Genomic DNA, 288358 nt, shown 5'->3' with positions numbered 1-288358 from the left:
AATAATTTTTTTTTCTTTCTTTTTTTTCTTCCTTTTCTTCTGAGCTGCGTGGCTGACAGGGTATTGGTGCTCTGGCTTGGTGTCAGGTCTGAGCCTCTGAGGTGGGAGAACTGAGTTCAGGACATTGGACCACCAGAGACTTCCCGGCCCCACATAATATCAATCAGCAAGAGCTCTCCAAGAGATCTCTGTCTCAATGCTAAGACCCAGCTCCACTCAACAGCCAGCAAGCTCCAGTGCTGGATGCCCCACACCAAACAACTAGCAAAAGAGGAACACAACACCACCCATCAGCAGAGAGGCTGCCTAAAATCATACTAAGTTCACAGACACACCAAAACACACCACTGGACACGGTCCTGCTCACCAGAAAGACAAGATCCAGCCTCATCCACCATAACACGGGCACTAATCCCCTCCACCAGGAAGCCTACACAAGCAACTGGATCAACCTTAACTACTGGAGGCAGAAACCAAAAACAATGGGAACTACGAACCTGCAGCCTACAAAAAGGAGACTCCAAACACAGTAAGTTAAACAAAATGAGAAGAGAAATATGCAGCAGATGAATGAGTAAAGTAAAAATGCACGAGACCAAACAAATGAAGAGGAAATACGCAGTCTACCTGAAAAAGAATTCAGAGTAATGAGAGTAAAGATGATCCAAAATCTTGGAGATAGAATGGAGAAAATACAACAAATGCTTAACAAGGACCTAGAAGAACTAAAGAGCAAACAAACAATGATGAACAACACAATAAATGAAATTAAAAATTCTCTACAAGGAATAGATAGCAGAATAACTGAGGCAGAAGAATGGATAAGTGACCTGGAAGATAAAACAGTGGAAATAACTACCGCAGAGCAGAATAAAGAAAAAAGAATGAAAAGAATTGAGGACAGTCTCAGAGACCTCTGGGACAACATTAAATGCACCAACATTCGCATTACAGGGGTCCCAGAAAGAGAAAAGAAAAAAAGGGTCAGAGAAAATATTTGAAGATATTATAGTTGAAAACTTCCTTAACATGGGAAAGGAAATAGTCAATTAATTACAGGAAGTGCAGAGAGTCCCATACAGGAAAAATCAAAGGAGAAACATGCCAAGACACTTATTAATCAAACTATCAAAAATTAAATACAAAGAAAAAATATTAAAAGCAGCAAAGGAAAAGCAACAAAAACATACAAGGGAAATCCCATAAGGTTAACAGCTGATGTTTCAGCAGAAACTCTGCAAGCCACAAGGGAGTGGCAGGACATATTTAAAGTGATGAAAGGGAAAAACCTACAACCAACGTTACTCTACCCAGCAAGGATCTCTTTCAGATTTGACGGAGAAATTAAAACCTTTACAGACAAGCAAAAGGTAAGAGAATTCAGTACCACCAAACCAGCTTTACAACAAATGCTAAAGGAACTTCTCTAGGCAGGAAACTCAAGACAAGAAAAGACCTACAAAAACAAATGGAAAACAATTAAGAAAATGGTAATAGGAACATATGGATTGATAATTACCTTAAATGTAAATGGATTAAATGTTCCAGCCAAAACACATAGACAGGCTGAATGGATACAAAAACGAGACCTGTATATATACTGTCTACAAGAGAGCCATTTCAGACCTAGGGACATATACAGACTGAAAGTGATATTCCATGCAAATAGAAATCAAAAGAAAGCTGGAGTAGCAATTCTCATATAAGACAAAATAGATTTTAAAATAAAGACTACTGAAAGTGACAAAGAAGACACTATATAATGATGAAGGGATCAATCCTAGAACAAGGCATAACAATTGTAAATATTTATGCACCCAACATAGCACCTCAATACATAAGAGAAATGCTAACAGCCATAAAAGGGGAAATCAACAGTAACACAATCATAGTAGAGGACTTTAACACCCTACTTTCACCAATGGACAGATCATCCAATATGAAAATAAATAAGGAAACACAAGCTTTAAATGACACATTAAGCAAGATGGACTTAATTGATATTTATAGGACATTCCATCCAAAAACAACAGAATACACTTTCTTCTCAACTGCTCATGGAACATTCTCCACGATAGATATCTTGGGTCACAAATCAAGCCTTGGTAAATTTAAGAAAATTGAAAGCACATCAAGTATCTTCTCCTACCACAATGCTATGAGACTAGACATCAATTACAGGAAAATAACTGTAAAATACAAACACATGGATGCTAAACAATACATTACTAAATAACCAAGAGATCACTGAAGAAATCAAAGAGGAAGTAAAAAAATACCTATAAACAAATGACAATGAAAACACGATGACCCAAAACGTATGGGATGCAACAAAAGCAGTTTTAAGAGGGAAGTTTTTAGGAATACAATCCTACCTCAAGAAACAAGAAAAATCTCAAATAAACAACCTAACTTTACATGTAAAGCAATTAGAGAAAGAACAAAAAAAACCCCAAAGTTAGCAGAAGGAAACAAATCATAAAGATCAGATCAGAAATAAATGAAGAAGAAATGAAGGAAACAACAGCAAATATCAATAAAACTAAAGGTTGGTTCTTTGAGAAGATAAATAAATTTGATAAATCACTAGCCAGACTCATCAAGAAAAAAAGGGAGGAGACTCAAATCAACACAATTAGAAATGAAAGAGGAAAAGTAACAACTGACACTGCAGAAATACAAAGAATTATAGGAGAATACTACAAGCAACTATATGCCAATAAAATGGACAATCTGGAAGAAATGGACAAATTCTTAGAAAAACACAACCTTCTGAGACTGAACCAGGAAGAAATAGAAAATATAAACAGACCAATCACAAGCACTGAAAATGAAACTGTGATTAAAAATCTTCCAACAAACAAAAGCCCAGGACCAGATGGCTTTACAGGTGAATTCTATCAAACATTCACAGAAGAGCTGACACCTATCCTTCTCAAACTCTTTCAAAATATAGCAGAGGGAGGAATGCTCCCAAACTCATTCTATGAGGCCACTATCACACTGATATCAAAACCAAAGATGTCACAAAAAAGGGAAACTACAGTCCAATACACTGATGAACATAGATGCAAAAATCCTCAACAAAATACTAGCAAAGAGAATCCAACAGCATGTTAAAAGGATCATATACCATGATCAAGTGGCATTTTTCCCAGGAATGCAAGGCATCTTCAATATATACAAATCAATCAATGTGATACTCCATATTAACAAACTGAAGGATAAAACCACATGATCATCTCAATAGATAAAACAAAGCTTTTGACAAAATTCAACACCCATTTATGATAAGAACCCTGCAGAAAGTAGGCACAGAGGGAACTTACCTCAACATAATAAAGGCCATATATGAAAAACCCAAAGCCAACATCATTCTCAACGGTGAAAAACTGAAACCATTTCCTCTAAAATCAGGAACAAGACAAGGATGCCCACTCTCACCTCTCTTATTCAACATAGTTTTGGAAGTTTTAGCCACAGCAATCAGAGAAGAAAAAGAAATAAAAGGAATCCAAATCAGAAAAGAAAAAGTAAAGTTGTCACTGTTTGCAGATGACATGATACTATACATAGAGAATCCTAAAGATGTTACCAGAAAACTACTGGAGCTAATCAATGAATTTGGTAAGGTTGCAGGATACAAAATTAATGCACAGAAATCTCTTGCATTTGTATACACTCATGATGAAAAATCAGAAAGAGAAATTAAGGAAACACTCCCATTTACCACTGCAAGCAAAATAATACAATACCTGGGAATAAACCTACCCAAGGGGGTAAAAGACCTGTATTCAGAAAACTATAAGACACGGATGAAAGAAATTAAAGATGATACAAACAGATGGAGAGATATACCATGTTCTTGGATTGGAAAAATCAACATTGTGAAAACGACTATACTAACCAAAGCAATCTACAGATTCAATACAATCCCTATCAAACTACCAATGGCATTTTTCACAAAACTTGAACAAAAAATTTCACAGTTTGTATGGAAACATAAAAGACCCTGAATAGCCAAAGCAGGCTTGAGAAAGAAAAATGGAGCTGGAGGAATCAGGCTCCCTGACTTAAGACTAAACTACAAAGCTACAGTAATCAAGACAGTATTGTACTGGCACAAAAACAGAAATACAGATCAATGGAACAGGATAGAAAGCCCAGAGATAAACCCACACACATATGGTCACCTTATCTTTGATAAAGGAGGCAAGAGTATACAATGGAGAAAATACAGGCTATTCAATAAGTGCTGCTGGGAATACTGGACAGCTACATGTGAAAGAATGAAATTAGAACACTCCCTAACACGATATACAAAAGTAAACTCAAAATGGATGAAAGACCTAAATGTAAGGCCAGACACTATAAAACTCTCAGAGGAAAATATAGGAAGAACACTCTTTGACATAAATCACAGCAAGATCTTTTTTGAACCACCTCCTAGAGTAATGGAAATAAATACAAAAATAAACAAATGGGACCTAATAAAAATTAAAAGCTTTTGCACTCAAAGGAAGCTATAAAGAAGACGAAAAGACAACCCTCAGAATGGGAGAAAATATTTGCAAACGAAGTAACCAACAAAGGATTAATCTCCAAAATATACAAATAGCTCATGCAGCTCAATATTAAAAAAACAAACAACCCAATCAAAAAATGGACAGAAGACCTAAATAGACATTTCTCCAAGGAATACATACAGATGTCCAAGAGACACATGACAAGTTGCTGAACATTTCTAATTATTAGAGAAATGCAAATCAAAACTACAATGAGGTATCACCTCACACCAGTTAGAATGGGCATCATCAGAAAATCTACAAACAACAAATGCTGGAGAGGGTGTAAAGAAAAGGGAACCCTCTTGCACTGTTGGTGGGAATGTAAATTGATACAGCCGCTGTGGAGAACAGTATAGAGGTTCCTTAAAAAACTAAAAATAGAACTACCATGTGACCCAGCTATCCCACTTCTGGACATATACCCTGAGAAAACCATAATTCAAAAAGATACATGCACCCCAATATTCACTGCAGCACTGTTTACAATAGCCAAGTCATGAAAGCAACCTAAATGCTCATTGACAGATGAGTGGATAAAGAAGATGTGGTACATATATACAATGGAATATTATTCAGCCATAAAAAAGAACAAAATTGGGTCATTTGTAGAGATGTGGTTGGACCTAGAGACTGTCACACAGGCTGAACTAAGTCAAAAAGAAAAATAAATATTGTACATTAACTCATATATGTGGAATCTAGAAAAATGGTATAGATGAAACGGTTTGCAAGGCAGAAATAGAGACACAAGTCCGCCTGCCGATGCAGGGGATACGGGTTCGTGCCCCGGTCTGGGAGGATCCCATATGCCGCGGAGCAGCTGGGCCCGTGAGCCATGGCCGCTGGGCCTGCGCGTCCGGAGCCTGTGCTCCGCAACGGGAGAGGCCACAACAGTGAGAGGCCCGCATACCGCAAAAAAAAAAAAAAAGAAATAGAGACACAGATGTAGAGAACAAACGTATGGACACCAAGGTGGGAAAGCGGGTGTGGTAGTGGTGGTCTTGGTGGGATGAATTGGGAGATTGGGATTCACATACATAAACCAATATGTATAAAATAGATAACTAATAAGAACCTGCTGTATAAAAAAAATAAAATTAAAAAAAAGGATTCTTGAATCTTGATCTTTTATTAACTTGGGATTTTGATGTTTAAGGGAACTTCTGTGTATGTAAATGTTTACAGTTGTATTTACCATAGTGTGATACTTTTATATGTCATGCCTATACAGTTTTCCTATTACCATTGTGTTGCTATGTATAAGATGTGTCTCTTGTAAGGTGTTTGAAATACTGAAGAGATTCTGAGTTATCTCACTAGTAATTTTTTTTTTTTTTTTTTTTTTTGTGGTATGCAGGCCTCTCACTGTTGTGGCCTCTCCCACTGCAGAGCACAGGCTCCGGATGTGTAGGCTCAGCAGCCATGGCTCACGGGCCTAGCTGCTCTGTGGCATGTGGGATCTTCCTAGACCGGGGCACGAACCCGTGTCCCCTGCATCGGCAGGCGGACTCTCAACCACTGCGCTACCAGGGAAGCCCCTCACTAGTAATTTGATTTATTAGATATATAAAGATTATTTAATGCCTTGGAAGATAGTGCTTGTTAAGTTTGTAATGCTGCACTATCCAAGTTTTGAAGAATCAGAGAAAATTGGTATGACATGTTCCTAGTGCATGGTATGTACAATGTGATATCATTTACCTACCAAATTAATAAATTATCAAACAATGAAATAATCAAATTTTAATAATATCAATGCAAACAAGAATACACTCTGATGAGAATTCTACATACTTTTGGTAAAAACAGGAATTGACACAATCTTTCTGCAAATATGTTTGGTCATATACATTCAAGACGTTTACATATTTGTACCATTTGACCCAATAATTCTAAGGAAATAATCAAAGAGGTATCTTTTTAATTGTTAATTGTAGTCATTTTCATAATGATTAAAATTGTGAGCAATCAAAATAGTTAAGACAAAGCTAAATAATTTATGGTATAAATTAAAGTCAAATTTTATGTGAGGGTTAGTTTCTAATGTCAACAATTAAGAATTCTGGAACATTCAGAATTACCCTTGCTGTAAAAGAGATTTGTGTACCACACCTTATTAATTCCAATGTGGCCACTTTCTTTCCATAATGTAACAGATTGTTATTTCCCAGTTTTAGGGGTTTTTTTTGTCCCTCTCCCTTTAATGTCTTTATTTATTTATTTATTGGCTCTCCAGAATCTTTATTTTAATATTTTAATGTATTAAAAGGAGGTGCAGAAAATTATATTCAATATGTATAGTTTGATATTTTTATTGAATATATCTGCCATATAACAGTGTATAGATTTAAGGCATATTATGTTAATTTGATACATTAATATACTGTAATATGATTGCCATTATAGTGACATTTAACACCTCTATCACATTACATAATTACCCTTTCTTTTTAGTGGTTGGAATAATTAAGTTCTAGTCTCTTAGCAAGCTTGATGATTCTAGTATAATACTGTACTATTTCATAATACTGTGCATTAGATCTCTGGTTTATTTACTACTCATTGCAAGTTTATACCCTTAAATAACATCTATCTTATGTCTTCTTTTCCCAGCCCCTAGTAACTACCATTTATTCTCTGTCTTTATGATTTTGGCTTTTTTAGATTCCACACATAAGTGATATCATAGAGTACTTGTCTTTCTATGTCTGATTTATCTCACTTAGAGTAATGTGCTCAAGATCCATCTATGTTGTTGCAAGTGGCTGGATGTCCTCCTTCTCCTGGTGGAATAATATTCCACTCTGTGTGTGTGTGTGTGTGTGTACAGCTTCTTCTTTATCCATTCATTCACTGATGGGCATTTAAGTTGTCTCCATATTTTGTGTGTGTGTGTGTGTGTGTGTGTGTGTGTGTCTACAGCTTCTTCTTTATCCATTCATTCACTGATGGGCATTTAAGTTGTCTCCATATTGTGTGTGTGTGTGTGTGTGTGTGTGTCTACAGCTTCTTCTTTATCCATTCATTCACTGATGGGCATTTAAGTTGCCTCCATATTTTGGCTATTGTGAATAATGCTGCAATAAACATGGGAATGCATAAATCTCTTTGAAATCCAGTTTTCAGTTCCTTTGGGTGTATACCCAGAAGCGGAATTTTTGGAATGAATGGTAGATCTATTTCTAATTTTTTGAGAATCCTCCACATTGTTTTCCACAGTGGCTACATCAATTTACTTCCCATCAACAGTACACAAGTGTTCCCTTTTCATCACATCTTTGTCAGCCTTTATTGTTTCTTGTCTTCTTGATGATAGCCATTCTGATTACAATGTCTTTAAATCTGCATTCCATTGGGTCTAGTTTTTTATTTTCTTTATTGTAAATTTTATTAATTTTTTTATCTTAGTATTTAAAACACTCAACCTTTTATTCTTTTTTTTTTTTTTTTTCATGATTCACCGAAAAGCTTTTATTCAAAACCCCAGGGCGGGCCGGGGTGGGGAAGGTTCAGTCCTGTTGCTTGGTTCGGGAGGCCTCGGCATTGGCCTGGAGCACAGCCCCCGGGGATGGGTAAGGGCGCTGCTGGAAGAGGGGCCCGGCTGCTGTCGTGTCTGCACCCGTCTTGGCCTCATTCCGCTTGGGGAGTCCTGTTGACCACGTGCCCCGGGGTGCATCTGAGTACGAGCTGGGGTCCATGGGGTCTAATTCTTCATCCTTCCGGCTTGCCACCTTCTTGTTCTTGGGGTAGGGAGCCAGATCCTCCCGGCGATGGTGGTGCCGTTCTTTGCCCTCTTCCCGGTCCACCTTGTCATACCTGTGGTCCCGGTCCCGATCCCTGTCCCGCTCTCTCTCTCTCTCCACCTTGTCATAACCACGCTGCCGGTCTCTGTCAGACTTCTCGTGGCTCCGTTCTGACTTCTCATGGCTGCGATCCGACTTCTCATGACCTTGGTCCGATTTCTCGTGGCCCCGGTCCGATTTCTCATGGCTCCGATCCAACTTCTCCTCAGCATCTGCATTACTGCTCCTGAGCTTCTTGGCAGATTTGGAAACAATGGAGTTGGGATCATGTGGGGACAGCCAGGATACGAGGTCTGTGTCTGCATTCCAGTAGTAAGGGAGCCCGCAGGAAGGGTCAAACACCTTGTACCAGCTTGGTGGCAGGCCCTCCAACCGGGTAGCCTCATAGTCCACAGGATCATCATCATAGTCCTCGGCAATGATCGCTTCCTCTGGTTCGGGCTCCAGATGTTTGAGAATGCCTCTCTTGGCCAAGCGGGTCTGCAGCGCAACGGGCAGCGGCATAGCGGATAGCAGACAGACCTTGCTGGCCAATGAGAGTGCGCCTTGGTCTGACCTCTGGCAAAATGACCCAATCATTGCCCTGGAATAGGTGGAACGCTCGGTCGCCTGTGAGCATTTACGGTGGGGGTGTGGCCCAGCCGGTGTCAGACTGCGTGGCCGGACGTCGGCGCCATGGAGGAGTACACTTGGGAGCCTTGGTACGGCGAGGGGCGCAGGCCTCGGGACTGTTGCTGGGGCACCACGGCCAGCGGTGGGAGGCAGGCGGGGGAGGCACTGGCCACACAGCACCACGTCCCAGACTCCAACCTTTTATTCTTGATACTTAATTATTTTAACTATCTTGTTAAATTGAATTGTATTCTTTTATGACTTATTTTTATTTAACTGCTTAAAATATAAACTTTATATGACTCTACAATTTCCCCTTCCTACTCTTTTTTTTTTTTTTGTGGTACGCAGGCCTCCCACTGCTGCGGCCTCTCCCGTTGCGGAGCACAGGCTCCGGACACGCAGGCCCAGCGGCCATGGCTCACGGGCCCAGCCGCTGCGTGGCATGTGGGATCCTCCCGGACCGGGGCACGAACCCGCGTCCCCTGCATCGGCAGGCAGACTCTCAACCACTGCGCCACCAGGGAAGGCCCCCTTCCTACTCTTTTATATCCCTTGTTTTACGAGTTGTTTTTAGAACTGCCAATAGGCAGACCTATGCATGGAGGTTGTGGTAAGAGGAAGTCCAAACCACTGGCCAGGGGTTTGGATGTCTTCTTGTTTAAGCTGTTCCTGCTCTTAGCATCCTCCTAATGGTTAGCCCAGGATTACTAAAGACATGTTTCCAAAAAACGGTTGACTTCTTGCCAATCTTCTGAGATGGAACTCATGTCACTTGATAGGTCTCATGTCTTTTAACTGACAAGGTAGAGCCCAAGCCCTAGAATCTGTTACTATGCACCTGCCCACACCCTGCCACAAGAAACATCCAACTGCTTGATATTTGGAGAAAAGTCTTCTTAAAAAGCAGAACACTGTAGCTAGAGGATGCAACCAACAACCAAAATGGGCATGAAATCAATCAGCTTTGAGTCTGGGAACTATAAGGACCTGGTGAAAGGCAGGAGAAAAGAAAAGAACAGTTTCCTTTTCAACTTTACATTGAATGTAGGAATGACAATGTTGTCACGGTAAAGTCTGCCACACCAGGAACATACAACTTTGATTAGAAGACAAATAACTAGCCATAACATTCAGGAGGCATGAGTTTCATTTGTTTAAAAAGCAATAACATTTGGACTACATAAACTTGGACTGAGTCCTATTTAACATTCTCCACAACTTTACTGCACAGCGATGGCAATATTTCCCAAATCAATTTTAAATTCACCTACAGAGCCTCAATTATGTTGCTGAGGCATTAATTTTAATCCTTAATTTCCCTTAGAATGCAATGTTCCTCATACTAAGAAAATTTTTGATTTGTGATATTACAAAAATAAAGATAAAACAGAATCAACCTTTGCTGTTTTTCTCACTTCATTTGGAATTGCTGTAAGACTATTTTTGCTGAAATACTTCCTAGTTATCCAAATATATGGGCAAATGTGTGAATATGAAGGATATGAAGGGATATGAAGAATGAAAGTTGTATTACCCGGGTCATCATGTCCAAGCAAAATTCTCATTGATCCTTATGAAATGGATGGAGAAGACCAGCTTTCTTTGATGTCGTGTTGTTCCTCCTCAGTTATGACTTTGGCAGCGTAAAAGGAAGGATAGAAGAGGTAATTCTGCTTCACAAGTGTTTCTGCTTCCACACTTAACCCTCACACCCATTTTTTCCTTTTGGATCCTTGGTTTTTTGGCTGCCAAGAATATAAATTTCATAACCACTGAAAACATAAACCCCATTCTGTAGTTCATTCAAATTTAATGAAAAATAATTAAATAAAAGTTTTATTTTCTTACCCAAAATTTATTAACTTGAAGGTGACAGAGACAGTAGGATTTGTGGAAAACATGAAAGAAAAAGGGAGTGATGGAATGTGGAATTAGTATATAATGTAAACAAAATAAAACTGGAAAATCTTAGGTATTTTTATTCTTTATGAAATTCTTTCATTTTGTTTTCCTTCTAAATCACTTATAGGGGCTTTTTGTCTGCTAAATATTCAAACAGAGAAAAATATTTTTGAAAACAATCAAAATGAATTTTCAGAACTACATTATCTTTCTTTTCTTTCAAAATAAAACTAGTCTTTCAGGCTATTTTTCTAATTACAAAACAATACCTGGCCAGAATATATTTAGATTGTGAACATTTGTGACAACAGAAAGGCAGAAAAAAAGCAGTGAAAATTACTCATACTCTCTCTATCAAAATGTAACTATTGCTAGCATTTTTGCATATATTTTTCCAGATTTCCTTCTATGTGTCTGTATGTTTACCAAAAATAAGATGACATTATAAATGTTCTTTTTTAGTCTTATGTTTTCATGTAATAATATATGGTGATTATATTTTCATTCAATGACCACAGAGTTACATTAACATTTTTAAAGGTTGCAAAATATTATGCAGTATAGATGCTGTATAAATTATTTAAATAATCACTAACTGATAGACTGTTAGGTTGTTTCTTAATATTTACTATTATTAGTTAGTAGCCATTATCATATTGTAAACTGCTTGGCTGAATATTAATAAACAGATTTATCTAAAACTCAGAATAAATCAGTGAAAATTATGACCATGCTGGCAACCATAAATGTTAACTACATGAGGTCGTTAGTCCCAAAGATTCACTGTTATTAGATACCACTTTGTAAGTTTTTCACCTATTCATCCACTCAATAAGTATTTATTGACTAGAAGAATTACCAGGCCCAGCACTAGGCACTGGGGATTCATGAATAAATAAGACAGTGATAGTCTCGGTCTGAAGAGGCTTACATTCTAGAGGGTAGAGACAATCAATAAATATGTACATAAATAAGAGCTAGAGATTTGACAAGTGCTTTGAATGAAATGAACGGGGTGACATAATAGATTTTAATTGCAGAGGTCTACTAAGCTAAGATGGCCAGGATCAAGCTCTTTGATGAGCTGGTATTTAGTAGATACTTGAATAATGAAAAGCAACCAGACATTCAAAGAATGAGAAGAGAGGGAAGGAGAAAACAGCAAGTACAAAAGCCCTGTGTAGTAAAAAGCCTGGCATGGAATATGAAACAAGGCAGATTTGAACACAGCTGAGGTGTAGCAAGAAGGTATGGCATGACATGAATTTGGACCAGATGGCCTTCCTGATTGGTAAGGACTTCTTGACTAAGCTACATTGTTGGATTTTATTATAAGTGCTAACAAAAATCTTGGAAGGATTTTAAGCAGGGCAGTTGATTTAATGTGAATTAACTTTTCAAAGGGTCACCTGCCCACTCTGTGGGAAACAGATCATGGGGAGAAGAAAAGAAGGTGAGAGAGTATATACAGAAGGACATTTTAACAGTACAAGTCCAGAGAAAGACATAATTTGAAAAGATACATGCACCCCAATGTTCATAGCAGCACTATTTACAACAGCCAAGACACAGAAGCAACCTAAATGTCCAGCGACAGATGAACGGATAAAGAAGATGTGGTATACACACACACACACACACACACACACACACACACACAATGGAATAGTACTCAGCCATAAAAAAGAATGAAATAATGCCATTTGCAGCAACGTGGGTGGACCCAGAGATTTTCATACTAAGTAAAGTAAGTCAGGTAGAGAAAGACAAATATCATATGATATCACTTATATATGGAATCTAAAAAAATGGTACAAAGGAACTTATTTACAAAACAGAAACAGACTCACATACATAGTAAACAGACTTATGGTTATCAAAGGGGAAAGATGTGGGGAGGGATAAATTAGGAGTTTGGGATTAAAATATACACTACTATATGTAACATAGATAACCAACAAGTACCTACTATATAGTACAGGGAACTATACTCAATATTTTGTAATAACCTATAAGGGAAAAAATCTGAAAAAAATAGATACATATGTACGTATAACTGAATCACTTTGCTGTACACCTGAAACTAACATGACATTGTAAATCAACTATAGTTCAATAAAAAAAGGAAAAGCATGAAAAAAAAAAGCAGTACAAGAAAACTAAGATACTTTGGATAGGTGTGGGCAAAATTTGTAGAGGCAAGTGGCCATTTTAAGATATGTTTTAGCAGGAGAAGTACAGGAATTGCTGATGGATTAGAGATGAGAGATGAGAAAAAGAAAGGAAAGAATTACTCATATACTTTTCGCTTCAGCAGGTGGGTAAATAGAGCAATTTATTGACAAGGGAGAGGCTGGGGAGAGAAGACATTTTGAGGCTACATTTAACTGGGATCCAACAGTCAGGACTTCATGGGCAAATTAAAATGGTCATGGAGCTCAAAAGGTTTACATTTAGATGGCAATTAATGGCAAAATGGATGAGATCTCCTATGGAAAAAATGTAGAGTGTGAAGAAATCTCAGGAACCAACCATGGGGCATTTCAAATTTTAGCAACGAGACTGAAAGAGAGGAGACAGCAAAGAGTTAGAGAAGGAGAAGTAAATGAGGTGGAAGAAACGCCAGCATGCAGTATCATGGAAGTTAAGAGAGGAGAGAGTTTCAAGGCGGGAGTGTGTGGTCAACAGTGACACGGGAGGCTGAGTGAGATGAGGATAGGCTCATGTTTACAGATTTGGCAGCAAAATTAGGTCCACCATGAAAAAAACCTGACTGCAGTTGAAGAGTGAACAGAAAACTTTTTCTGGCATTAGAGTGGAATAAATACAAAGAAAACCCCTTCCTGATATAGCACATATGAAAACTATGTGCAACATATTTGAATAAGATTTTGAATAAAAACCAACACCTGTTTAATGCATGGCTGAGTGACAGGAAGCAAGGCGATTTCTCAACGGCCAGAAATTATATGAAGCTAAAACAGGCAGTTGGTCTGGGGGATTTGCCAACCCTGAGAACTTAAGTGTCCCAAATGGGCAATTTCATTCATTTTTTCCTCTATTCCTTTGTGCACTGTGACCTTTACATTTTTTTCCTTAGATACTATGGTGTGTCCATGGAGTTCCCTGGGCTCTGGCGAGATCTCCTTCCACATTAGATCCCCACACTCATCATTCCAAATCACATTCAGGGAAGCACTGTCCCCCTCTAATATGTACAGATTTTCTAAGTGAAAAACCATAGGGGAATTTGGACAATCTGGTGAATATTAAGGCAAAAGAGAAGTAGTCCAAATGTTAAAAAATAAGTCCACTGCAGTCAATAAGTAAAAAATATATCTCTAACTGACCAAAAACATCAGCATAGATGTAAAATTCTAAAATATTTAGCAAACCAAATCCAAAAATGTATATGAGGTAATATTGTTAGCACATTGGGTTTATTTCAGGTATGCAAAATTGCTCCAGTTAGTATATCTATTAATAAAATTCATTGCAAGGACACATTAAAAGGAAAATTTGTATGATCATTTCAACAGATACAGGAAAAATTAGTTAAAATTCAACTTAAAATTCCACTCCTTGAGTTTTAGCTAGGCACATGGGCTGCCAGCTAGAGACTGCATTTTCCAGTATCCCTTGTAGATAGCAGTGATCATATGACTAAGTTCTTACCAACAGAATGTGAGCAGATGTGATGTGAGTAACCTCTGGGTCTTGCCCTTGTAATGAATGAGGTTTCCAGTCCTCCCTCCCCTCTTCTAGCTTCTGTTCTACCCAGATGTACCATATTCCCAGACTTATTCTTAGCTCACCATAAAATTAGAGCCACTCCAGGTATCTCTTAATTTTCTGTTTTATATTGTCATTGTGGGTGTTCTTTATCTGTACTAATAAATTCTAAGCTTCCTGAAACAGAGTTTTACTTGTTCACCTTTATATTCTTTTAGAACCAGACATAAAAGTTAGTTCACAAATAGTATTTTTAAATATATATGTAATTGCCCTCAACTTTGTTGGCTTGTTTCTGCTGCTAGCTAAATGTGGTGCTATTTAACTGAGGCAAATTCTTACTAAGCTAAAAAATTAAGCCACAATTTTGAAAATTTGAGTCCATTTGAATCCTCATGTTACACTTAATTGCAGAGATTTAATAACTATTTGTCTCCCCGTGGAAGAAAAATAGCCTGAAGCCGTTGGAAGCCAGAGCTAGAATGTCAAGAGCTGAGAGATTTTCTTTGCTGAATTTTCCTGTACTCAACTATTACATTCTTCTAACACATAACAGGTAGATAATATAAATTTTTCATTTCTTGGCATTCCTAGACTAAATTATAAAGAGAGCCTACATCAATTTAGGATAAGTTTTCATAAATGTTTTGGAATTTATAAATATATAAAAAGATGAGGTGCTTCTCTATTTCTAGAATCAATAAGCAACAATTATTTATTGGATAATTACTAGTAGTGATAAGACCTTCAATAATTTTTTAAAGCTCTCTATACATGAATTCTTCATTTTCAAAAAGGTTTTGAACTAGATAATTGCTAAGATTCTTTCAGTTATTAAAAAAACTATTTTGTTATTGAAAAGTATTTGTAAAAAAGTGTAACAGTGGGTGTCTTTAAATATAGTTACTGTTAGAGCCATCTAGGCTAGCATCTTTAACGAAACAAAGGTGTATGAGTCTACCTGAGTTTGGATGGGACTTTACCATGTGGCAAAGCATTAGGTATTGACAGAGGGGAAAGCTGAGAATGAACTAGGTGGAGATGGATAGATTAAAACTTGGCTGCAGAGAATTTTCTAGTATTGGAAAAAAGGTAGTCATGAGAATAAAAAATACATGCAGTGAATGATTCAATACAAGTCAACAAGTATCTATTGAACACCTACAATAAGTCATGCACTGGGTTACATCAGTGAACAAAACAAAGATCCCTGCTCTCATGGAGCTACAAGCAAGTGGGACGATGTTTTCACCTTTTGGAAGACCTCAGTCAGATGAGTCACATGAGTGACTCATGAGGAAGGTGAAGAAGTAACAGGTACCAACAATGAGGAATTGGTTCTTGAATTCATTACAGCAGGAGAGACAGCTGTAACAGAAATAGCAACTGTTTTGTTGAGGGACAAGACTTTAGATACAAGGTCACATGAAATGACATGTGCCTAAGTTGTGTGCATGTGTAGAACCTTGCGGAGCACGGAAACATTCATAACAGTTATAAGAAGAATAGTTGGTGTGTGATTTATGGAAAATAGAAAAGTTTGTCATGTGGGGTCTGATGACTAGGGTTCCAGGTCGTGATCTACTTTCTCTCCCACCCTGCCAACCCGCAGCCTCCTTAAGGCACTACCTATATTTCAGAAGCAGGATGGGCCAAATAACATTTGGGACCAGGTCTCGTACACCCTCATTTGCTACTAGACATAGGATGGGATATTTTAACATGGTACATACTTTGTATTGGAGCAATTTTATAAGAATATCAATACATGGTGGGTTCCTGAGGCCCACTGTGCATCATGCTCTGCTGCAATTTGTTTCCTACACAGAAATGTGGACGGATAGGCTCTGCATCTAGTAAACAAAAATAATAGACTTGGAAGTGAAGGGAGGGATATCTGCCACCATACTTCAACCCTCCCACCCAGCTGGGTGAAGCCTGGAGCTTACTTCCCTGCCATCTTCCTCAATATCTGACAGTGCAGCCACTAATTGATTCATAGTTGTAGCCTGCATGCTGTGTCTCTGTCTTCTGTGCTAGAGGAAGGTACAGTAGGTTATTTTCCACATGGCACTACTTAGCATCATGTAGCCAGATAGTGTTTCAATCCAAAGGCATCCAGAGATGTATATGAGGAAACACACAGTCTAGGAATTATGTAAACGAAATGTAGAAGATTTTAGTCTTGATATAAAGTACATTGGGAGTTTCAATATGTCTTAGCTCAGGCTCTCTTAACTATTTCATGCAATCCATTTATTTAAAAAACATGATTTTTCTTAACATATCACTAGAATACTTTTATATGCATCAGTATTCAGTCCCTTTTCATTCTTGCATTATTCTTGTTAGGTTGATCATGATCCAGAGAGAGAATAAATTATTTAAGCAATGTGCTCATGTTGAAAGTAGTAGGGGCCGGGGAGGAGGTCCTAATCTGTCTTCAGGAGTGAAGGATGTATTTCTGCCTTTTTTTTTTTTTTTTTTTTTTTTGGTCTTGTTCCCTTTCCAGCAAGTCCTGGCATTGAAACCCTGTGACATTTCCCAATTCAGTTTAGTTTGGGGCCTTTCCTGTTCTGGAATTGCCAGATATTGTTGTCTGACACATCTTTGAACCTGAACTGAGCCAGAAAATTAGGGTCCTGAAAGCAGAGTCCAAGTGAAGGAACTGATTCAATACAACCTGGCTGGGAGTCCAAGTGGCACAGCTGGAGCAACCTCATACGGGCCAGGTGGGTGACTTTTGCCAGTGCATAAAATCCTCTTGCAATGCAAGCTCAAAATAGCAAATTTTAAGCAGATATTTTGAATGAAAAATGGCCCTAATAATTGTATAAGCAAAGGATGAATAACAACAACAATAATGTCTTACATTTATGTAGCACCTGGCATCTTTCAAGTGTATTTATGGATACATTTCTGTGTGCTACCAGAGCAGTTGTACATTATGGATTTATACCAGAACACTAGGGGTTTGCCTGGTTCCACTTGTTTTTATTCAAGAAGCATCAGAAGTTAGACACAATTTGAATAGATTCAAGACAAAAGATCATGCATACAATGAAGTGGAAATTAGTATAATCAGAAGGCATGGCTTCTGTTATGATTGTCATCAACATTATTAATCATTTTAATTCAGGCGCTATACCTCCTTATGTCCATGTTGCACCTACCAGGTCAGGCCAATATCAGCCACAGGGGGCTGCACAGTTGTTTAGGAAGCCTAGATATTGTCCACAAAGGGCCTCTAGGTACTGTTGGCAGGTTGTGCAGCTCTGCAGTTTGTGTATCCAACAAGCCTAAGGGGAGTTAGTCATATCTGCAAACAGGCAGATCTGAGACACACGAGAGAAGACTGTGGATTGGGTTTAGCTGAGCATGCTCAGCTCTTTCTCTTAAATTTATCAAACAGATAAATCATTCTTTCTCTCTTGGAGCAAAATGAACAAGGAGGCAGGGAGAAGCTGGATGGATTCCTTTCACTTTTCCTTCCCAGAGAGAGACTGGAAATTTCTCCCATTTTATGAAAACAGGAGGAGTGGGAAATACATAAGCTACACTGCTTTAGCAACCATATTTGTTTGGTAACTATGTATACTTGTTTACTTAAGCTGAGGTTATTTTGCTATATGATCATTAGTTTCCATTAGTCAACTTCACTAATTATGTTTGAATGTGTGTTCTGAGAGTCATAGCAGGAACGTAGATTCAGTTACTCACTTTGTAAAGTGTTACTTATAATCAAGCCATAGACTAGCCACGTGATGCAGAGGTGTAGATGGCCATTCAATACAATCTCATCCACCATTTGGTTGTTTCCAGAAATTCCACCAAGAAAACCTATTCTTTTTTTCTTTTAATAACACTATCATCTTGCTTAGGAAATCGATTTTCGTATGCTAATGAACTTTGTAAAGCTCCACAGTAGGGTTTAGTGTACAGTGTTTACCAATATATTTCATCAGTGTCTCAAGTGAGCGAAAAGTTACAAAATTGGTATTATTTCTCAGATAACAAATCACTTTTCTTCAAAATAAAACTATGAGCCAAATCTGTCTTATAAACTTGAAAATCATTCTTTCACCTCGTGGACATTAACGTTTAATTTTTACAAAATACACTGTACACACACAATTAATTAAAACCCACTGTGACATTGTTGGGGCATAAAATTAACAGGTTTAATAGTTTTCCAAAGTTTCAAAGAGTGCTATGTTCTTGTTTTACTTATAAAACAACATGATATATTGGAATTAGATGATATGCATATACATGAAATTAAACAAAAACAGGAAAAAAGTCAAGCCAAAATTTTGGCACAGCTTCAGAATTCTTTTCCTAATTAAAATTAAGTTGTCCCATGTAAGCATATGCAACTATTTATTAACATCATGCCATGATGTAATGTCTCTTATTTTCTATATTCAGTTCAACACACTTGTGTTTCTGATGTGTTATTTTTATTGCTATGACTAAGAGGCAAAGTTTATTGAATGTTCTAAGCAAATTCCTTTTTTTTCCTCTCAGTGTTTCTTCATAGACTTTATTCATAAGATATAAGGATTTTTCATATTATGAACTAGAAATATTTTTAAATTATATTTGACTGCCAGTTTATATTGCCTTCCTCTGATAGTGGATTATGGATGTAAGAAGTATGAATGAAAAAGATTAGTTTCAAATAAACTAACTTTGGCACTGGCTGAAGCCTGAAGCCTAATATCAGAGAAGTGGTGAGCATGGCTATCATGAAGATTTTAGAGTTGAGGCCAAGGACATATAAAAGAAATCAGAAAGGTGATTCTTACTGACTACAGATAATAAAAAGTAATATTTATTAAGAATGTACAGCATGCCACACACTTTTCTAACACTTTATCATGTTTAACCATTTGATCTGCATAACAACACTCTAAGGTAGGCACTAATATTAATTAATCCCATTTATAGATGGCAAAAGTGGAGATTCCAAGAGATAAGTTATGTTTCCCAGGCTCTCTTAGTATGCGGTAAAGCCAGGATTCATACACAAGCAGTGCAATTAAAAGAAAGAAAAGAAGGAAGGAACAGAGGGAGGGAGGGAGGGAGGAAGAGAGGGAGGGAGGTAGAGAGGGAGGAAGGAAGGAAAAAAGAAAAGGGAAGAAAATGAAATTAAAGACATATGGGTTTGGAAAGAGAGAAGAAAAACTTTATTTACACATGACATGATACTATTAGTGAAACTCCCAAGATATTCATAAAGAACTACTAGCAAGTTGCAGGATACATGATCAATGCAAAAAATTATTATTTTTCTATATTCTAGTAATGAAAAATCCAAAAATAATTCCATTTATAATAGCATCAAAAAGAATTTGGGGATAAATTTAACAAAAGAAGCACAACACTTTTACACTGAAAACCACAAAACATTGCTGACACAAATTAAACAAGATCTACATAGATGGAGAAATAATATGTATTCATGATTAGAATACTCAATATTACCAAGGTGTCAATTCTATGAAAATTAATATACACATTTAACACAATTCCTATCAAAAAGCTAGCAGTGTGTTTTGTTGTTGGCAAAATGGACAAACTGATCCTAATATGCCTGGAAATATGAAGGACCCTGAATAGCCAAAATAATTTTGAAAAAGAACAAAGCTGGAAGACTTACACTACCTGATTTCAAAACTTACCATAAAGTCATAGTAATTATGACAATAGAGTAAGTCCCCTACATACGAACCTTCAAGTTGCGAACTTTCAAAGACACAAATGTGCCCCTGTATGCCAGCTGTTGTATTGTACTACTGTACTTTTCAAGGTACTGTACTGTAAGATTAAAAATGTTTTCTTTGGGACTTCCTTGGTGGCAGAGAGGTTAAGAATACGCCTGCCAATGCAGGGGACACAGGTTTGAGCACTGGTCCGGGAACATCCCACATACCATGGAGCAACTAAGCCCACATGCCACAACTACTGAGCTGGGGTACAACAACTACTGAAGCCCACACGCCTAGAGCCTGTGCTCCACAACAAGAAGCCACCGTAATGAGTAGCCCACGCACCGCAAAAAAGAGTAGCCTCCACCCGCCGCAACTAAAGAAAGCCTGTGTGCAGCAACGAATACCCAATGCAGCCAAAAATAAATAAATAAATAAATTTAAGAAAAGTTTTCTTTATTTTTTGTTAGTTTTTAATGTATTATTTATGTGAAAAACATTACAAACCTATTAAAGTACAGTACTATACAGCCAACTGTGTTAGTTGGGTACCTAGGCTAACTCTGTTGGACTGACAAACAAATTGGACTTATGAACATGTTCTCGGAATGGAACTCATTCATATTTAGGTGACTTACTGTATAGTACTGACAGATAGATCAATGAAACATAAACGATGGTCCAAAATAAATTCCTATATTTATTATCAGTTGATTTCAACGAAGGTGTCAAGAAAACTCAATGGGTAAGGGACAAAGTTCCTTTTCAAAACTTGTTTCTGCTCCTAGAAGTGAACATAGGCAAAACATTCTCTGACATAAGTCATACCAATGTTTTCTTAGGTCAGTCTACCAAAGCAATAGAAAAAAAAACAAAAGCAAACAAATGGGACCTAATCAAACTTATAAGCTTTTGCAAAAGAAACCATAAACAAAATGAAAAGACAACCTACAGACAAGGAGAAAATATTTGCAAATGATGTGACTAACAAGGGCTTAATTTCCAAAACATACAAACAGCTCATACAACTCAATATCAAAAAAAAAAAAAACCAAATGACCCAATTAGAAAATGGGCAGAAGACCTAAATAGACATTTCTCCAAAGAAGACATACAGATAGCCAATAGGCAAATATAGAGATGCTCAACACTGCTAATTATTAGAGAAATGCAAATCAAAACTACAATGAGGTACCACCCAACACGGGTCAGAATGGCTATCATTAAAAAGTCTACAAATAACAAATACTGGAGAGGGTGTAAAGAAAGGGAACCCTCCTATACTGTCAGTGGGAATGTAAATTGGCACAGCCACTATGGAGAATATTATGGAGGATCCTCAGAAAACTAGAGCTGCTGTATGATTCAGCAATCCCACTCCCGGGCATATATCTGGACAAAATTATAATTCAAAAAGATACATGCACCCCAATGTTCATCGCAGCACTATTTACAATAGCCAAGACATGAAAATAACCTAAATGTCCATTGATAAATGAATGGATAAAGAAGATGTGTATATATGTGTATACAAATGCACACACACACACACACAATCACAATATTACTCAGCCATAAAAAAGAATGAAATAACACCATTTGCAGCTACATGGTTGGACTACAGATTATCATACTAAGCAAAGTAATTCAGGAAGAGAAAGACAAATGCCATATGATATCATTTACACATGGAATCTAAAATATGACACAGAAGAACTTATATACAAAATGGAAATGAAATTACAGACATAGAGAACAGACTTGTGGTTGCCAAGGGGGAGGGGGGCAGGGGAGGGATGGATTGAGAGTTTGGGACTAGCAGGTGCAAACTATTATATATAGAAGGGATAAACAACAAGGTCCTATTGTATAGCACAGGGAACTATAAACCATGATGGAAAAGAATATGAAAAGAATATACAGGGAACTATACTCAACATTATAAATCAACTATACTTCAATTAAAAAACTTTCAAAAAGTTTTAATAAAAATAAAAATTGTTTTTTAATTGATATCCAATTGGCCCAGCTCCATTTGTTGAAAAGATTATTCTTTTCTGTAACTAAAATTATTTCAAAATCAAAAGAAAAGACAAACCAAACATTACTTAAGATTTTCAGATCTGTTTCTCCTGTGATGTCTGAGGCCAGGCACTGTGGAGTATGTTCATATCTGAATATACCCTCTGCCCCCGTACTTTCATTTTACAATGCTTTGCTAGAGAGTTGCTATAGTGACATTAAGCAGAGAGCTTTTACAGCTTGTTTATATGCTGTTGGGAAAGGGAGAAAGGGATATGGATGCTGTGGGAGAGAGGAGATGATTACAGTAGCAGGTTTTGAGTATGTGAGGGGGGTGGGACCCAATGAAGAAGTGAAAGCATTGTTACTAGATAGGAGCACACACAGTTCACTGTGCCACTGTAATGGAAGGAAGGGAATGCAGGAACATCAGAAGATATGGTGCTGGGAGGGATGAAGTGACTCTTTTTTTGCTATCTTTTTACTCAGTGAAAGAAAAGGCAAGTTCTAAGTGTGTTGATGATTTGTCCTCCTGGAGAATGAAACAGTCAACTGACTATGGAAATGTAGAAAAATTGCTCAGACCTGGTGAATTACTTAAGGTTTGCTGTCATAAATTTAAAGCACATCCAGTCAGCACAATATAATGCTCATGAAGCAGATGGGATCTGCACAAGCAGCTCTGTGGTTTTGCTACTCCAGTGTGATGGAGAGGAAAGGGAGCAAAGGAATTGAGGATGTGCTAAGGAGTGGTCATTATGATGGGTTATGGAACCCAAGCTCAGTAACAGAGAAAATGAAAAAGAGTTAGACATTGAAAAAATTGTTGAATCACACAATTGAACATTCATAGCTTGAAAACTCATCCTACTATAATGACCTACAAATTGTGGAGGAGATAATTTTTTAAATGCAAAATTGTGCTCAAAACATGTATAAACAATCCACAGATGCCAAAAATGAAAAGCTGAAACCAGAATGGTAAGACAGCATGAAGCCAGGATATACTGTGGATATTTCAAACCAAATGCCTTAAGTTTCAATGACCATATTTGGGAATGGGAGACAAGTCATTGTTGGGATTGAAACTTAGACCACCACATGAAGTTAGAAGTTTTCATTGACTACATTCTCATTAAAAGATCAACTGGCGGGGAGGAGCTTCAAGATGGTGGAAGGGTAAGAGATGGAGATCACCTTCCTCCCCACAAATACATCAGAAATACATCTACATGTGGAAAAACTCCTACAAAACACCTACTAAATGCTGGCAGAAGACCTCAGACTTCCCAAAAGGCAAGAAACTCCCCACGTACCTGGGTAGGTTAAAAAAAAAAACAAAAAACAGAGACAAAAGAATAGGGACAGGACCTGCACCAGTGGGAGGGAGCTGTGAAGGAGGAAAGGTTTCCACACACTAGGAAGCCCCTTCGCAGGCGGAGACCGCGGGTGGCGGAGGGGGGAAGCTTCGGAGCCACAGAGGAGAGCACAGCCAAAGGGGTGCAGAGGGCAAGGCGGAGAGATTCCCGCACAGAGGATCGTTGCCGACCAGCACTCACCAGACCGAGAGGCTTGTCTGCTCACCCGCTGGGGCGGGTGGGGCTGGGAGCTGAGGCTCAGGTTTTGGAGGTCGGATCGCAGGGAGGGAAAATAAATAAGGAAACACAAGCTTTAAATGATACATTAAACAAGATGGACTTAATTGATATATATAGGACATTCCACCCAAAAACAACAGAATACACTTTCTTCTCAAGTGCTCATGGAACATTCTCCATGATAGATCATATCTTTGGTCACAAATCAAGCCTTGGTAAATTTTAAAAAATTGAAATCATATCAAGTATCTTTTCTGACCACAATGCTATGAGACTAGATAACAATTACAAGAAAAAATCTGTAAAAAATACAAACACATGGAGGCTAAACAATACACTACTTAATAACGAAGTGCTCACTGAAGAAATCAAAGAGGAAATCAAGAAATACCTAGGAACAAATGACAATGAAAACACAATGACCCCAAACCTATGGAATGCTGCGAAAGCAGTTCTAAGAGGGAAGTTTATAGCAATAAAATCCTATCTTAAGAAACAAGAAACATCTCAAAGAAACAACCTAACCTTACACCTAAAACAATTAGAGAAAGAAGAAGAACAACAAAAAAAAAAACAAAGTTAGCAGAAGGAAAGAAATCATAAAGGTCAGATCAGAAATAAATGAAAAAGAAATCAAGGAAATGATAGCAAAGATCAATAAAACTAAAAGCGGGTTCTTTGATAAGACACATAATATTGATAAACCATTAGCCAGACTCATCAATAAAAAAAGGGAGAAGACTGAAATCAATAGAATTAGAAATGAAAAAGGAGAAGTAACAACTGACACAGCAGAAATACAAAGGATCATGAGACATTACTACAAGCAACTATATGTCAATAAAATGGACAACCTGGAAGAAATGGACAAATTCTTAGATATGCACAACCTTCTGAGACTGAATCAGGAAGAAATAGAAAATATGAACAGACCAATCACAAGCACTGAAATTGAAACTGTGATTAAAAATCTTCCAACAAACAAAAGCCCAGGACCACATGGCTTCACAGGCGAGTTCTATCAAACATTTAGACAAGAGCTAACACCTATCCTTCTCAAACTCTTCCAAAATGCAGCAGAAGGAGGAACACTCCCAAACTCATTCTATGAGGCCACCATCACGCTGATACCAAAACCAGACAGGGATGTCACAAAGAAAGAAAATTACAGGCCAATATCACTGATGAACATAGATGCAAAAATCCTCAACAAAATACTAGCAAACAGAATCCAACAGCACATTAAAAGGATCATACACCATGATAAAGTGGGGTTTATCCCAGGAATGCAAGGATGCTTCAATATATGTAAAGCAATCAATGTGATATATCATAATAACAAATTGAAGGAGAAAAACCATATCATCTCAATAGATGCAGAGAAAGCTTCTGACAAAATTCAACACCCATTTATGATAAAAATCCTCCAGAAAGCAGGCATAGAAGGAACTTACCTCAACATAATAAAGGCCATATATGACAACCCCACAGCCAACATCGTCCTCAATGGTGAAAAACTGAAACCATTTCCACTAAGATCAGGAAGAAGACTAGGTTGCCCACTCTCACCACTATTATTCAACATAGTTTTAGAAGTTTTAGCCACAGCAATCAGAGAAGAAGAAGAAATAAAAGGAATCCAAATCGGAAAAGAAGTAAAGTTGTCACTGTTTTCAGGTGACATCATACTATACATAGAGAATCCTAAAGATGCTACCAGAAAACTACTAGAGCTAATCAATGAATTTGGTAAAGTAGCAGGATACAAAATTATTGCACAGAAATCTCTTGCATTCCTATACACTAACTATGAAAAATCTGAAAGTGAAATTAAGAAAACACTCCCATTTACCACTGCAACAAAAAGAATAAAATATCTAGGAATAAACCTACCTAAGGAGACAAAAGACCTGTATGCAGAAAATTATAAGACACTGATGAAAGAAATTAAAGATGACACAAATAGATGGAGAGATATACCATGCTTCTGGATTGGAAGAATCAACATTGTGAAAATGACTATACTACCCAAAGTAATCTACAGATTCAATGCAATCCCTATCGAACTACCAATGTCATTCTTCGCAGAACTAGAACAAAAAATCTCACAATTTGTATGGAAGCACAAAAGAGCCCGAATAGCCAAAGCAATTTTGAGAAAGACAAATGGAGCTGGAGGAATCAGGGTCCCTGAATTCAGACTATACTACAAAGCTACAGTAATCAAGACAGTATGGTAGGGCTTCCCTGGTGGCACAGGGGTTGAGAATCTGCCTGCCAATGCAGGGGACATGGGTTCGAGCCCTGGTTTGGGAAGATCCCACATGCCGTGGAGCAACTGGGCCCGTGAGCCACAACTACTGAGCCTGTGCGTCTGGAGCCCATGCTCCACAACAAGAGAGGCCGCGACAGTGAGAGGCCTGCGCACCGCAATGAAGAGTGGCCCTGCAGGCCGCAACTAGAGAAAGGCCTCGCACAGAAACAAAGACCCAACACAGCCAAAATAAATAAATTAATTAATTAAAAAAAAACAGAAATATAGATCAATGGAATATGATAGAAAGCATAGAGATAAACCCATGCACATATGGTCACCTTATCTTTCACAAAGGAGGCAAGAATATACAGTGGAGAAAAGACAGCCTCTTCAATAAGTGGTGCTGGGAAAACTGGACAGCTATATGTAAAGGAATGAAATTAGAACACTCCCTAACACCATACACAAAAATAAACTCAAAATGGATTAAAGACCTAAATGTAAAGCCAAACACTATCAAACTCTTAGAGGAAAACATAGGCAGAACACTCTATGACATAAATCACAGCAAGATCCTTTTTGACCCACCTCCTAGAGAAATGGAAATAAAAACAAAAATAAACAAATGGGACCTAATGAAACTTAAAAGCTTTTGCACAGCAAAGGGAACCATAAAGAAGACAACCCTCAGAATGGGGAAAATATTTGCAAAAGAAGCAACTGACAAAGGATTAATCTCCAAAATTTACAAGCAGCTCATGCAGCTCAATATCAAAAAGACAAACAACCCAATCCAAAAATGGGCAGAAGATATAAATAGACATTTTTCCAAAGAAGATATACAGATTGCCAACAAACAGATGAAAGGATGCTCAACATCACTAATCATTAGAGAAATGCAAATCAAAACGTCAGTGAGATATCATCTCACACTGGACAGTGTGGCCATCATCCAAAAATCTACAAACAATAAATGCTGGAGAGGGTGTGGAGAAAATGGGACCCTCTTGCACTGTTGGTGGGAATGTAAATTGATACAGCCACTATTGAGAACAGTATGGAGGTTCCTTAAAAAACTAAAAATAGAACTACCATACGACTCAGCAATCCTAGTACTGGCCATATACCCTGAGAAAACCATAATTCAAAACGAGTCATGTACCACAATGTTCATTGCAGCTCTATTTACAATAGCCAGAATATGGAAGTAACCTAAGTGTCCATCAACAGATGAATGGATAAAGAAGATATGGCACGTATATACAATGGAATACTACTCAGCCATAGAAAGAAATGAAATTCAGTTCTTTGTAGTAAGGTGGATGGAACCAGAGTCTGTCATATAGAGTGAAGTAAGTCAGAAAGAGAAAAACAAATACTGTGTGTTAACACATATATATGGAATCTAAGAAAAAAAAAAGGTTATGAAGAACCTTGGGGCAGGATGGGAATAAAGATGCAGACTTACTAGAGAATGGACTTGATTATAAGGGGAGGTGGAAGGGTAAGCTGGGACAAAGTGAGAGTATGGCTGTATATATATACACTACCAAATGTAAAATAGACAGCTAGTGGGAAGCAGCCGAATAGCACAGGGAGATCAGCTCAGTGCTTTGTGACCACCTAGAGTGGTGGGATAGGGAGGGTGGGAGGGAGGGAGACGCAAAAGGGAAGAGATATGGGGATATATGTGTATGTATAACTGATTCACTTTGTTATAAAGCAGAAACTAACACCCAATTGTAAAGCAACTATTCTCCAATAAAAATGTTAAAAAACAAAACAAAAAAGGTCAACTGGCATAATATATATAAATAATAGATAAATAAATATTTAGAAATAATAAAAAATAATTAAAAATATGATTTTTACTTGGATTGGAAAATGAATTCGTAACTTAGATCTATCTAAATAATCACTCAATATCAATGATAACATAAAGACATTTTTAGATCAACAAAAACAGAGATGTTTGCTATTCACTTCAAGAATACAGAAAATATACCCAGAAAAAAATACGAAATACTGGAAAAAATGGTGAAGAAAAATTAAGTGCATGGTAAATATAAAGAAAAATTGCTGGATACACCAAAAATAGTAACATCCATGGTGGGGGCAGTTAAAACAGGATACAATTAAAATGTTAAAAAGCAACAACAGGAACACTGTTGGAAGGTGACTTGTTTTTATTTTTTGGAAAAAGGGTAGAGACTCTGATTAAATTTAGACCTCAGTAAATTAAATGTGTTGTTAAAATCTCAAAGATCAACTGCAGTATAAAGCTTTTAAAAGGGTAGAGACAAAAGGACATTAAGAGCTTAATCTGAAAGAAGGCAAAAGAGAAATGAGATGCATATAAAAGGAACAAAAAGAAAGCACAGAAGGGGATAATTCCAAATATGTTAGTATTAACAATAAATGTAAATGAATCAAACTAGTTAGGTATGATTAAGATACATATTAATAAAACATGTCATATCATTTCTAAGACATCCTCCTAAAATAAAGACACAGATATTTTGAAAGTAGAAAAATTGAACAAAGATACATATATCATGCAAATATTAACTAAAAGAAATTATGGTGGCTACATTAAAATCAGACAATGTAGTCATTAAAGTGAAAGGAATTATTAAGGAAAAAGAGATTACTACCTATTGTTGCTGTTCCTAAAAATGAAGATGAGACAATCAGTGAAGAGAAAAACTGTAAGGCTTGGCAAACATTTCAGATGAGTCCTTTAGAGGTACAGCAGGTAGAACTGTCTGATAGTAAGTACATCAGAGGAGTTAAAGTTTTGAACGAGGGCATGTATCAATGAAGGAAGGCAAGGAGGCATGTATCTGTCTTTAAAGCCCACAATCTTCAGAGTGGGCAAGGAAAAAGAAGATATTGCTTGAGAGGACTATACATGAAGCACTATTCTTAGGGGATGAGCAAACTTCAGTCTAACCATAACTGAAAAAATTTATATATGAGATTTTTTAAAAGTGAAAATAACATTATAATTTTAGTGTTTTTTTTTTAAACCTTAGGCTTAGGAAAATGACAAACTGAAAGAAAGAAGGAACATTCTCAGAAAAAGGAAAGCCAGATTTACTAAATAAATTTTTACATAAACCAACTGAAGTTACTTAGGAACATGAATTTCATGTTTTGAAATGCTATTAGGACAGCAATACTGGATACACTTTCCTCAAGGCATTTTTGAGAGCTACTTCTCGGTGTGAAAGAGACTTCAGATTTAAGAAGAAAATAGTGATTTGTTCTAAAATATTTTTAAAATGTTTTCTTCTTGAATTAAAAAAAATACAGACATCCTTTGTAAGACACCATATTTGATTAATTTACTAATATTAGAATAATTGCTGTTCAATGTGAAGACATTAGAAATGGAGTGGTAAATATATATTTAACCCTAGCACATGAAAAATTAATTATATGTTCTTTAAATTTTCTCCAAAACTGAAAAAACTGAAATATAAATGCCAAAAATAATCTAAACAAGAATTGATTCCCAAACTTTATATTTTGCTTCATTTCATGTATATATATTTTTTGTCTAAGTATAGAGATTAGATTCTGATTTTATTCTGAAAGACCACAATAATAAAAGAGTTAAAAACCAAGCAAAATGAGCTTATGGGAGGCTAGGCAGTTTTCAGATTTCAGTTTATGCATTAATTCACCAGTGGTCTTTGATAATTATAAAATAACTCTGAATAATTTTTTGCTGAATTACGTAGATGATATTTTTAATTGCACCAATCTTTATGGCTTATTATCCTAAATGTAACCCAGAAACACAAGCTAAGTTATCACAAGGGAAATAACATAGCTAAAAGTATTAAAAAAATCAAGTCAGGGCTTCCCTGGTGGCGCAGTGGTTGAGAGTCCGCCTGCCGATGCAGGGGACACGGGTTCGTGCCCTGGTCCGGGAAGATCCCACATGCCGTGGAGTGGCTGGGCCCGTGAGCCATGGCCGCTGAGCCTGAGCGTCCGGAGCCTGTGCTCCGCAACGGGAGAGGCCACAACAGTGAGAGGCCCGTATACCGCAAAAAAAAAAAAAAAAAAAATCAAGTCATTCAACTTACGTGAACATAGCTCAAAAGGAAATGAATACCTTATTTTGAAATGAGAGGAATTATCATTCATACTTAGGGACATGATTTATTTTCTATTTAGTGAAGTATTAACAGCCAAACATTAAAATAAATATTTTTCAACTCAGTCAACTTAATTATTATATTGGTATCTGATTTCACATACAGTACTTCATTAAAACTTTTGATAAAAAGCATACATGTTGTTTTTAAACATGGTTTAAGACAATTTAAAAAGTTCTATGACCCACAATGCCACACTTTCAGTGCTTTAGATCAATATAACACTCTCAAAAATCTACATTTTACCTCTTTACAAGAAGTCCAGAAATTTTTTTCTCCATGCAAGCAAACAACTCTAATGTTTATATTCTCTAAGAAGACTTTACTAATTAGAAGAGAGCATTTTCCTGTATCCCTAATCCTTGGGCCAGAATAATACTTTAGAAGCATTAACATATGTTGATCTTTCCCATGGGAAAATTATAACAAGGTTGAATATAGATTAAGAAAAACAAATTTCCTGGTTTTATTTTTCTTTAAAAGTCTAAGTTCTCAGACTTTCTTTTCTAATTAGGATTAGAAAGTCTCAAGAGACAATTGCTCCCACCTTAAAATACAAAGGTTAGATAATCTCAAAATGCTGGATATTGCTAAACTATCAGCTAGTTTAGCATGGAAAGAAAGCTAATCCAGTTGATTTATAGAAAATAATGAACTCTTACTAGGAAAGAGAAGCCAACTGCTACAATCATCTTTAAGGGAGCAATAAGATCAGGGAAGTCCACTATATGTGGAGGTAAGGAAAAACTAGCAGAACTTCAATGGATGCATATGGATTAGATTGAGGGATTGGAATCTCAGGGAGTACCAGCCACAGAGGAGGTATGAACCCACCACTGACACTCTCCTATGGACCAAACAAATTAATGAAGTTTGTTTTCCAAAGACTGGAAGCAGAGCAGAGGAAATGAAATATTGTCTCTTGGGGTACACAGGTATCTTCCAAGTGTAATACAGCAACCTGCTGAAAGAAGAGAGAAGGTCAAGAGACCTGAGAGAAATCCTTCAAGGTATAATAGGTCTTCACAGAAAACTATGGTTGTGACAAAGGAGCTGAATTTTTAAAGGATTTTGGAGTGTACAGAATTAAAATATAGGACAAAAAGAGCACAAAGGGTAAATGTAATTATCTGTTATAAAGTTCTTACAATGGTTGTGAAATAGTATAAAATATATTATTTGAAATATATAGCATATTATTTGAAGTATATTACATATAATATAGAGTATAGTATTTGATATACTATATACATAAAGAGATGTAGCTAAAAGTCAATATGAGACATAGAACTGAATACAAAAAAATTAGTCACCAAAATGATTCTAGGAACAGAAAAACAAAGAAGGAAAGGATAAATGGACTTTTAAGAGAAAAGGTAGACTGAACACAATACTAGCAATACTATATTAAATGAATTTTCCTATTAAAAGGTAGAGATTTCCAGGCTCAACAAAAATACAAAAAACAAATAAATGATATTTATAAGAAAAATATTTTAAATGTAGAAATGTTGCAGACAGAACCCTAAAGTTCTGTCAAACCCTAAAGTTTGTAATAGACAAAACCCTATGATTCCTGTCTCCTGGTGTTCATACCTTTATGTGATCCATTCTCCTTGACTGTGGGTTTGATTTGCTTCCAAACCATAGAATACAGCAAAGATGCTGTATATAGAAGATTTTTTAAAACACTATCTAATTGATATTTATATACTATATATAGGTATTTATAATAGCATTTCTAAATGAACATGGAACATTCACAAAGATAGACCATACTATAGATTTAAAGCATGTCTTAGTACATTGCAAAGAATGGGAGACACATAGAGTAGGCTTTCTTTTCACAATGGTAATTAATTAGAAGTTAAACACAATATATTATCTATAAAATCTCCAAATATTTGTAAATTAAGCAGCACATTTCTAAATAAGCCATAAGGCAAATGAGAAATCAAACAAGCAGCTGGAACATTTTAAACTAACTGATAACTAAATAATAATGAAAGTGTACAGCAAAATATGTGGCATACAGCTAAGGCAGTATTTTTAAAAGTTATAATTTTAAATGACTATGTTAGAAAGAAAGAAGGTGTAAAATCATTGTACGTATCTCTTTCTTTTTTAAAAAAATATTTATTTATCTATGTATTTTTGGCTGCATTAGGTCTTCGTTGCTGCATGCGGGCTTTCTCTAGTTGCGGTGAGTGGGGGCTACTCTTTGTTGTGGTGTATGGGCTTCTCATTGTGGAGGCTTCTCTTGTTGCGGAGCACAGGCTCTAGGCATGTGGGCTTCAGTAGTTGTGGCACACGGGCTCAGTAGTTGCCGCTCGTGGGCTCTAGAGCACAGGCTCAGTAGTTATGGCCCACGGGCTTTGTTGCTCTGTGGCATGTGGGATCTTCCTGGTCCAGGGCTGGAACCCGTGTCCCCTGCATTGGCAGGCGGATTCTTAACCACTGCACCACCTGGAAAGTCCCTGTATCTCTTTCTTAAGAAGTAAATAAAAGCAAAAACAAATTCCAGCAAATTAAACCCAAGGTAAGCAGAAAAAAGAAAATAATGGTATTGAAAGTAGACTTAATGAAATAGAAAATAGACCAACAATTAAAGAAAATCAATAAATCAAAAATTTGTTCTATGAAAAATAATGCAATTGTTAAATATCTAACAAGACTGATAAAGAATTGTTAATGTCAAGAATAAATAAAGGAGGGCTTCCCTGGTGGTGCAGTGGTTGAGAGTCCGCCTGCCGATGCAGGAGACATGGGTTCGTGCCCCGGTCTGGGAAGATCCCACATGCCACGGAGTGGCTGGGCCCGTGAGCCATGGCCGCTGAGCCTGCACGTCCGGAGCCCGTGCTCCACAACGGGAGAGGCCACAACAGTGAGAGGCCCGCGTATCACACACACAAAAAAAGAATAAATAAAGGAAATCATTATAGACATTAAAAGAATAGTAAGGGAATATTACGAACATCTTTATACTAATGAATTTTGCAATATCTAAAGTGGAAAAATCATATGAAAGAAACAAATTACTAAACCAATATAAAAAGAAACAGAAAGCTTGGATATCTCTATATGTTGTAAAGAAGTTAAATTTGTTATTAAAGAGTTTCCTCAAAGAAAACTCCAGGTCTAAATGGTCTCAGTGGTGAATCCTATCTATCAAACTTTTAAGAAAGAAACACCACCAATCTTGAACAAACTCTTTCAGGAAATAGAGGAGAGTACGTTTTTCAACTCATTTTATATGTAAGGCTTAACATACCAAATCACGTAAAGATATTTAAAGAATTACAAACCAATATGCCTCATGAATATAGACGCAAAAATCCTTAACAAAATATTAGCAAATCAAATTCAGCAATACATAAAAAGATGATACATAATTCCCAAGTAGGTTTTATTCTAGGAATTCAAGGTCAGTTTAACATTTAAAAATTAATCATTGAAATTCCCCAGCTTAACAGAATAAAGAACAACCATGTGATTATTTCCAGAAATAACTGTGACTGGGGTATAGCTGCAAAATGTGTCCAGACAAATAAAAGCATAGACAGCCTCTCAGAACTCTGGAGGCCCAAGTGTGGATCAAAGCAGAAGAATGGTCCTCAGTCCCTCAGATGTAGAATCAAAGTAGCAAGATGAATGAGACATTGGACCTGAGGAGGTCCTCCTACATGGGTGGAATGAGTAGTGATAATGTGGCAAATATCCATGAACAAAAGGCTAAGGATGGATGGATATCCCAAATAGCAGATGATACCTCCAATATCTTGATGCACTGTAAAGCCGAGGAACTCAGCCACAGCTCCTACAAAAGTTGGGATGGAACCTCAGTTTTATTGCGATTAATATCCACTTCCCTCAGCAAGAAAAGGAGATTATAATTATGCTAGATATTTTGGTGATAAATTAGTGATGGGGACATAGAAACTAATCAAGTGTAAAAAAAAGTGATTATCAGCAGAAATGACAAAAATTTGAACAAGATAGGAAATGTCAATGTAACATCCCACATGGTGTAATGGTGAAAATATTTACACAGTCATAAAAAGGACACCAAAAATTATAAGGTGATTACATTGAAAGGATGAATAGATACATGTTTGTGTTTGTGTGTGTGTGACTGTGTTTATCTTTCCATTGTAGTAAGTCAGTAGATTATATTTTTATCAGGAAATCAAAAAAATAGCAGTATATTCATGTTGAGTTGGTTCCCTCCCCTTTTTTTTCTGCAGGAATTGGAAGCTGCTTTTTAAAACTCTGTACATGTGTAATTTTGATAAAATGTTGCAGTAATATATCAGTATTATGATGGAATTTACACATTCATTAAATACTTTTGAAGGACAGTATTAATGGCATATAAAAATACATGAATGCCTATACATATCTGCTTTAATAAAACACCAGAGTAATATACATTAACATTTAATTGTGGTTATTTTGAGTAATAAACTTTTTTTCTGTAGTTTCCAGATTTTTAATAATGGACACTTTTTAAGACACTTTTGGGTGTTTCCCCTTAACTTTTTGTCAGAGGTTGCATATTTCTAAATATCCCTTCAACATACACACATGCACATGTACACACATGCACCACTCTGGTTTAGGAATCTAAACCAGTTTCTATCTGTGGGAAGGGAAGGCGATTGACGTAATCCTTAGCAGAACCACAGAGAGGAGGTTTATTTTTAGAGGGCTGAGAGTCAGTTCTCAGAGGGGAAGCACAGTCTCTGTGTCACTGTCACAGAGCAAGACCATACATGGGAGACACATGGAGATGTCTCCTCAGCCTGATTGAGCCTGAGAAAGACAAGGGAGTTCAGAAAGCTTATTTGGCAAACAGCTTCAGCTAGTTCAAACCCAACTGCACAAGCTCCTATCCATGGTGTGCTGAAAGCTGTCAATAGTCAGTAAAACAGAGTAAATTCTGTTAAAAGAGGCTACCTTTATGTTCATTACTGATTTTCTTGAAAACCAAGAGCAAGTGACTCTATCCTAGACCCCAAAAGCATAACCATTTAAGCATAACACTGACATATATATATGAGGAGAAAAAAAAAATCAAAGGATTATTTTCAAGGTGCAAAGTTACCGAAGTTATTTGTTGTAGTCTTATGACTACAAATGTTCGTTATTGTAATTTTTTGTTACTATATTTCCCCCTGGAGAGATCTAAGAATATAAGGCTTACTATGTTTAATGGCAGATGTCTACAAGAAAGGAATCAAAAGTAGGCACCACAAGACCTGAGAGGAGGGAGGTGAGGAGTTGGCCAGCAGTGGGATTAAAAGAGCCAGAGACACTTAAACCATTGTCAAGAATGGTCCATTTCTGTGTCAAAAATGAATTGGTCCTTGGAAGTCTGCTTTAAAAATAACTCAGTGATCAATAATCATTCTGATAATCTTTTTATTTCTTTCAAACCAAAAAGAGCAACTGATCACTTTGTAACTAAAGTAAGGTTTTTAGCAATGGAAACTAGAAACAGCCTCCTTTTCATTTGTTTGCTCTGAAGATGTGATTCTGAAGCAAGAACAAGAAATTGGTTTTTGTCTCATGTTCCTGAAACATTTTCTGTTGAGTAAAATTAACTCAAAAGGATGTCAAACAGCAATTCTGACCGCAACCCTGACTTAAATGAATGAATATGTTGTACGCTTGACATCTAACACTGAATTCCACTAGTCCTCACACCATTCTCCATTTAAAAAGACAACATCTGACTGTTTCTTGGAGTGACGGCAAATTCCACTTGGACACCTGTGTGCCAGATGTGTGTAGCTATACATGCACCCTGCCTGCAATATTTACCACAAACTACTTTTACCCTTTTTCTGAATTGAGAAGTAGAGCCATCAGAAAGCACCACAACTTTAAAATGTTTTTCCTCATTACTCTTTCATCTTGTCATTCACATGTTTTCAGTTTTCCTTCTAACTCTATTTTTACATAACAGCACTTATTCCAAATCCAGAAGTCATTTCTCTTTTCCTCATTAAAGAAATTGAGAACTGGGGATTAACTGTGGCATTTAAATTTTATTTTTATTTTTAAGATGTATGCAGTGACTAATGGAGGGGTACCACGCTTCATTCTCCCGCTGGGTCAAACACAGGCAAGAGAACAGATAGATTTTTGAAGTCCTAGTGAATCTACTCCAAATCTACTCAAAGTATTAGACCATATCTATGTTTAAACATTATTTAATAGAAATAATCAGTTTTTCATGTTAAATGAGGGGTTGCTCTTTCTCACAGGTCTGTGTTTCAGCCTGGAAGGAAAAGTCACGCAGCAGATGGGCATTAAAAAGGAAAGATCAAAGGGTGACATCATTGGAACTCAAGGTCTAGGAGTGGAGGGCCAGGTGGATACCAGAAGGATAAAGTTAATATATTTTGCTGCTACCAAAAGGCAGGAAGACCAGAGCAAACACAGCTACATATGCAGAAATCCTCTATCAGCTGTTGGTAATTTGTTTGGATTATCCCAAATGGCTTGCTTAAATCCATCTCATATAATATTACCATGTGAATTCATGGTAGTCCTTGTAACAAATCAATGTGCTAAGTTTTAAAATGAGCTGTGAATCACATGTCAAAGGCATTTAGGTAATATTGCTAGATAAGTCTCTTATAGATTACCAAGGACTAATTTTAGCACTATGTAATTCCATGGGTTTCATTTTCAATATAAATATTAAATTTATTATTAATAGATAATAATAAAAACCCTTTTGTTGAACACAGTGCTGGGTGCTAGTTTAAGTACTTAACATGCATTATGTCACTTGACATTCACAACAGTTTTACATGGGAGGTACTAATATTATACCCATTTTGAAGATATGAAAAAAAACGACTGAAAGTTTGAGTCGTTCCCTAAGATAATCCAGTTAGGAAACTGTGACATGAAAACCTAGGCTCTTTGACTCTGGATATCTGTAAGCACACTTGAAGGATTTGGACTGCCATTGTAGTTCAATGAGGTTTGCATGAAATTTGTCTTATTAGTAGGTAGCAAGTTTTGCTTCTTGACGATTATTATATACAAATTTCATCAAAGTTATATTTGACCCAAGTAGAAAAATAGATTGCCTCCAGGCTCTTTGTATGTATTATTCTATTTTTTTCTTCACTCTAATATAATATCAATAATATCCTGTTAGATTTAAATTCTGATCCTTCCACTATCATGGGTTAGAGCCACTAAACTATTTAGGGAAGGTCCCCAAGTCACTTCATTCTTAAGAAATGTGATTTAACTAGAGAAACCTGCACATGTGTCCTAATAATTCATTACATGTTGGAACAATATAGGCAGACAGACTTTATGTAAGTAAATTCTGATATATTAATAATAGAAGTAGAAATTAGAACTTTCTAATCACTTCATTCAATTATTGAACTGTCCTCATAGATACCGTACTTTCTTTTAAGTAGAATCCTTTCTGTGCTAAACGAAAGTACAAATAAAAATAATTTCAGATGAGCAGTCATTCTTCAATTATATATTATCAGTTTGCCTCTCATGTGATACTTGTAAATCTAACATAAAATGTGTGCTACATAAGGAGATATACTTTGAAATTCAGAACTAATAGTGCAAAAGAGGCACATCAGATTGCTGGGATCAACCCCCAGGGTTTCTGATTTAGTAGGACTGGAGTGGGATCTGGGAATTAATATTTCCTGCAAGTTCCCAGGTGATGCAGGTGCTGCTGGTTTGGGACCATACCTTGAGAATCACTCACTGGTTTAGAGTATTGGAAAAACACCTTCTATGATCTGAGGGGAAGTCTGCCTTGGGTCTTGTCTCCCCTCTAATGCTTCCCATAGTTTTCGTTTTTATTTTTGTTTGGTCCCTTTTGGCAGCTTTTTTCCTCCTCAAACCTCACTGATTCATCTCTTTCTGTTAATTTCGGAGATGGGTTGTCACTCATTTAGTCCAGTCTTTTCCTCTATTAGCAGTATATTAAATTAGGGGATGGGGGAAAACCCTCACTGTAGACTAATCTCAGGATAAAATAGCCACAATCAGACGCTGCCAAATTCAAACTCACACATTCTCAGTAAAGCCCCGACCCTGGAAACTGGATCAGAACCCCCGCCTCTACCCTTTCTTTGTTCCTTGTACTCTTTCTTTATTGAACATACCATGATTCTAAATGATATGCTTCAGTGATCATTTTATTTCTTAGCTCCTGCATTAAGCCTGTGAAGCCCAGGAAGGCAAGATTCCTGTTTGGTTTTCTTTTCCTTTAGGTTAGGGCCTAAAAATGTGCCTAACAAATAGTTAACACTCAGCATATACTAGTTTGACTGAAGGCACAGTTGATGTTGTACAAGGATCTCTTAGAATGGGGAGCATGGAAATAGTGATGCATTTTTTTTCATTGCTTACTCATAAATTTACATAATCTCTTAAACCATGCCAATACACATATTGAAAATCTGGGACAAGTACACACATTTGGGAAGCTATTCTCATTAACAAATACAGCATCATATTGTGATGGCAGCTGAGAATGCTCCTCTGATGAGAAGAACCAATCATGTTTTTATAGCTGCCTGCTCTGCATGGTCTCCCTTAGACCTATATTAACCTCTTAAGATTTATGTGAACCCATTTTTCCTGTTACACCTTGTTTCCCAACTGAGTTACTGGATTTGAGCTGTGTATGTAAGTTCTTTTTCTGCTTCTATTCTTATAGTGGGGTATTTATCACTAAGGCTTTCTAGTTAATTTTTCCCAGTTTCTCTGTTCTAAGTTTTTTACTGCTACTTGTCTTTCACTGGTATTTTCCTTGATAATTTACCTTTCTTCTTTGTCTTCCACTTAACAAGCATGCCTCCTTCAACTATCACGGATTTCTCAAGAATCTTCTCCTTTCATAAGGAACATAAAGCAATGTGCAAAATGTCAGGGGCCTAACAAAGTCCAACAGTAAGGTTAGGTCACAATGGAGAAGAAGACCTTTCAGATCAAACACACCAATGTTCCCAAGCTGCAGTGAGTAATGGCTTCATCCTTATGAAACACTCCCTCTTGCCTTAAATAGCCTACATTTATTGAGTTTCTCTTAGTCAGAATTTGAGGAAAGGAATGTTTTAAATTTACTTTTCTTCATCTTATGCAATGATTCTCAGGGAAGACTCCCAATTAATGGCTTCACTTTGTAAAATAACCAGAAAGCATTAAAGGATAGAATCGTCCTGGAAAATTTCATTGTTATGTAAATGTCTATACACAATCATTGAAAATACAGAATTTCTGGAACCTCTAACCTGCAATGGTTTTATGGCATTAAAACTAAATTTGTAAAAGTTTTTATAAAATGAATAATGATTATGGAGGGAAAAAAATGTTTCCTTGGCCAACCCATGTTACTTAACTGCCAACTGGATATATAGTGCTGCAGCTGATGAAACCTCACACTTTAAATGAATGCATGAATGTCTGTGGTTTGACCATGCTTTTTAAAATGACATTTATGAAGACTTAACTTCACAAAATATAGTCCTTAACCTATTCCTGTGCATTTTGTCAAGCTTACAATGTAAAGAAAAAAAAAAAAGGAATATTTCCATTATTACCACTGCATTGACACTGAAATGTCTAAAGTCTAAAAAACATGAGGAACATTTATCAAAACATTCCCAAATTCACTGATATGATTAGCAATTAATTTAAATTGATAAACTTTCAATCTTACACATGAACCTTGAGTGGGAGTTCCTGACAGTGCCTATTGATAAACATATTGCTTTTTTTCCTTCAAATAACATATGCTAAAGTAATTGATTTTCTTAAAGAATTTTCTCTTATTTGTTAGTTTGTATTTCTATTTTCTCATTGTTTAAAATAAAAAGTAAATTTTATACCACTCTTTTATCTGAGTTTTTTTTTTTTTTTTTTTTTGATGACCTGGTATTGGAAACTTGATATCATTTGTTGGTCATGGAAGTTTGCACCTATAGTTCAGGGAAAGGAGTCCCATCTCAATGTGATAATTCTATTATCAGAAATATTTCTATGGTAAGTTTTATAGAAAGTGATGCCTTTGAACATCAGCAAATATTTGTAGAAGTGACACAGGTGTTTCAAAATAGATATATACATTTCATCTCTCTTTTGCTAGACTGGGAGAAATAGACCCTGGACTGGACTGATGGTAATCCTGAACAGTGTCATGTACAATGTTTATATGACACAACTCAGAAACCAAGGAACATTTCTAAAATGAGAAGTGCTGTCAGTACTTAAAAACTGGGGTAGATTATCAATCATTTTATCATATTATCATTTCATCTTGCTAGAGTAGTTATAGATTTCTTCACTTCCTTATACATACCCTCTCATCTAATTCTCTTGATTCGAACCAGGATCCACAAACATGTCTAATGTTCTACTCAAGCCTATCTGGAAGAAAGAAACTCCATTCACACTCATACTGAGCAACTGGACAAGTATAATATCCCTAAGTGAAACAGCCAGACTAGAACAACATTAGTGTCATTGCATTTGCAGATCCTCTACTATCAGTGGGGTCCTGTGAAAGATGAAGAATGTTGTCCTTTGTTGTGAACTCCAACCATGGCAGTACTAAGCTCTCTGACTATATAAAATATAATCAAATGTATCTCACACATGACTCTATTGTGGATCTCGATGCTTTTTTAGTTATCAAACCCACAATCATACGGAATTCCACTGCTTATATCACTCTTACATACTACCTCTTTGAAATGCAAATCAAAACTACAATGAGGTATCACCTCGCTCTGGTCAGAATGGCCATCAGCAAAAAACATACAAACAGTAAATGCTGGAGAGGGTGTGGAGACAAAGACTCTGCTACACTTCTGGTAGCAATGTAAATTGGTACAGCCACTATGGAGAACAGTATGGAGGTTCCTTAAAAAATGAAAAATAGAGCTACCATATAATCCTGCAATTCTACTCCTGGGCATATATCAAGAGGAAAATATAATTCAAAAAGATACATGCACCCCGATGTTCACAGCAGCAGTATTTACAATAGCCAAGACATGGAAGCAACCTAAGTGTCCTTTGACAGATGAGTGGATAAAGAAGATGCGGTACATATATACAATGGAATATTACACAGCCATAAAAAGAATGAAATAATGCCATTTGCTGCAACATGGATGGACCTAGAGATTATCATATTAATAGTCAAGACATGGAAGCAACCTAAGCGTCCTTTGACAGATGAATGGATAAAGAAGATGTGGTACATATATACAATGGAATATTACGCAGCCATAAAAAGAATGAAATAATGCCATTTGCTGCAACACGGATAGACCTAGAGATTGTCATACTAAGTGAAGTGAGCTGGACAGAGAAGGACAAATATCAGATGATATTGCTTATATATGGAATCTTAAAAATGGTACAAATGAACTTATTTACAAAACAGAAATTGACTCACAGACATAGAAAACAAACTTATGGTTACCGAAGGGGAGTGGGGGAGGGGTAAATTAGGAGTTTGGGATTAAAATATATACACACTAGTATATATAAAATAGGTAACCAACAAGGACCTACTCTATAGTACAGGGACCTCTACTCACTATCTTGTAATAACCTATAATGGAAGAGAATATAAAAAAAGAATATATATATTTATGTATATATGTGTAACTGAATCACTTTTCTGTGTACCTGAAACTAACATAACATTGTAAATCAACTATATTTCAATAAAATTAAAAAAAAATACTACCCCTTTGCCCACATTTTTCTTCTCTAAGTATCCACTCTTTTGTTTAGAGCCCTGGTTGTCTAGTTGGTACCATGTGATACTCTTTCTTTCCAGCTAAATTGATTAAGGAATGAATAATGAAGAGAAACTATTTGTAGGCTAATTTGAGACACTAAGATTTTCTCTCTTAAATATTTGAACTATGAAATAAAGATTAGGTAATTTACTAAGCCAAAGCAACTTGGAAACCAAAATTGTGGAGGATGAACAGTAAGAATCTTTTAAAAAAACAAACAGGAAGCAAGAATGAAAATAGAGTAAAAATACAGAAAGAGGTAGAGATGAAAAATCTTCAGCTTCAGAGACAAAGAGATGAAGAGATTAGGATCTAATGACTTTCCAAGCCCCAGAATCTGGGTTCTCCTGTATCTTTAAACTATTTTTCTTGGATTTGATGGCTTTCTGTTCTTTGTAAAGAAACAATTCGCTAATATAACCCCTTATAGTACTTCTCGCCATTCAAACTTTGTAGTCTGAAGTGAAGGCATATCAGGAGCAAACTCCTTGAAATAAGGAAATTTTGAAGAGTATACAGCTTGCCTTCACATACAATTTGGAAGTTAATCAAGCTTGATCGAGTTAATATTTCCTGTTACATTTAAGTATGTATTTTCCTTTTTAGGAAGTTCTAAAAACTGAGCATGTTCTAGGGTAGAAAGAGTCAGTGAGCTCATGTAAACAATTAGATTCATTATTGTTAGGAATATACTGAGGACCTATTATAGGTGTGAGAAGTATGATAAATAACTCAAAGTCTACGCTCAGAAGGTACTCATGGTCTATAATGTGAAAAAAAAAAAAAAAAAAACCCAAACCCAAGGCAGAGAGTAGTAAGTGCCACAAGAAATCAGAAAACAGTGAGAGATGTTTGATATTTACTATTTATTTTGCTAAATCATGATTAACAAATACAGACAAAACTGAATACTTTTAATGAAGAGTTTCAGAGAGCATCACTAGGAGAACTCTGGCAAAAGTAACTTGAGCAACAATTTTTATGGCTCCCACCTCCCATCTCTGTTGATTTAAATTGGAAGTAATCATTATTAAGACAACATCTACCTTCTTTTAGTTTATTCTTTGAGAGCATGCTGTATTAAGCACTACATGTGTTATCTCATTTAATCCTCATAAAAGCCTTTCAAAGGATTACTTTTAAGGGAAAATCATAATTTTCATTTCATGGATGAGGAAACTAAGGCTTAAATTACTTTTCCAATAGCGCATGATTGGTGAACTTTAGCACCAGTTTACAGAGTCAGTTTCTATAGTTTTTATCTCTCTGTCAAAATTGATGTAGTGGCATGAAAAAAAGGAAAACACGGAGAAGATACTGTGGGAAGTGACTGAAAGGAATAGCTTTTCTTTGAATGCAGAACAGTAATTGGATGATTTTTTTCAGCCTGTTCAAGAGAAGTGCTGTTCAATTACTGAGATGTTACAGTCTACATGAGTGGGTTTTATATAACTGCTGTCTTAAAATTGGTTAAATAATAAACAATTATTCAATGATTATTGCTCAATATTTCAAGTGGAGTTGCAGATGTCCTTTTCTCAGAAAACAATAGTTAAATAACAGAATGACATAATGGAAAAACCAGTGGGCTTGATGTCAGTTGCCTCTTACCAATTATGTGAGTATGGGGAAGTTACTTAATGTTTTTTGGCTTTATTTCCATGATCTGCAAAATAAAAGGGATAGCGTAATTGATCTCAAAGATAACAGTTCTAAAGGCAGAAGGAACTCCATGACAACTCTTGGCAAAGCAAGCCACAATGCTGATCTGACATTCCACTCCACACCCTTCAGTGAAGCTCCTAGTGTGTATAAAGACCACACATTGAAAAAAGCTAAGGAGAAAAGAGTAAGGAATAAGACAAATATACGAAGCAAGGTGTTCATAGCGGAAGAATCCTGGAGAGCCTTTTTAGGTAAAACGATTTTAATCCTCTTCCAGTTTTCTTCTTCTAAATGTCTCTGATTTTCTTGTTTGAAAAAGAATGATTTGTGCTGTTGTTAATGGGTACTTTCAGTTTGTAAGCACATTTGATTCTAGAGCAATTTAGAGATGAGGCAAAGAACAAATAGGGGTTCAGTGCTTGGTTTGCATTACTGATGTATTGGGTTGGCCAAAAAGTTCGTTCGGGTTTTTCCATAACGTTGGGAAAACCCTAACGAACTTTTTGGCCAACCCAGTACTTTGATGGGCTTTTGACCTGGTTGGTATTAGCTAGAAGGCCTTTCCTGAATTCCCCACACCCATCAACTCTGAAGTTCCTATCCTCTGTATACACAACACTTATAAACAACCTGGTGTATCTCTCTATGACATATTGTTCATATGGACTATCCATTTGTCTCTGCACTAGACCATGAGTCCTTCAGGATGAAGGTTGCATCATATTCACTTTTTATCTCCATCACCTTACCTACTTCAAGGCTTGTCACTGAGTGGGTACTCAATAAATAATTCCATGAATGAATTAATCAGATTACCAATGCTTGAAGAACCAGGGTCGAATAAGAAATGATCCATGAAGAGCAATGAAATGGACTTGTATGTTTTAGTCTAGGAGGTCCAGCACAGGTAGGAAAGACAGCATGAATTCTGAGACAGAAACCCAAGTCAGGAATAAAGAATGTGACAATGACTAGAGAACTTCTTATGCTGTACTCTTGGGAGTCCAAGAGTAGTGAGAGATGAATGTTTCAGTTAGAATGTTTCCACTTGCAATAATATTAACCATATTAACTCTGAAGGTTGACATTAATAATATACACTTAACTCACATATCCGAATTAGGGTACAGGGCTATTTCAAAGTACTACATTTAGCACATAAAATGACCAAGGGTCATATTTTAGCTCTAATACCCTCAGTGTCTTGAATTTTGACCTCAAGCTTGTCCTTCATGGTGTCAAGATATCTAGACCAATGTCAAGCACCTCACAGATTGGATTCCAGAGTCAGGAAGAAGTAGTTGTCTTCTATAATATTTAGACTGTTTCCTTTCCCAAAAGAGATTCAATAGAATCCCCTTCAAAGTTTGTTGGCAAGAATTGAGTCACATGCTGATAACTAAACCAATCACTGGCAAGAGGAAAGGGATTAGTACTATGATTCACTAAAACTAATCTTGATTTCCAGCCTGGAGTTATGTAGGTATCCAATTTCTCCTGAAATATATGACCCCTAAATTCATGACCAAAATCTATGCTCCATAAGCAAAGAAGATAGTTTGGAACCTCTGTAGTATAGGTAACCAACAGTGACTAAGGGAGAAATCCAAACACAGAACTTTTGTCTCACTGAGCCTGACAAAGCATTGTAGTGATGCTAAACTTCAAAGGTCTCATAATTTTATTATGGGGGTATAACAGTTAATCAGCCATTCATTTAGACTAAGTGTCTCTGTCAATCATATTTGAATCATCACAGAAATGGCCAAAATACTCTCTTTTATGTATGCTATACTTTATGATTTGGCAACTGACCTATCATCTAGTGTGTTGATATCTAAATCTTGACCATAATTACATTTTTGGCTATGGCCCACAGAATGTATTTTAAAATCTTGGCACTTGCCATACTTGAGCAAGAATTTCTCATGTGGTTTATGTTGATTAATGAAGTTCTAATACAGGACACTTAGAGGAACTGAAAATATGTCTTGCCAAGTAGAGAACAGACATTATTCCCTTTTCTCTAATACAGCCTCTCAAGAGAAAAAGTGAATTGGTCTTAATGTAAAAAATACTATTAGTCATAAATGTTTCCAACTCCAAAAGTGTTTATCACCTAAGAGTGACTCAGGCAGAGTTGATTATGAGTAGTTTCAAAAGATGTTAGGTAAACTACTCACAGTTTGGAAATGAAGATTTCACCTGGTGAATTATTTTTTAATTAGCTACATAGTCAAAGGTAATTTTAACCCTAACAATAACCATAGAATTTCATGTAACAGAAAAACCTATGGGTAAATTAAAAATAACTTTAAACTTATTTTTACACACCTGATAAAATAGGTCATAAGAATTTCAATTGTGTAACTTCCTGCAAAAGTTCTTCTAGTTCAGCATCTTACCAAATAATAGTTCTTTAAATGAAGTATAGCCTAACATTAAATATTTCATTATATAGGTAAAGGAACCCATATATGGAACAAAAACAAGAAAGGTAAGATTGACCTCTGAATCACTAAAGAAAATTTGGTGAGATCTGCATCAAGACCTTCACTCTTCTCTCCCCATTTCCTCCCACAACTCACGGCACTAGTTTGTTCCTCCTGTGGACTGCAGAGATGGGTTAGTCAAATATCTACATACCTACATTAAATCCTTTTCATGTAGCATATTGTAATCTAATGTAACTTGTTAGAGTGGCCTAACGACAGCGGTGAACCTTTGTTCATATTCATTCCTTCATCCTGTTTTCTGTTTTTACTGTTTATTGTTTTTACATCCTGTCTTTATGGTTTTCTCCCCACCTCTTCTTTTTCCTTCAAGACAATGGACTTTCAAGGTGCATACAGTTGGTCTGAATCCTGGCTCTGTCAATTGCCGCCTTTTTTTTTAACCTTTGGTTAGTTGAGTAGCCTTCCCACACATTCGTTTTCTTGTCTGAAAATGACATTAATATTACCTAATTCAAAGAGTTGTTCTGAAATTTAATATATACCAAGTGGATAGCACCAGAATGTAATATTAAATGACATTTCTAAAATTAATCAGATGCATTTTCTAGTATATGGTGAGAAATCTTCCTCAGTTGGTCTAATAATTTAACATCAATAAAATATTTTTATAATACTCTGAGCAAAGGGTACTTCAAACACTAAATTAGAGATTTTTTTCACCTTCTATAAAGGAGTAGGTTGGATTAGATGATTTCTGAGGTCTCTTTTAGCTCAGAATTCTGAGGTTTTCCATTTCACCAAGCATTTGCTGCAAACAGATATGATGGATAATACAAATATATAGAAATTATATAGTCCTTTTCTCTATAGAAGCATAATTTGGGCAAACCAGTCAGAAATACAACATGTTCTACTTGCTTTCTATCATTATTTGTGCAGCTTTCTGAAAATTTAATCCAATCTTTTTTGACAGATCATGTCATGGCAGCATCTCTTAGTCGTACTAGTTCCCTTTATTGCATTCCCTTTTAAAAATTATCCTCTCAATTTTCTTTTAATTTCTGTAGACTTTTTTCTTTTAGCAATGGCTGTAAATTGCAAATCTAATCCAGAAATTTTAAAACTAACAATATCTGTTTTCCTTCACTGATCAACCTGGATTCTGAATGCACTGGCAAATATGGCATCTGATAAAGTCCATCTACTCTCTAGATTTCACTTTCTTAGTCCCTGTGGCTTCTGCAAGGAATGTATGTTCATCCATTTGTGGTTGGGAATTTCATTTAGCCAAGGTATATTGAATAACAGTTCTTGATGTTAACAAAAACACAGGGAAACCTGGTCGTTTTACATTCCTCATTATGGCAAAAATGGATGCAGTGACCTATGCAGAAAGAATCACCAACCACAAGAAACAGAAACAGGAATGCTTAGTGCTAGAAAGGATTTGTGTTGCTAATCTTCACTGTGAACCTAAGCAGCTCATTAGATTTCCCACCATGAGTGCTAAGGAAGAAAGTGACTGTGCTGAACTTTCTTTTCCCAAAGACCCCTGAAACCATTTGTAAAATGGTTTCCTTTCATAAATTACTCTTTTTTACATAATTTACATACTATTTTTTACATATAAATCACTACTTTTTACATTACTATTTTTTACATATTACATATGGTTTAAAACAGAATTAAATAAAACTCTATAACACTTCATGCAGAGGTTTATGTGAACACCTTCTGATGTTCTGAAAGGAGAACAGGAAAAGCCATTTGGAGATGGAGGGTTCTAGCTCTTCTCTTACTACCTGGATGTACAAATTGTGGCAAATCCCTGAAGGGCCTCAGTTTCCTCATAAGGATAATGGGAAGATTATATAGGACAACAATCCTTCACCTGAGGCCCAAGGACCCCCAAGGGGTCCATGAATAGATTTTAGAGAGTCTGTGGGTTTGGTAGTAGTCTGTGGACTACTACCTAAATGAAATTTAATGTTTTCCTCAATTATGGATGTAGGCAAAAAATATATATTACTTGTAGCACTATGTATAACTTTGTTACTTATAGGAATCACAGATATTTTCATATCATAATATAGTTGTTACAGATGAATTGAAATATAATTTTCTTCATGGTCACTTTGAATTCACCACAACCATTAGATCTGTTGCTAGATCTTGTTATTTAATGTATTAATAAATAAGCCAGTATATTACTATATTGCAACATTGTTTTTAAAAATATTTTAATAACTATTTTAGTATAATCAGTTTTCTTTCTAAGCCTCTGAATTTTATTTTGTGGGGATTGAGCCATAGGCTTCTTTACATGACCAAAGGATATGGGCGTGAAAGAAGCAAAGAGTCCCTGCGCTGAATAAACTCTAAAGGTTTTTTTTTTTTTTTTTTTTTTTTTAGATTTTTTTTTTATTTTATTTTACAAATTTAATCAGTTATACATATACATATGTTCCCATATCCCCTCCCTTTTGCGTCTCCCTCCCACCCTCCCTATCCCACCCCTCCAGGCGGTCACAAAGAACCGAGCTGATCTCCCTGTGCTATGCGGCTGCTTCCCACTAGCTATCTACCTTACATTTGGTAGTGTATATATGTCCATGCCGCTCTTTCACTTTGTCACAGCTTACCCTTCCCCCTCCCCATATCCTCAAGTCCATGCTCTAGTAGGTCTGTGTCTTTATTCCTGTCTTACCCCTAGGTTCTTCATGACATTTTTTTTTTCTTAAATTCCATATATATGTGTCAGCATACAGTATTTGTCTTTCTCTTTCTGACTTACTTCACTCTGTATGACAGACTCTAGGTCCATCCACCTCATTACAAATAGCTCAATTTCATTTCTTTTTATGGCTGAGTAATATTCCATTGTATATATGTGCCACATCTTCTTTATCCATTCATCCGATGATGGACACTTAGGTTGTTTCCATCTCCAGGCTATTGTAAATAGGGCTGCTATGAACATTTTGGTACATGTCTCTTTTTGAATTATGGTTTTCTCAGGGTATATGCCCAGTAGTGGGATTGCTGGGTCATATGGTAGTTCTATTTGTAGTTTTTTAAGGAACCTCCATACCGTTCTCCATAGTGGCTGTACCAATTCACATTCCCACCAGCAGTGCAAGAGTGTTCCCTTTTTTCCACACCCTCTCCAGCATTTATTGTTTCTAGATTTTTTGATGATGGCCATTCTGACTGGTGTGAGATGATATCTCATTGTAGTTTTGATTTGCATTTCTCTAATGAGTAAAGATGTTGAGCATCCTTTCATGTGTTTGTTGGCAGTCTGTATATCTTCTGTGGAGAAATGTCTATTTAGGTCTTCTGCCCATTTTTGGATTGGGTTGTTTGTTTTTTTGCTATTGAGCTGCATGAGCGGCTTATAAATTTTGGAGATTAATCCTTTGTCAGTTGCTTCATTTGCAAATATTTTCTCCCATTCTGAGGGTTGTCTTTTCGTCTTGTTTATGGTTTCCTTTGCTGTGCAAAAGCTTTGAAGTTTCATTAGGTCCCATGTGTTTATTTTTGTCTTTATTTCCATTTCTCTAGGAGGTGGGTCAAAAAAGATCTTGCTGTGATTTATGTCATAGAGTGTTCTGCCTATGTTTTCCTCTAGGAGTTTGATAGTGTCTGGCCTTACATTTAGGTCTTTAATCCATTTTGAGCTTATTTTTGTGTATGGTGTTAGGGAGTGATCTAATCTCATACTTTTACATGTCCCTATCCAGTTTTCCCAGCACCACTTATTGAAGAGACTGTCCTTTCTCCACTGTACATTCCTGCCTCCTTTATCAAAGATAAGGTGACCATATGTGCGTGGGTTTATCTCTGGGCTTTCTATCCTGTTCCATTGATCTATCTTTCTGTTTTTGTGCCAGTACCATACTGTCTTCATTACTGTAGCTTTGTAGTATAGTCTGAAGTGAGGGAGCCTGATTCCTCCAGCTCCATTTTTCGTTCTCAAGATTGCTTTGGCTATTCGGGGTCTTTTGTGTTTCCATACAAATTGTGAAATTTTTTGTTCTAGTTCTGTGAAAAATGCCATTGGTAGTTTGATAGGCATTGCATTGAATCTGTAGATTGCTTTGGGTAGTAGAGTCATTTTCACAATGTTGATTCTTCTAATCCAAGAACATGGTACATCTCTCCATCTATTTGTATCATCTTTAATTTCTTTCATCAGTGTCTTATAATTTTCTGCATACAGGTCTTTTGTCTCCTTAGGTAGGTTTATTCCTAGATATTTTATTCTTTTTGTTGCAATGGTAAATGGGAGTGTTTCCTTGATTTCACTTTCAGATTTTTCATCATTAGTATATAGGAATGCCAGAGATTTCTGTGCATTAATTTTGTATCCTGCTACTTTACCAAATTCATTGATTACCTCTAGTAGTTTTCTGGTAGTATGTTTAGGATTCTCTATGTATAGTATCATGTCATCTGCAAACAGTGACAGCTTTACTTCTTCTTTTCCCATTTGGATTCCTTTTATTTCCTTTTCTTCTCTGATTGCTGTGGCTAAAACTTCCAAAACTAGGTTGAATAAGAGTGGTGAGAGTGGGCAACCTTGTCTTGTTCCTGATCTTAGTGGAAATGGTTTCAGTTTTTCACCATTGAGGACGATGCTGGCTGTGGGTTTGTCATATATGGCCTTTATTATGTTGAGGAAAGTTCCCTCTATGCCTACTTTCTGCAGGGTTTTTATCATAAATGGGTGTTGAATTTTGTCAAAAGCTTTCTCTGCATCTATTGAGATGATCATATGGTTTTTCTCCTTCAGTTTGTTAATATGTTGTATCACATTGATTGATTTGCGTATATTGAAGAATCCTTGCATTCCTGGAATAAACCCCACTTGATCATGGTGTATGATCCTTTTAATGTGCTGTTGGATTCTGTTTGCTAGTATTTTGTTGAGGATTTTTGCATCTATGTTCATCAGTGATATTGGCCTGTAGTTTTCTTTCTTTGTGACATCCTTGTCTGGTTTTGGTATCAAGGTGATGGTGGCCTCGTAGAATGAGTTTGGGAGTGTTCCTCCCTCTGCTATATTTTGGAAGAGTTTGAGAAGGATAGGTGTTAGCTCTTCTCTAAATGCTTGATAGAATTCGCCTGTGAAGCCATCTGGTCCTGGGCTTTTGTTTGTCGGAAGATTTTTTATCACAGTTTCAATTTCAGTGCTTGTGATTGGTCTGTTCATATTTTCTATTTCTTCCTGATTCAGTCTTGGCAGGTTGTGCATTTCTAAGAATTTGTCCATTTCTTCCAGGTTGTCCATTTTATTGGCATAGAGTTGCTTATAGTAATCTCTCATGATCTTTTGTATTTCTGCAGTGTCAGTTATTACTTCTCCTTTTTCATTTCTAATTCTATTGATTTGAGTCTTCTCCCTTTTTTTCTTGATGAGTCTGGCTAATGGTTTATCAATTTTGTTTATCTTCTCAAAGAACCAGCTTTTAGTTTTATTGATCTTTGCTATCGTTTCCTTCATTTCATTTTCATTTATTTCTGATCTGATTTTTATGATTTCTTTCCTTCTGCTAACTTTGGGATGTTTTTGTTCTTCTTTCTCTAATTGCTTTAGGTGCAAGGTTAGGTTGTTTATTCGAGATGTTTCCTGTTTCTTAAGGTGGGATTGTATTGCCATAAACTTCCCTCTTAGAACTGCTTTTGCTGCATCCCATAGGTTTTGGGTCGTCGTGTCTCCATTGTCATTTGTTTCTAGGTATTTTTTAATTTCCTCTTTGATTTCTTCAGTGATCACTTCGTTATTAAGTAGTGTATTGTTTAGCCTCCATGTGTTTGTATGTTTTATAGCTCTTTTCCTGTAATTGATATCTAGTCTCATAGCATTGTGGTCGGAAAAGATACTTGATACAATTTCAATTTTCTTAAATTTACCAAGGCTTGATTTGTGACCCAAGATATGATCTATCCTGGAGAATGTTCCATGAGCACTTAAGAAAAATGTGTATTCTGTTGTTTTTGGATGGAATGTCCTATAAATATCAAGTAAGTCCATCTTGTTTAATGTATCATTTAAAGCTTGTGTTTCCTTATTTATTTTCATTTTGGATGACCTGTCCATTGGTGAAAGTGGGGTGTTAAAGTCCCCTACTATGATTGTGTTACTGTCGATTTCTCCTTTTATGGCTGTTAATATTTCCCTTATGTATTGGGGTGCTCCTATGTTGGGTGCATAAATATTTACAATTGTTATATCTTCTTCTTGGATTGATCCCTTGATCATTATGTAGTGTCCTTCTTTGTCTCTTCTAGTAGTCTTTATTTTAAAGTCTATTTTGTCTGATATGAGAATTGCTACTCCAGCTCTCTTTTGGTTTCCATTTGCATGGAATATCTTTTTCCATCCCCTTACTTTCAGTCTGTATGTGTCTCTAGGTCTGAAGTGGGTCTCTTGTAGACAGCATATATATGGGTCTTGTTTTTGTATCCATTCAGCCACTCTGTGTCTTTTGGTGGGAGCATTTAGTCCATTTACATTTAAAGTAATTATTGATATGTATGTTCCTATTCCCATTTTCTTAATTGTTTTGGGTTCGTTATTGTAGTTCTTTTCCTTCTGTTGTGTTTCTTGCCTAGAGAAGTTCCTTTAGCATTTGTTGTAAAGCTGGTTTGGTGGTGCTGAACTCTCTCAGCTTTTGCTTGTCTGTAAACGTTTTAATTTCTCCATCAAATCTGAATGAGATCCTTGCTGGGTAGAGTAATCTTGGTTGCAGGTTTTTCTCCTTCATCACTTTAAGTATGTCCTGCCACTCCCTTCTGGCTTGTAGAGTTTCTGCTGAGAGATCAGCTGTTATCCTGATGGGGATTCCCTTGTGTGTTATTTGTTGTTTTTGCCTTGCTGCTTTTAATATGATTTCTTTGTGTTTAATTTTTGACAGTTTGATTAATATGTGTCTTGGCGTATTTCTCCTTGGATTTATTCTGTATGGGACTCTCTGTGCCTCCTGGACTTGATTAACTATTTCCTTTCCCATATTAGGGAAGTTTTCAACTATAATCTCTTCAAATATTTTCTCAGTCTCTTTCTTTTTCTCTTCTTCTTCTGGAACCCCTATAATTCGAATGTTGGTGCCTTTAATGTTGTCCCAGAGGTCTCTGAGACTGTCCTCTGTTCTTTTCATTCTTTTTTCTTTATTTTGCTGTGCAGCAGTTATTTCCACTATTTTATCTTCCACCTCACTTATCCGTTCTTCTGCCTCAGTTAGTCTGCTATTGATCCCATCTAGAGTATTTTTTATTTCATGTATTGTGTTTTTAATCGATGCTTGATTCATCTTTAGTTCTTCTAGGTCCTTGTTAACTGTTTCTTGCATTTTGTCTATTCTATTTCCAAGATTTTGGATCATCTTTACCATCATTATTCTGAATTCTTTTTCAGGTAGACTGCCTATTACCTCTTCATTTGTTAGGTCTGGTGGGTTTTTATCTTGCTCCTTCTCCTGCTGTGTGTTTTTCTGTCTTCTCATTTTGCTTATGTTACTGTGTTTGGGGTCTCCTTTTTGCAGGCTGCAGGTTCGTAGTTCCCATTGTTTTTGGTGTCTGTCCCCAGTGGCTAAGGTTGGTTTAGTGGGTTGTGTAGGCTTCTTGGTGGAGGGGACTAGTGCCTGTGTTCTGGTGGATGAGGCTGGATCTTGTCTTTCTGGTGGGCAGGTCCACGTCTGGTGGTGTGTTTTGGGGTGTCTGCGGACTTTTTATGATTTTAGGCCACCTCTCTGCTAATGGGTGGCGTTGTGTTCCTGTCTTGCTAGTTGTTTGGCATAGGGTGTCCAGCACTGTAGCTTGCTGGTCGTTGAGTGAAGCTGGATGCTGGTGTTGAGATGGAGATCTCTGGAAGATTTTCGCCGTTTGATATTATGTGGAGCTGGGAGGTCTCTTGTGGACCAGTGTCCTGAAGTTGGCTCTCCCACCTCAGAGGCACAGCACTGACTCCTGGCTCCTCAATTTGGGATGATTTGTTGTCTATTCATGTATTCCACAGATGCAGGGTACATCAAGTTGATTGTGGAGCTTAAATCCGCTGCTTCTGAGGCTGCTGGGAGAGGTTTCCCTTTCTCTTCTTTGTTCTCACAGCTCCTGGGTCTCAGCTTTGGATTTGGCCCCGCCTCTGCATGTAGGTCGCCGGAGGGCGTCTGTTCTTCGCTCAGACAGGACAGGGTTAAAGGAGCAGCCTCTTCGGGGGCTCTGGCTCACTCAGGCCGGGCGGGAGGGAGGGGCACGGAGTGCGGGGCGAGCCTGCAGCAGCAGAGGTCGGCGTGACGTTGCACCAGCCCGAGGCGCGCCGTGCGTTCTCTCAGGGAAGCCGCCCCTGGATCCCGGGACCTCGGCAGTGGCAGGCTGCACAGGCTCCCGGAAGGGCGGTGTGGACAGTGACCTGCGCTCGCACACAGGCTTCTTGGCGGCGGCAGCAGCAGCCCCAGCGTCCCACGCCCGTCCCTGGGCTCCGCGCTTTCAGCCGCGACTCGCGCCCGTCTCTACTCTAAAGGTTTTTAATTTCTAAATTAAAAGGCAATGACTGAGTTCTAAAAGATTTACTCTAAATTCACTAAGTAGAAATTATATTTGACTGAAAAATAAGAATTGTACAGCTGATAAAACCTATTTCTTTTTTTCTTCCAGTTTTACTGAGATACAGTGCTGTGTATGTTTTAAGGTATACAGCACAAAGATTTAAGTACATACATCATGAAACGATTGTCACAATAAGTTTAGTGAATATCCATCATCTCATATAGATAAAACAATTAATGAAATAGAAAAAATTTTTCTTGTGATAAGAACTGGTAGGATTTACTCTCTTGACAACTTTCACATATAACGTTTAGCAGTGTTAACTATATTTATCGTATTGTACATTCTCTAGTACTTATTTATCTTATTATTGGAAGTTTGTACCTTTTGACTACCTTCATCCAATCCCCCCCCCACCAACCCTCTGCTTCTGGTACCAACAAATCTGATGTCTTATTCTATGAGTTTGTTCGTTTGCTTGTTTTTGAAGTATAACTGACCTACAACACTGTGTTAATTCCTGATATATAACACAGTATTCCATATTTCTATACATTTCAAAATGATCACCATACTAAGTCTAGTTACCATCTGTCACCATACAAAGATATGACATAATTATTGGCTATATTTCCCACAGTGTACACTTCATACCCATGACTCATTTATTTTGCAGCTGAAAGTTGATACCTCTTAATTTCTCTCACCTATTTCTAAATCTGACTGTTTAAAATAAAAAGACAAGTCTCTTTAAAGTTTGAACAACTAAATGTTCCTTAAAAACATTGACAATTGCACCATGCCATGTGGATTTCTCAAGGTTTTAATAAATGTGATTTGGATGATATCATTTAAGTTCTTATCTCTTGACTATAATTAGTTTCGAACATTAGTTAATGAATAAACTCAGCATTTTTCCAGATTTTGTCTTCATTCAAATTTCTTGTTCTACTAAGCACAAAGGGAACAATCCAGAACTTTAGAATATGATTGAATGATGAATTACTAGAGAATGGATTATATCCATTTTTCAAATGATGAAATAGGCAAAAAAGAGAATAACTGGCAAAACAAACAGAACACAAAATTCCAACTTTGGTCCATTTCTACCATCAACAATGGCTACTGCTAGATTTGTACTAACTCTTTATTCCTCTCCTGAAAGAACAATAATCTATCTTCAAATCCTCAAGGGATGGAAGAGCACGTTCAACAGTTTTTTATGTAAAGAAAAGGGCATGCTTTCTAAGACTATCTGTTCTATAACAGTCATGGTTGTCAACATAAATATGATTAACTGGCTTTTTGCCACCAACAGCCTTTTAATTCTGAGACAGTGGCAAAGATGAATAATGGAAAGACTTCATCATTCTGTAAAGCTGCAATTTTAAAGAATGTAAATCTTATGATGAAAGAAGGAAGTTGGCTGAATTATGTGCAAACTGCAATTTGACCAATATTGTTTTTCATAATAACTACTCTTAATATGTCAGCCATATTTCTTCTCTTGCACTAAAGTCATATTTCTTTGAAGTGACAGTAAATTATTTTTCCTGTGATTATTCATTTCAATCAGGTGATACTGAATGATTAAAATGGAAACCTACACATTTCAACACATACATTGTCTTTTCTTATGCCCTTCAGAGTAATCGTTGGAATTAATTCATTTTGGTCAGAAATATCTTGCTCTTACTTAATCATTTCTAGCACATGTGATGTGCTTTAAGACTTTTCAGATCCAAATATTTTAAAAAGACCAAGGTATGCTGTTTTTCTTTTTAATTTTCTTACTTACACTATGAAGATGCATTTTATTAACTATAAGATTCTCTTTATTCAGTAAAGGATTCCAAGTCACACTATGTAGCTTTGAAAAGAGAATTTAACTACATGATTTCACCCACATAATGAATTTTTTAATATATTTTTATATCTGTTAATACATATTTTAGATTTGAAGTTTAGCTATATAAAGTTTTTGCATATTTAACAGCTTAATATTTGTGCAATTTTCTTCTAATCTGGAAAGTATAATGTCAAAGAAATAACCAATCACCTTATAGGGTTAAATAAGCTAAAGTAAAGATAATCATTATGTTTCTTTTAACTCATTAAACATGCTACAGTAGATTCCAATGAAAAAATATTCAGATTAATGGCTGAGAAGTAGTTACCCTTAAAACTCCAGAAATTCATTTATTCAAGTCTTTTAAAATATTTTCTTTTCTCCCTTCTGTAAAATCTTTCATGTACTGAATGTGTGTAAAAGAGTATCAGGAGAGGATAAAGTGAGGGAAGTGCAGAGTTTGAAGGGATTAAGTTGAACTGTGTTTTTATTTTTTAAAGGAGATGAGCACGGACATTTTATTTTATAAGCTTTTGGTGCTTTAAAATGAATAAAATTAATTTTTAAAATTTGGCAATGACTTCATTGCAAATGGAGCAAAAGAAAACTGAAACCCAGATTATAAATGGGAAGCCATTTGTGTTTTTTTCCCCAAAGTTGTAAAAGTTATACAAGTGTTTAGCACAGTCATTGCTAAATATTTAAAATTTTTGTTTTGTAGATTAAAATATATAGTGTATTTGGAATGAAACACACATATCTTAGGACAGGCTCCATATGTAAAAATATAAAACACAGATAAACATTGGACTGGGAATTGCCACTGACAAAGCTATATTCATAGTTAACTACAAGACAACAATGTGGACAAAGGCAACAGAAAACAATTTTCTTAATCCTTCAGCAAGTTCCAACAGAGAATATATATATAGCACCTGCTTGGGGTTAAATTTAGAATTTTTATAACAACCTTAACTACCTGCAGTTAGTTTTGATGTAATCATTCTTCAAGAATAAAAAATGAAAGTTAATATTAAAATGATACTCTAGAGAAAAATTCTGAAAGTTTGTTTTTTCTGTTAATTGGAAAATAATTTAAGGCCATACGTTATGCTCTGTTATCTGACACAGGCATTTAAAAGTTTAATATGTGCCATAGGCATGTCATAGTCCTCTAGGCTTAAAAGATTTCTAGGCTAGGGCTTCCCTGGTGGCGCAGTGGTTGAGAGTCCGCCTGCCAATGCAGGGGACAGGGGTTCGTGCCCCGGTCTGGGAAGATCCCACATGCTACGCAGCAGCTGGGCCCGTGAGCCATGGCCTCTGAGCCTGCGCGTCCAGAGCCTGTGCTCCGCAATGGGAGAGGCCACAGCAGTGAGAGGCCCGCGTAATGCAAAAAGAAAAAAAAAAAAGATCTCTAGGCTTAAATTTTTTCTTTCTCTCTCCCCATATATATACATGTATGAATAAATATACACACACGTACATACATGCACATAATTAATTAATTAATACTATTTATTGAGGACTTACTATGTGTAAGACACCATATTACCATGGTAGGCACTTAGGAAGACGTCAAAAATGGAAAAGAGGCTGTAGCTACACTCCAAGTTTTTTCCCTCTAGTTGGGGATGACATAAGACACACATATAAGGCAGAAGAAAGTAAATATAAGAAAAGTTCTGATGTAATGCTCTCAGTGTTCATAGAAGAGAAGGACCACTTTCATCCGGGAATTTGAAGACACCTAATGAAAGAGGTGATGTTGCAACTTGAAATACATCATATTATACTACATAGAAAAGAAAAGCATTTATAGTAAATGAAACAAATTGAACAAAATCCAGGAAAATGTGGGTCAAACAGAAAAAAGTAAACAGATGTGCTTTTTGGTAGGTGCAGATGTATAAAAGTAAGTGGTATGAAATGTATTTAGAAACATAATTTGCAGACAGATCCCAGAGTATTGGATGCCAGGAGTGAGGGTCTAGACTCTACTGAGTACAACAGGTGCATGAAAGTCCTTGAACAGGAAAGTATTATGATTTGCTGCAGCATCTGCAATGCTTTATTATGCAGAACATTAATTCTCTATATGTCTCACTTGGAAAAGATTTCCCTACACCAAGTTCAAGAAGATCTTCTCTAATAGTATCTTCAAGAAGCTTTATTGTTTTACCATTTCATTTAGACCTTCAAAGTACCTGGAACTGATTTTTGTGGAGGATGTGATGTAGAGGTCAGACTTCTTTTCTGTTCCCCCTAAATGGACAGAAATGCTTATCTTTCTAATTTCCTGGTTCTTGAAGGAAGCTTCACTCTATGATCAAAATATTAAATGACACTGACTAGTAATCAAAACATGAAAAGTGAAATAACATTATTTATTTTTGCCTGATTGACAAAGACTTTTTCAAAGTGTTATTATTTAATATTGATAATTAGGATAATCTTAGAACTGAAAGTCTTTTAAAGTCTTGGCATTGGAGCTATTTTTTGAGAAATCATTTTGGCACGATCAAATACTTTAAAATATTCATAACCTTTGACTAATTCTATTTCTATAATCTATTTTAAAAATAGAAAATGATGGGCACTTCTCTGGTGGTCCAGTGGTTAAGAATCTGCCTTCCAGTGCAGGGGATGAAGGTTCAATCCCTGGTCAGGGAACTAAGATCCCACATGCCACAAGGCAACAAAGCCCTTGAGCCGCAAACTACAGAGCCCATGCACTCTGGAGGCCGAGTGCCACAGTGGAGGATCCCGCATGACACAACTAAGACCCGACACAGCCAAAAATAAAATAAAATAAATAAACATTAAAAAATAAAAATAGAAAATGAAAATGGCAAATAAGGGGGAAAATGTAGAAAAGAGGGATAGGGATTGCTGTGTTAAGGGTTAAAACTTTAACAGGATAATTAGGATGGCCTCACAAAGAAGGGGGTGTTTGATTAAAGACAGGAGGGAGGCAAAGAGCTTGCCAAGTGCCTTTGGGAAGAAAGCATACCAGGCGTGGAGGTCCAAAGGTTCTGAGAGCGTGTATATGATGAACAGTGAGATGGCCAGTGAGGGAGGGGAAAGAAGAATTAAGTGAGGTCAGAGAAATAGTGAGAGCTAGATCAGGAGGACTATTTTAAGACATTGTAATGACTCTGGCTTTATAATAAGATAGAATCTATTGGACACATATGAATAGAGTGACATGATCTCACATATGATTTCACAAATTTACTGTGGCTTTTATATTTTGAATAGAAAGTAGGGACATAAGAAATACTAGTCATATGGAAATTCAGTGATCCAAGCCAGAACTGTTGGTTTTCCAGATCAAGGTATTAAGCAGAGAGGTTGGTAAGAAATGGACACAGATCCTGGATATACTTAGAAGGAGGAGTTAACAGAATTTGCAGCTTGGATATGGATATAGGATAGAGACAGAGAGGAGTCTAAATGACTCTAATGCTTTTGTCCTGAACATTAGAAGAATATAATTGCCATTAAATGAGATGCACAAGACTATAGGAGAAGAAGGTGGTGGGGGGTAGGAAATTTGAATTTGACATAAATTTGATGTATCCAAGTGAAATAGACAGTAGGATGTAAGACTCTGGCATTCGGAGGAAAAGCCTGGCCTAAAGATATATATTTAGACAATAGCATGGAGATGGTATTTAAAATCATGAGCCTAAGTGAGATCACTCAGAGTGAGGGTAAACAGAGAAGCAAAGTTAGAAGTCTAAGCTGAATCTTAAGCCACTCCAACCTAACAGAGGAGATTCAGAAGAACTAAAGAGTGAGTTATGAAGAAAATCAGAAGAGTTTGAGAATCTCAAAATCAAGAGAACAAATTTCTTCAAGGAGGAGAAATTTTGTAACAGTATAATCCAATAACAAACGTATACCTTTATACAGTCATTAAAATCACATTTTTAATCACATGTTTTATATACCTGAAACTAATATTATAAATCAACTATGCTTCAATTTAAAAAACCATATGTTCTGGATATTACTAAATGACGTGGGAAAATGTTCCTTATCTATTAAAGTAGAAAACATAAACTATGATCCTTGTTCTGAAAAGTCAATGTATATGATGTATATTTAAATAGGAAAAAATGAAAGGGATTACACACAATATTATTAATGTTTATCTCTGGATGGTAGTATTATAGACAATTTAATTTTTTCTATATTTTCCACATTTCCTCCAAAATATCAAGCAAAATGAATTACTTTCATAACCATGATTAAACAAAATAACCGGGGTTTAAGAATTTGAAGTGGGCACTATAGTTCCTCTGTTCATATTCAAATGAACCTTACCTTCCACCTAAATGTTGTTACAAGTACTTTTCTCTTTATATTATGTACACACATGCACACACACACACACACACACTTCTTTGGGCCAAAACACTTGAGAAGAAGGTGCACATGCTTCAGTACTTTATTTCTAACTACTTCAGCATGAGTCTCCTAGGAAAAAGGACATTCTTCTGTAATTATCACACTCAAATAATTAATACTGATGCAATAATATTGCCTATAGGCTTAAAAAAATTTAAATTTCCTGAAGATGCCCAAAATGTCTCTAATAGCTTTTATTTTTCAATTAAGCCATCATTCAATCTATGATCACACAATTGCTTTTAACTGCCATGTCTGTATGTCCCTTTTGTCTCCTTTAATCCAGATAAGTTTTTTTTTTCCCCCTCTATTTTTATCTGGTCTTTCATGACACTGAGAGGTTTTGAAGAGTCCAGGTCTGTTGTGTTGTAGAATGTCCTGAGTGTTTCCTTATGATTAGATTCTGGTTAAATGGCAGGAATCTCTCCTTCTCAGAACATAAATCTGGAGATACATGATGTCACTTTGTTCCAGTATTAGTGATGGTAATTTTGATCACTGGATTAAGGGGACGCAGGCAGATTTCCCCATTACAAACATGCCCTTTTCCATTTGTAATAATTAATTTGTGGAGTGATACTTTGAGAGTGGGATAGCCAGTTCCCCCAAAACTTTTCAATCATTGGTTTTAGCATCTCCTCAAAGTTTGTTGCAAAATGGCAGTTTTCTAATTCTCCTTTTGCCTCAGCATATATGTAAACTTCTAAGATAAACTTCTCCCACCAGTTTTTCTTCTTTCTTCTTTTTCCTTCCTCCCTCCTTCCTTTCCTCCTTCCATTTCATCCCTTCTTCCCTCAGGTAGTTAGTAGAATTCATTGCCTTGAGATTAGAGGATTGAGGTCCTGTTCTCTTCCTGGCTGTGAGCTGAAAGTCACTCTCTGCTCTAAGGGGCTGCTTGTAGTTTGTTTCTTGCCATGCGGCAGTCTCCAATAGCACAGCAACCTCTGTTTTCAAGCCAACAAGGGAGGAAAGTCTCTTTCCAGTAGGCTAAGATAGAGCATTGTATAGTAATGTAACATAAAACTTAATTAGAGTAGTAACCCATCACCCTTGTTATAGGGTCTAGCCTAACTAAGAGAGTGGCATTTCATCACCTTTGCCATATTCTATCGGTTAAAAGCAAGTCATTGGTCCCAGCTACTCACAAGGAGGTGGAGATTTCACACAGAATGAAGATGGGGGATTGTCCTCTAAGTACGGTGTTTTCATTTAATATCAACTTTTTTAAAAAAAAAATAGAATTTTTATGAATTTCCTTTCTAACCAAAGTGATCATTCGTATTTCCATTTACATAGTCATTTACAAAGTTTTTGTTATTAATTTCTAGTTTTATTTCATTGTGATTAGAAAAAGATTTTTATCATTTCTATTCTATGGAACTTATTGATACTTTCATTGTGGATAATATATGGCTTTTGCTATTGTTTTGTTGTTTTTAATAATCCGTGGGTGCTTGATAGGAAGACACACTACCTGACAATCTGATATCCAGACATAAAATTCATAATATTGACATAAAATCTACCTTCATTAGTATATTCTTTAGTTATTATATATTGATATTCTTGTCCATTTCACTTAGGTTGAACTGATATGATTTTTTAAGACTTTATGTTTCTAAAGCAGCTTTAGGTTCACAGCAAAATTGAAGTACAGAAATTTCCCCCACACATGCATAGTCTCCCCAATTATCAACATTGCCCCTCAGAGTGGTACCTTTGTTACAACTGATAAACCTAGGCTGACACCTCATAACCACCCAAAGTCCATAGTTTATATCATGGTTCACTGTTAGTGTTGCACATTCTGTTGATTTAGAGAAATGTGTAATGACATGTAACCATCATTATGATATCATACAGAGTATTTTCACTGCCCTAAAAAAAAATCGTCTGTGCTCTGACTATTCATTTCTCCCCTCCCACCCCAACCCCTCAAAACCACTGATATTTTTACTGTGTCCATAGTTTTGTCTTTTTCAGAATGTCATATAGTTGGAATCATATAGTATTTAAGCTTTTTAGATTGTCTTCTTTCACTTTGTAACATGCATTTAAGGTTCCTCTATGTCTTTTCATGGCTTGAAGCACATTTCTTTTTAGTGTTTAATAATATTCCATTGTCTGGATGTACCAACGTTTATTTATCTATTCACCTTCGGAAGGACATATTGGTTGCTTCCGAGTTTTGGCAATTATGGATAAACCTGCTATGAACATCGGTGTGCAGATTTTTGTATGGACATAAGTTTTCCAATTGCTTTGGGTAAATATCAAGAGCTCAGTTGCTGGATGATATGGTAATAGTATTTTTAGTGTTGTAAGAAATTGACAAACTGTCTTCCAACATGGGTGTACCATTTTGCATTACCGCCAGCAATGAATGAGTCCCTATTGCTCCACATTCTCATCAGCATTTGGTGCTGTTAGTTCACTTCCTTGAAGAACACAACTTTCTGAGTGTAAATATGTTTGAATGATATATCTACATAACCATTTGCATTTGTTTTTTTGTTAACGTTCTAAAAAATTTTTTGTGTGCTGTCTTTTATTATATATACCTTGTCTGGTACCCAAATTTAATTGTACCCTTCTAAAAATAATTAAAATTGCCCTTGTCTAATGCTTTACCACATAGTCACATTTTGTTTTGTAATCATAAATGAAAACCAAGCAAAATTGGTGGAGGGAAAAAAATAACCCTGAGGACAAACATCAATAACAAGTAGAAAATTTTCTAAATCTAGAACTTGGCAGTCTCCATAATGGGCCAACTTCTGATTTGTTCTTGGCTGCCTCAGGGCTCTTCCAAACTTTGAAGTTATCCTGTTCTCCAGCTGTTTACTACTCAGGAAGAAGCAGCTACTTTTTTCCTAAATAAAGTAAAATTACTAAATCCTAAAATTTGAAGAATTAACAGTGATTTCTCATAGTTTCATTACACAGTAATGAACTCATAGAAGTTTTAGGTAGAAATGTATGCTCTCCTTTCTTCACTGAGTGCATTTATATATTTCATATTTTTAGAGAAATAAATACATCAAAAAAGACTCTGCACTTGATACAACTGAAACACCTGAAAATGATACTACATATAAAATAATAACATTTTACACTTCAAGTACACAGGCACCAACTCCTTATATTATTCCACTGCTCTTAATGCTGCTTATTGAAAATGTCATTTAAAAATTATCCAGCTTTTTCAGCTCAATATTCTAACGTCAGTTCTTTGATGTAGCAGACACTAACTTCCTATTTGATTGGCAATGTTTTGAAAACTGAGAATTGCCAATATATTCATAAAACAAAGTGCTTAAAAATATATTTAGCCTTCATACTGCTCATAAGAAAACATGTTTGAAAAAAAGCCTGCCAAAAAAAGAAAAAGGACAATATGCAGTGGTTTATCTGGCAGCCAAGATTAATGAATGTTTCCTTACTAAGAATCACTTATGGATATCATGATGTTCTGAAGTTTGTATATTCAGACCTCAAATAAAATCTCCTCATGTTTTCTATTAGTTTAATTTTGTGGGTGACTTGATGGAAGATTTTCTTGAATTACAAGCATGTGTAGGATTTTAGGGGTGAAGAATGGGTGGATGGGGATTGTGTGTTTAGTTTGGGCTTTGGGCATAGGGTCACTATTAGTGTATTTGAAAAATCCTTTTCTGTTATTTATATAACTTTGGCTATAAAAACAAATATGTATTCTTTTATTCTCTTATTTTGTTTTTCCTCATTGGCAAGGATTCATAGCTATTTGAGGGGTTTTAAATGATAATTAAAACATCAGAAATAAGTGGTGTTGAAATGCTATGCAGCTGCTAGATGCCTTTAACTATTTATGGTTTTATTTGCATGTGTCCATGCAATTAATTTAAACATCACTGATTTATTGTATTGAATGCTTACTATGTACCAGGCACTAAGTCTTTACATATTTTAATTAATGCAATCTTTACAACACAAGGCAGGCACTATTATTAGCCTACTATATACAGGAGGAAACTGAGGCATGGAATTTAAATAAGCCATCAGACTGTACACATAGTACAGATAGGATGGAACCCATGAGGTCTTATTCCAGTCTGCCTGCCTCAGATTGTAGTGGGAGCTTATCTGATTGAACTAAAATTTACCATGATCCCTCTGGGATGAAACTCCTTAAGTTGAATCATATGAGTAGAATAACTATATAATTTATCTTCCACATTAGGATACATTTCTGAGTGAAAGGAGGTGTTAAATTAACAAGTTTTGAAATTTTTTTTACCAAAAATTTATTTTACTGTGTTGGTAAACTTATAAAATGGTTCTATTCAGGAACAATTTTTTAAAATAAAATTATTTCTATAAATTAAGAACAGCCAGAACAGAACAGAAATTCCTTGGCATCTCTACTCCTGCCCTCCAATCTCCTCTATCATTTTGGGCAGAGGTTGGCTGGGGCAAGGAGATAAAAAAAAAAAAATAGTGTGTATCCATGTACAAGGCATAATACAAAATATATTTATATAGGTACATTTTCTTATATTTAATGTTACTTAAAAAATCTTATTATAATACTATCTAATCAGTATTTTGTTGAAGTATTATAATACTATCTCATCAGTAGTTTTTCATCAGTTATAATTTTTTTCATGAAAATGCTTTTAATATTTTTCAAAGTAGTACATTATGGTCAATAAATTTTAAATTGGTAACAAAATTCATTGCCTTTTTTCCTATAAACCATGATATTTCTCACTGAAAAGAATATTCTCACTAAAGATACTAGCTATGATCAGAGAAAATTCTGCTAAATGGAGGCTAATATTAATTTGTGTGTGCTTGTGTGTGTGAGAGAGAGAACAGAATATTTTTCTTTGAGATTTTACATGACGAAATTCATTAAATTGGTTCCCTTTATGCATGATTCATTTGAAACAGTAATTGCTGTAATATTCTAGACCTTCTTAATTTTATTTCCTTCTGTACAGAATAGAAATCTATCAAATTAGAAATTAAAGCTCCATCAAAATATTCATTTCTAAGTTGAAATATTCCAAAGCACAATTATACAATTTCAAAATTAAATGTAACACACCATGTAAGCTCATAATTTGCTCAGTTGATCTCTTTCTTTTGTAATAAAAATTTTTTAAATGATCCTGTTTTCAAGTATGTCTTTTAGCAATTGCAATTTAACAAAAGCTTCAAAAGGTGAACTCTTAGCTCTCCATTTGCTGAAGGCTTTTGTTAAAATCTTCTGATTTAAAAAAAAAATGGAGGGCTTCCCTGGTGGTGCAGTGGTTAAGAATCTGCCTGCCAATGCAGGGGACACGGGATCGAGCCCTGGTCCGGGAAGATCCCACATGCCGCGGAGCAACTAAGCCCGTGTGCCACAACTACTGAGCCTGTGCTCTAGAGTCTGCATGCCACAACTACTGAGTCTGCGCTCCAGAGCCCGTGCTCTGCAACAAGCGAAGCCACCGCAATGAGAAGCCCGCGCACCGCACTGAAGAGTAGCCCCCACTGGCTGCTACTAAAGAAAGCCCACATGCAGCAACAAAGACACGATGCGGCCAAAAATAAATAAATTAAATAAATTTTTTAAAAAATGGAAACAAACTTTAGAGGATTTGCTTACAAAAAACGATGAATACCATTACAGAACACAGGTGGTTTTGCAAAATATTTCTTCTGAGCGCCCACGTTTTTAGAATTCAAATGATGATGGGCAGCAAAGAAAGTGTACACTGTCATACTGGTGTATGATAATTAACCTCAGCTTTGCCTTAAAAATTGTTATTCGGTTATTCTAATTCTGTTTATATCCACCATTTTGTAAATTTTCTCAATTACAACTTCTATTTTTTCCAACTCTATTGATATACAATTATGTAGTTTGTTGTAACTGTGTAATAATATTGTATTATTTACTGATGTATAACACTGTGTAAGTTTAAGGTGCATAACAATGTGGTTTCGTACACATATATTGTAATATGATTACCACCACAGCGTTACCTAACACTTCCATCATGTCACATAATTATCATTTCTTTTTCACAGTGAGAATATTTACAATCTACTCTCTTAGCAATGTGAAGTATATAATACAGGATTGTTAACTATATTTACAATGTTGTATTAGATCCCCAGAAGTTTTAACTGGAAGTTTATGCCCTTTGACCAATGTCTCCCCAATTCCCCCACCCCCAGGCCTGGTAACCAACATTCTACTCTCTGTTTTTATGAGTTCTTCTATCCATGGCAAGATTTCCTTCTTTCTCATGACTAAATAATAATTCATTGTATATATATATACAACACCTTCTTTATCCATTCATCTGTTGATGGTCACTTAGGCTGTTTCCATATCTTGCCTGTTGTGAGTAATGCTGCAATGAACATGGAAATGCAAATATCTCTATAAAATGGTGATTTCATTGCCTTCATATATACCCAGAAGAGTGACAGCTGGGTTATATGGTAGTTCTATTTTTTAAAATTTTGAGGAACATCCATACTGTTTTTTTATAGTGGCTGCACCAATATACATTCCCCCCAACAGTTCCCCTTTCTCCACATTCTTGCCAACATTTGTTATCACTCCTCTTTTTGATGACAGCCACCCTAACAAGTGTGAGGTGATGTCTCATTGTGGGTTTGATTTGCATTTCCCTAATGATTACTGATGTTAAGCATTTTCTCATGTACCTGTTGGCCATGTGGATATCTTCTTTGGAAAAATGTCAATTAAGTTCCTCTGCCCATTTTTTTTTAACATCTTTATTGGAGTATAATGGCTCTACAATGGTGTGTTAGTTTCTGCTTTATAACAAAATGAATCAGCTATACATATACATATATCTCCATATCTCCTCCCTCTTGCGTCTCCCTCCCGCCCTCCCTGTCCCACCCCTCTAGGTGGTCACAAAGCACCGAGCTGATCTCCCTGTGCTATGTGGCTGCTTCCCACTAGCTATCTATTTTACATTTGGTAGTGTATATATGTCAATGCTACTCTCTCACTTCGTCCCAGCTTACCCTTCCCCCTCCCTGTGTCCTCAACTCCATTCTCTACATCTGCGTCTTTATTCCTGTCCTGCCCCTAGGTTCATTAGAATCTTTTTTTTTTTTTTAGATTCCATATATACGTGTTAGCATGCGGTATTTGTTTTTCTCTTTCTGACTTACTTCACTCTGTATGACAGACTCTAGGCCCATCCACCTCACTACAAATAACTCAATTTTGTTTCTTTTTATGGCTGAGTAATATTCCATTGTACACATGTCCTCCGCCCATTTTTAAATTGGATTTTTGTTGTTACTGAGTTGTATGAGTTCTTTATACATCAGATATATAGTTTGCAAGTATTTTCATTTTGTAGGTTATCTTTTCATTTTGTTGATTGTTTCTTTTGCTATACAGAAGTTTTTTAGTTTGATGTAGTCCCACTTGTTAATTTTTGCTTCTGTTGTTCGTGCTTTTGGTTTCACATTAAAAAATCATTGCCAAAACCAATGTCAAGGACCTTTTGCCTATGTTTTCTTCTAGGAGTTTTACGGTTTCAGGTCTTATGTTTACACCTTTAATCCACTTCAAGTTAATTTTTGTAAGCCATGTAAGATGTCAACTACATTTTTCTGCATATCGTTATCCAGTTTTCCCAACACCATTTAATAAAGAAACTATCCTTTCCCCATTGACTGTTCTTGGACCCCTTACAAAATATTAGTTGACCATATAAATGGGGGTTTTTCTGGGCTCTTGATTCTTTCAATGGCCTATGTTTATATTTTTATACCAGTACCATACTGTTTTAATTACTATAGCTTTGTAGTACATAGTTTGAAATCAGATAGTGTGATGACTCCAGCTTTGGTCTTCTTTCTCAGGATTGCTTTGGCTATTTGAGGTCTTTTGCAGTTCATGCTTCAACTTCTATTTTTATTGGTAGGATATCTTAACTGTAGTGGATGCAACTATGAATTATAAGTACATCATAACCAATCCCAAGAGTATTCTTGCCTGCTTGTTTCTTAATGTAGCAGAGCACTGTTTTTTCCATGACAATGTACTCCACCCAAATGTGAATCTGTATTCTCACAGCAAAGCACATTTTATTTTCTTCAAAACTGAGCATGTTAGTTGAATCTACAGTTATGTCAGATTGTTCAACTAAACAGAATAATCTTCCAAAAGTTTACTTTGATTCCAAGAATTGGATTAAAAGTAATTAAGCCATAATTGGACTTAATCATTTTTTTCCTTGAAGTATCTGAAGATACTAATAGAAAACTAGTATCATTTATGTTTAGGAAGTTCTTCCATTACTAGAGACAACATATTAACTATTGCTGCTGATTTCATACATGCACAAAAAAACTTGGAATAAAAAATAAGTAAAATTTACACAGAAGAACTGTCACTTGCTCTACATGGGAAAAAATTAAAATGCCACACCAAATGATATATAAACCCACCTTCTTTGTCTGACCATGTTGAATAATCATCTTTGGGCATAGTGTTTTAGAAATAACTACTAACTTTTGAAGTATTTACTGATACTTTTTCAGCAGATTTAGATCTTCTGGTTTTCCTATGGCCAGTGATATTACGATAGTCCCCTGATAGATGTGAAGTGTTGGTAAATTATCTGTGTGAGTTATGTGTTCATAATCAAGCTGTGTGAAAAACAGAAATTCAGTACTCAATTTTTTTATTAAACATATTTTCTTTTTTGAGATTATTGCTTCTGAGACATTTCATGGACAAAAAAAATAGCAAACAATAGAATAACTAGATACATATAGATGACACCATAAATAAATGACATACCCACATACAGTGAGCAAACTCTCTATTCGCTATATGGAAGTACATTCAGCCTCCATCCCTCACTTATTTCACAAACCCATTACTTTCCCATGTTTCATATCTTATGGACTGACAGCTGGTACTTTTGCTTCTCTCTAATGGCACAGTTACATGGTACACCACTGAACACTTCTCCTAGGAATTAATTTGAATCTGAGCACTGTTCATTTTATCAGCAAGTACCCTACATGCTCTTCTTAAAAGAGAGGTGTTAATTACACTTACACTGCATTTGATAAAGGTTGGAAAATGAGAGATGTAATTATGATAAACTTCCAATAGTATGTTAAATATTTAACTGTTTGCTAAACAAGTCATTGCAGAAGCTGGGTAGGTAAAGTGGAAGACCATCAAACCCATCCTGGTCTATTTAAGGCAGTTTTAATAATAATACTGATTAAAATTTTTAAAACTCCTGCTAAACTAATAGAACATTGTGATGAAATACATAAACTAGGTCTAACCAAGTCAAAATAGGATTATGGTCACCTTAATACTATATATATAAATATATAGATAGATAGATAGATATAATGGATTCACAGCACACTCATTGATTCCCAGAGCAGAGAGCTGTGGGGAGGGCAATTCATGCTAGAGGAGAAGGTTGGCCACGAGAGACACCCTGACAGACTTGTCTAGGAAAAAGGTACTCTCAGAGTTCAGAGTAAGGTAGAGATCACAGTGGAAAATGGCCATGGAGTGGAAAAGATAGGCTCTAAATGGCCAGAAAAGCCTGGGGTGAGCATTTTCAGTTAGGAAAAAAGTTGAGTTTCACATAGTGGGGAAAGAAACTCCATGCTATGTCCGAATCATAACTTCTGTCTTCCCAGCTAGCAGGAATGAATCAAGTCTCCCTTTGTTTATATTCCACAATCTTGTGTTCAGTGACTGTCAGTGTTAAAGATAAATTTCTATTTTAACTGTGGAGATTATTTTCTTCATTGCTATGACTTTGTTCCTGTTCATAAAACTTTGTCGTTATTAACTGAATCATTATCTTCATGTAACACTGACTTGGAACATAAATAAATATCAAGGGGCAATGCCTCTCATTTCCATAGCAACAAATTAAAAGCAAATACTGGTCATTTAAGCATTTCCTTCCTCCATGCATGACCACATATTAGCACCCTATACCTCTGACTTCATCCTGAGTAGAGACAGAATCAAGAATAAATGTTTCATGTCTAGAGAACAACTGGAAAATCTGCTCGGTTGTACCAGTAAGTAGGTTTGTGAAGGAAGTGGGGCGAGGTTATAAGTTCTGTTGGACCCAAATTTGAGAGTTTAGTTTGTCAGTAGTAAGTAAATACGGGAGAATTTTGAACCTGGGAGTAACATGAGAGAATGATATTTGCAGAAAATTCACCTAGTAGTACTTTGTAGTATGCAATTAGAAAGATGAGAAAGGGAAGTCTGGGAAGTTACATGGTTCTCTGGATACCAAGATGAGGCAGAAAGTAGGCAAGTTAGTTCAGTAAATGATTTAACAAATACACTGGACCCCCACCCCCCAATATTTATTTCCCCTTTTTTTTAAAAAGATCTTTACTGGAGTATAATTGCTTCAAAATACTGTGTTACTTTCTGTTGCACAACAAAGTGAATCAGCCATATGCATACACATGTCCCCATATCCCCTCCGTCTTGAGCCTCCCTCCCATCCTTCCTATCCCACCCCTATAGGTCATCACAAAGCACCATGCCGAACTCCCTATGCTATGCTGCTGCTTCCCTCCAGCCAACTATTTTACATTCAATAGTGTATATATGGCGATGCTACTCTCACTTTGGCCCAGCTTCACCCTCCCATCCCACATCCTCAAGCCCATTTTCTATGTCTACTTCTTAATTCCTGCCCTGCAACTAGGTTCATCAGTACCATTTTTTTTTATATTCCATATACATGCGTTAGCATATGGTATTTGTTCTTTTCTTTCTAACTTACTTCACTCTGTATGACAGACTCTAGGTCCATCCACCTCACTACAAATAGCTCAGTTTCGTTTCTTTTTATGGCTGAGTAATATTCCATTGTATATATGTGCCACATCTTCTTTATCCATTCATCTGTTGGTGGATATTTAGGTTGCTTCCATATCCTGGCTATTTAAAATAGTGCTGCAATGAACATTGTGGTACATGTCTCTTTTTGAATTATGGTTTTCTCAGGGTATATGTCCAGTAGTGGAATTGCTGGGTCATATGGTAATTCTATTTTTAGCTTTTTAGGGAACCTCCATAGTGGTTGTATAAATTTACATTCCCACCAACAGTGCAGGGGGGTCCTCTTTTTACCACACCCTTTCCAGCATTTACTGTTTCTAGATTTTTTTCCTAGTTATTTAGTGATAAATTTTTTGTTTTTAACATCTTTATTGGAGTATGATTGCTTTACAATGGTGTGTTAGTTTCTGTTTTATAACAAAGTGAATCAGCTATACATATACATATATCCTCATATCCCTTCCCTCTTGCATCTCCCTCCCTCCCACCCTCCCTATCCCACCCCTCTAGGTGGTCACAAAGCACCAAGCTGATCTCCCTGTGCTATGCGGCTGCTTCCCACTAGCTATCGGTTTTACACTTGGTAGTATATATATGTCCATGCCACTCTTTCACTTTGTCACAGCTTACCCTTCCCCCTCCCCGTGTCCTCAAGTCCATCTCTAGTAGGTCTACGTCTTTATTCCTGTCCTGCCCCTAGGTTCTTCATGACCATATTTTTTTGATTCCATATATATGTGTTAGCATACAGTATTTGTTTTTCTATTTCTGACTTATTTCACTCTGTATGACAGACTCTAGGTCCATCCACCTCACTATAAATAACTCAATTTCATTTCTTTTTATGGCTGAGTAATATTCCATTGTATATATGTGCCACATCTTCTTTATCCATTCATCTGTCAATGGACACTTAGGTTGCTTCCATGTCCTGGCTATTGTAAATAGTGCTGCAGTGAACATTGTGGTACATGACTCTTTTACAATTATTCTTTTCTCAGGGTATATGCCCAGTAGTGGGATTTCTGGGTTGTATGGTAGTTCTATTTTTAGTGTTTTAAGGAAGCTCCCTACTTTTCTCCATAGTGGCTGTGTAGTTTTGATTTGCATTTCTCTAATAATTAGTGATGTTAAGCACCTTTTCATGTGCCTCTTGGTCATCTGTATGTCCTCCTTGGTGAAATATCTATTTAAGTCTTCCACCCATTTTTTATCTGGATAGTTTGTGTTTTTGATTTTGAGCTCCATGAGCTGTTTGTATATTCTGAAGATTAATCCTTTGTCTGTTGTTTCATTTGCAAATATTATCTATCATTCTGAGGGTTGTCTTTTTGTCTTGTTTATGGTTGCTTTTGCTGTGCAAAAGCTTTTAAGTTTCATTAAGTCCCATTTGTTTATTTTTGTTTTTATTTCCATTACTCTTGGAGGTGGGTCAAAAAAGACCTTGTTGTGGTTTAGGTCAAAGAGTGTTTTTCCTATGTTTTCCACTAAGAGCCTTATAGTGTCTGGTCTTACATCTAAGTCTTTAATCCATTTGGAGTTTATTTTTGTGTATGGTATTAGGTAGTATTCTAATTTCATTCTTTTACATGTAGCTGTCCAGTTTTCCAAGCACCACTTATTGAAGAGGATGTCTTTTCTCCATTGTATGTTATTGTCTCCTTTATTGTAAATTAGGTGCCCATATGTGCATGGGTTTATCTCTAGGCATTCTATCTTGTACCATTGATCGATATTTCTGTTTTTGTGCCAGTACCATACTGGCTTGATTACTATAGCTTTGTGGTAGAGTTTGAAGTTGGGGAGCCTGATTCCTCCAGCTCCGTTTTTCTTTCTCAAGATTGCTTTGGCTATTTGGATTCTTTTGTGTTTCCATACAAATCATAAAATTTTTTGTTCTAATTCTCTGAAGAATGCCATTGGTAGTTTGATGGGATTGCACTGAATCTCTAGGTTGCTTTGGGTATGATAGTCATTTTCACAATATTAATTCTTCCATTCCAAGAACATGATATATTTCTCCATCTGTTTATGTCATCTTTGATTTCTTTCATCAGTGTTTTATAGTTTACTGAGTACAAGTCTTTTGCCTCCTTAGGCAGGTTTATTCCTAGGTATTTTATTCTTTTTGTTTCAATGGTAAATGGGAGTGTTTCCTTAATTTCTCTTTCTGATTTTTCGTTGTTGGTGTATAGGAATGCCAGATATTTCTGTGCACTAATTTTGTATCCTGCAACCTCACAAAATTCATTGATTACTTCTAGTAGTTTTCTGGTAGCATCTTTAGGATTTTCTATGTATAGTATCATGTCATCAGCAAAGAGTGACAGTTTTACTTCTTCTTTTCCAATTTATATTCCTTTTATTTCTTTTTCTTCTCTGATTGTTGTGCCTAGGACTTCTAAAACTATGTTGAATAAGAGTGGTGAGAGTGGACATCCTTGTCTTGTTCCTGATCTTAGTGGAAATGCCTTCAGTTTTTCACCATTGAGTATGATCCTTGCTGTGGGTATCTCATATATGGTCTTCATTATGTTGAGGTAGGTTCTCTCTATGCCCATTTCCTGGAAAGGTTTTTTTTTTATCATAAATGGGTGTTGAATTTTGTCAAAAGTTTTTTCTGCATCTATTGAGATGATCATATGGTTTTTATTCCTCAATTTGTTAATGTGGTGTATCATATTGATTGATTTGCATATATTGAAGAATCCTTGCATCCCTGGGATAAATCCCACTATATCATGGTGTATGATCCTTTTATTGTGTTGTTGGATTCTGTTTGCTAGTCTTTTGTTCAGGGTTTTTGCATCTATGTTCATCAGTGATATTGGTCTATAATTTTCTTTTTTTGTGATATCTTCTTCTGGTTTTGGTGATGGTGGCTTTGTAGAATGAATTTGGGAGTGTTTCTCCCTCTGCAATTTTTTGGAAGAGTTTGAGAAGGATTGGTGTTATCTCTTCTGTAAATGTTTGATAGACTTCGCCTGTGAAGCCATCTCATCCTGGACCTTTGTTTGTTGGAAGATTTGTAATTACAGTTTCAATTTCATTACTTGTGATAAGTCTGTTTATATTTTCTAATTCTTCCTGGTTCAGTGTTGGAAAATTGTACCTTTCCAAGAATTTGTCCATTTCTTCATGGTTGTCCATTTTATTGGCGTATAGTTATTTGTAGTAGTCTCTTATAATCCTTTGTACTTCTGCAGTGTCATTTGTGACTTCTCCTTTTTCATTTCTAATTTTATTGATTTGCGTCTTCTCCCTTTTTCTCTTGATGAGTCTGGCTAAGGGTTTATCAATTTTATGTTCTCAAACAACCAGCTTTTAGTGTTATTGATCTTTGCTATTGTTTTCTTGGTTTCTATTGCATTTATCTCTGCTCTGATCTTTATGATTTCTTTCTTTGTACTGACTTCTGGTTTTCTTTGTTCTTCTTTCTCTAGTTGTTTTAAATATAGGGTTAGATTGTTTACTGGAGATTTTTCCTGTTTCTTGAGGTGAGATTGTATTGCTATAAACTTCCCTCTTAGAACTGCTTTTGCTGCATCCCATATGTTTTGGGTCGTCGTGTTTTCATTGTCATTTGTTTCTATGTATTTTTAAATTTCATCTTGGATTTCTTCAGTGATCTCTTGGTTATTTAGTAGTGCACTATTTAGCCTCCATGTGTCTGTGTTTTTTACAGTTTTTTTTCCCTGTAATTGATTTCCAATACCATAGCGTTGTGGTCAGAAAAGATGCTTGATATGATTTCAATGTTCTTAAATTTTCTGAGGCTTGATTTATGACCCAAGATGTGATCTATCCTGGAGAATGTTCCATGTGCATTTGAGAAGAAATTGTATTCTGCCACTTTTGGGTGGAATGTTCTATAAATATCAATTAGATCTATCTGGTCTATAGTGTCATTTAAAGCTTGTGTTTCCTAATTTATTTTCTGTTTGGATGATCTGTCAATTGGTGTAAGTGGGGTGTTAAAGTCCCCTACTATTATTTTGTTACTGTTGATTTCTCCTTTCATGGTTGTTAGCATTTGCCTTATGTATTGAGGTGCTCCTATGTTGGGTGCATAAACATTTATAATTGTTATATCTTCTTCTTGGATTGATCCTTTGATCGTTATGTAGTGTCCCTCCTTTCTCTTGTAACAGTCTTTATTTTAAATCCTATTTTATCTGATACAAGTATTACTACTCCAGCTTTCTTTTGATATACATATGCATGGAATATCTTTTTCCATCCCTTCACTTTCAGTCTGTATATGTCCCTAGGTCTGAAGTGGGTCTCTTGTAGACAGCATATATATATGGGTCTTGTTTTTGTATCCATTCAGCCAGTCTGTGTCTTTTGGTTGGGGCATTTAATCCATCAAGGTTATTATTGATATGTATGTTCCTATTACCATTTTCTTAATTGTTTTGGGGTTTCTTTTGTGGGTCATTTTCTTAGAGAAGTTTCTTTAGCATTTGTTGTAAAGCTGGTCTGGTGGTGCTGAATTCTCATAGCTTTTGCTTGTCTGAAAAGCTTTTGACTTCTTCGTCGAATCTGAATGAGATCCTTGCTGGGTAATCTTGGTTATAGGTTTCTCTCTTTCATCACTTTAAGTATATCCTGCCACTCCCTTCTGGCCTGCAGAGTTTCCACTGAAAAATCAGCTGATAACCTTATGGGGATTCCTTTGTATGTAACTTCTTGTTTTTCCCTTGCTGATTTTAATATTTTTCTTTGAATTTAATTTTTCTTAGTTTGATTAATATGTGTCCTGGTGTGTTTTTCCTAGCATTTACCCTGTATGGGATTCTCTGTGCTTCCTGGACTTGCGTGACTATTTCCTTTCAAATGTTAGGGAAGTTTTCAACTATAATCTCTTCAAGTATTTTCTCAGACCCTTTCTTTTTCTCTTCTTCTTCTGGGACCCCTATAATTCAAATGTTGGTATGCTTAGTGTTGTCCCAGAGGTCTCTGAGATTGTCTTCAATTCTTTTCATTCTTTTTTCTGTATTCTTCCCCTCAGCAGTTATTTACAGCATTTTGTCTTCCAGCTCACTTATTCGTTCTTCTGTCCCAATTATTCTGTTATTGATTCCTTCTAGTGTATTTTTCGTTTTAGTTATTGTGTTGTTCATCTCTGTTTGTTTGTTCTTTATTTCTTCTAGATCTTTGTTAAACATTTCTTGTATTTTCTCAATCCGTGCCTCCATTCTATTTCCAAGATTCTGGATCATCTTTACTCTGAATTCTTTTTCAGGTAGATTGCCTATTTCCTCTTCATTTATTTGGTCTTGTAGATTTTTACCTTGCTCCTTCATCTGTGTCATATTTTTTGCCATCTCATTTTTTTTTTTTTTTTATGAGTGGGTTTGTGTTCCTCTCTTACTGTTTTTTTGGCCTGAGGCTTCCAACACTGGGGTTTGTAGGCTATTGGGTAGAGCTGGGTATTGATGCTGAGATGAGAAACTCTGTGAGGTCTCACTCCAAAGAATATTCCCTGGGGTCTGAGTTTCTGTCAGTCCAGTGGTTCAGACTCGGAGCTCCCACCACAGGAGCTTCAGCCCAACCCTGGGCTTGTGAACCAAGATCCCGCAAGCCACCTGGGGTGGCAAAAACAAACAAACAAACAAACAAAACCCACAACAGTAACAAAGTAAAAAATAAAATTAGACTAGGAAACTAAGAGATATGTTAGGAAGAATATAAAAATAAAAATATAAATGGATCAACAACCGGAAGGAACATCAGTACAATAATAGTAAAAAAGAGGAGCAAAAAGAAAAAAACAAAAAAAGGGGAGGGAAGGCCTTGGCTGTGGAAGGCGGGTCCGAAGCAAGGGTGAGGTTTGGGCAGTGGGCGGAGCCAATGCTCAGGACCCACTGGGCTGGAAAAGGCCCTGGGGGCTCTTGGGGGTGAGGCTTAGGCTCAAGGAACAGAAGGGGCCCAGGCGTGCCCCCCACCCCTGGTCTCAGAAGGCAGGAGACCTCACCTGGGAGCCCATCAGGCTTCCTGTGCTCGAGTGGGCAGGGCAAACGCTCTCCTCTCCTCTCCTGCTCCTCCCGGAGGGCCCCTCCCACCTGCCTCTCCTGACCTCCCCGGCCTCCCTCCTATGCCCCCAAGGACCCACTAGGCCTGGAAGGGGGTTTGGAGGGCAGTGGATTGGCCTGGGAGCTCAGCAGGCTCCCTGGGCCCCCCAGTGGGCAGGCAATTGCCCTCCAACTCCTTTCCCACTCCTCCTGGAGGGCCCCTCCTGCCTGCCTCTCCTGATCTCCCTGGTTTCAGGGGTGCTGATCCTGTCTGGCCTCCACCTCTCCTCCCCCCTCAGTCCCCCTATGTCCTACCGGTTCACTTGGGGGCTCCTCCCATCTCCTTGGGCATCAGAGTCCCTCACCAGTGGCCAGCAGGTGCCCTAGTTGTGGTGAGATGCTAACTCTGCATCTTCCCACACCACCATCTTGACTCTGCCTCTATTTCCCATGTTTGAAAAAGTTATCCAAACTCTAGACTGGAGGGGGAATTTACATTTTAAAAAATCTATGACTTGTTAAAACTTAAGGTATATTTATTATCAAGAATATAATAATCAAACTTTAATGTAAACTTCTCTTCTTAGAAATAGCAGCTTTGTCTGTTATTTAATTGAGAAATAAACAGCTTTAGTCTTGGTCTCATTAGGAATTGCAGTGTTAAGAAGCTTTTTGTGTTTCTGCACATCACACACTTCTAGGGATAGAGGAAGCACTCCAAACTATCTTCTTATGTCCAAAGAGAATGGAGCTTTAAATGTCCTGGGCAGCATTTTATTTGCCCGTGGAAAAGTTCTTTCTCTCCTCATCCAACTCCTCTTCTCCCCCTTCTCCCCTCCTCCTCTCCCCATCCCCTTTTCCTCTTTATCCTCTTCCTCTCCTTCCTTCTCCTTCTTCTTCTTCCCTAGCTTTTAAGAAATATTTGCACCTGTGTTTGGTACAGTGGCAACACACCAATGCATATTTAAGAATTCTCAACACAGCTGCTGGAGAGATCCTATAGGATGTAAGTCAGATCCCATCACTCCTCTGCCTGAAACCCTTAGTGGCTCCTTCTCACTCTGAGGAAGGCCATGGTTTCTGAAATGCCTTAAAGGAATGTTCTTCCCTAGAAATTCCTATGACTCACTCCCTCACTTCTTTCAGGCCTTTCCTTAAATGCTGCCTTCTCAGTAAAATCCACCCTGACCATCCTATTTTGAAATGCACCCCTGCCAATGAAATGGTCCCTCCTGTCCTTTCTTGTTGTAATTTCTCCCTAACCCTTGTCACAATTTAACTTGCTATATGCATATATCAATTATGTCATTTATTGTTCTTCTCTCTGAAGTAGAATGCAATTTATGTAAGTATGCAATAAATATTTATTCAATTAATTAGTACATCCATACTCACCCAATAAAATAATTAAGCTAGTACAAACACTATTTTTCATACATTTTCATATTTTTATACTATTACACAGAGTACACATATTCTCAGATCATGTTTTGTACACACACATGTACAATCACAAACATACATAATGTAAAAACTCTGGGCCATTTAAGAGAGATGCCAATTTTGCCTTTTGCATTGTGCTTCTTATGTGCTGACTAGAATTTAACCTCATATTAAATTGGTCTCCACTATGGTATGTCCTAATACCTAACAATCTTTAATGGATTTCAACAACTTAAATGTTGATGTAAATAGTATATAGTGTATGGCACCCAATATGGCACCTTTTGATGTAAATAGTACATAGCCTATGGCACCCAATATGCACTAAGAATCAATAGTACTCATAATAGTGTTAAGTATCAAAAGTAGTAGTTGTTAGAGGAATATTGTATCAAAATTATATGTATATATGTATATGTATTATGAATTTATATGTGTGTATGAAATTAGATCAAATTTAATAAAAACTATTTATGCACAGGCTATACAAAATTGATATTTTTTTCATTTCCTGTTTTTCTTTGAGTGTAACTAAAGTTAATTCTTGAATTTTTAATAAGAGACTATAATGACAGGATCTATAATTCCCTTTCTTCTCTTTTACATGAACCTTATCAGGTCTCATGGTTTCAATTATCACCTATATTTGTATAATTCCCAGTCTGTTTCTTTCATCTTGACCGCTGTCATGAACTCCAGTATCACATTTCTAATTGACTATAGGGCATTTCAACTTGGGAGTCAGTGGATCCCTGCAAACTCACCAGAATCTATTGTTACCCACCACCTATCTGCTCCTCCTCCATTTATTCAAAAAAAAAAAAAAGCTGCATCCTGATTTGCCTTCCATGTATTCTAGGGCTGGCAATCTGCTTTATAAGCATTCTAAATCTTCTGCTAATTTTTCCTGAGTATTTATTTTCTTAATTATTCCCCTCATTTCCATTTGTACATATCCTTACCTTCCATGCCAGGTTATGATCATTTTTAACTATTCCACCTTTTCCTCTTCTCTTCCCTCTCTTAACTATCTCCCAAAATTTTAGATAGATTTTTTTTCAAGAAGTATATGACTTTAATCATGTTATTTTGGTGAATTTTCAAAAAAAAATATTCTTGGAAAAAATTCTAACCCTATAGTAAAATTTTTTAAATTTCCAAATTTATCACATTCTGCTATTAAACACAAACTCTTGCTCTGATCCACAAGTTATTCATACTCTTTCCTGATCATATCCTTCCATTTCCCATTTTGTATTGTTTCATTTATAATTGCCCCATTCCTACCCACTTCCAGGCTGTGCTGGAATTCCACCGTGAAATCTTCCTGACCAACATAGCCCATGATAACTTTACCCTCTCGGGATATCTGGGTCTAGTTCTGACTCTGTCATTAGTTATGTGGCCTTTAACATGTCATCCTGCATATCTTACATTTGCTTCTGCAAAAAGAGAGAGTTGGGTTATATAATCTCATATTTTTGATCACTTAAAATTAGACAAATTTACAACATGTTTTACTACATAATTCATTTGCACTTGACTATTCACTGGTTCTAGCTGCTATTTAACTCTTTGATGCCCCCAAACCGCAAGTTCATTAGAGGCAGAGATCATAGATATACTATGTGCAAAGTAAATGCAAAATTTTTGAAACGGTTTAGAATTAGTAAAATCTCAGATATATCAGCTGCCATATTTGATAAGCCTCAATAACAGTTGATCACTAATTAACCTACTGATTCCAGGATACTGAATCTGCTGAGAGCCATATGTCTGAAGCTCTCCAAAGAATTATGATTTCTGAGATCCAGATACTCAGGAAACACTTTCCTGAATCACAGGGAAAGTTTAGCCAACATAAAAAGGAAAGATATGGGAAATGAAGTGGTCACCTTTTCTCTTATAACTTGCTTTCCTAGCATGACTTAAACCTACACATCCATCAGTTAGATCCCTCTCTCCCTTTTGTCAATTTCTTCTTCCCCACCATTCCCACCTTTATCCATTCCAATTACTTCCATGTACAACTGCTTCTTTGAAGTAGAGTAAATATGAACTATATGTATTCTAACACTAGCAAGTACTCTGACAAATATGTTTCTCCTACATAATGACAGAATAGATGCTTATGAGCACAGCTGAATTATCTTAGCTTTGGGAAATCCATTCACTTAAACACCCTGTTGCTGAGCACATATTATATACAAGGCAAGATGGTAGCAGCAAAAATATGGTGATGATCCAACCTTGTCCTCAAGGTCTGCATCTGGTTGGAGAGTCATTAGATTTACAGCTCTGTGGTTAGTAGAGCTATACCATGCATTAGATCTATGTCAGCAAAGGACAAAATACCATGACGTTTCAAAAGAGATCATGATTATAAATAAACAGGGAAAATCAAGAAAGCCTCTGTGAAAGACTGGTGGAATTTTAATGGGGTCAAGAGATGGAAAGGATGTTAGAGGTGGGAGTAAGTGAGTAAAGACGTGGAGGAGAAGCCCAGAGCAAAGACAAGAAAAGGCTGACATGGACGCATACTGTACAACGCCTTCAATCTAGAACAGGTTTGAAATGCAGTAGAATTCACACAGGTATTTTTAGCAAGCATCACATCATCAGTCCAAAGTTCTCTTCAAACTTTTGATACAATCCACTTTCTGGATTCTAAATCACATTATAATTGGCGTTTGCATCACTGTCTCATAGACTGTCTGCTGCGCTTTGTACTGTCACTCTGCCCTGAACTCGAAATCACTTATTCTTGCTAGTGAAAGCTACATGTTCAGTTTGGTTGTAATTTTCGCCAAATGTAAAGAAAATTGTTTAGATCAGAAGCCAATGCTGTTTTGTGGGTTTTCTTTTTAAATTTTAAATAATTTTCCATTAAAAAAGCACACAGAGTGGTGAGAACACAGAGTAAGATGAAAAGGTTTTTTTTCACCACCATTTAATTGCTATTGTTTTATCTCTATTTGCCCTTCCTTTGCATTACATGCTGTGTGTGTGTGGCGGGGGGAGATTTAGAGTTAATATACATTAAAGAACAATAAGAGCCTCAGAGATAGGGAAAAATGGTAAATCTAGGGTTCAAGAAACACTAAATTACATGATGAAATTTTCTTTGCAATCTCAGTTCTTTAAAAGGGGGTGAAGAGAAGGAAAAGTGACTAATATGTTCTTAGTGCATTTATATAGCTTCATCTTAATTTTTGGAAAGTCTCATGAAGATTGTAAAGCAGTTTCATTGACATCATGGAAAGCTGCCTCCTAAAACTTTTTTCTTATTCTTTCCACATCGCCTCTAAAATATATGATGAAAAGGTCTTCCTCCTTTTAGAAAATTTTATTCACAGAGTGCTCTCTGGACAGACATGGAAAAAGAAAAATGAGAAAGTACCCCAGAGAGCTTGGTGCCTTATTTTTGAGAGTTAATTACACAGCTTTTTAAAAAGTAAACTGCTATTCTGCTATTTAGCAATCCTTTACTCTTCTCTGTACCTGATTCATCATTGATCAGGTGGAATGAAAATGCTTCTGCGTTTTGAAAGACATGGAAATTTTCCCGTTTCAATACTTATATAAGGAAATAATTATATTAATTATCCTTAAAACATAGTGATAATGAAAATAATCTCCCTACCAACAATTCAGGAAGTCTCAAATGAGAATTAGATAGCACATATTTCAAGTTTAAACAATGAAATGGACTCTTAACCTTTCTGATTTCATCTAAGGAACCTGCTTCCCATTATGTTCTTAATTTGATCCCATTTCTTATGACATTTTTGGACTTCAAGTATGGTTTCACAGTTTGGATGAGCTGCTAAACTTGGCACTGAATAAGTTACAAAAACAAAGAGGAAAAAAACCTCACTTTTTCTTCCTAGGATCAAGGGAGTTTGAAAGACTATGGATGTATTACTCTAATACATGTGTGTAAATTTGTGAAAGAAAATATTTAACGTTTATTTGTGTTCTTGTTTCTATGGTAATGAATGGAGGTACCTTATCTTATTTATTTGCTTTGTTAATGTTGCCAAAAAATACTGCCTCAATTGATAATAGTCAATATATTAAAATGGGAGTGTAAACATAATAACAAAGAAAAGGTTTTACACTGAGTGATGTCTATCTATCAAGTTGGCAAATACTCAGGTAATATTCTATTTTAGGAAAGGTACATTTTTCCTTTTGATCCAAGAGGATAGAAGTCTTATCAGCCATTATATAGAACTTTCCTCCTATTTAAGCTATAAGATTTCCTCTACTATGTCCAATTTAATCATGTACAGATAGATCAAATGCCCAAATGATGTATATTGGAAGTCAAAAACATCATTGCAAATGTATGCGAAAATTACAGAATCACAGGATTGTTCTCTATATGGAATCCTTGTGATAGGTATAGATCTATTCCATAAGCTCAAACATAGCATTTACCTGAAAAAAGCTGTTTTCCAATGAGAAGACAAATATTAATTTTTTTCTTTGACAACTTAAATACATAAAACTTTAGGGGAATGTATTAAAAGTAGTAAATATACTTATGATAAAGTAGAACTTTGGGGGTTGTATTTATATAATAAAATATGTATAATAATTAATTTACTTAATTAACTATGTATATGCATTATATAAAACTATAAAATACATATTAATTATCTAAATTAATTTAGTAAATGAACATATTAATTTAATAAAATTGCTCCCCCCCCCAAACTTCTGCTCCATTGTACATTTTGGGGATCTGGCTAAGGACAAGTTTGGATGGTATACTTGGGCTCTGTCGAATATACTTCTGTGGTTCACAGTCACTTCTATGTGGAGTTATTTTTAGCAAGGATTCACAAGCTAAGATTCCAGCCTGTCTGACTCAGGGTGTTAATAATCTTATTTCTGTACTTTATTACCTTTCATACATTTGGTGATCCATTCACAGGCCTTTGACTCCTTAACCCGAAGGCAGGTTTTCTCTCCTAAGGCACTTGTCAACAATAGACACTTTTCTCACCTCCATCTTGACTCCACACACTTTATTCAGCCTGTTGCTCACTGTTGCACTAGCTGAACACTACACTGTGCAAATCCAACTCCCTACATTTGCCAGAGAACATCTTTGCTCTTTCTTCCTTAGCTTTAAACGACCTTGCCTAATCACATCTATACTGGTGCTGGTAATTGCTGCATAAAATACTGATATAGACAAAGATAATATAAAAATCAGAAAAACAGTTTAAAAGAATAATCTAGTCAAAGAGTTTTTTTTAAAAAAATAGTTACTACATATGAAAACTTCAAATATTCTGAACTCTTACATCTCTTATATGAAAGAACTTTGAAGGAAGTTATTCCCAGTTAGGACAAAAATCCTAAATATTTACCTATCATTAACAAAAAAGTTATGATGGTATAAGAAACTTTTCCAAGCTATCAATAATTTAAAAATTCATGAATCATGCTATAGAATAAATGAGCTTTTTAATAATCTCTCTATAGAAAATGACATTGCAAGATCATTGTCATGTGAAGAGATGATCAAAGACATATGAAGACAAAAGAAAAAGAGAAAATATATAGAACTGCTAGGCAATTAATACAAATTTTATGTTAGTTTTCTGAATTTGTCAGCTTTGAAGAATGGGCAGTTTGTAGGGAGGTCTTTTACATTCTAAACAAAAATTTACTTCTGTACCTAAGTTTACATTAAAAATTTTATGTCATTTTTCAATTAAAGAGAGTTCTCAAAATTGAATAAGATTTAGACTTTACAAACTTTAGATCCGTCCTTGGATAGGTGCTATTTTATCTACACTGCAGACAGGAAGAGAGTAGTACAGACGAATACCACTTAAGTGACTTTCCCAAGGTTATACAGCTAGAAAGAGGCTAAGCAGTGATATATTGAACCTAGTGAGTATGATTCTACATCTTGTACTGGTAACCAGCAGCCTGAGGCTTGCCAACTTTGACTGCACATTTGAATCTCTAGGGAAGCTTAAAACTACCAATTCCTGGGCCTGACCCCTGACCAATGAAATCACAATCTCTTGGGATCTGAAATTTAGCATTTTTTTAAGGCTCCCCAGGTCATTCTAAGTATGAGAATCACTGCACTATCCTATATCTTACCAATAAAAAGTGTTGGCTTTTGTGATGGAATGTTTGCAGTTTTTAAGGCACTCACGCTATATGAGTAATCTGATAGCAGGAAGCTGTGCCAACAAATTGTTCAAGGTATTTGTAATATCTTCCCTGGTTCATGTCCCTATTTCCCTCTAATCCTCACGGATGGCATCACTTCATCTCCATATACAAGCTCAGCTCCATCCAGGTTAGGAGACCAACCTTGCTCTTAGAAGCTTAAAGAAGCAGAAACCTGTACTGTCAGCCATGTGGCATGCCTTATCCATAGCCAACAGCTTTTCACTCTCTGCCCTAGTGGTCTGTAATCATATTTAGTGATTATTTAGCCTCATGTGTAGTTCAAATTGACCAAATGACCAAAGCTGTTGCTTAATATTTAATTTTTAAATCTAACTTTAATATTCATAAAATTATTTTATACACCATCTTTATGACATTTTTATTTCCTGGACTCTATGAACAAACACACAAATATTGTATAACTCACAAAAAGATATAATTTATCTTTAGTGTATGTATTGGTTTTGGTGTATTATCTTGAAAATCAAAGATTTGAGTTCATTGTAGATGGGACTGAAGATTGGTCTTTTAAATATGTGTCAAAAAGCTAGTGAAAATGTTGGGAAATGATTAGGAAGAAATGTATTATTAACTAAAAAAATGTATTTCTTTTGTTTATAGGTTTAAAGCCTTGCTCCTTACTAGGTAAGTTTCTCCATCTCTACTCTGCCACAGCCAGCACTATGCTAGAGATCATTTTTGCTGTGAACGTGTAGATGTTATTTTATATGATTTATAATACCATATACAAAAGAAGAGTAGAAAAATAGGAAAAAACTTATTGGGACTTCAAATATTTTTCTTCTTGTAAGTATTTAAAAACATAAACGGACAATCTTTTTTGTATCCTTAGCAAGGGCACAGTGCTGTGCCTACATCAGGATCTCAGGAGATGTAGCTGAACCTGTCACAGTAGCTCATGATCCTTTCCTGTCATTTGTCCCAGGCAGAGGAACCTCTTGCTTCATGTCAGGAGCACACATGGCATCACTGGAGACATTCACAGTTATTCCAGAGTGGGAATTGATATTTGCCAGAGTGTCATTTTCCTGCTGAGCTAATGTCTATTTACTTCCCTTTGCTTCTGTATTTGGGTTTGATCTCGATTTGACACATTTTCTTCATATTTCACATGTACTCGATGCTAGGTCATTAATCTTAAAAACCATGTAGTATTGGAAATTCCTACCAATTTCAATATAGGGTTACCACTAATGTGCTTTAGTGCTGAGGGTGACATAAGTAAAGAGGTGGAGAAAACCCAGGAATATTACACTGATTCAGCTCCTCCTATTGAAAGGAAACAATAGGAGTAGGGATAAAACATTTACTTGTGACACCAGACATATGACAAGTACTCAATTATTTTATTGATTATGAGTTATATTATAGCCAACCTGGTTGGTAACCAACTGACTTAATGTCACAGGGAAAAAAGGAGATGGCAAGTAAGATATTCAAGCCAAGATACTTAATTAGTTCTAATAAAACTCTAAGGAGTATTACAAAAAGTTATGACTGTGAAAAAATCGTCCTTTGATCCTGTTAATTTTGAGTAATTCATTTGGGCAACAGGCTGATGTTGGTTGCATGACATTTATTAGCATCACTTTAATGAAGTCAGGGGAAAATCTCTAACTTTTGTTTACTTTTTTCTTCTGAATATTGTAATATAACTTTAATTAAAAATAACATTAAATTATTAATTTAGTTTTTATTGTTTCTAGACTCTCAGAAAAACAGGTCAAGACAGGGACTCTGGAGAAGTGGGCTGGCTCTCAGGACAGAGCAGGCTAGAGGGGTGGTCACCAATCAGGAGATGTAAAGTGATTCAAAAGGAAAAAACACGAAGATTAAAAGCCAACGTACAGTCTAACCAGGCTCTTTGCAAAATGGCTAGAAAGAGGGGCAGGATTCAGGTTGAAGAAAGCATGGCAATGAGCCAGAGGAAGGGTATCAGAACAAAGGAAAGGAGACAGGGCATGGGCAGGTGCCCTGGGCCCCTCCATCTAGCTGTACCAGGGGCCTGCCTGTTCAGCCATGAGATTGAACACTGCACCCAAAGGGGCCCAGTAAGCTTGAATTCATTTCCGTGGAATAGATATTTCTTGTTATAGCCTTTCATAGGTTAGAAAACCGCAATTAGGGGAGGTGCACTATTCATGAGATAACACAACTAGTGAATGGGAGTTGCAGTATTCTAATTTAAGGCTTCAGGTTCTTTACTGAGGATTTGCTGTGATTTGTCGATATCTATTGTCTCTGTGTTTGGTCTTGCTCTTCTTGTTCCTTCACAATGATCTCATAACTTATTCTAAAAACCAGGGCTGATCATATTAATCCATAATTTAAAAAGTTTACTGTTTCCCTTGATGAAGTTTAAATTTCTACACATGACCCGCCAGGTCTTTGATGATTTGTCATTTGCTACCTGTGCAGTCTCACTTCCTATGCACTTCCCATCTTGTACTCTGTGATCAAGGTCACTCTATCCTCCATCCCTAACACACACCCTGCATGTTAATAAGGTCACAAAAAATATGTGGATGTAGGGAGTATTACACTTGCGGAATGGAAGTTATGTATTTCTTAGATAACATTACTTGTTTAGATATGTGTGACTTTCTCTTATATCACAACATCTAAGCACTTTACATGTATTACCAAATCCTCACAAAATTTTATGAAGGTACATAGACCATAAATAATTACTAAAATTCATGAATAAATAAGCATAAACTCTATGTTCTTTTTTTTTAAATTTATTTATTTATTTTTGGCTGTGTTGGGTCTTGTTTCTGTGTGAGGGCTTTCTCCAGTTGCGGCGAGCAGTGGCCACTCTTCATCGCGGTGCGCAGGCCTCTCACTATCACGGCCCCTCCCATTGTGGAGCACAGGCTCCAGACACGTGGGCTCAGTAGTTGTAGCTCACGGACCCAGTCGCTCCGCGGCATGCAGGATCCTCCCAGACCAGGGCCCGAACCTGTGTTCCCTGCATTGGCAGGCAGACTCTCAACCACTGCGCCACCAGGGAAGCCCTCTTTTTTTTTTTTTTGATGTATAATATTGCCTAATTGGAAAAGGTTCATCTTCAAAACTGAAGACTTCAAGTGAGTAAATCTCTCAGTCATAAATACAATTTTATCTGGAGAATTGTACCCCAAATATGCCACTTGAACATAATTCCTTTAAGATGCTTATTTTTTAAGGTAGATCATCAGCTGCTTATATTTTCCCAGGACAAACGTGCTCTTAAGAGCCTTTCCTAATTGGGCAATTGATTAATTAGCACTTTTCTACCTTCACTAGGGAGTGAGAATTTAGAGAGTACTACTGTGCTAATAAGCTCACACTTTTCCTATTTTAAACTGTATTCAATTTTGGGAATACAAATCCCTGAGACAAGAAAAAGTCTTTTCACCCATGCAAAATGTAAAGTAGGTCATCCCACCTGTTTCTACTTGGCTAGTCCATTTGATGAGGAATGAGACATTTCCCTCTAACGTTTCTGTTTCAAATCTACAGTGTATTTGTTGAGGAATTTAGTATCATAGTAGCAAAGAACATTAAGTCATAGACAGACGAAAAAAGAGATTAGGGGCCTACGTCCCTTTTCCTTCTTTGGCAGTTCTCTTCAATAAGGATTACAAATCCATGGGCTCACATTAATAAACAATTTGTACTGGACCAAAAGCTTACGTGCTGAATATCTGCATGTTAATGAATTATTACATTGAAGAAAAACTAGTGAATATATTCTTTGTAAAATGAGTCCTCTGACATTTGACCAAAAAACGCCCCCCAAAAAACAGAGTGATAGAGAATTTACCTAACAGAGCCAGTCTTCACTGAAAGAGAAGGTTTACCATGGAACGGGTCCTCTTTAACGGGTTTGTAATAAGCTGCAGGTGACAGTCTAGAGCTGTGTTGCATTATGAAGCTATTAATGGTATTAAAGACAAAAGCAAGCAATCAGAAATAGAGTTTAACAGCACTCTGAAAATGATTCTGACCGCTATGAAACATTTTCAAATCTGTAAAAGAAACAGGATTTTGTATATTTTTAAGGGGGGAAAATAGGAAATTTTCCTAAATATATATCAAATGTATGTTATAAATATAATATAAATAAATATATATTAGTATGAAATTGCACTGTAGAACCAACTTATTTATAATGCTCACTTTTAAAAAGTCAAAATAGCAACCCCTAAAATGTTCTACTAAAATAAACACCCATAAGTTACAAAGTCTGCATTTAATATATTCCTTTGTATTAAAATGTTATTCAATTTATTAACTTAAAGTGAGTTGATGTATTTAATTATTATTAAGTGACATGCATATATTTCTTAGACTTCATTTTTTTTTTCAAAAATGGTATTGGTAACAAAAAGGCTAATATTTTACTCTAATATTATCTATTATTTCTTTATCTTTACTATGTAATACTGGAAGTTGAACTCTGGAGTAAGAGAGGTCTCCCCCATAACTCTAAGACTTTAATAAATTAGCCACACAAGGAATGAAATCAGATATCCATGGAAGGCATCTTAAAAGAGTATTGTCCAGGCCCGAAGCTGGAAGAGCGGGACTAGAGATTCAAATCATGGTGTGTGTATCTGAAACAAAGATGTTATATGTGAAGATGGAATGTGTTTATTGTTGTGCACAGTGTGCAGAAAAAAGAGAAAGTCATGGACCCCAAGTGTGTCTGCTGTAATTCAGCACTTGCAAGGGGAACAGGTGATGAATCCAGAAAACTGGAGAGAATCAGGCACCATCTGAAGGTAAAACCCACAAAATAGTTGTAAACGGATGCCATCAATTGCTCATCTCACTGTTCTTGCTCTGATTCCTTGGCCAGCAAAGGACCATCAGAAGCCATTTACCTGTCCATGTTCATTTCTTACTGACACTGAAGGAGGTAACCAAGGGGAAGCTATAAAGCTGAGCACTGTGGTAGTACTCTTCAATGTTTATAGATACTCTTATAAATGTATGTGTTATAAATTTTAAAATGGGCTCTTTGGTTTATCTACCAGTCTCATCAAGACTTGGTTAGTATAAGGCAATCTTCCGAGTCTACTTAACTCTGAGTGATCAACGCACCCTGAATATCTGGGTTTGAAATGCTCAAGACACTTATATATCGTGTCACTCCATAGCTGATGTCATCCTGTAAGATCTTGCCCGAGCAGCAGTCAACTTCCAACATAATACCTTTAACTCTAATTGTAGATGGAATAATCAAAATAACAAAAATCAACTTAATCCATATCATAATGATGTGGAGAAATCTTTCTACTCCATTTTGGAAAGAAATCTAAAGTTAGGTAATCATCATCATAATAAAAATTATACTTAGAAGCAGTGATTACACCTTAACCCTCCCTGCTGGGCCCTGAACACAAAATTGTATTGATATTAACACCCCTGGCACTAGGACTTAAATCATGCTTCCTTTCTTGTTAGTTCCCAAACTAAAGGGCCATAGAGACATTAACATAAAAAACTTTATAAAATACACTGTTTCTTTCCTATAATTAATGGAAAGCACTTTTTAAATTGAAGTATAGTTGATTTACAATATTGTGTTAGTTTCAGGTGTACAGCATAGTGCTTAAGTATTTTTGCAAATTATACTCCATTATAGGTTATTACAAGATAATGAGCATAATTCCCTGTGCTGTAAAGTATACCCTGGTTGCTTATCTATTTTATATATTGTAGTTTGTATCTGTTAATCTCATACCCTAATCTGTCCCTCCCCCCTTCCGTCTCCCTTTGGTAACTACAAGTTTGTTTTCTGTATCTGTGAGTCTGTTTTTGCACATATGTTCATTATTTTTTAGACTCCACGTAAATGTGATATCATACACTATTTGTCTTTCTCTGTCAGACTAATTTCACTAAGCATAATATTCTCTAGGTCCATCCATGTTGCTGCAAATAGCATTTTATTCTTTTTTATGGCAAAGTAATATTCCATTGTGTGTGTGTGTATTATATATATATATAATACACACACACACAACACACACACATACACACCACATCTTCTTAATCCAATCATCTGCTGATGGGCATGGAAAGCACCATGAATAAATGGACATTGAACTCATTTAGTAATAGGGCAGCCTAGATCAGTGGTTCCCAAGGGGGAATTTTTTGCTTCCAGGGAACATCTGGCAATGTCAGGAGACATTTTTGGTTGTTACACCTGGGGGAGGGGTACTGCTAGCATTTAGTGAGAGGAGACTGGAGGTACTGCTAAATTATCCTACAACGTGTAGGACAGCCCCCACAAGTAGAATTATCTTGTCTAAACTGTCATTATCTCAAGGTTGAGAAACCCTAGTTTAGATAACTGAATTATTTTTAAAAGGGGGTAATTGTTTCAAGATATGGAAAGTAAATCAAAATAAACTTAAGTGCTGGAAAGATCTGGAAAGTAAATCAAAATAAACTTATACATCGGAAGTGTGCTTTTTCATGCAGTGTATAAATAGAATAAAAGAATCCCTAACGCTAAGCCTCCCTATGAAATGGCTGGAATTGATTCTGTAGAGAATTTTTTTTTTACAGTTGCTCATTTAAAATGTTTATTGTTGTTATACTTTTATTTTTCAATTAATAAAAACTTCAAAATGAAGGATTTCATGAGGCATTACTGGAATTACTAACCAGCCAGATAGCTGACAAATGCTTATTGAACGAATCTCCTTAGATGAAGTTGATGCTCCTATAAATCTTATTTCCATGTACTTTCCTCCATCAGTAGGACCAGCAAATTTCTTTGATGTTGTTCAATATTGTTGTTCAATATTGTTGTTCAATATCTTCTCCCTGCTCTATACAGCTATCCCTTTTAATTAGGCAGCAATTCCCAACCTGATCATGACACTTTTTTCTTTCTTTTGTCAGTGAGTGTTCAAGTGTTTAGCAATTAATAAGAAGGCTTGAAAAAAAAAGGCAGACCCCTCACACAGGAAGTAGTCCTTAGACAAGTCACAGCATATGAACAGTCCAACCAGATGGCAAAATGCAACAGAGCAGCCTGTGTTATCACAAGTCATGCTGAGAATACCTCTGTGCCATGTTCATGAGTTTCAAGTTATTCCTATAGAAGATCAGTGCATCCTCTGTTCAGAGAATGCTGTGGAAATACGATTATCTAGCACACCATGGTGTATGTGTATACTAACAGATCCATTTTGCCAGACTTACAGGCACCAAAGTTAGTCTGCCCCATGTTACTCATTTGTTTGTCCACTGATTCAACAAGTGGATGGAAATAGTATTTATTTATTAGGCACCTCCACAAAGTATCCCCTTTCATATATGCTTTCTTTTTAATTATCATACTGTCTTGAGAGATATTAGCATCAATGTTTTACTGTAAACTCAGGCTCAGTGATTTATAAATATCCCCATGACTTGAAAGCTAAGAGGCTATTATACTCCATTTTTTTCCACACAGACCTATTCTCTATCTTTCCTTGCTTTGTTTAAGAATCTAAATTCTACAGATTCCATCACCCACAGTCCTTTGCCCTCTGGCTTCTGGTTGGGTTTGGCCAATGGAAGGCACCAGCAGATCAATGGGTGGGAAGAGGAAATGTGCATATTTATTCCCTCTGCTCTCCCCTGATTCAAAATGGGTTCTGACCACTGCTGCAGTTCTTTACAATTCCAGGTCTTGTTGGGGGTCCCTTTTCCCTGGGCCCTGATTTCTCCCAGGGTTCTGGGAAAGCCACTCACTTTCTTACTTCTCCTGGTCTAAGGATAGTAATGGTTTCCTGATTAATAGTAATGGTTTCCTCAGAATCCTCTGGTTCCCTTGATTTTACCCACACTTCTATAAGTTGTCTAGTCATTAAACTTTTTAAGTGTGTCTTCTGTAACCATGCCAGAGTAGTAATGTTAGGATTTAAACACAGGTCTCTCTGACTTTAAAATCTGAGCTGTGTCTACTCTACCACGATTCTTTCTTGTGTTAGCCTGTAAGGATCCAAGAGTTGAAAGGGCATGGCCTTTGTTTTCAAGTTGCTCTCAGTTTGTCTGAGCAGACCCACATCAAACTACTACAAAAGATTATGGTAAATTCCATAATGAAAGAATAAGAAAATACACCAAAATATACCCTGTATCTCTGGAAGTTAAAATAAGAAATGATATACAAAAGTCGTTAAAGATTGAATATTAAATCTTTGTACGGCAATGGGTCTTAAGGGACTCCCTTACCTTATAGAAGGAAACTGAGGTTACCTAGGGAGGTCTAAGGACTAGGTAAGTCCCACAAAGTGCCTTAGTGGCCAAGCTGGGTCTAGTACACAAGTTCCTTAATTCCTAGCCAAGTGTTCATTTCTCTTTACTAAATGACCCACATAGGCTCCTAAGAGAGTACTAAAAAAAGCATCTTGGATATCATGACAGTCTACATACATTCTACATACATTAATCAAAAAAGGTAAATTCTTGATTTGAAGAATATTATAATGCAAAAATTAAGATGTAGCCTTCTGTCTTCCCCCCTCCCCCTCCCAAAACCCTACAAAATAGAGAATATGTGAGTGTGCTTAATACATGCAGAATTAATCTAGAGAGACTCCTCAAAACTGCAAACTCTTCCAGAGAAATTTTTTTCCAATTAAATCTAAATCTCAACTGTTTTTGAGACTTCTTTTCCTCATTTAAAAACAGAAGTAACTTATCTGCACGACAGCAGAAAGATGCTATCGAGTGCTCAGTGTGTCAGCATTCTGTAATCTGCTTTTGGCCAGTGGGTGGTGAAGTGGTTTATTTCAAGTTGAGGATTTATATGAAACCCCTTTGTGCTTATTTTATTCAGGATAGCTTTCCCACAATAATGCAAAGCAATTGAAGCACCAAGCAATCCACTGCTACTCCACAATTTTGTTTATTTTTATGTAGAGTAGTTCTGACATTAGTATTTAAATGTTTTTAATGTTTAAATGTTTCACTTCTTATATATTCAAAAATTCAGATAACATCGACTTGCTTATTATAGTTTTATTTAAATTAAGATCATTTGAGTCACAAGCAGTAGCGGGGGTCTACTGAAAAGAGGGGTTTGAAAAAGCCCTGTGGTCTAAATCATAATGGGGTAGCTTGGCTAGTTTTCTATCTGTTCCTTTAGTCCGTTCCTTGGGAACAGAGTGCAAAAGCAGGATGGAGGAGGTTACTATTCCATTAGTTTACTTTATTTCCATTTTAAACCTTTAAGTAAATCCAACTAAACTGAGATTTATTTTCTGGCTGCTTCTTTCACACTGAAGTAATTTGTTATTAGAATAGGATTCAGGCAATCTAGAAATCCTCCGATGCCACACATTATTTTTTTCTCTTCTTATCCTTTTCTCTAAACTAAAACGTATGTCTTTAAACAAAGTGCATAAGAGAGTTTTAAAAAGATCATTTTCCACTGATAGTTTCCAGCCACACCAGAGGCAAAAGTGCCAAACTTTGTCAGGAAAGGCTGCCCTTGTGACATTTTTTGGCAGGGATCTGAAAGGCAGGCAGTAGATAGCATATAGAAAATCTTATTCTTCTATATTTCCCTTATGATTCTAAATGGACCAAGACTTAAGACAAAAGTTCAAACAATGTCCAGTGTAATTTTGCATTCATACTCTGCAAACATATCATGACCCGTCAGCTCTCCCTGAGGGAACATATCAGTCGGTGATCAGACAATGCACTCCGATAAGATGGATGAGGCCTCGATGTGTGCCAGACCTGTGTGACATGCAGCATATAAAAAGACAACTGAAAGTGCCACTTGGCCTGAGAAGAGCACGGAGTCTAAAGGGAGAGAGAGAGACAAATGTCCTGAGAATTAGTGGCAAGAGAATAAGATGATGAGGATAGCCAAATATATTTGGTTGTATGATGTACAACACACAAAGAGCATTATGTGCATTGTCTGATTTAATATCCATGATAACTCTGCTATCAGAATTCTTCAGATAAGGATGTTGAGGTTTAAGAGAGGTTCTTTAATGTGTCCAATATGATACTGGCATGAAAGATTCCAGCAAGAATTCAAATCCAGGAAATCTTTATTATGTTCCTTAAACAAGGAGAACTTTCTCATATTACCACCATGCCATCCTCCCAATCAGGAAAAAATCGTTGATTCTAGTCTACCATCCAATCCACAGACATAGTTCAAATTTCATCAACTGTCCCAATAATGCCTCTTTTTCTGTCTGGTCCAGGATCTGTTTAAGAACACGGATTGCATTCAACTGCCATGTCATACCAGGCTCCCTCAATCTGGAAGAGTGCCTAAATACTTCCCTGTCTTTCATGGGCTAGATGCTGTTAAAGAGTACAGACGCCATTCTATAGGATGACCTCAGTCTGCTTCTTGGTGTGTCTTATCAGGAAGCACACTGCTGTGATTTTGTCCACAATTGCTGAGTTTGCCCCTCATCATTTAGTTAAGTTTGTGCCTATCAGGTTTCTCCACTATAAGTCACTATTTTCCCCTTTTTATTTGATTAGTATTTTGTGGAGAAATATTCTTATACCAATATCCTCAGCAAACTTCTAACCATCATTTAGCATCTATTGATGACTCCTAGTGATATCAACTACCACTTTGATAATATCCAACAGTCATTATCTGTTTCAATCATTCCTTCTACAGTTAATAGTTGGCATCTCACTGTGAAAAAAAAAGCTTTCCATTCTCTCCAACATTTCTTTATATCTGTAGGGTTTCAAAGTTTTTCTTTTTTATTCAGTGAGTTATAGTCCCATACTCTCATTATCTTTTTTGAGAACAAATTGTCCCAGATTGCCTAGTGGGAGCCCAATCAAGGTGGCCCCTGTGTCTATTTGATATGTTCTCAAAATAATTCATTGTGTTGCCCTCCTCTTCTATTAACGATGTCCCCACTAACTCAGTCATCATAAGGTCCATAGTATCAGAAGAGCAAATTTTAATTAACAAGCAATGCTATTACTCCAATGGCTGAGCCAGGAGAATGTGTTTCAACATTTTCCCCAGTTTCTTCAGTGATACGAATTTTTGAAACAGGTGAAACCATGAGGAAATGAAAGCACACGGTTTACTACTTACATTAACTTTGACCAAGGTGACAGGAAGAACAGCTGGTGAGTGTCATACCTAGTAGCTCTTACTAGCACATGAGCCCAAGACAATATCTTGATAGTTCTTCTATGGCACAAACCCCTCGCATCTTCTTCCTAGGTGTTCCCCCAAATGGAATTAACCAAGTACTTTTTCCAATTACTCCAATTATTCTTCCTTTAATTTGTATGTTTTATTTCCATGGCAATTTCATAAGCATAAAAGTGGGCATCTTATTTGCAGTATAACCAGGGATTATACATGTGTATTGTCACTGTTAATGAGACTTTAACTCTAGTTAAATTCTCACTACGTTTTTGGCTCATTTCATTTTTGTGATTGCAAAAATATAAACATTCCATAGTTTCCCCTTTCTTGTTTTGCCTGTTTAGCCTCAAGATTTTATTGGCCTGTACATGTTTTTTTTCTGAACTCACTAAATTCTTATATTCTATTTCTACTCACAAACTGTGATAACTTATACTCATTCAATATAAATGACTTATCTTCTAATCAGTACTGTCCACTCAGCATATGAAGCAATTTATGACTTACAGAGAGGTATGCAATCTTGAGGACTATACAGAGCTTGAAGCCAAGTAGATATCCTGAACATTATTACCTGCTAGAAGTATTACAATGCTGGAGGTCACCAGACAGAATGATAACTGAGCAGGGATAAGGAGTTTCCAAAAAGCCCAAGGAATTCCAACCAACTTTATCCTTTTTAAAGTGTTTTCAGCATACTTTCTTATCCAACTCATCTACAATTAACACTGCCCCAAACTACTTTCTATAAGTTTATTCCTTTCCAAATAGTGATCTATTTTGCATAACAACAAGATTTACAGAAGAATAAGCAAGTAATTGAAAACTCACAATACTTTAAGCCAAGTTGTTTCTTTGAATTAAAAAAAAATTCTCAACATGAACACAAAATGATATATAGTTGTTCAAAGAGCATCATTTCTAACATAATTATATATAAATTACCATTGCATAATTTGGTCAAAGAGTACATCAGTCTAGATTCTGATAACACTGGAAGTCCAAAATTCCAAATTCCCATGTCTTCTGTGATTTTCTTTGAAGATAGAGCATTTTTCTAAGAATCTTTTTTTTACTGAAAAGACTAGAATTTATGATATGAAAAAATACTGTATTATCTTAAGGAAACAAGCCTGTGCAACAGGGCTTTGAATAAAGATCTGTTCCTAGTTCCCCAGCATGTAAACCAGAGGGACATAAAAATGTATTTCATTTTTAGGCTCAGTCATGGCTCAACCTCCTTCAGGTGATGCTCTGAATGCTGACAGGGGGCCTTAAATCTTTGGTGGGTTTATGAACTGCAACAAGGAACTTTTCATGATGTTCTGAATCCCAGAAGTAAGACGCCAGTGGTTAATCTCTGAGTCACTGGGCCCCTCTGACCCGTTCTCTTCACACTTGTTTCCATATTTCATCTTCTCTGAGCTGGGTTCGCTTTATGATTTTGGTTAAGTGTGAAGAAAATCAGTATGGCAGGTGGAAGGAACTAAAGCTGCTCTTTACCCAGTGTTAAATTTCTGCCAATATGTATTTTGTTTCCCGTAGCAAAATCCCAGACGTTGTTTTTCTGCAAGTTGACTAAGCCTTATCACTTGCCAGTTAAACAATATCAGATGTAATATTCCCTTGAAGAGGACAAAGAACGGGACTCTGTGTTTGGTTTTTATGTTAAGGACAACATGGCTCATGGTGTATAGGGAACTGAAAGAAACAATACTTCAGGAATCATGCCAAATGTGAAATATGGCTTTGCTATTTGAGACCCTGATTACAGACACTCAGCTGAAAGTCTTACGCTGGCAGGGGCCATGAGTAATGTGAGGAGCTCTGAACTAGGGGCCAGAGGATCCCGAGTCAGCCAGTTTGTTACCCCACAAGATAGCGTCTCACAACCTGAGCTGCTACAATAGTAAACTCAAAATAAGGCAGACCTCAGATGATTTAATTAGGAATAAGTGCAACAGTAAACTTAAACTATATATAGGCTAAAAATCATCTTATAAGAGGTTATGATTCTCCTGTTACACGGTTGTAAATCTTTGTTGCCGATTTTATCTACCTAGAGCCAGTAAACCAATTAAGTTGCTGCTATGGCACTGATTTTAACTTCTTAACAGATTTTTTGTGTCTGTCTTGATGCCAACAATCCAGTTGGAAACTAAAATATTGAGTAAGTAATCTGGACTGCATAATATACACATATCTCATTATTTTATATACAAAAACCTATACTCTTGTTAGAGTTCTTAAATTGCTATCTAACGTTATGGACACCAAGACTAAGAAACTCTTTGTAAACTGTATCTCATAACCTCAGAAATCTAGAAGCTCTTATCACATACCAAAATTACGTGCAGTATTAAACGTGGCAATTTTTATGAAAACCTAAGCACAAATGGTTCAGAGTTCTGATTCAAATAAATAACTATCACTGTTTCTGTATAAATGTGTTTGTATATATATATATGACAGAAAGAGAGAGCTACAACTCTATATAAAATAATGAAATAATGATATATATTAAATGAAGTAATGATATATAAATATGAATACATATATTCATATATATGTATGTACATTTGAATATACATTGAGGTACACACAAGTCTGCATGAGACCCCATCCCAGGACAATTAAGTCAGAAAATACAGAGGTGCAGCTGCAGCACTAGTGCATATTAAAAGCTATCCAGGTGATTTTAATGTGCAGCCAGGACTGAGAACCTTTGCTCCACATCTACTCAATATATCTGAAAGTCTTCTGTGTAGCTGGTATTCTAAATACACTTAAATTACATTGGCCCATATGTCTCCATTCAGATGAGAAGAACAATACCAATGGCAATATTAAACACCTTCATCTGATGCAACTAATTCACTCAACTTTTCCACTGCCTCTTAGAAAATGAAAACAGGCATCACCTACCCTTCTGGTTTCTCACTGTGGTGGATAGAGACTTACCCTTCTGGTTTCTCATTGTGGTGGGCTTGATGATGCTAACAAAATGATGGACGGTCTTCCCTCTTTTATCCAGTCTCTACATTGCTTTCAGTGTTACCGAGTTCTATGAATGAAAATTGTTAGATTAATGGTAGGGTCATGAAAAGACAATGAAAAGAAAACCTACATAGAGGGAGAAATGTGAGTGTTGATGCCAGGAAACCAACATCAGGGATGAATGGGGAAGAATGATACACACAACACGGCATCACCTGAAATCTAAAGAAGCCTCTGTTTATGTACCCTGGGAGTGAACACAAATGCCACCTGGGCCAGGCGGAATATGATGAGTGGACATAGCCATAACACTTCTCTCCACAGGGCTTCTGTTACAGTCACTTCAACTTTACAGCATCGATACTGAAGTCTTTTATCCATGTTTTCAGTTGAATAAGAGTTTGTTGACAGGTCCCATCCGTAAACAAAGAACCCACTCAAAATCAGTTTCTGTTAATGCAATGTTTGCACATACGTATGTGTTCACAGGACCTGTGATGTGTCCAGTTTAAAAGTAAACAGTCGTCTCCCCACTGGGACTTGAGATGTTTGAAACTTAAGAGGGAAAAATAAGTCACAAAACATATATGAAAGCTTGCCAATGCAATACAGTGTAGAATCTATCCTCCTCACTCTGCACCTGGTACATGGTGGAGGCTCTACAAATAGATGTTCAATCCATGATCACTTGACAATCTCTGTAAGAGACCAAGTCATTTACACTATTAGTCAGATTTGTAAATCAGCATTAGTTCCCTTATACAACTAATTTCATGTAATTGTTCTAATGTCCTGAGAGATTTTTTTGTGGAACTTTATTGTGCTTTCAAACATATGGGGATCTTACTAAAATGCAGACTCTGATTCTGTAGGTCTGGGTTAGACCAGAGATTCTGCATTTGTAACCAACTACCAGGTGATGCCAACATCGCAGTCTGTTTACTGCTCTTTAGTGTCAAGGCCGTAAAAAAAAAGGAAAGAAAAGAAAAGAAGGATAAATCAGAATTTGTATCACTCCTTTTGAAAAAGAAAGCTTCACTACATAAAACAAAACATTTAGGAAATAAGATAGAGAGTAGGAATGAGAAACTTAAAAAGCAGAGAAAACTCAGCACCTGGCTTTGACACAAAGTCTCTGTTTGCTTAATGGTACTCCTAAGTATTTTCAGTTTTCTTTGTTGTCCTAACCACACTTCAATAATTAGTAAATATTAGAGGCAAGCTGAGATTTGCTGCTTGGTCCAACAGTCAAGCATTCCAGCTTCTATAGGGAAAAACAAGCACTTCAATGCACTTCTATGATTTGTAGTTTCGTAAATGTTGTTCTAGTCCTATTCCTCACAGTTAGCAAAACAGGAATGCAATAATTGCTTTATTTCAACACACAGCTCACCATTAATCTTGGGATTTATTATAAAAGACTGTACTCCATGAAATTAATCAACATGCTCTATGTTTGTCCTCCCTCCCTTTTCCCCCTCATGTCGTTGCTAGATCCAAGAAACTGAAATACCAGTTTCCATAACAATCTCTGAAATTCTTTGCTCTGACAGACATGTAAAGTTAAGACTTGCAGATTTTTCTTTTACTTGTGTCAGAAAGGACTTAACTATGCCGGGCCTCTTGCCTCCTGCCACTTCTAACAAGACTCATTTCATAAAAGAGAGAGGAGAGGATGTGTTGAGAGGACTGTTTGATTCCAGCTCTTTTCCTTAATGGGTCCAGTGTGACCTGAACTAGTCACTGAAATGTCTCTGAGCCTCAGTTTCCTCATACAGAAAGTGATATTATTAGCAATACAAACATTATTTGTTATGACTATGGGATATGAGCTCATGAATACATTTGATTCAAAAAACTTTTTGAGTGAGGTTATAAATCCTCATATGAGACACACATGTGGATCATTCCTTCTCTTTTCTTTCCTTAACTTAAATGTGGTTTGGCAGCTGGGACTCTGGATATTATACGTGTTTTAGCTCAATCAGTTTTATTCTCCGCATTTAGTTCACAAGATGGGAAGCCTCCCAAGGGCAGGGACAACGTCTGTTAACTTGCTGCTGGGTAACAGTGCCTAGCATAATCCCTGGCACGCGGGAAGCCCCACAAATGTCAAACACATAAATAAAAACTGTTTGCCTCTGACACATTTACTTCCTTCTAAGGGTAAAAGTTGAGATTGAGTGATTTGGAATCAAAACTATTTTTTAGTTTGAAATCTACATGATGGCAACTAACATGTTAACATATGTCCAGCCACTATTGCATTGTAATCTTTCTATTAAAGTGAAAATTCAGTGGGAGTTAGCATTTTTTAGTAGTCTTAAATGTTCTAAAATATAAGAGCAATGGAAATTTTAACCAGCTAGTGTTGTGGTATTTATTTGGGAATAAGCAGTGTGTACCTCTTCTCTCTTCCTGTCCCCTCTGTCTTCCCACAACATGTGTCTGCCTACAACATATACCCCATCACTACCTTCATACTCCCAAAGTTTACACAGTCCCAGTTAGGGTCCAGGTGTGTGGGGTCCATGACTCATTCAGACTCACTTGGACTCTAGGACCACCCAAGAAGCCAGAACTTCTGGGGTGGCATGGGAAGAAAATGGATGCTTAATATCCCAGGCACTAAAAATAAATACCTAAAGTTAAAATTTTCAGTCCAGAACTTGGAGAGGTCTAGTACGTGACTGTGAGCAAGAACAGAGGTTCTGGAAAAGAAAACAGGCTAATTAAGGGCTCTTATTCAACACAGACCATTCTCTGATCTCAGCTCTTCCACAGAGCCTCTGACCTCAATTATTTCTGAATTCTACTAAAGAATTAAGAAAAGAAAGGAACCTTTGTTTGTGCCTGTTGTTCTTTTATTCTCAGTTGTTTGTTTGCTTCACTGATTTTAGATGATTTCCTTCTATAAGCTCTTATCTTCAGAAATCTAAGTAATCACAAATCAGAGAATAAAAAGACTATATTCCTCAGCTGTCTATGTGATTGATGAAATATCAAGCACCCACGAGCCACGATAGAATGCATGAGTGTACGTCCCTGACCAGTGTGCACTACATAATGGAAGAAGGCTTTGAAAGAGGTCAAACGATCAAAGTACTGAAAAGTATTTTGTCATTATATACTACATAATATTTGTAACCCTATAGCTGGGCCAATTCTGATTCTAGAATGAGCTAGGTATCTTCGGAAACTAAATTTATTACTCCGAATAAGGAGAAATGTTTTATTCCCACCACTACCCACAAGGTGCATATTCTGGAGAGCTCGATCAGTTTGTAAGGGATCATAGCAAGCCAAGAATTGTGTGCATCTTATCATTCTCTTGAAATTAGAAATAATCCAGAAATTTCTCATTAACTATAGAGAATTATGCAATTGTTTGGAATAGCCCACCAAAAGGCAGTCAATAAAAGATAACTGATATAATGTGCTAGTTCTTGAACAGATATAGATTTTAGACATACCCAGGATTTTAACAGTTAAAATAACTACTTTTCTAATTAGTTTCTAATAACTAATTTTTCTAATTCTAAGTGGTTCTTTATGGAAGTTCTCAAACTAAACTCCTTTCTTCAATACTCTGTATGGATCTTTTTTTTTTTTTTTTTTTTTTTTGCGGTACACAGGCCTCTCACTGTTGTGGCCTCTCCCGTTGCGGAGCACAGGCTCCGGATGCGCAGGCTCAGCAGCCATGGCTCACGGGCCCAGGTGCTCTGCGGCATGTGGGATCTTCCTGGACCGGGGCATGAACCAGTGTCCCCTGCATCGGCAGCAGACTCTCAACCACTGCGCCACCAGGGAAGCCCGGATTTTATTTTTTAAAGATAAATGTTCAAAACCAGCACACATTCTGTCAATGTCTAGTCAAACACATATGAGTTTATTTAGATGCCTCTTTGCCTTCCTATTGCCTCAATTTTCTCCTCTCAGTAAGCCCTCATAGGAATAAACTAAGCAAAGACTAACTGGGGATTTTGGTGTGGGAATGTGACTCGAGGTCTGGGTCTCTGGGGATGATCTCTTAAACCAGAGTACCTAAGCAAGATACAGTGCAGTAATCAGCATGCAGAAAGTTGAGAGCTACCTGTGAAAATCGTACTTGGGATGACGGGCAAAACAGAGAGGATCTTTCAAGAGAACAGACTCCTCTTATAAAAACTACCAGTAAAAGCACTTGATAAAGCATCATCTAGAAAATATTTTGGGATTCAACTTCATGGATCATTTATTCATTACTATTCTTTATTAAAATAAAAAATTAATCAGTGTTTTCTGAGATAAAGATGGAGTAAATAAAGTGTTTGGGAAAGACGCTGGCCTTTGTTGCAATATTAATGGGAGACACTGACTAGGATCAGATAGTTTCTCAACAGAGGAAGAGATCAAGTCACCAGGACAGTTATTATGAGGAAAACACTTACTACTGATGGCAGTTGGGCTTTGTTAAAACTTTTTGCCTTGATAAGTCTCTTGTGGACCAATGCATTTTAATATTCATTGATTAAATGGAAATAAAATAGCCATGAGGAGACTGTAGTTTCCAAACAGTTTAGAAGTTCTCATTATCTTCTCAATGAAGAACTTATTCTGAGAACATCACAGAGGATATTTTATATGCATCAGATCCCTTGAAATGTTACCTTTTATAGATACATGATTTTACATAGCATTATTATCATGCAATTTGTACCCTAATCTTTAAAAGGGTATAAGTGTGTCCCAACTATAATTTGAAAAATCTAGGCAAACAATAACACTAACTGAATTTTAACTTCTAGTGTGATTTTGTAGAACGGTAATGGATTGCTCAAAGTTTCTTGAATTCTTTTCAAAGACAGTCATCCACAACCATTTTTTAATCAGGTATTTTTTTGTTCGGGGCACGAGTTTTGGAGTCAAACTACTTCAGTTCTAAACCTAACTCTACTGATGACTAGTTATGTGACCTTCTTTGGCTCTAACTGTGTCTCAGTTTCCTTATCTGTAAAATGGAAATAATACTGGTACATGTTGGAAGACAATTAACCATAACTCTCATTTTTCTGCATGTCTTTTGAGCAGAGTCACTGACTACATTTGTTATGGATTATATTTTTAAGGATGCAACAGCCTTGGGAAAGATAAATAATGTCTCCTTCCCAAGCAATAATGCTTACTGCCAATTACAGAAATTTTGGGTTCCCCAAGTTCAGGGCTCCTGTTCTGTAATTTAACCCATCGCATGGGCATTGTAACCTGGCTCTTTTCATGTTGCTCTGTGGGAATTTGTGCTAAGGGAACTTACACAAGAAAATGTGGATACTTTGGCAATTACTATTACTATAAGTAATAAAACTGTCCTTTGTTTTTGAACCAGTAGTCTCATACCTTCTGCTAACATCCATGAAACTGTGGTAGGCTAATTTGTTAGATTGCAATTCAGGTAAAATTTCAGACCTTTCATAGTTCTTGCAGCACCTAACTTATAATGTTATTTTGGGGATTAAATAATATATGCAAAGTGCTTACAACATTACCTGGTATATAAAAAATCCCAGATTATATTAGCTAATATTGTTAGCTGCTATTAATTGGCCAACAACTATTTCAAGATGTAAAGACCTCAGGATATTGGTGAATTCCAATTCTTATGGTGTTGAATTATGAAAAACACAGACTAAAGAATCACTGAAGTGCCTTGTGATGATATGTATTTTCTTTCTAAGAAAAAGGTGATTTGTGGAATTGGGAATTTTATGACTATCTTGGATACTTGCTTTGAATATACAAATTACTCATTCCATATCAAATTATACAAATGATTACCAGAGAGGATCATGCTCCACCAATGATCAGTCATATCAACATTTTTTTCCTGTGGACACTGTTGCCTGTTATTGATGGTCAAAATCGTGCTGATGTCACTGTTTTCACTTGAATTTAAGACAAATTCTTTTCACTGTCCTATGAAAATGTGTGTTGGTTGGTTCTCTTATCAAAGTGCCATAAAGGAAGGAATGGTGATTACTGCTTATCTCTTTAATTTATTACTAAGGATGTTATACAAATACAATCAAAGACATCTTTGCTGAGAGATATTATTTGATTAATGTCATGAGTCCCATCCAACCTCAACTTGACTGTTAAAGAGAAATTACTGATGCCTCTAAGTTTCTGCAAAATTAGTCACATGATTCTATCAAGTTGATCTATCACACTGAGTTTCTGTTATACTTCTAAGCCATTAACAGAAATATGTGTGAAATGGCCTATGCCATATCTTGTCAATTGCATAAAGAATTCAGTTCATCACATAACTCTTAATTTTTGAGAACTTAATGAATGAAGATGATGCTGGTTGATGGTGTTAAGGGCTAGGTTGTTATTTATAGAATGTTTACTATAGCTCATTATCATCAAGAAAATGTAAAAAGTATGGGATTTCTTCCTCCACATATATTTTCCTTGCTCTTAATTAGGTTTTAAGACTGTTATAATTTTTTTTATTTGTCATATATAAAAAAGAAGAGGGAAAATTTTGACACACAGTGTACTTTTCCCTAGATTCTATGCTCCATTAGGATTACTCATCTGCCTATACAGAGTTTAGAATTGAGTCAAGGAAACAAAAAACATCCACAGAAATGTTAATCCATATGTAGTGCAAATCAATATAAAATAATTGGTTCAGATAGGAAATGCACAGGAGTAATGGTTTTCAAATTATTATTATTTATTATTATTATTATTATTTTTGCGGTACGCGGGCCTCTCACTGTTGTGGACTCTCCCGTTGTGGAGCACAGGCTCCAGACGCACAGGCTCAGCGGCCATGGCTCACGGGCCCAGGTGCTATGCGGCATGTGGGATCTTCCCGGACCGGGGCACGAACCCATGTCCCCTGCATCGGCAGGCGGACTCTCAACCACTCTGCCACCAGGGAAGCCCTCAAATTATTTTTAAAGTGTGGAAATATTTTTTAATATTTCTATCAGGTTACAGAATATCCATATGGATCTGCTTATCCTACAGAGCATCCCAATGGGCACTCCAGAGATCCCTAAGCATTTAAAATGCCAGAGTTTGTAAAACCACACTCTAATTCTCCCCAAGGGTGAATGTAGATGTTGTACTCTTTCTACATTCCGGGCCCACTCCAAGAGGCACTGATTTGTCACATACTTAGGTGGTAAACATGTAATTTGAAGTCTAGTTTGTTCAAATTTGAAGGTAATATCTTTTTATTTTTATTGTTGTAGATGTTTGTTGTTTCTATTTCACAATACTTCTTCCACTTATGATTGCCAAATAAAGTACAGGATGGCCAATCATGAATTTTGGAAAAACAATAAAGAGTTTTTTAGTATTAGTTTGTCCCGGATGTTATATAGGACATTCTTATTTTAAAGAATTATGTGTTGTTTATCTGAAATTAAAATTTAACTGGCCATCCCATATTTTTATTTGCTAAATTTAGCAAACCTTCATGGGCAGATTTCAGGAAAAGTGACACTATATATGACCCAATAAATATATATAATACATTTAGAGAGGGTATTTCAAGAGCAGAAAATGCAAGATTATCTACATTTCTGAAATCTTATCACAGATATGAATATGCATTTTCTAAGCATAAAAGCAAAATTTTAAGGTATTGAACTGTCTCCCTCTCTCGCTCAGGAGTCCATGTGTACCCAAGTGGGAAAAATCTTATTGTCTTAGTGTTTAGTGGGATTGTCAAACTCACTTGAAAATTTTCTACAGAGACAGAGCAGAGTGCCAAAGTGTGAGGAAGCAAAGTAATGGCTTAGATTTTCACAAAATAATAATCTAACCTGCTCCTTTATGAATGAGAAAACAATTCTCCTATTTTATTATCAGCTTTACTCCAAATGTCTCCCTGTATCATTTTTTAGAAAAAGAATATCAATTATTCGTGGTAGTTTTTAGTCTAGCAAGGTAGAAATTTAAATTCTATCTTCAACATTTATTAGCCATATGAATTTGGACAAATCACTTATCTGCAACTCACATTTCTTGCTGGAAAATAGAGCAAATGATGCTTACATCATACAGTGGTTGTGAAAATTAATTGCAATGTATTTAAAACATACAGTATAGTTAATACCTAAAATATAGCAGGTGGTCAAATAAATGATAACTATTGTTTCAGGCCCTGCCTAATCCGATACCACATTTTCCAAGACTATTATGCATTTATTATCTTTTCACAACAGCTCATTTTTGTAAAAATTCCACCAAAGTAGAATTTTATTCATTTCTGTTTTGAAGCTTAATCAGGAATTCTGAAGTAATAATTCTGAATAAGAGTGAGACCAACCACTATCAGGCAGGCATTACTGATCAGAACAGCTACAAGGGTAATTAGAGCAGATGCCAGAGGTAACCACGCAGTACAGGCCTGCCCCTGGCTAAATAACAGCCACATTCTTGGAAGAGAAAAAGCAAAATATCAGGGACTCTAAACTCCCATAAAGGATGATAAGATTCAAATTAAAGTCCTTATATAAAATAAAGGGGTTTCTTGAGAGTAATTAGAGTTGAGTTGACATTTTAATCTCTACTCTAAAAAGTCTGTATTAACAGCAGCATAATGCTTAATGGCAGGTCAATTTAGAAAAGTAGGAGTAATAGCAGTAACAATAGTAGCTTTCTTTATTGAATGTCCACAATGTGACATGCACTCAGCTGCACACTTTACATTCACTCACTCATTTAATTCTATCAGAACTTTGAGGTTGTATTTATCTCCATGTCACAAATTAGACTGACAGAGATTACAGAGATTTCCCAGGTCACACGCAGCTGGTAGGAGAAGATTCAGATTTTTTACACCCACCTATATCTATCTCCAAAACCCATGTTCTTATACATTATGTGGTGATGCCTTCAACTACAATCTAATAAAGTGAAAATAGATGATCATATTTTCATGAAAATTATGTAAACAGTGAAAAACAGAATTAGCCTATTTGGTAGCCACCACCAGAGTGATGCCTCAAAGGAATTTCATTTAATCAATGTTACCAATCCAACAATCAAGTTTCAGAAAGTTTTGGGGGGAAAAAAAGCAGAAATATTGCAGTGGTTCTTTCCCCAAACACAGTAAAAATAAATGTGTTTCTGCTTAACCAGATGTAGAGAGAAAAGAAAAAATTGTAAACTAAGCGAACCTTGCACCTGGATATTGCCCCTTTTGGTAGTCACCCTAACACTGGGATATATATTTGTTGACACCAACCCTCTCCAAGCACTGCATAATTCTTTTGGATACTATTTTTATCCATATTCAAAAGTATGTATGTATTATTTTGGATGCTATTTTTATCCATATTTAAAAGTGTGTACATAGCCATGACTTCAACTAGTTCAATCAGTATATGCACTGGAGTTTGTTACTTTACTGACCCCCATGGTGACTCAGGCTTGTGAGAAATCCTAAGAAAGTTTTTATGGCTGAAAGTAGTTGAGAACTACAAAAGATATAAAGAGATAGATAAAAGATGTGGCAGAGACTGTGAGTTGCCTGCTCAAAATCCATTTACCCCTTATTTTATATTTAACAATGTATTTATTGTTAGAAGCAGCAACACAGAACTTAACTGTAAAATGCCTCCCTCCCTGCCTCTCTTCCTTCTCTTTTCTGCCACCAATGCAGACATGATTGCTGGAGCTGCTGTATCTATCCTATAACTCACAAGGCAATTTGTGAATTGAAACAAGTTCTACAGATGGCAGAGCAGAAAAATAGAGGGAGTCTGGGGGCAATAACCACAGCACACACCAATTATACTTCCCTGGCCTGCCTCTCTGGATGCTTCTCACCTGAGAAAAAAAAGAAAAATCTAATTCATATAAGTCACTGTTTTAAGATCTTACCTTTGGTAGCCAGATATAATTCCTAAATAATGCAAAAGGTAATACTCTTTTACTTTTGTTTATTTATTTAGGGGTGTGTGTGTGTGTATATATAAGTAAAGCCAACCCTAATGGGAAACAATAAATGCCAACACTGTAAATGTGGGCTGAAAAACAAAGAAACTAAACTGTAGTTGGTAGAATTTAATAAACATTTGAAAAGTTAAGTATTGAATATATTCAAATTTGTAGGTTCTGTTTAGGGTCCCAAAGTTTCTAAAGAACTTAGAAAAATCTTTAGATAACCTTCTGTAGGACAGCATGCTTTCTAAAACATAAATTAAGGGGTATGGTTGTTTTAGCTCTTACTTTTGCCAGATCTGACATCCTGTGAGTTCTCTCTTCTGACCCTCAGTGCTTACCCCACCCACTTCCTGCATTAAGAGCGATTATAGTTTCTTCTTTTTTTTTTTTTTTTTTTTTTTTTCTTTTTGCGGTATGTGGGCCTCTCACTGTTGTGGCCTCTCCCGTTGCGGAGCACAGGCTCCGGACGCGCAGGCCCAGCGGCCATGGCTCACGGGCCCAGCCGCTCCGCGGCATATGGGATCCCCCCAGACCGGGGCACGAACCCATATCCCCTGCATCGGCAGGCGGACTCTCAACCACTGCGCCACCAGGGAGGCCCATATGGTTTCTTCTTAAGTGGAGAAAGAGCTGATTAGGGGAGAATTTGGGGATGAGGAACAAATGCAAGAGTAGGTTCTCAGATCACTAAACATTTGTCATTTCAAATTCTCAAAATGTTTCATAAAAGCCATTAAACAAAATTATTTATGAGATTCTTACAAAATATGCAAATAATAGTATCTTCATAGATACAAGTAAGATTAAAAGAATTAGGCAGATTAAAACCAAAATTATATCCTCCTGGCTAACTCAGCTGGTAGAACATGAAACTCTTAAAAACCAAAATTAATAAAAATAATAAATGGTAATAAAAGGTAAGAGATAATAAAATCTGGCAAAGATAATTATTTTATGAATATTGTCATTTAATGGTTTGCTACACACCATTTAAAAAACTGATATATGGTAATTTGTAACCTAGGTCAAACCAAACTTGAGCGTATATGCATATGCATATATCTATAATCAGATGGTTTTTGATTCACTGAAATCAATGCATCTGTACTTACATACATGAATAACACAATAATTGAAATCATTTGTAAGTAAGTAAGAATTTTTTTTTTTTTAAATAGCTGAGGTAAGTACCTCTATTAGGGAGATGCTCTTCATAGACAATATATCTTTAAATCATTATCTTTAAAAGATCTCCCTTACTTTGAGAAAATGATCCTTTTCAATTAAACATGTGACAGTCAAATCAACAGAACTGACAGGCAATTCATAGAATGGTAGATGTTGCACATAGATTAACCTCAAATTCAACATAAGTTATGGAGAACTTTTATATTCCACTGTGGAAAAAAGATCAGCTTAACACAGCTCTTTTTGTCCTTACCCTGAAACCAATAAGCTCAGCACTTACCCCATTTGAAGGCAAGGAGCATATGACTAAACAGTGATTCCCAATTATATCTGACTAAGTGTTGTTAACACTGTATACCATGTAATCCTTTAGGTGATGTTCCTAAAAATAGTGGGTCTCAAATTATAATCTGACAGAATCTGGAAGTCCCTGGGGGGTAGACTAAATATATTGACTATATGATTGCAAAATCACTCATTTTTGTATGAACACTTGAAAAAAATAAGTAAATGGGTAGGATTTTGTTAGTTTAATTTTTTTTAATAAATGTGTCATAAATCAGTGTTATCATACTACAAATAAACTAACAAATGAGTCAATAATTATTGCCTAATAAGCTGTAAGTGTTATTAAAATATTTATACAATATTATTTTCAAGATGTGGAAGACTGCTACATAAAATATAACCAAATTTTCATTAGTTTGCATAATGGAGTATAATATAGTGATGTTTAATGATTGTTATGTATACTACTGCCAAGCTCTTTTCAGAATTCTTGTCCTAGAACAACATTATTGAAATGTATCTCTGGAGATGGTTACTTATAATTCAAATTTGACTACTCTCTTTGACTCTTTTTATCTTGTTTTTATCATTAATTGTTTAGAGTGATTAATCCCTTATTTATTTCTGAAAAACCATAAATAAAGAGGTCCAGATAAGATTAGAACATTGGCTAGACGATGCTAAATGCTTCCATAACTAAGCCACCAGAGCTCAATCCATATTATCATTAGCTGCCACCTGGACACTTATAATAGCTTCCTAACTGGTTTCCCTAGTCCCATTGTTGCCTTCCACCAAACTCTCTTCACAAACTGTAGCCAGAATATTTTCAAATTACAAGCCTGATCAAACCATGCCTATCTGTCATATACATACACACACACACACATACACACACACACACACATAATTTTGTTTATAATACCTCAATGAATCCCCACAGCTCTTCTGTAAAAATCTAAATTCCTAGCAGAACCTGCATGGTCTTATCTCTTCCACTATACATAAGCTACTCGCTGGCTGACTGACTCCCTCCCTGGATGTCAGCCACACTTACCATTTTTCTGGTTCCTGAAAGATCTTATCTGTCCTTGCCAGGGTACCTATGAATATGCTAACCACTCTGTGCGGAATACTCTTTACCTGCCAATTGACTGACTTGATATCATTAACTCCAAACTCTTTGCTAAACTGTCGCTTCCTTAAGAAAGACTGGCCTGATATGCTTGGCTATATCAAATCTCCTTCTTCTTATATGATCTTATATCTTCAAATAGTACATACTCAAGTAATACCTTTCATTTATTATATTTACATTTGTTATATTTATATTTCTTTATATAATATTTGATTAATATCTTTTTTTATCCCTTAGACTGTAAGTTCCATGAGATCAGGAACTGCATCAGCTTTTGTTCGTCACTGCCTCTCTAGTAGTTTGCACACAGTAGTTCCTCAATATACAGTTGCTGCATGAATCATAATTACCAAAAAATTCATAGCCTTAAATGTTTACATTTTAGTTCAAGAGATAACTTAAATAAATGAAGTGATAATTCAACTCAAGAAATCTGGAGGAAAAGCACAAAACAAATTTTACTGATTTTATATAGACAATAAAATCTTTTCCATATTCTTCTAACAACACAAGTGATAAATAAAAACACAAAAAATCAGTGTTTTCTTAACTAAATTATTTCCTGATGATCTTAATTTGACTTTAAATGAAATATTACTCTTATCCCCACTCTCAACCCAACATGTACCTCAAACATATATGAAATGCTAAAGTATTATTCGTTCTTATTGGTCTAGATAATCTCAATAATGCATGATAGGAATAAAAGCACTTGTGTCTTTATATTCATTTACATTTTGGAATGCACACATGCACATACACATATGCACATATCACACAGACACACACACTAACAGAACATCAATTAATTTTATTCAAGAAATTTTACTAACAGAATAATCAGGCATGCTGGGAACAAGAATATTCTTAAATTTTTTAATATTTGGTTTTTTTTTTTAGAAAATAATGATTAAAAAAAAAGACTCCCCATCCTTCCCTATAGCCCATCACATTACATTCCCAGGGTCTCAATCATTTCTTATCTTTACTTCCATTATATTCTTTTTCCTGTGGTCCCTACATTTATTGTATGCTTCCCCCCTGATTTCTTGAGTTGAATTATACTTCATTTATTTCAGTTATTTCTTGAGCCAAAATATAAACATTTAAGACCATGATTTTTTTTCCTCTGTTTACTTTTTCCCTCCAGGTTCTCCCTTTGCTATTCTCACTATAGTTTCCTAACTAGGTTTCAACTTGCACCTTGCTATGCTTTTTGACCCAAATGTTCTTTTGCAGAAAGTTTCTCTTCTTTTGTAAAGTTTCCAAATTAACTGAGGTGTTATTATTTACTGTTATTGTGAAAATATTCATGTTAATTATTAATTAATGGCATTAATTTATTAGGTAATATGGCCTATGCTATTGCTAGTATGGAAATTTGTTGACTTTTATGATGAATAAATGAAAAAATTTTTTAATTATAATGATTCTGTGGGTAGTTGAAAAGAGGTATATACTTTGTTGAGGATCCATTAAATCATCCTTTTATACATTCAAAGTCCTCTATATTTATTTATCTTACATATTTAGTTAGTTGGTGAATGATTGAGGCAGGCTGATATACTGTTATCATGCTCATGACAATTGTCCTCATATTTCAATCTGTTTTTAATTTATATATTGCAATTTATGCTATTGGGTAGGTAGCAGTTTTAACTCTTATTTTGAACAGAATACTCTAGCAGAATAAGATTCCTCTTTGTCTAAGGTAAAACTCTTTTCCTTTAGTTCTGCTTTATATAATATTATCACCTTGATTTATTTTTTGTTTGCATTTCTTTGATACATTAGTGTTCAACAGTTTATACTCAGTCTTCCCATATCATTTTATTTTAACCAAATCTACGGTCAAGAGTGTATTTGGGGGTGGGTGGAGTGAAGTCATTTCTGATGTTTCCTTTACTCACTGTTTCTCATGAAAAGAGGAATATGGTACAGGAATGGTTAATGCATGGTGATATGTGAGTCAGCCACATCCTCTTTCCTCTTTGACTCTGCTCACCCGCACAGACTATGCACTCTGTTCTGCTCTTAGCCCTGTTGTAAGTTGGGTGGTAAAGGTACTGCCACTGCAACAGGAGGCCTGTGATCATCCAGCGCTGCCTGCTGGTCGAATCTTTGTAATTCAAGACTCAGTGTTTGGAAGCTATTTTTGCTGCATACCTAGGTCATATTCTCCAACAATCAGTAAAAGTTGACTTTCTGAACTCCAGTTGTCGAACTATGGCATCCTACTTGGGTCAATTCACCAATATTTGGAACACTAGTCAAGGAATCGACAAGGAGTGGGTCCAGCTAGCAGCGTAATACTTGCAGATGGAAGCAGACCATGTGGCTTTTTAATGCTGTAAGTTTGTGATGGCCTATTTGTCCATGTGAATGGTTTTTATTGTTGTGTAGTCAGATTTTAACTGATGTGGCCTTGGTAGATAATTTTAGGAGTTAGCACACTTGTATGGGTCATGCCAAATACCACAAAAACACCATCATGCCATGCTAGAGCTTAGTGCTCCAATACCATACTTGCACATTCATTATAGAGGTACAGCTTGGTATTGTAGTAGGAGCTGATGCATGGAATAAATTTCTGTAAGAAACCCATTTATTTCTAGTCAAGATTCACCTTGAAATTTAGTAAAAATTTTTGATGCTTTTAATGCTTCTATAGTTAGTTCCACAAAGTTCCATGTACATCACACAGCAATAAAGAACACTTAAATTTTTAGGCAAGCCCTAGTTGAACAGAAGCAGCTAGCTGTCCTCCATAATATCAGTGTTTTCCTTTTCTGTGGTAAAGATTTGGCTAGGCACACTGCCACCCAGGTAAGAATACTTTTCCCACATTTCCTTCAAGCTATCTGTGTCCACATGATGATTCCGGCCAATAGGGAGGGAGCAAGAAATTATAGGATAAATTTACAGGTCAGTTCCTTTAACTGAAAACAGGTAAAAATCTTTCCTATATATACAAATCAATAGGAAAAAGAGGAATATAAACCAATTAAAAATTGGGTAAAAGATCTGTACAGGCACTTCACAAAAGAAGATATCCAAGTGACCATTAAGCATATGGCCACACTGTCAGTTTCATTAGTCACTGGAGAAATGAAAACGAAAACCACAATGAAATACCACTACACAACAAACGGAAAGGTTAAAATTAAAAAGATCCTCAATACCAAGCACTGATGAGAATGGAGCATCTGGAACTTTCATACACTGCTGTTGCAAATGTAAAACAGTGGAATCACTTTGGAAAACTTTCTGGCATTTTCTAATAAAGAAAACTATCCTGCCCAATGCCTTAGAAAGTCACTCCTAGGTACACAGTATATGGAAGAGAAATGAATGCACATGCTCACAAAAGACTTCTGTAAGAATACTCACAGAAGCATCTTTTTGTAATAGCTCAAAGCTAGAAACAATTCACTTGCTCAAAAACAAGACTGATAAAGAAATTTATGCATATTAATACAATGCACTATGTTGCAAAGTGAACAAGCAACAATGATAAATCTTAGAAATATGCTGACCTTAAGAAGCACTATTCAAAATAATCCACAGACTATGTACTCATTTTTATGAAGTTAAAAACCAGCAAACTCATGCCATATTGTTTACGGAAGTATACATGATTAACTATAAGGAAAACAACACAGTGACTATCATGAAAATTAAGATAAAGACTGTCTATAGGAGAGAAAAGGGGAGATGTAAACTGGAAGAGACTCCTGCAGAGATTCTGGTGTAGGGACAATGTTCCAGTTCTTAACCTAAGCAGTGGTTACATGGATATTCATCATGTAACTATTCCCTAAATACTATGCATATTTTATACACATTTCTATGTTTATGCTACATCTCACAATTTTAATATGTTAAAAAATGAGTTTTGGCTACGTAGTTCAACAAAATTAGGCAACTTCCTTAGCCTCTTATAGTCTTGGCCTTTTAATCTATGAAATGGTGATAAAAATAGCCATTTAATAGGGTGTTCTGATGAGTGAGTCAGATGACACAGTTAGGTCTTGGATTTGATTCTGTCCTTTCTACAAGATACTAAGTTAGCCTTTTACAAGACAGTTTATCCTTTACAAGGCAGTAAGTTACTATTTCAAGGATGCTGGCAGCAGACCTAAGATTCTTGGGTCAGAAACAAAGAATGTCACCACTCATGGCACAGTAAGCAGCATGAGTGTCAGCATGTTTACATCTCCTGGCCCAGAAGTCCAACGGGAGTGGTGTGATATGGCCCCGAAGGATGCATATGCTGGATGTACACAGTGGTTGGCATCACAGCCGAGGAACACGGAACTGGGGGAATCCACTGATTTCATAAGATGCAATAAGAAAGCCTGTTCTTTGGCCCAGAGAGAAACATTACTTTACCTTTCAAGGCCACTACTTTCTAACACAACCCTGAGAAATTGCCCAGGGAAAGAGTGGTCAGGACCGTGCATTCTTGTTACGCCCTGCAAGATGCACAGGAATGCAAGCAACATGTGGTGGATTACCTCCAAACTTGCATAGTTTCCTCACAATAGAATCACCACCCAGGGGTAATGACATTATATTGAGAAAAACACATACAATACCTAATCAAAAATAAATGAATACATACTAAATGGTGCTGAAGCAACTAAATATCCATATAGGAAAAAAATCTAACTCTGACACCTGCCTTGCACCATATCCCCCTCCCCCTAAAATAATCAGAATGGATCAGAAACATAAACGTGGAAACTAAAAACTATAATGTTCATAAAAAAACCAAAAATGTTCATGACCTTTGTTGGGCTGCACCCTCCAGGCCTACAAGCCTTGTAGTTGCCCAGTCTCAAAGACCAAAGAAAGAGCCCTGAGACAGCAACAGAGACATCAATGGCTTACTCGATAGGAGATCTCACATGAAGGATCGTGGAGTGACACCCCACGGTATGCAGCAGACAGCAGGCAGGACAAGGCAGCAGTCTTTGCTACTCAGAGAAGGAGGCTACCATTTATAGGGAGAATTAACCTCGGGTGGGCTCATCAGTCACCAGGGACTAATTAAGCCCTATAATTAAGAGGAATCCATAGTTATGTGAGTGAAGCAGGGACTAGTTGAGCAGGGGAATGTACAGAGAGCAACATAACAGCCATCTTGAATGGCCTAACCACATGCCTTGGTGCAGGCAAATTTTTTTTATTAACACTTTAACACAATGCATAAGTTCTAATTATTTAAAAAAAAAGAAGATTCAACCTTATCTAAATTTAAAAGGTTTGCACATCAAATATTCCATTAAGTAATGAAAGGCAACCCACAGATTGGGAGAATCAAGTTAAATACATATATCTGACAAAGGACTCATATCCAGAATATATAAAGAACTCCTAAAAATCAATAACAAAGCCCAGAAGCTGCTGCATGATTCACCACACAGATCTTGTCTTCAGATATGGTAGACAGAATTCTAAGAAAATCCCAACATCCACATTCCCTAATGTACATGTCCTGTATAATCCCTGGGACTGGGGATATGATGGACTTCAGTCTCTTATTGGTCATGTTATATAACATAGTTGACTTTAAGAAAGGGAGGTCATCCTGGGTGGACCTGACCTAAGTAAGTGAGCTCATCAAAAGGGCAGGGATTTCCCTAGATAAAGAGATTTGAAGCATGAGAGCAATTCAAAAGGAGAGAGACTCTCCATTTCCTGCTTTGAAGATGGAGAGTGCAACATGGTAAGAAACATGGGCAGCTGCTTAGAAGATGAGAGACAGCCAGCAAAGAAACAGTGATTACAACTCTGCAACCTCAAGGAATAGAACTCTTGCAATTGCCTGAATGAATCTGTAACAACATCCCTACATTCAGATGAGAACACAGCCAGTGACATCTTTCTTTCCACCTTGTGAGAGCCTTAGCAGAAAACCCAGCCATGCAGTGCAGAGACCTCTGACCTGCAGAATCGTGAGCTAAGAAATTTGTGTTGTTTTATACAGCTAAGTTTATATATCTCAATAAAATACTGTAAAATAAAAGACATTCTTTTTTAATTGAAGTATAGTTAATTTGCAATGTTGTGTTAGTTTCAACTGTACAGCAAAAAGTGATTCAGTTATACATATATATATATATTCTTTTTCAGATTCTTTTCCATTATACATTATTATAAGATACTGAGTATAGTTCCCTGTGCTATACAGTAGGTCCTTGCTGTTTACCTATTTCATATATAGTATAGATATGTTAATCCCAAACTCCTAATTTATCTCTCCCCCCCATCCCCTCTGGTAACCAACCATAAGTTTGTTTTTTGTCTGTGAGTCTATTTCTGTTTTGTAAATAAGTTCATTTATATCCTTTTTTTTAGATTCCACATATAAATGATATCATGTGATGTTTGTCTTTCTCTGATTTACTTCACTCAGTATGATAATCTCCAGGTCCATCTATGTTGCTGAAAATGGTATTATTATTTCATTCTTTTTAATGGCTGAGTAATATTCCATTTGTATATATATACCACATCTTCTTTATCTATTTATCTGTCAATGGACATTTAAGTTGCTTCATGTCCTTGCTATTGTAAACAGTGCTGCTATGAACACTGGGGTGCATATATCTTTTCAAATTAGAGTTTCCTCTGGATATATGCCCAGGAGTAGGATTGCAGGATCATATAGTAACTCTATTTTTGGTTTTTTAAGTAACCTTCATACTGTTCCCCACAGCAGCTATACCAATTTACGTTCCCACCAACAGTGTAGAAGAGTTCAAAATTAAGGAAACAATCCCATTTACACTGCATCAAAAAGGATAAAATACCTAGGAATAAACCTACCTAAGGAGGCAAAAGACCTGTACTCTGAAAACAATAAGACACTGATGAAAGAAACTGAAGATGACACAAACAGATGGAAAGATATACCATCTTCTTGGATAGGAAGAATCAATATTGTTAAAATAATCATACTACCTATGGCAGTCTACAGATTGAATCCAATCTCTATCAAATTACCAATGACAGTTTTCACAGAACTGGAACAAAAAAATTTTTAATTTGTATGGAAACACAAAACACTCTGAATAGCCAAAACAATCTTGAGAAAGGTAAATGGAGCTGGAGGAATCATGCTAACTTCAGACTATACTACAAAGCTACAGTAATCAAAACAATATGGTATTAGCACAAAAACAGAAATATAGATCAATGGAATAGGATAGAAAGCCCAGAAACAAACCCATGCACTTATGGTCAATTAATCTACAACAGTGGAGGCAAGAATATACAATGGAAAAGAGACAGTTTCTTCAGTAAGTGGTGCTGGGAAAACTGGACAGCTACATGTAAAAGAATGGAATTAGAACATTCTCTAACACCATATACAAAGATAAACTCAAAATGGATTAAAACCTAAATGTAAGGCCAGATACTATAAAACTCCTAGAGGAAAACATAGGCATAATACTCTGACATAAATCACAGTAATATTTTTTTTGGATCAGTCTCCTAGAGTAATGAAAATAAAAGCAAAAAATAAACAAATGGGACCTAATTAAACTCAAAAGCTTTTGCACAGCAAAGGAAACCATAAATAAAATGAAAAGGCAACCCACAGAATGTGAGAAAATATTTGCAAATGATGCTACTGACAAGGGATTAATTTCCAAAATACACAAACAGCTCATACAGCTGAATAAAAAAAAAATACAACCAAAAAATGGGCAGAAGACCTAAATGGACATTTCTCTAAAAAAGATATACAGATGGCCAACTGGCACATGAAAAGATGTTCAATATCGCTAATTATTAGAGAAATGTAAATCAAAACAACAATGAGGTAACACCTCACGCTGGTCAGAATGGCCATCATTAAAAAGTCTGCAAATAATAAATGGAGGAGAAGACATTCTAATACAAGTTTGGGAAGTATTTGTGACAGATTAAGAATGAGATCATGAGGCAAAAATATGACTTTGGTATAAACTGGTGAAATTGAGTCTTCTACAAAAGATACAAATCCTTCCAGTTACATTTGACATTGCTTCACCAGTCAGTGTCCATGTCAAACTGCAAACCTTACAGTCCTATATTCAAGTTGCTTGATCCACACCTTTACCTCTTTGTTTGAAAGGAAATCCCAGAAATGGGGAATCAGGGTTGGGAAAATGTGGATGCTTATTCTTCTGACGATTGTGTAGGGGTACAATGGATCTAGGCAACCTGTTTTGGCTGTCTCTCCTTCCCCTGCTGTCACCACACAGGGCTGGGCCCACCAGAGTGTAGAACAGGGAGTCAATATCATTAGTACATAAAAGGCATCCCACAAAGTTTCCTCCCTCTCCTTCTTCTTCCCCAGTCTTCCCCTCCTATGATACATGACATCGCCACTTTCTCCCACATCACATCTTCCTCACAGACAACTGAACATTTCCACAAACATGCTTTTATTCACAATGTTTTGTTTTGCTATTCTCTGGCCCCAGGAACAACATGTGGATATGCACGGATTTGTTTGCAACACATAATGACATCTCAGATATTTTGTCATGTCAGCTAACAATTCAGTGACGGTTGTAGTGAGCTGGCTTTGACAGGTGAGCTTCCCCAGGTTGAGGCTGGGAATCTCATGAACACCCTCTGGCCTTGCTCACTTTCTTTTGAAACACCAGTTTGTTGTAGCTCAAGCAGTACTTTAAAGGGACCTAAATCTCTTACAGCTGTGAATCACTCTCATCATCCACTAGATCTGCAGAGCTCCCCAGGGAATGGTGCAGCTATGGACAGCCAGCTGTAAGAGCAAACATAAATCTCTTTGGAGACTTACATGCTGTCATATTTTGCTAGGGCTTAGAAAGACTGAACGATTTTAATCATTTATCTCCATTTATCAAAATGCTCCAGCCCAACAACCCAAACCATTTTCAGCTGTGAGCCTGCCTTGCAATAGTGGAAACTTACCATAGAGTATGTTGATGACTGTGTGATAAACATATGCATGTATAAAAGATTGTTCTGGCCATAGGAAATATTTTATTAATTAATGTCCATTAAACAAATAATCAAAATCCACTTTGTAGTTTATGTTTTATAGTATATATGAATTCATTATACACACATACACATATGTAATCTAATATATCACATGAACTACTTGGCCAAGAGTTCACCAGCATTTCCATTGTACACCTTATTTTTAGCTATTCATAAGGGTATGAAAATCGGAACCATGGGAGCATAGATGTGTTCCATGATGACTTCCTCCTTTTTTTATACTATTACTAAATACAGAAAGAAAAATATATTCCTAAATTTTTAAAACAAAATTTAAGGTACAAGTAAATGATGTTCTATTATATGTCTCTTAATAATTATAGGAGCTAATGAAAATGGGTATTTAATTTAAAAAATTGAAACTTAAAGAAAAATATATCATTCAGAAGTGGTTAGGGGTTGTTTTAGGTGGATTATCTGTTTATTTAATGCTATAATTAAAACAACAAGATTTCTACCAAATCAAGAGCACCTCTCATTCAGGGACAGAGTGGGAGGAGGAACAGGGAGCTGCTTCTCCCTGTGTAATCCCCAGTTTGAACCTGGGAGGAAGGTGCTTGCTGATCAGCTTACTTTGCTTCCCACACCACAGGTCTCAGAAGAGGGGACCTGGACAGACACCCCAACAACCAGGCCCAAGGCATCTCCTTCTTCTTTCAGATGTGGCTGAGTCAGAGATACAAAGAGACTGCCATTAGCATGATTCATTTTGTGCAACACCTCCTTGATCTTGCTAGGAGGAACTACTCATGCATTTGTATGAAGTAAATATCAAAGTGGTGCTCTGGTGGGTATCATTCACAGCTTTAAACAAGGATCATTCTTGTTAAAAGTAGCAAAACTGTAAAACCTGATGGGAACAGTGGGTACTTTGCACTGTGTTCTATAAGCAAACTCAACATTTTAGGTATTTTAAAGTAGACATAAAACAGGAAAGGACAGAATAGGAACTTTTTATTTTTACATTTTGTAATGGAAGTTAAAGGCAGCAAATAGAAAATGATTTCTTCTCAAAAGCATAGACATTCATGACTGATGAGGAATAAGTGTACTGTATGAATTGGACATGGAGAGATAAGAAAACTTAGGAACAGATGTGCCTGGTGAAAGGATGTGGCCCTCTCTTTACTAATCCCCATGATAAAGTAGATTAATAGAGTGCTTGTGGCTCGGTCACAGGAAGGTCATCGGATGATCAGAAAGTTGCCTGTGGATGCTTCCACTGCCAAGTTACCCCGAAATCCCAAGTCAGGATGGTATTCGATAGAGAACCCTGGAAAACTCTGACGCCATTAATAGCAGAACTTAGGGTGAGTTACTCCCAGAGCACCATGGAATAAAACCAGAGTTAAGTATTTTTAGAAAGTTAAATATTTGAGATCAGACAAATATCTGCTTCTAACTAAATTTTCTAATATTATAATGTTTAAATAGGATATGTTTTCCAATTATTAAAATTTTGGCAAAATTAGCTAACAATGATATTTAAATGCCTGAACAAACAGTTCTATTCTTTTCCAAGAAAAAAGCCTACTTGAAGATCTATTTTTCTATACTTCTATAGAATACTCTGTATAGAGAAAACTGCATGATTCTGTGTAGAAGATAGATCAAAGTGAAATGCCTAAAATTACAGGGTCTCTGCCCAGCAGACCTTTCTGGGTAGAAGTTTATGATAGGAAATAAATATACTCATTATTGCAAGTTTTTATAACCCAAACAGATATATCACCATTCATAACAGGGCAGATAGAACATGCATTCTGGGGTCAAAACATGGAACTGATTCCCAGGTTTACCTGTTACTATCTGTGTGAACTAGCATAATTTACTTAAAATCTCTGGGCCTCAGTTTTCTTATTTGTAAAATGGGATTAATAATACTTATCTTATAGAATGTTGCAAAGATTAGCAATATTGTATTTTAAGAAATTATGGTAGTGGTCAATAAAAATAATCATCTAAAACAACACTAACATGTTCATTTTGGAAGAACACATGTCAATTTAGATATAACAAATCACAAACCATTAACTCATGTAACATGAGTTACATTGTTGAATATCACAGGCTTATGGGTACCTAATAAATAATATGAATAAAACATGGACCTTGACATCAAACTTCTTGATAAAGCATGTAGACTTTTTTTTTTAAAACATCTTTATTGGAGTATAACTGCTTTACAATGGTGTGTTAGTTTCTGCTTTATAACAAAGTGAATCAGCTATACATATACATATATCCCCATATCTCCTCCCTCTTGCTTCTCCCTCCCACCCTCCCTATCCCACTCCTCTAGGTGGTCACAAAGCACGGAGCTGATCTCCCTGTGCTATGCCGCTGCTTCCTACTAGCTATTTTAAAGCATGTAGACTTCTATAAGCTAATTTGTGAAAAGTTTTTTTCACATGAAAGGGTTCCTTTTTTCTTTTTTTACATTTTGTTTCTCTAGTGCACGTGCATGCAAAGGGGATGAAATATAGGGTTACCTTGGCCAAGGATGGAACTTAAAAAAAAAAATTGTTAATCCAATATAAGCAAAATCTGGACACGTTAATGATTATTTAGAAATAAAAGGAGGAATATATAATGCTTCCCCCACTCTAAATTCTCTATGTTAAAGTAGGGAGAGCATGGATTAATTAATATGAAAATGAGAAAGTGTCCACTGAGTTGACAAAAATGAAAAAACAACTATGATAATATCCAGAGTTGTGGAGGGTATAATAGGACATACACAATCCTATTTAGTAACTTCTGTGCACATCTACGTTTGAGATCCACTGGGGCTGACCAAAGGGAAAAAACAAAAGGTTTCTGGGCATTAAATCATTCTGCCATTAAGACAATGACTACATCCCTGGGTGAAAAGAAGATGGATGAAAAACTTCTAAAATTTTTCTGTGCATTTTTCTGTTGATTTTATTGTTAAGTGTCTAATCTTAATATTATTGAAGATTAAAAAGTAGTATAGTCAGTTTAGGAGTTAAGACCATTAAGTCAGCTATAATATATAAATGTGTGAAAAAAAGTCTCCAAAGCAAAACATCAAATTGTCCCTCCTTCTTTCTATGACCAATCCCTCTCCTGGACCTTAGAGTCTTCCTAGGCTCTACATAATAATCATACATAAATAAGAAACTATGTAACTCTCCAGATACTGCCTTGTCTCTCCTCTGTTCCCCAATCAAAATTCATCTACTAGTTGTCTCTATTCACTCTCTATTTTTTAAAATTTTTATTGGAGTATAGCTGCTTTACAATGTTGTGTTAGTTTCTACTGTATAGACAAGTGAATCAGCTGTACATACATATATATCCCCTCATTTTTGGATTTCATTTACATTTAGGTCACCCCAGAGAACTGAGTAGAGTTTCCTGTGCTACACAGTAGGTTCTCATTAGTTATTTTATACACAGTATCAATAGTGTATATGTTAATTCCAATCTCTCAATTCATCCTACCCCCTGTATTCCCCCTTGCTATCCATATGTTTGTTCTCTATGTCGATGTCTCTATTTCTGCTTTGTAAATAAGATCGTCTATACCAATTTTTTTATATTCACATATATGCGTTAATATACGATATTTGTTTTTCTTTTTCTCACTTACTTCACTCTGTATGACAGTCTCTAGGTCCATCCATGTCTCTACAAATGACCCAATTTCGTTCCTTTTTATGGCTGAGTAATATTCCATTGTATATATGTACCACATCTTCTTTATCCATTCCTCTGTTGATGGACATTTAGGTTGTTTCCATGTCCATAATTCAAAAAGACACATGCACCCCAATGTTCACTGCAGCACTATTTACAATATTCACTCTCAATTTTCTCAACTGTCACTTCTTGACAATGCCAACTGGGCTTTCACACTTATCACTCCTGAAGTGCTATTCAACAAAGTCATCAGTGATAGTCATGGCAATATATTTAATATACTTTTTCAGTCACTGTTTCTTCACCTCTCTAGTCTTTATTACTCCAACTTGGAACACTTTTTTCAGCTAGCTTTTCCTCCTCTCTTTCTCCACCTTCCATGCTGGCTTTCCTATTCAATCATTAAATGTTGGAAGTCCTCAAAACTCAGTCCAAGGGCTTCCCTGGTGGCACAGTGGTTGAGAGTCCGCCTGCCGATGCAGGGGATATGGGTTCGTGCCCTGGTCCGGGAAGATCCCACATGCTGTGGAGCGGCTAGGCCTGTGAGGCATGGCCACTGAGCCTGTGCGTCTGGAGCCTGTGCTCCGCAATGGAAGAGGCCACAGCAGTGAGAGGCCCGCATACCGCAAAAAAAAAAAAAAAAAAAAAGCCCTCAGTCCAAGATTCTCTTCATGTGGCTCTCTATATGTACTCCTTGGGCAATCTCATCAACTTCCATAGCTCCAATCACCTTCTATACACATAACACTCCCACACAACGTAACACTCCCACACAAATATATTTCCAGTCCAATTCTCTCCCCTGGGTTTCAGACTCTTCCATAAGATTGCTTACTTAAAGACAGACATTGCCCTATATTCCATATCTGAGTCATTGGTTTGGCAGACATTTAATTCCATAAACCAAAATCCCAGTCATCATCCTTGATAACTCCTTCTTCCTCACCTCCTGTACTCAATCTTTCATCATTTTTTTGACCTATTTTCTTTCTAAATGTGCATCAAACATATTCACTATCAATCAGCATCCACATATTCCATTCTAAACTCTCTCCAAGCAGTCTGCATTGTAGGCACAGTAAACTTTTTGCAGGCCCCAAACCTTCAGCTAAAAACTTGTAACAGACTTCCTGTTGTTCTGAGAATAAAGAACAAAATCCTTAACATAATCCAGAAGTTAAATACATGGTTTGGTTTCCACCCAGCACTTCAGGCTCATATCATAATACTCTCTATGCCTTTCTGAGCACCTCCCACTCCAGCCCTCTCTCAGCTTTTCAAAAGGCCTTGGTTTTTTCAGCTGTAGGGCCTTGTACATGCTAGAATAACATCTGTCTCACTTCCAACCTACCCATCAACCATTTGCTCTTGCAGAACTGCTACTTTCCTTTAGAGCACTTTTTATTTTATAGTTACGTATTTGTTAGTGGGATTATTTAATACCTCTCTTTGTGAACAAGAAATTAAGAAACTTCTTTTGAGATCAGGAACGGTATCTGTTTCTTCTCACTATTGTTTGTGCACAGCCTAGGTAGTAACTCACAAATACTGGTTTACGATGGATTTCACTTTCCACTTTATATACTGTATTATTTTTTTACTGTGATGGTCACTTTTGTAACTAAAAATGAATACAGGACTTCCCTGGTGGCACAGTGGTTGAGAGTTTGCCTGCCAATGCAGGGGATGTGGGTTCGTGCCCTGGTCCGGGAAGATCCCACATGCCACGGAGCGGCTGGGCCCGTGAGCCATGGCCACTGAGCCTGTGCGTCCGGAGCCTGTGCTCTGCAACAGGAGAGGCCACGACAGTGAGAGGCCCGCATATCCCCTCAAAAAAAAAAAAAGAATACAAAAAGAAAACAGTATTAACAAGGAAAGATGTAAACAAAGAAGAACATGAGCTTTGGACTTGAGAAGAGCCTTCTTTAAGATAGTTATAGCTTCAAATTTATCATCTGTAAAATATTAAGTAAGTGACACCTATATAACAAGACAGTTGAAAATGCTAAATGAAATAATGTGTACAGATTTGAGGGCTTCACATAAAAAATGCTCAATAAATGTTAGTTCCTTTTCAGTTTTGAGAAGCTAAAAGGCAACATTATTTCTGTATAAGGAAAAAATGCTGGAATAATCTATTAGTTACTTGAGGGGGCAGATATGTCCAGGGTAGGGAATAAGTTTAGTGAGGTGATAAATGGAATGAAGTATTAATAGTGAGGTCCTCTGAGATGAATACTAAGACTGAGACTGCTCTTAAATTTTAAAAAATATATTAAAATGATGTTGTTGAGACTAAGAGAACATATGCTCCAAATTTTCAGCTACTAAATGCCAATCTGAAAGAAATATACCTAAAGTGGTATAAATAAGTCAGGAGTGGTCTGGTGATTTTCAATTAAATTGTATATGTGGAAAAGTTTCACACAATGTATAAAGGATGATGGGCTAGAACATTCATCTAAGAGCAGACAAAGACTTCAGACCTTTACTGAGAACATCAGTGCAATATATAGACTTAAAAACATCCAAATGACAGAAAACAAAAAGGCTGATGTTCACAACAAAACAAAAACCATCCTGCTCGTACATGAAACAGCTTTTTTCTGTACCTGGAAGACTTCATATGGTACTGTGTTGGCAAAACTGAGCTGCAAACACTCAGAATGTAAATCAGTTTAACCTTTCATGAAGCAAACTTAACAAGTATGTATGAAACACCTTTAGAAAAAGAAACATTTTGATTTTTTACAGTAGTTTATCCTAGCACATAACTAGGGATGTATATCCTAGGATATCACTTCAGATTTTATTGAATTGTTGTTTAAAATATTGAAAACTTAAGGGAAATATATTTTTCAATGTATTTTCTTTTTAAAATTTTATATATAACTTAAATTTAAGATACATTATTATTAAAGAAAAATGTGACAACTTAAAAAACTTCTTTTAAAACCTGTTTTAAATATAATGTGAACACATTATTGTGTGATTAATACTGTTCATATTTTTAAAGTAGCCACCATAATACCTAAATATGGACATATCTTAATTATTTACTGACTCATTTTCTTCTTCATTCAATCACCATTCATTCAAAAAGCATTTACTGTATATCCACAACAAACCATTGCTTAATGAGTATTACATTACAAGGGTGTTGGCACATAACAGAATACACTTCTCTGGAAACCACGTTCCTATCCACCATATTCAGTGTTGAGACAGTGTTAACTTAAACTTTGTAAAATTCTCTCTTTCTTTGACACTCTTTCTTCTGTGCTTCACGGTGACCTACTGGTCACAGTGTCTCCCTCTGGTAAAGGTCCAATGTAAAACTTTGGTTATCAGTTTTCTTAAAAACATTCTTAAGACAACCAATCTTTTTGATTTAATTTTTTCATTATATACAACACTCTTTAATCATTTATTAACAATCTATTTATTAATTAACAAGTGAGAGTGCTAGCTATTGTATATCAATTAAATTAACTTGGTCTTCAAAAGTAATGCTATTCCTTAGAATTTGGCATTAGGAATAACTTTTTTTCTTAAATATCTAAAGTGCTACTGACAGGAAAATATTTTGAGACTAAGTATAAACTGTTTTATGTGGTAGAGAAATTCTTATGGTTTTCCATAGGCCTGTGGCTGGGGCAGGGAACTGGGAATCACTAGTAGATATTTCTTTCTCATTGTCTAAGCCTGTTCAGGTTACTCAGTGTCTGTACTGCTACAGCATAGTCAAGAGCATAACTTCTTCCTCACCTCTGTGTTCCCTTCATTCTTATCTTCTCCCCAACAATTCCTTTTTTATTTATTTTATTTTTTTATTTTTTTGCAGTACATGGGCCTCTCACTGTTGTGGCCTCTCCCGTTGCGGAGCACAGGCTCTGGACGCGCAGGCTCAGTGGCCATGGCTCATGGGCCCAGCGACTCCGTGGCATGTGGGATCTTCTGGGACCAGGGCATGAACCCGTGTCCCCTGCATCGGCAGGCAGACTCTCAACCACTGCGCCACCAGGGAAGCCCAACAATTTCTTTTTCAAAAGGCTCCTAGTTGCCTCTTTTGAGATTTCTGCCTATCTTTGCTGAAAAAATTCCCTCTTAATCTGTGATGGAATAAAATGAAGAGTTTAGCATCAGCTAGATTTAAAAAGCAAAAGAAGACACAAAATTCAAAATGTGATAGAATAACAAATATCTCTACCTACACACATATACACATCTTTTTTTAATTCTTTTCTGCAAAAGATGTTAGTATATGTGAATGAATGATTCCTTTTAAGCACCTCACACTAAAGAGAGTAAAAATGACATAATTATAATTTAGATTACTATTTTATATAGAAGTATATTAATAAAAGTGATAGTAACTGAGACAAAATTTCACTATTGCAAAATGCACAGACAATAGATGATAATTTAATATTGAAGTGTCCACCTTATTTAGTACTTGATATTTCTCTAAATATTTACCTGGTTAGCCACCACTGCATATAAAGACATGGAAATAGAAAAGCAGTGGGAAGAGCTAAGGAAGAGATGATCCAAGTGAGAGAAGCACCATAGGAATCATTAGGAAAAGCAGGAAGGAAAGAAAGGAAGTGAAATCTAGTTGGAATTTTAAAGACATGGGTATGTAAGGTATGAAATATAACATATTCTACTAAATTAGGAGTGGGTTAAAAAAGAATTGAGATCGAATTAAGGAACAGGGGATATAAAGAAGTAATAAAGATGTAAAGAAATTCAAATTCAACATCCTCAATCTCTAATGCATTATGATACTCCCAGCATACAAAGAAGAATATAGCAGTATCCTGGCCTTCAAAAGGAGCTTACAATTTTATTGGGAAATAATTCCACTTAATGAACGATCTGTGTACTAGACACATAATCAAGTATTGAAGAATAATGCAACGCAAATGAGAATATAATGAAGAACTAGATATCATAACAATGCGTGCTGAAAGGCACTAACATTTCTCAGTCAACAGTTGTGAAGTAGAGCCCAGGAATGGGCAATTTTAACAGACACTCAAGTTAATGTTGACACAGCTTGTCCAACACCAGAATTTGAGAAATAAAAATGTCAAAACTGCTATGAATGATGAAAAGAGGAGAGAACTAGGTTATTTACACTGACATCTGTGGAGAACAATCTATAGCAAAGTAAAAGCTATAAGGTTTGAGAATGTATTTTTCCAAGGCCAGAAATTACAATCTTCATGTGTTTTTAAAACTCTTCTATTATATCTCTAATCATCTTTCAAAAACTTCTAATCTTTCAAATGTTAATCTCAGGAATATCAGCACTATTAAATTTAAATGGTGCTTATAAACATACTATGGAAAGTGTTTATTTTATCTTTTATTTTTCTGAATAAAACATTACAGTAAGTTAATGAGGGAAAGAATCACTTTTGCTGAAAGTTGATGAACAGAGCCTCATTTCTCAGTCATTTATTTGTGGTCTTGCCTGGAAGTGACAGTCTTAACAATTAAGATCTCATTCCATCCCTGCATCTCTATTATTTCACTACTGTTGTATATCCACACCATGGTTTGATTCCACAAAGAAACCTAGAGCTTTAACACCTCACTTACACCAATGGACAGATAATTCAAAATGAAAATAAATAAGGAAACAGAAGTTTTAAAGGACACAACAGACCAGATAAATTTAATTGATATTTATAGGATGGTCCAGCCAAAAACAGCAGATTACAATTTCTTCTTAAGGGCACATGGAACATTCTCCAGGATAGATCACATCTTGGGTCACAAATCAAGCCTCAGTAAATTTAAGAAAATTGAAGTCATATAAAGCATCTTTTCTGACCACAACGCTATGAGATTAAAAATGAATTACAGGGAAAAAAAACATAAAAACACACACATACTAAAAAACCAAGAGATCACTGAAGAAATCAAAGAGGAAATCAAAAAATACCTAGAGACAAATGACAATGAAAACACGATGATCGAAAACCTATGGGATGCAGCAAAAGCAGTGCTAACAGGGAAGTTTATAGTTAGACAAGCCTACCGCAAGAAACAAGAAAAATCTCAAATAAACAATCTAACCTCACACAACAAGGAACCAGAGAAAGAAGAACAAACAAAACCCGAAGTTAGCAGAAGGAAAGAAATCATGACGATCAGAGCAGAAATGAAATAGAAACAAAGAAAACAATAGCAAAGATCAATAAAACTAAAAGCTGGCTTTTTGAGAAGATAAACAAAATTGATAAACCATTAGCCAGACTCACCAAGAAAAAGAGGGAGAGGACACAAAACAATAATATTAGAATTGAAAAAGGAAAAGTTACAACAGACACAGCAGAAATACAAAGAATACTAAGAGACTACTACAAGCAACTCAATGCCAATAAAATAGACAACATGGAAGAAGTGGACAAATTCTTAGAAAGGTATAACATTCCAAGACTGAACAAGGAAGAAATAGAAAATATGAACAGACCAATAACAAGCAATGAACTTGAAACTGTGATTAAAAATCTTCCAACATGGGCTTCCCTGGTGGCACACTAGTGGAGAGTCTGCCTGCCAATGTAGGGGAAAGGGGTTCGTGCCCCGGTCTGGGAAGATACCACATTCAGCAGAGCGGCTGGGCCCATGAGCTGTGGCCACTAAGCCTGTGTGTCCGGAACCTGTGCTCCGCAATGGGAGAGGCCACAACAGTGAGAGACCCGCATACCGCAAAAAAAAAAAAAAAAAAAAAAAAAAATCTTCCCACAAACAAAAGTCCAGAACCAGATGACTTCACAGGTGAACTCTATCAAACATTTAGAGAAGACCTAACACCCATCCTTCTCAAACTCTTCCAAAAAATTGCAGAGGAAGGAACACTCCCAAACTCACTGTATGAGGCCACCATCACCCTGATACCAAAACCAGATAAAGATACTACAAAAAAAGAAAATTAAAGACAAATATTACTGATGAATATAGATGCAAAAATCCTCAACAAAATACTAGCAAACAGAATCCAACAACACATTAAAAGATCATACACCATGACCAAGTGGGATTTATCCCAGGGATGCAAGGATTCTTCAACATATGCAAATCAACCACCAAAAGTGGACCTGCCCACCAGACAGACAAGATTCAGCCTCATCCACCAGAACATAGGCACTAGTTGCCTCCACCAGGAAGCCTACACAACCCACTGAAACAACTTTAGCCACTGGGGACAGACACCAAAAACAACGGGAACTACGAAGCTGCAGCCCGCAAAAAGGAGACCCAAAACATAGTAAGATAAGCAAAATAAGAAGACACAAAAACACACAGCAGATGAAGGAGCAAGGTAAAAACCCACCATACCTAACAAATGAAGAGGAAATAGGCAGTCTACCTGAAAAAGAGTTCAGAAAAATGATAGTAAAGATGATCCAAAATCTAAGAAATAGAATAGAGAAAATGCAAAAAACATTTAACAAGGACCTAGAACTAAAGAGGAAATAAGCAATGATGAGCAACACAATAAATGAAATTAAAAATACTCTAGATGGGATCAATAGCAGAATAACTGAGGCAGAAGAACGGATAAGTGACGTGGAAGATAAAGTAGTGGAAAAAACTACTGCAGAGCAGAATAAAGAAAAAAGAATGAAAAGAACTGAGGACAGTCTCAGAGACTTCTGGGACATTAAACGCACCAACATTCGAATTATAGGGGTCCCAGAAGAAGAAGAGAAAAAGAAAGGGACTGAGAAAATATTTGAAGAGATTATAGTTGAAAACTTCCCTAATATGGGAAAGGAAATAGTTAATCAAGTCCAAGAAGCACAGAGAGTCCCATACAGGATAAATCCAAGGAGAAACACGCCAAGACACATATAAATCAAGCTATCAAAAATTAAATACAGGGCTTCCTTGGTGGTGCAGTGGTTGGGAGTCCACCTGCCGATTCAGGGGACGCAATTTCGTGCCTCGGTCCTGGAAGATCCCACATGCCGCGGAACGGCTGGGCCCATAAGCCATGGCCGCTGAGCCTGTGCATCTGGAGCCCGTGCTCCGCAGCTGGAGAGGCCACAACAATGAGAGGCCCACGTACCACAAAATAAATAAATAAATAAATAAATAAATACAAAGAAGACATATTAAAGCAGCAAGGGAAAAACAACAAATAACACACAAGGGAATCCCCATAAGGTTAACAGCTGATCTTTCAGCAGAAACTCTGCAAGCCAGAAGGGAGTGGTAGGATATATTTAAAGAGATGAAGGAGAAAAACGTACAACCAAGATTACTCTACCCAGCAAGGATCTCATTCAGATTTGATGGAGAAATTAAAACGTTTACAGACAAGCAAAAGCTGAGAGAGTTCAGCACCACCAAACCAGCTTTACAACAAATGCTAAAGGAACTTCTCTAGGCAAGAAACACAACAGAAGGAAAAGAACTACAATAACGAACCCAAAACAATTAAGAAAATGGGAAAAGGAACATACATATCGAAAACCTTAAATGTAAATGGATTAAATGCTCCCACCAAAAGACACAGACTGGCTGAATGGATACAAAAACAAGACCCATCTATATGCTGTCTACAAGAGACCCACTTCAGACCTAGGGACACATAAAGAGTGAAAGTGAGGGGATGGAAAAAGATATTCCATGCAGATGGAAATCCACAGAAAGCTGGAGTAGAAATTCTCATATCAGACAAAATAGACTTTAAAATAAAGACTATCAGAAGAGACAAGGAAGGACACTACATAATGATCAAGGGATTGATATATGAAGAAGATATAACAATTGTAAACATTTAGGCACCCAACATAGGAGCACCTCAACACGTAAGGCAAATACTAACAGCCATAAAAAGGGAAATCGACAGTAACACAGTCATATTAGGGGACTTTAACACCCCATTTTCACCAATGGACAGATCATCCAAAATGAAAATAAATAAGGAAACATAAGCTTTAAATGATACATTAAACAAGATGGACTTACTTGATATTTATAAGACATTCCATCCAAAAACAACAGAATACACATTTTTCTCAAGTGCTCATGGAACATTCTCCAGGATAGATCATATCTTGGGTCACAAATCAAGCCTTGGTAAATTTAAGAAAATTGAAATCATATCAAGTATCTTTTCTGAACCACAACACTATGAGACTAGATATCAATTACAGGAAAATATCTGTAAAAAATACAAACACATGGAGGCTAAACAATACAGAACTTAATAATGAAGTGATCACTGAAGAAATCAAAGAGGAAATTAAAAAATACCTAGAAACAAATGACAATGGAGACACGACGACCCAAAACCTATGGGATGCAGCAAAAGCAGTTCTAAGAGGGAATTTATAGCAATCCAATTCTACCTTAAGAAACAGGAAACATCTCAAATAAACAACCTAACATTGCACCTAAAGCAATTAGAGAAAGAAGAACAAAAAACCCCAAAGTTAGCAGAAGGAAAGAAATCATAAAGATCAGATCAGAAATAAATGAAAAAGAAATGAAGGAAACAATAGCAAAGATCAATAAAACTAAAAGCTGGTTCTTTGAGAAGATAAACAAAATTGATAAACCATTAGCCAGACTCATCAAGAAAAAATGGGAGAAGACTCAAATCAATAGAATTAGAAATGAAAAAGGAAAAGTAACAACTGACACTGCAGAAATACAAAGGATCATGAGAGATTACTACAAGCAACTCTATGCCAATAAAATGGACAACCTGGAAGAAATGGACAAATTCTTACAAAAGCACAACCTGCCAAGACTGAACCAGGAAGAAATAGAAAATATGAACAGACCAATTACAAGTACTGAAATTGAAACTGTGATTAAAAATCTTCCAACAAACAAAAGCCCAGGACCACATGGCTTCACAGGCGAATTGTATCAAACATTTAGAGAAGAGCTAACACCTATCCTTCTCAAACTCTTCCAAAATATAGCAGAGGGAGGAACACTTCCAAACTCATTCTATAAAGCCACCATCACCCTGACACCAAAACCAGACAAAGATACCACAAAGAAAGAAAACTACAGACCAATATCACTGATGAACATAGATGCAAACAACCTCAACAAAATACTAGCAAACAGAATCCAACAGCACATTAAAAGGATCATACACCATGATCAAGTGGGGTTTTTCCCAGGAATGCAAGGATTCTTCAATATATGCAAATCAATCAACGTGATACGCCATATTAACAAATTGAAGGAGAAAAACCATTGATCATCTCAATAGATGCAGAAAAAGCTTCTATAAAATTCAACACCCATTTATGATAAAAATCCTCCAGAAAGTAGGTATAGAGGGAACTTACCACAACATAATAAAGGACATATATGACAAGTCCACAGCCAACACTGTTCTCAATGGTGAGAAACTGAAACCATTTCCACCAAGATCAGGAACAAGACAAGGTTGCCCACTCTCACCACTATTATTCAACATAGTTTTGGAAGTTTAAGCCACAGCAATCAGAGAAGAAAAAGAAATAAAAGGAATCCAAACTGGAAAAGAAGAAGTAAAACTGTCACTGTTTGCAGATGACATGATAATATATATAAAGAATCCTAAAGATGCTATCAGAAAACTACTACAGCTAATCAATAAATCTGCTAAAGTAGCAGGATACAAAAGTAATGTACAGAAATCTCTTGCATTCCTATATACTAATGATGAAAAATCTGAAAGAGAAATTAAGGAAACACTCCCATTTACCACTGCAACAAAAAGGATAAAATACCTTGGAATAAATCTACCTAAGAACACAAAAGACCTGTATGCAGAAAACTATAAGACACTGATGAAAGAAATTATAGATGATACAAACAGATGGAGAGATTATACCATGTTCTTCGATTGGAAGAATCAACATTGTGAAAATGACTATACTACCCAAAGCAACTTACAGATTCAATGCAATCCCTATCAAACTACCACTGGCATTTTTCACAGAACTAGAACAAAACATTTCACAATTTGTATGGAAACACAGAAGACCCCGAACAGCCAAGGCAATCTTGAGAAAGAAAAACGGAGCTGGAAGAATCAGGATCCCTGACTTCAGACTATACTACAAAGCTACAGTAATCAAGACGGTATGGTACTGGCAAAAAAAAAAAAAAGAAATATAGATCAATGGAAATATACATCAGTGGAAAAGGATAGAAAGCCCAGAGATAAACCCATGCACATATGGTCACCTTATCCTTGATAAAGGAGGCAACAATAGATAATGTAGAAAAGACAGCCTCTTCAGTAACTGGTGCTGGGAAAACTGGACAGCTGCATGTAAAAGAATGAAATTAGAACACTCCCTAACACCATACACAAAAATAAACTCAAAATGGAGTAAAGACCTAAATTTAAGGCCAGACACTATAAAACTTAGACGAAAACACAGGCAGAACACTCTATGACATAAATCACAGCAAGATCCTTTTTGACCCACCTCCTAGTGAAATGGAAATAAAAACAAAAATAAACAAATGAGACCTAATGAAACTTAAAAGCTTTTGCACAGCAAGGACAACCATAAACAAGACGAAAAGACAACGTTCAGAATGTGAGAAAGTATTTGCAAATGAAACAACTGACAATGGATTAATGTCCAAAATATACAAGCAGCTCATTCAGCTCAATATCAAAAAAAAACAAACAACCCAATCCAAATATGGGCAGAAGACCTGAATAGACATTTCTCCAAAGAAGATATACAGATTGCCAACAAGCACATGAAAGGATGCTCAACATCACTAATCATTAGAGAAATGCAAATCAAAGCTACAATGAGGTGTCACCTCACACCAGTCACAATGGCCATCATCAAAAAATCTACAAACAATAAATGCTGGAGATGGTGTGGAGGAAAAGGAACCCTCTTGCACTGGTGGTGGGAATGTAAATTGATACAGCCACTATGGAGATCAGTATGGAGGTTCCTTAAAAAACAAAAAAATAGATCTACCATACAACCCAGCAATCCCACCACTGGGCATATACCCTGAGAAAAACATAATTCAAAAAGAATCATGTATCACAATGTTCATTGCAGCACTATTTACAATAGCCAGGACATGGAAGGAACCTAACTGTTCATCAACAGATGAATGGATAAAGAAGATGTGGCACATATATACAATGGAATATTACTCAGTCATAGTAAGAAACGAAATTGAGTTATTTGTAGTGAGGTGGATGGACCTAGAGTCTGTCATGCAGAGTGAGGTAAGTCAGGAGAAAAACAATTACTGTATGCTAACACATATCTATGGAATAAAAAAAAAGGTTCTGAAGAACCTAGGGCAGGATAGGAATAAAGACACAGACGTAGAAAATGGACTTAAGGACACAGGGAGGCAGAAGGGTAAGTGGGACAAAGTGAGAGAGTGGCATGGACATATATACACTCCCAAATGTAAAATAGATAGCTAGTGGGAAGCAGCCACATAGCACAGGGAGATCAGCTCAGTGCTTTGTGACCATCTAGAGGGGTGGGATAGGGAGGGTGGGAGGGAGACGCAAGAGGGAGGGGATATGGGGATATATGTATACATATAGCTGATTCGCTTTGTTATACAGCAGAAACTAATACAACATTGTAAAGCAATTATACTCCAATAAAGATGATAAAAAAATAGTTAATTTTAAAAAAAGAACACTGAAAGCCTAACATGAAAGATTTCAAATCTAAGGCTAATTGTGTGCTCTGAGGATTATGGCTAGATGTTGATCACCACTCTCACTACTACTCTACTTCTCAAGCCTTTTCCACCTTAAAGTGCTAAAATGTGAGTGAATGGATTCTACACTGATACAATGTGAATGCTACATATATTCTATATAGTATTCCAACAGAGTGAATTGGTATTGTATTTAGACATTTTAAAATATTACCATAAGTAATGATGACAAATAGATTAAATTCATTAATCGTTGATTGGTTAATAATTACACTTAACACCTGCAGATTTTAATGGAGATTTGAAGGTTCTTTTATTATAACACAAAGATTTTATAGCTGCTTTAATTCTTTTAGCCATAGGAAGGTTATTAAAAATGTTTAAAAATTCCACTAGTGATTATTGATACCATTTATCGGTAAGGAATTTTGTATAGCAGAGTTTCTGTATACTTCTTATATGTGACCTGCTTCAGAAACATGAGGGGTAATTACCAAAAATTCAGATTGGGGGCTTCCCTGGTGGCGCAGTGGTTGAGAGTCCGCCTGCCGATGCAAGGGACACGGGTTCGTGCCCGGTCCGCGAAGATCCTACATGCCGCGGAGTGGCTGGGCCCATGAGCCATGGCTGCTGAGCCTGCGTGTCCGGAGCCTGTGCTCCACAACAGTAGAGGCCACAACAGTGAGAGGCCCGCATACAGAAAAAAAAAAAAATTCAGATTGGGGGCTTGACACCAGGTCTACTAACTCAGCATCTCTGGACTGAGGCCAGTATCTGCTTTATAAGAAACTCATTAGGTTGGTCTTTGGACAGAGGAGTGTGAGAACCCATGATGCAATGTATGGGTGGGCACATGCAGAGGATGCAAGAGTGAATGGTGTGATCCTGCCCACCGGAGTCTTTTGAATATTTCTGTGTCTTGACAAAATTAGGCATAATAATTACTCTTAGTAAAAGGAGTTGACATTTCTTCAGCATCAATGTAATCATTATATCATCATTTTCAAATTGTTCTAGATTTCTCCTATGAACTACTGGCCTAAAGGAATTTCAAAACTTAATCCCAGGATGCAACACTGTGTACCAATCTCTCTGAGGTCTGAGACTCTTCTAATTATGCATTAGACATGTTAACATCTTTTTCTTCACACATTTTTAATATTTTTAAACACCAATTTTCTAAAGGCAATGTTAATCCAATCTATTATGTTCAGATCAATAGCAAATGCTTTAAAATCTTCTAATTATTTCAACCTTATTTTCATTTTCCAAAGTAAAATAATATTTTTTCCAAGTCTGTAACTATAAAGAGACAATGTTACTACATTTCAGTCAGAGACAGAAACAGGAATGTTTAGTAAGAGTTTAAGGAAAAGAAGATATTTTGCTTGGGTGAGTTACAGACCCTTAAGAGACTGGATGGGAGTCCATCTTCTCTAAAGAACATCTGCTTGTATGAAATTATTGAGTAATGAGAAAAGACTAGAGTTAAATAAGGCAGAAAAAGGAGCATATGCAACATGGGCCATCATGTTCAGGAAGACAGTCAGAAGTCCACGCTGTGTTGTGAGAGCTGTGCCTCAGAGAGGCGATCGGCTAACAGTAACAACACCTTCATAGGTCAGAAGACTGATTAGAGGTAAGGTGAGTTTATTTCAGAGAAGAACACCGCTTGGCATAGAGTAGGCATGAAAGAAACATCTGCTGAATGAATGAACAGACAAATGAAAGCTGAAGCCCCACTCAGTTTCTGGGTGCAGGGCAGCTGGCTTCCACTGGCACACTGATAAGGGCAATGTGGACTGCAAGGTCTCCTCACTATTCTCTGGGGTGTTAGGGGCCAGAAAAGGAAGCTGTAAAACTGTGCAAAGGAGAATGTTAAGATTTGGCAGAAATGTGTCCAAAATGATCTTTGGACTTTGGATAAAAGATGCAGAGGTAAATGGGGTAGAGAGATTGGGTGAACAGGATCAAAGTTGAATCGCTAGGTGCTAGGATAAGGCTGTAGTAGAGGAGTCAACAAACAGGTGTTGATGATCCTCAAGGACAGGACATCTGTGGCTGTGTGACTATAGCTGGTTATTTCTAATATAAATCCCTGTGAGCAAACCACGTCCATTTAAAGTCTATGGGACTTTACTCTTCTTCTTCCCTCACTCCTCCCCTTCCTCCCCTTCTCTCCTTCCCTTCCTTCTTTCTTCTTTGCATTAACCCTCCTTCTCTAGTCTCCTCTCTTCCTTTAACATGAGTTTAAACTTCTTGAGCAATTTTGAATCCTATGCTAGGTGATGAAGAATCAGAAATGAGTAAGACACAGCCCTTTGCCATACTCTAAGACACATTTTTTGTCAGTATCAGAGCATGAGTGGGGGACAAGGGAGAGGTGAGAGGGACCTATGTCCTGACACCACAACTGGCTCACTTCTCTAAGTGTGGATGTGATTCCCCCACTATCCCCAATGCCCCAATGTCTTAGTGATGGTGGGAACTATAGCAGAAACAGGACCAGTGTCACTGCTTATGGGATTGTGCAGATTATCCAACCAGTGGAGTATCCTAGCATGGGGGTACCCACAAGAATCACATGCTTTTCTGGTCCACTAGCTCATTCTACCTGTCAAGCTTTGCTCCTATGGTGTCATCTCTCCAGAAGGATGTGACTTCACAAACAAGTTTACCCAAAGAAGATGGCTTTCTCTATTCACATGAAGGTGTCACTGTGCTAGAGGCAGCCCTGGGCGGCCTGAACCACCAGAACCTTAAAGAAACATGAGCTCCCCTGAAATCACAAATGCAAGAGGCTCATTTGTATAAGAGATGGACAATGTACTTGCTTCCATGGAGCTCACATTCTAATCATGTGAGACATGTACTTACTACCATGAAGAAAGTAGAGTAACAGAATAGAACTGACTGGTGCTGGGGTGCTATTTGAGATGTTCCCATATAGTTTCTAAGCTGTAGATAATGAAAAGCAGTGAACAAAGCAAAAATGTAAAGAAGCAGCATTCCATGCAGAGGAAAATCCTACAGTATGAACTACTCAAATTACGGAATAAAAGTTTACTATTCTATTTACTGGGGCACAGTGATGAGTCACAAATTCATCAAGATAAATAGAAGAAGAAAGGTAACCTCAGATGGCTGTGCTTTGAAGGGACCTAACACTAGCACCTCAAACTTCCCCTTCATTCTCTGACTTTCCCCTAAAATCAGATCTCTTACAGTTATTTTCATGGATACCTAGATAAAGTATTAAACCTAAGGAATATTCTGGAGTATTCTGGGTAAAATCTCATATGTTGTGATACAATTACATTGCATATACATGACAAAAAGATAAGTAGATAAGGAGTTTTAGCCAGTAGACAATCAGGCAAGTACAGTAGTAGACAGTGGAGGAATTGACAGATGATGGAGAGCAGAAGCAGTCAAATCACTTTGCTTCTTTTTTTGTATTTGTTTTTGTTTTAAACATAACTGACAATTCTATCTCACATGAAAAATACCTTGGGTAACAATAAAAAGTACTAACATCATATTCTCCTATTTTGGAGGCCATCTGATAGATGTAGCCTAAAAATATCTACAAAACTGTAATTTTATTTTTATTTATAACAATTTTTTGCTAAGGCTTACTGAGAATGTTGATGACAAATAATAATTAGATACATTTCCCCCTGAATGTCATATCATTTCAGAAAAAAAGGTAATAAATTCAAAGATATTCCTATATCTAGGTATGTTATATACATATTCAGGGGAATGAATTATATAATGTGTGAATTCAGGAAACTATAGCAAATGAGGAATATGGCTCTGAGTGACACGATCATTGAAAATAATATTAGAAAGAAATTTGCTTAGCCAGTAGTCAACAGAAACTCTGATTTTCCAAAATCCATCCAACATATAAAGGTATTTATTGCCCAACTTCTATAGTATTCTTGGGATATTGTTTCAAGACCTGGTGATCATACACTGAGGCAAATGATATGCTTGTGAGTTGAGAAATGTAATATACACACAAATATATATTCATCTTTTCTTGGTAAACAAATAAGTTGGATATTAAATACATCACATTTATTATTTATTTAGCATAATTCTATATTTCCAGTACAACCTGACATTGCATCCCTCTCTTGTTTGAGATTTTATATACTTCAGTTATTGAATCAACTATGGGAAAAGCAAGTGTGTCTCTACCTTCACTATGAAAACTGGAACAGGAAAATACATAACACAAGACAGCTTCCATAGATTCTGTTATCACATACTGAATCTGAGCAGAACCCTGTGGGGTTCCTGGGCATGGAAGTCTTTCTGCATCTCCTGTTCCTTGTTTGTAGGGAACACACTCCAGCCTCCATGACCTTCCCTGAGTCCCAAAGGGCATACTCAAACAGTTGCTAATCAGGGAAGGGAGGGGATGCAGAGACAAAGGAGGAGCTGCCAAGAAACAATAGTGCAGCCTTGGGGCAGGGCCCTGGTTTGCCTCAAGGGATACACATACCAATATCTTTGAGCACTTTATAGAACTAAAACCCCCAACAAATGGAGTTAGCATTCTTCATTCCAAAGAAGACCACCTGAGGTCAGATTAAAGGAATCAGAGAAGCTCATCAAGAGATAACCTGAGACCAAATTAAAGGAGTACAGGTCCTGCACACACACGCTAATCTTATCAACAACCCCACCCATGAACCATTGCTATAAAACTCCTCACCAAATCCTCCCAGGTTGGGACACACATTTTTTCAGGGGCACGAGTCCTCTGTGTCTCCCTTTGCCTGGCAAAGCAATAAGGCTATTCTTTTCTACTTCACCCAAAATTCTGTCTCCGAGATTCAATTCAGCACTGGTGCACAGAGGCCAAGTTTTCGGCATCAAATTTGGTGCCCAATGTGGGGCTGACTTGGGGACAGTCAAGGGGGGTTCCCCTGGCTTGATTGGACACCCTGAGGTTTTCTCCATGCCAGCCTCTTTCCAGAGAGTGGAGGGTTGGAGAATTCCTTTAGAGGCCAGATAGGCTGGACCCTTGCCTAGAAAGGCTGAGCCCTGGTGCTACCCCATCCATCATCCCAGCAATTGGAACTCTGAGGCAGGAGTGGACAGCAGAAGAGGGACCACCCTAGCATTTGCCGAGGCCATCTTTGCCTTGAGGACATTCCTCTCTTCCTCCTGGCCTGGACTGTCGTGGATTTTCGGCATCAATATCTGGAAAGTCCTGGGGTAGGGTGGCTTTCAGCTTTGGCTAATCCAGTGGCTCAACAACAAAATGCAGTGTTTTTCATTAATATCACTTAGAGAATTTGAAATGAACAGTAAGCTATAGTTAAGGTTCAATAGCCATTTCCCCATAGTATCAATCTTTTTTCTTTTTTTTTTAACCTACTTAGGCCTCTGGTTTTGTATTTGAACATAGCAATATTGATTTCTTTTTTGACCTTTGAATTAATCAACCCAAAACAGTAGAAAAGATTTGAAATAGCAACTTAACAAATATTAAATGCCAATCAACTTTCTGGAATTTTAAAACATTTAAATATCAGACTTTAAATTAGAAGCACTTGTAACATTTTTTTCCTCCTTTTAGTTTTACTTTATTGTTCCCTTTCAAGTATTTTCTTTCTCAATATGTACCACTCCAACCTATTCCACATGCAGGGCTCATGTGCTCACATGGGGCAAAAATGATTTTTCACCCCATCTGCTTAATCTGCAATACTGCTGACAAACGTAGAGACAAACATAAATGCCTTCACAAGCACACATGCACTGAAATGATATAAAGTCACACTCAGAAGTCAGTGTTAAAAAAGACTTTGGGGAAATATACACTTGGGAAGAATAAACTCATTTATTAATAAAAATAAATTAATAAGAAACTATTATATAATTCTGTTTCAGTTAATACTAATATTAAGCTATTAACTTTTTATTGATCTCACCCCATTCATACCTTATTTGAGTTCACCTAGCACACCATCACACATTAGTGTCATTGTAACCACAACTGTTACTTCCATGTAATATTTAAGGGCTCCTGAGAAATACTTAAGGGTTTGCCCACTGGCTGGAATAAACTTCAAATTATTTAGCTCAATTAAAAATCCCTGTATATTTAAATCATACAATGTAATACCTGGCACTAAGTAGATATTTAGTAAATATTTATTCCCACTCTTCCTCTTTTTTTTCCACAATGTAGTGCCCCTTCCCTTCCTTCATTCCTCCCTCTTTTTTTAACCTCTCTCTTTTTAAAAAAAAAAAATTCCTTCAATAGCTAATGCCTTACAGCAATGCCCTACACTTTATTCCCTTCATCAGCAGTTTTCAACTGGGGATTTACATTAGAACCACTAACAGAGCTTTTAAAACATTTCAGCTCTGAAGATTCTGATTTCATTGATATGGAATGAGGGTTGCTCAATGGCATTTCTTAAAAATTCCCAGGAGATCATAATGGTTTCAGAAGAAAATAATTGTGACATGGTTATAGGACACCTAGAATAGAAAGACTCAGTAGGTGCCAGGGTGAACATTTCTATCCCAATCTCAGTAAGTAAGGAGTGAGGATAACTCTTTCCAGGAGAAATAATATGATTTTTGAGAGGGACAGGAGGGAAGGACACACTAACAGCTGAAAGAGGCAAGGGAAAAGGAGGAAAAGGAAGAAGAGTTTTTATATAAAGTGGAAAGGATATATAGAAACATGCAAAGTTTGGAATTGCCTAGCTAGGTAAACACATTGGAAAATAATGGGATAAGAGGCTAACAACATAAGCAGAGTCTGAACTTGGTGTGCCAACCTAAGTGGGTGAATCTTATCCTAAGAGATTTAACAGGAGGTTAATAAGATCAGATACACATTTTGGAAATATCATCCTGAGAAAATTATGGATGGATGAATTGAAGGGCATCTACAGTGACATCAGGAAGGCCAGTCAGGATGTTCCTGCAATAACCCAGGCAGAAAACAAAGGAATAGGGATGAAGGGAAGGACGAGACAAATAGTTGAAAAGGGGCAAAACACTGAGAGGAGCCAAATATATCTTCCAGGTCTAATGCTCGAGCAATTAGTACAATAGTATAGCCACACTTAAGTATGGACAATACAGCATGAGAACAAAGTTTGGAAAGAAGCTAATGACTTCCGTTTATACAAGTTGTGTTTAAATGCCTGAAGGATAACCAAGTGGAAAGATAGGTTTAGCAAGCAGTAGATTTTACTGATCTTGACCTCCAGAAAATTCTGAGCTTAAGATAAAACACAGGGGCCTCCCTGGTGGCGCAGTGGTTAAGAGTCCGCCTGCCGATGCAGGGGATACGGGTTCGTGCCCCGGTCTGGGAGGATCCCATATGCCGCGGAGCGGCTGGGCCCGTGAGCCATGGCCGCTGGGCCTGCGCATCCGGAGCCTGTGCTCCGCAACGGGAGAGGCCACAACAGTGAGAGGCCCACATACCGCAAAAAGAAAAAAAAAAAAAAAAAAAAAAAAAAAAGATAAAACACAGGAGTCATTTAGTAGGGTAAGGAATCTCTGTTTGTGGAGGAAATTTCTCAGGGAAAAATATTTAGATTGAAATGGAAAGAGAAGCAAAGTCAGAGACCAAGTCACTAACATTTAGTTACTTATACCCATAGACATGTGCTTCCCCTTCTTTGTCTCTGGAAAGTGGGTGTCTAGCCAGAGATTACTTCCCCATGCACTTAGGAGCAGCTGAGTAACTGGTTCTCATCCATGGAATATGAGAAGAAATTGTGTGTGTCATGTCCAATCAAGGAGTTCAAGAAGAGTGTATTCTTTTTTGTATTTTTTTTTTTTTTTTGCTGTACACGGGCCTCTCACTGCTGTGGCCTCTCCTGTTGCGGAGCACAGGCTCCGGACACACAGGCTCCGCGGCCATGGCTCGCGGGCCCAGCCGCTTCGCGGCATGTGGGATCTTCCAGGATCGGGGCACGAACCCGTGTCCCCTGCATCGGCAGGCGGACTCTCAACCACTGCGCCACCAGGGAAGCCCTCTTTTTTGTATTATTTTGAAGTAAAGTTGATGTATGGTATTATATGTTTCAGTTGTACTATATTGTTATTCACAATTTTTAAAGGTTATACTCCATTTATAGTTATTATAAAAGATTGGCTATATTCCCTATGTTGTACAATATATCCTTGTAGCTTATTTTATACATAATAATTTGTAGCCTTTAATCCCCTACCCCTATGTTGCCCCCTCTCCCTCTCCCCACTGGCACCTACTAGTTTGTTCTCTATATCTGTGAGTCCATTTCTTTTTTGTTATATTCACTAGTTTGTTGTATTTTTTAGATTCCACATATAAGTGATATCATACCGTATTTGTCTTTCTCTGCCTGACTTATTTCACTTAGCATAATTTTCCTTCCTCTGCCTTATTTCAAATAATGACAGGATCCTAAAGGACACAACCATACAAGGAAAGGTCCCTTGGTCTCTGAATAACCAGAGTGGAAAGACATCAGCTTTGCACTGTTACATGAGCAAGAAATAAATGTCTCTTGTTCTAAGCCACCAAAATAACCACAAAAAATACAATGATTCTTTGTATCATATTGCTCACCAGATCTAATCTCTCCACCCTATTTATACAAATCCTGTTCCTCCTTCAAAGCTCATTTCAATTTTTTCCTTGTATGAATTCTTTTAACCATGGTAACCATTAATGATGATCTCCTCTTCTGAAATCTTAGTGTGATTTTTGATCAGTCATTGGGCAAATGATGTTTTTGACATGTATTATAATTTTAATTGTCTTTTCATGTATTTTTGGTTTATCTTTCTCTCTGGGATAGACAATCAGGCTTGCATTTAATATATTTTTCATTTTTTGAAAAAATGAAGTATCTCTTTCTCCATTAAAAAAACAAATTCTAATCTAAACTCCAAAATAAAGAAGAAAATGGGGGAATTTTTGAATTTTAATGTTGATTGAACAATTACATAAAAGTTGTATGTTTGGCAAAGGAAGTAAGCCTGTCTGTGTTTCTGCTTTGAATAATAAGGATTATACTCTAGGAGAACAATAAACTATGGAACCAACTATATTTCCATGTTCTTTAATCAGCCATCTTCAGCCATCCTGAGCTAAATCCTTTATTTTTGAAATAAGCATAGAACCCATTAGATATGTTACCAGCTGTTGCACTCAGGTTTTGATTTTGTAAACACTGACTGAAACTAGTAGTAAATAATTTACATTGTTTTGTGTTATGTATATTTTTCTTAGGCTTACTGTCATTATACTTTCAGGCAAGTAGTTTCATTCTCTCATAAGATTATGATGAAATTTGATATATGAAACATTAACTTTATCTTTCAAAACCTAGCAAAAATATGCTTTGTGGTATAATGCAAAGTGTTAGATTTCTCCAGTTCTGGGTTAATGTTTGGAATTAGGGGTGGAAGACAGAGCATTCTGTCCCCTTAGGACATAAGAGTGGACTTTCTATGACATGTCTCACCACAACCAATAAGCTATCATCTCTGAAAGGCCCTTGGCTTGTAGCCCAACAAGTGTTTTATTCCCAAGTATGCAGTTAAAAATAAATGATTCTATATCTTTATTTCTCATCTATTAACTGCATGGCAGACTATAGGGCTAATTTGTTACTCTACCCTTTTGGAAAAAGAAAAGTTGATAAATGTTTTAATTAGATTTCTTTTTTAGAAGAAATCGCTTCTGCAAATGTGAGTCTGTGGAAATCATGCCTAAGGGACAGAATTAGGAAAGGAAAATATTTTTCTAGAAAAAGCATCAAAGTATTATGACCACAGCCCAAGAATGGTGAGACAGAAAGAGTATGGGTTGTTTATGACCACACTGCCGCAAAGGCTCTTATTCCATGACAACCACTTCAGTGAACAAGAATAACGGGTCAGAGGATACTTTTAGAGTATTTCACTGCTTCTACTGCAATATTAAATCTTTACTTGACTTTGTTATTTGTCACACAAAAGTCTGTACTTCAAAAGAAAAATGGCATAACTTTCAAATGGATCTTCCGCACAAGTATTCTCTCTAGCAGGGTGCCAGTGTGTTTGTAACCAGGGTGTAGCATTGCTCACCCTCCTTGTGCTGTTACCCCAGTGTGGGAAGGGAAAGCAGGACATGAAGCAGTCAGCCACAGCTTTTCCAGTTTTTCCATCCACAGCATCTGAAATCTAGTGATCAGAAATAATGACTGGGGCTAAGTATTTTAAAACTGAGCAAAAAAAAAGCATTGACAGATGCTCTTATTTAGTTCCTGATTCATTATAACTTAAAATGATTTGAACACACAAATACCAACCAGCACCATCTGATGATGGTGTTAATTAATTGACTTACTGAAAATTAGTTGTTTATCTTCTAAGTGTAATAGCTAACAGGGTTTCTATGATCCTAAGCATACAGATTTTTGTTTTAAGATGAGATCTATGCTTAGATTTGAATAAAATTCATAGGTTTATAGTAATAAAAATTCTAATATTAACTTTTTTTCTAATAGAAGTGAAGCATTGGAAATCACTTATTAAAATGAATTCCCAAGAAACCTCACATCTGGTAATTGAATATCCCTTACAACCACATTGTAAGTATCTATCTCATAATTCCAGATCATTTCATTCTAGAAACTGGGAAAAATTAATACCCCTTAATCATCCAGTAGGAAAACATATTCTTAACTTCTATCAGTGTCTTTGAAACGTTAAAAATCTGCAGGCCACTCAATGGATGATACACATGCAGACATAAAAATTTTTAATTAAAAAAAACAACCCAACAGGTTTATCATACCTTTTAATGTAAAAATTAAATATATTTCAGAAGTAAAATTAACAATAGTTTTTTAAAAATCGTGAGAATGACATCATTAGGAATCTTCCAGCAAGATATTTGTTCAGGTTCAGTAAAAAGTACTTTGCACCAAGAATCAAGTTCTACATGTTATGCAAGTTAGAACAAAGTGTTTTTTTCTACCTCTTTATTTCTACTAAATTAGAAAATTCAAAGTCAAGATGTAGAGCAGGAATAGGGATAAGTATTAAAGGAGAGGGTGTTTAGCATAATAGTTAAGAGACTGGAGCCTGATTCTGTCACTTTATGATGTGTGTGTCCTTGGGCCAGTTTCTTGACCTCTCTGCTTGTTTCTTCAGCTGCGTGAGGAGGACAATAATAGTGCCTAAGTCCTAGGATTTTGGTGGAAATTAAAGCAATTAATACAGATAAGAGTATCAGAAGAGTGTCTGGCACAAAACAGGAAATACTAGTTTTTATTATCTGTTGATTTTGTTAGATCAGGATCAATGTTGAGCCTCTGCATGACAGGGTGGCCACACCAGTGGTTTGTAACCCATGTCCATTCTACTTGCTCAGGCCCTGGGCCATAGGCTGTTGAATATTTTTCAGTATCACCCTTGGCAAGTTCCTATATGTTCACATAGGGCATGGATATAAATATTATGGAAAGATTCCACATTGCACACTGCTCGTTAGCATTCCAGTGACACTAGATAGATAAGCACTTAAAAGCCGGGTGTTTGTAAGTTTCAAAATAGAGAAGTAGGAAAAACGATTCCTGATCTACTTATTTAATAAATTGTTCTTTGCAAGTATTTATTCCTGTTCATTTGATGAATTTGAATGTAGTTTAAAAATATATTCCAAAGAATTTTTTTCTCTAAAAAGTGAATAAAATCATTTATTCAGAGAAAATTTTACTCCAACCAGTTATCTCACAGTTTGTCTTTTAAAGAATTATATTATTCTGTACAATAAAGTCAAGTTATTTTGTTCCTGAGTGTTGGGTTCAAGTTATTTCTGACATTATAAGTTTATTTAGCCATATCACTTGAGTAAGTCATCTGAATTAAAGAAAAGAGCTTCCTGAAATTATGACATGAAGGAAAGTTTCAAAATTCATTTATTGATTGGAAAACTCATGTCTGTAATAGAAGGATATTTCTGTTAGGAGATCTATTAAGATAATTCATCATATTAGTAACTCATTAACACAGGTATTATTATTATCCCCATTTTACAGATGAAGAAACAGCTATGGAGAGGAATAGTGACTTGCTTACAACTAGTAGCTGAGCCAGTATTAAAACACAAGCAAGTTTGACTCCAGTGATGATACTTTTAAATACCACAATTTAAAAACCTCTTAGAAAAGAAATGACTGTCTTTAATCATTTCTTTTCTCCAATCGCACAGAATCCTGTGGCAGGAATATCATGCAGGCCAGTGAAGTTCTCCTAGAACGTGACAGATTGTGAAAGATCATGCCCAAGCTTTGTTTCCAAAATTGAAGAACCTTGAATAAATAATGAACTTAATAATGATCTCACCTTCTGCTAATTTTAGAGAATTCTACTATGCCGCAGTACAATATTGAACTTTGAACACCTTAACATGGTCATTTCTTGAATATATGAACAGTTATACTGATAGCTTTTTTTAGATTAATATTATAACAACAGTGAGAGAAAACATTTAAAATGCGATGAGATTAATCAAAACCATCTTTCCAATGGCTTTGGCGTAACTGCCATGCTTTTTATGAGATGGCCAGGAAATTACCAATAAGAAGCAAAGATAAGATTTTGGCTGTGGCCAATCATCAAGTTTTTGACCTTTTGAAATCTGAACTCTTAGCTAAAGAATATGAATGTATTCTTCTTTAGGTAACTGCCTATGGTTTCCAAGGCAATATAAGAATAATTTTAATAATTAGGCAGGAAAATGCATACTACATATATGCATTGCACTTCTCTGATTGGCTCAAAGAGGAATGGAATAGAGAGTACAAATCCAGCCTCTCAATTTAGAGTAAATTAAAAAAATATTGACTTTTCAGTCAAGCAAATCATTGTGTGAAACTAACTGGTAACAGATGCTATTAGCTGCAAAAAAAAAAAAAAAAAGTATGAGAATCCAGCCATGCAAATTACAGTCCAATTAGAATCAGACCCTAATAGGTGCATGCAATAAACATTTTTGTGCATTTGATGCACTTCCACCCAGCACCTTCTTCTGCTTTCTTGTGCAGACACCCAGACTCTGGTGTCCTCAGGGTGAATACTGGGAACTGAGAATATTCAGGTCTCTGAGATTACTGGGAACATGGTTAACCAATTTCTTTATCTTAACCATAAATTTTATGGAACTTACTTTACTTCAAAAAGACTTTAGTAAAAAACTGCTCACTTACTGTACTCAATTTGGATTCATGGAAAATTTCAATAGTTTCCAGGTATATCAGAGACACTTAAATGTCATCATCCAAATGCCATAACATGTATTTGAATGAGATCAAGTCTTAACTAAGGATTTTATTCCATCAGTAAAATTAGGGGAAATAGAAAACCAGTACTTTGGACCAGGGAGGAACAAACGTGTAATATCATGTCCTAGTTTAAGTAAGCAGTAAATGAATAAAACATATTCTCTTAGCTCCCAATGCCACCTAAAATGTATGTCTGGAATACACAGGTAACGCCATTTTACACTCCCACCAATTACACACAAGAGTCCTAATTGTTCTATATTCTTGTTAGTAGTTGACGTTGCAAGTTTCAAAAAAATTTTAGCCTTTCTAGTAGGTGTGGAGAAGTATCTTATTGAGCTCATAGTTTGTACCTCCTTAATGTGTAATGACATTAGGTATTCTTTGCGTGTGACATTTTCTTTTTGTACTTTTTTAGTTACAGGTTTATCCTCCCCTCTACTACATTATGAGCTGCTCGAGGGTAGGAACTTAATCACTGCTGATTTATTTTGAGAAGAAAACATTATCTTCATATATAACCTTCTATCCCATTCTCCTCATATATCACAACTTTCTTAGCTATTCTTCTCTTTATATGTCACAGTCTTCCGCCTTTGGGATTCTTTGGAGAAGGTAAGAGAACTCTCTAGCTTAGGTGCTAAATTACCATCTGCAGCCCGCAATCTTCTCTCATCTAATTCTACTTCCAGATTTTACTCAACAAATGAAACTGGTTAATTACAGTTGGAGCAATAAAATGCATTTGTCAGCCTTGTGATGTTTAGGTTATTTATTTAAATAATGTAAAAATAATCAATTCATGATTGATTTTTATAAACTGTCAAAAATACTTTGTCTAAAACTCAGGGAATTCTTTATGCTGTTCTTCTGTTTTTCCATGTTCCATTGTTATAGATATTAATATTGCAATTTATTTCAAAATGTTTGGGACAAAAATCTCAGGTTTAAGATAAAGACATCTATAATGTAACTACTTCTTTAAAAGCCTCAATTTCTTTATGACATAACAAGTAAGACACAGGTGCAATGTAATCTTATTTGCCAAAGTGTAAATTTTTTAAAAATATTGCTTCTGCATTAGGATATTCAAATATAAATATTTTCTAAATAATCTATATAAAATAATTGGTATTTCTATCCTAAAATGTTATCAGAGTCACTTTCACATTAGTCTTTTGTATACACCAAGTGAACTGCTGGGCTTTTAAAGAGGTGCTATTTGTTCTAAGTGTGTGGGGATTAGAGCTGCTGAAGAGCTTTGATCTCCAAAAGTAAACATAAAGATGCTGAACAGTGTTGGTAAATCACCCAGACCAGAGGAAACAGAAACAATCACACCCCAGACATCCTTTTGGAACGCTACTAATGCCACCTCACATTTCATCTGCTGCCCTTGAACTCCTTTGTTTTTGCTTAAAAATTCTGCATTATGGAAATGTTTTCAAACATAAACCACACCCTAGTATGTTGACACAGTCTTTTTCTTCAGTCATTCACTTATTCTTCCTTCATTCCACAATGTTGTAAAAAAGTCTATCAACTTTTGGAGTAGGTAAAGTTCAGTGAGTGTGTGATAGTTCACCAATAGTTTATTTGCCGGTGAGGGGAAAAAAGCAAACCAAAAGGAGAGGAAAGCAGCAGTCAGTGCCGATGGCTCAGAATTACTATGTTAAGGATTTTACTTTTTTTTTTTTTTTTTTTTGCAGTACACGGGCCTCTCACTGTTGTGGCCTCTCCCGTTGCGGAGCACAGACTCCAGACGCGCAGGCTCAGCAGCCATGGCTCATGGGCCCAGTCGCTCCGCGGCATGTGGGATCTTCCCGGACCGGGGCATGCACCCGTGTCCCCTGCATTGGCAGGCGGACTCTCAACCACTGTGCCACCAGGGAAGCCCCGGATTTTACTTTTTACCATGTTAACCCTCACAGAAATCCGGAGGTCATGATTATCCCAGTTCTTGCTAAGAACTCACCAAAGTTCAGAAGAATTAAGAAACTTGCTCAAGACCAGAGACCTGAGTAAGCATTAGAGGAAGGCTTCAAAGTCAAGGTATGCCATCCGAGACCACGGGGCTTTCCACTGCCTACTGCTACCTGCCAAAGAGCAATCAAGTTTTCCTTAGTTACCTCAAAAGACTAATTCAGTGATACTGAATTCTTTTCTCCCCGTAATCCTACCAAAGGGAAGTTCAATTCCAAAACAGTTTACAGCTATTTTTTATGCTATAACACATGCCAAGACTATAGATTTACCAAGGAATGTATTCCATCATAATTAAAAAAGCAATCCCTTCTGTAAGTTGTCTTCAGTTAGTCAAGTGGATAAGATCACAAGTGGATGAACTACATGAAAGCTTGACAGTGCTCTCTGATCCTGGCAAAAGTTATTTTTATTTGTTTACTCTTCTTCCTTCTCCCAGAAATTAAGGTTTTCAAACAAGCAGAAGTCATAAAAAGCTTTACTTACACATTTTCTTTTCCTCCAACCCTACAAGCAATTGTAGGTACTCAAAAGTATTGCTGAGAAATCATGTTTTGAAAATACATCCTCATCTCAATAGACTTTTTCAAATATTTTTTACAATATGCAATACTAATATTAATCATTTAAAATATGATAAAATTTCTAGTATTAAAAATACAGAGATTATTAAAATATAAGAACAAAAGCAATCTTATAAATTATAGATTCTTCATGGAATCACAGATTCCATGTGCACATGTTGTAAAGCAATCTTAGATATTGTTTAGTTCAACTCCTTCATTTCATTAAGGAGGAGAAAAACTGACCAGCCAATTTTAACCAGTTTTAGAAAAACAATTATAACTTTATAAAAACTGTTACGGACTGAATGCCTATGCCTTCCCCAAATCTATGTTGAAGCCCTAACCCTCAACGTGATTATACTTGGAGATAGGGCCTTTATGGAAATAATTAAGGTTAAATGAAGTCATAAGGGTGGGGCCCTGATTTGATAGGAATGGTGTCCTTTTAAGAAAAGACACCAAAGAGCTTTCTCTCTCTCTGTCTCTGGGTGCATTCACCAAGGGAAGACCACATGAGGTTACAGAGAGAAAGTGGCTGATCCTGCAACCCAAAGGAAGATGGCTCACCAGACACCAGACAACCTGCTGGCACCTGGATATTTGACTTCCAGTCTCCAGAACCGTTAGAAAATAAATTTCTGTTTTTTAAGCCACCCAGTCTATGGTATTTTGTTATGGGACCCTAAGCAGACTAATATAAACTCCTTATAAAAGGTTTTTACAAGTATCTTTCAGTCTTAATTAATTTTAAATTATAGAAAGTTTGAGGAGGGCTGATGGAAATGTCATTGCTGTAGTTCATGAAGATTAGGAAAATGACCAAAGAGCAGATAGCAAGAAGTGTCCCTCTGTACACATTTCCCTTTCCTCCTTTATGATACAACTCAGTTTTTAAGTGGCTGCATGCTTATCCTGAAAAAAGTCTATATTTTTAAAATTTCCTTGAAACTAAGTGAAGCCCTAAGTTCTAAAATTGGGTTCAAGCAGAGGTGAAACGTCCAATTTCCAGATCCTGTCTTTAAAGAGAGGAGACATGTTCTTTACTGCTCCTCCCACTTAATGTACTGGTGGAATGCAGAACTGACGGTAGGATCTATAGAAGCCATGTTGTATATGAAACAAAGAGGGTGTTGAGGATGGCAGGAAGACCAACATGGTAGAAGGTCCTGGGAAATTATGGGAGGTACCACATCTGCCCTGGACTATATATCCAGACCTTTTGGAAGAGAGAGAAATGGAGTTGCACCTTGTTGAAGCCACTATTTCACTCGTATCTCTATCCTGGCTGCTAAAACCTGTACATTCCTTTCCTTATGTGGCAGTTCTTTCTTCACATGCCACAATGACCCCCATGAAACACTGATTGAAAACTGATCATTTTTTCTGCAAAAGACTGAAAACTCTAGCCTTCCAAATAACTGGCAGATTATTTAATCTTGTCGACATATAAGAACAAGCATTCATAAGCATATGTTTGAGCCCAGGGAAAACAACAAAAACCAACAATCAAACATTCAGGTCTTAGCCTCATAATTCTTCTGGTCCCACTGAGCTTTCAATTTGAAAACTAAAAGGATGATTATTAAAACATTTCAATGTATTTTTAATGATAGGTGTTTGGTTTTTTTTTACTTAATCAAACTTTAAGCTAATGAAATATATTTTTTATTCCCAATTCTGAAATCCAAGTAATATAGCTAAATGTAAAAGAAAAAATAAAAGACAGGTTTTCTTTGTTCTTTATTAAAAGAATTGGCATGCATTTCATTTTTTATAAAACTACATGCCTTTCAGGATCAATGCCTATTGGGAATACATTTTAAATTAATGCTAGGTTTGCCCCTTTGCCTACCAAAAAGACTACAGCAGTAGTGACATCACTTCCCTGATGCTGAAAAACTCCTTCAAATTCAGTAGTAAATGTTGCAACCTCATTTGTTATCCTTTTGTTCACAGAAGCAGAAGTGACGGAATTATCCTTGCAAATTGCTTTGATAAATGTTATTCCTTTGGGATTAAACATTCCTGAACACTTTTCTGCTTTACTGATCTCTTTCATGCAATCCCTTTGACAAAGACTAGATTCACAATTGTGTGTTAGGTTTCTTTCCACTGTTAGGAGATTCTGGTTAAATTTTCTGGTTACTTTCCAAATATACTCCACTGCCTAGAGCTTTGTCTCTCATTCTCTAAAGGATAATAACTATTAATGTAGATGAAGAATACAGCATTAGTGTAAAATGATGTGGAGAGTACATAATGAATGTTTGAACATTTTTTAGTTTTGTAATCCCATCACTCATATGAACAATCTTTGCTTTTCAGGTGGACTTCCTTTAAACAAGAAAAAAACTGATCATTGCTATGCTTTAAAAGGAGCTTAAGAGTTTAAATGTTTATAACCCTGGGTTTTGGTTGAATTGTTAATACATAACAAATCACATTCTTCCTTCTGGTTTCTGGTGAGGAGGGTAAGACATGAGCCAGCATACTGAGATGATTCTGGATGTAATTCTGCAATGCCCAGCATGATAAGTATTTGAATGTGTACTCCTCTATCTTGTAGCCCTGTCTTTGCTTAACTAGGTCATAACTTATTTTTAAAGAATCAATCATGTTTTATATTTCACTTTAATCTAGTAGACCAAACCCCCAAATATATTTAAATTTGAATTAAAAAGTGCTCCATTTGGATTTCTGAGGTTGGTTGGACTTGACTATTCATAATAATCCTTAGCATTTTGATCACTGCAATTTACTGAAATTTTATTGATCAAGACTAACGTATATATTTCACTGCATGGACTAAACAAGTTGGATGCTTTCACCAAAGCTTCAAAAGAATATATCCAGAGCCAACTGGTTTAGTAGGTGAGCCACAATGACACAATATTCTTTCAGTTAAGTCTACTGTCCCTAGTTCTCTGAATTGAGAATTCAGAAAACTAGGGACAGTAGACCTAATTGTGAATTAAAAATCCACATAGAGAAATACACCAGAATCAAAAAAGGGAGGAAAATAAACACTATTTTTTAAAAGTGTGTTGTGCTTGGAGATCAACCAAATTGGGCCTTATCTGGACATGGATTAAGATATTCCAAGCATATTTCAGAATAAAGAGAAACACTTTGATTAGATACCCAGGCTCAAGAGACAAGCTCAAAGCAAATTAAAGACACAGATACAACAACCCAGGTGGAATAGAACACTTTATTTTCCTGAATGGTCATAATTCAGGGTTTTTCTGCTTACTGTGTTCTCACAATTTGAACTGTATGAAGCCAATATTTATACTTATCCCTCCCTTCCAAAACTCACACTCAAACCTCCTAATTTCACCTACAATAAAAAACCCACACCTAATTATGCTTAACTATTTTCAGAAGGCAGTTGTAAATGTGTTTTGGTTAGGCAGCACCTGCTTCATATTAGTGATGGGAAAGGTTCTTTCATACCTTTTTAATGTTATAAAGTCTGGATGAATTTGTTCTTTACCTCCATGTATCATCCTTTGAAGGCCATTTTAAGGACTTTTACTGGTATCTTAAATGTAACGGATTCTGCACATTATGCTTTGATGTATGGAACTCATGGGAAATAGGTAAAATAGTGTATAGACTCACACTTCCCCAAATAACAGATAAAACAGTTTTTGAAGAGGGAAAAGTATGTTTTATTTTTTCTTCAATTTAGTTCTTCATGCTTTAAAATGTGAAAAAATACAACTCATAATTGTATGTGTCTGTAGCACTAATATAGTCAAAAACTGGAGAAAATTTTATATTTTTGCTGTATGTGTATACTAAAGTACTATTGATTTATTGTACAACCTCCATCTCTCCCTCTCTTTCTCCTTTCCTTCCTCTCTCCCTCCCTCCCTCCCTTCCTTCCTTCCTTCCTCCTGATTTATAATTCCTGAATATCCACTACATCAGCTGCCCGAACCTTTTGGGCACCAGGGACCAGTTTCTTGGAAGACAATTTTTCCACGGGCTGGGCAATGGGGGATGGGGGTTGGGGGTTGGGGTTGGCGAAGGTTTAGGCAGTCACGTGAGCAATGGGGAGTGGCAGATGAAGCTTCCCACTCTCACCCGCCGCTGACCTCCTGCTGTGCTGCCCAGATCTTAATGGGCTGCGGACCAGTATCCGTCCGTGGCCCAGGGGTTGGGGACACCTGCATTACATGCAAAGCACTGCTCTGGTTGCTAGATTAAATAACACAGTGCTTAACTAAAAGGATATGATTTATTAAAGAAATGTTTAACTTAAATCCAGAATTCTTTCATCTTCTAGTTCCCACAGAGGAATTTTCTCAGAGATTCTCATACCAGACATCTTGGCCCCAGGGCCGTGTGGTTTCATGTGGAACATGGAGCTTTTGTGCTCTGAAAAATGGTTTATTAGAAACACTCTTTATTAATGTCAGTGAATGACTTGTTAACAATGTAATTCTCCTTCCCCCAACCCATAACTGTTAGCTCTTCCTTTCCCTCCAGTAAGTATTGTTTCGATTCTCTCACTTCCTCCCAAAGACTATGATGACTTTTCATCCTTGCAGTGGAAAACAAAGATATGTTTAGTCTGCTCCCAAATTGGCCTTGCCTTTTTCTACATTTGCAAATGTCTTTAATTTCTCTAAACCATATCACCCTCCCTATCATTCTCCATACCACTAAACTTAAAAGTATGTGTGACAACCCTGAAGCAAAGAGACTGGAATTATCCTACCTAGTAGAGCCCCTCTATTTTAATGTATCTAAAATTGAACATCTCTTTCCTACTATGAGGAAACATCCCCTTTTTCTAAATGTTGGTCAGTGCTGTCATCATTTCTCTAGTATCTAAGGCTCAGCCTCTTGGCACTTTCCTTGATTCTCTGTCAGCTTGTATCTCCACCTATCCAAATAGTCAGTTCTGGTCAACGATTATTTGGTTTCAGGCCTTCAGCATTCAGATTTGATTCCTACTTCCTCTGTGACTTGTATCTAGAGCTGTACTCTCAGTAAGGTAACCATTAACCATGTGTCACTATTGGTCTCTTGAAATAAGGACAGGTAAGCAATAAAATAATTAACAATTATTATTAGAAAACTATAATTATTTTAAAATAGTTAATAATTAATTAATTTAGTTTAAATAGCCATTGTAGTGAGCAGCTATTGTACTGGCCAGTACAGTTTTAGAGAATAAAATCCTATGTTTAAAAAATAAGATTATTAAAATAAGGCAGATTGTTTTATAAAAAATGGGATGATAAAAACTTGAAAATTGTGGAGTCTTTGTCCTGGAATATGTTTGGGAAGAAAGTTAACAATTCTCAGTCTTAAATGAATAGACATGTACTGTCCAACACAGCAGTCACTAACCACATGTGGCTATTTAAATTTAAATTAATTAAAGTTGGGCAGGAGTCAAGATAGTGGAGGAGTAGGAGGACGTGCAGTTCATCTCTCCCCACAAATGCGTCAAGCACACATCTACAAATGGAACAATTCTCTCACAGAGCCCCTGCTGAAGGCTAGCAGAGGACCTCAGACACCTAAAAGGACAAGAAAGATCCCCGTGTAACTGGGTATGGAAAGAAGAAGGGAAAAGGAAAAGGAAAGGAAGTAGGATGGAACCTGTGCCCCTGGAGGGGAGCTGAAGGAGAGGAGAGGTTCCCCCATCTGGGGAAGCCCCCTCACCAGTGGGGAGATCAGTTGGGACAGAAGGGGAGCTTTGGGGGCTACCGTAGGAGAGCGCAGCAATCATTCCATGGCAGGCAGAACAGAGTGAAACTTACACAGATCGTCTGTGCCACAGCCCTGTGAGCCCTAGCCTGAGAAGTGTGTCCGCTATTGCAGACGGGGGAATTGGTGCTGCACTGTGGGGTTTGGAGAGCAGACCCGGGGAGAGGACTGCTGTTAGCTGCAAGGAGACAGCCTGAGGGGACTGGAGTGAGGAAATCCGCAACTGGGAATGCTTGTGGAGGAAACCCACACCACTACAGAAGCGAAGCACCATCGCTGAGTGACACACAAGGGGTGGGGCTACCACTGCAGCCTCTTTCTCCACATTATGGTTCCTGCTTCCTCAGGCACTAGGAAGGCCTTCCACTGGGGCGGGAGATCCCGTAACCCCGGCTACCGACTCCTCGTCCTCTGTGTCCCGTCCCTGCCACAGCAGGTGCTCTCTCAACCCTGGTCACTGCGGTCTCCATGCCCCTCCTTGCCAGGGCAGACTCGTGCTCTGGGGCAGCCTTGGGAGCATAGCCCTGTAGGTGGCCCACATGAAGAGGTGGAGCTGAAGCCACAGCTGAGCCCCAGGGGCTATGCAACTAAGGAAGAAAACCTGAAATCTCTCCTCGCAGCTGCACAAACCACAGAATGACACCCCCATGACCGGCTTTGTAAACTCAGCACCTGCAGAACATCTGAACAGACAGTGAATGCTCCTGCAGATAAGACGGGTCTAACTTTAGCAGCTGTAGACTTTGTGGGCACATACACACAGGGGTTGGGCCAGGCCAGAGTCTGAGCTGCCCTCCCCATGGCACACACAGAGGGTCCAGATCCATGATGACTGCAATCCTGGGACCTGACTTCAGTGGATCTATACTGGTGGCCTGGTGAAAACAACATCTGAGAGACAACAGGGCCAATTGCTGGCATACCCATAGTTAAGGTGCGGTTGAGAGCAGTGCCAACGGCAGTGTAATGTGAGAGCTCACACAGTGGGTGAAAGATGATACAACAGAGCACAACCACAAGTGAACAGTTCCAGAGGAGAAATACTCAGTGGCTTCTCGCCCAGTGGGAGTGCTCCAATCCTGCCTACCTCATACTGCAGATCAAAAACACAGCTAAAAACAGATCTGGTGGCATCTCTACTCCAACAACTAGGGAGCAGACCTCACCTCTGACGGGGCAGTAACAGCACAGAGCAAATGGGAGGCCCTGCTCAACATCCAGTGCAGGCTCTAGTCACCACAACATCAGCCACACCTCCTTTCAAGGGGATAACGACCAGCATACATTGAGGAAAGAGGTGGCAGATATCTATACTAAAATAAACCTCTTGCACCAAAAAATATTAAATCCACACAGCCTACACAGGGATATTCCCATATAAAAATAGCCCTACAAGACAGTCTGAGGGTCGGGCATTGGGAGGAAGAACCCCCAGAGCATTTAGCCTTGAAGGCCAGTGGGGCTTGAGTGCAGGAGCTTCACAGGGCTGGGGGAAAGAGAGACTCCACCATTGGAGGGCTCACACAAGATCTTACATCCACTGGGACCCAGCACAAAGCAGTACCTCCATAGGAATCTGGGCTAGATCTACCGAGAGGTAGATCTTGGTAGATCGTGGAGGGTAGCCTGGGGAGGTGGAGGTAGACTATAGCTCATTGTGGGGGCAAGGACACTGGTAGCAGAAGCCCCAGGGAATACTGATCAGAGTGAGCTCTCCCAGAGGTCCACATTTCAGTACCAAGACCTGGTCTCACTCAACAACCTGGAGGATCCAGTGCTGGAAAGCTTCAGGCCAAACAACCAACAAGATAGGAACATAGCCCCACCACCAGAAGACAGGCTGCTTTAAGTCCTACTGAGCTTAGAGCCACTTCAAAACACACCCCCTTGACACAGCCCTGTCCACCAGAGGGACAAGAGCCAGATCCACCCACCAGAGGGCAGGCATCAGTGACTCCTACCAGGAATCCTGCACAAGCCCCTTGACCAATCTCACTGACAAGGGGGCACACACCAGAAGTAAGAGGAACTACAATCCTGTAGCCTATGGAAAGGAGACCACAAACACAGAAAGTTAGACAAAATGAGATGACAGAGAAATATGTTGCAAATGAAGGAACTAGATAAAAACCCATTAACAAATAAATGAAGAGGATATAGGTAATCTACCTGAAAAGGAGTTCAGAGTAATGATAGTAAAGATGGTCCAAAAAAGAATGGAGGAACAGATCGAGAAGATACAAGAAATGTTTAAGGGGGCTTCCCTGGTGGCGCGGTGGTTGGGAGTCTGCCTGCCAATGCAGGGGACAGGGGTTCGAGCCCTGGTCTGGGAAGATCCCACATGCCGCGGAGCAACTAGCCCCGTGAGCCACAAGTACTGAGCCTGCGCGTCTGGAGCTTGTGCTCCGCAACGAGAGGCCGCAATAGTGAGAGGCCCGTGCACCGCAATGAGGAGTGGCCCCCGCTTGCCGCAACTGGGGAAAGCCCTCGCACAGAAACGAAGAGCCAACACAGCCATAAATAAATAAATAAATAAATAAAAATTTTTTAAAAAAGAAATGTTTAAGAAGGAGCTAGAAGATTCAAAAAACAGAAATAAACAATACAATAACTGAAATAAAAAAAAACATTAGAAGGAATAAAAAGCACAATAACTGAGGCAGAAGCATGAATAAGTGACCTAGAAAACAGAGTGGTGGAAATCACTCTGCCACAGAACAAAATAAAAAAAAAAAATGAATGAAGAGAAATGAGGACAGTCTCAGAGACCACTGGGACAACATTAAAGCACCAATATTCACATTATAGGGGTCTAAGAAGAGAAAGAGAAAGGGCCTGAGAAAATATTTGAAGATATTACAGCTGAGAACTTCCCTAACATGAGAAAGGAAACACTCACTCAACTCCAGGAAGTGCAGAGAGCCCCATACAGGATGAACCCAAGGAGGAACATACTGAGACACAGATTAATCAAACTGACAAAAATTAAAGACAAAGGAAAAAAATATTAAAAGCAACAAGGAAAAAGCAACAAATAACATACAAGGGCATCCACATGAGGTTACCAGCTGATTTTCAGCAGAAGCTCTGTAGGGCAGAAAGTAGTGGCACAATATATTTAAAGTAATGAAAGGGAAAAACTTACAACCAAGAATACTCTAGCCAGCAAGGCTCTCATTCAGACTCAACAGAGAAAAAAAGCTTCACAGACAAGCAAAAACTAAGAGAATTCAGCACCATCAAACCAGTTTTACAACAAATGCTAAAGGAACTTGTCAAGATGGGAAAGAGACCGGCAACTTGAAACAACTTTGTTCATATATAGACTGTTCTATCAAAACCTCATGGGAAGAATAAACCAAAACACTACAACAGATACACATACACACACAAAAAGGAACCCAAACAAAATGCTAAAGACGGTCATCAAACCACAAGAGAAGAGAACAAAACAGAAAGGGAAGAAAAAAGACCTACAGAAGCCAACCCAAAACAAATAAGAAAATGGCAATAGGAACATACATATCGATAATTACCTTAAATGTAAATGGATTAAATGTTCCAACCAAAAGGCATAGCCTGGCTGAACAGATACAAAAACAAGACCCATATACATACTGTCTACACTTCAGACATAGGGACACATACAGACTGAAAGTGAGGGGATAGAAAAAGATATTCCAAGCAAATGGAAATCAAAAGAAAGCTGGAGTAGCAATACTCATATCAAAATAGACTTTATAGACTTTACAGACAAAATAGACAAAATAGACTTTAAAATATAGAGTGTTAGGGCTTCCCTGGTGGCGCAGTGGTTGAGAGTCCACTGCCGATGCAGGGGATACAGGTTCGTGCCCTGGTCCGGGAAGATCCCACATGCCGCGGAGCGGCTGGGCCCGTGAGCCATGGCTGCTGAGCCTGCGCGTCCGAAGCCTGTGCTCCTCAATGGGAGAGGCCACAGCAGTGAGAGGCCCACATACCACACACACACAAATAAATAAATAAATAAAATAAAATATAGACTGTTACAAGAGACAAGGAAGGACACTACATAATAATCAAGGGATCAATCCAAGAAGAAAATATAACAATTGTAAATATCTATGCATCCAACATAGGAGCACCTCAATATATAAGGCAAATGCTAACAGCCATTAAAAGGCTAATCTACAGTGATACAATAATAGTGGGGAACTTTAACATCCCACTTACACCAATGGACAGATCATCCAAACAGAAAATTAATAAGGAAACAGAAGCCTTAAATGACACACTAGATCAGAGAGACTTAATTGATATCTACAGGACATTCCATCCAAAAGCAGCAGAATACACTTTCTTCTCAAGTGCACAAGGAACATTCTCCAGGAGAGATCACATCGTGGGCCATAAATCAAGCATCAGTAAATTTAAGAAAACTGAAATCATATCAAGTATCTTTTCCGACCACAAGCTATGAGATTAGAAATCAACTACAGGGAAAAAACTATAAAAAACACAAACACATGGAGGCTAATCAATATGTTATAAACAACCAATGGATCACTGAAAAAATCAAAGAGGGAATCAAAAAATACCTAGAGACAAATAACAAAAACTCGTCAATCCAAAACCTATGGGATGCAGCAAAAGCAGTTCCAAGAGAGAAGTTTATCGCAATACAATCTTACCTCAGGAAACAAGAAAAATCTCAAATAAATAACCTAATCTTACACCTAAAGCAACTAAAGAAAGAAGAATAAACAAAACCTAAAGTTAGTAGAAGGAAAGAAATCTTAAAAATGAGAGCAGAAATAAATGAAATAGAGATGAAGAAAAAAACAGCAAAGATCAATGAAACTAAAAGCCGGTTCTTTGAGAAGATAAACAAAACTGATAAACCTTTAGCCAGAGTCAGCAAGAAAAAAGGGAGCTCAAACCAATAGAATTAGAAATGAAAAAGGGGAAGTTACAATGGACACCACAGAAATACAAAGGATCATAAGAGATTACTATAAGCAACTATACACCAATAAAATGGACAACCTAGAAGAACTGGAGAGATTCTTAGAAAGATACAACCTTCCAAGACTGACCCATGAGAAAATAGAAAATATGAACAGACCAATCAAAAGTACTGAAATTAAAACTGTGACTAAAAATCTTCCAACAAACAGAAGTCCAAGACCAGATGACTTCACAGCTGAATTCTATCAAACATTTAAAGAAGAGTTAACATGTACCCTTCTGAAACTCTTACAAAAAACTGCAGAGGAAGAAACACTCCTGGGCTCATTCTACGAGGCCACCACCATGCTGATATCAAAACCAGACAACAACACCATAAAAAAAGAAAATTACAGGCCAATATCACTAAGGAACATAGATGCACAAATCCTCAACAAAATACTAGCAAACTGAGTTTGACAACACATTAAAAGGATCATACACCATCATCAAGTGGGATTTATCCCAGGGATGCAAGGTTTCATCAATATACATAAATCAATAAATGTGATACATATTAACAAACTGAAGAATAAAAATCATATGACTATCTTAATAGATGCAGAAAAAGCATTTGACAAAATTCAACACCCACTTATGATAAAAACTCTCCAGAAAGTGGGCACAGAGGGAACCTACTTCAACATAATAAAGGCCACATATGACAAACCCATAGCAAACGTCATTCTCAACAGTAAAAAACTGAAAGCATTTCCTCTGAGATCAGGAACAAGACAAGGATGTCCACTCTTTCCACTTTTATTCAACATAGGTTTGGAAGTCCTAGCCCATGGCAATCAGAGAAGAAAAAGAAATAAAAGGAATCCAAACTGGAAAAGCAGAAGTATAACTGGCACCATTTGCAGATGACATGACACTAGACATAGAAAATCCTAAAGATCCTACCAGGAAACTACTAGAGCCACTCAATAAATTGGGTAATGTTGCAGGATACAGAAATTATCCTGAAAATTAATACACAGAAATATCTTGCATTCCTATTCACTAACAACAAAAGATCAGAAAGAGAAATTAAGGAAACAATCCATTTATCATCGCATCAAAAAGAATAAAACACCTAGGAATAAACCTACCTAAGGAGGCAAAAGAACTGTACTCAGGAAACTATAAAACACTGATGAAAAAAATAAAAAGTGACACAAACAGATGGAGAGATATATACCATGTTCTTGGATTGGAAGAATCAATACTGTGAAAATGACTATATTACCCAAAGTAATCTACAGATTCAATGCGATTCCTATCAAATTACCAATAGCATTTTTCACAGAATTAGAACAAAAAATTTTATAATTTGTATGGAGACACAAAAGGTCCTGAATACCCAAATAAATCCTGAGAAATAAAAACAGAGCTGGAACCATCAGACTCCCTGACTTCAGAGTATATTAAAAGCTACAGTCATCAAAACAGTATGGTACTGGCACAAAAACAGAAATATAGACATCTGGAACAGGATAGAAATTCCAGAGATAAACCCACGTACCTATGGCCACTTATTCTACAACAAAGAAGGCAAGAATATACAATGGAGAAAAGACAGTCTCTTCAATAAGTGGTGCTGGGAAAACTGGACAGCTACATGAAGAAGAATGAAATTAGAACACTACCTAATACCATACAACAAAAATAAACTCAAAATGGATTAAAGACCTAAATGTAAGACCAGACACTATAAAACTCTTAGAGGAAAACATAGGCAGAACACTCTCTGACATAAGTCACAGCAAGATCTTTCTTGAACCACCTCCTAGAGTAATGAAAATAGAAACAAAAGTAAACAAATGGGACCTAATGAAACTTAAAAGCTTTTGCACAGCAAAGGAAACCATAAACAAAACAAAAAGGCAACCCTCAGAATGGGAGAAAATATTTGCAAATGATGCAAGCAACACGGGATTAATCTTCAAAATAAACAAACAGTTCATGCAGCTCAATATCAAAAAAAACAAACAACTCAATCAAAAAATGGGTGGAAGATCTAAATAGATATTTCTCCAAAGAAGACATACAGATGGCCAAAAAGCACACGAAAAGATGCTCAACATCATCAATTATTAGAAAAATGCAAATCAAAACTACAATTAGGTATCACCTCCCACCAGTCAGAATGGCCATCATTATAAAATCTACAAACAATAAATGCTGGAGAGGGTGTGGAGAAAAGAGAACCCTCCTACACTGTTGACGAGAATGTAAATTGGTACAGCCACTATGGAGAACAGTAGGCAGGTTCCTTAATAAACTAAAAAGAGAGCTACCTTATGATCCAGCAACCCCACTCCTGGGTATATATCTGCGGAAAACCATAATTCATAAAGATACATGTGTCCCATTGTCCACTGCAGCACTATTTACAATAGCCAGGACATGGAAGCAACCTAAATGTCCATCGACAGAGGAGTGGATATAGAAGATGTGGTACATATATACAATGGAATATTACTCAGCCATAAAAAAGAATGAAATAATTCCATTTGCAGTGACATGGATGGACCTAGAGATTGTCACACTGAGTGAAGTAGGTCAGACAGGGAAAGACAAATATCATATGATATCACTTATATGTGGAGTCTAAAAAATGGGTACAAATGAAATCATCTACAAAACAGAAACAGAGTCACAGATGTAAAAAACAAACTTCCAGTTGCCAAGGGGTAAGGCGAGGGAGCGATAAATTGGGAGATTGGGATTGACACATGCACACTACTATATATAAAATAGATAACTAATAAGGACCTACTATATAGCACAGGGAACTCTACTCAGTACTCTGTAATGACCTATATGGGAAAAGAATCTTAAAAAGAGTGGATATATGTATATGTATAACTGATTCACTTTGCTCTACAGCAGGAACTAACACAACATTGTAAATCAACTATACTCTAATAAAAATTTTTTAAAAAGTAAAGTTGCTTATGCCTTAAATTATCTCATAAAATTGAATTCGTAAGTTTTTGCTGTTGTTTGGCTCAACTCCACCTACATTTGCTTTACCTTTTTGAAGGAGAAAATGGGCCCCTGTTAACCAGCAGTAGTTATAGGAGGAAAATGGTATTTTTCTTTATGTTTTTTGATGTTTTTTAATTGTATTTACAGGCATATTCAATTATAAAAATATTTGTAGTTTGGCTATTTATTACATTGATGCATATACCTGGTATATGCAAAAGCCCAAATGTCTCACTACCCAAATTTCCTGTATTATTCCTATTGAATAATAAAGCAAAATAATTGATTTCAAAAAATAATTTAAAAAATAAATAATTAATTAAAGTTAAATAAAGTTATAAATACTGTACCTCAATCACATTAGCTACATTTGAAATTCAAAAGACACAAGTGGCTAGTGGCTACCTATTGAAGGGTAAAGAATGTTTCTATCATTGTGGAAAGTTTCTTTGGTCATCACTTGTCTACAGTCTATTAGACCACCTTTGGGTCAGGTAGAGATTGTTACCATAGCCTTCTTGTTTATTGTCCTGCTTGTAGGATTTCTCCTTTAAATAAATTATAAAGTCAGACTAATTTTACCAAAGTACTGCTTGGTATATACCCTGACCATAATTTTTAAAAAATTCTACTGACTAGTAATAAATAGCATAACTTTAAACACCCAAATATTAAAATTCTTTTCAATGGACCACTATAAACCTCTCTAAATTTACCATCTTGTGTTCCCAAAAAGAAATGTTCTAATCAAGAAAAAACTGATGCATTTGTGGTTCCCTTGAGACACCAGATTCATTCCAAATTCCAATCTTTTTCTCATATCACAGCAAGAATTTCCTCTTCACCCTTCCTCACATGATTACCTAAATCCTGGGCCCTGTTTAAATCCCACCTTTCCATGAATTCTCTGTAACTCTCATGGCCTTCAGTGACCCCTATTTTTTCTTTCACTCTGAACTCCTGTAGCATGTCTGGGACAGAAGGACAGAAGGTATTCGCTATGTCAAATGGTTGGTAGTGTGTGCGTGGAGTGCAATGTTGAGAGCAAGTGTGAGAGGGCATGTGGAGGGTGATTAGGTCAACTGGCAATCAAAACAATAAGATGGGGGAGTGTGCCAAACAAGCCATAGGTGTGTCAAGCTGTCTCTGAGTAGAGTTTGAATCCCCAAGTATTCATTTTGGGTACTTGTCATGCTCTCCTTTCTCATTCTTGCCTTGTCAAATGTGACTTGTTTTTTCAAGGCAGCTCATAGTCAGCCCCTCTGGTGAAACCCTAGAGAGATCTTGAGCATCCTGTATTTTATGAGTATCCTTTATCTCCTTAAATAGATTGTGTGTTCTCTGAAATCAATGAATTCATCATTCTTTTCATAGGGCCTAGAACCTTGCAATATTCAGAGAAAATGCTCATCAAACTTTTTGTTAAAGGAAAGAACACAAATGTTATAGTTGCCATGATAAATTATTTTCTTTTAAATGACATCACTGTAAGGAGATAAAAATTTTAATTTGATTTAACTTGAATTTTCTTTACCTTGAAATTTTATTCAAATTTAACTCCCTTCTATTTTATTTCATGAATATATGTTTAAAAAACTGGGGGGAGATCTGGGCTGGAAATTTTCTCTTGCTCATCTGAAATGAGAAATTCTGGACTTAGAGCTTGGTATCAAAATATCATATCACAAAAATCCAGAAAGAATTTGGGTAAATATCTTGATTTTTGAAGATTTTAAAGTAAAGGAACTTATACTCAACATCAAGCTCAGTTTATCCATAAACTAATTTATAGAAATTGTATTTGGCTGACATCAAAAGCCAACCAATTGCTTCTATTTGTGATTAATTCCTAGATTTTAAGTAAAAACTAAAAGATTTCCAACTGCCCACACCCAAATGTAAGAAAAACTTAGCGTTAATTTAAGAATTAACTATAGGATCGTATTGGTCATTTTATTTACCTTTTAGTTCACTGGAAATCCCAGCACTGAGCTTTCCCACAAGTACTAACTGTTGATGGAATTAGCTTCAAATCTGCTGCCTTATTTTCCTAACCACAAAAATGACAAAAGGTAGGTCTAAATACCATGATGCCCATTGCTCACAAAAGGTTGCTTAGCTATTTTATTCAGCATGTGTTTCTATTCATTACTTAGAGCCGCAATGTGTAGAGAGGAAAAAAGAATAATAAAGCATGTTTAATACATAGTACCAACATATATAAAGCTGTGTGTATTTAATTTTATTATGGTGGTTCACCTGTGGAGTACCTATAGATATATGTGTATATATATATATATGTGTGTGTATATATACGTGTATGTATGTATATATGTGTGTGTATATACACATATACACACACATATATATATATTTCTTTAGATTTATATATGTATATACATATATACACAAATTATATAAAGGTGGGACAGTATAATTGTGGAGTCGTTTTTTTGAAAGTTGATTGTTTTACGGACATGCTACAACATGCTTCCATTGGCAACAGTAAGGCTTTCAAAATTAGTCATTCTCAGGGACTTCCCTGATGGCACAGTGGTTAAGAATCTACCTGCCAATGCAGGGGACACGGGTTCAAGCCCTGGTCCGGGAAGATCCCACATGCCGCAGAGCAATTAAGCCCGTGCACCACAACTACTGAGCCTGTGCTCTAGAGCCTGCAATGAACACCCAATGCAGCCAAAAAAAAAAAAAATTTATTCACTTTGTTATAAAGCAGAAACTAATAAAAATTAAAAAAAAATTAGTCATTCTCTTTTCTTATCTAGCAACTGAAATAACTGAAGTCATGTATTGGTATAAAAATAAATAATCATAATTTATCCTGAATAATTAGTATCACTTTCTTACGATATTATAAAATTGAGAGAATTGACACATTAAATGTGACATAGTTATGAAGTAATGCAATGAGCAAAAACTTTTTGGAAAGCATAAAAAATTAAGGAAGATGTATGTTTATTATGAAACAGTTATCTAATAACCCAATGGACACAGAACAATGGAGAGTGTGACAATGATAACTTATGTGTAATATGTAGACTCTAAAAACCTCACTCTGAAAGTGTATTTAAACTTGAAGATGTTTTTGATTAGGATTATGCCAAAAATCATGAATGATAAATAATAACAGCGAGAACTTAACATTTCTGACAATTGATCAAGATAAACTGGTCAAGGCAACATAATTTAAAAACAAACATAACTGGGAAAAAACATGGTGTTTTTCTCTATAACCTGAAAACGAAATAGCAAAGCACTTTGGCAAGTCCCAAACACACTGAGACAAATACAGCACAAATAAATGTCAGAAAGGAGGGCAATAATGATTTGCTACTTTAACATTAAAGGCATGGCTCCTGCAGAATTTGGCCTACAGTAGCGAGGAATTACACATATGTAATAAGCAGAAGTTGTGAGAATTTCAAAGACTTGGTATGATGTAAAAGTAGTAGACTAGCGATTCCCTGCATCTCATTGATAGTGCTTTGGCTCACAGTATATCACTTATTAAATAAATGTTCATTGAGAACTATGTGCTAGGCAAATGCCAGCTGTGATGAACTTTACATTCAAGCAGGGTAATTGACTGTGGAAGAATCAGCAAATAAATAATATAATTTTAAGTGGTCACGAGAGCCACAATGAACAACAAAAGACAAAGAACAAAGGTGTGGAGAAAGTGGTTATTTCAGACAGGCTGATCACTCTATGCCTAGACTCTATGTGTTGGAGGAGGTGACATCTCTGCAGAAACCTGGTTGATGTGGGTGGATAGGACAGGAGAGGGTTTGGTAGGAAGAGTATCCCAGGCAAAGACATGACAAAAGCAAAAACTTTGAATTGAGAAGAAGCTCTGTGTGTTCCTTAACTAGCCAGCGGGCCAGTGTGAGCAAAGGAGAGAAGAAAAGAACACAAGATATGGTTAGAGACAGATTGTACACAGCATTGTAAGAGTGGTAAATGAGTTTGTATTTTATTCTAAGTGTGCTGACAATCATTTGTGGGTTCTGGAACCTGATATACAATTTTAAAAGTTCATTCTGGCTGATCTTATAATAATGCACTGCAACAAGGGGAGCAACAAGGAGGACTGGGAAACTACTTAGCACTCTTTCAAGATAGTCCAGAGGAGAAGAGATGATGTGTTGGGCAGGATGGAAGCGGTGGAGGTGGCAAGGAGTAAATGGATTGAAGTCCTATTTAAAAGTTGAAATGAGTGGGTCTTATTTATGAGGCTTGCAGCACAGGAGGCAAAAATGACTTTACATGGAAAAACCTGTGTCCAAATAAATCCTCCTAGACTGGAGGTTTTAAAAACTATTCTGGCTCTGAGAGGTAATGATCATAGAGGGATCTCAGATAGGTTTTGAGTAGCTGCTGCAGATGAGTTCTTTGAAAGTCCTCTAGCACTCCCTTGAATGTACAGGTTCAGTAACTCTCTTTAAAAATAACCACACACGTAATTTTAAGTTCAGAAATGTTATGTCACTGCCAAAGATAAATGTTGCTGAATGGGTCACATAAGCATACGTGACCCATGGGCTCCTCCCAAACTAGAAAATGAATGAGTAAATGTAGCAGTTTAGTCACTGATCCTTGCATCTAGACCTTCAAAAACAATTACTATTTGACCCACAGACCACATAGAGAGCAGACAGATATTTTTCATGTTTAGAGCAGTGGTAGGCTGCAGATCCCTGGGGTCACATATAGCTTTTTGGAAGGGAACCATTAATCCATATATGTACCAAGTAGTATCTGTAGTGTGAACAATAAAATACAAACTTTCCCTATTTGAAAATATCTGGAAGTCAATTGTAATCAATTAAAGACATTTATTTAAATGTATTTAATAATTTGTGCCATATATTACTTGAAGATCAAACACACAAATACCAGGACATTTGTGGTGTTGGTCAACAAAGAATATTGAGTCTATTCTTTAACCTGGGGAAGGGAAATAGGCACTGGTAGAGAGGAACCTCAGATACCCAAGTTCTCACCAAAGGAGAAACATAGTGAGAACAGTCAGGCAGGCAAAGGAAAATATGGTCAGCTAGTTGGACTAGCAGTTGGTAATCCCCACAGTCCACTGTGGCGCCTGGAAGTGGGTTCTCTGAGTGGAGCAAGTCAGAGTCTATAAACCAGTCTGACAGCTGTTCTGTGCCAACCACTGGGCTCTGCACTCCCTATTTTATATCAGGCTCTGGAATCCCACACAGGATTGGAGACCTAAAGACTTATGCATTTTATGATTTAAAACAGAAATAACTCCCTCATTCTAGCAACACTTTCCGAATACCAGATAAACTGATTTAGTAGTAACTTAGTATTTAGAAATTTCCATAACACCTTTCCTTCTGGAAGCAATATACCAATCTGCAAATAATCTTATATTCTTTTTCAGTTTGGGGAATTTAAATGACTTTAGTTTTCTGACTCAGACAAGGATTGCTTTCCTATAGAACTGGTTATTGGAAGTTTTTTTTTTTTTCCTGCTGGTTCTCTTTCCTGAAAATTCACACCTGTTTTATATATAGATAGACACAGCTGTCAACATAGGTAGATAAACAAATTGATTTCTTTTTATTTTTGCTAGCGTTATCTTTTAATTTCATTTTAGCTTAAATAAAACTCTTGTAACTACTCCCTTCATAGTTTCAAAATGGAAATGGCCATATAGATACCCAGGTGGAAAAGTACCAATTAGTATTTTAGTCCAGAAGATAACTTCTGAAGTTTAGTGTACAGTTCTTCTTTCAACATTTATAAAATAAAGCATCATAAGTTTCCCCTTGAATTTCAATGATGTTTGCTTTTGTGATGTGAAAACTTTTAATCTGATAACTAATGATTTTCTACTACATCCTTTTTATTGTACTTCTGAGCCAATACAACTTCCAAGTAATCAGAGATCCACTGTTTTTTTCAAGGGCATTTCTTCTGTACTAAGGGCATTTCTGAAGCAGACACCTTAGCTACACGGACTAGTGGCTCCTAGAACTGTCACTTCTCTCAAGGCAGTAGAGCATTCTGAATAAGAGCATGGGTTTTGGAATAATATTGACCTGGTTTTGAATTCCAGTTTTGCTCCATATTAACTCAGTGGTCATTGGAAAGATATTTTACCTTTGTGAATTTTGGTTCGATTTAAAATGTTAATAAAATTAAGGATAATCATGCCTTTTAAAAGTATCTGTTATATATGTTAAATGAGACTCACTATTCAAATACCTGTTGAGTATCTAATTATGTGTTAAGCCCTTTTCCAGGGAATAAGGCTCATATCCTTGGTGAGGGGATGGGAAGAGACAACCATATTCACAAATAAAAATAAGAAATATCAGTTAGTGATAAATGTCATGAAGAAAATGAAACTGCTTAATGTAATTAGTAACTGGACTACTTTAATGGGCTGGATAGGGAGGCCTCCTGAGGAGGTGATATCTGAATTGAGATCAAGAAGCCAAAGGAGCAAGTCATAAGAAGAACTTTCTGGGTAGAAACCTTCTGGGCAGAAAGAACAGTAAACACAAAGATCTTGAGGTGGAAACAAGATCAGTATTGTCAAGGGCCAGGATAGCAGACATTTAATGATCAAGAGAGGGTGGTAGTATTGAGGTCACAGAGGCTGGAGGGAGAAGTTAAGTGCTGATGCTCTGAGTCAAACTTATTTCAAATCCCATCTTTATCACTTGCCAGGTCTGAGACTATGAGCAAAGTATTTTAACTATTTGACCGTCGATTTCCTCATCTGTAAACATGTATCACTGAGCTATTACTAAAATTTTCTTTCAAATAGAGTACATAAAAATTCCCAATAAATGGCAACATCCATTATTATTATTATTATTTTATTACCTTTCCTAAGGTAATCCAGTGCATTTACACCTAAAGGCACAGTTGTATAATCCAAGTACATTTCTATGTGAAGTAACCATTTCAGTATGTAGCTGGGTAGTACAATATTTCAAAGCCATTTAGGATGGAAGGTTTTCTAAAAAATCCTTTTTCCAGTCATTCCACATTGCAAGAGCTTTGTGCCTTAAAGCCTTATTTTTTACCACACAAGCATAGCAAGGTTAGATGCTGACGGGTGAAGGACAAAGTGATTTATAAAGTCACTTTCATTTTCCACTGGGTTTTTTTTCCCCCAATAAGTGAGGAAATGTCACTGGGAATGTCAGCTGGGAATAAACTATTTCAGTTGCTTGTGCATTCACTTACTCATTGTCTATAACCTGTACTTTGACATTTGATCAAAAGCCACATAAATCTTGGTTTGTTTCCTCCAAACCAAGTTTATTTCTTTTGTATCCTGAATTTGATCCTTCTCTCCCATACTGCATTTCTGTATCACCTCTGTCATTGCTGGTTCTTCTAATGCTCTACATTCCTCTGCAGCTGTATTTCCGCTGGAATCATTCCCACTTTCAAACATCTTCTGAACCCCTCAGTAGTCTTTCAACATTTGGTCCCCCAATATATGTACACAGAGAAGAAATTTTATTAAAAGCTAATGGTGGCTATGTTTTTGAAAGGTTACAAGTTATCATTATTATTAGAATGAACTATCAAAAATGTATGTGATGAAGCAACAGAGCTTATGTCCAAATCACAGCTGTTCTAAATTATGTTTTAAAAAGTCAAACATACAGATATTTCCAAATATATGGAATACTGTCAGTCACATAAAACATGTAATGCTTCACTTAATTTCCTATTTTTTATTCTGACATATTTTATATATATATTGTTGAATTGCATTTTATGATCTGTTAAACAAAGGTGCTTATGTGTAACATAAGGAAACAGCTGAACTTAAACTTTTAAACTTATGGGTTAGCTTTTGTTTGTTTTAAAGATAGCTTTTTGAAGAATATAACAGAAATATATTTGAATTATAGAAAATTTTGTCCATAATGAAGAAAATGCAAATTATCCCTAAACTTAGGTATATTCTCACGCATATATTCTCAGGACATGGCCAAGCTTGTGAAAGCTGATGGAAGTGTGTGGGGGGCAATTAAGGTAGGGGCTAGCTGACTCTGTATTAGTTTGCCAGGGCTGCCAATACATACATACATACATACATACATACATACATACATACATACATACATACATACATATTAACCACAAACTGGGCGGCTTAAGCGACAGAAATTTTTCATAATTCTAGAAGCTAGACATCCATGGTCAAGGTGACAGCAGGTTTAGTTCCTCCAGGGCCTCTCTCCTTGCCTTGCAGTTGGCCATCTTCTCCCTGTGTCCTCACAAGGTCTTTCCTCTGGGTAAGCACATCATGGTGTCTCTCTGTGTGGCCAAATTCCCTCTTCTTATAAGGCCACCAGATTAGATCAGGGCTCACTCTAATGGCCTCATTTAACTAAATTACCTCTTTAAAGGCCCTGTCTCTAAATACAGTCACCTTCTGAGGTACTGGGGGCTAGGACTTTGACATAGGAATTTTAGGGGGACATAATTCAGCCCATAACATTGTCTACTTTTAAGCTCCAGAGATTAAACAAAAATCAAATCTGAGGATGACACCAGAATGTTTATTAATGATGACAACTAGGAATGTCATTCAGACCAGAAATTCTATTATTAGAATTACAGCTGTGGTCCCTGTGCTCCAGCTATCTGGGATGTAGAAGCTTGCCTGGTCTGTTGTGTGTTTGCCAACACCACCAAGAAATTAACTCATTTCTGACACTATCTACCCAGCGATTGCATCAGATCTCACAGGTAAGGGCTCAGTCTCCTAAGACTGCACTCACTTCAGATGCCACTCTAAAGTATAGGTTGTTACCTGTGCTTCTGATCTACGACTACATATTGAAGGTTCCCACAACCCTATCCTCAGGTTCAATTAGTTTGCTAGAGTGGCTCACAGAACTCAGAAAAACATTTACTTATGTTGCCAGTTTATTATAAAGGATATTGTAAAGGATACAGACAAACAACCAGATGAAGAGGTACATAGGGTGAGGTCAAGAAGGGCCCCAAGTGCAGGAGCTTCTGTCCCCATGGAACTTGGGTGTGCCACCCTCCCAGCATGAGGACATGCTCACCGTCTAGGAAGCTCTCCAAATCTGTCCTGAGTTTTTATGAAAGTTCCATTACATAGGCACAATCGATTAAATCATTCACCATTGGCAATTGAACTCAAATTTCCAGCCCCTTTCCCCTCCCCAGAGGTGAGGCAGGGTGGAGTGGTGGTGAATTCCAACCGTCTAGTCCAGTGGTTCGTCCCATGGCAACCAATGCCCATCCTCTGGGCTTTCTGAAAGTCTCCTCATTAACATAAACTGTGGTGTGGGCTAATAAAGCTAGTTGTTATGAATAGCAAATGCCACCTTTATCACTCTTATGATGTAGGAAACCCCACGGGTTTTACAAGCTCTGTGCTAAGAACAGGATGAAGACCAAATAATGTATTTCTTAACTATAACTCACAATATCCCATCTGGTTACATTTGATTCAGAAATATCCTTAGCTAAACTGGTCAATCCCACCTTTTGATTAGTATGCTTTCTTTAACATTTGTTAATATATAAAAAAATGTACAAATATTATGAAGTCTTATTGCCATACCGTCACCTTGTCTCCTAGGCTGATTTTACAAACTGACTCTCCAACAGCAATAGATCTCTCTTTTTTTGTTGTTGGTTATTGAGAGCTACCACAGTGTGGCCCAAAGAAAAGGATTTATAAAGACCACTAGTTGGAATCTGGGATCTTACTTCTTCATACGTGGAAATAAATAATAAATATTTCCATGACATTAAAGTAAGAATACTTAAACATCCTATTATCATAGAAGAGTTACTGTCACTTGAACAAGTGTGCATTTGTTGAACATCCATATTGTTTGCATTTTTAACACAATACAGAATAATGACTGAATAATATTCCATTATTTATTTATAGTTAGATGTTGAATTTAGTCAACTTTTTTCATGATAAATAACATTGTGAAGAGCATTCTTTTAATATGTTTTATGTAACTTTTAATTACCGATTAATTTATTAGTAAAACTTACCCCTCAAAATGGACTATATCAAAGGGTGTGGCATATTTTTAAGGCTTTTGATACTCGCTGTAAAAACTGCCCTATATAAGGGTGGTACTAATTTACACTCCCACTAACAGTGTTGGAAAGCCATTTCTCCAGAGTTACCATTTATGAGTAATTTGATGAAATGTGTTATTTTAAAAAATATTTTCCATTTTCATATGTAAAAGACCAGCATCTCATTATTCTCATACACGTTTTTAGTAATTAATGAGGTAACTTGTTTTTTGCTTTTGTTTTTGTTTTTGTTTTAAACATTTTTATTGGAGTAAAATTGCTTTACAATGGTGTGTTAGTTTCTGCTTTATAACAAAGTGAATCAGTTATACATATACATATATCCCCATATCTCTTACCTCTTGCGTCTCCCTCCCTCCCACCCTCCTTATGCCACCCTTCTAGCTGGTCACAAAGCACTGAGCTGACCTCCCTGTGCTATGCGACTGCTTCCCACTAGCTATCTATTTTACATCTGGTACTGTGTATATGTTCATATATATGTATGTCATAAATATGGTAGTGTATATATGCTCATATATATGTATGTTCATATATATGGTCACAGGATTCGCCTGTGAAGCCATCTGGTCCTGGGCTTTTGTTTGTTGGAAGATTTTTAATCAATCACAGTTTCAATTTCAGTGCTTGTGACTGGTCTGTTCATATTTTCTATTTCTTCCTGGTTCAGTCTCGGAGGTTGTGCATTTCTAAGAATTTGTCCATTTCTTCCAGGTTGTCCATTTATTGGCATATACTTGCTTGTAGTAATCTCTCATGATCCTTTGTATTTCTGCAGTGTCAGTTGTTACTTCTCCTTTTTCATTTCTAATTCTATTGATTTGAGTCTTCTCCCTTTTTAAAAAAAAAAAATTTATTTATTTTATTTATTTATTTTTGGCTATGTTGGGTCTTCGTTGCAGTGCGCGGGCTTCACACTGAGGTGGCTTCTCTTGTTGCAGACCACGGGTTCTAGGTGCATGGGCTTCAGTAGTTGTGGCAAACGGGCTCAGTAGTTATGGCTCATGAGTTCTGGGGTACAGGCTCAGTAGTTGTGGCGCAAGGGCTTAGTTGTTCCACAGCATGTGGGATCTTCCCAGACCAGGGAACAAACCCGTGTCCCCTGCATTGGCAGGCGGATTCTCAACCACTGCACCACCAGGGAAGCCCCTCTCTTTTTTTTTCTTGATGAGTCTGGCTAATGGTTTATCAATTTTGTTTATCTTCTCAAAGAACCAGCTTTTAGTTTTATTGATCTTTGCTATCATTTCCTTCATTTCTTTTTCATTTATTTCTGATCTGATCTTTATGATTTCTTTCCTTCTGCTAACATTGGGGTTATTCTGTCTTCTTTCTCTAATTGCTTCAGGTGTTAGGTTAGGTTGTTTCTTTGAGATGTTTCCTGTTTCTTAAGGTAGGATTGTATTGCTATAAACTTCCCTCTTAGAACTGCTTTTGCTGCATCCCATAGGTTTTGGCTCGTTGTGTTTTCATTGTCATTTGTTTCTAGGTATTTTCTGATTTCCTCTTTGATTTCTTCAGTGATCTCTTGGTTATTAAGTAGTGTATTGTTTAGCCTCCATGTGTTTGTATTTTTTTACAGATTTTGCCCTGTAATTGATATCTAGTCTCATAGTGTTGTGGTCAGAAAAGATACTTGATGTCAATTTTCTTAAATTTACCAAGGCTTGATTTGTGACCCAAGATATGATCTAGCTTGGAGAATGTTCCATGCACACTTGAGAAGAACATGTATTCTGTTGTTTTTGGATGGAATGTCCTATAAATATCAATTAAGTCCATCTTGTTTAATGTGTCATTTAAAGGTTATGTTTCCTTATTTATTTTCATTTTTGATGATCTGTCCTTTGGTGAAAGTGGGGTGCTCAAGTCCCCTAATATGATTGTGTTCCTGTCAATTTCTCCTTTTATGGCTGTTAGTATTTGCCTTATGTATTGAGTTGCTCCTATGTTGGGTGCATAAATATTTACAATTGTTATAGCTCCTCTTGGATTGATCCCTTGATCATTATGTAGTGTCTGCCTTTGTCTCTTATAATAGTCTTTATTTTAATGTCTATTTTGTCTGATATGAGAATTGCTACTCCAGCTTTCTTTCGATTTCCATTTGCATGGTATATCTTTTTCCATCCCCTCACTTTCAGTCTGTATGTGTCCCTAGGTCTGAAGTGGGTCTCTTGTAGACAGCATGTATACAGGTTTTGCTTTTTATCCATTCAGCCAGTCTATGTCTTTTGGTTGGAGCATTTAATCCATTTACATTTAAGGTAATTATCAATATGTATGTTCCTAGTACCATTTTCTTAATTTTGGGGGGGTTGTTACTGTAGGTCTTTTCCTTTTCTTGTGTTTCCTGCCTAGAGAAGTTCCTTTAGTATTTCTTGTAAAGCTGGTTTGGTGGGGCTGAACTCTCTCAGCTTTTGCTTGTCTGTAAAAGTTTTAATCTCTCCATTGTATCTGAGGGAGACCCTTCCTCTGTAGAGTAATCTTGGTTGTAGGTTTTTCCCTTTCATCACTTTACATATGTTCTGCCACTCCCTTCTGGCTTGCAGAGATTCTGCTGAAAGATCAGCTGTTAACCTTATGGGGATTCCCCTGTATGTTATTTGTTGTTTTCCCTTGCTGCTTTTAATATTTTTTCTTCGTATTTAATTTTTGATAGTTTGATTAATGTGTCTTGGCATGTTTCTCCTTGGATTTATCCTGTATGGGACTCTCTCTGCTTCCTGGACTTGATTAACTGTTTCTTTTCCCATATTAGGGAAGTTTTCAACTATAATCTCTTCAAGTATTTTCTCAGTCCCTTTCTTTTTCTCTTCTTCTTCTGGGACCCCTATAATTCGAATGTTGGTGCATTCAATATTGTCCCAGAGGTCTCTAAGACTGTCCTCAATTCTTTTCATTCTTTTTTCTTTATTCTGCTCTGTAGTAGTTATTTCCACTATTTTATCTTCCAGGTCACTTATCCGTTCTTCTGCCTCAGTTATTCTGCTATTGATCCCTTCTAGAGAATTTTTAATTTCATTTATTGGTTGTTCATCACTGTTTGCTTGCTCTTTAGTTCTTCTAGTCCTTGTTAAATGTTTTCTGTATTTCTTCCATTCTATTTCCAAGATTTTGGATCATCTTTACCATCACTACTCTGGATTCTTTTTCAGGTAGACTGCCTATTCCCTCTTCATTTGTTAGGTCTGGTGGGTTTTTACCTTGCTCCTTCATCTGCTATGTGTTTCTCTGCCTTCTCATTTTGCTTAACTTACTGTGTTTTGGGTCTCCTTTTCGCAGGCGGCAGGTTCGTAGTTACTGTTGTTTTTGGTGTCTGCCCCCAGTGGCTAAGGTTGGTTCAGTGGGTTGTGTAGGCTTCCTGGTGGAAGGGACTAGTGACTGTGTTCTGGTGGATGAAGCTGGATCTTGTCTTTCCTGTGGGCAGGTCCACGCCTGGTGGTGTGTTTTGGGGTGTCGGTGATCTTATTATGATTTTAGGCAGCCTCTCTGCTAATGGGTGGTGTTGTGTTCCTGTCTTGCTAGTTGTTTGCCATAGGGTGCCCAGCACTGTAGCTTGCTGGTCATTGAGTGGAGCTGGGTCTCGGCATTGAGATGGAGATCTCTGGGAGATTTTCACCATTTGATATTACGTGGAGCTGGGTGTCTGTGGTGGACCAATGTCCTGAGCTTGGCTCTCCCACCTCAGAGGCACAGCCCTGATGCCTGGCTGGAGCACCAAGAGCCTGTCATCCACACAGCTCAGAATAAAAGGGAGAAAGGAGAGGAGACGGGAGGGGAGGGGAGGGGGATGGAGGGGAGGGAAGGGGAGGAGACAAGAGGAAAGAGATAAAATAAAATAAAGTAAAATTAAATTAAATTAAAAAGTTATTAAAAAACAGAAAATAATTATTTTTTAACAATTTTAAGTAATTTTAAAAAAAGAAAGAAGAATGAAACCAAAAAACAAATCCACCAATGATAATAAGCATTGAAAACTATTCTAAAAAAAAAAAAACTGGACAGAATCCTAGGACAAATGGTAAAAGCAAAGCTATACAGACAAAATCACACACAGAAGCATACGCATACACACTCACAAAAAGAGAAAAAGAGAAATATATATATATATATATATCATTGCTCCTGACGTCCACCTCCTAAATTTGGGATGATTCGTTGTCTATTCAGGTATCCCACAGATGCAGGATATATCAAGTTGACTGTGGAGATTTAATTCCCTGCTCCTGAGGCTGCTGGGAGAGATTTCCCTTTCTCTTTTCTATTCGCATAGCTCCTGGGATTCAGCTTTGGATTTGGACCCGCCTCTGTGTGTAGGTCACCTGAGGGCGTCTGTTCTTTGCTCAGATAGGATGGGGTTAAACGAGCAGCTGATTCAGGGGCTCTGGCTCACTCAGGCAGGTGTGGAGGGAGGGGTACAGATGCAGTGCGAGCCTGTGGCGGCAGAGGCCAGTGTGACGTTGCACCAGCCTGAGGCGCTCCATGTGTTCTCTGGGGGAAGTTGCCCCTGGGTCACGGGACCCTGGCAGTGGTGGTCTGCACCTTCCCAGTAGGGAAGGTGTGGATAGTGACCTGTGCTTGCACACAGGCTTCTTGGTGGCTGCAGCAGCAGCCTTAGTGTCTCAGGACCGTCTCTGGGGTCCGCGCTGATAGCTAAGGCTTGTGCCCGTCTCTGGAGCTTCTTTAAGCAGCGCTCTTAATTCCTTCTCGTGCACCAGGAAACAAAGAGGCAAGAAAAAGTCTCTGGCCTCTTCCGCAGCTCCAGACTTTTCCCCGGACTCCCTCCCAGTTAGCCATGGCGCACTAGCCCCCTTCAGGCTGTGTTCACGCTGCCAACCCCAGTCCTCTCCCTAGGGTCTGATCTCTGAAGCCCGAGCCTCAGCTCCCAGCCCCCTCCCACCCCAGCGGGTGAGCAGACAAGCCTCTCGGTCTGGTGAGTGCCGGTCGGCACCTATCCTCTGTGCGGGAATCTCTCTGCTTTGCCCTCCACACCCCTGTTGCTGTGCTCTCCTCCATGGCTCTGAAGCTTCCCCCCGCTCCACCACCCGCAGTCTCCGCCTGCAAAGGGGCTTCCTAGTGTGTGGAAACCTTTCCTCCTTCACAGACCCCTCCCACTGGTGCAGGTCCTGTCCCTATTCTTTTGTCTCTGTTTTTTCTTTTTTCTTTTACCCTACCCAGGAACGTGGGGAGTTTCTTGCCTTTTGGGAAGTCTGAGGTTTTCTGCCAGCATTCAGTAGGTGTTCTGTAGGTGTTGTTCCACATGTAGATGTATTTCTGATGTATTTGTGGGGAGGAAGGTGATCTCCACGTCTTACTCTTCCGCCATCTTGAAGCTCTCTAGGTAACTTTTTACATATGTTTCATTTACTTTTTTTTTTAACGTGAGTGGTTTATTGCAGTGTTGCTTTGAAGCATTGTCCATCCCTTTTACTCACTCACTTGACAGCTGATTACCCCTCTCAGTATGTATGTATGTATGTATTTATTTATGGCTGCGTTGGGTCTTTGTTGCAGCGCGTGGGCTTTCTCTAGTTGCAGCGAGCAGGGGCTAGTCTTCACTGTGGTGCTCTGGCCTCTTATTGCAGTGGCTTCTCTTGTTGCACACCATGGGCTCTAGGCACATGGGCTCAGTAGTTGTGGCTCGTGGGATCTTCCCAGACCAGGGATCAAACCTGTGTCCCCTGCACTGGCAGGCGGATTCTTAACCACTGTGCCACCAGGGAAGGTCCCTTATGTACTTCTTCTTGAATTGCCTATTCATGTCTTCTGCTCATTTTGCTATCAAATTATTTACCTTCTCACTGGTTTACATGAGCTCTTTGTATATTAATTATATTAACCATTTGTTCTAAGTTTTTAAAAATTTACCAATTTTTGGTACCTGATACTTTTGAGCACCTGAAATTTTTATTTCTGTTTACTCAAAAATTAGTATTTTTCCTTTAAAAAATATTCAGGTTCTCTTCTTCCCCAAAAGTCAGATTAATCTTTATATATGTTGCACACTGATTTTTCAAACAAAATTCCCTGTATTTTTCCAATTAATTGTATATGCTGCACAATGTCTATCATTTCTACAAATTAAACACCAGCAAATACAGCAATTTGCTGGTCATTTGTTATCAGAGGTTGTGTGGTATGGTGTAAGAACTACTAAACTATATGACCTTGGGAAAAATTATGTGTCCTTACAGAAGTTTATTTGCTGCAAAATGAGGATATTAATGTCTACCTCACAGGGTGGATGTGAGGATAAAACAATATTACATATGTGAAAACACCTCAGGGGCACTGAATAAATGTTAATGAGTTTCATTTGTACAGATGTGTTTTTGTTGAATATCAATATTGCTTTCCTTTCTCTGGTGAATTTATCACTTAGTTTACCTTTATCTTCTACATAATGCAGCTCACTCTCTGAAGTATTTTGAAAATTTTATGTACTACTGTAATAACATACTAATACTATTGTCCATATATTAATATACAGCTTTAATATTTAGAATGCCTTGCCATCATTACTCACCATTACTCTTACTACTAGCTGCTTATTTATAGGAGATTTCCATATCGCCAAGGAAATTGAACACTAAATCCTACACGTTACTTTAGCAACACAGGAAATCTTATCAGCTACCAAAATAAATACTTTATTTCCAGTTAAATATTCTATTTCCAGCAAATCTTTTTTTTTTTTTTACCAGTCAGAACAGACGGCTTTAATTGGTGACATTTTTCAGTTAATTGTAGTATTAATACAATTCAAAAGAGCTTAAATAATAAAAGGAATGTATTAGTTTTTGCAGTTAGGACATCTAAGGATGTGGTTAGCTTCAGGGACTCAATGATTTCATCAGTTAAGAATTACCTTGCTCTCCTCTCCATGCTCCTCCCCACACCCTCCCACCATTACTTGTTTTTATCCATGTTACAGGGACTATGACTCCACCAACTGTAGGCCACTGTTATTCATCATTATTTCAGCTAGCAAGAATACTATTTCACCAACTCTAACTCAGAAATGTCCTGGGGAGGAGTCGAACTGCCCTCAATCATGGTGTGAGCCATACACTTCGTCTGGTTTTAATCACTGTGTCCAGAGTGATTCAACAGCATGATTGGACCAGCTGGGGGGGATACATGATCAATCTCTTGACCAGCAGGAAGGGAACAGTGATTGGGAGTTCCCCCAGGATCACAATAACAAGAAAGAAACATGTCCCCAAAGTAAATGTTAGGGTGTGCTATCACAGAGTATGTGAATGGGAAAACCTGCTTGGTGGGATCAAAACAACTACTACCCCTCAAGGGTGTTTATTTTATCAAACCAAATCACTTTTGTTAGAAGATAATAGAAGTTGTTACAAGGAAGATTTCTTCAGTCCTGCAAAATTTATTCAAGTGCCCAGCAATGCTGACTTCATACTATCTTTCATTCATATAACAGTGGGCTTAATCTACAGGATTATTATTCAAAGTGTTCTTATACCCATGTTTGATGATCCTCCACAAAGGCATAAGAAAGGGCAATTACCTTATTTGAAATGTATTTGACACAAAAATTAATGTCAGGAGCATATACCTTAACTCTCACTGTTTTAAGTCAAGTTTACTTTAGCTCCTGGAGTTTTTTCAGTGTTTCTAAGTGCCTTGCAAATTTCTGAGCAAATGATCCATTTGTATGTTGTATGTTGATGGTATAAATGACTAATAATTGCATTCATAATTATCTTTACTTTATCATGGCATTCTGTGCCTCATGAATTCAAAAACATTCAGCCATGAAAAGAGACCTTTAGTGGTATATGATGGAATCTAATTTCTTCCCACCCAAAGGGCAATTTAGCAATATTGACCATTTAAAGGGCCAAATCAAACAAGATAATGAGAGATAATTCACTTTTCTCTTTCTGGCTTACCAATCCAGATTTGGACAATATGGACAACAGAACAAAGCCACTGTAATTATTATTTGGCTTTCAGAGCTATACAAATGCGTAATCTTTTTCAATGCTGTTTCCCAAAAAAGTTCTAACATTGTTATATAATTACATTTTTTCCTTGCCTTGGCTATTTTGGTTCTTGTTAAAATGTTGTTTTTGATCAAATAGCCCATACACAATTAGCTGCAGTATTATAAAATAAATGAATCACAGCTGCACTGACAAATACATAAGCAGGAACAGAGAATGATAAATGCAGAAACAATTCCATCTCTAGCTGGAAGTATCCTGACAGCAATAATTATAGAATGCAACAGAGCCAATTTGCCCATCATACATTAATTTGACTACATTAAAAAATGCTGACAGATATTTAAGGAATAACTTAAAATATATCTTCAGTTATATTGATCTTATGTGTTTGCTTCTGGAAAACTGAAAGACAAGGAAATGTCTAATAAAAAGAGAGGGTACAGTATTTGGACATGGTTATGGGTGGTAGAATTCTCAAGCAAATTTTGTGCTGTATGTGCTTTGTTGATCTTCTACTATGCCCACCCCCTACACGCACACACTTTGTTGATCTTCTACTATGCCCACCCCCTACACACACACACATACACACACACACAGCTGGTCTTCTACTATACCCACCCCTCTACATGCACACACTTTTTTTAAGGTCATGTTGCTTTCTGACATTCAAAGAGAGATTCCTAGTTTTTCTGGCAGGTATATACTCAATTCCCCCAGATATACCATGTATAACTAAGTAAAGCCTACTACATTATAATGGAGCCTAATTTTAAGATTAAAGGCAATAAAATGAAATTAAATGTGAGAGAGGTGAGATAAGGCAAATCTTAAGTAAGAACAAAAATAGAAGGTTTTAAATTTACTCTAGAGACAGCAACAAGCAGAACTGATAGTCTGAAGAGCCAGATCAACAGTATGAATGATAAATTAATCTATCCCCTCTGAACTTGAAAAGGGTACCCTCCATTCTCCTCTAAAAAAAAAAAGTAAAAGAAGAGATAAAAAATGTGGCAGATAGAAAAATAGAGGCCTCACATACAGAATTCCTGAGAAAGATACAAGATCACGTGCGGCAGCTACAGGAAGTTCTCAAGTGAATACTTAATTGTAGGGTGCATGCAAGTCTAATCACCTAGGTTAAAATCCTGGCTCTGCCTCCTCTAAGCTGGGCACCTGCAGCAAGTTGCTGAACCTCCCTGTGCCTCAACTTTCCTATCTATAAAATGTGGATACTTACAATACCTGCTTCAAATGTTCCATGTGCTGACATAACAAGTTTTACTTACAACAACCTGGCATGTAGACAGCCTTCAATAAATGTTAGCAATGACTGCAGTAAATCTCTAAGCCAAATGTGTGCTGTTCATTTCCTACTTTCTCACTGCCCACCATGCTCTGTTAAATATGTGAAAAGTTGAAGACAGAAGAAAACATTCCTAAGCTGAAAAAGACCTGCATACACAGAATGAAGGAGCACATCACTTTCTAGATAAAAAACAAGGAAAGAAACTAATATATATATATATATGTATAACTGAATCACTGTTTTATAGACGTGTAACTAACAATACTGTAAGTCAACTATACTTCAATAAAAAAAGAGACTCAAAATTAGACACATTCTGGCTAGATTTCAGAACTGCACATGTATAGAAATATACGAAGCTTAAAAAGCATGAAAGACAGAATTTTTAAAACCCACACATTTTGACCTCTGTTTCACAATATGTATTGTATACATATTGTATACATACATATGTATACATTGTCTATGTATACATAGACAATATGTATAATTATTCTCTGACCTATCTTTTTAACCTACTATATCCTGGAAGTCTTTCCATGTCATTGCAGGCTTAGCGATCTCATTTTTAAAAATACCTATAATAGAGTTTACCATAGTTGATTTAAACATTCCCATTCATTGCCTTTACAAGGGAGGGGGGAACATTTGATTATTTTTAATTAGGACCTGATTTAAATCTATGTTCTTAGACTACAATATAAAAAATGCACTTCTTACCTTCTTCCTTTATTATACTTTAACTCTGTGTATTTGTTATTGATCAATTTTGGAGAAATGGTATGGAATTTGGACATAGCATTCTTAGTCGTTAAAAAAGGATTAGTTTAATTGCTCCAGGATGTATGCCATTTTGTTTGCAAACTGCATTGCACTTCACAATGTCATCCAAAAACTGGAAGGCCATATGGCCCTCACTTCACTATTATAACAACTTCTTAGGGAAAGGGCACTTCTTACACACACACACACATACACACACACACACAAATGCACAGAAAGACTAAGGTTTTTATCAAATTTTAGTAGAGAAAGTTCTGTCTCTTGAGTGAGAAAGAATAGTGACCAGGATGTGCACACACCAAGACAAAAATAGAATTTAGAAACACAGTTCACATCTCAGGACCTGCTGTCAGACATTTTCCTTCAATTGCTTTTTTATGCTAAAATCAAGAATCCTAGGATTTGTTCCAGTGGAAAACATTCATCTCTCATAGGACCATCTAGAAATTATATCAAAAGTTATAATAGGAGACCAATTTATCATCCTGCCTTTTAAAATAATTTATCTTGGCATATCCACAACATTTTGAAATGCCAGAAAAATTAATTTTAATTAAAAAATAACTATATTAATAACAGCATATATTTACTAAATGCACACTCTGTGCCAGGAGCCATGTTAAGTCTTTCACCTGAGCAAACTTGTTAAGTTCTTACCACAAACAGATGAGGAAGGCATTATTACATGTCCATTTTATAGATGAGGAAACTGAAACTCACTAAGGTCAGATATCTTGCTTTAAGTCACACAGGCAGCAAGAACTATAACCACATGGATCCAATTTGCAAGTGAGATCTCTCTTATTCATTATTGTTTGTTAGGTTCTGAAGTGCTTTTAAAAATTAAAAAATCTTATATGATATTTAAAAATTAAACACTGTAGAATTATATTAAGTGAAAATTTTCCTCCTCTGCAGATATCTGCCATTCATACCCCATTCTCATATCCTGTTCTCCAGCAGTAACCAATGTGAAGAGTATGGTGTGTTTCCAGCCAGATTTTTTCAATGCTTATATAAAATATTTGATATATATATATATACTACGACATTTTTCCCAGAAATAGAAACAGTATAAAATAAACTTTAAATTGCATATTTTATTTAAGCACTATATTTTAATCTTCTTCCTATGTTAGTAAATAATAATTTACAACACTTTTTAATGGCTGCATATTATTTCACTGAATATATGTACCAACATTTTCAGTATCAGTCCACCATTAATGATCATTTAGGTTATTTCCAGCTCTTCTATAAAATCACATCCCTGTCAAGAATTGTGAAAGGTTTGAGACACAGCTGAGGCACTCCAAGTTTAGGAGGCTCCAATTTTTTATAATTGCCACAAGCAAACCTGCCAAAACTTTATTATACTGTTCAACCAAAAAAACCACCTCTTTGCTACTGAAGGAAATACTGTATCTTTCCAGGCTGTTCACACTTTAACAGATAGTCCAGAACAAAAGGCTGTTAGTGCCTCTCCTCTAAACATGTGCAGAAACACAAAAAACTCATATAGAATTGTTTCCCAATAGTTACAAAGAATATTATCCAAGATCTTAATCACTACATCCCAGGTCATAGTGATTTTTGCACTCCCCAAACATCACTATATATTCAGTCTACATACTTCTCTTTCAGCATTATGCTTTACAGCATTGTGGTATATTGGAGGGAGCATGTGAAGTGTTGTAAGAGAAATGTAAGTTCTAATCTCAATCTATTATGTTTAGAGAGATTTGTGAATTTATATTCATAAACTGTTAATAATGGCTATTTTCAGTTGTAGAATTTGGGGTGAATTTTAATTTTTTTATTTTAATTTTATGTATCATTTGCATGTTTAAAAAATTAGCCAGAGTTAAACTAGCAAAGCAGTAAGTCATTATCTTATAACACACAAGTACAATTTTTGTATAGTAATTTATCTACCCTTCTAAAAATCTTTCATTTCTACAGTTATTCATCCAGCAGTTTGATAATCATTATTTGGGTCAGAAACTGAGATGTAACCCAGCATGGCTTCAGATGGACAAAATGACTTCTGAATAAAACAAATTAATTCCACTGAAAATACTGTGGTGAAATTCTATTATTGTTCCTTGTAAAAACCAAGTTATATGACTCGTTTAAAAATTGCTTACAACCTTTTAAAATGAGAATCAACAGCTATGTGAAACTGTATTCTAGTCCTAAAAAAAAAAGTTTGGTTTATTTCAAAAGTTGACTTTTAAATAAAAAAATTTACTATTTTCTCTATGCCTCTGTACTGGTTTGAGTTCTTTTTCGAAGTCATTTAAAGATAGGTTTCCAGTTATATCCCCAACCACCATCATAATTTTCTTGAAATTTCAAAATGGAATGTGCTCATACCATGATGTATGTAGATGAAATTGCTGAGAACATGAATTCCAAAGACCTAGAAAACTCCCGACCTCTTAGACATAAAATGGTACTAGAACACATTGGCTGAGGAGTTGCATTATTGCAAAAGAGTCAACAGGATACTATAGCAAAAATGATAGTACACATCGACAAATGAGACCAAAATTGCTAGGATACTCTGCAGTTATATTTTGATTTGACTGAAGAAACTAGGTAAGTGTAGTGACCACAGCATCCCTCACAAAGCACTGCATTAATCTTAAGAAATGTGTTCTGGGACTTCCCTGGTAGTGCAGCGGTTAAGAATCCACCTGCCAATGCAGGGGACACGGGTTCAAGCCCTGGTCCAGGAAGATCCCACACGCTGCAGAGCAACTAAGCCCGTGCACCACAACTACTGAGCCTGCGCTCTAGAGCCCGTGTGCCACAACTACTGAAGCCCGCGCTCCTAGAGTCCATGCTTTGCAACAAGATAAGCCATGGCAATGAGAAGCCCGCACACCACAACAAAGAGTAGCCCCCGCTCACCGCAACTAGAGAAAGCCCACACGCAGCAGTGAAGACCCAACGCAGCCAAAAAAAATAAATATAAATAAGTAAATTAATTAAAACAAAATGTGTTCTACCACATAGCAGCTTGCTGTCTATATAATCCATTAATTCAACAAACAGTTGTCAAGGGCCGAAAATGGGTCAGGAATTTGATAGACACTAGGAATTCAAGTGGGAAAATAATGAACATTGTCTGCCTTTATGAAGTACACTATCTGTATTTTATTTTAGGAAAAGCATATAAAAGGAATATATAATTTCTGTTTCACTATAACACTGAAAATAATGGTACAATATTATCTGATACTATACAGGAAAAATAATTTCATTGAAAATGTGTCCCATTATTGAGGAAAAAAACTAAGTAGAAGACAAGGGAATTCTTACTTTCAGTTTCACAACCTTCAATGATTTCTCTATAATGCTTTCAAAATTAAAATTCAGGTGACTACGATGAAAGTGCTATAGAGGAAGAAATACAGTCTTCATCTTTCAAAATACTGAAAAGCCTAATTAAATTACTCTACCTTAGTCCTCCTTTTTAACCTTATGACTTCTAGTATATACAATGCTTAAATAAAACAGAATCATTTCCCTAATATTAGTTTTCTATGTTGCTTTGAAGATAGGAAGAAAGTACAAAGTTATATAACTTTCAAATCCTTCTAATGTTTTGAGGACAATATAAAATATATTGAGTGGGAATTCCCTGGTGGTGCAGTGGTTAAGAATCCGCCTGCCAATGCAGAGGACATGGGTTTGAGCCCTGATCTGGGAAGATCCCACATGCCACGGAGCAACTAAGCCCATGCACCACAACTACTTGAGCCTCCACTCTAGAGCCCACGAGCCACAACTACTGAGCCCGTGTGCCACAACTACTGAAGTCCACGCACCTAGAACCCGTGCTCCGCAACAAGAGAAGCCACTGCAATGAGAAGCCCACGCACCGCAGCAAAGTGTAGCCCCCGCTCACCACAACTAGAGAAAGCCCACGCGCAGCAACGAAGACCCAACGCAGCCAAAAATAAATAAATAAAATAAAATATATTTAGTAATATACGTCAACATAAGTCAATGAAACTTTGGCTTTTGGAAACCTTCAGACTGGTATGAAATGTTGATCGTGCTTAACATCCCAAACTTATTTTCCAAGTAATCCTCCAGGGTCAAGGAGCATTCTCATGTAAATTAGACAAACTGTATCATAATTTAAGAATGGTCCACTCTAAAAGTAAAATCAGAAAATAACTATCTACGAGTAATTCATGGTGCTTAGCTCTTCTTTATGATTTGAATTCTCTGAAAATCTGGCCTTGAACAAATCTGACCTAGTCAATGTGTTATGCTGAGGAGATTTCCATGAACCAAGATTCCTGTTCCCTTCAATTTCAGCAGAGGGATCCCTCTGAGGCAGAGAACGTTTGTGGGGAGAGAATACCTCTCATTGCACCTTCACTCCACTCCCTCTACACACACACTTTTTTGCCCAGCGTACTTTTAAACATTATATTTCTGGTTCAGATGAGCAACAGAAATGTTACTTAAGAATGTAGATTTTATATTTAAACAGTACTCCCCAGTTAACACCTTATTCTTGATTCCATTATACTTTCATTTTCTTTAAAGGACTTTGAAATAGTCTAGCATCTCCTTTGTAATTTTCCTCTATGCTTAGGTATAATCTATGAGGTCAAGGAGCTTATATTCTTATGTACTAGTGCGCAAACACACACACACACACACACACATACACACATACTAACTTTACCTCTGTAAGGTAAGTTAGATAAGTTACTTAAGATAATAGCAGAGAGAGTATTAACTAAACCAAAATGAGAGCTGAGAGAGTTCAGTGAGTGAAACTATCTTTAAAGTGAAGATATTTTTCAGGGCAAGTAGTCTAAGTTTTAGAAAGGTTGGGTTGGTTGCTGACACTGGGATCAACAGTGCAGAACTTTAGCTATTACTTCACATATCACAGTTATATCCAACTGGGTGAGTAATGATATTGAATAAGGCATCTTAAGGCTCTGTATGTCAGCTTCAATTTCTACTGACCATATGAACTTGAGCAAGTTTTTATATTTCTTTAAGCCAGTGTCATCATATGAAAAATTAGATCATAATATTTCTTATTTACCAGTCTTTAATAAATATTATATAACACATGTAAAAATGCTTAATAGCACAGTGCCTGTGACTAGTCAATAAATATTATTATTATCAATGATTATAAATTTGCATTGCTCTCAATAACTACAGTTCATATAGTTATTTAGTTTTGTGTGTATGTTTACTTGTTTAAATGTTCAAAAAAAGTGGGAAAAGGAAGGAGCAAAAAAAGTCTTGCTTTAGAGATGTCATTCTGTCCTACAATTTGTTTGCTCTCCATTCCACAGACTTCCATCAGGTGAAATGACATACTTGCATACCTTTAACCATCACTACAATTCTTGTGCAAAAGACTTTATCTCCAACACAGACCTTGCTCATTAGGTTTACAATCTATAAAAAACCACCCATTGGACGTTTCCTCTTGGATGTCTCATTGTAACCCCAAACTCAGCAGATTTTCAAAATGTTTTTCTGAAAATCTGTTTTTCCTCTTGGATTCATTAACAGTCACTGAACTATCATCACCCTTCTCTTCTCTCTCTTGATCCCCACAGGCCATCAGACCTCAATTCCTATCAATTTAATCTTTATCAACCATGTTCCTTCCCCTGGTCTCTGGCACTTGGTCTTCGGCCCAGGTCCTGATCATCCACTGTACCTAGACTGCAGGACCCTCCTAGCACATCTCCCTGCCTCTATTCTTGCCTCCATCCATTGTTCTAAATAAAGTATTCGTTTGAAAATTCTAAACAATCATCAAAGGTTCCCCATCACCTTCAGGATAAAACCTGAAGTCCTTAGCATGACATACAAAACCTGTCATTATTTGGGTTCTCTTATATCTGCAGCTCTTGCTTCTTCCCACACCATACCCTAAGCTATGAATAACTGATATTTGAAGCTCAGCAAGTATTCCATGATTCCCTTACACTTCTTTGAATTTTCCCAAGCTGCTTCCACTGCCTGGAATGCCACCTGCCTCCATTTCTTTATCTAGCTAATTCTTAATTAATAATAAAACTTGGCTTATATGCCTTCACCTCTATATAACCTTCCCTGAACCTTCTCCCTACATGTGCACATAGTTCTCAGCGTTTGCATTTACTTTTTCCCTTACAATTCTGAATGTGATGATAGGTTTACTTGTCTTCATTCCAACTTGAGCCCAAGTTTCTTGATGGCAGGAAAAGTAGCTTAAATATCTGCACCTGAAAGGCTAATTCCCACCACCCCAACATGTAGAAATGGCCATACAGTAGGTGTAGTAAGTTAAGTAGATTTCAGTAGATGATATCATAACCTTATTCCAACCACATATCACACTTTTGTGTCCTCCTTATGTCTGCCGACATGCCCCCCAATCTTTTCACAAAACATGCCCTAGTTTTGTATGTGGTAAAGAGAAGATAAGATACCAAATCTTCTCTGTAGGCTGTCTTTCCCAAAACTCAACTGTCATTAACAGATGCTAACTTGAGGAATGTGGTATGAAAGGAAACTAGTTACTTTCCACTGTCCTAATATTGGTCCTGTCCACTAGCGAACATGATCACTTGCACTCATATTCAAGACAGTTAAATTTATAGATATTTTATGAATATTAATTAGAAAAAACTACAGATTATTGGAATTAGACTGAGTTGCGTCAATTTAAAAATTCAGTTGTCAAACAATTACTTTCCTTCTTAAATTTATATACAGCTTTTAAAGTGATACTAGCCAGTGCTAGAGACAAAGTGCCCCAAACCTTGACAATCCCATGAAATACTTCGGGAATGGAACTGTTGTTACCTTGACTGACACATGGATGTCGGGCTTTGGATGGGTCAGCAACTCATACTGAGAATCATGACTTCAGGAAACCAAGTTAGTTTCCTTTTTTTTTGCTAAGTCACATGTTTATAAAATTTAGGATCACAATAAAATGGAAGTGTTAGAAGGTATTTCGGGAAACTATTTCCTTTAACCCTAAGTACAAGGTGTGCATCAACTTATATGATGGGATTAAATGGAATATGTGTTAGAAAGCAAAATATGTCTTACAAGCAAACCGAGGTAAATTTCCTTAGAGCCTAATCTCCCTAAATATGCACAATCCCTGAGCAATGAAATGAAATCATATTGCTTGCTGGATTTGTGTAGTCTTTTTGAATATTTGATACTGTTGATTTTATCAGTTTTGTCAACGTGGAGTCCTTTGTCAGTGAGCATCACCCCAGCAGGCTGTTTTGAGGGCAACCATTAACTTTTCCAACGCTGTGAGGATTCTTTAACAGTAATATTCTAACGAGACACTCATGTGTCTCCTTCTATATTAAGAGTATCTTTATGCTAAACCTGCTGCTTCTAAGTCTGAACCAAAGTCACAGATCATAAAGAAAAATTAACCTGAAAACAGAAGTCGATTTTTTGCAATGCGTTTTACAATTTGCCATTTATAATACCCAAAGTCACTTATAAAGTAGTTTAGCCAATTTGTCATCAATAGGGATGACAAAACAGTTTGACTCTGTTTACAAACACAAATTTTTGATGTAATATATTCCTACTTCCTTTGCTTGTTTGAAGAGCAAGAAAATATATAGCTCTACTTGATTCCAGGACTTTTGAACCAGGAGTGTTTTAATGGTAAAATGATGAAATATTCCTGACTTTTTCCCAGCTCAGTAAAAGGTAAGACAAGCTGTGCTGTGAATACCAAAGCCTTAGGCAGATTTCCACCAAGAGGGCAAAATTGTTTTTCTTTCTTTGAAGGAGTACATGTGGCTCATGAAGAACTATGAAACTAGGGGGAAATGAAGAGGAAACATCAAATCTGTGGGGAAAGAAAGACATGGTATAATATATACATTACAAATCACTTCAAAAATTTGCTCCAAAGATGTAAAACAATTAAAAGGCTTTGAAAAGATAGGCAAAATTTTCCTGCCAAAAAGTTACTTAATATACCCTCTTTATTTCATATACCACTTTTCTCCCCTTACTTGCTGAAAAGTGATATCGTTATAGATGTCATTTGTAGAAATTATTTTAGCATTTATATGTAGGAATATTCACTGTATTCCTTACACATGCACATATTTAAATTTGCAGTTTCCCTTATTACTGTAGAACTTTTTAATAATCGACCTATAACTATACACACAGAACAGTGTTAATCTATGTACTTTAAGATCTAATCTTTGTAGTAAGCCTGAAATAATTACGATATTTTGGAATAAAATAATAATGATCTTTTGGGACGGCAGAAGAGTGTCTCATGTCAGCTTGGAGTTATAAACATCAGAGTAGGAATTTTTGAATCCTTTCATAAAAGAAATAAAGCTGGAATACATCTGGCATGGCACTTTAGTTCTCATTCTCAACTTTCAGCCTGCACTTAGAAACTCTCATTTTAACTATAATTTTGGGGTTCCCCACATAGATCTTCAGTTGACTAGGAACATTATATGGGGAAATGTCCTTTCACTGAAACACAATGCTTCTTTCTAATATCCTAATAGTTGGCATCATGGAAGAGAGTTAACTGTGAAAAGTGTACACTGCTTTCTAAGGCTGCTGCTTCTCCATCTTTGAGTACTCTAGAATAAACTCTGTTACACAGATTTTAATAACTTCATCACATTTGACAAAAGGTGAAACATCCAATTAACATTTATGCTTAGGCATTTCAAAACTATCCACATCCAAAAAAGGAAGCCCTTAACAACTGTTAGTAGGAATGTAAATTGGTGCAGAAAACAGTATGGAGGTTCCTTAAAAAACTAAAAGTAGAACTACCACACGATCTAGCAGTTCCTCTCCTAGGTATATATCTGGGAAAAAAATGGAAACACTAATTCAAAAAGATACATGCAACCCAGTGTTCATAGCAGCACTTTTTACAATAGCCAAGACATGGAAGCAACCCAAGTGCCCATCAATGGACAATTGGATTAAGAAGATTGGGTACAAAACCATAATTCAAAGAGTCATGTACCACAATGTTCATTGCAGCACTATTTACAATAGCCAGGACATGGAAGCAACCTAAGTGTCCATTGACATGAATGGATAAAGAAGATGTATATACAATGGAATATTATTCAGCCATAAAAAGATACAAAATTGAGTTATTTGTAGTGAGGTGGATGGACCTAGAGTCTCTCATACAGAGTGAAGTAAGTCAGAAAGAGAAAAACAAATACCATATGCTAACACATATATATGGAATCTAAAAAAAAAAAAATGGTTCTGAAGAACCTAGGGGCAGGACAGGAATAAAGACACAGATGTAGAGAATGGATGTGAGAACATGGGGAGGGGAAAGTGTAAGCTGGGATGAAGTGAAAGAGTAGCATTGACATATATACACTACCAAATGTAAAATAGATAGCTAGTGGGAAACAGCTGCATGGCACAGCGAGATCAGGTCAGTGCTTTGTGACCACCTAGAGGGGTGGGATAGGGAGGGTGGAAGGGAGACACAAGAGGGAGGGCCTACGGGGATATATGTATACGTATAGCTGATTCACTTTCTTATACAGTAAAAACTAACACAACATTGTAAAGCAATTATACTCCAATAAAGATGTTAAAAAAAAAAAGATGTGGTACCCCCCCACACACACAGGAATATTATGCAGCCATAAAAAGAATGAAATTCTGCCATTTGCAGCAACATAGATGGACCTGGAGATTATCATACTAAGTGAAGTCAGAAAGAAAAAGACAAATATTATATGATATCATTCATATGTGGAATCTAAAAAATGATACAGATGAACTTATTTACAAAACAGAAACAGACTCGGAGGCATTGGAAACAAACTTGTAGTTACCAAAGGGAAGAGGGAAGGGGGAAGGGACGAATTAGGGGTATGGGATTAACAGATATGAGTTACTATATATAAAATAGATAAGCAACAAGAATTTACTGTATAGGACAGGGAATTACAGCCATTATCTTGTAATAACCTATAATGGAATATACTGTGCAAAAATACTGAATCACTATGCTGTACACCTGAAACTAACACAATACTGTAAATCAATATCCATTAAAAAATCCACATCCATATATAGAGATATTTATGCACTCATCACACCTTGGTTGTGCACTCACCACATCCATGAGCAGCCCCTTCAGGAACTGGGAATAGAAAGCACACTGCCTACCCTTTAAAATTTTATAGTCTCATATCAGGAGATAGCCATGTACAAAATAAGCCCAACACTGTAATACAGGAGGAGAATTCTGACACTGTTGTGTGAACCTTTATGCCATTGAGGAATCCCACAATTAAAGAAAAGTTCAGAAAACGAGTAATTCCTCTGACAAATTTAGAAAGTCTAAATTCCCCGTTTCAGGTAAGTGTTCTATAGTAACTACACTATACAAGTAATATCTGACTGTTGAGTCTGATCCAACAAAGCTCAACTTTTAAATTAAAATGGAAAATTATTTAAAATGTGCATTATTTGGTTTTCAAAATCTTTTTTTACTAAACAAATAGTCATAAATGTCTTAATATCAACCTCAATATGTAATAACAGTCACAAGTACATATTGAGAAAACAAAGACTTTTAGTTCAGCATGAAAATGTAAAGACAAGAAGACAATAATAGGGAATATATGTAATATAATGCAATAGACAATTTGAATAGCATACCACAATAAATTTCAGTAGTACTTTGAATATTCATGTACAGTAATGGCAATTTTTAATTAAAGGGCTATCGATATTTTAAAGTTGTTAATACATGGCTTTTAAAATGAAATATTAAATGATTAAAATAGATTTCTCCCATCTCATGCAGCAGCTGTGATTATATGTAAAATTCTCTCTAATTAGAGAAAATGAAGGAAAAGCTTTATGATTGCTCTACTCTAGTTTATCAAATGAGTCCAGATTTTATCCAGTGCAGACCATTTAATTATGTATGCAGACACTTATATTTCCATGTTTGAATAATGCATAGGAATGGTAAGATGTTTATTTTGAGATATCAAAATGAACAGTGACTGTGCTCTGAAAACAAAGCATTTTGTTTGTTTATTTATTTATTTTAAATGTTTCTATCTCCTGAGCCCTCAGTGGGAGAGTTCTAGACCTCCGAAGAGTCTCTTGATCTATATCTGCTATCATATTTCAACTCATTTGACTGTGAATGACCACTTCAAAGTAAATTGCTTAAGAAACAATTCTTAATTTAGGTGAATTAAAGACTTTTAGATACATAAAACTTTAAAACTCTTAAAATTTAAAACTAAAACAAAGAAGAATAATCAAAACCAAAAGGTAAGCTGAATAACCTGGTGATACAGTTGAAGAAAGTAAAATAAAAAATGTGACACTCATAAAGAGAACATGCTAACAAATATGATATGCCATTCTTTTACTGATAGGTATGTGGAGAATGGAAACGAGCAGACATTAGAAAAAAAATAATAAAATGGTTAAAAATGCATGGAAAATGTTTCAACTTCATTAGAAATAGAAGAGAATTTTAAATATACTTACATTATATGTATTTGTATATACACATTCCTATACTTTTTATATATATACATAAATATATTATAATATACTATATATGATATATATTCCTGTATATGGTATATACTTATGTGACTATACCCCCCCATATATGTATACAAGAAATGTGAGCATACCAAGTTTACAGGTGAGTTTTTATACATATTATACATATTAAGAACAATAGAAATTAGATGAAGACTCATTCTCATGTCCCACTGTTCTGAGTATTTACCTCTTGGCATGACAAAGCATTTGAACATAATTTTGGATGAGCTTAGCAAAATCATCATTTTTTTGGTACCAAAAAAAATAATCTCTCTACTGTTTGCAGCACTAATCAGATATCTACATTTAATAATAGAGTTCTATACTTTTCAAGATGCCTAATAAATTTTTGTAGTAGACAGTTATTTGGGGGATCCAATATTCAAATGACAGGGGAACAAAGAGTCTGTTAAGTTACCTGCTTAAGCCCTCATCGAAAGGCAGGAATGAATTTAAGTTTGAGCTCACCTCTCCTGACTCTGCCTGTGCATGTGAGGCGTGGGGAGGAGGGAGAGCTGGGCTGGGGGTTCATTCCAAAGTTTCTGAGCACATTTTCTTTAGAATAATTTTCATGTGAAAATGCTCGGAACTCCTATTCCTCCTAAAGTATTTATTATCTTAAGCATCTTAGTGCCAGAGCTGGCATATTACAATCACTCAGAAATGGCAGTGTTCATTTCCCATCTCAGAAGATTATTTAAAATTGTCATTTCTTTTAGTGAAAAAAAAAGGATAGACAAAAAAATCATTTATGTAGTGCAAAATCATAATGCAGATGCTTCAATATCCCTCACTGTTGAAATGTTAAAATAAAACATTTTTTGTAACATTTTTAAATAGTTCACTACAAATTTTTTTTAAAAAATAAGGTTTAGTGAAAGCTGTCATTGAGACATCTAGTTTTCAGTTTGTCTATTTACAGAGTAATTTTAAATCTTCACTCTGGTACAGAACCAAAGTTAAATAAAAAACATTTCAGATACTTCATTTTGATGAAATAATTTTCTGAAAGTTGATGCTTTAACTCTTCAGGAATTCAAGCTGGAAGACTGCAAGTGATATTTATTTCAGGAAAGAGTTGCCAAGGGAATCAAATGTGTTATTTGAACAATTCGTATATGTTAAGTAGGTAAGTTTGCTGGGACTGACACTAAGTAAATTTCGCTTCCAGCTGTCTTTTCTAGCTTTCTTGTTTGGAACCTCCTGCATCTCAGTTTCCCAGGGCTCTTCTGTGGCTCCCATGGGCATGGTCCCTGCGGTCATTTCCCAGTTTATATTAGATTTAATTCCCCAGATGCAAGCTTTTGATTCCAATTTCCTTGGGCTCTGCTTCATGATTATTTAAACACACACAGACATACAAAGACACATAGCACACAGACACACGAACTAGCTTTAAGTCTTTCCTCTTGTGTAAATAGGATAATGCATTACTTTTTTCAGTAACATTAATATTTTAACCTCTACTCACACTTAATACAAAAACGTGCTTCTAAAAATTAGAACTGAGGCCCTGGATGAAGTCATTGGTGGACATGGAAGGCTTTTTTTTTTTCCAATGATCATTCCATTTTATTATTATTATTAACTACTGGTTGACTCATGCCAATTAAGCTCCTCTGGATAAAAGGGTAGCATTTCTTAATACAGAGCAGCCACCCAACCATTTAGCAACTTTCAGAACATGTTCTCCGTGCTTTACCTAATTAAAGGAACATCCAGGAGAGGGGTTCATGCATTACTGGGATGATCTCGGGAAGGAGAGAGGTGGCCCACCACCACTCACTAGCTCCTTCATTCACCACGTTCATTCTAAATGAGTTCTTAAAGCTACACTTCTTGAAATTGCCCAAACTTTACACAATGATGAATGCTTGAAGTCTCCTAGACTCATAGATTTTCACTGGATAATTATGAAATGGGGTCGACAGAGCTCTTCCAAATTGTACTATTGGGTAGCCCAGATAGCTTACTTTAAATTGCTGGAGAATTTACGTATGAGGTAGAGTGGATGGTTTTGGAATCAAATGAAACTGCATTAGACCAGCTATGAATAACAGCTATGACTTTTTCTAGTTTGTGACCTCGGACGTGTCATCTCTCAGAGTCTCAGTTTCTTCATCTGCAAAATGTAAATAGTAAGACCAACTGCAAAGAGTTGTTATAGAGATTGGAGGTGATACATACAAAGCATCCAACATAGTACATAACAGGTGCTCTCAATGGAGGTGCTATCTTACCATCAGCATCATCATCACCATCATCACCATCATCCATCCTCCTCTTCCTCCTCATCATCATCCATCATCATCATCATCACCACCATCATCATCATCCATCACCACCATCATCATCATCATCATCATCATCACCACCACCATCATCACCATCATCCATCCTCCTCCTCCTCATCATCATCATCCAACAACATCATCATCACCATCATCCATCATTACCATGATCCCCATCAACGTCATCCATCACCAGCATCGTCCACCAGTGAGTTTCTGGCCTTTAACTGGCAGCACGAAAGGCTTTTGATGTATGTAATTCTATCAGTAAATACGGCTGAATTTGAAGTACTATAGAAAGTAAAAACTCATAATCACCATAGTGTCCTGAAACAAGATGATCAATTTTTCCCTTCTCTTCCCTACTTTCAGACACTGTGTCAGTGCTTTTCAAACATCAATGTTCCTGGGATCTTGGTACAATGAAATTCTGATTCAGCAGGTCTGGGGTACAGACTAAGGCTCTGCACTTCTAACTAATTCTCAGGTCATACAGTGGCTGCTAGCCCACGGACTGTATTTTGAGTGATGCTGTAAGGCATCAGAATGTTTTATGTTTAGAGAATAAGGCTTATCTAAATAAATATATCAGGCTGTAAAGAAAGCTTTACCTCTTAAGTATTAGGAAAAAATTATGTCATATGAAATATTTAAATATTATCTTCATTATTATATAATATTGAATATATGTCACTTTCTCTATTTTACCCCCAAAATATCTCATCATGACAAAATAAAAACCTCATTTGAAATATAAGGTTCTTTGTGGCTTAGCCAAACAATCACAAGACTCCTAACTTCATTCTAACCATATAAAACTGTGCCAATTTGCTCTCCACTCAGTATTTTTAAATATAGTTCAGTACTTTTGTGTGAGTCCCTCTGTCTGGGCTTTACTATGCTGACTTGCCTTTCCTGCTCCCTCTGGAAACTTCCTTCAAGAATCAGACCATATTCAGCAACCTTATGCCACATGATCTAGCATAGCATAAATTAATAACCTAATATTAAAGGAAATAAATCAGCAGAAATTTTCAGAGAAAAAAAATCACTACAAAAAGTACAACCTATTATTATCTTGCTCATTAACAATTTCAGAGCAGCTAGAATTTTGACTGTCAATTAGACTTTGTTTATGTATATTGAAAAATATCTCAAGGTAATATAGAAAATTGAGATTAAGATGAAGTGATTCAGCAACCACTTCTCACATCCTTTATCAATTTCCCCATGAAATTCTTATGCAATCTCAAAAACAGATATAAATCTGCAACAATGGTAGAAACTAGGACTATTGATAAAAGATATGCCAGATCTTAGGAGGACTTTTCAGGCACAAACTACAGATGAAGCTCTCAGTCAGAGCAGCAGGACAAGGGATTTTGGAAAAATGACAGTCTGTCCTGAACACTGACCCACACAGGTAGACACTGCACCAAGCTGAGGGAGGCAACCATGAAAGAAAGCAAACTTCTTCCACAGCTAGAGACATATTTTTTCCCACTCAAGACCTAACTTCCAATAGACTTCTGGGAATACAGCAAGCCTACTCCAACAGCAATTCCCTTCCCTTCCCTTCCCCCTTCTTCTTTAGTGCAGAACCTGCCTGCCTCCAATGATAAATGTTAAAAATGTGAGCCACCCACTTCATAGGCTCCCTTGCAGCTAAGGGTGATCATGTGACCCTGTTCTGACCAATGAGATACAAGATGTCTTCCATGGAAGGTTTTTTTACCTGAGAAGAGAAGAACCATTATCTCCCACCACTCCTTTCTCCTTGTCTTTTAAAAAGCTCATTTGTAAGACTGAAAGTAACCTGCTAAGGATGCTGGGCAGAAGAAAACGAAGAAAAAAGGTTGAGCTGCTTATTAACCTTGGGCTCCTCTCCCTCTAAGTGCACCCTGTTCACTGGGTTTATTACAGCTGAAAGAGGTGATATGGTACATAAAATAGCCTGAAAGAATAAGGGAGGTGTGCAGTCTGTGACTTATGCTTATCTGATCTACCGTTGCTTATAGACAAAAGGATTGCAGCAATATAGATCATGAAAAATTATACCCCTTTCTTTGATTTTCAATGGGGGCCTCTATGCAGTGGGGTGCAAGTGTGATGCTGGACTGTGTGGAACTCCAGATAGCGGTAGAAAGCTTTTTTTTTTTTTTTTTTTTTTTGCTTTCATGGAGTGGAGCAACTTAAAGCTAGCATCAGGGGCCCCCAGTTAAGGACATAGAGTGCCAAATCCTGAAATGTCTGGATACCTGGAGAAGGTAGCTTTCAGTCCTGCAATAAGTGTTCCTCTTCACCCTGGCCTGCCAGAGACCAACAGACCTGTACCTCAATGATATATCCAAAATCAAGAGACTGCTTAAAGGAGGCATTTTGATTACAAAAATAATAATAAACACTTACCAATATTCTAATGAGGTACTAAAGAGATATCCTAGGGTAAAAATAATAATTTCCTGAATAAATAATTCAGTAGGTAAAGAAAAATCATCTGTGTAAAAGCTGAATTAGTAGACTTAGATATCAAGTGCAAATATATATATATATCCTTTACATTTTAGAGCAGTTTTAGGCTCACAGCAAAACTGAGCAGAAGGTACAGAAATTTCCCAAATAATCCCTGACCTTACTCATTCATACCCTCCCCTATTATCAACATCCTCATTAGAGTGGTACATTTTGTTATAATTGATTAACCTATATTGACCCATACAATCATTCAAAGCCCACAGTTTACATTAGGGTTCATTTTTGGTTGCACATTCTATGGGTTTATACATTTAACTGTCATTATAATGACATACACGGTAGAGTAGACCCTTGAACAAGGCAGAACATGGTCAAAAATCCACATACTGCTATCTCTGCCTCAAAAACAAAGGAATTGATAAATGGCTCACCCAAGGGCAGGAAACTGAAACAGTGTAGACAGAATCAGGACTCAAATCCTAGTTCTTTTGATTCTACAAATTGTGCTCTCTAATCAAACACAAGCTTTTCCATTTTCTGTAAAATGTAAATACAGGTACTGTATTTATTGAAATAAATCCGTGTACAAAGGGACTCATGCAGTTCAAACACATGTTGTTCAAGGGTCAACTTCCTTTTACTGCCCTAAAAATCTTTTGCATTTCACCTACTAATCCCTCCTCCCCCAACCCCTGGCAAACACTGATCCTTTTACTGTCTCCATAGTTTTGCCTTTTCTAGAATGTCATATAGTTGGTTGGAACCATACAGTATGTAGCCTTTTAAGACTGGCTTCTCCCACCTAGAAACATGCAATTAAAGTACCTCTTTGTCTTTTCATTAGATAGATAGCTTCTTTTTACTTGTATTTCTTTTTAGATGTTAGGTGTAGGCTTTTTGTAGATATGCTTTGCAAGTTGAGGAAGTTCCCCTCTATTCCTTGCTTACTGAAGGCTTTTATCATGAACAGGTGTTAGAGTTTGTTGAATATGTTTTCTGCATCTACTGATATAACCATGTGATTTTTCCTTTTTAGCCTGTTGATGTGATGGATCTTACTAATTGATTTTTGAGTGTTGAATCAGTCTTGCATACCTGGGATCACTTGGTCATGGTGTATAATTATTTTTATACATTGTTGAATTTGATTTTGTTTAGGATTTTTACATCTATATTCATGAGAGATAGTGGCCTGCAGTTTTCTTTTCCTGTAATGTCTTTGGTTTTGGTATTGAGGTAATGCTGGCCTCACAGAAAGAACAAGGACATATTCCCTCTGTTTGTACAACCTGAAAAAGATTATAAAAAACTGGTGGGCCTCCCTGGTGGCGCAGTGGTTAAGAGTCCGCCTGCCGATGCAGGGGATACGGGTTCGTGCCCCGGTCTGGGAGGATCCCATATGCCGCGGAGCGGCTGGGCCCGTGAGCCATGGCCGCTGGGCCTGCGCATCCGGAGCCTGTGCTCCGCAACGGGAGAGGCCACAACAGTGAGAGGCCCACATACCGCAAAAAGAAAAAAAAAAAAAAAAAACTGGTATAATTTATTCCCTAAATGTTTGAAAGAATTTACCAGTGAACCCATCAGGCCTGCTTCTTTTTGTTTTGGAAGATAATTAATTATTGATTCAATATCTTTAATAGGTCCACTTGTTCAGATTGTCTATTTTTTCTTGTGTGAGTTTTGTCAGATTATGTCTTTCAAGGAATTGGTCCAGTTTATCTTGGTTATCTAATCTGTGGACCTATAGTTGTTCTTAATATTCCTTTATTATCCTTTTTTTTTTTTTTTTTTGCGGTACGCGGGCCTCTCACTGTTGTGGTCTCTCCCGTTGTGGAGCACAGGCTCCGGACACGCAGGCTCAGCAGCCATGGCTCACGGGCCCAACCGCTCCGCGTCGTGTGGGATCTTCCCGGACCAGGGCACGAACCCACGTCCCCTGCATCAGCAGGCAGACTCTCAACCACTGCGCCACCAGGGAAGCCCTATTATCCTTTTAATATCCATGGGACCTACAGTAATGTCCTCTTTTTCATTTTTGATATTAGTAATTTCTGTTCTCTTTCATCTTCTTAGCCTGGATAGAGGCTTATCAATCTTTTCAAAGAACCAGCTTTTTGGTTTCATTGAGTTTATCTATTGATTTCAATTTCATATATTTGTGCTCTAATTTTTATTATTTATTTTATTCTGGTCACTTTGGATTTATTTTTCATTTTATAGTTTCCTAAAGTGAAAGCTTAGGTTACTGATTACAGACCTTTCTAATTTTCTAATATATGCATTAAATGTTATAAATTTCCCTCTAAGAAATGCTTTTGCTGCATCCCACAGATTTTGATATTATCTTTTCATATAGTCCAAAATATTTTAAAATTTCTCTCAGGATTTCTTTGTTGACCTATGTGTTATTTAGAAGTGCATTGCTTAATCTCTATGTATTTTGGTATTTTCCAGCTGTCTTTCTGTTACTGATATCTCATTAAATTCCACTGTGGTCTGAGAGCTGACATGGTATGATTTCTATTTTTCAAATTTGTTAAGGTATGCTTATAACCCAAATGTGGTCTGTCTTGGTGAATATTCCATGTGAGATTCAGAAGAATGTATAATCTCCTATTACTGGTTTAAGTAGTCTATAGATGTACATTCTATCCAGTTGATTGATAGTGTTGTTGAGTTCAACTATGTCTTTATGGTTTTCTGCCTGCTGGATCTGTCCATATCTGATAGAGGGATACTGAAGTCTCCAACTATGACAGTGAATTCATCCATTTCTCCTTACAATTCTGTAAGTCTTTGCCTCATGTCGTTTGATACTCTTTTGTTAGGTGCATATGTATTAAGGATTATTATGACTTTCTGGAGAATGACACCCCCCCTTTATCATTATGAAATGTCCTTCTATATTCCTGATAACTTTCCTTGTTTTGAAGTCTGCTCTGTCTGAAATAAGCTGTTACTCCTGCTTTCCTTTGATTAGTATTAGCATGGATATTTTTCTCCATCCTTTTACTTTTAATCTATATGAGTCATTGTATTTAAAGTGGGTTTCTTGGGCTTCCCAGGTGGTGCAGTGGTTGAGAGTCTGCCTGCCGATGCAGGGGACGCGGGTTCGTGCCCCGGTCTGGGAAGATCCCACATGCCGCAGAGCAGCTAGGCCCGTGAGCCATGGCCACTGAGCCTGCGCGTCCGGAGCCTGTGCTCTTCAACGGGAGAGGCTACAACAGTGAGAGGCCCGCGTACTGCAAAAAAAATAAAAAATAAAAATAAAGTGGGTTTCTTGTAGACAATATATAGTTAGGTGTAGTTTTTTGATCAGCTCTGACAATCTCATCTTTCAATGGGTATATTTAGACCATTGATGTTTAAAATTATTATTGATATAGTTGGATTAATATCTACCATATTTGTTAATGTTTTCAATTTGCTGCCTTTGGTTTTTATCCCTATTTTTGTCTTCCATTGCTTTTCTTACATTTGTGGTTTTAATTGAGCATTTTATATGATTTGATTTTCTCCCCTTTTTTAGCACATTAGTTACACTTCATTTTCTACTGTTTTTAGAGGTTTGGAATTTACATTTACAACTAATCCAAGTCCACTTTCAAATAACACCATACTGCTTCACATCGTAGATAGTATGAGTACATTACAAAGTAATCCTAATATATCCCTCCTGTTCCTTACAACATTGCTGTCATTTATTTCACCTCCATTTAAGCATACATAAGCATCTATAAATACAAATTGTATATATCTAAACACTATCCTATGATAGGCATTGTTGTAGAGAGGAAAACAAACAAAATTTTAAAATACGGTAAAAGATTTACCATTGGAAAAAATCCTAGGGTTATTTGGGTCTAACTCTAAGGGGATAATATTGGCAATGTTTAAATTAGTGTAGGCTGTTAAAAAAATGATCTCCAATTTATTTAACAAAGTGAACAGCTTTGTTAAATCAATAAAGATGTTACAAAACAAAGTAGATTTAGTTAAAAAATAAACTACCAGTCTCACTTGTAAACACACATATAAAAAACTTTACATAAAATATTAACTAGCAAAATTCAGTTCTGTGGAAAAGGATAAAGCATTTTCCATCCTAAAATAATACATGCAGACTAATTTAGATTACCTAAGAATCTTTTCAATAGTAATTGTATTCAAGGGTCAGTGAGAGATTATATAAAATATGTGGTGAAAGCCCAAACTATTTTGTACAGAAATAAAAAGGAAAGATTTTTATAGAGACATATAAAACTGAATATAAATCTCAACACAATTGTTAGAGAACCATTTTTAAAAGAACTGGTATGAAAGGTATGAAAGAGAAGTAAAAATTTATAATTTTCTCATCATATTTAAAGAAATCAAAATATTTTCATTAAATTGATGATACTGATATTTAGAGAACTTAAATTCACTTATGATATTAAAACATTCTGAAGTAATCACTTGTAAAATTAAAAGAAGAATATATATTTCTATATTACTAAATAAAAAGTGGAAAGAAAATATTCTTTGCTAGTGACTGAACTTTTGGTCTGGGGTCTGGTCTGTGAAGAGGTAATGGCTCAAGTCAACCTTGTGACTTAGGAACAGGAGTGAATACTACCAGATGTGAATGCCACGTTTTCAAGAACACAGGAAAAGAAAGTTTTCAAAATAGATTAAAAATTAGAATACTTAGAAAATGTAAAAGAACTTAAAATATAATAGCCTTTGAAAGAAAAAAGAAAAATTTGTTTAGTAATTAAAGAAACCAAAAATATAACACTTGAAATGAGAAAAGAGATAAAAGAATCTATAAGAAGAGTCAAAAACTATGAGATATTTCATACTACTTTATGAAAATACATTTAAATATCTAAAAAAGGGTGATTTTATTAAAAAGTTTAATTTACCAATATTGATTTAATTCTTATTATTAAAAATACTATTTTGGAATACTTATGTATCAGACACTTCACATATTTAATCTCAATTAGTTCTTTTCATAACTCCATAATTAGATATTCTTATTATCCCCATTTTATAGTTAAGAACACTGAGACTTGGTGATATAAGTAACTTGTCTAGGGTCACACAGCCAACACAGGCTCAATACCAGAGCCTGGAATCAATGTTGGTGGGATGGTTACAAAGATATATTCTAAGCAACTTTGATCATTTTTCTGTATTCTGGGGAAAATTGTTTTGTGAAATGCTATAAAAATTGGGAGGAACTTCCAGAATAAATGAGTTTGAGGAATATCACACTCTCTATTCTCCTTATTACCTGAGAGTTCTGAAATTAAAAAAAAAAATGGGGAATTTTGCAGAATTGTATGTCAAGGAACTTGCAAGATGTTGTACTATATAAGATTACCATCATCATAAAATGATTGCTGTGGAATAAAGGAAATATATTTCCAAATACTCATCTATTTTAAAAGACATGGTTCTCAAAATTTTTATTATTGATTTCTTTCAAAATTCCAACAAACATAATATTCTTGTAAATAAACCATTCAAGACCATAGAAAGGTCTTAAATAAATCTTCTCAGTGAAATTAGTCAATTTTCTTTAATCAAAAACTGCCTGTTTGTTCTACAGAAGAAAATTAGAGACAAATTTTGTTTATAACCAAACCAAACAAAATTCAAATCAAAATACCAGCTAGGTTAATCCAAAAGTATATAGAAGATAACATATTCTGACTAAATATCTTCAATAAGTTAAAAATTATTTAATATTAGAAAAAATTGATAATCTATATTATCATGTTAATAGGCCAAATGACAAAGAATTTTGATAATATTTCATACCATATGTGTATTTATAGAAATATTTTTTAACATAGTAAAGTATAAATAGAAGTATATTTCTTCAAAATAATGAGAATATCTAAAGCCAAAAGCTAACACTGAATTTAATTAGAAAACTTCAGAGAAATTCCATTTAATTCAGGATTAAAATAAGTGTTCCCATTGCAATCATTTTAGCTCAACATTACTCTTGAAATTCTGGTCTAGTCAATGAAATTAGGGGAACAAAAGAGATAAAACTATTAGAATATAAAAAAATATGTTGTTTTCAAATAGGTAAAAAGTTAGAACTTAAGCATTCTTCAAATGAAGATTGGTTAAAAGTGAATTATAGTATAATCTCATTGGCACTAAAAATATGCTTTTACAGGAACACTGAAACTGGAATCTGTCTATAACATATTATGACATAAAAATGTCAATTACCATTAACTCATTGAACAAATAAGTGCTAGGCACTGTTTTAGGCAATGGAGATTGAAGAGTTCAAAACAAAACAAAACACAAATCCCTGTCCCATGGAGCTTAACTTTTAGTAGGGGTATGCAGCAAGACAAATAAATAAGTAAATGTATTTCTATTCATATTTATCTAACTTCTCAGAGAATAATGTCTTAATATCTAAAACATTATTGTCACTTTGACGTTGTCTTGATTTTTTAATATAGAAATACATATGTAAAAGATTGGAAGCTTAAATATCAAAATGTAAACTGTGGTTATTTCCAAATATTTTAACTGTGAATGATTTCATAGTTTGCATGCTTTCCTTGCTTGTCAAAAATTATTTTTACAATAAAGGCAAAAAACACATAAAATTTAGAAATGTAGAATTTATTTTACAGTCCAACATAAAGCATCACAATTTCTCATTCCTTTACAGTTTTATTTATAACCCATAAAGTTAATGATCAAATATCCTATCACAGACCAAACTATAGCAATAAAGATCAACTATAGTGTGATTTCTCTCTATTATGTTGTGTTGAAAGCCATACCAAAGTTAAATTTGAAATCTGTGCTTCTCTGCAATTAAAATAAATTATATATAATCAGAAACAGTAAAGATTAAGATTGACTGCCAGTTACATCGACATCCAAACCATACTCTGTCCCCAAATTCCAAGTTGTAATTTGCTAAGCTGAAAGAACAAACATATATTATTTGTATAGCCAGACATATGATTATCTGGATAAAAGTATGAGTACCATCCCCATAAGGCATAATCCAATACATTACTACATAGCTGAAAAGCCAAATTCAACTCATTCTTATCCTACTGACTCATGCTTATGAATAAATTTTAAAAGTATTTTGTGCACCCATAACCTTGGAAAGTATATATGATGAATTTATTACCCATTTGCAAAACACAGGGTTTTACCCAAGTGGAGCTGTTCCCTCATTTTATTATATATTCTAATATTATGAAATGTTAAAGAGAATGACAAACACTGTTCCAGAAGAAAGATGGAAATTTATGTACCCTGTTCCACAATAAAACAGAGTGGTTACGTGGCAAAATGAAAAAGGAAGATTGGGCTTGGCATCTATACAAAGAGCAAATATTCAAGGAAGTTTTCCAATGCTTACTTCTACCAGCAAAATGAAAGCAATTATCTAGACAAATCATATGAAAGGAGTTATATTCCCTGATAGAAGACACTGTACATGCAGACCATCTCATTTTTGAAAATCTTTCATGTTTAGAAGATTGTGTTTTATGTGAAATTCCTAGGGGTGAACAAAAACTATTCCTCTAAATTGCCTTCTTTTTCTCTCATCAAACCCTGGACATTTTCCTCTCTCCAGCGTTGATTTATTGTGCATGTACTATGACAGACCACCATTTATAGAGCACTGACGATGACAGTCTGGCATACAAAGCTGAAAAGATATGATCCTTGCTGTCAAAGTAGTTGACAAGTTCAAAATTCCAAGAATTTGTCCATTTCTTCCAGGTTGTCCATTTTATTGGCATAGAGTTGCCTGTAGTAGTCTATATGGATGCTTTGTATTTCTGCAGTGTCTGTTGTAACTTCTCCTTTTTCATTTCTAATTTTATTGATTTGAGTCTTCTCCCTCTTTTTCTTGATGAGTCTGGCTAATGGTTTATCAATTTTCTTTATCTTCTCAAAGAACCAGCTTTTAGTTGTACTGATCTTTGCTACTGTTTTGTTTCTATTTCATTTATTTCTGCTCTGATCTTTATGATTTCTTTCCTTCTGCTAACTTTGGGTTTTGTTTGTTCTTCTTTCTCTAGTTCCTTTAGGTGTAAGGTTAGATTGTTTATTTGAAATTTTTCTTGTTTCTTGATGTAGGCTTGTACAGCTATATACTTCCTCTTAGAACTGCTTTTGCTGCATCCCACAGGTTTTGGACTATCGTGTCTTCATTGTCATTTGTCTCTAGGTATTTTTTGATTTCCTCTTTGATTTCTTCAGGGATCTCTTGGTTATATAGTAATGTATGGTTTAGCCTCCATGTGTTTGTGTTTTTTATGTTTTTTCCCCTGTAATTCATTTCTAATCTCATAGTGTTGTGGTCAGAAAAGATGCTTGATATGATTTCAATTTTCTTACATTTACTGAGGCTTGATTTGTGACCCAAGATGTGATCTATCCTGGAGAATGTTCCATGTGCACTTGAGAAGTGTAATCTGCTGTTTTTAGATGGAATGTCCTATAAATATCAATTAAATCTATCTGGTCTATTGTGCCATTTAAAGCTTGTGTTTCCTTATTTATTTTCATTTTGGATGATCTGTCCATTGGTGTAAGTGAAGTGTTAAAGTCCCCCAATATTACTGTGTTACTGTCGATTTCCTCTTTTATAGCTGTTAGCAGTTGCCTTATGTATTGAAGTGCTCCTATGTTGGGTGCATATATATTTATAATTCTTATATCTTCTTCTTGGATTGATCCCTTGATCATTATGTAGTGTCCTTCCTTGTCTCTTGTAACATTCTTTATTTTAAAGTCTATTTTATCTAATATGAGTATTGCTACTCCAGCTTTCTTTTGATTTCCATTTGCATGGAATATCTTTTTCCATCCCCTCACTTTCAGTCTGTATGTGTCCCTAGGTCTGAAGTGGGTCTCTTGCAGACAGCAAATATATGGGTCTTGTTGTTGTATCCATTCAGCAAAGCTGTGTGTTTTGGTTGGAGCATTTAATACATTCACGTTTAAGGTAACTATCAATATGTATGTTCCTATTATCATTTTCTTAATTGTTTTGGGTTTGTTTTTGTAGATCCTTTTCTTCTCTTGTGTTTCCCACTTAGAGAAGCTCCTTTAGCATTTGTTGTAGAGCTGGTTTGGTGGTGCTGAATTCTCTTAGCTTTTGCTTGTCTGTAAAGATTTTGATTTATCCATCGAATCTGAATGAGATCCTTGCTGGGTAGAGTAATCTTGGTTGTAGGTTCTTCCCTTTCATCACTTTAAGTATATCATGCTACTCCCTTCTGGCTTGTACAGTTTCTGCTGAGAAATCAGCTGTTAACCTTATGGGAGTTCCCTTGTATGTTATCTGTCGTTTTTCGCTTGCTGCTTTCAATAATTTTTCTTTGTCTTTAATTTTTGCCAATTTAATTACTATGTGTCTCTCCTTGGGTTTATCCTGCATGAGACTCTCTGTGCTTCCTGGACTTGGGTGCCTATTTCCTTTCCGATGTTAGGGAAGTTTTCGACTATAATCTCTTCAAATATTTTCTCGGATCCTTTCTCTCTCTCTTTTCCTTCTGGAACCCCTATAATGCAAATGTTGTTGCATTTAATGTTGTCCCAGAGGTCTCTTAGGCTGTCTTCATTTTTTTTCATTCTTTCTTCTTTATTCTGTTCTGCAGAAGTGAATTCCACCATTCTCTCTTCCACGTCACTTATCCATTCTTCTGCCTAAGTTAGTCTGCAACTGATTCCTTCTAATGTAGTTTTCACTTCAGTTATTGTATTGTTCATCTCTGTTTGTTTGTTCTTTAATTCTTCTAGGCCTTTGTTAAACATTTATTGCAACATCTTGATCTTTGCCTCCATTCTATTTTTGAGGTCCTGGATCATCTTCACTCTCATTATTCTGAATTCTTTTTCTGGAAGGTTGCCTATCTCCACTTCATTTAGTTGAGTTTCTGTGGTTTTATCTTGTTCCTTCATCTGGTACATAGCCCTCTGCCTTTTCATCTTGTCTGTCTTTCTGTGAATGTCAAGCCAAGGCCTTTTCCAACCTTTTTTTTTTCATGTTCCTTTTTTTTTTCTTTTTTTTTCCTTTTACATTGTGGTTCTGTTTTACCTTGTTGTTGTTGATTCATTTATATTTTTATTTTTTCTAATAATTTTTTTCTTTTTCTAACTTCATTTTATACTTTATACTTTGTTATTCAGCTCCTCTTGGCTTGTTCACTTTTTTTTTTCTTGTGGTGCTGTTTTACCTTGTTGTAGTTGTTTCACTTACATTTTTATTTTTCCTAATATATTTTTAATCTAATTTTATTTAATTTTTTATTTCTTATTATTGTACTTCTCCCTTTTTTTTTCTTTTCTTTTGCCACACCACGTGGCTTGCAGGATCCTGTTTCTCAGGCAGAGAGTCGGGCCTGAGATACTGTGCTGGGAGCACCAAGTCCAAACCACTAGACTAACAGAGAACCTCAGACCCCAGGGAATATTTATCAGAGTGAGGCCTCCCAGAGGTCCTCATCTTGGCACCAAGACTCACCACTACCCAAATGTCTGCAAACTCCAGTGCTGGATGCCTCAGGCCGAACAACCAGTAAGACAGGAATACAGCCCCACCCATCAAAAAGCATGAGACAACAAAAAATATGTTATAGATGAAGAAGCAAGGTAAAAACCTACAAGAACGAGTAAATGAAGAGGAAATATGCAACCTACCTGAAAAAGAATTCAGAGTAATGATTGTAAAGATGATTCAAAACCTCAGAAAGAGAATGGAGACACAGATCGAGAAAATACAAGAAATGTTTAACAAAGACCTAGAGGAACTAAAGAACAAAAACGGTGATGAAGAACACAATAACTGAAATGAAAAATACACTAGAAGGAATCAATAGTAGAGTAACTTAGGCAGAAAAGCAAATAAGTGAGCTGGAAGACAGAGTGGTAGAAATAACTGCTGAGGAGCAGAATAAAGAAAAAAGAATGAAAAGAATTGAGGACAGCCTCAGGGATCTCTGGGATAACTTTAAACACACAAACATTCGAAATATAGGGGTCCCAGAAGAAGAGAAAAAGAAAGGGTCTGAGAAAACATTTGAAGAGATTATAGTGGAAAACTTCCCTAATATGGGAAAGGAAAAAGCCACCCAGGTCAGGAAGCGAAGAGAGTCCCATACATGATAAACCCTAGGAGAAAAACACCAAGACACATATTAAGCAAACTAACAAAAATTAAATTCAAAGAAAAAATATTAAAAGCAGCAAGGGAAAAGCAACAAATAACATACAAGGGAATCCCTATATGGTTAACAGATGATTTTTCAGCAGAAACTCTGCAGCCAGAAGGGAGTGGGAGGATATATTTAAAATGATGAAAGGGAAAAACCTACAACCAAGAGGAAGGAACAATCCCAAACTCATTCTACGATGCCACCATCACCCTGATACCAAAACCAGACAAAGATATCACACAAAAAAGAAAATTACAGACCAGTATGATTGATGAACACATATGCAAAAATCCTCAACAAAATATCAGCAAACAGAATCCAAGAACACATTAAAAAGATCATGCACCATGACCAAGTGGGATTTATCCCAGGGATATAAGGATTCTTAAATATACATAGAACATTCAGTGTGATACACCATATTAACAAGTTAAACAATAAAAACCATCTGATCACCTCAGTAGATGCAGAAAAAGCTTTCAACAAAATTCAACACCCAAATTGATAAAAAAAACTCTCCAGAAAGTGGGCATAGAGGGAACCTACATCAACATAATAAAGGCCCTATAAAGCAATCCCACAGCAAACATCATTTTCACTGGTGAAAAACTGAAAGCATTTCCTCTAAGATCAGGAACAAACCAAGGATGTCCACTCTTGCCACTACTATTCAACATGGTATTGGAAGTTCTAGCCATGGCAATTAGAGAAGAAAAAGAAATTAAAGGAATATAAATTGGAAAAGAAGTAAAACTGTCACTGGTTGCAGATGACATGATAATATACATATAAAACCCTAAAGATGTCACCAAAAAACTACTAGAACTAATCAGTGAATTCAGTAAGGTTGCAGGATACAAAATTAATGCACAAAAATCTCCTGCATTCCTATACACTAGCAACAAAAGATCAGAAAAAGAAATTAGGGAAACAATCCCATTGACCATCACAACAAAAAGAATAACTACCTAGGAATAAACCTACCTAAGGAGGCAAAACACCTGTACTCAGAAAAGTATAAAACACTGATGAAAGGAATCAAAGATGACACAGATGGAGAAATATACCATGTTCTTGGATGGGAAGAATCAATATTGTGAAAATGACTTAACTACCCAAAGCAATCTACAGGTTCAATGCAATCCCTATCAAATTACCAATGGAATTTTTCACAAAATTAGAACAAAAAATTTTACAATTTGTTTGGAAACACAAAAGACCCTGAATAGCCAAAACAATCTTGAGAAAGAAAAATGGAGCTGATGGAATGAGGCTCCCCAACTTCAGACTATACTACAAAGCTACAGCAATCAAGACAGTATGGTACTGGCACAAAAACAGAAATACAGATCAATGGAACAGGATGAAAGCCCAGAGATAAACCCATGCACCTATGGTCACCTCATCTATGACCAAGGAGGCAAGACTATATAATGGAGACAAGATAGCCTCTTCAATAAGTGGTGTTGGGGAAAATGGACAACTACATGTAAAAGATTGAAATTAGAACACTACCTAATACCATACACAAAAATAAACTCAAAATGGACTAAAGACCTAAATATAAGACCAGACACTATAAAACTCTTAGAAGAAAACATAGGGAAAACACTCATTGACATAAATCACAGCAAGATCTTTTATGATCCACCTCCTAGAATAATGAAAATAAAACCAAAATAAACAAATGGGATCTAATGCAACTTAAAAGCTTTTGCACAGCAAAGGAAACCATAAACAAGATGAAAAGATAACCCACAGAATGGGAGAAAACATTTGCAAACGAAACAACTGACAAAGGATTAATCTCCAAAATATACAAACAACTCATGAAGCTCAATATCAAAAAAACAACCCAATCAAAAATGGGTAGAAGACAAAAATAGACATTTCTCCAAATAAGATATACAGATGGCCAAGAGGCACATGAAAAGATGCTCAACAGCATTAAATATTTGAGAAATGCAAATCAAAACTACAATGAGGTATCACCTCACACGGTCAAAACGGCCATCGTTAAGTAATCTACAAACAATAAATGCTGGAGAGGGTGTGGAGAAAAGGGAACCCTTTTGTACTGTTGCTGGGAATGTCAATTGATACAGGCACTGTGAAGAACAGTATGAATGTTCTTTAAAAAACTAAAAATTGAACTACCATATGACCCAGCAATCCCACTACTCAGCATATACTCTGAGAAAACCATAATTCAAAAGACTGTTCATTGCAGCACTATTTACAATAGCCAGGACATGGAAACAACCTAAATGTCCATCTACAGATGAATGGATAAAGAAGATGTGGCATATATATATATGATGGAATATTACTCAGCCATAAAAAGGAATGAAATTGGGTCATTTGCAGAGATGTGGATGGACCTAGAGTCTGTCATACAGAGCAAGTGTGCCAGAAAGAGAAAAATAAATATCATATATTAATGCATATATATGGAATCTAGAAAAATGGTACAGATGAACCTATTTGCGGGGCAGGAACAGAAAGGTAGACATAGGTAATGGACATGTGGACACAGGGGGAGAAGACGAGGGTGGGATGAACTAGGAGATTAGGTTTGGCATAAATACACTACCATGTGTAAAACAGATAGCTAGTGGGAACCTGCAGTATAGCACAAGGAGCTCAGTTCAGTGCTCTGTGATGACCTAGATGGGTGGGATGGGGCGGGGTGGGAGGTCCAAGAGAAACAGGATGTATGTATACATATAGCTGATTCACTTCACTGTACAGCAGTAACTAACATAACAATGTAAATCAATTATACTCCAATAAAAATAAATAAATATATAATTAAATAAATAAAAAGATGCGGTACATATATACAATGGAATATTACTCGGCCATTTAAAAGAACAAAATAATGCCATTTGCAGTAACATGGATGGACCTGGAGATTATCATACTAAGTGAAGTAAGTCAGACAGAGAAAGACAAATATCCTACGATACCACTTAGATGCGGAATCTTAAAAAAGGTGATACAAATGAACTTGTTTACAAAACAGAAACAGACTTACAGACTTGGAGAATGAACTTATCGTTACTGGGCAGGTGGGCGGGGGGAGGGATAGATTGGGAGTTTGGGATTGACAAGTACACACTGATATATTTAAAACAGATAAACAACAAGGACCTACTGTATAACACACGGAACTCTGCTCAATACCCTGTAATAACCTAAATGGAAAGAGAATTTGAAAAAGAATAGATACATGTGTATGTATAACTGAATCACTTTGCTCTACAGCTGAAACTAACACAACATTGCTAATCAACTATACTCCAATATAAAATTAAAATTAAAAAAAAGAAAAAATATATATTTAAATTGTTTTGTATGTACCAAGCAGAAAAGCAGAAAAAAAGGAGATAGACATGGATAATATTCTGGGGGGGTTGGGAAAAGTTTTATACAGAGGTTGCCATAGAAGGTGGTTTTTCATAATTCTTCCCTTTGACAGAACGGAGATCGAACAATACCCTTTCCGACAGGATGCGACAGACATCACATATTTGATTGTACCGTGATATACCTTGGTCTTTTCTTTTCTATATGTCTTTAATTGGTGACATGGTTCCTGGACTCATCCTCATTTGAGAAGTCCACCTCCAATTTCACTAAGCCAACCCTTGGCCCCATTCAGGTCATTGTTCCGGGACATGGAGCTCAATATGCCCTCAGGCAGCTGCCATTCCAATGAAAAGGATAATAAAAGAATAAATCAAACAAGTTAAAATGATAGTGACTTCAGTGTGGGAGAAATGATATAGATCAAGGGACCTAGAATGGTCTCTGAAGTGGGAGTGGGCAAACCATGGCTTGCCACCTGATTCTGTAAATAGAATTTGCTTGGAATGACAGCCATAATCATTCATTTACATACTGTCTTTGGTTAATTTCCTGCTTTAATGGCAGATTTTGGTATTTGTGACAAAAACCGTATGTCCCACAAAGGCTAAAATATTTACTACGTGGACCTTTACAGAAAAAGTTTGCTCATCCCATCTTAGAGGAACAGATACTAGATCTGAGGTCTGAGTGAAAAGAACAAGAATATGGCCACATAAGAAATTGCCTTAAGACCTGTGACTTAAAACAACAGACGTTTATTATCTCGTAGTTTTTGTGGGTCAGGAATTCAGGTGTGGCTTAACTTGGTCCACTGGCTGGGGATTTCTACCAAGAATGCGATCAAGGTGTCAGCTGGGGCTGCAGTCACCTCCAGGTTCAACTGGAGGGAATCTGCTTTCAGGTTCCCTCACAGGCTGCTGGCAAGCCTTCGGTCTTCCCCGGCTATTGGCTGGAGACATCAGTTCCTTGCCATGTGGGCTTCTCCAGCAGGGTACTCACAATGTAATAGCTGGCTTCCCTTAGAATGAGGGATTAGAGGGCATGAAAATGAAAAATACAGAGAGCCCCAAAGAGAAGACACTATCTATATCCTACTCTCAAAAGTGACTTCTCATTAATTTTCCCATGTTCTATTCACTAGAAATGAGTCTGCAGGTATACTGTATGCACACGGGGAGGGGATGACACAGGACATAGATATCAGGAGACAGGAATTGTAGGGAGCCATATTACAAGGTGCCTACCACAAGGGGTCATTCAAGTAGGAAGAGCATTCTAAAGGAAGACTGCAAATATTGTAAAGCCCCCAAGTTAAAAATGAGCTTGGCTGTAATGGCAGAAGTCAGTCTCTCAGGAACAACAAGATCATATGACTGGATCATGTGGAAGGAAAAGCAAATATCAGGGAAATAAGGTCTGAGAGGTCAGACCTAGATTACAGAGATTTATAAGTCATGGAAAAGTCATTGGATTTTATTTCAAGTATAATTGAAGTCCACTGGAAAACTTTAAGTTGGGGAGATGACATACTTAGATTCAAGGCTTAAAAAGTTTTATTTAGCTGAGTGAATGTGAAATAAACTTTGCTAGCTAAGGCCATATACTTAATTTCACTTGTCATGGGAATCCCTGGTAATGTGGATACTGAGCATACTTGCTACTGGAAGATCCTTTGAATTTACTGACAATAGTGGATTAAGGTTACATAAGTAGCTAGAACATAACTTGATAAATATGGATATAACAATGCAAGTGTTTTAAATTAACCAAATTTTAGCAAGAAAAACTGGCTTTGAAAAGTTGTATCTTAATGATTAATTGAAATACATTTTACAAAAGTTCCAGATGGCTACTGTGCCAGACACTATCCATTACTATAAATACACAATGGTATGTTGTCATCCTCTTTTTGATAAAATGTTTCTTAACAACATCATATCCTTTTTTGACTCTAAACATTCATTTGCTCTGTCCATATTAGAAAAAAGAGACACTTGACATAGTCTAGCAAAGACATTTTTTTGTTAATTCTAAATACTTATGAGGGCATGTCCTCCACTTCACTTTGATACAGCTTTTTAAAGGTATAAAATACATACCATATAATCCTACATTTAATTTTAAATTTGTTTTCCATATTTTAATAGCAATAATAAGACACTTATTTGGGAAATACAATTGTATAGAAGAAAGAATACAGAAGATGTATCTATTTCCAAAACTCTACCAATAAAGTTTCTACTAGTGGTTACCAATCCTTTATGAGACAAAGGAAATACTCTCTTCTTCCATGAGTTGTTTTCTGGTCACCTCTCTATCTGCAATTTCCTGAAAAGAATATCTCTGCTTGACTCTTGCTAACTCAACTGAGTAAACAGACTCAGCACAAGTCTAAAAGCAGTGGAAATATACAGTTACTTTAATGTTCATTCAGATGTGTTCGCTCAAATCTATGACTTGAGTATTAATATGTGATTACTGCAAGTCCATCACCTCTTCTTTTTCCACCTCATGCTTTTATACCCTGTTTACGACAATTTCTGGACCCCTTAGTTTACAGAATTATCAATTTTTCACTGTCATATTCCCCTTCCTGTCCTCAGCTTCCTTAAATTTCTGTTACATACATTCCTTAGCCCCTTATTATATTCGCTCCCCACCCTCAATCTTCTTGCCCTTCTCTCCATCCTCTCTCAAACTCATCTGGTTGAATCCAACTTTCAGTCTTTTCTCTGTCTACACTAGAAGAGATGGATATGTCTGCAGAAAAATACACAGCCTTGGTAACTTATCTCCCTTTAATTTCATGACCACAAACCACCTTGTAGCCCAGCAGCCCTACCATTTTTAACTGGCCCATTCTTTCTCCCACTCTCTGAAATTGGTTTACCCATTCTCTTCTCTCCTCTCCTCAAACAGGCAAAATATCCTTCCTGCTCATCACTCTCAGCTGATTGCCTTACATTTCTATTTTATTGAATAAATAGGTGCAAATAAAAGAGAGCATCCATATTCTCCCACTCCCAAATATGATTATAATGAACAAACTATCTCTGTTCTTAAGGTCAATTCTTCCATTGTGCACTGGATCCCATACCCTCTCTCCTACTCATGACCTTTGCTTTTGCAATTATTGCATCACTCTTTTATATCAGGAATGCCATCCACTTACTGGACCATTCCCACTCCTCCAGTATTTTTCTCTTCTTTAGAGCAAAACTCTCAAAAGAGTTACCTGTACTCTGTTCTATCCACTATTCTCCTCCCATTCTCTTTCAATCTATTCTACCACTCTACTAAAAATGCTCTTTTCTATGTGACCCATGACTATATTTTCAAATCCAATAAGAACTTCTCAGTCCTTAACTCTTTCAATCCCTCAGAAGCACTTTTTTCTGTTGATCAATCCTTCCTTCATGAAGCATACTTTAATTGATCTGAGTCTCTATGATCTCATAGTTTTCCCCGTTTGACTGGTGGCTCTCTTCCCGGCCTCCTTTTCTGAATATCTTGATTTTTATGTGTTGCAATGATGCAGGGTTCAGTGCTCAAACCTCTTCTTTATCTCTACTTGCCCTAGCTGACTTCATTCACTTCAGTTGCTTTACATACCAAATATATGTTGTGTCTCTAAAATCTGTATCCCATTCCTAACCTATTTTAAATTCCAGAATTCAACAATATCCAGTTCTTCTGTATTTCCACTGGACTGCATAACAGACATCTAAAATGCAATGTGTTCAAACCAAAATCTTGATTTACTCCCGCCAAACCTACCTTCACAATGCTCCGTACCCTGGTGAATGGAACCTCAGTTACCTAACTGTTATAGTTAAAATACTCAGTCTTCCTTGACCATGAGTCTTTTTTCCCCACATATCTGTCAGCAAATCCTGACAGCTCTACCTTCAAACCCTTCTCACATTCAGCAATTTCTCAACAACTCTACCACTACAACCCTTGTCCAAATTACCAACCTCACTTACGCGGACTATTGCAAACTAATAGCCCTGCACATACTCTGTCACCTCTCCAAGAGAGCTCCGGGCTAGAGCTCAGATTCTGAAAGTGCACTGCAAGGATTTATATCCTAGATGAGCCAGTTACCTGCCGTATGCCATGGGCAAATTACTTAATGACTGCGTACCTGTGTTTCCTTACCAGTAAAAGGAGGAGTATAATAGTATCTAACTCACGGGATTGTTGTTGGGACTTAACAACATAGATCAAGCACTTTGAATAGAGTGTGACAAACAATAAGAAATATATAAATGTCAGCCAGTATTATTATCTTATCTATTTTTTTTTTTTTTTTTTTTCTTTTTGCGGTATGCGGGCCTCTCACTGTTGTGGCCTCTCCCGTTGCGGAGCACAGGCTCCGGATGCGCAGGCCCAGCGGCCATGGCTCACGGGCCCAGCCGCTCCGCGGCATATGGGATCCTCCCAGACCGGGGCACGAACCCGTATCCCCTGCATCGGCAGGCGGACTCTTAACCACTGCGCCACCAGGGAGGCCCGTATCTTATCTATTTTTATTAAGCTATTTTCTACTTAGCTATAAGAAAGATTCCTTAAAAACAAATTAAATCTTGCCAATTCCTTGTTCAAAATACTCAAGTGGCTTCTGCTTATATGTAGAATAAAATCCAAAATTCCTCCAGGCCTACATGACTGGTCTGTCAGCCTACCTCTCTGAGACCTCACCTTCTGCCAGCCTCCCCTAGCCTATTCCCTACACTCAAGTTTCTTGCTTCTATTTGAACATTCCAAGCACACATTTCCTGTGGGATCTAAAACGTTCAACAAATATTCAAAAATGACTTCTTATCCCACTTCCTTCAGCATCTTCTCCGTATGCTTTTCCCTTGACAGACAGAGAGCCACCCTATCTCCAATGTCAATTCCCCTTCCCCACAAGTTCATGTTCCCCTTCCTAGCTTGTTTTCCTTGTAAGGACTTATTATCTAACATATTATATGTTTTAGTAATTCAGCTCATTTTTTCACTGTCTTCCCTTTTGGAATGTAAATCCCAGGAACAAAAAGTTATTTATTTACTTTGTTCTCTACCTAAAACAGTACCTGGCACTTAGGTGCTCAAAAATATTTTTTGAATGACTGAATATATGTATATATAAAACAAATAAAACCAGATCTTATTAAAATGAACATTCCAACAACAAATAATAGTTCTTGAATATTATGAAGGTGATACTACAAAAAATAGAAAGCTTAGAAGTTACTGTTAAATCATAAATCTTCTTCCAGAGAGAGAAGCTAAGAAATTTACAGAAACTATCTCAAACTAAATTAACGAATGATAAGAATTTCTAAAAGAGAGAATGGAAAAAATAATGCAGAGGAAATTATTAAGAAAAAAATTAAGAAAGCAAAGCATATATGTTTCCAGTGTTAAAGGGCCCACAAAGGGTTCAAAGAAACAGGGGGAAAAAGATGATAGCAAAGCCCATCATTTTGAAATGATACAATACTTAAAATAAGAAAAGCATCCCAAAAGCTTCTAGACAGAAAAAGTTCAGGTCACAAACAAGGGACTAGAAATCAGAAACTTCCTAATAGCAGCAAGAGAGAGCAATAACAAAAGTTCTGAAAGAAAATAATTTTCAACGTTGGATTCTAAGTCCCGTGATACTATTAGCAAGTGTGAGAGTAGAATAAGTACATATTCTGATATGCAAGTTTTCAAAAAAAATGAATCCCAAGCTAAATCCATTTCTTAGGATGTTACTGGAGGTATGTACCAATAGAATGAGACGAAATTAAGGAAGGATAAAACATGAGATCCTGGAATTAAGAGAATCAAGAGAGAAAAAAAGCACAGGTAATTAATACTTTGGGTGAAGACAAAGGGAGATCTCAGAATCACAGCTAGAAAATGAGAGTGGGAGGACAGAGGGCTCAGGGAGAGATCCCCAAGAAGCCAAATTTGGTGGAATCCTTGATGTATTTGAAATTATTGAGATGAGGATTACACTTACGATGGAAAGTCTGGGAATTAATTAGTGATTAGTATATAGAAAATGAAACGAATATATAAAATAACATCAGGGAAAGTAAAACCTTTGTACAAAAACATAATGGTGAGCATCAGTAGTGAATAATATTACAGATTCATAATAATGTAAAAACTATTTTTTCAACCAAAACTCATGTTGTAACTATATTAGGTTGATGTCAGAGGCTGTGTGTGTACTAGTGAGTAGGTGTGCAAAGACAGGTGCACATGGCAGTGTGTATGCACGAGTGTTCATGTATACGTGTGTGTATACTAGTGAGTAGGCGTGCAAAGATAGGTGTGCATGGGAGTGTGCATGCATACAAGTGTACGTGTGGGTGTACTAGTGAGTAGGTGTGCAAAGATAGGTGCACACCGGAGTGTGCATGTATATGAGTGTACGTGTGTGTGTGTCTGTGTGTGTGTCTGGGAGGTGGATGGTGTGAAAGGTAGCCAAAGTCTTATCTTCCACCCATGGAAAGTTAAGATGAAATATCAAGAAATAGTATGATATGTTATTTAGAAATACAGAGTTAAATACTAAACAAATAATCAGCTAAGTATCTAAAAGTTGAAAATAGCTAACTCTGAGGACTAGGGATGTGTTCTATGTATTTGGGTGCAGAGTGGACAGGAGATAACTCTTTGTTTTAAATATATCTTGTTGAATTATTTGACTTTTTAAAATTACTTGCATGTGTCACTTGGAAAACAATATTTAAAAAGATGTGTGAATTGTGTGACTTAGTTTCTAGCCAAAACACAACCCAACAACTTTCCAAACCATTCTCCAATATCCAACCATATTACCTTTAACATACACAAACATTCTTTTTAAGCTTTGTCCAAAATGCAGTCATAAACATAACTTAGTCTCTTGACTCCCCCAAATAATATGTCAGTTATGTGGAGTGTGGGCTAGATAACAAAGCACTCTCACATATATCATCTCATTTTACCCTTTGTATTAACGTAGTAAAGTAAGCCAAGCAATTATTACCACTTTACAAACATGGAAACTGAGGTTCAGAAAGATTACAGACTGAGCCAGGCTTATATTCCATCCACTGATGCTTTGCCTAATATTCATTTAGCTGTATTGTGTATGTTAAGTCCAGTTATTTTTTTCCGACAATACATGATACACATGAAGAGCCACTGCAGCCAATGATACAGTTTCATTGCTTTTGGGAGGCCAAGTATATGAGCTATCTAATATTCCGCTTGGACTAGGCTTTGGGGTTAATCTGACTTCAGGCCCAGATAACAGTATAAGTACATGCGTGTGTGTGTGTGTGTGTACGCTTGCTTATGTATTTACTTATTTTATATTTTGAATTTCTAAAAAAAAAGGCAGTAGCTGAAGATATGACAACTCTGATAATATTTTCTATGATTTCCTTTTTTTTTTTGTTTATGTGCAGGTGTTCTTTTCCCCAAAATCCCATACAATTGAAATTCACACTACATAAAGATAAAATATTCAATTTCAGTCCACCATAAAGTGACTTACTGGCATTTGAATAAGAAACAGATGATTGACAAGAAATCTATCTAAACTATAAAACTATGCACCATAAAATATGGGATGGTCTAATCACTTCCTCAACATACGATGCCGTAGTTTGGAGATATTTTCACAACGTCTTAAAATCTTCCAAAGCCAAAAACAGGATAAAATGCCTTCATATATAGTCATAAATTCAACGCACAACCTTTCTCTTTATTTTATAAGTAGTATATTACTGAAAAGGGTAAAATAGGAAAATAAATTTATTCTGGATTGTTTTATAATCGAGTCTATAGAAATTCATTTGTCGTAGTAGCAGCATAATTAAGCAATAGCTACAGCTATTACAAATGTAATTTTAATTTAAACTATTCAATAAGATTAATGAATAAATGATGCAAAGGCATAACAGTTTAAAGCGTCTTCCAATTGTAGCTAGTCTTTTCCTTGGGAAATATTTTTGTACTAGAAATAAAGACTGGCAGAAAATGTATACTACTGATGACACAAACCTGTGTTTCTTATCGGACTAGTTTTAGTTCTCTGGGTTTTACTAACAGCTTTGGTGTCCTTTAGAACTAAGAGCTATCAACACAAACCTCGAAGACAAATCAGTATCTTGCTACAATATGGTGAGAGGTTAACAAACTTCGTAATGTTTAAAATTTCGTTAGGAATGTATCTAAGCACAGACTAACGTTGTTTTCTTGTTTGTTTGTTTGTTTTGCAGTACGCGGGCCTCTCACTGTTGTGGCCTCTCCCATTGCAGAGCACAGGCTCTGGACGCACAGGCTCAGCATCCACGGCTCACGGGCCCAGCCGCTCCACAGCATGTGGGATCCTCCCGGACCGGGGCATGAACCCGTGTCCCCTGCATCGGCAGGCAGACTCTCAACCACTGCACCACCAGGGAAGCCCACAGACTAATGTTTTGAATTGCTTCTTTACTATGCAAGAACACCCCTAGGCTTTTCAATTAAATTCTCTTGTATTGTCATGAATTATCTTTTCTTTTAATCCAGCCAACTGAAAAAGAGAACAATTACTAAAGTTAATGGAAACAAAAATAACCTATGGAGAGGTTTTCTTCTCCATGGACGTTTATCATTTTCCAGGAAAGAGAAAAATGGTACTAATATCCTCTCACATTTCCTCTAGAACATTACTGTTAAGAGAACTCTAGTGACCAGCAAAAGAGACTATAACCTCTATTTTCTTCCCCATGGAGAAAAGGCCTATAAAAAGCTTTTTTAATTCTTTAAACATATTCATTTAGAATCCAGAAACTCAAAATATTTCACCAACCAATCACGAAATGTAAAGCATCTACTGAATCATCAACTCTTCAGTGTCCTATGTGAACTTAAATTCTTCATGCTCCTCATAATTATGGAACAGAAAAGTGCAAATAAAATTCCCAAATCCCAGGAAAATAGAAGTTCTGGCTTGTACCCGATATATCTGAATGTGCATTTGTGCCCCTCCAAGTAAGCAGAGAGAGTGTGTGATCATTCCTGCCATCAGATCTGATTGAACCAGCAATGAGATTGAAAGCCTAGCCCTGAGATCTTGAACTGAGTGCCCTGGCTCCAGAATATATACTGGGGTCAATCAGAGGTTTGCAGAGACTTTCTAATAGGCAGCAATGGGGATGCTGGCCACAGTCCTGCACACTAAGAAGACTGGAAGAGGATGAGTGGGAGCTCAGCATTTATGTGCTGTGAAGAGAAATGGAGATGAGAGAGAGAGCATTCTCTGGAGCTCTTCCAAAGGGCTACAAATTCAACGTGTCCTGAATTCTTATGGAGATCTTACAGGCATTTAAAATAATATCCTCCTCAACTGATTCTTTTCTGAAAACTTTGAGTACATTTTCTATTTCTTATAAGAACCTTGACTTGGACATGAGTATTACGAGTGCCTGACTACATAAAAGAGGCAGTCTGATACACAAGAAAGAAGAGTTGTAGTTGCCACGTATCCTAGTAAGGCAAGGCATTAGTGGTGCAACCTTAGACAGGTCATTTAGTCTCTGGGAGCTTAAGTTTCCTCATCAGTAAAATGAGAAAAACAATCCATTCTTTATAGGATTATTATCAGGATTTTTTAAAGTGGATGTAAATCTATCATTTTTCTAACACAGAATAAGAGCAAAATAAATGATGTTTACTTTATAATTACACAAGCAGGTTGTATATCCTTATATCTTTCATCTGGCCTGCATAAACTTTTCATTTCTTACACTTAATCAAATGTAAGATACTTAAAAGATGAAGTTTTCCTATCAGAGGAAATAGGCTATAATTCCCTTATGGAATTTTTTTTTAATAGCCTACGTGTTTATGGACTTGAAACATACAAGCCATGAAAACTGCATTTATTTTTCTATGATTTTTTTTTTTTTAGAAAATATGAATTGTTGAAGAAAATGGGTCTATTCACTCCTTATATTTTCTTAAACTGTTAACTCTAGTGCAGACATAAGTGTATCTGGCTTATTGGTGGTGTCTGGCTATTATTTGGTATCACCAAAGCTTCTTCAAAAAGATTCACCTTTCTTTTTCATATGATTAAAACAAGTGGACAGCGCATAAATTAACCATGATGTGCCTTGCCTTAAACACTTACACAGTACCAGATCCATCCATAATGTATACCATAATCCAAAAACCCTTTTATCCACTGAAGTGTCAGAAAGAGTTTCTTATAAACACCATAAGTGAATATATTCTGCACATTTCCTTAGGCAAGAATATAGCCATTTCACATAAAGTTCCCATCTTTCCATGTGAATATACAAAACGTCTGGCCTTTGCAAAACAGACCTTTAACAGAAGAGAACAAATTAATTCTTTGTTTTTCACTTCACAATGAGAAAAACAGCTGAGGGCCCTTAATTGAAACAATGAGAGGACACACATAGTCCATATAACTCTTTCAAGAAGAATAACCCTTAAATGCTTTCCAGTAGGAGGGACTTTGAGAAAATAAAGTGGATAAATAAACTGCGATGGACAAATTCCCAAATAGTCTTTTCTAAATTGAAACCATCTACATACACATAAAGTCAACAGATCTCTTTTCTTTAAAATATTCAGTGTCATTCTTACAAGAAATATTCTTTGTTCATCTTACCAAGTAATATTTTGTTATTGGACAAGGACAATTGTGCAAGTTCCTTGTTCTATACCAGAATTTCAAACATTTTTGTGTTTATATCTTAGTAATAGCTTATAATAATGATGACCTAAAGCAAAATTCATTCCATCCTCACTCCATGCTGGCTTATTCTAAAATAAATGACATGTTCAACAATAACTTTCAAAGCTTTGTTGTGAATTTAGTAACCCTATGAAATACACCTTTTTTCCTCAGTAGCTTTGATTCTTTTTTTACTTACCAGACCTGACAATCAGTTCAAGTTATCTGCTGTTTACATAAAAAGGAACAAATGCAGTCTGGAAATAAGATCAGAATCTCAAAAGACCATAATTACTCGCATCCCCATCTCACATCACCTGCCTGAGACAATCAAGCTACAGGAATTTCTTTCTTGATCCTAGGATTTTTTGGAATTATTTATTTAAAATAATGCATATTTTATAAGAGAAATCTTTCTTACCAAACAAAACTAAACAAAGTTGTTTCAACACTAGTAATTATCTATGATTTAAAAATTTTTAATTTACTATTAGATATGCTTGTTTTATGTAAAGCATGTGAAATTTCTAAAAATTACACCTTTTCTCCCAGGAGCAATAATAAATGTTAAATAAATTGTCATTGTTTAATGTTGTTAAAATAATTTTAAAGGCTAGTACAATAAACGCATTGTCTTTAGCCTCTCAATCCTCCACGTTAGTGTGGTACTTATCACATTTTATCCAATGTTTTAAGCTAAAACAAGATTCTGGATTTGCTTTGTGCTACCATATGCGATGTCAAACAGCTATTAGAAACAAAAAGCAATGTAAATATAGGAAATCAACTAAGCAAAGATTTCTCCAGATTTGTCTTTGTTTTTCTAAGAAGTAGTTTAATGATCTATTTCACTGCATGTTGAGTGTAAATGCTAAGAACACTGTGTGTGTAGTATATAGTTCCAGAGAAGAGTGATTTTATCATATTCAAAATGCCCAAGTAGATATTGTAATAGCAAGTATGAGAGAAGTGAGAAATTCAAAACAATGCATTGTATAAAATCACTTAATTAAAATGATAAATTATTTAGTACAGTTTTGTAGTACTTATCTTATAAAGCAGCAAGAAACAATTTTTTAAAGGACTTCTAAGAGAAGTTTTACATCTCTTGTAACATCAAACATTGTTTTTGGTTGGAAAGGACAATTCAGTTTTTGGCGGATCCATTAAAAACAGAATTATGTCTTTGGTATGTGGTATAATTTATATATTTTCAAATACACTTTGATAACATACGATGGCTTTTCCTTATGAGTTCTAAGTAAATACCATTCAAATCTGTGTGTGAGCAGAGGGCATGAGAGCAATTTACTAAACTGAATTGGAAGAGATTAAAAGAAAGGTATGTCAGAATATGCCCCCCAACTTAATCTCTATGGGGATTGTGGCAAATGTATAATCAGTTATTTAGGGAAACAAAATGGAAATAAGAATTGAAGCAGAAAAATATAAATACTTTCCACTTTAAGATTTATTTCTTAAATTTCTTACCAAAATTCTTATTAAGAAAATTCTTGTCCTGGTGTTTATTTTTGCATGTGTTCAGCATTTAACCACTTAACCATTATCTGGCTTTTAAGCAACAAAGTTTAGTAGTGCCTTTGATTTGCTTCAGTATAATGGACACCCTTATTTGGGTTTTAAATTTTGTTTGGATAAAAGTGAGGCTTGTTAGGACTGAGGATCTTATCTTAACTTCCCAAATCCCTTAATACTACAAAGCTGGAATGAAAACAGAACTGAGAAAGGGCAATCTGCAGGCCTTTCCTTTAGAACCTAGCTTGAAAAGGGACTTTTCCATGGGACGGTTTTAAGAAACAGACATAAAAATAAGTAATATATTATTTAAGTTTAAATGAACATCCTATTTGAGCAAACAAATAATTTTTAAAAATAAACATTGGTTGAGTCCCAAAAATTACAGGTTGAGGTGACATGCCCAGAGTCTTAAGGAAACCTGGATTATTTTGGATGGCTCTAAGAAAAAGTCTTAAAGCTATGAAACATGAACCCCTGCTATCCATTGAAGGTCGTGTTGTTCTGTCCTCAACTGTGTAAATAAAACTCCATCAGCTACTTGTGTTCATCTGTGAGTCAAGAAGAAGTAGCCCATGGTGGTTGCTTAGCCTCACACAGAAACAGAGATAAAATGCCAGTAGCATAAGGTCTCTTTTATCTATCTAGGAGGAAACCAAGGTCCTATTTGGTTTATCTCTCTTTTTTTTTTTTCCACCACCCTAGCTATTTTAAGTGATTTTCAGGGGAATCTATTTAAAAAAAAAAAATTGGTCAGAATATTTCAAAATCCAACCAAGTATTTTTCTTCTGAGTGTTAGACATTACAAGGTGGAAACTGTATGAAGTTACAAATAATCTCCAAGGTTTTGAAATAGGTGACCACGTCCTGACTCTAGGTTTATTTCATGAATACTACTCTCCATTCCTCCACCCCTATTTTGTTATCAGCAGGAACAGCTAATCAGTTTGTTTACCGATATGGAAAGAAGGATGTGAGAACAAATTACAGAGACCAACAATAAAAAATTTTTTCTTCCCTGATCAAAGAGAGGAAGAAATAAATCCACACTGAGATGAACAAAGGTCTTTTTCCATAGGCATTCCCAGAATTTACAATCTATGGCAAACTCCACCAGGTTCTCAGTAGCTTTGCTGAATGTGACAGGCCTAATCAGATGTTACACAGAGCAGACGCACATCGGCAGTTAGCACTTTCCACAGGTCTCTAACCTGTGATCCTTCATTCTCTCTAGATTAACACCCAGGACTCTGATCCACTGACATCAGTGAACAATTCAAATCCAAGAATGTTACCTTAAAAGATAGAAAGGGATGCAGAAAGTTGCTAATCACACTAAAGTTTGCCAAAAACTGAAGGATTTGTTAAACTCTGTGGAATAGCTATATAGCATAAACTCATTATGCATCAGTATGCTACATGTTAGAAATTCCAACTCCTGCCAGATATGTTACATTAGCATATTTATAATGGAACACTAGATTAACAATGTTTGACATCTTCACTGTGTTCATTTTCAGTTCTATTATTACTCCAAACAGTTCCTCCAAAAACATTAACTGGCTAACAGTAGAACTGTGAACAATTTTGGAAAAAAGGAAAAAAAAAAACTGTTTAAAAGCTATTTATATTTTCATTGAGTAGCTTTTTGGAGAATGATCCTGGATTAATTATAGCGCTATAAAAGATCCTATAATTTTAAACACTTTTTCCTGTATTCAATCACATATAGAACTAAATTCACAAGAACTTCTGCATAAGTTTCAAACTGAACACAATGAAAAGGTTCTAATTTTTTATAAGCTAGTGAGGAAATGCTTGGATAATTTCACACCTCACTGAGTAAACAGAAGAAAGCCTAGAGTTTATTCATCTAGTACTGCTTCCAAAGGTGATCTTTTAATTTCTAAATATCTCTAAAGGACATTCTGGTAGGTACCATATTTGGAGGACGGGGCCATGCGATTTAATGGAAAAACAAACTTTGGTGAAAGGCAAGCCTGAGCTTGAGTACTTACTGGTTGTGTGTGACCTTGGGCAGGCTGCTCACTCTTTTCTGGTCTTCTTTTTCCCATCTACAAAGACAAGGATGATAATATTTTTCAGGGATCATTCAGGATTTAAAAAGTAATAGTAAGAAATGAAAGCAGACCACCACCCTCTCCAACCCATAAAAGTACTGTCTCTAGTCTTGTATCTAATTCAAATATAAAAATTGTTCTGAACATATATTATCAAAGTTTCCATTCAAGTTACTAAAAATAAATCAAATGATCCATTTATCATAAATCTGTTCAGAAACATTTCCTAATCTGGCCATCTTGTTTAGCTAGGCACAAGATGGTAGTGAACACAGGTCTGGTCAATGAGACAGCTTTTCAGGTAACTCTAAAACTCAGTCCTAGAGCTTAGAAGGTCACATGCTTTAAAAGTCCCTGGAGAACTGCTGCCAGTCACCATAGACCACTGGTTCCCAACACTTGGCAACAAAAGCAAAACAAGCCACCCATGAATTTAACCACAATTGTATTTTTTATCAAGAGACTTGAAATTTTGTCCCAGAGCAGTATTTTCTGCCTGGTAAGGCCATTTCTGCTTTACCACTTTGTTTAAAAAATAAATGTTTCCAAATGGTCAGTAAAGCTTCTTTCGTGAGAATGCCTTACGGAAAGTTTTCCTTTAAAAGTCAAATGTTCTTTTCACTTTAAAATATATGCTACAAAAATTAATTGATTTAATTGTACTAAAGGAAAATAAATGATACAGACACTCACATCTGAATCGGAATTGTTTTCCCTAAACCTTCTGAATACAAACTTGTTTTTTGACTGAGATCAATTTAAGAAACTTCAGTTCTTCAGAATTAATATTAAATGCTCTAAACTATTGCACACATGGAAAAATGAACTGGTGAACATACTCTTATGTTATGTGAAGCCTAAACTTACGAGTAGGCTTAGTGGGAATTAAAATTGTAACATGTTTGCAAATGAGTGTCAGAATATTTACATACATATCTGTATTATATAACCCCAAGAAGATAATAGGACCCTCAGAGTAATTTAAATAATTCTAGACAATACAGAATAGATCTTAAAATACAGGTTAAAACAACACCAAATTTAGTGAGATTCTAAAGTCAAAATATAGACAAATTTAAACTCAGTGTTCTCAAGCAAAAATATCTCACAACCCTACCATCCATGCTTACCTATGCACTCATTCACTCTCCCCGCCCCTTTACCCTCTCTTGAATCCCAAGTCCTGGCAGGGCTTCTGGGGCCCAGGAGCCATGTTTAACTGCTGAGGATTTATTGAGTGCTTAGTGCCAACATGGCATTTATTTTTCAGAGATTACAAATAAAAATATATATAAAATAATAATATGTATTATCAGAATGCATGACCATAGCTGTCAAGTGAAACTCTTTTTTTTTTCATTTTTTTGGCCACACTGTGCAGATTGCAGGATCTTAGTTCCCTGACCACGGATTGAACCTGGGCCCATGGCAGTGAAAGTGCGGAGCCCTAACCACTGTACTGCTAGGGAATTCCCAAGTGAAACTCTTTTATATCTTGCAAACTCAAAATTCATCTCATTACAGCTGATGGATAAGACATATCTAAATTAATTCTTGCTCTAAAGATCTTTGAAAATACTGAAACATAAAATATGTAAGTATTGTTTTTGAAGTAAAAATCTAATTTTTCAAAAATTTCAGTAAGTATAAATTTTCTTTTTAATTATTTAACTCGTTTAACTGCAGGAAAAAACAACCAAATTAGAAACCTCAAATTTTAGTACAGTGTTATTCATAAAGATTAAGAAAACACTGGGCCATTATTTCTTCTCCTGGCTCTCATTTGAAGGTTACTTTTCAGTCTATTTAAAGGGAAAGAAAGTTATATGAATATTTCATTAGAGAGGAGATAAGAGAAAAGCAAAATTAATATATGAAGACAAGACAAAAGTAATGAAATGGGAAGCCAGTTAGATGAACATGGTGTTAACAAAGGAATGAAAGTGTGGGACTTTGTGGAATGTTGCCCTCTTTTCTCCAAAAATATAAAATGAAAAGAGAAATAAGGAAAGGTGGGCATTTTACAGCACCTATCAACCAGTTTCAATCGGCTAGTGCAAGTTAGAAAGCAATGATTTTGTCTGAAATTGGACAAATTACTGTTTTTAGTTTTTTTTTAATTTAGAAATTTTAACATTAGAAACAGTTCTTCTTTTACAACTGTTCCCTCTCTAACAACAAGGAATGCACTCACAGAATGCCTTACCAGCTGTCTTATGGTGTGAGTAAAGTTACTATTTTTCTCTTACTATGTATGTATTGAATAAATGAAGAAATAGTGAAAATAATTAATAAATTATTACAACATATAAGTTGGGCAGAGTTCCATATTCTAAGCTCCCAGCACCCAAGGTTCAAAAATAAAGACAATTTGGGGAAAAAAAGGCATTCCCCTAATTTAAATGTTTAATCTTCATAAGCTACATTGAAAAACCTTTAAAGAAATGTTGTTTTAATTAGTTTGTCTTTAAACAGCCCCTGGTTATTTTTGTTTTTCTAAAATGAAAACACAATTAGACAAGAATATGAAATTAGTCAATAAAATTTTTAAATATGTTTCTGTTTTAAATCCAGCAAAAGTTTTAAACGCATGCACTAGACATCATTATACCATTAGAAACCATAAAAACTGGAAGGTAAAGATTGGTCACTTCTCAGAATTAGTATGTTCACTCATGCAGTACATTCAGAGGGGAACAATTTCCCAAGCTTTAAAAAATTCATAGACACTTCTAGAAAACCCCAAACTACCACAATTGCACTGAACTAAACTAAGTTTTTAGTTTCCTTCATTGGTTTCAAAATGAATAGAAATTCCAAAATTTATCCAAATTACAAGGCTTGATGTTCCCCCTTCCTAGCTGTTAGCTGTACTAGCAAAAGGTACAAAAGGCGTTTGTTCCTAGAATTCACCAACAACCCAAATCACATACTTTTTTCTTACTTCAAGAGTATAATTAGGTTGACCATAAATAAATTTATTTCTCTGTTAACTTTGTTCCTAAATTATTTTTCTTCTTATTTTGAATTACCATGTTACACATATGTGCAGACATGCTAACTTGGGGGTTAATTTCTGGCTCTCATAGATGCGTTGTTTATGTATGGGCGTGAATGTGCCTGAATGTTGGGGGAAGGGGAAGACCTTAAGCTGGAGTGGTGTCCATGACAGGTACTGAAATATGGTAGGTTCATTAGGGGTCAACTTGCATGAGAGACTGAAGAGCCGGCTGAATAGAACTTTCCCTGTGTGAGAACAAAGGAAGGCAAATCAGACCCAATAACAACACTTTGGAAATCAGAGAGAAAAATGGACTTTACTTCACTGAAAGATGGTGACAAGGAATCTGTCCATAGCCAGGTTCCCCAGGAATTCATGTTTGAGTCTTTTGGTGATGGTATTAATGCTGTAGGGTAAAATATAAATAGTTGTTTTCTTTTTTAAAAAACAGGCATTGGGGAAAACAGCTGTTTTGGTACCTCTGTGATTTGTATAACATGACAGAAGGAACAGGGAAGCATTTATAAATGGACTTGGTTCCAAGGCATCAATAACATTAGAAAACACAGAACAGCAGTAATAGCCTGAGAGAGAAACATGCATTATTTACTAGGGGCAGTGGTGCTCTGCTAAGGAGATGCTGGATCAGAGTTCTTGATGCCTGGTGGGAAGGGTAGGTACCTGTGGGCATACTTGGGACTGTGGGAAATTTCCAGGTCACCCCTTTACGGATACAGTATATTTCTTAAAGGAAGGCTATGTATAGAGAAGGTAATAGTAGGTTCCAGGTGGTAACCAACAAACTTACGCATATGCACATCTGAGACAAATCCAGGACATCTCAGGAATAAGGGAGGAGGTGGGAGACCTTTGGGTGGACTGTAAATCCAACCAAAAAAGGGAGGGTGCCTGAGCTACAACTTATTAATAGGATTTCATTCTAAACCTGGGGCTGGTATAAACTTGGGAAACAAAATGTCATTCTATATTATATGTACTTAATCTCTCCTCAAGTGAATGTGCCAAAACATTAACAACTCGTGAATCTAAGTGAAGGATGTGAAGATGACTATGGTACTCTTCTTTCAGCTTCTCTGTAGATTTGAAAATTCCCAAAATAAAATATTCAAAGAACAAAGAGATGTATTTCTTGTATTTCAAAATTTCAGTTTTGATAATTAATAATTATTTATAAAAATTTATAATAAATCTATTTTGTTTTGATTCACTGTGTACTAATAACAAATATAATTGAATCTAAAAAGAATTTAACACTTAGGACCTTATGATCAAAGGAAAGTTTTTAAAAATTCAAACTTCAGAATAACATTTTTTTTTTTTTTTGCGGTGCCCGGGCCTCTCACTGCTGTGGCCTCTCCCGTTGCGGAGCACAGGCTCCAGACGCACAGGCGCCAGACGTGCAGGCCCAGCGGCCATGGCTCACGGGCCCAGCTGCCCCGCAGCATGTGGGATCCTCCCGGACCGGGGCATGAACCCGTGTCCCCTGCATCAGCAGGCGGACTCTCAACCACTGCACCACCAGGGAAGCCCCAGTATAACATATTTTAAGACAATGAAATATGATAGAATAATCATAAGGGTTTTTCAAGCATTAAAAGAAGAGATAAAATAGCAAAATAAATAAAATAGCAAAAATAAAAACCAAATAACGTAAAATTTTCAACTGTTAGCCTTTTCAAATAATTGTTTACATGGATGACAATCACTAAGATATATAATCACAAAGATATCTGCCTTGGCATATCTCTGCTCAGATCCATTAAGAGTTATTTGCAGGTAATCATGTACTCCTTATTTCTAAGATCCTAAGAAGACACTGGCGACAGTACAGGCAGGCATACATTGTTCTCTTTGGCTTCATAGATATTGCATTTCTTACAAACTGAAGGTTTGTGGAAACCCCATGAGGAGCAAGTCTACTGGTGCCATTTTTCCAACAGCATTTGCTCAGCTCATGTCTCTGTGTCACATGTTGGTAATTCTTGCAATATTTCAAACTTTCTCATTACTATTATATTTGTTATGGTGATCTTTGATGTTACCACTAGGACTCGTTGAAGGCTCAAAAATGATTACCATTTTTTTAGCAATAAAGTATTTTTTAATTAAGGTATGCACTTTTTTAAGACATAATGCTATTGCATACTTAACAGACTACAGTATAGTGTAAACATAACTTTTATGTGCACCAAAAAACTTGTGTGACTGGCTTTATTGTGGTATTCATTTTACTGCGGTGGACTGGCAGCATCTGCAGCATCTCCAAGGAATGCCTTCAGATGAAATTTTCCTCTTTGCTCTCAGGTTAAAGATATATGACTTTAAAACTGTATACTGACTTGTTATGATTTCAAATCCATGTCTTGAAAGCTTGTTTTGGACAAAGCTGTTCATGGTTTAAACTTCTTCAGAATAAATCATTTTGATAAAATTGAAGTTAGATATTAAGACTTACTTATCGAATTCTCACACCTGGAGTGGAAAGGACTATTTCATCATTGACACCACAGTAAAAGTCACATGACAGACTTTTGAACTTTAAATACCAATAAGTTTGACCAGCAACTGCAGAGTGTTCAGTCTGGACAAGGCTACTCTTTGATGATCTAAATAGCTCTCTAAAGATCTTGAGACACTTGCTCCTTTACAGCCAGGCTACTCTTGGTCAGCAGTGGTGTTAAACTGTGCGGTAGTCTCAGGAAGAAAAGGGACATCCGTTTTTGCCTTAGCAAGGCTACTCTTCAGAGGCAGTGGCACAAGTTGTGTAACTGTCCATACAGTAATAACCTTTGGAGCTGTCACCTTGCCTGCCCACACTGGTACTGTTGCCCACTAGCTTCATGCCCCAGAAATAAGGTACCTAAGCCAGCAGCTGATACCCAGCTTTTAGTTGGAAGGACTGATTCTACAGAGAACCAACTCATAGAAAGGTAATCCTCAACTAAATTTGGACTTTCTTTCATCTCCCCCTTGCCTGGAACAATACCGTAATTATCTATCACTGATATGGAGTAGGTTATTTCTTTATTATCTTATTAAGAGAAGTTTTTCTGTATTCTATTGCCTTGTAAAATATTATTATAAACTATAATTCCTACAGTGAACCTGTGTTAAATAAATTATTGGCAAAGACAATCTCGGTCTCTGAGCAAAATTTGCCTTGAAGAAAACAAAGGTTTTAAGACCTTTCACCACTAAGTATCTGAAACAAGTCCTGTCATTTCAGTTTTCCTGTATTTCCCTTTGTGCAGCCTCTTCTTGTTGGGAATTTTTATAGGCCTTGTGCTGTTTTTAAGTTGAATGACTGTTGTTATTGTTACATATTCTAATAATGAATAAAATCTGAAAGAGCCCAACTAAAATGGTGAGCATTTTCCAAAACTCTTCATGACTTATTTTGGGTTCTGAAACATTAGAAGTCATTTGAACGAAACATTTTCAGCTTTATTAGCTGACAAATAAAATTGTATAGACTCATCTCAGTTGCAGAGCTTGGAACAGGACTGAATTTGATTTATTCCACTGTGACAGAAAGGGATTTTCTTTCACTCAACAAACTTGTTTTGTTCCCACCACCTATCAACCTAACAACATGTTAAAGTAATACCATGAGAAGCAGCCAATATCGGAATATGAAGATCTGTTTGTTTTGTAAATGGATGTTTGGGGAATCTGAAGGACTTAAAGCCTTCATCAGTGATAGATCTGAGCAGCTCCCTGAGGACAGAACCAGGAATAGCTGAGTCACAAGGACCTCACATTACTAAGGAAAAAGAGATGACAGCCACCTAAGGAATGGTGAGAAAGACAAAGGAAATCATGTGAAGTAAAAAGAGAAAGAGCTGACAGCAAAAAAAGAGATTCCTAGATGCCCACAGGCCTGAAATTTGATTCAATGTGGGATGGGGAGAGAGTGTATGAGAGAAACATATCTATTCATATTAACATTCAAATGTTTACATACATAATATATATATAAACATATGTATACATATTATACATATATTTCTAAATGTTTTTTTATTGTCCTTTCAATTTCACAATATATAAATAATCATCTGATTATTTTTCTTTTTGGTAATGGGTGTTACCTACATATCCTCCCAGATATTGCAGGCATAAATTCAGGAATACATAAGTATCATTTTATTGATGCTGTATTTTTATTATTTTTAAGAGAAGCATCTTTCTTCTTATGGAAAATAAAATCTAATTAATTACAAGTGTTACAATACCAAAGACACATTGACCTCCCTTGAAAATTCAGATAGAATGGTTTCTAAACCATTCTATTTAAACCATTGGCTAAAAACTTACCAATTAGTTTACAGTATTTGCAATATGCTATGCTTTATAAAAAACATAACTTATTTGAATACTGACTGTTCATTTGGGATGTTTTATTAAATATTTTTTCAAAACTCATTAATAAAGAGGTATTTATCTATTTTCACACAAGTCAATCATTGGTTAGAATTTGAATCAATGCACTTTGTGAAATCTTTGAATCAGAACTGTCAAAAATATGAAATTTTTTGCTTAGAAACAACAAAAAAGAAAAACTCCAATTTTTAATATGTAGACAGAGCCAAATTTTGACCACCTTCATCCAAATCCTTCTAGTTGATTTCCTTTCCCTAGCTCCCATCTCAGGATTTGTTTCATAGGTATTCTGGAAATAAACAGCCATCTTTTTAAATATTTTAGACACAAATGAAAATAATAATAATAAGAAGAATGACAATACGAATAATGGCTATTCTTTACTGAATTCCTTCTATGGTCCAGGCATAATGCTAACCAGTGTGCACATATTATCTCATCGAATGCTCATGGCTCTCTTAATTCATTGCCATTATTATCGCCATTTTGCAGTTGAAAACTTCATTATCAATAATGAAAAACTGAAAGCATTTTCTCTAAGATCAGGAACAAGACAAGGATGTCCACTCTCACCACGCTTATTCAACACAGTTTTGGAAGTCCTAGCCATGGCAATCAGAGAAGAAAAAGAAATAAAAGGAATACAAACTGGAAAAGAAGAAGTAAAGCTGTCACTGTTTGCAGATGACATGATACTATACATAGAAAATCCTAAAGATACCACCAGAAAACTACTAGAGCTCATCAATGAATTTGGTAAAGTTGCAGGATACAAAATTAATGTACAGAAATCTCTTGCTTTCCTATATACTAACAACAAAAGATCAGAAAGAGAAATTAAGGAACAATCCCAATTACCACTGCAACAAAAAGAGTAAAATACCTAGGAATAAACCTACCTAGGGAGTCAAAAGACCTGTACTCAGAAAAATATAAAACACTGATGAAACAAATCAAAGATGACACAAACAGACGGAGAAATATACCATGTTCTTGGATTGGAAGAATCAGTATTGTGAAAATGACTATACTACTCAAAGCAATATACAGATTCAATGCAATCCTTATCAAATAACCAATGGCATTCTTCACAGAATTAGAACAAAAAATTTTACAATTTGTGTGGAAACGCAAAAGACCCTGAATAGCCAAAGCAATCTTGAGAAAGAAAAATGGAGCTGGAGGAATCAGGCTCCCCGACTTCAAACTATACTACAAAGTTACAGTAATCAAGACAGTATGGTACTGGCACAAAAACAAGAATATAAATCAATGGTACAGGATAGAAAGCCCAGAAATAAACCCACACACCTATGGTCACCTAATCTATGAAAAGGAGGCAAGAATATACAGTGGAGATAAGACAGCCTCTTCAATAAGTGGCACTGGGAAAACTGGACAGCTACATGTAAAAGAATGAAATTAGAACACTACCTAATACCATACACAAAAACAAACTCAAAATGGACTAAAGGCCTGAATGTAAGACCGGACACTATAAAACTCTTAGAGGAAAACACAGGAAAAACACTCTTTGACATAAATCACAGCAAGATCTTTTTTGAGCCAATTCCTAATGAAAATACAAACAATAATAAAGAAATGGGACCTAATGAAACTTAAAAGCTTTTGCACAGCAAAGAAAACCATAAACAAGACAAAAAGACAACCCTCAGAATGGGAGAAAATATTTGCAAATGAAGCAACTGACAAAGGATTAATCTCCAAAATATACAAACAGCTCATGGACCTCAGTAACAAAAAACAAACAACACAAATCTAAAAAATGGGCTGAATACCTAAACAGACATCTCTCCAAAGAACACATACAGATGGCCAAGGGGTACTTGAAAAGATGCTCAACATCACTAGTAATTAGAGAAATGCAGGTCAAAACTACAATGAGGTATCAACTCACACTGGTTAGAATGGCCATCATCAAAAAATCTACAAACAACAAATGCTGGAGAGGGTGTGGACAAAAGGGAACCCTACTGCACTGTTGGTGGGAATGTAAATTGATACAGCCACTGTGGAGAACAGTATGGAGGTTCCTTAAAAAACTAAAAATAGAACTACCATATGACCCAGCAATCCCACTACTGGGCATATACCCTGAGAAAAGCATAATTCAAAAGGACACATGTACCCCAGTGTTCATTGCAGTACTATTTACAATAGCCAGGAGATGGAAACAACCTAAATATCCAATGACAGATGAATGGATAAAGAAGATGTGGTACATATATACAATGGAATATTACTCAGCCATAAAAAGGAACAAAATTGGATCACTTCTAGAGATGTGGATGGATCTAGAGTCTGTCATACAGAGTGAAGTAAGTCAGAAAGAAAAAAAAAATCATATATTAACACATATATGTGGAATCTAGAAAAATGGTACAGATGAACCTATTTCCAGGGCAGGAATAGAGATGTAGATGTAGAAAACAGGCATGTGGACACAGTGGAGGAAGGGGAGGGCGGAATGAATTGGAAGATTAGGATTAACACATATACACTACCATGTATAAAACAGATAGCTAGTGGGAACCTGCTATATAGCACAGGGAGCTCAGCTCAGTGCTCTTGCATGACCTAGATGGGTGGGAGAAGAAAAAAAAGAATAAGGCACAGAGAGGTTAAGTAACTTTCCCAAGGTCACAGTCAGTAAATAGTACAGCTGAAATATGACCCTAAACCATCTGAATCCAGAGCTTGCACTCTGAATCACTCTGCTGCTCTAGAAAAGAAAATAATTTTAATTGGTTTTATGAAACTAACTAAAAAGATTTCATGGGCTTCCCTGGTGGCGCAGTGGTTGAGAGTCTGCCTGCCGATGCAGGGGACACAGGTTCGTGCCGCGGTCTGGGAGGATTCCACATGCCGCGGAGTGGCTGGGCCCGTGAGCCATGGCCGCTGAGCCTGTGCATCCAGAGCAAAAAAAAAAAAAAGACTTCATGATTCATTAATGTTACTTTTCTAACAGATCAATAAATTATTGAAAAGTCACAAAAAATTCATTGTCAAAGATATACTTTCCAGTTTTTGACTTGACACTATAAACTGCACTCATTTCAAGCAAAATGTTACTGTAAGTTAGAAAACATTGCACTATTTTAGTCAACCTCTATTTAACTGGGTTGCCAGAATAACTGAGATTCTCCATTTCCCAGTGAATTATATTATAGGCTATTAACTTCTTGAAATTGATAATCAACTTTGCAATGTACTTGTGCCCATTAGCAACTACCAGTTGAGTTGTGTGCTCACCAAGAATTGTTTTCAATTATGTTTGTGTATTTTTTGTTATAATCATTAAATTTAATCAAGCGTTATACAAAGTTATGACTGAATGAAAATATGCAGCTGTTTCTATGAAAATTAAGTTGAAATCTTCGGAAAGACTCAATAAACTCCAGTTTCTAAAAAGAAGAAAAAGGCAATTGAATTAAATATGATTAATGTTGCTATAAAATGAAAAAAATAATAAAGCAGTGAAAGAATTCTGAATTAAATTGCTGCACAACTTTCCTGCTCTACTTTCAAGGGTGTATCTTTTGATAGAAGGAAAATCCAACCTGTTCCACCTGGTCCTACATCAGTCAATTAACGAATGAACTTATAGATGTATAAATTTTAAATATGTGTGTATCACTTTCAAAAATAATTCTTCATTTATACACCTTTCAGTTTCCTACAAACTACTGGGGGGGTGACTGTTTCAGCTTCTACTGTATTTTTGAGTTAAATTTTATTTGGAATAACAGTGTTTTGAAATTTGTAGAACAGAGATAGAAAAAATAAGAGTTACTAAAATACCATTTATTTTGGATTGGTTTTAGAGAAGTAAAAGTTAGTGGAAACATTTAACCAGTATCAATTTAAAAAACAAAACCAAAAACACCCCAAAAGCATCCAGGATCTTGACTTATCCACCTAACATAAAATAGAAGGGAAAACTGAGCTTGCCCCATAAAATGACAATATACATTCTCTCGCATCAAATACTGATACAAACAAAAGGAATCTTCTTAAGCTGTTCCAAATTCTGCTAATATAAATATCATCACTAGTATGGAAAACAGAATCTGGGCATGGACACGTGTGCCAGACTGTCATTACTGAGGCTGACCAACTACAGAGACTCATATAGTCATCGAAACTATAAGCTAAGGGGTGTTTCCAGGCCTGACGGAAACTTTGCTCTGCAACTTTATTTTTTACTAGCCATTGTTTGTTAACAGGATTACATGTTTATAAAAACAAAGGCTAAAAATATTTTCATAATCATAACTGTGCTAGCCATTGACAGCTTTTCATGCAACAGTTAGTCTACTCCCCAAACACAGTTTTATTGCCACACCTGGTCCTTCCTTGACTTTCAGACAGTTTTAGAAACTATACCACACTGCCTACTAATCTGTACTTTTTTTTATTTCACTCTTTCCTCTTCTTACAAGTATTTTTATGGGTCCATTCTTCTTCTTTCACACTATCTGAAGCTCTGTGTTACTGCTTCCTGTAATTAAAATGCATGATACCTTCCCTCAAAGGAAGGCTATTAACTACTGATAAAGAAAAGAGTGTTTGGATTGAAGGACTAGGAGAAATAAAATGTCTGCAGACATTTAGGGCATGATGAATTCTGCAGTGTGCCTAAAGCCCTGGGCTGGATAAGGATAGGATGTGGAAGGATAAGGGAATTTGGGGGCCAAGTTATGTGAGAGTATTTTTAAAAAATCCGACTCTAATGAGAAGTTTGTCTAATTGCATATCCTTTAAAAATACCAGAAATTTTAACTGCATCAAAAATTATGCTCCTTGATAAATACAAATAAAACAAGTCTTTTTTTTTTTTTTTTTTTTTTTTTTAATAGCCAAGAGCTAAGAATGATGAAAATGAAGTAAAAACACACCTGGCTTTTTGACAAATTTAATTTCAGTCAAGCTCCAAGATAAATAAAATCAATTTATTTAACTTGTAAATTATAATATTCTCTCATTCTTCTCAGTATTTTGTGTTGCTTCTCACATTTAAAAGGAGTCTTGGCACTATACCTGTATCTCTTCTTTTTTATTTGTTTGTTTCCATCTGCAAAATGTGGGATTTGGGCATTTTTCTTCATGATACAAGATAGAAAACTCTAGGAAAATGAGTGATTTGTAGGTCTAAAAAATAATTTTATAGCTAGTAATATTATCCTGTATCATTTAACTGCAATCTAAAAAGGATCAGCTAGAACTATATTCAATATCTTGTAATAACCTATGATGAAAAGGAATCTGAAAAAGAATACATATATATATATATATATATATATATATATATATAAAGCTGAATCACTTTCCTGTGTACCTGCAGCTAACACAACATTGTAAATTAACTATACTTCAATTTAAAAATAAACAAAATTAAATTAAAAGGATCAGGTATTAATGTCCACAAAATCTTAAAACCAGCGGACATATCCTCGGAAAGGAGAGGTCTGACTATCTCTTGGACTTTGTAAGGAACATGACTTCATCAAGACAAAAACCTGGAAACCAGTCAATAAGGCAATCTACATATACATCATGTAGGTCAGAGACCCCAGCCTAATGGCCTGAGTTTGTTTGGTATTCACATACCAGACTATTATTTAAAAACTTTGATTGGCTGTTGTTTTCATTGTGGAGAAAAGGAGAAAAGAGTTGATTTGAGTTTTAAATTTTGGTTCTCAGCCTATCCCCGTTTTCTTCTGTTTCATCATTCTTTCCCGTCCATCAATCACAGCAATCCAGAAAGAGGCCTAGGGAGATGGGAAAACAGGATAGAAGCCTGCTCCTCGCACACATGTTCAAGTCTCTTCTGGCTTCTGGCCTTCAGTGTGAAGTGATCACCAATTTCTTTGTGGAGCTCAGGTTGAAAGTCACTTCCTCAGAGACCCCTTCCCTGACCTGCCTATCTAAGCCACACAACACACCAACATCGCTCACTCTCCAGCTCCTCATCTTACCTGCGTTTTCTTCACAGCGTTATCTCCATATAGCAGTTCATATTTACTCACTGATTTATAATAATAATAAGAGCTAACTTGCTGAATTTCCAGTATGAGCCGAGTACTCTTTTCAAGGTTTCACAAGCACTAAATCATTCGATCCTCATTTAACCCTATGAAGTAGAAACTAATGTTCTCTACTTTGAACAGAGAGAAAACAGCACTGGAGCTTAAATAACCTACCCAAGGTTATACAGGCAGAGCCAGGCAACCTCCAGGAAGTCTGACTCCAGAGCCTGGCTTCCCACTAATGAGTTACCCTACCTCCAAAAGGGCAGGGATTTTATTTTTTCCACCGATATGCTTCCTGTGGCTAAAACTGTACCTAGTACAGAGAGGTTTCTCAATCAATACTGTATTTGTAGAATGAATAAAATGAATGAGTGAAAAAGTGAATGAATAAGAGGGTGAAAGGGTAAATATAGAAGAATTAGGAAACAAATTCATTCCATATAGCATGTCAAACCTGGATCAGCAGCATTCCAGAAAATTCAAATTAGCAAAGACAGCCAGGGTCAGGATGTGGGTAATTAGTTAACTGTAACAGGGGAACTGACTGTTCTGAACTTTTAAAATCATTTTACTCATTCTGATCTACAAGGGTTTTAGTGTTGAATACCTTCTTCCTTAGGTAGTGAATATCTCTAATCTTTTTTGAGCCTTTTGATAAAATGAGTATTCTAAGGTCAGTTTGAATTTTTCAGTATCGCCTATTTTTTTAATCACAGAGGAGGAAAGCCTACAACAAAATCCTGTTTCTCATATAAAGTAGTATGATTGCTGTTTCAGAAAGATCTAAGTAAATGTTTGATTAAAAAGCTAGGAGAGATGCTGTCAGTGAAAACTGCTAAACCATAGCATGCTGTGTTAAGAGACACTATTCTTAGGAGGAGGTACAATTTCCATTTTAAAATTACTGGAGATGGTTTATGTGCATAATTTGGAGGGCAAGATAAAGCACAAAGCAAGCAAGTTTTGGGAGAAAATGAACCTGCATAAACTGGTTACACAACTGGTTTAAAGGGAGATGGGAAGTTAAAAATCAAAGTTCTTGCTATAATTTTCTGTTATGTAGACCACAGCTTGTTGATTGGTGTTTAAATGAAGTCGGGTCATATGACAAAATTTTGAACTGCAATCCTTAAAGCAGTGGCTTTCAAATTTTCAAATAATGCTGTAATATTTGGGGGAGTTATCATTGTTTGGAAGACTGGTAGAATTCAGGGCTCACACCGAATTCAGGGTTTATAAACATTACTTTTATTAGAAAACTTCTGTAAAACAATACCCCATGTGAAACCAAAGATAGTCAAATTTATGAAAATGAGAGCTAATCAGATGGAAGTCAGAAAGGGGAATGAAAAAATCCATCTGCTCACTCCCTCTCCCCTTTGTGGCCTCTGTAGAACTTCAACACCATTAACACAGGCATCGCTGGGCTGGCTGGATAAACTAGCAACTTTTTTTTTTCTTTTTAACATCTTTATTGGAGTATAATTGCTCTAAAATGGTGTGTTAGTTCTCCTTTATAACAAAGTGAATCAGCTATACATATACATATATCCCCATATCTCCTCCCTGTTGCATCTCCCTCCCACCCTCCCTATCCCACCCCTCTAGGTGGTAACAAAGCACCGAGCTGATCTCCCTGTGCTATGTGGCTACTTCCCACTAGCTATCTATTTTACATTTGGTAGTGTATATATGTCCATGCCACTTTCTCACTTCGTCCCAGCTTACCCTTCCCCCTCCCCGTGTCCTCAAGTCCATTCTCTATGTCTGCGTCTTTATTCCTGTCTTGCCCCTAGGTTCTTCAGAACCATTTTTTTTTCTTTTTAGATTCTATATATATGTGTTAGCATATGGTATTTGTTTTTCTCTTTCTGACTTACTTCACTCAGTATGACAGATTCTAGGTCCATCCACCTCACTACAAATAACTCAATTTCATTTCTTTTCATGGCTGAGTAATATTCCATTGTATATATGTGCCAAATCTTCTTTAACCATTCATCTGTTGATGGACACTTAGGTTGTTTCCATGTCCTGGCTATTGTAAATAGAGTTGCAATGAACATTGTGGTACAGGACTCTTTTTGAATTATGCTTTTCTCAGGGTATATGTCCAGTAGTGGGATTGCTGGGTCGTACGGTAGTTCTATTTTTAGTTTTTTAAGGAACCTCCATACTGTTCTCCAGAGCAGTTGTATCAATTTACATTGCCACCAACAGTACAAGAGGGTTCCCTTTTCTCCACACCCTCTCCAGCATATATTGTTTGTAGATTTTTTGATGATGGCCATTCCTACTGGTGTGAGGTGATACCTCATTGTAGTTTTGATTTGCATTTCTCTAATGATTAGTGATGTTGAGCATCCTTTCATGTGTTTGTTGGCAATCTGTATATCTTCTTTGGAGAAATGTCTATTTAGGTCTCTGCCCATTTTTGGATTGGGTTGTTTGTTTTTTTGTTATTGAGCTGTATGAGCTGCTTGTAAATTTTGGAGCTTAATCCTTTGTCAGTTGCTTCATTTGCAAGTATTTTCGCCCATTCTGAGGGTTGTCTTTTCATCTTGTTTATGGTTTCCTTTGTTGTGCAAAAGCTCTTTAAGTTTCATTAGGTCCCGTTTGTTTATTTTTGTTTTTATTTCCATTTCTCTAGGAGGTGGGTCAAAAAGGATCTTGCTGTGATTTTTGTCATAGAGTGTTCTGCCTATGTTTTCCTCTAAGAGTTTTATAGTGTCTGGCCTTACATTTAGGTCTCTAATCCATTTTGAGTTTATTTTTGTGTATGGTGTCGGCAGTGTTCTAATTTCATTCTTTTACATGTAGCTGTCCAGTTTTCCCAGCACCACTTATTGAAGAGACTGTCTTTTCTCCATTGTATATTCTTGCCTCCTTTATCAAAGATAAGGTGACCATATGAGCGTGGGTTTATCTCTGGGTTTTCTATCCTGTTCCATTGATCTATATTTCTGTTTTTGTGCCAGTACCATATTGTCTTGATTACTGTAGCTTTGTAGTATAATCTGAAGTCAGGGAGCCTGATTCCTCCAACTCCGTTTTTCTTTCTCAAGATTGCTTTGGCTATTCGGGGTCTTTTGTGTTTCCAAAGAAATTGTGAAATTTTTTGTTCTAGTTCTGTGAAAAAGACCATTGGTAGTTTGATAGGGATTGCACTGAATCTGTAGATTGCTTTGGGTAGTACAGTCATTTTCAAAAAGTGGACTCTTCCAATACATGAACATAGTATACCTCTCCATCTGTTGGTATCATCTTTAATTTCTTTCATCAGTGTCTTATAGTTTTCTGCATACAAGTCTTTTGTCTCCTTAGGTAAGTTTATTCCTAGGTATTTTATTCTCTTTGTTGCAGTGGTAAATGGGAATGTTTCCTTAATTTCTCTTTCAGATTTTTCCTCATTAGTGTATGCAAGAGATTAGGAATGCAAGAGATTTCTGTGTACTATTTCTAGCAATCTTTTTTTAACATGTAGAAGTTTATGAAGCATAAAATCACTATGTTATCTAATAGCACAAAAAATCTTCTAATTTTTAACTGTCCTTTGAGCACAAAAGCTCAAGTAGATATACTTGTGTGAAGTATATCTACGATAAAATTATTATCATTGACCACCAAATGCTTTATAAACTCCCACGAAATTTCTCTATATTGTAAAAGGAACATGTGCTTTGTAGTCAGTACAATCTATGAGTGGTCTCTACCTCTAGCACAGGACCTGGCACATATTAGATACCCCATAAACTTAATTCTATTACTATCCTCTGAAATGACCTCATCTGCACATATTGGATCTCTCCTCTGTCCCTTCTTGCTTGCATCTGTTCCTTATGAATCACTCACGTTCTTGCCAACACCACCTCAGAGCTCCACATTCTTTGCCTTGATTCTGTTGGTTTCCATGAGCTTCTACCTAAAAACTGTCAGTAACCATGTTCTCAGGTACACATCACATGCACCTGGCCCACATAACTTTGGAGCAATACTAAATAGAAAGAGGCAAATGCTCTAACTGCTTATCTTCTACTGAAATGTTACATTTGATTCTTTTCCTTTCTTTGTGTATTAATTTATAGGCTTTCTTAGAGCCTCTGGAATAGACATCATACTCTTCTTTTATAGAACTTTGCACTGCTGCAATTAATATCAGACCTGTCCTCTCTTTCACAAGATATGTTTTCACCATGTTTCTTAGTTGTGTAATATTTGATTAGTATCTCTCTCCCCAGCTAAACTGGTCTGTGATGGAAAGAATTCTGTGGCAACTTGGTACCTCCTGGAGTTGGACAAAATAGTGGCCAGTATCTGTCTCATTTATCATTTTGTTGTGCACAAAACAGGCACTCAGTATATATTTGTTGAATATGGGAGTGGATGAATGAATATCTTTCTGCTCTGAAAATGTGTTAAATAATTCAAACTGCTTCTCTCTGAAATCTCCAAATAAATATCCCCCTTGAGTGAAGTCTTCCAGTAATTCCTAGTTATCCCAGAATACATTGTAACTCATCAAAAACCTTATACGGCTTTTGAAAGAACATGGAGAAATAACAACAACAACAACTGCAGTGTGATACAGAATTACTCTCTTTCTCAATGTTATGTCTTTTGGATGTCTTAAACAATGCAAAAGTTAGGGGCACTGACCCTCCAAACAGCCGAAAATCCAGATATAACTTGCAGTCGGCATGTAACTTATAGTCAGATATAACTTACAGTATCCGCAGTTCCGCATTCTCAGATTCACCCAACCACCAATGGTGAGTACTGAATTATATACTATTGAAAAAAATCTGCATAAAAATGGACTTGTGCGGTTCAAACCTGTGTTGTTCAAGGTTCAACTATATTGTTTTCCTAACTTATTTCCTATTAGGAAACTCCAAAAGAAAAAGAACCAGTTTCAAAAATATATTTGTACTATCTTTCAGTTTTTAATAAAGTGTAAGTTAATGTCATCCATTGGCTCTTTATTCTGCAGTTCAGTAGTGTGTAGCTTCTAGTTAACACTGAAATATATCTAAAAGGAAACTGCTGTCTTTTTCCCTCCTCCATCCCAGTCCCAGTCCACCATCTGCAAACAAAAAGCATTATTTTTCTGCCCTCCTTTCCTCTTTTATGCCCAAAAATAGGAGGGGAAAAAAGTACTCATACCCAAATCACATACTACTTGCTGGACCTACTAATTTACACAATGGCTGAGTTCGGGCTTAAATAAATATGCTTAAAAGCCAAAATAAAATCTATCATTTGGCATCAAACTAATGTTTGACTGATACTCCACCAGAACTTTGAGTTCCATTGCTCCACAAAGTTAGGGTAGGATTCTAAAACTACCATTTGTGGTGAGAATGGTATTCTACATCAGGCCATCACTTTTTCATTTCTGATATTCAGCCCTTTTACTGTATGATCTGTTACCTCAGAAATCTGGGGAAAGACTAAACTGGAGTGGCATGAGTGAGAGCAAGGGAAAAGAATATAACTTAGAGAAAGATACCATGGAAACTAGATATGGCTAAGAAAGCACACAGATACCAGGTGGATTACTCATTGTTATCTTCTTCATTCTGTCCTTAATAATAGCAAATGGCTAAATAAGATTACACCAAGTTTACAGATTTTAATCTCAAATGTTTTAACAGTCTTTCCATTTGCTGATAAAACTTTCTAAAAGCTGTCCCTTACAAGTTTGTATAAAATTAAAGTTGATCATAAAAATTTTAACATATCATCTGACTATGAGAGCATTGGTTTTCAAAGCACTAGCTATGAGAAAAAAAAGAAACAAACAACAACAATAAAAAAGCAAATCCATTTCAGACTTAAACTATAGATTGCTTGTCAGAAAGCTAGCAAAGATAGGAAATAAATTTTAATATGAAAGACATGAAAAAAATAAAAGCTGATCATTTAAGATATGTGCTTATTTCTAAGACTGCCCATACTTTGAGGACTGCAGATAAAAACACTTCATGTTGCCCTGCATGAATGTTAGTGTACTATGATCTGATTCATCGTAGATATCAGAAGTTACTGTATCTGCATTCTAAATAGGCACTTCCCAGAAAATATTCTGTAGGTACAACTGGAAGACTTCCAGAAGCCCTTTGGAAGAGGAAGAATCTAAGAAGCCCCAGTCTTGATCATATTCCTTTTTGTCTTTATCTAAATTCAGATATCTGGATCATCACAAACTACTCCAAACTGACTTTCCTTATGGAAACAGAGGTAAATGGGCCCATTTTAGTGTCAAAATATTTAACTAATGTTTATTGAGCACCCACTAAGTGCAGGTGCTGTTCTTGTTTCTGGGTACAGAGTAGGGTAGAGAGCAAGACAAGCATGATCTGTGCCCTCCTGAGCACTCACAGTCTTGTTGGGGGAAATACTGAATTAGAAAGTTAAGAAATATCACATAGGTTATTATAAATACTGAAAAGGTCCCTGAAAGACACAGAGTGATGGAAATGTTGACCAAGGGTGGGGAGAGTGGAGGGGATCTTGGGGATTCACCACCATCAAATCCTAAATTGCCAAAATGAATTTGGATACTATTATGAATAGTGGATTTTTCATGTATTTGAAATAATTATTATGATCTTTTTACTGTTTCCTTCATAATTTGTTGGTTTATTTATCTGCATGTAAGGCTAAACATAGTACCACTAAAACCTTTCATTTTGAGGTAACTAGACCATAACTTACACCTTTTCCAAAATTGTTTATGTTTATATCTTGCAAAGCCTTTAGATGCTATCCAGGCTGAAATTGGTTTTAATCTTTTTGGAAGCAGAATATTCATGTTTTTGGTTACTGGCCAAAAAGCATGTTATTTATTTGAAATAGTATGTGCACAAAAATATGCTAACTTTATCCCAGGACATTAGTAACTTAAGCACCAACTTTTAAAAATGTAGTCAGTTGTTTCTAAAACAATGGAATTCTTTTCCCTGATCATAGTGTTGGTGAACATTGACTGTATTTTCGCACGTCTTTTGAAACTCTTATGAGGGAGGACAATGTTTTGAAATGTTATCTGGTGATTGTTTATTCCTGGTCATTCTTGCTGCCCTGATGTTCTTCATCTACCACATGAGGCATCCTCAGATTCAAGAGGGCAGAAGCCAACCAAAAGCAAAGGTGATGAGGCTCAGACTTTGACTTCTAAAGCTAATACTTAATGCTCTCTTCAGAGATGACAATTGTAGGAATCCGAGCTTTTTAGAAAAGGAAAAGAATCTTCTAAATTATAATAATAATAAAGGTATTTTAAATAGCAACAAGCAGAGACTGCCAACCAAAGAACACAGGGTTTTTACCATAAGCCACAGAGTAAGAAAGAAGCATATAAATGTTTGAGTTCCAAATGTTAATTTCAAGGATTTCAGCTACCAACTTTTTATGATGAGCCTTTTAAATTTTTTTTAGTTCAGGGGTTGAATATACAATAGAGCCTCAAGTGAGGTTCTCTTGGTGCAGGTTATGGAGAGTTGTAGACATGATTCTGGCAATTTGTATGAAAAGTGATCATACCTTAAATGTATCAAGAAAGATCTCTGTTTAATATCTTATTTTGGATAGGTCACAATGATTATTTTTAGTATTGAAAAACAATCATTCCCTGTATTAGTCGGCTGAAGCTGCCATTACAAAATATCATAGACTGGGTGGCTTAAACAACAGAAAGAAGAGGAAGAGGCACCACAGCTCTCTCTCCACCATGTGAAGACACAGCAAAAAGGCAGCCATCTGCAAGCCAGGAAGAGGACCTTCACCAGAACCCAACCATGCCGGCAACCTGATCTCAGACTTCCAGCCTCCAGAACTGGAGAAAATAAATTTCTGTTGTTTAAGCCACCCAGTCTATGGTATTTTGTAATGGTAGCTTCAGCCGACTAATACAGGGAATGATTGTTTTTCAATACTAAAAATCATCGTGACCTATCCAAAATAAAATAGTAAACAGAGATCTTTCTTGGTACATTTAAGGTATGATCACTTTTCATACAAATTGCCAGGATCATGTCTACAACTCTCCATAAGCTGCACCAAGAGAACCTCACTTGAGGCTCTATTGTATATTCAACCCCTGAACTAAAAAAATTTTAAAGGCTCACCATAAAATGTTGGTAGGTGAAATCCTTGAAATTAACATTTGGAACTCAAATAAACATTTAATGGTCAAACACATATAATACTATAAGTAAACAAGTCTAATTTTCAAAGGTATAAAATTTCTAATTAAAAAAGCCCTGACCTTGCCTCTTCTTTGCCTTATGATTATGTAAAGTTTCACTTTCATTATCTTGCCAATTTCCTACCTTCTCTTCCTATTCCCACTGAGATTTTCTCAAGCCTTTTCTTTTTATGTATTATGAATAAATTCAGTGCAGTTGTTTGGGATTCATTCCAAGTAAAGAACAATGAAACTTTAGCTTTTGACTTTTATATTCATAAGTTGTTTTTGGAAAGGTACCATTTGAGAAACACTAGTAGTAATTGCCTGCTATGCAGAGTTGTGAAGGATCAGTACCCACAACTGCAATTTACTTGAAAGCAAAGCACCAGGAGCCCACAAAATGCTTTCAGTCTAGTGCCAAACCTAAAATTCATTCACTGGAAAGAACTGTTCCTTCCACTGGAAAAGACACATACCAAATTAAGAAGCCTTCTGTGTGTTTGTCTTGGGAATGGCTTAGTCATTGGGCCCTAAGTAAAATATTCATGGGGGCTGGAGGTGGCAGTTACACTGCAGCAACAAACGATCTCAAAATTTCAGTTGCTTACAAAAAGGGTTGACTTCTTGTTGGTGGAATTTATTATAGATAGACTGCATTTTCACTCTTTGACTTCATACCAGAAAACAGGATGATGAAGCAGGCTCCATCTTCATTTTTCTAATTATCATGGCAGAGGGAAAAGAAGAAATGGTGAACCTCACATTGGCTCTTAAAATTTATGCTCAGAAGTGACATATATGACTTCTGTTCATTTTCACCAGCAAAAGTAAGTCACATGGCCAAGTCTGATGTCAATGGGTCAGGGAAATATAATCCTTCCCTTGGGAGGAGCTTCAAACATCTGGGAACAATAATACAACTTACCACAACAGCTTCCTATATAACCACATAATAAATTATGATATATTCATTAACAAATAGCTATAAGGTTTTATTTAATACTCTTCTACTTAATAATAATAATATTTAATCTCTACTGTATTTATTCCCATTTTAAAGATGAAGCTACTGAGGCTTAGTGAAGTTAACTTGTTCTCTGTTGCATAGATAGTAAGTGAAGAGGTAGAGCCAACTCAAAGCTTTTGTAAATTGCCATTATCCACACTATCAGTAACAATTTGCTGGTTTTGTGCTTCAACTTGTGCTCAAAACTACTTTATTATTTTTTTCTTTTTTCTTTCTAAACTGGGTTATCTTAAGGTACAGCAACATAGGTCCCTTGAATAAAACATCAGTCTAGCACTCGCAAGAGAGCAGCATACCTGAGAGTAAGGTGAAAAGAATGAAGCAGTTGCCTCAAATGAGCTCAGCTCAGTGGACTGTCAAACAAAGACCCACTCACATAAACCATGAAGGGATCTAGGGCAACAAGAAGTTTAGCTTCTAAAACTATATTATTCCCGACATGTGAGCTCTGATAATTTAAAATTGAGCAAAATTATTTGTAACATTTTTAATTTGTTCATTTGACTTTGTGGAAGAGTAAATAGATGCAAGAGAGGAGAGTTGGCAAATCTTGATAGTCCTCTGAATTAATAGATTAATTTGATTCAATCTATCAGAAGCCTACTGTCAGCTACAAAAATAACAACAACAACTTAAATTTTCTTTGTTGGTCAGAAGAGGGCCCCATGGCATATGACTGGTGCTGCTATCTGTGTCCTCACAATGACAGCAGTGGTAGCATCCTGTGTACACATGTAGAGCTAATACCCAGAACTCAACTCATCAAGCCAGTGATCCACTCAGAAAACTGGATAAGTGGTACTGAAATGCTTCCCATGAATAAGCCCAAAGGGAATTGCTTGGGTTTTTTGTTTTGTTGGGTTTGGGTTTGCTTAGAATAGCTTAAGGTGCCCTTTCTTTTTTCCTTTTGACTTTATTTTATAGGACTTGTTCTGACTGTGGAAAACAAGTACAGGAGATTCTCTCAGTATTACCTTTGCCCCAGGCCACCTCAGACCTTTATGCTTACATATTAGTAAACAAAGCAGGTGCCCTCTGGGATCTCTGGGACATTTATGAGGCATGTGAAGCAGAATAAAAAGGGTGATCTCATCTCCTTCCTTAACATTCCTTATGGTTGGAATATTCCACTTTCATCATAGATTTTTATTACTGATTTTTCTGCTATTTTTAAATATGAAGTTGGGCACAAATGTGGAGACCCAATGACCCATTACACACACAAACTGTATACAAAAACAACATAATAAGTAAATAAACAATAACCAAAATTATCTTCATAATCACCAAGTTTGCTCACCTCTGATGTGTCAGTGCACTAAAATTTATAATGCTTCCTGAGTTTGCTCAAGTAATATTTTTTCATTCACTTTCTTGTACGCTGACCAACTATCTTTGCCATGTCCCTTGTTACTTCTTTTTGTGGATCACTGACCACCTGTTATAAATTCATCATTGCCAGTGAAGAGGAGGACACCCAGTACTAGAGAGTGTTTTACTAATCTCATCTTCCATGATTCAGTCTAAAGCAGATTGAAAATAATGCTTCTTTCCCTGTCCCAAAGGATGCTTTCATGTACATTCATGGCTTTAAATCACTAAGTGCAGGTAAGAATACATAGTTTTCAGTCATATGAAGATCAAGAGTATTAGGGTTATTCAGAGAAACAGAATCAATAGGAGATATCTATAGATTTATATCTATGTCTGTCTATATAATTTTTATATATGGAGACTTATTATGAGGAATTCCTGTATGAAATTATGAAGGCAGAAAAATTCCATGACCTGCTATCTTCAAGCTACAGATGCAGGAAAGCCAGTGGTATAATTCTAGTCCAAGTCCAAAGGCCTGAGAATCAGGGGAGCTGATGGTGTAAATCTCAGTCCAAAGGTAGGAGAAGACCTATGTCCCAACAAGCAGGCAGGCAGGAAGAAAAAAGGGTGAATTTCTCCTTCCTCCACCCTTTGTTCTATTCAGGCCCTCAACAGATTGAATAATACCTACCCACATTAGGGAGTGCAATCTACTTTACTAAGTCCACTTATTCTAATGCTAATCTTATCCAAATCCAGTCTCACAAACACACTCAGAAATAGTGTGCAATCTGGGTACCTGCTGGTGCAGTCAAGTTGACAAATAAAATTAAGCAGTGTATCAAGTAACCTAAGATAATCCTTCAAAAGTGGAAGTGTTTAAGTCCAGAGAAAATACATTTAGGCCTTGCCTGCTGGTGCGTGGAGCAGCGAAACACTCTGTGCCAGAGATTGTCAGAGAGATTAGCTCAAGATGGTGGAGTAGAAGGACACGTGCTTACCCCTTCTTACGAGAACACCGGAATCACAACTAACTGCTGAACAACCATACACAAAAGAAAGCTAGAACCTACCAACAAAGATACCCTACATCCAAAGACAAAGAAGAAACCACAATGAGATGGTAGGAGGGGTGCAATCACAATAAAATCAAATCCCATATCTGTGACCCACAAACTGGAAAACAATTATACCACAGAAGTTCTCCCGCTGGAGTGAAAGTTCTGAGCCCCACATCAGGCTTCCCAGCTTGGGGGTCCGGCAACAGGAGGAGCAGCCTCCAGAGAATCTGGCTTTGAAGACAACTGGAGTTGCATCACAGGAATTACACAGGACTGGGGGAAACAGAGACTCTACTCTTTGAGGGTGTGCACAAGGACCTATGTGCACCAGGACCCACGGGTAAAAAAAGCAGTTACCCCATAAGAGACTGGGCCAAACCTACCGGCTGGTATTAGACGGTCTCCAGTAAAGGTGGGGGGGCGGCTGGAACTTACTGCAGGGACAAAGACACTGGCCGAAGCAATTCTGGGAGGTATTCATTGGCATGAGCCCTCCTGGAAGCCGCCATTAGCCCCACCCAACAGACTGTAGGCTCCAGTGCTGGGAAGCCTCAGGCCAAACAACCAACAGGGTGGGAATACGGCCCCACCCATCAGCAGACAAGCAGATTAAAGTTTTACTGAGCATGGCCCTGCCCACCAGAGGGAAAAGACACAGCTCCACCTACCACCAGTCCCTCCCATCAGGAAGTTTGCACAAGCCTCTTAGATAGCCTCATCCACCAGGGGGCAGACAGCAGAAGCAAGAAGAACTACAATGCTGCAGCTGCGGAACGGAAACCACAATCACAGAAACTTAGACAGAATGAAACGGCAGAAGAATATATCCCAAATGAAGGAACAAGATAAAACCCCAGAAAAACAACTAAGTGAAGTGGAGATAGGCAACCTTCTGGAAAAAGATGCAGAATAATGATAGTGAAGATGATCCAGGATCTCAAAAAAAGAAGGGAGGCAAGAATCGAGAAGATGCAAGAAATGTTTAACAAAGACCTAGAAGAACTAAAGAAAAAACAAAGAGATGAACAATACAATAATTAAAATGAAAAATACACTAGAAGGAATCAATAGCAGAATAACTAAGGCAGAAGAATGGATAAATAACCTGGAAGACAGGATGGTGGAAATCACTGCTACAGAACAGAATAAAGAAAAAAGAATGAAAAGAAATGATGACAGTCTAAGAGACCTCTGGGACTACATTAAATGCATAAACATTCGCATGACAGAGGTCCCAGAAGGAGAAGAGAGAGAGAGAGGACCCAAGAAAATATTTGAAGAGATAATAGCTGAAACCTTCCCTAACATGGGAAAGAAACAGTCACCCACGTCCAGGAAGTGCAGAGAGTCCCAGGAAGGATAAACCCAAGGAGGAATATGTGGAGACACATAGTAATGAAATTGACAAAGATTAAAGACAAAGAAAAAAATATTAAAAGCAACAAGGGAAAAGTAACAGATAACATACAAGGGAACTCCCACAAGGTTATCAGATGATTTCTCAGCAGAAACTCTGCAGGCCAGAAGGGAGTGGCATGATATATTTAAAGTAATGAAAGGGAAGAATCTACAACCAAGAATACTCTATCCAGCAAGGCTCTCATTCATATTCGATGGTGAAAACAAAAACATTACAGACAAGTGAAAGCTAACAGAATTCACCACGAGACCAGCTTTGCAACAAATGATAAAGGAACTTCTCTAAGTGGAAAAGAAAAGGTATGTCTAGAAACAAGAAAATTACAAATGAAAAAGCTCACTGGTAAGGGAAACACACAGTAAAGGTAGGAAATCATCCACACACAAATATGATATCAAAACCAGCAATTGTGAGAAGGGGAGAACACAAATGCAGGATATAGGAAATGCATTTGAAATTAAAAGAACAGCAACTTAAAACAACCTTCTTTATATACAGACTGCTCTATCAAAATCTCACAGTAACTACAAATCAAAAGTCTACAAAAGATACACAAACAAAAAAGAAAAAGGAATCAAAACACAACACTAAAGTTAGTCATCAAATCACAAGAGAAGAGAAAAAAGAGGAAGGGAAGAAAAAAGACCTACAAAAACAAATCCAAAATAATTAACAAAATGGCAATAAGAACATGCATATTGATAATTACCTTAAACATAAACAGATTAAATGCTCCAACCAAAAGACATAGACTGGTTGAATGGATATAAAAACAAGACCAACATATATGCTGTCTACAAGAGACCTACTCCATATTAGAGATACATACAGACTGAAAGTGAGCAGAGGGAAAAAGGTATTCCATGCAAATGGAAATCAAAAGAAAGCTGGAGTAGCAATACTCATATCAGAAAAAATAGACTTTAAAATAAAGACTGTTATAAGAGACAAAGGACACTACATGATGATCAAGGGATCAATCCAGGAAAAAGATATAACAATTTTAAATATATATGCACCCAACATAGGAGCACCTCAATATAGAAGGCAAATGCTAACAGCCATAAAAGGAAACTGACAGTAACACAATAACAGTGGAGGACTTTAACACCCCACTTACACCAATGGACAGATGATCCAGACAGAAAATTAATGAGAAAACACAAGCTTTAAATGACACAATAGACCAGACAGACTTAACTGATATAGAGCATTCCCCAGGACTGACCACATGCTGGACCACAAACTGAACCTCAGTAAATTTAAGAAAACCGAAATCATACCAAGCATATTTTCCGACACAACGCTATGAGATTACAAATCAGCTACAAAAAGACCCTCTAAAAAACACAAACACTTGGAGGCTAAACAATATGCCACTAAAGAACCAAAGGATCACTGAAGAAATCAAAAAGGAAATTTAAAAAATACCTAGAGACAAATGGAAGCACAATCCAAAACCTACGGGATACAGTGAAGGCAGTTCTAAGAGGACGTTTATAGCAATACAATCTTACCTCAGGAAACAAGAAAAATCTCAAAAAAACAATCTAAGCTTACACCTAAAGCAACTAGAGAAAGAACAAACAAAACCCAAACTTAGCAATAGGAAAGAAATCATAAAGATGAGAGCAGAAGTAAATGAAATAGAGATGAAGAAAACAATAGAAAAGATCAATGAAACTAAAAGCTGGTTGTTTGAAAAGATAAACAAAATTGATAAACCTTTAGCCAGACTCACCAAGAAAAAAAAGGAGAGGGCTCAAACCAATGAAATCAGAAATGAAAAGGAAGTTACAATGGACACCACAGAAATACAAAGAATGGTAAGAGACTACTAAAAGCAACTATATGCCAATAAAATGGACCACCTGGAAGAAATGGACAAATTCCTAGAAAGGTACAATATCCCAAGACTGAACCAGGAAGAAATAGAAAATATGAACAGACCAATCACAAGTCATGAGACTGAAACTGTGATTTAAAAACTCCCAACAAACAAAAGTCCAGGACCAGATGGATTCACAGGTGAATTCTACCAAACATTTAGAGAACAGTTAACATCAATCTTACTGAAACTCTTCCAAACAATTGCAGAGGAAGGAATACTCCCAAATTCATTCTATGAGGACACCATCACCCTGATACAAAAACCAAAGATACCACAAAAAAAGGAAATTACAGGTCAATATCACTGATGAACATAGATGCAAAAATCCTCAAAAAAATATTAGCAATCTGAATCCAACAATACATTAAAAGGAGTATACACCATGATCAAGTGGGATTTTTTCCAGTGATGCAAGGATTTTTCAATATCTACAAATCAGTGTGATACACCACATCAACAAATTGAAGAATAAAAACCATATGATCACCTCAATAGATGCAGAAAAAGCTTCTGACAGAACTCAACACCTACTTATGATGAAAACTCTCCAGAAAGTGGGCACAGAGGAACATACCTCAACATAAAAAAGGCCATATATGACAAACTTACAGCTAAAATCATACTCAAAGGTGAAAAGCTAAAAGCATTTCCTCTAAGATGAGGAATAAGACAAGGATGTCCCCTCTCGCCACTTTTATTCAACACAGTTTTGGAAGTTCTAGCCATGCTAATCAGAGAAGCAAAAGGAATAAAAGGGCAGAAGACCTGAAGAGACATTTCTCCAAAGAAGACATACACATGGCCAAGAGGCACATAAAAAGATGTTCAACATCGCTAATTATTAGAGAAATGCAAATCAAAACTACAGTGAGCTATCACCTCACACCAGTCAGAATGGCCATCATCAAAAAGTCTACAAATATTAAATGCTGGAGAGGATTTGAAGAAAAGGGAACTCTCCTGCACTGTTGGTGGGAATGTAAATTGGTACAGCCACTATGGAGAACAGTATAGAGATTCCTTAAAAATCTAAAAATAGAGGTACCATAAGATCCAGCTAGCCCATTCCTGGGCACATATCTGGAGAAAAACTTGGTTCAAAAGTATACATGCACCCCAATGTTCACTGCAGCACTGTTTACAACAGCCAAGACATGAAAGCAACCTAACAGTCCATCGACAGATGAATGGGTAAAGATGTGGTACATATATACAGTGGAATATTACTCAGCTATAAAAAAGAATGAAATAATGCCATTTACAGCAACATAGATGGAGACCTGGAGATTATCATACTAAGTGAAGTAAGAGACACAGAGAAAGGCAAATCATATGATATCACTTACTTGAAGAGTCTAAAAAAATGAAAAAGAAAAATGATACAAATGAACGTATCTACAAAACAGAAACAGACTCACAGACTTAAAGAATGAACTTATGGTTACCAGGGGGAAGGGTGACAAGGAGGCATAGACTGGGAGTTTGGGACTGACGTGTACACACTGCTATATTTGAAATAGATAACCAACAAGGACCTACTGTACAGTACAGGGAATTCTGCTCAATAGTCTGTAATAACTTAAGTGGAAAAAGAATTTGAAAAAGAATTTTAAAAAAGGAAAATACATTTACTATAATTGCTGAGCTTTTTTTATTCTAACACATATTGCTGGCAAATCTAAGATTCATTTTCCAAAGCCAATCTTATCTGTAGAGGCAGGCAAATTTTTTAAAATATTTAAGCTATTTTGAATATTCATTTTCTAAAGGAAGATGTGATCATCAATAAAAATGGCTCATTATAAATGAAATGATTAAAATATCCCTTTTGGTTTTTTAGAAATTTTTATGACAATATTTTTATAGAATGTGAATTGTTGAGTCCTTGACATTTTAGCACACTTATTACTATGAACAAACATCTTACTTTCAAAGAAAGCAGACAGTAGTGGAATAAATTTATAACAGTGAGAATGCTTGGAGACAATATTCATTTTTCATTTTCTGGTGTATTACATCCATTCAATTATATAAAACACTTGTTTTAATCAATATTAGATCTATATTTGTATGTCTTGATATCACTGACTGAAATAAAGATACAAAATGCTTTTCAATTGAGTTCTTTTTATAAAGATTCAAAAACATTACAGTGTTTTTAGGGGAAATATGGTAAGTTTAAAAAAATTTTTTAGATGTAAATATTCTTGTGAATTTTACATACTTCTTTCAACAATACTATGTAGTAGTAGTAGTACAAGAATAAAGTAATATGTGGAGTAAAAAAATTTAATACCTCCAGATTTCAAATATTTTGTTCCATTTCGGTCCACGACTCAGAAACCATGATCACTATTGTTAAAAAAGAAATAAAAAATATTTTTAAAAGGAGAAAAAAAAGATTGATAATAGATGCTAGTTGCAGGTATAATTTATTGTGCATATAACTAAATTCTATCAAAGATTTACTTTCTATGTAAAATTCTTTAACAAATTTTACAGACTTCAGGTCCAACAGGTAAAAGGAAATCTCATCACGTTCCCTTCCTTCAAAACACAAAACAACTCCACATTTTAATTGTTTTCTGTGAGTGAAACTCGGAATTCAGAATTATCTCAAGATTGATGGTAAATTTATTTCAGAAATTATTTGACAGTTCTGACCAATTTTTAGTAGGTTTAGTTTGGTCCTTACTGAAACTGGGTTACCCCTTTCCCTAAAATAAGTGAACTCTAAGAGAAATCCAGTAGACTTTTTAATTTTTGAAAAATGTTTTGAGTCACTACCTTATGCAAGTAATAGACACAGACATGAACAGGTTAAGAAGGAGGAAAAAGGTTCTTGATATACTTAAACTACAATCTCTTATGAAATGAAATAAGCATTTCCTACATAGATGGTCCCAAGAAATACAACAATAACTAAGTGGAAGCTAAAGTGGAGGGTCACTTTAGAAACAGCTAAACCAGAAAAGTCTAAATGGCCTGCAGCAACCTCAGAAAGCAGAGGACAGACTTGCATACACAGAGTGCACATTCACTAAGAGGAGGGTGACAAAGAGATGACTTTTTCATAACATTTTGTAACATCAACAGTTATGCATCAGGACTTTGATTTTCAGCCCCAACTGCCACGCTACACAAACATGCACACACATACACATCCTCACACTCTTGTGCTCACCAAATCCAAACAGCTTTTCTACACCCAGGGTATATTTTAATAAACCAAACAAGACAACGTAGAAATCATCTGAACTCACCAAAGCAATTTCAGGTCACCTTCTACCTAACTATAGAATAAATGTTCCCTAGGTATTGCCCTGATATCTTTTTTTTTTAATTAATTAATTTTATTTTTGGCTGTGTTGGGTCTTTGGTGTTGCATGTGGACTTTTCTTCAGTTGCAGCGAGCAGGGGTTACTCTTTGTTGAGGTGCACAGGCTTCTCACTGTGGTGACTTCTCTTGTTGCAGAGCACAGGCTCTAGGCACGCGGGCTTCAGTAGTTGTGGTGCACGGGCTTAGTTGCTCCGTGGCATGTGGGATCTTCCCAGACCAGGGCTCGAACCCATGTCCCCTGCATTGGCAGGCGGATTTTTAACCACTGCACCACCAGGGAAGCCCGCCCTGATATCTTAATGACAGCTTTCTGATAAGCCACTAGTGAGAAAGAATCTGAAATAGACTCCTTTCACAGGCTTATATTTTAAGACTATGAAACTCAACCCTATTGTAAAAACACTGAAGAACTTAATGCATTTTGCAAATGAGATGCAAACTTGCAAAAAGTAAATTAATGAACCAAATAAACAAACAGTTTAACTGCCTGGAATTACTGAAACTGTATTCTAAAAATTCCTGGAATCTAGGTTCATGTACCACTCAAGGCAGAATAATTCATACTACTTGATAACACCTTGCTTTCTAGAGCTTTTTAATTGTTAAAACCATTTCAGCGAAGTGAGTTGCACAGTTTCTAATCAAATAAGATAAAAACATGCTTTTGGAAGAGGTGAACAAAATCACAGATTGGGGGGGGACTACTGTACATTGGCAAGAGAAGCATCAATTTCCCTGGGAAGAGGTGAACAAAACAGAATCAGAGAACTTTTGGAAGAGGTGAACAAAACAGAATCCGAGAACAAGATGTCCTCTTCCAGTACAAGAAAATATATACCTGTGAGTCTGACTCCCTGTTTTCAAGTGGAATGCTGTTATTAATAGTTCACATCCTACTCCCCAAAAGTTTTACTTTCCCTTTTGTGTCTTGCAGTATCTAGACACATCCTGCAAAGAAGCTTTATGGGAACATCGACCCTACTAGAGGTTTCTTGTATTTGTTGCGTAGTTTTGTGACTGGGCAAAGATATGCTCTTAGGAAGGTGGCAGAGATGTTGGTAATGTCTGGATGATGTTGAGAGGCATGATATTGTCAGGTGGGAATTACTGAGGATGTGTATGTAAAACAGCACTAAAAGGCTACCTTTGCATTTCAGTGTACCATGGAGTCACTAAAGCCTCTTTCATTACTTAGCTACTGTAAAACACAATATACAGAGAAGGAGACAGTGAATGGAGGGCTGTTCCCAGTTCACCAAAATCCTATATTGTGCTCTAATATTTAGTTCTCAATGCAACTTTGTCTTAACAACAAGTAAGTAACTGTTAGGTACAATACATGACGTTTGATATTTGGGGGATTTTAAAATGAATTAGCCGTAATCCTCCTCTTGAGAAAGTTTTGATGTGGGAATCCAAAATGATGAAAAAGAAACATTTCCACAACATTCTACACTTTACAAAGTACAAAGTTCAAGTGCATCCTCTTATTTAAACCTCACAACAACCTTGTAAAATACATCATGTACTATTCATCCCATTTTATTGATGATTCAAAGAGGTTCAAAGAGGTTAAGAAAACTTCCCAGCATTTTAAAAACAGTTAAAGGAAGAACCAGAACTAGGATCCAAATTATCTGAAACTAGAATTAAAATTTGACCATTGCTTTTTTTTTTTTTACCAATATGCGACATGTATATATGTGTCTGTAGTTAACATACAATTTTTTTACCTTTTTTTTATTGGAGTATAACTGCTTTACAATGGTGTGTTAGTTTCTGCTTTATAACAAAGTGAATCAGCTATACATATACATATGTCCCCATATCTCCTCCCTCTTGCATCTCCCTCCCACCCTCCCTATTCCACCCCTCTAGGTACAATTTTTCTACCTTTCCAAGGAAACATTCATGAAAACACAGAGATTCCAAAGTTCTAACTATAAGAGAAACCAAACTTAACAATCTAAAATCCTCCATATTGTGAAAGGGATTTTATCTTACCATGGGTGGGGTTTAGAAACAGAACTGGTCACTCATCCTTCATAGAATACCCTTAGCTAAGATACCCAGGTCTCAATGTTTAATACTCTCCTAATATTCTGATTATCTCTTTGCCCAGTATATATAGACTATACAAACGGCCACAGATTCCTTTGGGAATGACTGGAGTGGGAGGCAGAGGGATCTGAGGAGGAATATTTATAACACAACCTTGTGACAATATTGCAGTGTCTTTCCTTTTAGGGAATCCATATCTCTCTACACTCTCACTTTTTTTTGACTTACATCAGGTCTCTGTTCCCCAAACTTAGAGTTTCATTTTTCGACACACATGTCAAGTAAGAATCAGTATGCTGTTCTTGCAGATGTATTTGCATCCTAGGGAAAGGGTGATTCTTGTGGGTCAAATCATTCCAATTCATGCTTTGGTCTTGTTATCTATTATGGTATTTATATGTACTTTATGCCTGGTGCTGAAGAGCTACCACATAACTGCATTTCTGGGATTCCATCATCCCATTGAAATAAGGCATCCATCTCAATCACGGCATCTTCCACTGTCATCTCCAGCTTTCAGAGGGAAGTTACAACAGACCTTCCCAAGGAAACTGATGCTTCTTTTGCCAATGTACAGTAGTCCCCCCTTATCTGTGGTTTTACTTTCTGAGGTTTCAGATACCTGTGGTCAACCCCAATCCAAAAATATTAAATAGAAATTTCCAGAAATAAACAATTCATAAATTTTACATTGTGCACCATTCTGAGTAGCGTGATGAAATCTTGCACCATCCTGCTCCACCCAACCCTGGACATGAATCATCCTTTTGTCTGGGGTATCCCGTCCATTAGTCACTTAGTAGCCATCTAGGTTATCAGATCAACTGTCCAGGTATCGCAGTGCTTGTATACAAGGAACACTTATTTTACTTAATAACAGCCCCAAAGCACAATAGTAGTGATGTTGGCTATTCAGATATGCCAAAGAGAAGCCATAAAGTGTGCCCTTTAAGTGAAAAGGTGAAAGTTCTTGACTTTATAAGGAAAGAAAAAGTCAAATGCTGAGATGGTTAAATTTCACAGTAAGAATGAATTTCCTATCAGTGAAATTGTGAAGAAGGAAAAAGGAACTGGTACTAGTTTTGCTGTTGCATCTCAAACTGCAAAAGTTTACAGCCACAGTGCATCATAGGTGCCTAGTTAAGATGGAAAGGGCATTAAATTTGTACAGTGAGAAATTTTGACACACATTCACATAGCATTTATTACAGTATATCTTATTATTGTTGTTAATCTCTTCCTATACCTAATTAATAAATTAAACTTTATCACAGGTATGTATGTATAGGAAAGGACATAGCATATATAGGGTTCAGTACTACCTGCAGTTTCAGGTATCCACTGGGGGTCTTGGAACATATCCCCCGTGATTAAGGGGTAACTACTATTTTTAAGCACTTTGGTCATGGCAGCATTTTTGGAAATTTCCTGGATCACATAGTGATATCGTGGATGTATGGATAACACATGATAAATTCTTAGCGTTTCACTTCCTCTAGGTGTAAGTCAAGTTAAATTAGATTACAATGCAGTAACTGTCCTCGAATCTCAGTGGTTGTATATATTGAAGGCTTATGTTTTACTCACACTACTTGCTCATTTCAGGTCAGCAAAGTGGTTCTACTACAGGAGACACTCAGTGAACCAAGCTGATGCAACAGCCACCATCTCAAACATTGTCTGTCAATGTAGCAGAGGGAAGAAATGCTCTGGAAGTGTGGCATTAGCAATTAAATGCCCTGGCCTGTAAATGATGTGTGCCACATTCTCTCACAGTTTATTGAATGGAATTACACACCCTCTACTAACTAACAAGGGGGCCTGGAAGTACAATTCTGTCATGTTCTCAGTAGAGAACCTGAAATATTTGTCAACAGGCATTACTGTCTACAACACTCTCCATTATTCCAGGGAAGTCTGGCATCCCATTTTAATTTAATACAGAGAACTGTTGAGATTTCTGTTCTCCAAGCAAGCAGGTTTCCAATGCTCATCTCAGATGCTCAAGCTAATACACTGTATCCACATGCCTGGTCATTATACCTACATAGATCAATTCAACCCACACTAACAAATTTCTTCCTTCCTCATCAGCACTCTTAGAATTCATTCCCATATATATTACTAAGGGTTCTACTAAGTTAAATTATTAAGATCTTAAAATTCTTTTTGATGTGTATCTATTTTCTTCTGCTTCCAACTTTTTAATTGTTCTTCTGAGACAAGATGGAATCTGACTCTAATACGGATCTGATGGCAATGAGAGGTGGACATGAAGAGAATTAGCATCCTTTGTAGGTTAACTGCCTCAGGTAAAATCCTTGAAGGATCTTCAAGCAAGACAGTACTAGATTCATCTGCGAGAAGGGACTACTGATGGCAAAGAAGCTCACTGGGACTTGGTGATTCACAGAACCTGGATTCATCTAAACTACCAATTGTCCCTAACCCTTTCTTAAAGCCACACTCTTTCCTAATCATTATCCTAAATTTCACATAGAGATCTGGTGAAGCTATGAATTCAACCTGTGTTGGAATTAGGCATGCAAGATCAGACTCTGTCTTGTTTTTAGCTACATCAGCTCTGAGTCTACAAGAGAAGAAATTCTTAGAATAGTCATAGAAGGTCTCATGTCCTCAGACCATGCCATAAGACCAAAACTAAAAATTCAGAACATTTTATTCTCTTTCTTTAAGCTCTTCATTACTTCTGGAATTAGATATTGACCCACAGAGGTAGGTATTCCTTAGTCCTATCACAATAGTTTATGACAGCAGCTATATAATGTGTCAAAGCCTTGCCTTAAATAACCCTTTCTTTCCAGACAACCTCAAGTAATCACTTAATAGTTTTTCTACTTTTTAATTGACCACCAGTATCTCATTTTCCACTGGCTTATTGTTGCCTTCAAGCCCAAACTTGTAAGATAATAATCCAGATTCCAAACTTTGTGAATCTGTTTATGGGAATAGGTTTCAATTCAGGAAAGAGAAATTAGTCTAGGTATTTCACACAAAAAAGGAATTGGGTACTTACAATTTTACTGGAATTAATGGAAGAGTAGAAGTCATAGGAAGACCACTAGACTGCAAGGCCATGCCATGCAACTACTATCCAAATATCAGAAAACTGTTACTGCTATTCTGAAGTCAGGAAACATCTGGAAACTGGTGTTGCTACCACAGCTGCCTATTCCACCAGAAAGTGGCATGTGCAGTCTGGCTTCAGAAAAACCTGTGTCTGCCAGAACCTGTCCATCAGCCACTACCATCACAGAAAGAACAGCAGCCACCTGACTCACCTTCCAGACTTCATTTGGAATTTCTGCATAACAAAATGACATTAAAAATACAGATTCTATATTGTTATTTCTAAATTAATTTATAATAAGATTCAATTCCCATAAAAATCTCCTCCTCCTTTTAATTTTTTTTTAATTATTATTATTATTATTTTTTGCGGTATGCGGGCCTCTCACTGCTGTGGCCTCTCCCGCTGCGGAGCACAGGCTCCGGATGCTCATGTTCAGCGGCCATGGCTCACGGGCCCAGCCGCTCCGCGGCATGTGGGATCTTCCCGGATCGGGGCACGAACCCGTGTCCCCTGCATTGGCAGGCAGACTCTAAACCACTGCGCCACCAGGGAAGCCCCTCTCCTTTTTATTTTTTACTGGTACTTGAGAGATTGATTCCAAAGCTCTTTTGGGTAAATAAATTAGTTGAGAATATCTACGAAAAAGAATAATAATAAAAGAAACTGTGCTCAGAAATGAAAATGCATTGTAACTTTTTATCAGTACATTTTGTGATAATAATATGACATGAGAGACAGACCAGTGGAAAAGAACAATTATCCAGAAAAAGTGGTATATATAATAATGTAGTAGAAGATGACAATGGCTTCACAAATCAATGATAAAAGGAACATTTGCTCAATCTACCAAAATAAATTTTAGCTATTTATTACAACAAAAATAAAGTTGAAATCCAAGCTGTTACTTCATATCTGAAGTATACATATACTTCATATCTTATTCTCTAAATAATTATATGTAAAGTTACAAGCCAATAAAAATGGAAAATTGTACAGGTAAATACAATTTTCATAAATGAATTTCCTATAAAGAAACACTTTACTGTTACTCAGTCATCAGTCAAGATCTGTCATATCAGACTTCACCCATCATCCCATGGGAAGCTCTGCCTTTCTAGAGGTGTTGGTGGTGGGTGAGGGAAGGGATTAGGTAATAAACACTTTTTAAATAAAACACAAGACAAGGTCTTTGCCATTTTCTGAGGATCATCCTCAACTAACATTGAGAAAAAAACTTGCTATTATGAAAAAAATTAAGTATTCTTAATAAGGGTTCTAAAATTCACCCAAGACTATTTCTTGAAAATTATAATAAATAAAATAAACTGATTATCTAGAGGAAGAAGGCTTCTTATAGAGAGAAGAGCAGTGCAAAGATCTTAGATGACAGTGGGTTTGGAAGTGTGCAAGGAACTATTGTAAGAAGGTAATGCAAATTGTTGAATGAACGAATACAGTCCCCCAAAACAATAAGGTTGTCCTAGAGTAACATTAAGCCAATGATAAAGTTTGAATTCTTTTTTATTATTATTATTAGTTTCTGCTTCATAACAAAGTGAATCAGTCATACATATACATCTGTTCCCACATCCCTTCCCTCTTGCGTCTCCCACCCTCCCACCCTCCCTATCCCACCCCATAAAGTTTGAATTCTTGACACATTTTCTTAGGTAAAGTTGCTTTAAAAAAAAAAAAAAGACAGCAAAAAATAAAGTCATCATTTTCTATTTTTCTTTGCTTCAAATTTTGGTCTGTAAATTCTTTTGAAAGTGAGATCAAACCCTAATTTGCTCTGCCTTATACTGATGTGCCATGCATACTCTGGACTCCTTCCACAATTTCAATCCATCTCCCACTATTTCTCAACACCAGTCCTCCACTCCAGCCAACTGTGTCTACTTATTTGTCAAGCACACGATGCTCATTTTCATCCCAAATTCTTTGTTCTTACTATTTCTCTGACCTGGAGTGCCCTTCTGCCTTTCCTCCCTACTCTGCTTATTAACAAAATCCTACCCACACTTCAGAGCTCACCCCAGTGTTCTTCAGCCCCTGAAGCCTCTACTCATTCTCCCCACAACCTTACCTCATCGAACTCGAACTATATTTTTCATTCAGACTACTAAATAATAACATTATTATTGATATTACTGTTCCATTTTAGGTTGACAAGTTTCTAGTAACTTACTTAATTTCAAATTTACAGAAAGGTTGCAAAAAGAGTACAAAGAACTTTTGATTTCTTTCACCTAGGTTCCCCAACAATTGTTAATATCTCAACATACTTGCACTATCAACCATATATATAGATAAATATAATAATCTCATTAAAATTTTCTAGTTATTCTCAAAATATGTCTTTTTTTCACTTTCTGGTCCAGGATTTCATTGCATTTGTTGTTACGTCTCTTTAGCCTCCTTCTATTTGAAACAGTTCCTTTATCCTTCCCTGTCTTTCATGACCATGAGGGTTTTAGAGAAAACAAGCCCTCTGTCCCTGTTTTGAATCAGTCCATTATGCAAGAAGTCCTGGGGTTTTTTAGTGGAATATGATATATATAAACAGAGGTGGTGCTCCATGTTCTCATTGCTACTGAGGTGTCTTTGATTTCAGGACTTCTCAATAGGGGGGTGGGATGAATTGGGAGATGGGGTTTGACATATATACACTATTGATACTATGTATAAAATATATAACTAATGAGAACCTATTGTATAGCTCAGGGAACTCTATTCAATGCTCTGTGGTGACCTAAATGGGAAGGAAATCCAAAAAGAGGGGATATATGTATACATATATCTAATTAACTTTGCTGTACAGTAGAAACTAATGCAACACTGGAGAGCAACTATACTCCAATAAATTTTTTTTAATTTTATTTTTTTATACAGCAGGTTCTTATTAGTTATCTATTTTATACATATTAATGTATATATGTCAATCCCAATCTGCCAATTCATCCCACCACCACCAGCCCACCCCCAGCTTTCTCCCCTTGGTATCCATATGTTTGTTCTCTACATCTGTGTTTCTATTTCTGCCTTGCAAACTGGTTCATCTGTACCATTCTTCTGGATTCCACATATATGTGTTAATATACGATATTTTTCTCTTTCTGACTTACTTCACTCTGTATGACAGTCTCTAGGTCCATCCACATCTCTACAAATGACCAAATTTTGTTCCTTTTTATGGCTGAGTAATATTCCATTGTATATATGTACCACATCTTCTTTATCCATTTGTCTGTCAATGGGCATTTAGGTTGCTTCCATGCCCTGGCTATTGTAAATAGTGCTGCAATGAACATTGGGGTACATGTGTCTTTTTGAATTATGGTTTTCTCTGGGTATATGCCCAGTAGTGGGATTACTGGGTCATATGGTAATTCTATTTTTAGTTTTTTAAGGAACCTCCATACTGTTCTCCATAGTGGCTGTATCAATTTACATTCCCACCAATAAAATTTTTTTAAAAAATTAATGGACATACTTAGAAAATAAATGTAAGTACACATGGACATGCATCTGTATCTACTTCTAAACCTATTTATATTTTTAAATAGGTTCATGTCAACAACTCCAGTTCCCATTCAATACTTTTCTAGCTTTCCTCCTCTACATATCTGAAATCCTTTCTCCAGCAGTGAGAAATTTGGCTCTCAATATATTTAATATATTTGCTTACTTGCTCATTCCTCTTGTATGAACCAAATCTAATCACACACATCTGCCACTTCCTTAGCTCTACATTTCCTTGGCCCCACTGCTACTTCCTTGGCCTTGCCACCAACAGGGGGCTTGGTCATATCATTGTCTCCAAAGAAAGTCAAAGGAAGAGAAGGGAAAGAAAAAGAAAAAAAAAGAAAGAAAGAAAGAGAAGCAATTCTTTTATAGAATATAGAATGTTAATACCAAAAGAACCTTGAAAATCATCTAAAATATGCTCTTCAGATAAAGAAACAGGCTCAGAGAAGTAAAATGATCTGCCCGAAGCCACTCATGGAGAGCTCAGAGTATAAAAGAAGTCTCTTGAACTTTTAGAGCTTTTCCCTCAACAAATGACGTGTATACCCTGTTCTCACTTCATCTCATAATTATTAAAATAAAAATGCTTAATTATTATATATTTAGTAAATTAAATAAAATATTGAGGGGAGGGCTTCCCTGGTGGCGCTGTGGTTGAGAGTCCGCCTGCCGATGCAGAGGACACGGGTTCGTGCCCCGGTCCAGGAAAAGCTGACATGCCACGGAACGGCTGGGCCCGTGAGCCATGGCCGCTGAGCCTGCGCATCCAGAGCCTGTGCTCCGCAATGGGAGAGGCCACAACAGTGAGAGACCCGCATACCACAAAAAAAAAAAAAAATTGAGGGGAGTGAAAATATAGTGTTCTCACTGCAACCACAGAATGTTTCTTCATTGCTGCATTCATATATAGAACTTTATGAATAATTGTATTCCATATACTTATTTCTTATATAGAAAAAAATTGAAATTTTTAAACACAATTGCTAATTTTTCAAAACTAATTTCTTCTAATAGGTCACTTGTTAATTTCAACCAGGGTCTATATTCAGAGCTGTAAAACTTAAAATAATGTAAAACATGGTAGATAATGATGTTAGAATTTGGTTAAGACTTATTATGTAAGAACTAATAAAGAATGATAAACCATAATGGAAAAGAATATTAAATATATATATATACTCAGTGTATAACTGTGTCACTTTTCTGTACAGCAGAGATGGGCACCACATTGTAAATCAACTATAATAAAAAAATAAACTAAAATTTTAAAAAAGAACTAATAAAGAAAAAAATTTGTACTTTGTGACTCAAGCATGTCATTTTCTCTAAAGCTGTACTTTCCAAAAAGAAATATAAAAGCCACATATATAATTTTAATCACATTTTTTAAAAAATGTAAAGGAAGCAGATGAAATTAATTATATATTGACTGCTATAGGTTGAATGTTTGTGTCCCTACAAAATTCACATGTTTAAATTTCATCCTCAGTGTGATGGTATTTATGAGGTGGGGCCTTTGGGAGGTGATTAGGTCATGAGGGCAGAATCCTCATGAATGAGATTAGCGCCCTTATAAAAGAGACCCCAGAGAGCTCCCTTGGCCCTTCCACCATGTGAGGACACAGGGTACAGGAACTCAGCTTTCACTGGACACTGAATCTGCTGGCACCTTGATCTTGAACTTCCCAGCCTCCATTACTGTGAGAAATAAATATTTATTGTTTAAATCACACAGTCTATGTTATTATTTTTAGCAGCCTGAACAGACTAAGATGTATATGTACACATATACACATGTGTATATTAAAATATATGCAAAATATCATATCAATATGGAATCAGTAAAAAATTATTAATGAGCAATTTTACATTTTAATTTATGCTAATAAATCTTCAAAAATCTGGTATGGGGCCTCCCTGGTGGCGCAAGTGGTTGAGAGTCCGCCTGCCGATGCAGGGGATACGGGTTCGTGCCCCGGTCTGGGAGGATCCCATGTGCCGCGGAGCGGCTGGGCCCGTGAGCCATGGCCGCTGAGCCTGCGCGTCTGGAGCCTGCGCGTCCAGAGCCTGTGCTCCGCAACGGGGGAGGCCACAACAGTGAGAGGCCCGCATACCGCAAAAAAAAAAAAAAAAAAAAAATCTGGTATGTATTTTACACTTAAAAACTCAACTGGGTGTAGCCAGATTTCAAGTACTCAATAGTCGCTTATGGCTTGTGCTACCATATTTGCAGTACAGCTCTAAGGGACAAATGAACATTCTTCAAGAAGTTCTAACCTTTCAGAGTATTTGGCAAATAAATTTTATAAAACTTTCCAGTATCCATAAAAAGGTAGTTATGCTTTTGTATGTAAACCATAGGATTTATTACTATTTATTTAATAAACCATAGGGTGAAATATAACCAAAAAGAAGTAATGCTTTTGAAAAAAAAAGGAGGTAGAATTTTCTTGAGACCAAAGGGAGAATTAATGATGATTGCATACAGTGTCCATTATACTTCATTAATATTCTCATTATTCCAGTCACATCTCCTTACCAATCCCATTTCTACTTTAAGAAATCAGAAGAGACTCAAAGTATTATAAAACATTATTTTAATGTTTTGGTCTTACATCAGTAATTGTAATTTCCTGGAGGTGTATGTAATATCAACAAAGTAGTTCAGTACTTCTCATGAGTATTTTTCCTGTTTTCCTCAGTATATCCATGGCCCCATTTACTTTATTCTTTCATTTTTATGCTAGCCTTTTCTTTTACCCTAAAATTCTCTTTCCTAAGAACATTTAAGGACAGGGTCCCAAAATGGTATATTTCTGCAGATGATACTCCAAATTGGTATGCTAATACACAAAATTACTATCATGGGAGTAATCCACAAAATGCCAAATATATGGCTCATTGTACCAACATCAAAAAGTAGAATAAAAGACAGCTGACTTGCTAGTCACTTCCTACCCTAACAGCTGCTTATAAAAATTGCAGGAATCGGTAGGTATGTATGCAGCGGCCATTTGTAATGCATTGTTCAGGAGCAATATTCTTGTCTCAATAATATTGAGATGAGACAATATTCTTGTCTTTGAGAACTATTTTTCCTAGACCCAGTCCTAGAAGTAGGCAGATACCCAGCTGTGGCCAAGGACCACCTACTGTTTGGCCATAAGGACTGATTTAAAGGTAGGCATGCGATACAGGGGACACGGGTTCGTGCCCTGGTCCAGGAGGATCCCATATGCCGTGGAGCGGCTGGGCCCATGAGCCATGGGCGCTGAGCCTGCGCGTCCGGAGCCTGTGCTCCGCAACAGGAGAGACCACAATAGTGAGAGGCCCACGTACCGCAAAAAATAAATAAATAAATAAATAAATAAAGGTAGGCATGTAATCAAAGTACTTTTCTTCTGGAATCATCAGGAAAGATACTTGCTTATGCTGCCACTGCATGTGAGGACAATGTACAAAGGGCTATTTTTAACACTGTCTTCTGGCTACATAGAGATGAGAAAGTCATTTTAAGGAGAAAATGGGGCCAAAACATAAGAAAAAGTGTCATGAGAAAGAGGGGGAAAATTTCCTGGTGGCATTATTTAGGCCACTGGACCCAGACACGTATGACAGCTAATTTCTAGAAGAAAATATAGGAGAAAAACCTTTGTAATTTTCAGTTAATCAAAGATTTCTTAAATAAAATACCAAAAGTACAATATATAAAAATAATTGATAAATTGGACTTCATCAAAATTGAGAATTTCTGCTATTTGAAAGGGAGTATAAAAAGAATGAAAATGAAAAACAGACAGGGAGAAAGTATTTGCAAATCACATACCTAATAAGAGATTTGTATCCAGAATATATTTTTAAACTATTAAAATTTAATAATGAAAAAACAAACAACATTTTTTAAAAAAACAGGGCAAAAGATTTGATCATACACTTTACCAAAAAAGATATAAAGATGGCACATAAGCACATAAAAGATTCTAAACATCATTAGGCATTATGGAAATGCAAATTATACCCACAATGAGCTACTATTGCACACATAATAAAATGTCTAAAATTCAAAAGATAGCCCATACAAAATGTTAGCAAGGATGCAGAATTCTCAGATATTGCTGGTGGCAATGTGAAATGATACACCATTTTGGCAAACATTCCGAGAGTCTCTTAAAAATTAAACATACACCTACAAACCATTCTACTCCTAGGTATTTAGTCAAAGTAATGAAAGTATACAGCTGGCCCTCCTTAACCGTGGGTTCCTCATCCTCAGATTCAACCAATTGCAGATCAAAACTATTCAAACAAACAAACTAAAACTCCAGATAGTTTGAAAAAGCAAAACTTGAATTTGCTTCAAGCAGGCAACCATTTACATAGCATTTGCTTTGTATTATGTATTATAAGTAATCTAGAGAAGATTTAAAGTATATGGTGGGCTTCCCTGGTGGCGCAGTGGTTGAGAGTCCGCCTGCCGATGCAGGGGACACGGGTTCGTGCCCCTATCCCGGAAGATCCCACATGCCGCGGAGCGGCTGGGCCCGCGAGCCATGGCCGCGGAGCCTGTGTGTCCGGAGCCTGTGCTCCGCAACGGGAGAGGCCACAGCAGTGAGAGGCCCGCGTACAGCAAAAAAACAAACAAAAAAAAAGTATATGGTAAGGTCTGCATAGGTTCTATGCAAATATCACGCTATTTTATATAAAGGACTTGAACATCTAAGAATTTTGATATCCAAAGGGTGTCCTGGAACTAATCCTCCATGGATAACAAAAGATGACTATATGTACATGAATGTTCACTGTAAACTCATTTGCATAAGTCTCAAGCTAGAAGCAACCCCAAAAATCCATCAACAGGCAAATGGATAAACAATGTACAATCACTTATCTATCTGTATCTATCTGTACAATGTATCTATCTGTATAATGGAGTACCACTTAGTAATAAAAAAATAATGACAGATTGTTGCATGCAATATGGATGAATCTCAAAATAATTACGCTGAATGAAAGATGACAGAAAAAACAGAAAGAGGCACATACTATATAATTCCATTTATATAAATGCCTAGACAATGCAAACTAATCTAGAGTGACAGAAAGCGATCAGTGGTTGCCAGGGAAAGTGGTAAGGTTGGGAGGTACAGGAGGGTGGAATTACAAAAAGCCATGAGAAACTTTTGGGAGTGCTAGATAGGTTCATCATCTTGATTTTGGTGATGGGTTTCTGAGTGCATACAAAAAGTAATACATAATGCAAGCAAAAACAATATTTTTATTACATTCTTAAATAACCTCAATTACTTATTAATGAGATGGGTGTGCTTGTCTGAGACACTGCACAACTTTTCAAATCTTGACATCAGATTGGGCCTCATCACTGTCATTTCCTGTTCCACAATGATCTTCACACAACACTTGCTTTTATCACAACTAACAAAAACCCAGCTTTGGAAAGATATGATGTCATCTAAAGAAACGTGGTTCAAACTATTGTTGAAACTATGTACTATTTCAAGCTAGAAGCTGAGATGATCTCCACCAACTGTTGGTAAATTGGATTGAAATCTCCAAATCTAAAATTTCTCATTTTTTTTCCATTTTTTTTTATTAGTTTCTGCTTTATAACAAAGTGAATCAGTCATACATATACATCTGTTCCCACATCCCCTCCCTCATGCATCTCCCTCCCTCCCACCCTCCCCATCCCTCCCCTCCAGGCAGTCACAATAAAATTTCTCATTTTTCTGAATGCAATTTTAAAGGTTTCCTAATGGTATAAGAACTAGAGTTATACTACTGATTTAATCAGGTATGGTGTGACCTCAGGCAAATTTTTGGAAAGTTTTCCAATTTTCTGTGGAGCCATCTGAATATACACTTTCTATAATTTATTTTTTGTTCCCACCTTTGCTACATAACTGAAAAGTCACACACAACCTACTGTTGAACTCTTCAAGGAAGCTTTGGGAAGAGAATATGGAGACTATTCTGACTCTTCGGGTGTAAACATCTTTGAAAATCTCAAATAAAAAAATATGGAAATAGAAATAGTCTGTTTAATAGGATACATGGTATTGTCTTTATAATAATTATCTTTGCTTCTGTTCTTACTGTAATTTATAAACCATTTCAGGTTATTTCTGCTACATTTTATAACTTAATTAAGAAATTTTGTTTACTTATTTTGAATTATGGTCAAGCAGCCTAATTTGGAGCTGTAATATGGGCTTTGTTAGGACTTCAGGTTCTGCAAGAAGACATGGATGTATTCATAAGTTTTAATATCATAGAAAGAGTGTTTATTAGCAGGTCTTTGCCTAAACTTGTCTGGCCTTCAACAGGGTTCAAATCCAGTTAAATTCTATTTCATCTAAACAGCTGCTATCTCCTTTTTTGCATATTTTTGCTTCAACTATAATAAGGCAGTGATCTAAATTTGCATAACAATTGGATCCTATCCCAAGAAACTGAAGTGTGTTCTAGCCAAATGCAGATTAAATTGGCTAAGTAAAAATGCACTTCAAATTGCTGTACTCTGCTTTAATAATGAAGTAGAACTCTTAGAAATAACTAAAAAACAAGTTGTTCAATTTATAAACTCTTTCTATTATATTGAAACATAGTTTGAAGCTTTGAAAACATCTGCAGAGAGAACACAGATCAACAATGATCCAGCTGTGACCTCACTACTTAGTAATTGTGCTTTTAGCCTACTCCACTACTTGTCTCCTACTTAAGGACATTTTTGGGTGGGAGGGTACCTCTAATCCATTGATCCATCAAGCCTACCTTTTAAAAAGTGAGCACAGGGGAAGGCTTTACTACCAGTGATTTCAATAAAGTTTCCATTAAGTGCAACTCTGTAGTCTGGCTAGAACTTGTGTTTTAGAATTCAAGTGCTAACATTAAAGATCATAATATGACTGAATTCAACAGAAACCCAGAAATCTCAGGTTATCTAGTAATGATAAAGAAGGCGCTCTCAATATCACCCACTCACATTTTGCTTTGTTTTGTTACCTACTTACTTTAATACACACAGAATACAAGAAGATTGCCTTTTTCTCATTTTCAATGCTAGTCCTAAAATGGTTAAGTCTTTTGCAGGATGAAATCACCAGGCTCAGACTGGCCCTTCAACAGAAGGTCAAAGGGAGTGGTGAAGTCACCTCCCATGGTAAACACCCATACATTCAGTCTGAACAAGTTTGGGGTTAATTCTTGCCATTCCAAAATTCATTGCTCTCTTGGCATATGACATTTCATGAACTGCAAAGGATGAGAAATTCCACTCCAGAGAATTCTGTTTACAAGAATATACACATCTAATAATCTCAGAAGATATGAGCACAGCAATGTTGAAAATTACCAATTGTTATTCCTAGGAGAAAAAATTAGATAATTATTTCTGAAAACATAAAAACCCTCATGTAGGGCCTCCCTGGTGGCGCAGTGGTTGAGAGTCCGCCTGCCGATGCAGGGGATACGGGTTCGTGCCCCGGTCTGGGAGGATCCCATGTGCCGCGGAGCGGCTGGGCCCGTGAGCCATGGCCGCTGAGCCTGCGCATCCGGAGCCTGTGCTCCGCAACGGGAGAGGCCACAACAGTGAGAGGCCCGCATACCGCAAAAAAAAAAAAAAAAAAAAAACCCTCATGTAATAAAAATTAGACTCCCACATGTGATTCAACTTCTACTTATTAATTATGAAATTAGTAATTACTAAATTGCCAGCACTAAAAAATAAATCATTCATCACTGGAGAAGTGCTGAGATTTTACAAGAAATGATCAAGAATATTCTAATGGCTTTAGAGCTTTTGGTATCTAAGACTTTTCCCAATATTTATACACACCTTGTCATCCTGCTTAACATTTTCAACGTAATTTAAGGTTGATTTTTCTTTTCTCATATAATAGCTAAGATTGTATTTCATATTTAAAAACTCACTAATTAGGAGTTTAGTAAATTGTTTTTTCTGACAACTCCATTTCACCTTCTGAAATAAGTCTCTCTTAGGACATAATAACTTTGGTTCCAAATTTTCATCACTGAGTAATTTTGAAAGCATGCCAATCTTTTAAAACCTTATGACTAAACTCTAATAGTCTCTAGATGTTAGCCAAAAGTATACAGCTCAAAAAGAAAAAAGAAAGCAGGGGGAAGGGTGTTTATCTTTACAAATGACTATGTGTGCCTTTTAACAGTTGCTTCTTTAAAAAATTATGTATTTTTACAAGGCAGCTATTTACATTTTACTTAGAACCTAAGTCTCCTTAGTGGACCAAATCACATAAATTTGAGAACATTTTGGTCACTCCACCAGTTTAAAGATCTCGTGAAAGCCTTATAAAAGTAAAATAAAATAAACCTAAATGTGCCACATGAACATTCAGGCCTTTATTCCCTCATAATAATAATATCAAAGCTGGAAGCCCTCTGTAGTTAATATTTTTCAAGTCCTCCTGGTTATCTAAGTCACTGTTTGCAGTGCTTTCTAGAGTGCAAATTTCACCCTGCCACTAAATCCTATAGTCATTCCTCAATCTCATCTAAATAAAACATTAATTTCAAAGCCTGACATTTTAATGGCGCTGAGTAATCTGGTCCAACTTGAACTCTAGCCTACAATGTTCAGGTTCTGACATCATTTCCAGTATAGTTTGTAAGGAAAACATCCTTTCCCTCCCCACTCCTCTGTTCTGGGGGCATACTGAGTAAGGAAGAAGGTTTGAGAATTACAGCTTCTCTTCTCTGAATACCCTCACTCACTCCTTTCTGAGGAGGCAGTGACATATCTAATTGGAAAATTTAGAATCTGCATGCCGGCAAGGGGTTCTCCTGTCCTCTCCTACCAATAGTAAATTAACTGAGCAGGCTCTGCCTTATCAGACCAGCAAGGCAGCAGTTGGAAAAAGGCAGATCCAATTCCTGGGATAATTATTAGATGGCCCTTTGGTTGTTTTTCCTAAGCCTTACCCAGGCTTTGCAGTAATAAGGTAAATCCCCATCTAAATAGAAAGTTTCTTAAGGGTTTAGTCTAAAACATCTTTGAATCCAAATATCTAACCCCTTGCCTTGTGCATAGTACAAACTTAGGGTTCTCAATAAATAATCAATCTACTGGAAAATGTTCAAAACAAAAGCATTCTCTCTGTGGAACATAGTAGAGCACTATGAAAAACTGAATGCTTAGTAAATGTTTATTGAGGATAATCTGCATAATGATGTTTTCTGATATCTATTAAGTACTCTTAGATGCTTAGCACCATGCTAGGGAAATATTTTTAAAAACAAACGAACAAAAACAAAAAAAAACCTTCTCAAAATTAACCCCAGACTCTAAAGGGATACATATGATCTAAACTCTCCTTCTGTTCCCAACATCAAGAAATAGCAGACAAGGCTGTCTTGGATTTGAGCATAGGTAATAAAGGAAAAGAAAAAAAAAAAGAAAGAAGGGGAAATAGTTCCTACAAAGTTGTGACCACACATTGCTCTAAAATAATCTGTTCACTAAGTATATAAGTATATTAATTCTTGATGGAACACACAATCTGGAATTGTGCAAATGATTTGAATTTGCCCCAACTCTTGTCATCCCTAGGAAACTGGAATAAGCAAAAGCAAACTCTTTATGGAAAAGGTCACATCTATCTTTGACCTTTTTATTTATTTATTTATTTATTTTTTTTTTTGCTGTACGCGGGCCTCTCACTGCTGTGGCCTCTCCCGTTGCGGAGCACAGGCTCCGGACACACAGGCTCCGCGGCCATGGCTCGCGGGCCCAGCCGCTCCGCGGCATGTGGGATCTTCCGGGATCGGGGCACGAACCCGTGTCCCCTGCATCGGCAGGCGGACTCTCAACCACTGCGCCACCATGGAAGCCCTATCTTTGACCTTGAGGAAACTTTCAAGTAATTTTCTGTGGGCAATGACTGGCAAGCAGTCAAAGATAACAAAGTTCACAAAGAAGTAAGACAATATGAAAGATACCAGAAGAAAAAATAACAGAAACAGATCTACAAGTATATCATATATAAGAATTATGAAATAAATTAGTATTAAAACAAATACACTTATCCTGTTTAAAGAAAGGAATGACAAATGAAAATATGTGAAGAACCAGAAACTATAAAAAAATCTAAAAAATAGCTAATTTAAATGTAGAATTAATCATATAATAACTAAAATGAAAAACTCATTGGCCACATTTGGACATATGTGCACAAGACAGAATTAGTGAACTGAAATATAGATCAGAAGAAGTTACCACAAATGCACCAAATGTAAGTCAGATGACTTCACTGGTAAGTCTCCCAGACATTAGAAATTAAGAAGTTAAAAACATAATGTTGGTCTCATATAATCTCTTCCAGGATACTGAATGGATGAAAACACTGCACAACTGAGTTCCTGGAGGTCAAGACCAAAACTTGACAAGGACAAAAGAAAGGAACAAGTGCAGGACAATCTCATTCATGAACAAAGATACAAAAATTCTAAACTAATTACTAGCAAATTGAACCCCACTATTTATAAAATGAATAAAACCATGATTAATTTTATCTCAGAACAAGATAGGTTGAATAATATAAACTCTATGACTGCACGTAAAATAGGCATAGAAAAAGAGCTCGGTTAAAGAAAAAAAAAAGACTTTTAACAAACTAGAAATAAAAGAGAACTTTCTAAATATATGAGTTGCCTAAAAACAAACTACAGTAAAGGTGCACAATGAACTACTGGAAGCTTTCCTTTCAATATAATGAACATTACAATGATGCTGCTATCAACACTTTGCTTTAACATTTCACTGGTGGTTCTATCCAACAGGGTAAAAGTAGAGCTCAACTATATGATGGTACTGGCATTAAATATCAATGGAGAAAAAATGCACTATTCAATAAGTTGATACTTCAACAATTGCTTCTATATAGGTAAACTGGATCTCTGCAAAGCAACCCACACAAAAAATTTCTAGATAGACAAGGATTTAAAACATTTAGAAGAAGACATAGGAGAATATTATTATAATGCTAGGGTAAAGAAAATTTCTTAAACATGGCACAACATAAAAATCTTGCATAAAAATATTGCTCAATTAGACTAAATTAGTTTTAAGAGCTTTTGATTATCAACAACTTACGGAAACTTATGTTTCAATAAAGAAAGTGGAAAGGAGATCATGGGAGGAGATAAGATGGCAGAGTAGAAGGACTTGAGCTTACCTCCTCTCACAAAAACACCAAAATCACAACTAACTGATTAAAAGTCATTGATAAAAAAGACTAGAACCTACCAAAAAAGATATTCTACATCCAAAAACAAAGAAGAAGCCACAACAAGACAATAGGAGTGCTTTCATGATGTAATCAAATCCCATACTCGCCGAGTGGGTGACCCACAAACTAGAAAATAATTATATTGCAGAGGTTCTCCCACAGGAGTGAGAATTCTGAGCCCCAGGTCAGGCTCCCCAGTCTGAGGATCTGGAACATGAGGAAGAGCCCCCAGCAAATCTGGCTGTGAAGTTCAGCAGGGTTTGATTGCAGGACTTCCACAGGATTGGGGGAAACAGAAACTCTACTCTTGGAGGGTACACACAAGGTCTTGTGCACACCAGGACCCAGGAAAAAAAAGCAGTGACGTCATAAGAGACTGGGCCAGACCTACCTGCTAGTATTGGAGGGTCTCCTGCAGAGGTGGGGGGTGGCTGACACAAAAGTCCCCAAACAGCCAAAGCAATACAGAGAAAGAAAAACAGAGCTGGAGGAATCAGGCTCCCTAACATCAAACTATACTACAGAGCTACCGTAATCAAAACAGTATGGTATTGGCACAAAAACAGAAATATAGAACAATGGAATAAAGTAGAAAGCCCAGTAATAAACCCACACACTTATGGTCAATTCATCTACAACTAAGGAGGCAAGAATATACAGTGGAGAAAAGACAGTCTTTTCAATAAGTGATTCTGGGAAAAACTGGACAGGTACATGTAAAAGAATGAAATTAGAATATTCTCTAACATCATACACAAAAATAAACTCAAAATAGATTAAAGACCTAAATTTAAAACTGGATACTATAAAACTCTTAGAGGAAAACATAGGCAGAACACACTTTGACATAAATCACAGTAGTATCTTTTTGGATCCACCTCCTAGAGTAATGAAAATAGAAACAAAAATAAACAAATGGGACCTAATTAAACTTAAAAGCTTTTGCACAGCAAAGGAAAATATAAACAAAATGAAAAGATAACCCACAATATGGGAGAAAATATTTGCAAACAATGCAACCGACAAGGGATTAATCTCCAAAATTTACAAACAGCTCATGCAGCTCAATATCAAAAAAACAAACAATCCAATAAAAAAATGGGCAGAAGACCTAACTAGACATTTCTCCAAAGAAGACATACAGATGGCCAAAAAAGCACATGAAAAGATGCTCAACATTGCTAATTATTAGAGAAATGCAAATCAAAACTACAGTGAGAAAACACCTCACACCAGTCAGAATATGGCCATCATCAAAAAATGTACAAACAATAAAGAGGGCTTGCTGGAGAGGGTGTGGAGAAAAGGGGACCCTTCTACACTGTTGGTGGGAATGTAAATTGGTACAGCCACTGTGGAGAACAGTATTGAGGTTCCTTAAAAAACTAAAAATAGAATTACCATATGACCCAGCAATCCCACTCCTGGGCATATATCTGGAGAAAACCATAATTTGAAAAGATACATGCACCCCAATGTTCATAGCAGCACTATTTACAATAGCCAAAACATGGAAGCAGCCTGAGTATCCACTGACAGATGAATGCATAAAGACGATCTGGTACATAGAGACAATGAAATATTACACAGCCATAAAAAAGAATGAAATAATGCCATTTACAGCTACATGGATGGATCTTGAGATTATCATACTAAGTGAAGTAAATCAGACAGAGAAAGACAAATATCATACGATATCACTTATATGTGGAATCTAAAAAGATGATACAAATGAACTTATTTACAAAACAGAGACAGATTCACAGACTTTCAAAACAAACTTATGGTTACCAAAGGGGAAAGGTGGGGGTGGGATAAATTAGGAGGTTGGTATTAACATATACACACTACTATATATAAAATAAATCAACAAGGACCTACCATATAGCACAAGGAACTCTACTGAATATTCTATAATAACCTATATGGGAAAGAATCTGAAGAAGAGTAGATAAATGTATATGTATAACTGAACCACTTTGCTGCACACCTGAAACTAACACAACATTGTAAATCAGATATACCCCAATATAAAATAAAAATTAAATTTAAAAAACAGTGTGATGGGCCTCCCTGGTGGCGCAGTGGTTGAGAGTCCGCCTGCCGATGCAGCGGATACGGGTTCGTGCCCCGGTCTGGGAGGATCCCATATGCCGTGGAGCAGCTGGGCCCGTGAGCCATGGCCGCTGGGCCTGCGCATCCGGAGCCTGTGCTCCGCAACGGGAGAGGCCACAACAGTGAGAGGCCCGCATACCGCAAAAAAAAAAAAAAAAAAAAAAAAAAAAAAAAAAAAAAACAGTGTGATTGATGCTTCCAATTGCTAGGTATTTTATCATATTTTAAAGACTTCTATAGTTTAAGGCCTTTCACTGTTTAAGACCTTTCAAAAATCATTTAATGATTTACTAATTAACATCCTTTTTATACTGGTATCTATAGCATCCTAAGGCTTTGATACAAATCCCTTAATATTTTAAAATGCTATTACCTGGCTTAATAAAAATCAGTAGTATTTATCAGTGAGAAAAAAGTGGAAAGGCAAGCCATAAACTTGGAGGAAATATTTACAAAACACATATTACTTACAAAGGATTACTATCCAGAAAATATAAAATATGTAAGAATCAACCATAAAAATCATTAAAATAGGGCACATGGCAAGTCTTAAAACAAAAATGACCAATAAACTTGTGAAAAATGCTAACTTTATTAGTAATTAAGGAAATCCTAATTAAAAACACAATTAGATATCTTCCTAACCTACCATATTGGCAAAAAAATTATAAGCTTAAGAATTCCAAGAGTTGGTGAAGATGTGGGGTAATTAGAACTCATTAATATCCCCCAGCATTAGACTTTATCAGTTCATGAATAGTTGTATGTTCATCCCTTGCTGCAGTGAAAATAGACATCTACAGCTATGCAGACATGGAAGAAAATACAAAAAAAATCATGAATGAGAAAAGCAAGTATGATTACATTTATATAAGAGCAAAAAACAGGTACAACTGAAAAGTCTCTTGTTTAGGGATACAATTACATTGGGTAAACTAAAACACAAAGTTTAGGGTAGCAGTTACTTGGAGGTGGGAAGTTAATGGACTTCAGAGGTATCTATGTCACTGGAGTGTGCAAGGGTTTTATGAGGCTAGACTGAAAGTTTCATGAGGGCAGGGACCAGTATTTTCTCTTCTCCCTTTTATTTCCTGAGTGTAAGAAAACTTATGGCATGTTGTATGTTGTATGTGATCAACAAACATTTATTGGCTAAATGAATGAATACATGGCCTTTGTAAACTGTAAAGCTATGCAAATCAAGACATTTTTATTATTATTTACTATAGTTTACCTTGCAGAATCATATAGAAGGTAATAAACTATAACAGTCAGTAAACACTGCTGAAAGTTTGATGTTAACCTGGCACTCCTTGGCAAAATTAATTAAAATTTTTAGTTTCTAAAAATGTGATAATTGCAATTGCATTTAAATTGCCACATGAGGCTGAAACATGAAATCTGACTTCAGGGGAACATAATTTGAGAGGCAAAGCCAAAAAACAAAAAGAAAAAAAAAAGGAATGAAAACTTGAGTTGGCCAAAGTCTGCAAGTTCTACCACGTAAGTTTTTTTTTTAGAAAATAGTTCACAAGTTGGAAGTTTGTGAAATGTGGTTAACATGGAAGTAATTGAGAGTGTTTGTGAACTCAAATGCCCCTCTACCAATGTGTCTCCAATTAAAAAAGACATCAGATGAATTAAATGTTCATTATATTTGAAGTGTGGAATCAAGCC

The 288358-nt window shown here is 36.4% G+C and overlaps 1 protein-coding gene and 1 long non-coding RNA gene across 2 annotated transcripts; both read right to left on the bottom strand.

Annotated features, from left to right (window-relative positions):
- Positions 1–8033: 8033 nt before the first annotated feature.
- Positions 8034–8889, bottom strand: LOC132483497 (polyglutamine-binding protein 1-like). The gene has a single exon (XM_060088837.1). It carries the CDS (start codon positions 8873–8875, stop codon positions 8078–8080), a length of 798 nt encoding a protein of 265 aa, XP_059944820.1. The 5' UTR covers positions 8876–8889; the 3' UTR covers positions 8034–8077.
- Positions 8890–99832: 90943 nt separating this feature from the next.
- LOC132483492 (uncharacterized) lies at positions 99833–258413 on the bottom strand. Its single transcript, XR_009531075.1, has 3 exons — positions 258331–258413; positions 232831–232887; positions 99833–99912 (listed from the first exon to the last, which is right to left on the bottom strand). It is a non-coding gene; the product is annotated as an uncharacterized LOC132483492 (long non-coding RNA).
- Positions 258414–288358: the final 29945 nt, after the last annotated feature.

This window comes from Mesoplodon densirostris, chromosome 1, assembly GCF_025265405.1.
Source record: "Mesoplodon densirostris isolate mMesDen1 chromosome 1, mMesDen1 primary haplotype, whole genome shotgun sequence".
Classification (NCBI taxonomy): Eukaryota; Metazoa; Chordata; class Mammalia; order Artiodactyla; family Ziphiidae; genus Mesoplodon; species Mesoplodon densirostris.
This window is presented reverse-complemented; position numbering and strand designations above follow the sequence as displayed.

What these genes read in the sequence shown, in the direction of transcription:
- LOC132483497 (XM_060088837.1), bottom strand. Translation starts at nt 8,875, where the DNA reads ATGCCGCTGCCCGTTGCGCTGCAGACCCGCTTGGCCAAGAGAGGCATT.